Source organism: Phalacrocorax aristotelis, chromosome Z, assembly GCF_949628215.1.
Source record: "Phalacrocorax aristotelis chromosome Z, bGulAri2.1, whole genome shotgun sequence".
NCBI classification, from domain to species: Eukaryota; Metazoa; Chordata; class Aves; order Suliformes; family Phalacrocoracidae; genus Phalacrocorax; species Phalacrocorax aristotelis.
Genome location: NC_134311.1, coordinates 36,281,584 through 36,525,376, shown reverse-complemented (window position 1 = coordinate 36,525,376; position 243,793 = coordinate 36,281,584). Strand labels below are relative to the sequence as shown.

Genomic DNA, 243,793 nt, shown 5'->3' with positions numbered 1-243,793 from the left:
GCCCAGAAAAGATGTGGATGCCCCATCCCTGGAAGCATTCAAGCCCCGGTTGGATGGTGTTTTCAGCAACCTGGTCTAGTGAAATATGACCCTGGCCATGGCAGAGGGGTTGGACTAGATGGGCTTTGAACTTCCTTTCCAACCCAAACCTTTCTGTGATTTTGTGACTGGGGAATTGATGTGTAACCCTGCATTTAGGGCCCAGAGAGTAGTTTTTCCTCAGACCCCCAGGTGGCATCAAGGTATAAGCACATAAGCACAGCAGGGCTTGGCTCTGGGTGGTTAGTCATTACTTTGGTTAATTAATTGGTGATACTCAACTTTCCTAGCCCTGGGGCTCCCTGGCAGACTAGGCATGCAGCTGGGGTTGAGGAGAGGTGGACGGTATTTGTCCAGAGGTGCTCTTCCTTCCTTTGGCAGCTTGGGGCAGGTGCTTTGCCTCTCTGCACCTCTCCTTCTCACTCTGTAAAGCTGAGTCCTTCCACAAAGTCTGCAGAGAGCCACCGCTCCAGTGCACAGGCTTTTTTATTGTTATCAGCAATGTTTTCTCACAAAACTGGAAATCCCATGAGATGGGTGCTGCAGGGAAGCAAAAGGCCCAATCTGCTGGTCAGTCCCTTCTCCTTGCTCCAGGGAGGGAGCGCTGGGAAAAGCTGCCATTTTCCCCCTCTGTATTTGTTTCCCTATCAACCCTGTCCAAGTTTAGCAGCAAGAGCAGATGATACAACTTCGAGCTGTTTGGACTCAGAGGAGAGACATGGCCTACAAAATGAAGGGGAAGGCACAACCACTTCTCACTCAGGCTTAGGCATGGATGGTTGATCTACCCACTGACTTACCCGAAGGGCCGAAGGAGGAGAAACTTCCCTCTGCGTCCTTATGGTAACACACTGCCAGGGAGACTTCTTCAGACCCTGAAGATTGCAAGTCAGCAAGATCCCAGCCTAATATTGTGCAAATAACAAGTGAAAAGGTCAAAACATGGCTACTTTAACAGACTGATCATGCAAGAGCAGAGAGTAACAACATCCTCATGGTCCTTAAGAGAAACAAATCTGTGCAGAGGTGATTGCTCAACTTCAGTAACAGCCTGCAAGACTCACGAGGCATGCACAACCGTAAACAAACGTGAGACAAGAAATATGTGAATGTCAATTGTCATAGATTACAGGACTTGTAAACCTTGGAAAGCAAGTCTCCATTGCTTACTAACCTCTGCCTGTGTCAATGCTACTTCTGTATAACTGAGGTCCCTGTATGTCAGTTAAGCAGGTATTTGTCTTCAGTGGCAAACATACAGATCTTTTGTCATGGTGGGGAGGGTGAAGCGGTGTTCTCTAACCCAAGTTAGGTAATTCATGTGAAAATCAGAGAGAAATTGAGGGAACGTGTAGCTATATTATGTGGTAGCATGACAAGCTGCAGGCACAGGAGACCTCGGGGTTTTGCTGCTACTGCCACTGAATCCCCTAACTGACCCCCACTGACTTGAGCACATCAGGAGCAGTCACTGCTCTGTAGGTGTTGCTTCACCCTGCTGGGACTACTCACATGTGTAAACCACACACGCAAAGGGCTGCCTGTGGGTAAGGCCTCAGCATGTGTTTGGAGTGGAGAAGTGAGGGAAGATGTGTGCTGCATTTCATGCTGTATCTAAGAATATACTGCTTGAAAATATGCGCCCATGGAGAAATGAGCACTTACACCAATTGCAAGCACAAACTCTGCATTCCACACTCAGGCCTTCTATTGAATGTGCATTTCCCCAAGGAACTCCAGCTTTTGGCCCAGATGTAACATTTATCATATATCATATTCCATACTTATTTGCTGTGCAGCTGCACAAATATCACACTTAGAAGAATATAGTTTAATCACTTGAAAACACAGTCTTTATGAAGTGATGAACAAACCATTCCTATTCCTTGCTTTTCAAACCAACAATGCTGCAATGTCCAGCCCAGATGTCTCATTCTCACTTCCAGATGTTTTCTATATTGGGTGGCAAAATTCAGTAGTAGTTTCATTTGAAGAATTATTTTGTATTAAGGCATGAAATACCACAGGCCATAGAGAAATATAGAAGCCTTTTAATTAAAATGGCTATAAGATGCAGTGGGCATATATATAGCACAAGAAGGGTTTTAAAAAATTTTCTACAGTCATAGAAAGAAATGTCTTCCTGTTCCAAAGAATAGAAAGTCATCACTTGGTGATGAGGCAAAACCTAAAAGAAATTAATCAGAAAACATTTTCAAAAAACTGATTTTGTACTCTAAGAATTAGTGATACTTTTGCTCCTGAACCACAGAACTGATTTTAAAAAAAAACACCTTTATTTAGTGTTTTTTTTCTAATGATGATTAAAAGCACCAAAAAGAAAAGTGGCCCTCACTTCTTCCTTAAAAACCAGCAAACCTACCTTGAAATATACACTTCCACATGCACAAAGTGGTATTTAAAATGTCCACTTCCAGAAGGTTAAACCTAGTAGGCAAAATTTCTTCCTGGGGCCAGAGGTGATATTTATTAAGCTTTATCCCCTGCAGATGTAGTTGCAGCTCGTTTGCCTCAGGGGAATTCTGGAGAAAGGTTCCACACAGAGGCGACCTCCCAGGCGCACAAGGCTGCTGCCATATTGTAGTGCTCTCATATCTCAACACTTTTTGTACTGTTCTTCAGGCATGTGGCTCAGATATTCTTTTCATTCAATGACAGGATTTAATTTTCAGCACAGTCAAAAGATTAATTTAAAATCCCATCTCAAGAGAGGAATTGTAATGTTGACACATAATTTTGTCAAGATCCATGTTTGTTTGTGTTTTCCTGAAAACACCAAATCTGAGAATCATGACATTATGTATGAATTGAAGCTTCTCCTCTTTATATATAAGATAAATGTTTGTGGGTTGTGGGAGGTTTTTGTTTTAGGGGGGAGCAGAAAAAAAGCATTGAAAATGTGAATTTCAAAGGCTCAAAAAATAATTACAGTATGGTTAAATCTCACCATTTTGGTTGTGAGCCAAGTCTTTTTTAATGCTGGGGTTTAGCAATATTGATCTCTAAGCAACCTACTTTTCCATACCCAGTTCTGACGTGACAGAATATAAGTGTTACAGCAGCTTCATTGACTTCAGTGGAAGGACCTGGGAACCCATGTGAATAAGGTGATCTTTTTTTTTTTGATGACTGTTTGCAGACCTGGATCAAAACTGATTTTACTGCAGGAAAGATACATATGACTTTACGTACCAAAATTTTCATTATTTCAGTTTAGAGATCTCAGCACAATCCTTAGTTGTTCTTTTTGAGAATTACAGCAACAAGTACAGGAGCCAAGTGCAGAAAGTTGGGACCCTATGGTGTTGTATTATAAGTCTTTGTGGGGTTGCCTATATATGTTACTAGTTTGAATGCAGCAGACAGGAATTTCTGGAGCCAGTAGGCTACATTTCGTGATTCCTTCCCATCCTATGTGGCAAAGATTACAGAGACTTCCTCACATTTGGTCAGAAACCATCAACATATAATTACTTTTATTAATAAGGTCTCTGCTATCTTAATAGTTTTACAAAAAAGATTTTTTGGAATGCAGAAGTAAAATAAACCTGCAAAAAGAGAAGTTGCATTATAATTCCTGATTTTTAACAAACAGAAGTACATCTGAATGAGTAGACTAGACTAGACTAGTTCAGATGGAAGGGACCTGCAATGACCATCTAGTCCAACTGCCTGACTATTTCAAGGCTGACCAAAAGTTAAATCATATTATTAAGGCACTGGCAAGCACAGGGCACCTACCACCTCTCTAGAAAGCCTGTTCCAGTGTTTGACCACCTTCTCGGTGAAGAAACATTTCCTCATGTCCACTCTAAACCTTGCCTGACACAGCTTTGAATTGTTCCCATGCATCCTGACACTGGATCCCACAGACAAGAGATGAGCACCTCCCTCTCCACCTCCCCTCCTCAGGAAGCTGTGGGGAGCAGTGAGGTCGCCCCTCAGCCTCCTTCGGTCCAAACTAGACAAGCCCAGAGTCCTCAGCTACTCCTCACAGGACATGCCTTCCAGCCCTGTCACCAGCTTTGTGGCCCTCCTCTGGATGCATTTGAGTATCTTAACTTCCATCTTAAATTGTGGGGCCCAGAACTGCACACAGTACTCAAGGTGAGGCTGCACCAAGGCTAAATACAGCGGGATAATCACCTCTTTTGACCATCTGGTTATGCTGTGTTTGATGCACCCCACAGTGTGGTTTGCCCCTTGGCTACCAGGGCACACTGCCAACTCCTATTGAGCCTGCTCTCAGCCAGCACCTCAGATGCCTTCCTGTAGGGCCGCTCTCCAGCTACTCCTCTCCCAGTTTATACTTGTGCCTGGCATTACTTCATCCCAGATGCTGAACCTGGTATTTGTTCTTATTAGATTTCATGCCATTGATCTTAGCCCAATGCTCCAATCTTTCCAGATCCCTCTGCAAGGCCTCTTGTCCCTCAAGAGAGTAAACAGCACCTGCACCTGCCAGTTTGGTATTGTCAGCAAACTTGCTAATGGTGCATTCAACTCCTGCATCCAGATCATTGATAAACATGTTAAAGAGAACTAGTCCTAGAGCTGAACCCTGAGGAATGCCACTGGTGACTGGTCCCCAGCCAGGTGTAGCCCCATTCAGCCCTGCCATTCAGCAAGTTCTTCACCCAGCACACCATGTACTTGCTCATCTTATAGTTGGACAACTTGTCCAGAAGGATGCTGTGAGGGACAGTATCAAAAGCCTTACTAAAATTCAGAAAAATTACATCCACCACCTTCCCTTCGTCCACTAGACAGGTGACCTTACCATAGAAGGATAACAAATTAGTTAAACAGGGCTTTTCCTTTGTGAACTTACGTTGAGTGTGCCTGATGATTGCATTGTCCTTGAAATGCCTTTCAACAGCACCCAGTATGACCTTCTTAGGTATCTGCAGTCAAAAGGTTTGCCTTCTGAATTCATCCAGGAATGCAGAATTACTGCTTATCTTTTGCCTACGCTCCTGCCCCCTCCAGCCCATATCAGATATTGCAGAGGATGAAGTCATTCACAGGCTCTGGACAGAGATACATTTTTTATGTTTGTGGACTTCCAAAGACCCAGTGTGTAATGTACAACCTGAAAGCTTCTTTTTTTGTTCCTGGCAAATTTTCTTGAATTTTCAGAAGAAACCAAAGACACAAAACACTCACTGAGAACACCAAAATACACACGAATAAGTTCAGAAATAAAGCAAATTAGTGCTTTATTCATTAACATCAAATAAGTGTAAATATTTGCAGCCTCAAAGCTTATGTTAAAATTTCTTAGAATCTATCTAAGGCCTACAGAAGTCACCGGAACAGCTCTAGCAAATTTTATGGTCTTTGGAAAGGGACAGGAATTAATTTGCTTAATAGATTCATTGGATCAAATCACTTATCCTTTGATAGGTGGTTTGGATGCAGCTACAGCTCAAACTTATTTGATTCTACATTCACACACACAGAGTCCCAGTAAAATGCATTCTGCTGGAGTTTCCCATTGTACATCTTCTGAAAACGAAAGATTCTGTTAGGGGTTCCTCCACCTCTTCTTCAGATAACTGGTGAATGCATGCAGGACTGCTTCTTGAAGTCTGTCGCTGTGGAATACCCATAAAGGGACAAACTGCAGGACACATGCCTTCAGAATAATCAAGCAAAAACAATACAAAAGTGAACGGTTATAGCAACCTCTTGAAAGAAATTAACTGAGTGTTCAGAAAGGTCATAGAAGACGGCAAATACAAAAGGTTTTACTTTATACTTTCAGTATGTATGTTTCTCTTAGAGGGAAATGTTCATTCCTCTTGGTTTTCAGCAAATTTGTTCTTGTCCCTATACTTTCATTAAATGCTCATTGTTAACAGCTGCCATGTATAAATATTTATTCTATTTTGTTAGCTTGGCATCCTAAGGAAATTATGTTTATGTCATAGCACAGTCTGGTTTTAGGTCCTTTCGCTTCCCCACTAATAACTTTTGAATCTTCTGGCCAAGTTCTGTAAAAGAATAGGGGTCTCAGAAATATTCCTAGTAGGGTCATGATAAAAGGCAGCTGGAGAAAGGATAAAGACTAACCAGATATCAGACTGAGCTCAGCTCAAGACACATAAGTGGAGAAAGCCACACTGTGCTGATACCACTGTGCTTTACTCTTGTATTTCTCCCTTTATAGTTTACTGGTACCGTATTAGCCTTAATAACCTATTCACTGTTTCTCATGTGGTGTGCAACCTTAAGGACTCTGAAATCAGTCAAAACAAACTGCTGAGCCCAGAGAGCCTTGGTTCAGCCTTTGGCACCCACTTACACACTATCAAATTCAATTACCAGCATTTCATGGGCTAGACATCCAAAAATCTCATCTCCAAAGGTGACATAATCCAGTGATTCGCTAACAAACTCTTCTGCCGTCTTTGTAATAAGACCAGGTTTTTGGTGCATTGTCATTGGAGTAGAAACACCGTAAGGAGCCACTACCTAAAATAAGAAATCATAATAACAGTGTAATGCCATCTAACATTTACATAAGGCTATTCACTTTGCAGAATCCTACAGCACCTGACAAATTACAACAGACATTTGCAACGGATTAAGGCACTACGTGGAATAAGTAATGGTACTCCGGTGGAAAAAGTTAGAAAACCTATAGCTGGGTACAGGGAAGAGACAAAGCTTTGACAGGGTCGCCCAGCACTTCACCAAGGATGGATACACTATACAGTTTTAGGCATCCCTGATGTTCTTGAAGAATTTGTTAAAATTAAGGTAAATATGGCAATTTATAGCATCACCTGTATGATAATTCCCTTTGCTTTATACTCTGCTTGTAGTGATTTGGAGAAAGTGCTTATAAAAGCCTAGAATAAAATAAAACAAAATAACATTAGCATAGAAAACTAAGTACTTTCATATATGCCCATAAATATGTTCAAACAGGTAATTTACAAATTATCATACAACTAAGTATCATACAACCTAAGGCAGAGTGTAGCGGTGAAAACAGAAATGAACTTCTAGAGACACATTTTCTGCTGGTGCACATGAGCAGTGGCAAGATTGACTGTTTATCTGCACCAGAAAAAAATGGAGTCTGGCTTTGGCCCAAGCCAGACATTAAAAAGTACTACTGCAGACTGGACTGAAAGCTTTGTCACATTTATGAAAATGCAGAGATATAAATGCCTAAGTTCGATTTGTTCTAGCTATTGCTTCATGCGGCTCTCATCTCTGGCTGACGCCTATCGTCCCAATTCAAGGCTTACACTGTTGTTTCTCTTGCAATAAGAAGGGGAGTGAAATACAGCTGATGCCTCCAGTGTATACCTATTAGCTCAGCCTACAAACATGATTTTCAAAGCTGGGAATCTGGGGGTTTTTTTGTAGCTTTAACATTTAGGTTTTATCTTTCTAAGTTTTTCTCCACACGATGAAGAGTATACATATACTAACTTCTTTGTGTAAACGTTGGGTTTCATTTAAGACTAAATTAGAAACTTGACAACACAGGATGACTCCTCTGTAATTAGAAATATAAAAGTCCTACTAAGGATTAAAAATGACAGTATTTCAAAGCTATCATTTGTCAGGTCTCACAATTTAAACCCCAATAGTGTTGTGATATTGCACAAAATATCAATATGCTTGCAAGTAAAATAGTTTCTTTTCAGGGCATTACAATAAACATCCATTTAAAGAGAAACAAAGCTAAAAGATACCCAAGAATTAAAAAAAGTCAAAATAATACAACCAATGTGCCATATTATTTTGAAATAACATTAACTAAACAATTTTAAGGAAATAAAATTGTCTCGTTTGAATGTAGTTCGAGTTTTGACTAATGAGGAACTTATGTTAAAAAGAGAAAAAGGAAATGGAAAACTAGATTCCCTTACCAAGCTGAACTTTAGCTACGTTCAAGCAAATATTGTTAGAATTTCTAATTTGGAGCAAACCTGAGCTGAGCCAGTTGCTTTTGGAGATTCAATAAAAATGATTCACTCATTTTTATGAGCTCTGGGGTTTTAAATCAGAGCAAAATTTCAAAGTGAAATCTATGAAGTCAGGCAACTCACCACCCAAATACCAGGAATTTTATTCTTGGCTCCATAAGGAAAACCTAACACTTTTGTGCATCTACAGTTTCAAGTAGACTAGCTAAGCCAGCCTGGTAAAAATCATCACTTCCTGGAACAAGGACAGATTTTGAGAACTGGTATAATTCTATTTAATCAAAGGCAAAAACGTTCCGACGATCAGACGTACCTTCAGCTGATCTCATTTACATAGCTTCACTCATTCACAGTTCTCAGCTGCTGCTTATTTGCCTTACTTCATTATTTCAGTGGAGCAACACTGACTTATATCCTGAAAACCTGGCCCTACATCACTGATACAAACACTTTGGTAGACACTTGATGGAGATTTCTTTACAAAGCAATGTGAATGACTCACCTTAGAAGCCGAGTACATTGTGTATAACGGACAAGGGAAAGTACCCAGACCCGAGGACAAATTCAGAATAAGACCTTTTTGTCTGAAATTTAATTTAAACAGTTACATTCAGTTCACATTTGACAGTATTATAATAAAAGCCTGCACAAGTTGAAAACAATTTTTTTCCCCAGAAGTCATAGCTCTTCCATTATACTGTAGGCTACACTTTTGAATGGTCCAATTTTTATGTTCAGTTAGGTGCAATTAAACCTAAAACAGCTAGGAATAATGTCATAAGTGAAAGTTAAATGCCTAGTGCAATCAGAACCATGGGAACATTGTACATGCTATTGTACATCTGACAGAGCAAAAACTGCCATCAGAGGAAAGATTTTATGCTCCTAAGTAACTGGTAGGTCCCCTTGCTCATTAGCCAGCACATTCTTTTTCTTGCTCCATGCATCTGTTGTTTTTGCTCCCCTACTCACAACTCCCTGTACAAATCACTAAAAACAATTCATTGATCAACAACCAGGAAAAAACCAAACCAAAACAATTAACCAGTAAGAGCTTATTTTGTTGCCAAAACAAAAATCATGCACTGTCCTCTAAAATGCAGTAGTTAACAATGTTTTCTAGAAGCTCTATCTGAAGACCTTAACTTACGGTTTAAGGACCCCTGCGTCTAAAGTACATGTTGTCTTAAAAGGAGAAAAAAGGTCCTTTACTGCATAGCCGAATTAATCTCTCTGATGTAGTACAGGTACTTCCAGAGCTTGAAATCTATTATTCCAAGTACACCTGCCACTCTTAGAAGAATATGACAAAATATTCAAATGCCATTTCTTGCCTAATTAGACCCATCACATGCCATTTTATTTCTGCCATACCTGCATGTTTTTACTGGACACAGACCTATATTTTATATTTTCTGTCTTGTTCTACAGTTGACTTACAATTTGTGACAGTTCCTATAGTTCATTCACAGAGCACTAACAGCAGCAGAAAAAGGTTTCGCTGATTGACTTACTGTGAAGAGCGGAAGTTAATAACGAAAGAGTATAGCTACCACTAAATAAACTGGGGTAAGCAGATAAAACCTATTGAAAGTTCTAGAAAAAAAAATTATTTTTACCTTGGTTCCATTTGTTTCAAAATTATTTTCGTCATCTGTAAGGTAAATGTGTTAAAAATTACAAGTTTTCTACTTGCTCAAGACCCAGCCATATGTATACAGTTCAAATAGCTAAAATGTGGCACATTCATAGTCTTGGAAAACATTTTAGAAATGTTAATGGTCTGCAAATTATCTAAATTGTCAAAGAATTCCACAGGTTAGTCTTCTAAATAGTGAAATCTTACCCAAATCTTTTCAACAGTATCTGAATTTCATAATTTTTCAATACTGAACCATAACTGTAAGGAGAAAATCAATTCATAGTGTTTTTGCATTTTCACTTCTGGCTCTACCTGGATCAGAAATAGCAGAAAATCAAGAAAAGAAAACTTCTTTTTTTTTTTTTTTTGCTACCACAGAGACCTTTAGGATAATTTTTTATGCCAATTATTTAATCATTTGTTCTTATTTTAATAATAGACTTAATAACACTTGTGATTTTTAAAGCGTAATTAAATCCAGTTTTAGGTATGAAATCTGCTGCTGTTGATTGTATTTGAAGAGCATTACTGATAATAAGCTTAAGCCCCTAGGGAATTCATACTCATGCTATTGACTCTTTATAAAACCACACATAAGTACGAATATTCTCAGGATAACAGTGTGACTCATCTTGTAAAGGGCGGTAATGAAAAGTAGTGCAAAAGAACAATGCAGCTTAATTCAGCCCTTGTTAATTCCCTAATTTTTCAGTAGTGTCGTTGAGCAAAACAGGACAGTGGGAGAATGGTGGGGTTCACAAGCTTCGTCTTCAGAAGGGATGACATTGATGTCACATCAGCTTGGGTGAAGGGGAATTTGCAATTAAAGTGGAATACATGGGAAAAGGTCCTGCTTCTCTGCGCTGAAAATCTCAACGGCGTCTGTGAGAGCCAGGAATACCTGGAGCTTGGGCTGCAAGAACTGCAAGAACTGGTGAGCAGGATCTTCGCAGGAATCAAGACAGGGAGAGGGAAAAAAAAACACAAATAGTTTTAAAGGTGATTTGGACTTAACCACGAGGAATGCTGGTTAGGACCCTGATTTCTTCTTTGTGTTTTGGAGGAAGGTGAACATTTGCGAAAGACTGAAAAGGACGAGGCTGCAGCAGTGGGGGAAAGGAATGCCCAGACCCTAGCGAAGCAGAACACGTTGATTCCAAAGTATGTGTAAGGTGAGAAATGATAAAGGGAGAAGCCTTTTGTATCTGGACTGAGAGGGTACAAAATGTTTGCCTGTTTTTTTGTGAGGCATCTATATTGCAGATATTTCTCTTCTTCTGACTTATAAACAGAATAAAATATAGGAGCAGGAAGTTCACCGAACTACTTCATGGAGAAGTTTTTTTTTTATTACCTGACATTACATGACCTATTACCTGAAGTCATTAAGCAGGAGTACAAATTTGGGACGTAAAGTTTGCTAGCCAAAGAAAGACGAACATGCATTGAAAATTTTCATGTCGTGCTTAGAAAGACATTAGCCAAGGTTGAGACGAGTTACAAAACTCTTGTTCTGCTCTTGTTCATGTTACCATGCTGCTTGCAGAGATCAGAGCAATACAAATCGAAATCAGAGGGGGAAAGCATGAAGTACTAACTGTTCTTATAGGGGAAGTAGCCAACCAAAATTAACACCAACAGGTAACAATACAAAACTGGGAGTCAACTCCTTAAGCTTCCGTCCTGCACTGATAACAAAAATATTTTTACAGAACAGAATTGTGTCCAAAATGCATATACAGTACAAAAAGTCAACTGCAGATCTTCCTGTCCCAAAGACTTTGATTCTGAAACAAATCTCCCTGTTTATGAAACCAACATGTTTTTGCAAAATGTTTCAGCTGCATGGTAACGTTGTGTCCCAACCAAGCAACTGTGTTAAAATGGTCCCCGTCAACTCTAATCAAAATATTTCATAGGCAGTAGAAACAGAAGGGGTCCTTAAAATAATACTGGCATTTCTGCTGAAAATTACTATCTGTGGATAAGTTAAATTAAAATACACAGGAAAGCTGGTTGGTTGCTTGCTCTTGTGTGGGACTAATTTCCTCTTTTCAATGAAGTAATTACAGGTGTCACATAGATGCGAGTGTGTCACATACCTTTGTAACAGAAATAATGTTGCAGTTGATGAGGTTCTGCAGGAAGCAAGAAAAGGGTGAGTTCACAGTTAACTCCCGGATGTTAGTAGCTTATCTAGGTAACAAAGCTAGCAATGCCAACAGAAAATCTTCCTAGCAAGGCAGCTGCTTTCCGAGCTGCTTTCCTTGCCTCCAGTTGTCACTGGCTGTGCCTATGACGTGGGATACTCAAGGGCAGGTGAGCCCTGATTCATTTTATTTTAAACATGGTGTTCACATCTGCTTTGCACCCCTTTGACTCTGCGCCCTCCGTTTTGCCCAGCCACATCTTTGCACACGGCGAGACCCCGAAGGCTGGTGTCCAGGCGGTGATGGCTCCAGCAAACCAAGTTGGATGCAAACAGACAACAAATTACAGAGGTGCCAGGCTGAGGCGGAGTGGCTCTCAGGGACAGAGGTAGATTGTCTGTGTATTTAATACTAACAGGAGCCCAGCACTTCAGCTGTGGCTGTGCACAGGCTGGACCCCATTACATTACATGTGAGCTGTGAGCTAGTGGCACTGCTGATCCCTGCTACAACCAGGCCAGCTGCACTCTCCCCTCTGTTGCTGAGTGCTTGCTGAATTTAGCTGAAATCTACTGTTCTTCTTCTCTTGCAAGCTCTTCCGAGCATTGAACCCAAATCAAAATACGCTCCTTCAGGTCCAGTTCTTTTCCCCATCAACTGGACAGTTAAATAGGTGCTGATTGGAGCAGGGGCAGAATCTGTCCCTTGTTAAGTGGAATTATAGTTCCTCATCGTTATATTGGAATTAGAAACCTACAGAGTAATCCTACCTCATCTATGTGTTGCCCATTAAGATAACGGCAGGGAAGAGGATTATGAAGCATTCCAACGTTGTTAACTAATCAAAGGAAACATAATGATAAGAAACAAATCTAGACAAAGCGCATAGTTCAGCTAGTTAACAAATGGCTTCTCCTTGAGCTTCATAAGATTTTGAGCTCTATGTGAAGAGAAATGCTGTTTACCATTGAGTCTTGTTCTCACTGAAGTCATTGGTACTGATCAGTACTGACTTCAGGGAACAGAAAAACAGTCTGTTACTACAGTTCGGGGTTTTGTTTGTTTGTGCTTTGTTGTTGTTTCTTCATTTGTTTCACTATTAAAAATTTTTTTTCTTAAAAAAAAAACAAAACAAAACACAACCCCCCAAAACTTCCCCAAAAAACACGTTTTCATTGTTGCTGTGTGGATCGTACCAAATAGTGTTAGCCAGAGGCTCATTTCAGACTGATTGTCAGAATTGTACACAGCTGTAAAACAACCAATAGTGAAAATTAATTCCTTGAGGCCAAACAGGGAAGAAGCCGCCCCACAAGCCCGATGCTGCTTATAAAGTGGCAGAAGAAGTTTCACTGTAAAGAAGCAACTGCACAGAGAAACAGGAAGCCTTTGGAGAATCTTCATTCACCTTTAAAACTTCTTCATGATAACTAATCCTCAAATGCATTAGGCAGCTGTATGCTTGATTTTAAGTGTTGCCTAACAAGTTGTTATGACACATCATTTATACAGTTCTCGGTTTAACACACTGTAGCCATAAAATACTTGTCAATTAACAGACCCTAGCAACTCACCCAGAACACCAATATCCAAGCCTTGCAGACTTCTTTCGATGTTCTCGTAGATTGAATTTTTGGTGAAATCAGCTTGTATAACCTTCACCTTTTGACCTGTAGCCTGCTCTGTAATTACAAAGAAAAAAATACAAAACCCTTGTGCGTGTACCCAGAGAGAGGGAGAGCTGTAATTACGTAACGAAAGAAGCAATCAGGTGTCTCGTTTAGTAATTTCTGCTGTACAGTAAGCGTTTCAACCTTCTTGCTTTAAGAAAGATCAAAACACAAACAAAACACTTTCACACTACCCAGTTGTTTCCAGGGAAATGGCCTGGCAAATATAGGACTAATTTATGCCCTGAAATCAACAGAAGTTCCTTCATACATTCTTAACACCATTCAGTCGTTCAGTAAAAAAATACCCCAGAAATAAACAACACAGGTCTTCTTCCCCTGCTTATACTATTTATAAAGAAACACTGTCAGCATAGGTTAGGCAAGTGAATGTGGGTGCCAGATCCTCTACATAAGCACAGTTTTGCAGAATTGTTTTAAAGTGTCTTCATTTATACGATGAACACTTCAACAAGCAGACTTTATCTTTTCATGTAGGAGGGGAAAACAGGGCTGGAGGTGATGCAGTATTTTCTGCTTTATTTTCAAACAATTCCTCTCCTGTTTGACATTTGCAATCCCGTAGACTGAACTTTCCCCAGGATTTTTCAGGACTAAAAGCCATTCAAGGGAAGGTGTAGCTTAAATTTTACAAGGTCAATTTACACAGATGGGAAAGGGAAATATGTATGATTTTTTCCAGTGTCATTGCTATGCAGGAATGGAGCCCAGCTGTACATTACCATTTTTCTCACCAGTTGATTTATTGCTGTTCATATTTTCAATGAAGTTTCATGAGGAAAAGAGGTAGAGACTCTTATTTACTCATTTTAAAGGCAGGGTTCTCCTTTAAAGGGGCCCAGTAAGGTCTCTTCTAACTAGATGTTCACATTGTAAATTCTTGCTACTAAACCTGCTTTCAAGTTTTATGGGCAACCTGAAATCCAGATGAAGTTTGCTGAAAAAGTGACAAGTGAAGCTTGGAAATGTCACTAGACAATCCGATTGCAGACTTGCTGCAAGCGGCAGGAATTCAGGTGCATGTGGATGGCAGAAAGTCTGCTTTCGGTCTTGTTTGGGAAACTGTCCCTGCTTGTTTTGACCCTGATTTTCTCATACAGGCAACAGGGAACCCTGCCTTTAATGGGAATTAGACTTGCTGATTTCTACCCAGAAATCTTGCCACACAACCCTTGTGTACACTCAGAATTTAGGAAGATGCCTCGCACCAGCTCCCACAGCAAAACAAGGCTGGCAGAAAGCTGGCTTTGGGTCCAGCAGGCCAGTTTGCAACAAAACAGGGCCTGCATTGGAGGGTGAGAGAATGTCATTCCCTCTTGGTTGTTCCCTCCTTGCCCCTTGCTACACTGCAGGTTTCAACCATGTTATGCTACCCAAGTAACACAAGTGGTCTGAGGAAACAGCAGATGCTCTGACTTCAGATCTGAAACATGGGCTGCATCTTGTGTGCAATTTTAGAGGACATCTGTCTCCATGACAGAAGAAAGGATGAAGGAGTGCCCTTTCTCTTGCCCTCTTTCCAAGCTGCAGTTGTGTGTGTGAAAGGGACAAAACACCCTTTGAACCTTCAACCTATAAAAGCAACTCTAGTGGCAAATGACCCCCTAGTGGTCCCCGGATGGGGGAATGGTAGAACTATAAAAAAAAAAAAAAAAAAGGATATTGTGAGTGTAAATGCAGCAAAGGGAAAGAACAGAGGAACAGCTGGAGCAGACACCTACAGTGACCTTCTGATTGAAGAGCTCTATAAACAAAATGAGATGGTCTTTAAAAGTATAGTGATGTTGTGGCCATCTTTCTTGCGGGCAATGAGAAGGGCAGCCAAAACTAGAGCAATATAAAAATGAGGATCAAACAAACCATTTGGACTTTCTCTGCATCCCCTTGTCTGTGCTGAACTGCACTGCTGCAACCAGCAGTCAGCCAACAAACAAGTACTCCAGATGGCTTTCCTCTGTCTCATTTAAGAATAAAACAATATATTAAAAAACAATAAAACTATCATGCTGATAAATGAATTATCCAGGGATAGCACTTCAGAAAAAGATAAAAATTCTGCAAAGAAGAGAGCCAAAAAATAATTTCCAATGTTTCTTACGCCTCTCCCTCTCTGTGACAAAGATTTATGACAGTCTTTGAAGACACAAGCCATTCCAACTCTTTTTATAAGTCCTAAGTATGCCAGAAGAAAAAACGCCTAAGGTTTTCAAACATCAGGACAGGTTATTGTCTTTTTTAAAAATGAAGAGAAAACTAATTTAAGGAAAACTAAAAATGTGAACTGAGTTGCTTAATCCAATGTGTTACAAAATGTATCATTAAGAAGGATGCATCTAACTCCTCCTGACCTCAGATCACTTGGGAATCCTACTTGTCAGATAGGATAATGTGCTGCCTTTTGAAATTTACCAAGAGGAGAATAAATCAGGAGGAAGCATGAAGTTGGTTAGGACATGCAGTCTGCCAGAAACTCTCCTTTTCTATTTAGAGAGTTATGAAGATCTTCAGAAAACCTGAGGTAGCAAAATGAATGCCAGAGCAACACAAGAACTGATCCTTGTAGAAAGAGGAGACCGTTTTGAAGTATTATAGCAAAATTTGAGTATGAACAGACTCAGGCTAAGATGGCACTTATATTCAGTGGAAATTTGCAGAGAGGAGAGCAAAATTAGATGTTATTTTAACAACAGAAAAAGGTTTAAAAACATTTAAGACTGGGGAGAAATATAAAAGTTTCTGTTAGATTATAAAGCACAAGTTCTGGCTACATTTCAAAAGTCTTTTGGAGAAATATATTTCCTCAGAAATGTAAGATAACTCAGTTTCAGAAATAACAGGAAAATAGAGAAGAAACAAAAAGAATGAGTGTAAAAGCAGAGCTGCAAAAGATGTTACAAGATACCAGAGGACACAAAGTCAGCGAACAAAAGAACAGGGGTATTGCTACCAGTTACCGGAGCACTCAGAACATCGGTAAAGGCCCTCAGGTGCTCTGTTATGTAGTAGTGCATATTGGGAAAACAACTCTGAGCAATGATGTTTTACCTCAAGTCATCAGCAAGGCACAACAGGCGTTTTTAACAGCCTTTGAAGAGGAAGGAAGGGTGTGCCTAGAGAGTTGTTTTATGCTAGTCAGTGATCTCAGCTTGTTCCCTGCTTAGCTCTCAGAGCTACCTCTGGAAAGACAAGGGGCAGAGGACACAGTAGACCAGACTGGAAACTGAGCCTGCAGCAGGGGGACAGCTAGATGAATTAGCACCTTTGCAGGTCTTAGTGGGAGCAAGACACACTTGGTTCTTGACAATTCTGTGGGGTGATTTTTATTTTTACTGCTTTATTCTATACTAACAGGCATGATTTCACCCAACCTGAATTAATGAACTGTATGCTCAGCTAGTCTAAACTAGTGTAGCTATATTTTCTGCTGCTTCCTGAGGATAACACACCCTATCTTTCCTCAAATACAGATTTGTTTCTTCTCAAAACAACACAAAACAACTAAAACCCAAAAACCCACAGTGAATAATTTTTTATGTTTAACAGAAGTGGCTTTTGTTTGGCATTAACATCTAAACAGTACAGACCCTGGTCATATAAACAGATCCTAAAGTATAGCTTTTCAGTCAGGACCTATCTCCATCAGTACAGCTTGCTTAGGAAGTGTAGGCAGAAGAAATAGAAAACGAGAACACTTAGTAGCATTCCATCATTTCCAATCTCCTGGTTTTATGGTTTGATCAACGTTTCACAACCACAATACTAAATGTGTTAAATGAGCAGTATACCTGGTGTAATGGTCCTCTCTGTCTGCCCTCCAGAAGACTTACTTTGTTATCTTTTATCTCATTCTAAAAGAGGTTTCCTGTCCGAGAGGATGGAAACCTGGCTTTCAATTCCAGTGATGCTTTAGATAAATGTTTTTCTTGTTGTGGATGCCTGCCTGCTACAGCTCTGAGACCTGTTCCTAGGCACATCTGTGACCCATGGGACTGTTTGAAAGACAGGCACTGAGGTCTGTGGAATTATCCACACTGCAGACACCTTTCATTTACATTATTTGGTATGCAAACTGAATGTGACAGTATGATTAGGCAAATAATATTGTCAGGTTGAAAAGGGAGGTACGTCTTTTAATTATGGTGTCCAAATGAGTGGAAAAAGATATATGGTGTAGCAGTGAAGAAAAAGGAAACGTGAGTAGTGTGTCCAGTCCTACAACAAATTTATGAAGCCTACAACAAACTTTTTGTCTCTATGTCTCTGTGTCTTAATCTCCTTTCATTTTAGTCCAGGGTAATGATAACCGTTTGGACTGAGACACTGCCTGTTTAAGCAGTTTAGAAAGAAAAAGTCAGGGAGAATTAGAAAATTTAGAAAACAGTAAAACCATTCTGGTTAAATTTCTGCTTTATTTTTAGTTTCTGTTGTTTATTTACTCACATAAAATCACAGTAAGTTTACCTTTTCTTCCTTTCCAATGACCGCTTATCTTAATAAACCCTGAGTCTGCAAATTGGAATCAGAGGAACGTTTCCAAAGCTTTAACATAAGCCCACATTCAGAGCTCCCTGCTGATTTTAGTGGCCTCCAGATCAGATACTCTGTGCTTTTCACCACTGTATCTTCCTCTCCTTCCTTTTGTTTGTGCCATCTACTTGTTGTTATGTACTCATTTCCAACCTGACACAATAAATAACATGAGTCACTCTGGACTTTAGCCAAAACCCACTGAAAACAATGGAAAGATCTCACTGGGATTTGCCACGAACTTCAGCAAGCTTTGGGAAACCTCTTTATGCTCACAACCCAGCTGAACATAGCGCAGAAACGATCGGTGTAGGCTGAGCTCCAGGGCTCACACCATCCACCTCCCCACACCTTGGATTACATAGTGCTGCTGCAGTCAGGGAGGCTGCCTCACGTTGAGAAAAGCCATGGGTCACTTATGCCCAAGGCACAGCAGCATTTGTAGGCTATCTCATTAGTACCTGTCAGGACAGGGCAAGTCCTTCTTTATGTGTTGCTATGCAACTCAGCATAGAACAGCCTCAATTAGGAAGGGGTCCCATGGATGGCCTTATAACAAATCATAGTGCAAAGGAATTTACAGTATGTTATCTTTCTGGGCTCCACCACTTCTTTTCTTTACTGAGCTATGTTCGTCTCAGGAATCTTATTTTCATTCTTTCCTTCTGATTATAATTTACAATGCAAAGAAACTATAAAAAGTCAGCTTTTTTTCCCCCCAGGTTTCTACTATTTTAATTCTTTAATATTTAGCTGCAAAGAAATGCAACAACACCACCAGAGCTGGTCTTAATTCCCACAGAAGTGATTTTTTTATGGCTGTATAGTTACGGATACAGTTCTTTATAGAGACTATTCAGAGGGTTGGTATTTTCCTCCTCTGGTACCCTTTGCTTCCCAAAGGAGAACAAGTCTATCCCTGGAAAAAAATGAGATGGAAATTGGACAGAAAATTTCAGAGTACAAGCCTTGATTTCGGTAGCTGCAGGTTCAGAAGCAGGCCTTTTCATCCACTTCAAGCCTGCCACACCCCTGAGAGATGCACTGCTCTCTCTGCAGGTGAGGATACTGGACTTGCCACTTTGCTAGAGCCAGCTGCCCAGCCTTGCTTAAAGGCAAGCCTTTCTGACAGAGGTGTAGTCTTGGATGTACACATGCTTAACACAGGAACCTGTGAGTCAATGAATCTGGTGTACAGAAGCCATGAATTGAAAAAAAGGACTGTGGGAAGAATAACCTCGGTTACAGCAATCTTTAAAGTTAATGGAGGGTATAAACTCATTTGATTCCTAAAGAAATCTTAACTATCAATCTTAACATATCTAAACAAGCCATTCCCCACAGTAAAAGGCTAATTTCCCTTGAAGAAAAGAAAGAGAACATTAGTTCTAAAGACACACTATTTAACTGCTTTATCAATAGCCAAATGCAACTTGAAAACTTTAAAAAAACGTACATTGATTTCATTTTTACTCCTCTGATATGTTCCAAGAACTAGCCTAAAGGCAACCTTCCTATCCCAAGCATAAACTGTTCCATAGATTCCTCCGGCAGCGCTAGTATCATATCTCCTTTTCCTGTATTTATAGATTTTAAGAACAGCTGAAGCCAGTAAAGAACCTGCATGCACATTTTTAATCCAACCTATTGTACTGTTTGAATTATGACATGTATTTTTAAAGCTATCCACAACCAGAAGAGTTCAAGCAACACAGTAATATGAGAAATTAAATGTAGTCTTGGAGGAATACCTGGGGCTATATCTGTAGCAGTATCTGGGGCCCTACCATACTAGATACCTTACTGAGGTAATAGACCTCCGGATCCCTGTAAATCCAGCCTGCTAAACGGGAAGGCAAGTTTGAGACAAAAACTTACCAACTTCAGAGGCTACTCTCTGCAGTTTTTCAAGAGTTCTGCTTATCATAACTACATTTAATCCACGTTTTGCCAGCTACGAGAGAGGAATATAAAAATTGTTAGAAAACATAAGGTGATAAGAATCCTTACAATTTTTCCAGTTTTGCAATAAAAAACAATTAAAGATTTTTTAAAATTGCGTTCATTCACCTGCCACCTGCCTAGTGGGAAAACAACAGATATTAAAACCAGGCCAAACAATACCCAGGCTTCTAACAGTCTTCCGAAACATCCCCTTCACTGTGTAATCTTGGACCTTTACAAGAAAAGTATACTGGACAACAACCAAACCCCAATAATAAGAACAAAAATAATCTGATCCAATTTCAAATGAATGAAAGTCTGCAGGGAGTGAAAGCAGTGTGACATTTCCCAGAAACATATTTTTATTTTGACTTGGATTTAGGAGGCCAAATATGTTGATGACTTCCTAGTCGTTTTATAACATCACCTTCCACCCTCACATTTTTTTGTCTGGAGGAAGTAGTTTAAGCATATTGAATTGAAGCCTCAAGAGTTTGAAAGGATTTGGACTTTATTCGTATTTTTTAACAGAAATAAAATCTCATGCAGGTCAGAGGGATAAACTCTAAAACTCTAACTGTTTCTTTCAGTAGCTGCGAACTAAAAAAGAAGAGGGAAAAAAAGAAAAAAAAAAAAAAAGAGGAACCAAGGGAAAAAGGTGAAGTCCATGCACAAAAATTCAAAATACAGTCACACAAATGTACATGCACAAAGATGATGGCAATAGTTGAGCATTATACCCATTAACACTATTTAAGACAGCATTCCATTTATAGTTATTTTGGTACTACCATGTGCAAAACAAATGCAAGAAAAATAGAGAATGTTTTTTTCCTGTTTTCTTGAGGCCTCCCCTTCCCATCAGTTAAAGAGTTTTAGGCAAAGCTTGAGAGAGAAACATGGCCCCAGCTTGTGAAACTACATTATTAACAAGTGGAAGCTGAACAGAGTTGTGTGCATAAAGAAAGATAGAGCTGAAAGTAGAAAAATCCTAATGAAAGCAAGAAGGAGAGCTAAATTAGCCAGTACAAAAGATAAAGCCAACGTTATCTGAAAGTACCAGGTTTGCATAGAACAAGAAACTAACTGACAAAGCCCACACACTGAAGATCCATTCTTTTCCCTAGCTGACTCCCTGCTTCCTCCTTAAAACTATTTGAGAGAAACAGTTTGTCCTGTTGGGCTCTTCTGAAACAATGCACAGAATGTTAAGAAATAAGGACCTTTGTTCAAAAATTCACTACATCAAGAGTACAAGAGGTAGACCATCTATTAAATATATCAGCCACAACCACTTTCATTTTCAGCACAAAGACCATGCTCACAATTCTGTGCTTTTGGAGACTCTCTCACATAATTGACGGGTGCTCCTGCACAGACTTAGACACTTGGGAGTTTCGAAAGCTTATTTTAAAGGCTCCATTTTAAGTTCTCAAGAAAAGAACTCTAATTGCCTACATACTGGCAGATTTCCCTTTGTCCACAATGAGTTTGACTCAAGCCATTTCCCATCAGAGACAAGATCTCCGTTTCCATGGTCACTTGCTCATTTATGCTATTTGGGGGTGTTCAGATGGTGATTATTTTAATTTTTGTGCCTTCAGACCCAAACCCAAATATCAGCCATGTCACATACAGAATAAAAACAAAGATCTGCTTCACTGGGCTTCTCAATATCATCTCAGATATGTCTCCTAAAAGCTAAGTAAAAAAAATAATTCCTATTGCTAAGATTGCATTGTATTTCAGCTAAAAACACATTTGTGGCAATCTTATAAAACTGTTAACCATCGGGTTAGAGGAGTCTCCCTTGCTGCTATACAGGAGACTAACCAGAAGTATAAGGCTCACACCTGACTACTCTTTTTTACTTCCTCACCCACACAGAAACATGCGTCCTTTTCAGAAATAGGTTTCATGGGACCCTCAGGCAAACAAAAAGAACTGTGCTTAGAAAAGAATTTCCTGGCCATGCTCAGCAAACGTTAAATCAGTTTTAACACTATCTCATTTCAAATAAAAAATTTTAGTGTAGGCATCTTTAGCACAAAGCATTTTCCTAAAATAAAAAGGCTTTGACGTTAGGGAATGGTATTTCCCCTCATAGTTAAGAATAAGCACTGGCTCCCAGCGGTGTAATGTGAAGGTGCTTATGTTAGTAAATCCTGACTCCCAGTGGCAAAGGACTAAAACGCTCCTGAACTGCTCAGACTGCTAAAATATAAGATCATTATTACCGACTCCAGCCATGACAAATTATGATAACTTGACATTCAGAAATGGGGCTAATAAAGAAGAAAGACCAAGCAGAATCTGCACTCTGGAATCCCACAAACTCACTGTTAAAGAGTTTTAAACCAACACTAAATTAGTATAAAGTCAGTCTGCATTTTCTAGCACATTTTTGCAGCTCAGTCTGAGGTGAATTTTTAAACAATAAAACTTCATGAAAGGCAAGACACAGGTGTTAGATTCAAACCACGCATGTAACTACACTACAGTTAGACTGACAAATTGGTTATAGTCTACACGGATCGTTAGATAGAATAATTTAAAATCCATAAAAATGCTGTAGCTGTCTACCAAAAATTTCTACCTATTACAAAAGAAAGTCTCCTTTCTTCTCCAGGACTGTGCTGATCTGGCCTCAGTACTTCATCCCTTTTCTTTCCTTGCCTGGGGTTCAGGCCTGTAAGGTCTCCATAATTCAAATCTTTCAATCCTTTTTGGTCGAACAGACCGGGACTGAGACAACAGGGCAGAAGGATTCTGCAAGCTTCCTGCTAGCTCTGCACCTGTGCAACACAAGTAGAATAGCAGTATTTCCAGGAATACATCCAGGACCAAGTGGAGAAATTAGGCTACATGTGCAACTGGAGCAGGAAAACTCAGATCATATTTAGCTTACTTAGTATCATATTATTGGTAATAGTATGCACAATTTCAGGAAATGAAACAAAGGTTTAAGATTTGAGAAATCGTTGTATTAATAAATGAACACAGTGCCTATCTTAAAATGGTCTGCTAAAACATTGATTTAGACACAAGACTTAGAAGAGAGTTATGAACTATCACCAATAACAGAAATGGTGACCATGTGAGCCACCAACATCCTGCATGTGCCCTGACATCAGATGAGAAGTGTGCAGAAGCTAAACCATAAGACTCAGAGTATGGTATGGCCTTGTCCACAAACCCAGTATGTTTGAGGTGCTAAGCCAGTAACAGATGCTAAAGCACATATGTAATTATTTCATAACAAAACCAGAACAAACAAGACTGCTTGTTTGTTCAGATGAGTAACAGATGAGTAGATGTGTGACAGCCTAGCAGCACAACAGTTCACAGTTGGCATATTTTTGTTCCTTGTTATAAATCTTGCGAGTCTAACCCCCCTAGCAAGAACTAATGGACCAAATCTAACAGAAACCTGGCTGTGGAAATAAGCGTAGCAAACTAGATCCAAAATCTCAGTGCTCTGACATCACAGCACACAGTTATAAGGTCTGGGTCTTTACACTCAAGAAGGACACTCATTCAAAATCATCCTGATGTGCTAGAAATGCATAAGCTCAAGTTGTGTGTGTGTTTGTCTCTCAACACAAGCTCAGAAAATAAAAGGGACAATAATTTTCTCTGATAAATCTGTGTCCTGGCATCAACAAAGCGTTATTCTGAGACCTCACAGCTGACGGGCTTTTCACATGGACCCCAGTCAGCTCTTGAGCTTAATAGACTTTGCAGAGATCTGTATTTAGCCATAAACCTTGGAAACACGGGTACTGAACCAGTAAATATTGTAATCTTTCCCTGGACCTCAGTCTGCTGGGTTTTACCCAACAACCACCTACTGGGATTTCCACATAAAACACCAAGCAGACAAAGCCACATCACACTAGCCTTCCAAAACACCAGAACCGCTTTCCTTACTCTCCTATACCATATATTACCAACAAGCGTGGAGCCCATGCCTGAGCTCACGATGTCAGAAAGAGATTCATCACCTGGTGTCAGAGCTCAGACTCTAGAAGAACAGACACTGTGGCCATCAAACAAGGCTTGCCTTCCCATCAGCCTACAACACCAGAGGGACTTACAGTAGAACATCAGAGAATTTTGTACCCTGACATCAGACCAGCAAGACAGTAGGGCTGAGCCAGAAACTCCAAAGGTACAGAGACATTAAAACAGCAGGGTCAGATTTATTTATCCACAAGCCACGCACAAGTGTGTGTTTTGACCTCAGCCAGCAAGATGACGTGCCAAGCTATGAGCTCATGTGGTGTGGGCTTGGGATGTGCCCCACAGAGCAGTAGCTGAGCACAGCTTCAGTCAAAGGGACCACCTGGGAAGGAAGGTACATCTCAGCATGGATAAGATGGCTCTTACTCATCCCACAAAAGCCAAAAATAATGAACAGATGTTCCACAAAATCTAGCCAGTTTCAGCCAAGTTAAAAAAAAAAAACCACAGTAGTTTTTTTTTCTCATGATGTAAAGTAGCCTTTCGCATGCTATAACTGGCCCTTTAAATGGGATTTACTCTTGCATAACCCATACAGCATGAAGGAATCAAAACAATGACAGAGGCCCTGATAGACATCCACAGGTGCCTGCAGCCTTCACGTGGATAAAATATCACCAGGTGCTTAGACGCACAGTCATTTCAGCAAGCTGCATGTGCTTGTGACTACAGCCAGAGGTGCGGTGGTAAATGTTTAAGCATTTCTGATGTTTCCTCTCTGTCTTGTTCCCATCCCATTCCCCCTGACCTAAGTATCCATCGGACCCTTCCTGTTCGCACATCGCTACAGCAACTCAGTGAGTAGGCAGAAAGCAATATTTTCCCTTCTTTCGCACAGGAGAGCTTGTGATGTTTATCACAGCTATGCCAGATGTTAAAGTATAATAGCTGGTATTTGTCTTTGTGTTTCCTACAGTCAATGCACTTTCAACAGTAGTTATTGCATTGCCACTCCCAGTAATGAAAACCATGAGGTAGGTGCTTAAATAGTGCAAACACTCAAAAAGACTAGCTTAAATATCCTGTAAATTAATTCAAAAGCAAACTAATTTCCCTTCCTGTGAGGCGTATTTTATAATTTATGAGCAGAAAGCACCATATCTAAACTCCTGCATATTACAGGCTGCTGATTTTCACCTGGTTCCATCAGCTGTGAGGACAACAATTCATGTTTCATTGCTGTTTAGCTTCTAGAAAGGGAGCCAGTTTTGAACGAAGACACACCAAAGAGAAAATCTACCATTCAGTCACTGTTACTAACAGCAAGGCTTGTACAAGATGGTGCAAGGCCACCCTTCCTTCAGCGTTGATTAGCGCAGGTGAAGAGAGAGGGACTGCTGTAGAAACTGCGCAGCAGCAGCTACAGGGTCAGCAGAGAGCTCCTCTCTCCTCCTGCAGGCCGCTAGAGCTACCAATTCTTATTTAAACCATTAGGTTTCCTTATAATTTCCATAACTTGTAGTTTATATTAATTCACACAGATTTCTCCTTTATTTGTTGTTTGACATAGATCTTTAAAACTGTGTGTGCAAGTGTCAAGGCTAGAAAATTACATTTTGTGTGTTGATGCTGGACTACCCCACCGAAAGTCAAAGAGCAGATTAGGTGTGGAACTGGGTGAAAAAGGACAACGTAGGCAACTTTCTACCCTGGGCAGACAATATGAAAACTTTTGGATTACTCAATGTTTCAATTCTATTTCCTTGGTCTGAGGAGACCACTGACGCATGAATGACCTTCCTCTGAAATGCAGTACCAGTTTTCTTTCAGAATTTGGTTCGTGTTATTCTGCACATACAAAGGAGAAGGATTAGTACTATGTTTGTCACAGTGGCTTTAAATCCTCAAATATTTTACTAACTTGCAGAGGCTGATGAAGGGGTAGCAACAGCAACTTTGTTAAAAAAAAAATCTTAAGGGTAAGCAATCTTACCTCAAAGGAATATGCTTTTCCAAGCCCATCTCCTGCTCCTGTGACCACTGGAGAAAGTGAGAAGAATCAGGATTACACTTGTAGCTCTGCTTTAACTTGTTCTTTCTTGAATTCTTTAATCTTCATCACCCTTGTTTCCTGAAAGTTGCAGCCTAAAAGCTTCTACTAAAGCTTTGAATCAATAATTTTAAATTTTTTTTTCCTTCTGACTTTTTAATCTTTTTGTTTCTTCATTTAGCACATTTTGTCTTCAAAGCAAATCCCTCCCCATAGTAACATATCTGATGCATTCCATTGCCTAAAAGGTGGTAGAATTTTCTTCTGTATGCGTACAAGTTATGCTTTGCAAGTCTTTCACTTACATGCTGGCAGTAGAACAGCCACCAGCTACATGCTGGTGCTCGTAGGTGATAAGGACTAGCAGGTGACCGAAGCTGATGTAACACTTTCTCACACAAGAAATCTGTATGTAAGGAAACATCACAGCAAACTTACCATCATCTATAAAATGTTCTTCCCTGAGACCTGTCCTATTCATTTTACCTTTATATTTCATGTTACTGGGAAAGTAAACAAGCTTTGTCATTTGTTAAGCACCCCAAACTTTAAATGTTAATCAAACAAATACTGAAGAGGAACTACAGAAAGAAAATCCTTATCACCTCAGGAATAAAGAATAAATAAATAAAGCAGGAATGCACTACAGAAATTCCAAGGTAAACCTGGTAAATTCTCAGAGCAAAATTGAAAATGAGTAAATATCTAAAAAAATGTGGATTAAGGACTTATAAATTGCAAGAGACACTGGGGAAGCAAGGTGATTTTGAATGGTTAGGTTCATGGCCAACAGAAGAGTAATTATTCCCTCCTTTAACAGAGAAAAGAGGCCCCTCAGTGAAGCAGCAGTGGATCTTTAGCTGTCTGGCAGACCTGCAGATGAAACGCAAGGTTCTGTTGGAGAACAAGCTTCCACCACCCAACTTCTAATTTTCGTGATTCTCAGGATCTCATGTGCCATGTAATACAGCAAATCATCCAAGCCCTATGAATTTTACTGGACCCAAAAGACTTTATGCTTATAAAAGGACAGAGAATAAAAGAAGACAAGTCTCTGAACAAAACAAGTCTCAGCCTTCAGGGGAAACAAGGGTTTTATGCAGAAAGCTCCATGTGCTGCTCCTCACCTCATGCACAGAACAGAGATCCTTGCCTCATTTAAATCAAAATGAGACCTACCTATTGCTTCAGAAGCAGCTGGTATTCAGGCAAGTATTCTGCAAAGGGGTGGATATTATGTCTTTAATTAAACACACACTCCAGCCAGACACATCAAGGCTCTAATGCGGGAGGAACGAACAAAGCACAGGAGTACTGTTCAGGTCACATCTTAACAAGATGCCACGATCAGTGATGTCTGGATCCCGGGCACTCAGACACTGTACTACCGCTCATTGTTTCTTAATACTGATCATCTAACGAGCTTAAGAAAAACATCAATGATCAGTAGGAAGAAGGTGTTTATTAAACATTTCTGTTATGAGAATGCATAATATCTTTTAAGAAGTACTGCCTTTGAAGTTTTTAGGCTAGAGTAGATTTGGCTTGTTAATGGTACCATTAAGGATAGGTCACCAATTTGGAAAAAACAGACTGGAGCAAAGGCAGCAGGAACAAAGAGAAGTTGGTTTGAAGAGTGGAGACCATATGCTAGACATAACCTAGTTGCTTCACATGAAACTAAGGGTATAGGCAATGCTATTAAAACAAAAGCATTTGCAGTAGAGAAAAAAAACATCAGAAGCAGGAATAGGGAGAGAATTCACATCTATGCACCAGATGCATGAGCTGTTACCAGTTCAACTATTTTTCTATTCTCCCCAAGTACGCAAAACCTTCAGGCTCATAAAACCGAAGTAACTAGGAGTAAACAAAAAGAAATTAAGCAAACCACACCTAGTGGAAACCGTGTTTTGTTCTGAGGGGACAGGGAAAGGAAATGCAAGGAAAACCTCTCCTTATATTAGTAACTAACAATCCATCACTCAGTTATAAGAAGAAGATGAGGAAGTTTCTATTACCTGCCCATTCTCCCAGCGATCGAAAGAAAGTCTGAGGCAAAGCACTCCAGAAATGTGGGAAAATATATTTCATAAATCTGATGCATTTTACCAGAGCACAGAAACATATCAGACCCCCAGTAAGAGTAAGTAGCTGATGCTGGAATGCTTCCATGGCGAGCAAAGGCAGTGAGCTAGTATGAATCAGTCGCTCTCTCCCTGGGAAGTGCCTTTCCCCAGCACGCTGCTAGTCTCTGAGTGCTGGCAGAGAAGTGAGAATTCTAATCAAATCATGTGATTTTCTTTTTCCAAGGAACGTCCAGGGCTTAGATTAGAATAACCTCTCTACATTACACCCAGATTTGTAATCTACTCAAAAAATCCACACTAAACAATTATTTCTGGTGCTTGCTTTAGAGAAAAGGTTTCACTACTCCTCTGGAAACTACCCAAGAACAAAAAGAAAAAAGAACATTTTCATTGTTATTGTTTAGGATTCACAGAGACTCAAGATAGGTCTAAAACAAAACCCTGGATATGAATACTGCAAAACTTTGGAATAACGCATATCAGCACTAATTCTCAGAGCTGAGGAGTTAAACTCTAGCCTAGACACTTCCAGGGCAAGTTCACACTGAACTTGTGTGGAGGCCAGAAAAATAGATTTGTCTATAAATTCAAAGACAAAATAATGAAAGGTTACTAAAGTCACCTAATTATTTCTATACAGAGAAAGCACTATTATGTAACTTTTCAAAGAGCTTTCTTAAAAGAAGTTAATATTTTTACACCCATTTTTACAAATGGTGCGATTATGACATGAATAAGCGCAGTAATCTATTAACAAGGGAATAGGACCCAGCATTTCTGAACAAAGTATGTTTGAACTAGGGCTAAAGTTGAGGACATGTATCAAAACCTGAAGGTGAAAAACTTTACAAGAACAGTATCCCACTGCAAGACAAAGATGAAATCAACAAAATTCAAACCTCAAGTGATTAAAAAATTTTACAAAGTTAACATAAGGAATTTCTCAGGGAAGGTAAAGAAACAACCTTCAGTCTTCTTTGTAATGGCAATTTGAAAATTACCCATTTTTTAAAGGTCAGTTTAAACTGGAGAAGTGGGACACTGATGCTTACACATGCACTTAGGACAGAGTAAAATAAAATGAGTAAATATCTTAATGATATCCTTCCACACTTAACACAAATCATCTTTAAAATTTAACCTAAACCTGACATCCAGAAATCTCCAACTGAAGAGCAGCGATATATGTCAGGTGTCACACTGCCGGCACCTTCAGCCAGAAAACCACAATATGCAGACATATTACAGAGTAAGGATGATGTCTGAATTAGAAGGAATGTAACACTAAATATATCTGTAACAAGAAGATACAAAAATCACTACCATCTCAGCTGAACCACCTAGTTTCCTCACACAGAAGCTCTCTTAAAATTTCAATGTGATTACTGTTTTCTATACCATAACACCTCGTTTTACCCCATAAGTAAGGCCAATCAGACCAAAAAAGATCTTGAATATTAAATTTCATTTTTAATATTTGCATACAATCACAAATTCAAAAAACCCCACCTAATATTCAGGAAATACTTTAAGTTTGATGCTGAATACCTCCTTTAAATGAAAAAGAAACAATAGCACTTCTATTTGACAAAATGCAAATTTTCATGGCTGCCAGACTTTTCTTTTGCACTTCCAGTTCTGCCCATGCTCCCTTCTTTCTTTTCCGGAGGCTGAGATACACTTACAGTACTTCATTGGCCTAGTATTTGTAAATCAGGCCAAGATACTGAGAGGAAAAATAATAGATTCTATGAATGTGAAGAATTGTTTCTCCAGCCCAGACTAAGTTTTCTCCTGAGGTATTGCTTCTCTGACTCTCACAGGGATCATTGCAAGAATCTTACACATTGCATGGGTGGAACACTTCTTTGCGTGATCACTGTACTTTTGCATTTTAATCTAATTCCATTACAGCTAGCCCACTGCTAAACAATCCCTATAAGAGTATGAACAGTTCAATGTACAATAAAATATTCCTTTCCAATACAGTTACTGCTTTTAAGTTTCTTTGTATGTTGCCTTGTAAATACACCTTGCCACCTGTAAAACTTAAAAAAGTTTAAAAGTATTGGACTGACTTCTGAAAATCAAGTTCTGTAGCTAAAAGCATGTGACCACAAGACACTTATGTGAGGGAATGCGACTTTCAGAAGTAAATCCAGTATTTCTTAAAACTAGACTACTTAATAATTCTTTTAAATCTGTATTCTGAAGACTAATGTTTTCTCTAACATTTTTTAACATTTTTCCAAAGGAAGAAAAGAAAATGAAGCCTCACACAGCAAGTAAATTATCTAGTTTTACAACTGTTTTAATACTTCATTAAGCTCATACAAAATCTGTAGAAAAAATAAGGTTAGGACTACCTACAGATGTATCCTAAGATAAATCAGTTTAAAATTACTATTTCATTAACTGAAAGATACAGTTACTGAGGTTCTGAATGAAATAGCCACTTCCATAAGTGTCTAAATTCTAACATGAGAGTTGTGCTTGTTTGAGCCCATATTCACAGAAGTTCAACCAGCAAATTTACTGGAATCAATATTATCTCCTCAGATACAGACGAAAATAGTAAGTGACTGAAGCCGATTTGCTCTGTGAAAGGATGCAAGCACTTGCAATTTCGTCTAGATAATACCTACTTTTGGTTATTCCTAAATTAATATTTTAAATTATTCTGAGTAATATTATTATAAAGACTTTGGGAATCAGGTCTGTATCTTAGGTGAGAAGTCTAAGCCTGAAGGACTTCAAAAACATGACATGAACAATGAATTAAACAAAATCACTTCCACTACAGTACAGAATGAACTAATGAAACTACTTCAAGTACAATATAACAGTAGATCGTATAGAAAGTAAATATTCATGCTATCCATGTGTACTTAAAAGCATTTTACATGTCCATCCACACAAAAACAAAAAAACTTGTTAAAACTATAACCTGCATCTCTTTATTTATAAAAGGTACAGCAAAATATTAATTAATTAAATGCATACAGTAGCAGTTCCTTTGTGGAACAGCAGGTGCCATTACGTGTCCATTCGTATTGCAATCAAATGGCTCCCATAACCTTTTCGTAATTAATGAAAGCCTTCCAATTTCTTGTCCCACTGCAGAGAGATGAGGTTCAGTAATTAGGATTCTGGAGGTAGAGATGATCTGGAGAAAGAGGAACCCTATAAAAGAATACACTCAAAAATATCAAAGGCTTTTTAAGGACACAGGAAACCTTTAAAAACAGAACATCTCTCTAAAATATTTGACTGTGCCCTTAAATTCCACTTCTAATATTTGCAGTCACTCCTCCCCTTGCCATTGAAATCCATGCAGGCAGTGGGAAGCCCAGTCATTCCCCAAAGCTTCTGGTGTGAGTTACTCACATATTTCTTAGATCTAATCCAGTCTGATCCTTCACATAATGAGTAAATGCTTTACAGACCTAGCTGTATTTTAATTCAAGCAGGGATAAAACAAGTCATTAGACCACCCTGGTACCATGTCATGGTTTTCTAAAATCTTCTTTTATTATTTTAAAAAATCTTGGCTCAGGCTTGCAGGGAGTTGAAAACTTCAACAAGATTCATTACTCTGCTGTCCTCCAGTGCTGCAAGGCTTCTACAGAGTTTTCAAAGATAAATGCTATATCCTTAAAGACACAGGTAAGCGTTATCAGCTGTATTTTCAGAAAAGGGACTAAAGATACAAAGCAGTCCCATTGTTGTCCCAGATCATAACCCAAACAATCAGATTACAGACTTTTTTTTTTTGACCACTGGAGCAGCCTTGCCCTCTGTAGCAACTCCTTGGGCTTGTTACAATTCCTTAATCTAAATTTTAGGCATGATAAGATACCAGATAAGCTTTCGCTGCATATATATGACAAAAGACACTGATCCTTTCTCCTCATTTGAACACAAGTTAGTCTCCCATATATTGATCAGTTTCTACTCTTGTAGATTGTATACAGTAGCATCACTTTTCTGCAGCATTAAAAGATAATTAACAGACAAAACATCAGAGGAGGGGACTGTGATATAGAAAGATGAATGTACCCAAACAAAAATACATTTACCTTTGTTCTCTCTCCTAATTACCTGTTTGGTACTGGCTCACACAAAAAAATCTTTCAAAATACAAAATACTTCTCTCAATTTCCTTCTCTCCTTGATCCCGCAGCAAAGTTATGAGGGTTCATTTATGGCAACAGCGACAATTACAGCAGAACACCATTATGTTATTGAGGATGAGGAAAAGACTGAGAGAGGATGTCTACACAATGCATACTGAACACACTAGGCCATATCCCCAATTCATTAGTCAACACTTACACAGGGAACAAACTTGGGGGCCATCTCCCCTTTGCCCCATATGTTCTACAGTCACTTACACAAAAACAAAATGCACACGTGAAGTAATTCTGAATCACTAGCATCTTTCATAATTGCAGTGATATCAAAGATTGCCTATGGCATAAGGCAATGGTGAATCAAGCCTCATGATCTTTATAGGCAGCTTTGCCTCAGAGAGTACTGGCAGGCACTGAAACAGAATGAATAGCACCAAAGTACAGGTAAATGAAGGAATTTACAACTTGAGATTTGCTGATGGCATTCCTTCCTATAAATCAGCTAATGGTGTAAAAAAAAGCTAAAATTAAACTCTTCTGCATGTAAACAACATGGTGTACAAGAATATTTCTGAACCAATGAGTTGTGTGCACATCTGTGGCAATTGAGGTAGATTTTTTTTCTTGTTCCAAGTATGTTCCAGCATACACTATTCAAGTTCTCAGCAATGCCAAACAAACTTGTATCTTCAGTGTCTTTCAGGGCAGGCATTTTGGCTAACTCTTTGACTCAGAAAGCGCACTCTCTTCATCCCGAGGTTGCACAGGCTTGCTGCTTCCTCTTAAGGTTAAAAAGGAGTACCTCAGTCCTCCTGCCATACTACAGAAAAGAGAATGAACAGTGGTGTCAGAGATACCCGACGTTGTGTATACCACTTTAAAGGTATGTACCTTCCCTTCCAAAGAATTAAATAATGCCAGCTAGGACAAATTAGGAGTGCCTCAGAGCTGTGTAAGCCATCTGAGAAACAAGCCCTGAGCAGCCAAAGATCAATTATCAGTTGCTCCAACAGATTAACAGAAACAAATATAACAGTTCATCCAAACACAAAAAGTAACAACTCACAAGTCAGAACTCATATTCAATGGGCACAACTCATTCAGCCAGTGTTCCCCCTTCCCAGACAACTTGTTTTTCGCTTGGAAGCCTCACAGCTCGGAACTGCAGCTCATAAGAAACAGAATGAACCCAACCCCGCGTAATAAAACTGTAGGCATGTTTCCATAGTTAAGATCTTACCATAGTAAGATTCAATATCTGGAAACAGACATGAAAAGACATAACTAATTTTAATGAACTTTACATCCTGAGGCAGTGCGTCCTCGGGCCAGTAGTTTCAAAACTGCATCACCCAAGTGGCCCAAATCAAACAAATATAAAACTATACCTCACTGAGAAATCTTCAGGTTTAACAAATAAAAGCTATTTAAATAAAAGCTCTACTCACCAAATATTTAGCCCTATAAAGTTTAACATGGAGAATATGTAATCTCCACCAATCAACATTCCAATGTAAGCAATGGATATATTCTGAAAAGAAACAAAAGCCATGCATTTACCGAAGTCAGTTTCAATGTCCAAGAATATAAATTATATCAATTAATTTACTTTTCTAAGGAAATAGCTTTACTCTGTTGCTGGCCGCTCTAGAATCAGTGTTTAAATTAGTTTCACGGAATGCAGCCTTATGGGCAATATAACACTGAGATAGAGTAATAAAATCAATATGTTTTCTAAGTGGATGCAATGCACTGAGAGTGACTTTCTGGGGAAAAAAAAAAGAAAAAAGGAAAGAAAAAGAAAATTAGCTATTTGATGTTAGGTAAAATGGAGCTATAGCCACCTTCATAAAATGTACTTTTTCATCTTTGGAAGACTGATTTCAAATCCTGTTTCTTAAAAGTAGGTTTTGGATTCTCAAGGATAAAACTTATGCTTTAAAGTTACAATAAAAGCTTTTTACTATTGCTTTTAAAGGGCCACCTACTTTGGCAACTAAATGTGCATTGAAAACACTTGGCTCAAGTTCAATGCAGGCACAGTTTAAAGTTAAAGATTCTACCCCTCACTCCACCCCCATCAAGTTTTGGGAAAATTGTCCCCTGTAGACAGAAGGAAAGCTACAGAACTGTATGATCATTTTACCAACACATCGTTGGTTTCAAATGTTTTAGCAGTTAGCCGGGACAATGACATAATTTCTAACAATTTCTAGTGGGCACTACTGCATCATAAAGTGCCTCTCAACTTTAAAGCTGTTCAAAATGTCTCAAAAACTAATTACTGCTCAAAAAATAGAAATAGTGTTCTCTACCTTAGTGGTTCAATGCAGACATATAAAATTTAAAAGAATGCTTTCAGGACCACAAAATGAAACTAGATTAATCTTGCCAGCTTTCACACAAAACAACTGTAGAAAGACAAGTACCATCTTCTGTTTGTGGATTTTGCTATGCTGGAGGTATTGTTTTCCTTAGCCACCCATGAAGGCAAGTACCCCGAGGACTGTCATTCCTGTGCCTAAGCTAGTTTGGATTCTGATAGTTGTTTGGCCCACAATTGCACAAATTTCATCTTTTGCTAAAAGTCCTCCTGCTTACAGCTCCACTCTTCTCTCCAAACTGGCCTACAAAAAGCTGCTTGTGTAGTTAGTGATCTCAGTTCAGACATGCTGGCCTTATCTACACAAATGAAGCTGCACTGGCTTTAAATTAAACTGGATTAGAGAAAACAGACTGTTAAGAACACCAAGTTCAGTGTTTAAGACAGGCATGTTTTGGTGTTCATCAAATTTAGCACCGTTTATACAAAACAAAATGAATTAGTTCATTCAGCTAGAATATAAGTTGTCACACAGAGACAGAAGCAGTTAACCACAAAGCATTAAACTCCTTACTATAGCTTAGTCATTATTCTGTACCTATTAATGCCCTATTTATTAGCAGCAACAGAAACTAGTTTAGCCCAAAGTGAAAGTGGCTTAGTCTATATCAGTTTGCAATGGATTTGCAACAGGTTACCTTGACTAATTCACAGTAACTTGATAAGGAACAGAAGCAGGTGACAGTACTTGACAAAATATGGTTAAATGTACATCTTTTAACTAAGTAGTTCAAGTTTCTCATGTAGAAAAAAAAAGTTTTAAAAACGTTAATACTCACATCGCTTTCTAGAGTATACCTGAGATTCAGTGGAAGAAAACAAGGTCACTTTGTTGTATGGATCTCCAAAATGTATGGCACAAGCAGTGTCCCAGTACCAGCCCTCATTTTGAGTTTCCAGCTCAAAGCATTATCAGGATCACTGCTGAGTCAATGCTCTTCCCTGTCTATTTAAGCATTCTCATCTCCTTCTTCTCCATAACTCACCTTGATGGCACCAACTACTGTCGTTGTAAGCGCAGAATTGTAATGACTGCATAGGACAGTAGAATACATCAAGAGAAACCTAAATAAAGCAAAGGAGAAAATGTTACAAATTCCTTCGAGGAAGATCAGAAATTTAGCAATACTTTGAAATGTTCAACATTTTCCGGATCAATATGTTGCTGGGATCTTCAATCCCACCTGTTCCAAACCCTAAAAAAAGATTCTGTTTATCTGTATTTTAAGTTAATGATGTGCATATACAGAGTACTCAAAATGCACATTAAAATGTGCTGCTTGAGCTCTAGCAGAGGCATCCCTATTTTCTGTGCTGCATATAGGTCAGTATCTGAAGTTGGTTTGACTCCTTGGTTGGTGATGTGTGAAAAGCCAGAACAGGATCCAACTCACTCTCTTATTCTTGCTTTGACTCTGCAGTTCTGACAGGAACAAAGCATTGTTTCATTACTTTTGAGTCTGCCATACTTTACCAGGTACTTTAAAGAACAAACGCACCAACACACCTCCTATACTAACAGGCTTACATTCCATTAACTGCAAAGAGGTTAGAGAATCAGAAGAGACAGCCAGCAGAGAGATACTGAGTACAGAAAGTAAAATGCTAATCTCACATTGTTGACCACTGTACTTGTAAAGTCATTACTTTATCAGAAATAATCAAAAGACAAGATAGGAGCCTGGGGGGAAAAATACTTTTTCTTTTAATTTTACCATAACTTATTAATGAGTCTTACATTGGAGATTTGCAATTTGAAACACCATCATTAAAATATCTTACTTGATTGTTCTGTGTCCTTACCCCAACAAGCAGGAAAGAAGAAATTGAAAGACAAATAAAAAATTTGTCCAGTGTTGGAAATGTGTTGCCTATTAGAAAAAAAAAAAAAAAAAGAAAAGAGGGAGAGCAGGAATTACATGCTATATAATCAAATATAAACACATATAAAACATAGTTAATATGAATGTGTGCAAAATCACAAAGTATGTTTGATTCATATTATAAGTACAAAATATTTATGTTACTCCTGGAAACAGTTTGATGCATTTAACTTCAGAGACAACAGGATAACAGCACCTATGATACCTAGACACATTCTCCTAACATATATAGCAGTGCAGATATGAAACTGCACACTGCAATGAATACAGTACAGAGAATCTGTATTTTTATATTTATTGATACAGATACTAACACTGTGATTAGTATTTTATAATAAATAGTGTTGATATCAGACAGAGAGAAAATAAAGTAAATAAATAATCTTGAAATCTGTTTCATACCATAGATTCATTCATGAACAGCTCTCAGGATCTGAGTCTGCATTTTTGAGCTCAAAAGTAGATTAAATAAGAAATACTTAGGTCTCTCATCAATGAAGGCCAATGAAAAGGCTAAATCATCGCTTTAAAGTCTGCTCCTTATTGACATGCAGCAAGAACACAGTGTCACACAACAGTCACTAAAAACATGTCACAGATTCTTCTCCACCTCTAGTAATTCCAGGATACGCCTAATTTTAATCTGGTTAGTTTAAAGTCACCTGTATCGGCACAAAACTCAGTAAAGGCTAAACGCATCTCTGAGAAACAGGGTAAAGGCTGTTAGTCCATGCTAAGCTGTGGCTAGATGAGCCTCCAGCAGAGATAATAGATTAGAGGGATCTTGGGCAGCCCCGCCTTGCTAGAATTGTGCTGGTGCACAACAACAAATTGTGAAGTATTACAAAGACACATTTTGGAGCTTCATTTCTCTTCCACTGCATCATGTTTTCCTGTCCTCCTAGTCAGCCAGCTGGTGAAGAAGTGAATAACTGGGACACTCACACACTGTAGTCTTTACAAGATGTGGTAACTACTGCTCCAGAAAGCTCTAGAGGAGCAGAAACAATCTCCCTGTCACATAGACGGTCACTTTGACTGGCAAAACATACATGCTGTGTGCATTGTCTGTGATGGATCAAGGTAAAAATCTCTGCTAGGGTAAAAGCAAGCCAACCTCTATGGCCTGAAAATTTGCTAAATACAGGTGTTATCTACAATGATTTGTTGACTTTTCATCAGTATTTTTACATTTTCTACCTTTTTTCTGTGATTTAATTTCTGTGCATCATGTTGACACTAGTTATCCATATCATTTAATGCAATTTTCAATATTAAGTGACCAAGCTAATGCATATGCACAGTAGGCACTATGCATGTCTCTGACATTTATCGACTTTTTTCAGGTGATTAAGCATTAAATTGTTTGTGCCAAATCAACCTGTGGGCACAAGGCATTACTTCTTTTTCCAATGGACTAAATTTAGTAACAAGGTAAATCCCCCTGCCCAGTTTTCCCAATATGATTCCAGCCATGACTGCTGGGAAAGCACTTGAAGCCTTACAGCCATACAAACTTGGCCCCTACTAAGTCTGCCAAGCAGGGCACCACCTGCATTTTCCTAAACTGGCACAAGGTCATGCTGGAGTGACATCACAAGATGAGATTTCACAGTCAGAACAGATCGAAAGCCATCATTTTTCATGGAATGGCCATTTTTACACTTGAAATAGGCTTGTAAGAACACTATGACAAGATCATGTGAGTCCAGGGCACAACACCATACAACAAAGGATGCTGGAATGATTTATGAAACCCACAAACTCTGTAACAATTTTCAGTGGCAAATCTCAAATATTTCCAAAAGCAAGTATGAGTCTCTAGACTCATTTTACTGGTAAGAAAAAGGCAACTCAGCAAGTCTGTGAGAGAGCCAGAAAAACAACACAAACCTCCTGGTCTGATACTTTATGTGCCCTCACTATTATACTGTATTACAATTAGCTATGGAGAGTCATGCTGTCATTCTATAAGAATGTGAAATGTAGGTTACTAAACTAGACTGAGACTAAACAGGAATCTGTTCTGTGCATCAGAACGAGAGAAGGACTGGAAACTGTCTGGTTTTGGTATTTGCAAACTCATTTTAGAGCATGTGGCAAATCACAGAGTGCAGCTGGATTCCCAACCAATTGCTCTAGCTGAGAGTCCCCAGTCATACATTAGTTTTTAAACAAAGACATCACACAGCTTCAGCTCCTCATCAGAGTGAATAATTACAAGGTCTTACCTGTGAAGCAAAGTCCAAGTCATGTATTTCAAATAGTAGTCGCTAACATGGAGGTAGGATTCCCCCTTTAAAAAAAAAAAAAAAGCAAAAACCCACCCCCCAACTAAAAAACCTGACAAAAATACCATTGTCAATCTGAGATCTGGAATATTGCTCCTTACCTGCTGAAAGTCTCCAGTAGAAAAACTAATAATAGCTGTTGGAAGCACCATGAAACAAGCATTATAGAAAAGGACACCATATTTTCCCAACTCCTGTAAAAAATGAAACATGGTGTTTGGTATTACAAGCTGTTTGGGAGCAAAATACTAAATATTACTCTGGCAATCCTTCTGATATTATTGTTAATGAAGAGACAAAACATAATCCACTTCAATTTAAAACACAAACTTGCGATCATTGGATTCAGTGTCTAGTACTGAGCTGAGTTTCCATTTCAATCACTTTGTATGTTCGGCAGAACTTTACTGCTCTGCTATTCCTTGGAAAGTTTCTATAAAACACCAGCTAGTCAGAAACTTCCCAAGGCACTGGTCCATAACTGCTTTGTGTTAGACTGCAGATAAGTCTCTGCCTGGTCAATAGACTACCCATTCCATCTACTGCACATCAACCACAAAAGCACAGGGAAGGGTCGTTCCCTGGTGCCACCACAGCAGGAAAATTAATGAAGCCTGACTCCTACATAGCACCTGCAATCACTGGTAACAGATATAAGTTCAAGCAACTTGAGGGACACCATATATCCTGTTGGTTAACTTGCTTGACACAAAGGCAGAAGGTCAGGGGAATGAAAAAGCAGCCTTCTCTTCCTTCAGGTGCAGCCATGCTACGTAGCAAATCTCTCCAGCTTATCTCCTGCTTTAAAATGAAACCCAGTATTTTGCAGAAGCTTGTAAGGCTGTTCAGTGCTGCTTGTAAAAGGAAAATACAGAGTCTGGATTCAATGTGACTCTGGAGATGATAAAAAGATACATATTTCCACTGTACAGACTGATCCACAGAAGTCAGTGACAAAACCTCTATCCAGCATTTCCAAGACTGCTTTTGGCTACGACTTAGTATGTTTTCATGGCACTGTATTTGAAGAGCAGTCTGCTCAATGTTTACACAAAGTACAATGTAGCGCGGTATGGCCTAATTCTCTGGCACACCTGGGCTTGGTGTACACCTACTTTTAGATAGCCAAAAAAGGTATCAGTCCTTATTGTTATTGACTTAAACTGGTCAGGTCTCTGCTCCTACCCACAGGATTATTTTACATAAACCTAACTTAAGGTGTGTTTCTAGTCAAAAATTCACCTTCCTTAGATATATATATATTAGCTTTACAGTTAAACAATCTGCTTTGGTTTGGATTTATTTTATTTTTCAGCCAAAACCAATGTTTTAAAGCCACTACAAACTCTGCCTGAAAGACTTGGGAAAAAATAAAATACAGTTTATCTAAGCCTGGTCTGAGATACTACTAACAAGCTTTCCCAGGGTGGTCTGTATTAAGGATGCATATATCAACTGAAATACGAAAGCAAATGAAACTATTTATTAGTTCATAACTGTACGCTCATAAAGTCATATAAGTAACCTGCTGCTACCATATTGTCATAACATTAAATTCAACCTAACCACCCACAGTTACCTTTGGATTGATTTTCTGTTCTGTGTAAACTCCATTTGCTGCTGTGAAGACATCATTTAGCAATACAAATGTGTAGCCCTCCGGATTAAAAGACAGATCAGACCTGGGAAAGAAGTATTATATTGTAAATAAGCAAACACTATACACTGCATTGCTCTACCTTGTTTACCTAGAGAAATATCATAAATGAGGAAATGCAAATCCTGAGAACTCCAGCAAGTCACAGGTTTTGCTTTAAGTCTTCTCTGTAAGTCAAGGTATTTTACATTTCTCCAGTCACAAGACCCTCACAAATGAGTCATCAGAGAGTCGCCAGAACACAGGGCATTAAGTGGCAGGAAATGTTCAGTTTTCATTCTGTGAAAAATTCCATCTGTCTCAATCCTGACAACCTGTCCAACTATTAATTAGTACACTTATCTATTTCTTTTAACACAAAAAGCAGCTAGGGAATAAAGTATGACTACTTGCTTTTTACAGTCAGACCAGACATATTGTCACCCTTTCTGTTTTGACTAGTTACCTCACGGATATAGGGTCATTCATGTAAGAGGACATGGCTCTATCCAAGTCACATGACATGGAAATTATTTACCTTTGTACACAGCAAAGCCAAGAAATAAAAACGAATATTACATTTCCAGTTAAGTAAAGGAATATCCAAACAGAAGGAAAAAAAAAACCCAAAACCACAGAGGAGATTAACATCCAAGTGCTTTGTGAACTTCATCTCACATTTGAACTCATTAAAAGTAATTAAAAAAAAAAGATGTTGCCTAACTCAAAACAACATTTGACAACCAGAAGATCAGTCTTTCTACCCAGAACAAGAATATATTTTTCTAAGATTATTAAAATACACTGGTAGTATGAAATAAAAGCAGCATTCCTCTCACAGGTTTAACTTGCTTCATTGATGATCCTGCAAACATGGAAAACCCTGGGCAAAAAAAAGAAGCACCCAAATACTTCCAGCTGGAGTTAATAGATTTTTCCCTTTTGTATTCCTGCATCTCCCAATGATGTCAGTAGAGAGATCATCCAAATCAACTTGAGATAGTTGATCTCAGCTTAGGTTTACTTGGCACTTAAAAACGAAGAAAATCTTTCTGTTGTCCCTCCTCTCATAACATGACTTCATATAACAAATGAAAACCTTACCCAGCTGCTATGAAAGCCCCAAGAATGATGGCAAATACGCTGACTATAATACTCAGTGGGTATCGTTTCCTGTAGACAAAAATTAGACAGTTCACATTTTCATTACTTGAAGAGGAGATTAAATGGCTGTCTGCCTGAAAAGTTTCAAAACAATTAGTAATCACAGAACATTTAACAAGAGGGCACAGTCTTCATAACCTGACAGAAGCATTGTGATTGACTATGTGCCATGCTGTTAGACTTTGGCCCTGAGAGCAGAGATTGAAAAAGCATTGTAAGCATTCTGCTGCTAGATAATTTTAAGAGTAAGGATTAAAGGTTTAAAGTAACAGTGCTGGAACAAACTGTAATTTACTGTGTATTGGTACTCATAATGAAAATATTTCAATGTCTTCCAGTAATCCAATACAGGAAAATTGCTACACACCTCTCGTCTAGTTTTTCATCTCACCTTTCTTGGGGAAAATGTTGTATGACACGCTAGCTGGGCTATTTTTCAAATAAGTACTTATTTTGAAGTCAAATTTAAACATTGTACTTGGAGCGGAAAGCACAGAAGCTTATTATATTTTTCCGTACGTGTACACCAGCACTGCCAGAGTACAGAAAAGCATACCATAAAGCTATCCTGCTTTTTATACCTGTATTACTTTATTTAGAAATGTCTTAAGTATTTTTGCACCATACTGCAATGCCACTTACAGACAGTCTCCTAGCCATTCTCTCAGGCCAGCCCCCCAGCTCTCAGCTGGCCTGTGAGAAAAGATCCATCAAAACAAACTGTACAAAGCTCTTGGAGAAATCCTGTATGCCAAAGGAGCACAGATGTGGACTACTGTCCCAACAACAAACCTGTATGCAGTATCTAGATATATTAGGCTTTGATCATAATGAAACTCAACAATAACAACCCAAATCTTGACTACTTTTCAAATCTTGAGGTAAGCCAGCATAGACTCTCTGGAGTCCTTTCATTTTCAGCATTGAGGAATGACACTGTGGCAGTCTATAAAAATACAGTGTCCTGCTCTTAAGCTTCCCTTAGACTAGGATGTTCCCTGCACTCATATACCACATTGCTGAGAATGGATGAGAATCTCACTGACTCACATTTTCCTCACTTGCTTGCAGGAGCCCTCAGGCGAACAGGAGAAGACAGCAAGTTCTCTTTCCCTGTGACAACTTGTAAATAGAAAACAATCCTGGAGCATCCCCAAAATACGAATCACATTGATCAACTGTTGCTTCAGCCAAAAGGAGATGCCAATCTACTTGGAGACTTTTTGAAAAGCCTTTCCCCTGACCATCACCCTCATGGTGCCTGGGTTCAGCTTCAGCAAGCTGCTTTTCCCCTTGAGACCTCACTTTACCCAAGCACAAGCCATCTCATAAAACTATGACAGTGACAAAGTATGATGTATTTATATTCCTGTTCTTCCAAATCGGTACAACTGAAACTAGTGATCCCAAGCAGCAATAGCATACACCTCTTAATTTCTCATTTAAAATAACTGATATATCTATAATGAAGGAGTTTTCTGATCTAACAGCATACTGCAAGATACCATTTGCTTCATTAAACTGGCATGTTTTTAGACTTGACCCGGAAAGCCACTCTATCTAAGCAGACTGCCATACTATCACCACCGTTTTGAGACACAATGATCTGTCTGTTTGAAGCAGTTTGCAGCTTAGGATCCTCCGAGACGAGACATGAACCTTAATTGCTAAAAGAAGTGTCTGAGTCATGCTCTGCTTACCTGATTCCTGTGCAACAGTCAAGAGAATGTGCTGCGTAAATGACAGCAAGATGATTTTTTTTCCTCTATTCATTAAAGTGCATGTACTTCATGCAGTCTTCAGAAAGAGCTACATAAACCCACTTTCTTTGGTTTTCTCTATTTCTCAGTAAAAAGTACTTATCAATATTGTGATGAGGTGCCACAAGTAATCCATTTGATATGATCTAAAATAAAAGTATCTTAAATTTAAAAAAAAGGATCACCCAAGTATGATGATTTCCAGCAGTAAAGTAAGTGGAATGGTAAACTTCCTTAGCACTGTAAACATCGGCAAACTGTCAAAAAAAAAATCCAAGCACAGTATCAGATTAATAGCATATTTATGTTCTAATTCTTATCTAATATTACTAAGCAGAGGATGAAACCATTAGTCCAGCAATAAGCAACCAGAACATATTCCCAGCCACTTAGCATACATAAAAAAATGTCAGTGTGACACTAGAGGCACATTAGATAATGAAATCCCTGAAAAAAGCAAGATTTGCCAGTTTGTAAAACAACGCAACTGGCTATCTTCCAAAAGACCCCTCTACATCAGTGAAATAAAATATAAAAGCTATTTTCTACCTAGCACAGCCCCTATGAAATAATTCTTCCAATAGAAATCACAGGCAGGGTATGCAAAAATTATTTCTATTGTAAACTCAAAGCACACCCAATGAACCTGTCTCTGAAAACATGTAACAGAAATAAAATACAAAGCAAACTGGTTTGTAAATAAACACTACTTTCAAAAAAGTAAAATAAAACCACAGCCCAGAGAAGTACAAGAAACATGAAAGGTGGGACCAAAGGTGCAACTAATGAACAAACAGCTACTTTTGAACAACATCTTATTGGTCTACAGTAAGCGATGTAGTTGGAAACCACTCAAGAAAACAAGATGCAAGAGAAAACACTTGCATCTGATGCTTTGGAAATCTGACAGCATGGCCATATGGACCAGTTAGTCATCTGCTTAAGAAAGCTATTAACAACTGCATTAATAAATTATACAAATTCTAACAGGGAGTTTGATGTCTTTACAAAAGATATTTTGAAGTTATGCATAGGATCATCTACACCTTATGGATGAACCAAACACGGTGGAAAGTTCCATAATGTAAGCAAATGTCAGTAATATAACAAAACGCAATGTAACAAGATGTTAATTGTAGAAACACTGCGGCTGTTCTTACTTTTCTGTTATAAAAATCAGTTATGAACAGTAAATCTAAAAGAAGTATGTCAGTCACAGGAGGAGGAGATGGTGCCCTTATGGTTAAAATAACCTAATAAACATTTTATTTTAAAATTACAGATAGGGAAACGCGAAAGAAGAACCCATGAATCAAACTTTTACAGGATTGAAACTTCCATATTCACATTGGCTGAAGTGCTACTTGGGACAGTACTGCCGAAGTCCTTATGTCTGCCTGAACAGTCACTTCAGCGGAACAACTTCTGAATGAGTACGACAAAGGGCTGCAGAATTAGACGCTTAACGATTCAAAGTTATATGATATGCTGAAAACCTGCAAAATTCTGTGTTTTCGTTTAGCTTACTATTAAACCCTCAGGAGTCTGTAATAACATACAAGAAACCACTGCAACAGTAGTGTTGTACCCTCCAGTCCTGGTTCTGCTGTCATGTGGAACTCCTTTTCCATAGAAAATTTGGTCATTCAATCTGTTACAGCAGGTCCTCTACATAGCTTACGCCTTCTTAGCGCTAGCATGGAAGCAACTCCCATGGATCTATGCCTATGGGCACACAGGAACCAGTGAGCCCTTTAGCACTCTCCCCACCACCCGCTCTTGGTGCTCAGCAGGGCTACACTGCTGCCACCACCCCGCTACACAGGAGTTTTTCCGTCTCTTGGTGTGTTCTAAATAACCTGCACCAACATCATGGTACAAATCTTTCCTATATTCTTCTTCCTTCAAAAACGTCTTTCTTACAGCCTTCAAACTCTCTGGTTAGGACACCCTGGACAAGCTGGATGCTTGGGTATGAGGGGGAAGTGACAGCACATTGTCACACAGAGTACTGTGATTTTCTATCAGTACAGGCCTAACTAAGCTCCCCTTATAAGAAGCAGACAACCTGTAAACAGATCAAATGTTTGGGTAGGAGTTTCATAATAGTATCAGGGGTTTTCACAGACAGACAGAGAGATAGACATCATATGCATTTAAGTGCCTATGCAATGATTTTTTTAGTGTTTATTTTTTACCCCCACAAAAGAAAATGGTAAAATCCAAACAGTCCACTTATAACTTAATTTACTGTACCTGAGTTTGCTGGTACTTGATAATCCACTTATATGGTTCCCAACATAAATCAGAGGCAGAGGAAACAACTGTGGTAAAATTAAAAGCACAACTCAGATTATTATGTTTTGAAGTACTGTTAAGAAACTTTATTTGACATAAATTGGTAACTGTAAGATCAGATATACTTTTAGCAAGAAAGAGGGTTTTTTTAAGAAAAGAAATGTAACTATGCTGCAAACTGATCTGGAGTTCTCATTCACGTGACCATTCACAACCAGAGTTCCACTGATTTCATTAGAAGTCACAATCTACCTCTGATGAGACTCTGACCCGTTTAGTGTAAATGTTAATAAATTTTATTTTAATTACTACAATCCTCAGATTAATACTCATTCTTACATTTGATTTTTAGGTATAAAACTAATACTAATAACAGTAGCTAAATAAGCAAGAGAGCATGAGCAATAAAAGAATGAATAAGCTGTAAGTATGCTATGCTTCTCTGGGTACTCCACATATATTAGTATGCCTGGAAGATACGCTATCTGCCTAACAAATTATGCTGTGGAGATACTAGAAAGGAAACGTAAGTATTTGGGGGTAAATTAAACTTTACTACTTCCAGCTTCTAGCCTAATGAGACTGACATCTACTGAAACATATTGGCCCTAACACAATACAGAGGAGCAATAACAGAACTTCAGAGCCTTAAGAAAATGTACCAGAAGTCAGGGATCCGTACACAATATTCAGCTGCAGTTCAGAGCTGTTTCTCAGAAAAGCTGCAGAAGATTAAAACCAGCCAAAGTAATCACTGGGAACAAAGGTGGTGTGTACCTCTCGTCCCATTCATTATCAGTCAAGCAGAGTTGAAATGGCAGAAAAACAGAACAGATCCTCTAACTTAGCATGTAACACCTGCTGTTGTTGTGTCTATACATGCTTCAGGAGACACTGTTTGTTAAAGGTTATGTCTGTCTTCTCAAAGCGTTGTCTGCTGGAAAAGCATACAGATGAATGGGCTGCATGTTATCAGTGTCAAAAATTCTGCCTTTCTTTTACAGCAAAGAGGAGAGAGGAGAAAAATACAGTAAAAGTTAACCAGAGTTAACTAAAGTTAACTTTTAAGTGAAGGTAACAGTGAAAGTAAACCAGAGTGTAAAGTAAGAGGAGTAACAATAAATATTCAGCCTGTCAACATAAGCATGCAAAAATTTTGTGATACACTATCTCTTCTACGTATTTTTATTCAGAAAACTACGTTCATTCATAGCATAAAAACAGAGCTGGTATTACATTCTCCTTCCTCTCAACTTCATCTATTGTATAGGCAAAATCCCAACATCTAGGACAACATCAGAGATCAATGAAACATTTACTTAAAAAGGGTCAAGAACTCCAAAGCTTCCTCACTAAAATAAGCACCTTGCTACTTTAAAGCTCTAGCTGAAAGTGCTGAGGACATAAACCAGTTGGGGAGTGAAAAGCAGCAATAATCTTAGTGTCAATTAAACAAAAAGTTGTCAAAGGGATAAAGAGGCAGTCAAAGGGTGCTTTAAAAAATAAAGAAATCAAGAGTGATCAATCCAGCTGATTCACTGTGAGTAGTCAAATTCAGCACTACAAGCAATACGCAGGTCCTGGATGCTGCAGTGCTGACTGCTCCCAGCATATCCAGGGAAGTCTTCCAAACGATAGATATTATTAGGACAAAGTAAATGGATGCTGTATTTTTTAATGCCCTTGTATTGCTTTTAAAGTGAAGGCCACAGCAGGGAGGGAGAGTAGTGGGACAGGAGGGGTGCAGAGGGAAGAAACCTCTTGAGGTCTCAAGAAGTTGTTTACATGCTGAACTAAAAACTACCCACTGGGAAACCTTCTTAATTCATGTTTTGGAAAAAATAAGGATTGTCCATTTTATAATCAATGCTATAGATATTCCTACAAGATTTCTACATGCAGGAATGTCAATTATTTCAGCATGCATTAAGAAAATAAAGCATTCACCAACGGCTGCGACACATTCATAGCAAACCTCATACTGACAGTAAGACAAGATGCTGGCCTGAAACACTATGATATCTGAGCTCTGCAGCAGAGCTGAGAGCTAACTATCCCTGTATCCCTGAGCAAACACTGAGCAACATCTTGGAACAAGACATAAACACGCAGGCTTTGCATCATAGTAAAGCTCCAGCAACACTGCACACAGATGCAAAAATCTATGAGGATCATAGCTACAGACATTTCAGATCCTAGTTCCCAATCTGAGATAATAAAAGATCCTCTCATATTTTCTCCATCCTGCCTCTTTGGACCATACACACTTAAGGTCTGCACAATGCAGCTAATCCCTACCTACCTACTGTATCTTTGGTGGGCATCATTTTAGCCACTCCTATAGAACATAAACCTTACATTTGGAATCTAGTGTTGTTCAGGTTTTTGGTCTATCACATATTCTTTTTCTATTATCACATGTGCATTCAAATTTCCAAACAGCCTTTCATGCTGTGATCAAAATCCTTTCTTAAATACAGACCTCCCATTGATCCTGCAGGGAGCTGTATACATCTAGAAGAATACTTCAGGAATCTGAAAGAGTTCATCCAGCTGTATGAAGATATAGCATGCTTTCCCATGTACTGCATAACCAAATGGCACCAGACTTCTTTGCAAACAAAAGGCAAGAATACTGCAGTGAAATTAAAATTATCGAATCCAATGCTACATGAAACAAAGATACAAATAAACACATTTGACAAACAAATGCAAAACTGTTTTCTGTTCTTCTTTTATATCTTGTCTCCATAAGAAAGAATGCCATTACAAGACGTAACATTTTCTTATTAATATCAATCCTTACCTTCACAGGTATACTTTTGTCAAAATCGGGGAAGTGAACAATCTTACTTAGTTTTGAGACATACAAGATAAATATAGTGGCTGCCATCTAAACAAAAATAAAAAACAAGAAGTCATGTAAGAACAAAATTGTAATGTATAAATGAAAGAACTGCTTCAAAGACCAAATTACACGCATTTAAAAAATGCTAGCTTTTATGTATTTTTCTTCAGAGAACAACACAGCACACAATGAATAAACTAGAATAACTTTATTCTTATCAATTTTGCCTGCTATTTATTTAAAAGTACAGTATAGAATTATGTTTTACTGGCTTGAGAAAAACCAGCGGCACTCTGTTGAACAATGCATGCTGAGAAGGAGCTGAGAAAATAAAACAGGAGGCAATCCTGGAATAATCATGCTGTTTTCACTCAGAGTTGTTTAGCCTGCAGAATCACTCCTACAGCTGTTTTGGTAACGTGAGGCAGAGGTTTTGCATTGATCAGTCTGTTGACAACATGAGGAATGAATACAGACAGAATGAAGGAGAGTATCTGAGCAATCATACATCTTAAAGAGTTAATGCCAGCCCCAGAAAGGAAAACAAGATGTTAAATTTTCCTATACAAAAATCCATTAATTGTCTATCTAGAAAATGGGGTGGAGTCACGTTCTATAGACTAAAGCATTATACCGTATTATATGCACTTTACAAACTATTCAGGGAAATCTTGTAAGGATCAGTCAACAAAAAACCAGAAATACCATTGAGTCTTAGGTTCTGCAAAGAAACAAGGCCATATCATTGCTCTTAATATGAAGTATTGCTGCAATTTCTAGTCTTTGGCTTCCTCTTACACATGATGTGTGGTTCCCTGAGCAGTCTGGATGTGTGAAACTCTCTTTCTCTGCCCTGCTCATAGAGCAAAATCTTTATAAGACATTTTACTCTCTTCAGCACCAAAGAGCAGAGATATCAGACCTGCTTTCATCTCTTCCCCACTACCCTTTAGCTTGTAACCTTGGCAGAATAAAATTCCTCTTATTTAGGCAGATGTATTTGCCTAAAAACCACTTGCTTCAAGGCTCCATCTTTCCCAGCCACCCTTCTGCAGGGTCACATGTTCTGCTTTATGGACCATGTATGCAAACTTTGATTCTACTAAAATGCCTACTAATATTAAAAAACATATTTCTGCTGCAGTACTGCAAATTGCCCACAGGCAAACAAGGCAAATAGTATCAAAAGTGTGTAGCAGTTCTGCTGGAGAAGTGCTGGGAAAGACCCGAGTGATTTATGAGGAAAGACATGGCTTGTCTACAAATGCAGGCAATATCTCTGCATATAATCCACAAACGCTCAAGGACTCTCCTAAGACCTATGAACTTCTTAGAACAAATCTTGGCAGTTTTAAAGGTCAGTTCTCTTAATTACTGAACCCTACCGGGAGAAATAAATGGCATTTCCAGTCCCTTACAAGACTCTTCCCAAGCAATAGTTTTGACTTGAGCTGAAATTTCCTTTATTTCACTAAAACAAATCACTCTTCCTTATGGTATATCTAATCCAGAAGACAAGCAGTGCAGTATAACAGAGATTTCCCCCTAAAATATACCTCTATGCTAACATTAGTTTAACTTACAAAATAATTAGTACATTTAGTGTGCTTTACTTCCAAACGTACCTGTCCAATTCCAAGAAACATTGGTGATGGGAAGCTGAAAAGCATAAACAAGATATTTAATACTGAGGAAAGGGAGAAAAAAGATAAAAACAAACAAGCAAAACAAAACAACAAAAAAGAAGAGTTTAAATTCAGCACCAAAGTAAAAAACTGGACACATGGATTGTGGACGACTGGCCAGTCTATCAGAAGAGCGCAGGAACTGCTACAGTTATTTGAGTCCTAATATTTTATTTCTGCAGCAAAACACAAGCTGCATCCTAATAATATAGCATATGCACAGCCAATCAATTCTGAAGAGCTAATTGTTTTCTGGATATTTGTAAGTGAAGGTAACACACTTGGAGAACTCTAACAATGCATAGTCTTTTGAGTGGCCTCCAACATAACCTATACATCCTGAGATGGTACAGCAAGTTAAATTTCTTGCACCTGCCCTAACTTGGAAGCTTATTTGCATAGTCCAAATACACTATCAATATGATTTTGTGAAAAGAAAGTACCTAGGTAAATGTTGCAGAAACATCTATTGTCTGCTAAAATGGCTAAATTCCTACCATACCCCTTCAGTTAGCTTTAGCTGGAAGCATGGATACCTGAATGTTAAGAAACGAGAAACTTCAGCAGGACACCCAAAGAGCCTGAGCCCTCCATTTTCCTCCCCTAAATTTACATCAGGTTAAAAACAATAAAGATGTGGCAGTAACTGCTAATTCTCTGTATGCATACTGAAATACAGGCAAAGACGTTATTTACAATGGATGGCTGCTTTATGCTGTCACCAGCAGTTGTCTGGAGCCTCTCTGCCCAAAAGCCTTGGGTGTCAAGGAGCTCCCTGAATGTGACGGCTCCTGCTGGCTCTGAGGAGTCATGCAGCTTTTTGCTGGACTGCGCTGTCAGGCAGAGATGGTCACACACAAACCTGCGTCCAAAGAATTTAAATAAACCCCACTTTGTTCCCTGCACACACCAGCACTAGCAAATGCCTAAGGAGGGTCCGTGTTCTCAACAAGCGTTGTAATTTTCCATTATCAAGGCTCTTTGAGGTTGTGGCTATTTACCACAGAAGACACCAAGAACTGCCGTAGTACTACTTGGTGTGCTGAGAAATGTACATCTCGGATGAGCACCACTGGGATGGGAAAAAAGTATTAGTGAAAGAAAGAAACTCTGAACTGCAGCAGGAAGGTCCTAAGGAGTCTGGAGTCATAACCCAAAGAAAGGGTTAGGAGCGGCGAGTAGCAAAAGTGATTCTGGGGAACTGACTTATTAGGGGGGGAACAAAAAAAGAAGAAAAAAAAACAGAGCAGAAGAAATGGGACTTCCATTTATAATCATTTATAATCACGTAAACTCTATTGCACTTACTGTGACACAACATAAATACGGAGACTTCACTCATCTGTACTACACAGATTTCCCCAGACTTCTTGGATGTGCAGAGCCCTAAACATCCCCAGCAATGCTGTAAGCTTTTTATACAAAATTTAGGCTTACTGATGGGCATGCTGTCCTTGACTGTCGTTCATGGATGTGCTAGACGTATGCCAGGGACGTATAGGGAGCTCAGACTGTATGATAAACACCACTACGAAACAAAATCAAAACTTACCTCCTATTTCCTTTCTGGGAGACACTTTATACAGCTCTTACATGTTCAAACTGCACTGAACATTAGACCGTAACAGCAAGTTTTGTCTTTATTTTTACTTTTTTGCTTTTATTTTGCTGGGTTTTCTTCCTTTTCTGTTGTTAGTTCATAATGAGCTAAAGCATAGCAAAAACAGACCAAACCTTTTAAGTGAAGAATATTAACGGTGACAAGACCACAGCTAAAGGACGACGGCTACACATGGGACCCCCCATCAAGCCAACAGACGTGGCTCTCCAGCGTTTTCCTGATGGAGGTTTTCTGAGCTGCGCGTTTGGTTTTTGGCTACCTCAGAAAAGCAAGGTGCTCGCGGGAAGGTTACAAGACAGTTTGGCAGGGACAGTTACGGGAAACGCTGCTTGCCTGAAGGGTCTGACTCGGTGCGACCGGCGAAACGTCAGCCTCGACGCCGGGAATAACGAAAGACCTTTGAGGAGAAAGCTGGGCTCAACAACATGCCTGCAGAGGCCTCTGCCATCGGGTGGTGCTGCAGAAGCGGTACGCGCTGGGCGTACATCGGCTCTGAGATCGGAGACGCCGACCCCCGGCTCAGCACGCTGCCCGACCTGCCCGGTGTCTGTGAGGCCCGGGCCGGCGCCTGCCCACCGTGCCCTGCGCCCGGCCCGCCCGCCGGCCCTCACCTGTAGGCGCTCAGCAGGGCCTTGTTGACCAGCACGCTGAGGAAGGAGCACGTCCCGTAAAAGATGGCCGAGAGCACCCTGGGCAGCGCCGACGGCGCCCCGGCGCCCGCCGCCTCCCCCACGGCCTGCCCGGCGCTCATGGCGGCGACAAGCGACGGCGGCGGGCAGGGCCCCACCCCGGGCTGCACGACTGCGGGCGCCCGGCCCGCCGCCCCTCCTCCCCGGCCCCGGCGGCCTTCCGCCACCGCGGCGCGGTCGGACGGGAGGGCGGCCGGGGAACGAGGCACTCCCCGCCGGCGGGGTACGCCAGGCCGCAGGGCAGCTGCCCCGGCTGACCGGGACCCTCCGCCGCCGCCGTCCGGCTGGGACTCGCTTTGCGGGAAGGGAGTTCAGCATTTCAGTCCCCCAAGGCAGAGTTTCAGCCCCTCAAGGCAAGCGGCCCGGTCAGGGCTGCGGCCCGGCTAAGCCCAGCTTGGCTTGTACAGAGCACTGGCCTCCCCCGGGCAGAGACGAGGGGCACCGCAGCACACCGTCCTGGCCTGGGCTTCAAAGGAACCCCTCACTAGTTTGTCAAACTGTAAAAAAAATAAATCTCTAAACAATTTTCTTTGGGTGCTTCGTGTTAAATTCCAACAGACAGGGAAAATGGACACCTTCAACCTCAGCGACAAGTCAGGCTGACAGGAGCACAGAAACAGGAGCCCGAGTCTTCAGAAATTACTAAACAGCACACACCAAACTTGAAAACTAAACCAAGGTTTTATTCGAAGCGCCTATTAAAATGACAGCACATCCACTTTGCTGTTAAGTCGTGCCAAACTACAACTTCAATCTTAAGAAACACTGAACATGATTTCTTGTAGGTAATCACTTCTTAATAAAACAAAAAGCAGTCTTCCACATCTGTCTTTTTTTTAACTTGGTATTTTACGCAAAACTTGTCACAACACCAAACTGCTTCAGCTGTCTAGATTTTTGTCTACAGCCAGTAGTAAATTCAGTGTACTTGTCATACTCTGTGAGTTGCCCAAAGCATTACAGCTGACTGGGGAGGAGGGAGGAATTTAAAAAAAAAACAACAAATCCTCAAAAAGTAAGTTATGACTCCATCCTGCAACTGGCTGGTAATTACGCAGTGAATGTGTGAAATACTCCTCAGGAGCAGTTCTGAGTTATGACTCAGAAGTACAACAGATTTATGCTCAGCGTTCATTTTGGCATCAGACTACTTGCATGCAGCCACCTGATTTGCATGCAGCCACCTGAACAGTCAAAACCATGTAACGTATTTAAGAAACTCCAAACTTACACATGTGAATTACCAGTTTTACATAGGCTAAGAAGCCGAGAATGACTATGGTGTCTCATATCTTTAAGCCTAGAAGACTTAGAAACAAATGACCCTGATGTTAGCTAAGTTTAGGAGCTGAAAGCAAAAGTTAAACCGTATCACTGGTGCAAAATTATTTACATTCAATGAAGGTGATTTTTTTTTTCTTAATCATTCAACTACTCTTTAGTTAAGTGCATCAACACATTACTTCAACTGGGTTAATGAGATTTTCAGTCACAATCAGGTTATCAATTATGAGAGAACATAATCCAATAGTTGCAGTTTCTGGTGTAAAACCACACTACTTTCCCAGAACAGCTGTATGCATCTGGTCAATCTATATCAAGTGACTGATAAAATTATTTCTTCCTCTTGTTTAAGCGAGAGGGGAAGTGGCTTCCCTTCTCGTTTGAATTTCCTGACCTTCAATGAGAGGAAGGAGTTAAAGCAAGCAGGTCAGTCAATACAAATTATTAATATCCCCCTAAAGCAGTAGCTTAAAACAACCAACCAACACCCATACATCAACAAGTCCAATCTGAAAACAAAGCTTTGTTAGCATATCAAGAATCTCTGGTTGCCTTCAAAGCAAAATAGAGAAAAAGATCACCATGAGACAATGCTATTTGAAAGTATCCAACATTCACAAAGTGACAAAGATATACGACTAAACATTTTATATCAGCATCCAAGTACTAGGCAGCGTTCTGTAACTGCATTTATTTGGAAAATATATGAAATCACACTGTTAACTTGTAACTATCTTTGGAAGCCTATTTTCTAGTTGTATACTGAATATTTTTCTGCAGTGTTTAATTGATAGCTGTGCTACAGTTAGTGAACACAAAATTGGCGTGTTATCCTGAAGTAAAGCAATAAGGTGGCTTTATGCACAGGAAGTACGGAGGCCTCTATCTGCTAATAATCATATAAAAGCAATACTTTAAAACTTAGTGTTTGCTAATACGAGATCTAGAATAGTTTACTACACATCCATACCACCCTGTAAATATCCCCTTTATTAATAAAATCAAGTGCCAAATCACTACAGGGTCCAAACATATCCGAAAAAATTATTACCAATTGTTTACCTTTGTCTAGACTTTGCAAGACTAATCATTTTCAGATAAACACAACAATGTGCAAAAGTTCCTAACATATGTTTGGAATAACAAGTGCTACCAACAGATTCTGCTGAAACCAAATCAGAAAACGCAGAACAGCAAGGTCAAGCCTCACACCTTGAGCAGTCACAGTGAAGATCCTGAACGATCCTGTAAGTTTCCTGCATGAAGCAGTTTCTTCCCCTCTACAAGTTGAGATAACTAAGCTTTCCCTTCCACCTCAAGTGATACTAGGTAAAGATACACTGATGTTAGAAAAACATGGTTTCATTGCTGCTCAACAATATCTTCAGACCTACCACTTAATAAAAATTTGTTTAAATAGTCAGATAAATACTTTTCTTTTTGTCAGCCTTCTTTGGCCATGTGTACCATTCTGCTAATTGTGAACACTTTGTTCAGAAAGTGCTTCCTGTGAAAACTGCTCCAAATCAATGAATTAACCTTGCAAAATCTAGCTCCCCACAACATGTATATTTGTCAACCCTGCGTTATGCAGTCCCATATTTACAAAATACTTAGAAACTTTACATCTGTCTTCTACCATACAGAAAGTGCAATTCTCTCACCCCATGTTATGGGGCAACAACATTCTTCATAAGTTCTACAGAATAGCAGCCTATTATAAGCAAATAAGGTGCTTAGCTTATGCCCAGGATCTAACTGGTTAAGTACCACCAGTAAGTACATTTTGTATAGGCAGACTCTGTTCTGTCTGCTGTCACAGAGGTGCAACAGCTAGGTTTGCAAGCTCCATGAGCGCCAGTGCACCATGCATGCGTTCACGCTGCTCCTGGAGGCGGCGGCGGCAAGCGGCCGAATGAGCGCCGTTTTTCTCTTCATCATCTTCTTCATCAGACTGAAGATATTCCATTGGGTCCTGCTGCTCCTGGTCCGTCTTCTGGATCGTTTTAGCTTTCAAAGCAGGAGCACGCTGTTCTCTGGTCTCCCAGTATCTACAAAATCAAATGTGGGGAATGCTTTTAAAATATATACAGCTGACTTGCACACCAACAATTCAAAGCTGGCAAAAACCTCCCAAGTACTAGCTTGCGTCCAACTAAGCGCTGCATTTGGCTTTGTCTTTCACCCCTTATATGGTAGTCTTTAAACTGTCAGAAACCTCCTTTATTCAGCATTTGAAGTGTAAAGTGCCCAAGTGAACATCTGTGACGGGTTTCTCCTCTACATGGTGGTCCCATGTTCTCCCTAGGAGTATACAATTATTGCTGCTCAACAGATGCAAATTCAGCAAGACTGTAGCACTAACTAACAAGGTATTAGCAGGCATTGATCAAGCAAAGAGAAGCATTTAAGCACAGGAAAAAAAAAAGTCTCATAAGGAACTTTGTCATGAGCAGGAATTTTCACTTCTTTAATGAAAGTCAAGGCCGGGCTGATTTATGCTTTCTCAGACCATCCTTATAAGTACTTAGAGAAAGATGGCACCATGAGGGAACTTACTTTGCCAGCCACTCAGCCACAGCTTTATTGTCAGCCGTCTGCTTCTTACTCAGCCTGCCTGTGAGCTCCTCCCTCTTCAGTCGGGCATATGGATGTTTGGGGCAATGACGGTTTGCATGCGTGAATCTGCTTAAACAGCCTTAAAGAACACAAAGTGACAATGAAGAACACATTATGGAAAACAGTCAGCCAACAAGTAAACATAACTCCTGTGGGATGAAGATGCTGCTGAAGTGCTTCCTCACTCACAAACCCCTAGGTTTGGTTGAAAACAGCAAAGCTCTAGTTGCAAGGCTCACAACATGCCCCATCATTTTATACATGAATATCAACACACATAATTACTGATAACCTACTCACATATTGACGTATGCAATCCTTAGGTATCTATTTGCATGATTATGCAGATTCTGCGTGGCCCCTCCCTTCCCTAGAAGCTCCTCCAAAATGAAAATCCGAAGCTTTATGGATGTTTGCCACGCGAACCTGCATACGTTTACAGTACCAGACTGCCCCTAGTTCTGAAAGCTGCAAATTGTTCTCTGATGGCTCACCGTTCTCTGAGCAGACAAAAGGTTTTTCCCCTGTGTGGAGACGTTGGTGAGTTTTGAGCTGCCCACTCTGAACAAAGGCTTTTCCGCAATCTGGGTAGTCACACAAATAAGGCCTTTCACCTTAAAAATAATAACAGAACAGATTTATGAAAGCTGAATATAAAAGAAGAGGCATAGTATCCAGTGGTGGTCCCTGGCTTGAGACTCTCACAAGCAAGCTCGCCTTTTATGCTCTCAGACACCTGCACCTACTTAAAACGCGCTGGTGCACCAAATAGCAGTGATCCACTGCTACCCCAAACAGATCTTTACTTTAAAGTACACGCTCAATGCTACTGGATAATACAATTATTTTCGGGGGGGGGGGGGGGGGGGGGGGCACGAAATTTTTTATTTTTCTTTCTCATATGTTCTGATTTAAGGCTCTTGCTTTGTCCCATGAAACTATGCACCTATAGAGCAAGAAATACATGGAGTGAAATGAGTAAATGGGCAACTAATGTAATTCAAGTTGTAACCACATAAATTTTATCCTTAACATAGCCTGAACTAGGGTAAAATAACTGAGGTCAACAGTATAGTAACATACGAAGTTGCAGAAGCATCTCATTAGGGCTGACTATTTGGGAAAAGTTGCAATGCATAAATGGAGTTCAGAAGAGAAACTTATTCCAGACTTAAGCCAATAAAGTTTTCTTAGGAGAGTCATTAAGGAAGACTTTCCCATGCAAACTGCAAAGAGAAGAACAGAGACAGCAGGTGCCTCCTGCCTCAAGAGGACCTGATTGCATACAGCCACACAAAGGCACACCATGCCACCGCTTCTCAGGAAAGGTGGCAAAACAAGGGTCATGCTGACTTACTAAGTCAGAGGAATAACACCAGGGTAAGCTCTGCTCAGTTAAGTAGTTCATACAGGTTCAACACCTAATACGACTAAGAAACATAAAAACATCTTTTGACCAAAGAGCATGAGGAAACTGCTGTTTGCTGTTAGGATCTTGATTAGTCTTAGTGACTTGTGTCACGAAAAGAGACCGTGGGAGCTAAGGTTTTTCTGGGTTTCTGTTTGTTTGGTTTGGGCGTCTGGGGGGAGTGTTGGTGGTTGTGTCCATATTGAGACCTACATTAGTTCCGACTTTATTGCAAATCCAAAGTCCTGCTGGAACATCACAAAAAAGAGAATGTATTTGCTTGGTTTAAAAAATACAGCATCTCGTGTTTGGTTCAAGCTGGGTATTGAATGAGTTCATCCTACATTTTAACCCAGCTGTGAGTTGCCTTCTACATACAATTCAGTATATTAGTATGACCACCTCCACCCCAGAAAATGAATTCTAGGTGGTGGGAGAGGCAACTGGATAGTGATTTTAAGCATTTGAACTCTTTTTTCAACATTTAAGCTACACTCCCAGGGTGTTACACTGCCCCAGTTACCAGCCAGTTTCTAAGTCTCCTCTCACAGCGAAAGTTCAATTGCTGTGTGAGAAATACGCTGTCAAGAAGGAATCACAGAGAAGAGGCAGTCAGAATAAAAAGTGCTACCAAGTACAGAGCACCGAGCTCGAGAGAAGTTCTCCCTCTTACAAAGTAGGCCTGTGATGGCAGCAGATAAAATATTTATCCAATTTGCTATACTATTACAGCTCAAATTGCTGCTACACTGTCCTGTGCAAAAAGCGGTTACAAGGGCTTTGATTGCACTAACAAGCTTTGCTAGAAGAGTATGATTAATTTAACAGTTCCAATGAAATATTAACAGGTCGAGTTTGTTGGGGGTTTTCTGTGGTTTGTTGGTTTTTTGTTGTTTTTAATTCCCTACTGCTTCCTGAGCTGGTCACGCCAGCTACTCATACCTTCCCTTTACTCACCAGTATGGGTTCGTTTGTGGGCCTGCAGTGACTTCTCTCGTGGGAAGACCCTGTTGCAGATATTGCAACGTATTCTGCTGGAAGAGTGCTCTCCTTCATTGATCAGGTCACGGACAGTGTCTGCTCTCGGCCGGCCGCGCCTTATCCCATCCTGCGTTGAAATAACCAGCCAACTGAAATCCTGCCTCTGCCGTTTAGCCAAAACCCCCAACTTTACCCCCCAGTGACTTAAGCCACGGGTGCGGCCGAGGAGCGACGCCGTGACAGCACTCGCGATTTAGCCGCTAACCGAACCAGAGCGCGGCACGCCTTTACCCAGCCCGCGCCTAACAGCGGGACTACGGCCGGCAGGTGCAGCCGGGGAAACGTCAGCCGCCGTCACCGCCCTGACGTGTGCTCGGTCAAACGGGCAAGAACGGACTACATAGAAGACCACTTTTTTTTTTTTTTTTTTTTTTTTTTTAAATTTGAAAAGCAGGGAGGAGCAGGAGGAGGAGAAAGAGGAGGGGCAGGACCCCACCGGAGCCGCTCCGCTCCGCCTGCCGACGGCTCCACCATCCCCTGACTCCCGCCGTTTCCCCGCCGTTTCCCGCCCCTCACCCGCTCCCTCCACCCGCTGCACGGGGCACCGGGGCGCGCTCTCCGCCGCCGGAAGTGACTTCACTTTAAATCTCCGGGCGGCGACAGGGGAAGAGCGCCGCCCGGAGTCACTCTTTAACTCTCCCGCCGTCCCTCCCGCCCTCCGCCCGCCCCGGCCCTGCACTCACCTTCAGGTGCCGGTGCCTGCTGCCACCGCCCGGGATGCCCGCCTCCTCCTCGTCCCCGGTGGGGGCTCTGCTCGCTCCCCCGCGGGGCGGCGGGACGGCCGAAGGGGCGGCGGTGCCGCCGGGGCTGAGCGTTACGTTGTGGGCGTTCTCGCCCCATCTCCACGGGTAGACCATGAAGTCGCTGAAGCCGGGGCTGGTGGGGACGGGCGGGGCGGGGGCCGGCTCCTCGCCGCCCACCCGCGCGAAGGGTTTGATCGGGGTGGTTTTGATAACAGAAACCAGGACGCGCTTCGGAGAGTCCTGGCAAAAAATCACCGGGGGAGGGCCCAGCGGCAGCCACTCCGCCATCGCCGACCCCCGGCGGGCACCGGCGCAGGGAAAGGGGTGAAGGATCGGGGGCGCTCCGCGGCGGCGGCTCAGCCCGCCTGTCCGAGCCCGCGCACTGGGGGGGTTGTGGAGCGGGACGGAGGTCCTGTCGCCGCCCGGGCCCGCCTCAGCCGCTCATCGCCGGCGACGGCGGCTCCCGGCGGGGTCTTCGTCCCTCTTCCTCCTCCACCAGCACCTCCCGCGGTCACCCCCGACCGGATCCGCAAAGTCAGCGGCGGCCCCCGGCCATAGCAACGGCCGGGGTGAAGCAGCCGCAGCCTCACCGCACCTTTCTGAAGCGCTGGCAGCCCCGGTCCCGGCGATGCTCGAGGAGGAGCGGCCGCTCCCGCCGCGACCGCTCCGCGCCCACAGCCCAGGCCGAGCCACTGATTTTCCCGCGTTACATTTCGCGCCTGGGCGTACCCAATCACCCGTCACAGAGCGGCGGTTCCCGCTGACCAACCGCTAGGCTGAGAAGTCTGATGCCCGCCCCAGGGGGCGTATCCCGAGCGAGACCCGGCTTCGCTCCTGCCACCCTATTGGTCTGGCTGCCGGCTTACGGGCAGAATTCGAAACTGAGTGGACTCGCGGGCCGCTGGCACCGCCCCGCCCCGCCCCGCCACCCCCGGGGAGACGCCGACTGGCCCGCCGCGGCGGCAGGAGGGCGGGAGAAGGCGGGGCTGCTACGCCCGGGCGGGTTTGGCGGGCGCTGACGGCGGCAGAGCTCGCTGGGCCAATGGCAGCGCAGGGGATTTGGCGCGCCCGGCTCGCGGGCGGTGCCTCATGCGCGCGCTTTAAAGGGGCCGCCTGGCGGAGCAGTGCTGCCGGCCTCTGCGGCGCTTTGCTCGCTTGTGGTGGGGAGCGCCCTTTCCCAGCGGCGGCTCGGTCTTCAGTGACGGGCAGGGCTGGGAGCGCACTTGCCGGCGGGGAGGGTCCGGCCGTTATGGCGGGGGCACGGGGAGATTCGCCCCTCCCGGCAGGAGGGCCCTCGCCGCCCGGCCGTGCTGCGGCGGGCACCGGACCTGGCCGCGGTAGCGTGTGTGAGGGGTGCAAATGCCTGCGGAGCCTGCCCCGGGCTGCACCCGCCTCGCCCCGCCGGCCGCGAGCCGGGGCTTTTAGGAGGCTTTCCAGACACGTGGTGTTCAAAAGTTTGTGCAGGTTACTAATTTTAGCATGTTACTGTTCGAGAGGCGGGATTTTTTTTTTTCTCTCCCAGGGTAGAATAGCTGTTTAGGTACTTTTACTGCTATTACTAAAATGGCATCTTAAAATTAAGATGTCCAGCCTGCACCCTTGGAAACTTGAGACCCCGCCTTGTTCTGCAGCCTGTTGGCGCCCACTGCTGCAGCGCCGTTCGGGTACAAGTCTCCCACAGCCACGGGAAATTAGGGTTTGTGTTCCCTTTAACTCACCTACGTGAGTAAGAAGTCCACGGCTGATCTGTCAAAGATCTGGTGGTACCAAGGAATGATTTGGAAATACGGTGGCACTACGTTACCAGCTGGTCTGGCTGTAGTTGGTAGAAAGATGAAACGAGTTCTATATTCGGTTTTTAAATCTGCAAGTCCTGTCCCAAAAACTTGGGTCAGTTACCTGGCGTGCGCCTCCCAATTCACGCACAGGGTCGAGGCATTTTCCTTCATTCCCCAGACGCGCGGGTACGGGCGCCGGGTAGAAGCCAGCGCACCGCCAGCGGAAACTAACATTTATACAGAAGCTATTAACATATTTAATCATCTAATACATATTCATCGCTGTGCTCTTAAATGATTGGTGAAAATTCTTCGCCGCCCGTGTCAATGGCCACGCGTGGCCGCTGCGGCCGCGGAGCCCCTGCCTTCCCCGGCCTTCCGGGCCGGCGGGTCCCTTGAGCGGGAGGTTTCCGAGTCCGCGGCCGCGGCCGCCCCCCGCCGGAATTACCTTCCCGCTGGTTTTGCTTAAACTCGGCGGCGCGGAGCCGCTGTCCCGGGCTGCCGACAACGCAGGCCGTCATTCACTTCGGGGCTTTTGTTCTGAGACAGAGACATCCTGTTTCACTACGCTGTAGCATTGTTAGTGTACAGTGAGCCAGGTTAATCTTTATCGATCTGACAAGAAGCCACTGTGCCTCACTTACTGAATCCTTTGGAAAGCTGGTTACTTGAAACTGAAAAGGCTTTAGCTTTATCAGACACAGCAGTACTTCATTTTATGCTGGTTTTTCTGCTGGATTTTGAGCAGTAGATCTCACTGTTCTAAAGCAGAAGCACATTTCTTGGTACTTGGTGCGGGCCTTTTATGCTGAAGCTAACTAGTAGCATCCCATTAACATGCTACTTTTGCCTCACAGTCTTACCATCACAGGGAGTTCTACTGACTAGTTACAGGTTGTGAAATAAGAGACTCCCATTTCTTACATTACTAGCTAAGTTTTGAGACGACTGTCAGGAGCACAGAGAAGCCATGAAGCTGTAAAGACAGTGAGGGTCTTTTTCCTTCTTCTGCTTTGTTTGCTGCAGTTTGTATGCTGTAGACTGCTGCCTTGTAAGAGTGTTAGCAGCCATCACTGCTGGCTGGAACAGGAAAGTGCAGGGGAGAGTAAATCTGCAATGTATGATTACTATGTAACCCCCCTCTGGACAATGGCAAACTCCTACCAGTTCTTTCAACATAGAGGCTGTACTACTGGACTGAATAAGTATTAAGTATCCATCTAGAGATGGGCAGCCATTTCATTATGAATGACAGTTCATCTTGTTGCAACTATCCTCTTAAACTAATGGAAACCCCCCTAATTGTTCTTTGGGTAAATTATTTTTCATAATTATGATATTCCAGCTTCTCAAACTTGGTGTTTAGTGTCAAAGTCCTACCAGTACTATGGTGGGTCAGGCCATGTTTACAAGGCCAGAAAGAAAACGCTACAGCCTGTAACTTTGTTCCAAAATGAGCAAACAGGTTTCCACATGCTTAGATGTGACCCACTTAAAAAGCTTCAGCCCTAAAAATAACCTGTGGAAGAAAGTTTCGGTAAGAAAACAATGATGTAGGTAATACAGAAAGATATGTTAGAATCTATCTGGGGAAAAAATGACTTGTGTTAAAAAAATTGCATCCCAAAACCGAACTGTGAATACCCTTCATAATGTTCCAAAACTATGAAACTGATGCTTCAAGTAGTATGCGTAGCTGCTGAGGAACTCCAGTGACCAATGGAATCGATGTCATGACTTGGTACATAAAATTGTAGGTACTGTGAATGGTGCGATGCATTGCGAGTAACTGAATATCTCTATACTTATGCTATGCCACCTCAGTGTACACATTAAATTTTGTAATGACATTCAAGGACCTGGGAGCAGGTTAACTTCTTTACATGGATCTTGTAAATTTTTTCTAATGCCAAAAATAAAGACATGACTTCTCTGCCCAGATCCTGCTACTGGAAGGGGAAACACTCACTCAGAATGCGCGTGGCCTAACGGGCTTAAACCACACTGCTTTTCAGTACGTACAGTCATAGTGTTAAACTAATAGGTCATGAAACATCATGTAAAAACAGCCCTAAAGTATTCATCTGAGCTATATTATCTTATTATGTTTGCTCTTGATAGTATTTGGATACTATGGTACTAGCCTAATGTACAAAAGCATTAATATTTCAGTGTTAGTGTAGAAACAAGGAAAAGCTCTCTCTGAGAGGTAAAGAACCAAGATGATGAAACATTATACAGCCTACAATCAGATCAAATCCTACTTATTATTACAAGAAAAGATACCTTTTATCACACACAACATTAATTTCAGAAGTAGTGAAAGGATAGGGAGCAAAAATTCAACAGAAAATGAGGAAAAAACAACTGCGTTCTGCCCGGCTAGTTAGACTGAAGAAGGACACATGGATTCAGGAGTTTGAGGATAATAAATGCTTTCAGAAATATAAAGTAGAACAGCTAACTCTCTGAGGTGCGTAAATGCTGTATTTCTCAAACGTAAACAGAACACAAATACACGATAAATTAAGAGGAAAGAAGGTACTTTGTCTGAAGCGTGCTTCAACCATTTTTGGTGATATTCCAAAGTTCAAACCAGAAAACTTGGAGACGGGTGGCCTTTAGGTAGCTAACAGCAAATGCTTAACCACGCCGCAGGAAGCTTTATTGTATATTGTAATATGGATTTATATAATAGCATAGCAGTAGTCATAATGTCTTTTATCTAAGTGTTTATTATTACATTTTCCAAGTTTTGCTTTGTACCAAATCAATACATCAAGACAATAAAACCGCTTGCGTTCATAGCTTGCTGGAGGCCAGCTACTGAATTTTCCAGAGGGAAGGAAACAGCCTGAGGTAAGCATGCCCATAACAAAGATAAAGGTGATAGAAGAATAGTAGCTAACCACAAGCAGGTCCACCTTCGGTGACATAGCTCTTTACTGCTCAGCTGAAAACTTCAGGTAGTCAATTGAATTCAGTAGATATATGTGATGGCTATATGCACCAAGTGACCCAGCATTACCCTCTCTGCCTGTTTGGCTGCCCTGCCCCAGGGAGGGAACTTGAGTCCAATGGTGGGTTCAGGGTGCTCCTACTCCAGGCAGGGGAAGATTTAGGCACTGGAGGGTGAGATCCATGCCTGGGATGAGGAAGTGACTATAGGAAAGGTCAAGGACAGGACGTGCATTGCTGGTGATCAACTGCTCAGCTGTAAAAGTCAGAGGAACATCAGCTTCCACTCACAATTCTCTCTCTCCTGTAACTAGGCACCCCTTTGCCCTTAAAAAAAAAAAAAATGAAGCGAGGAGTCTTTTGGTAAAGATATGCCATATTCTGTAACTATACCTGCTTAGGAAGCTTGCATAGGGCTACTGCTCTGCGGGTGGGAGCTCCCACTTGCGGAGGGAACCTGGATGGAGGAGCAACTTTGGCAGGCAGCCCTCATCTTGACTGAAATAAGATGAGTAATCTGGTGTCAGAAAGGTTAGGCACTTGCGCTTAGCACTGCAAATGTGAGATTTAGGCTTTGTGTGCAAGTACGTAATCATCCTGAATCCATCACTGTTACTTATTCAGTGCAAAAATCCAGGCAGAATGTTTGGTTTCATGTCAACTGTAAAATTCAGGCTTTATTTGCCTGTCTCTTGTTGTTTGAGTAAGTAGGTAACTTGACAATCACGCACTGATTGCACATAGTGAAAAACTGCAAATGAAGAGATTAGAGGTTACTTTAATCTGCCATGCAAGACTTCTAATCAGTTTGGGGTTTGAAATCTATGTTACAGAAATTTTGTTTTGATTGCTAAGTCAGAGCTTCAGAAAAACTATGAACTTTTTGTAAAGTTTATATTCATTTTAGAAAACAAAATTACATGGACCAAGACAAGATGTAACTAGTGCTACTTTTGGCTTTCATTGTGGAATCTCTCTGAGAAATTATACTTATTTATCTTTTGAAACTTTGTGAAAACAAATCCAGATTCCACAAAACACCAAATCTCTCATCTCAATGCTGAAATATTTCTGAATTCCTTGTATTCGTCCCTCTCCAAAGATACTATGGCCTTCAAAATGTCTATTAAAGCTGCAAGTGCATTGTTTCTACAGTCAAGAATGACACCCCAATGTCTGCCGTCTTTCACATACAGCATAACTTCAGGAGGCTTTGATTCAACCTTTTAGAATGTTTTAAATAAAAATAATGTTTCAAAAATTTCTAAAAAGCTTTCTGGATACAGTGTTGGCTGAGGAAATCTATTGTGCGTGCTGCGATCGATACTGAAAGGCTCCACAAAGGCCTGCAAAAGATTTGGTAGGGTTTTTTTTGTTGATGTGTTGCGGTAGGTAATGTGGTGGTGTTAATGTGTTTCTCCAGAGTAGAACAGGACCAAGCAGCTTTCCAATTCCTCCTTTTCAGTGAACATACATGTAGTTTCGTCCTTCTGCAAAATAAAGCAACTATTCAGAGGCAAGCACAGCTGATCTAGATAAACATTTCTTATACAGTATTTTATTACTGTATCATATTCATGGAAATATCTTCAGAAAATTTTGTTGTTTGTTATGGCTAGCTATTTTTTACAATTTCAGAACTCTGCAGAAATAATGATAATATATTCTCTTTGCTGAGTTAGAATTTCCTGCCTCAATTTGGAGCATGTCAGTGCCTACGAGACCTGACTTGACTACCAGGATTTTGTGAAGCTGTTTGTGAGCAGATAATCACCCTTACTTAGTTGCTGTCATTATTTCCATTGATGCAAAACTGTTCGTGATGTCCCGAATGAGGACGAATCTAGAAAGGGCCCAGACTCATTAAACTATTTTTATTCGGTAGCAAGCATGCCCCCCGCACAGGTGGGTCTATGTGAAAGCGAGGGGAGACGCAGGTCAAGGCTTGGAGTAGCGCGTAAAAGGCACAGCATATTTTGTTTTATGATGGTGTGCCGAGACCTATCAGCACTCTGAGATGGAGGGAGCAGATGGTTGTTGTGCTGCTGGTGCTGTCTCTAATCTCGCCCTTTGAAGGACAGCAGGGAGTTTGTTTTAGTTTCGAGGCGCTGTATGAAGGACAAGATTAACTTCAAAGCAAGGTGGGAGATACAGTGCAGTTATCGTAACAGACAAGGTGTTCCCATAGCCTCATCACAGAAATCACGACTGCAGCTGGCATTCCTTGGGCGATGGTGCCTGAAGGGCTGGCAGTTTTACAGCATGTGTGTGGGGTTATTGCAGCTGATCGCAGTAGCTGGGTTGTTTTGCATGAAGGACGAACCCTGCTGAGTCTCCAGGAGTGTTTGCGCTGTTGGTCGTCGGGTCGGTACTAACCACAGAGATAGCAAAAGGACTCGAGGTGGCTCCGGGCATCGCCGGCGGTGGCCGGCACAGCTCCTGTAGCCGGAGAGGCGCCGGCAGGTATAGCCCCAGGGCAGGGGGGCTCCGGTCACTGGTTCTGCTGACCAGAGCGGCTCTCCGGGTTAAACCGTGAAAGCCCTACGCCCCGCTGCGAGGATGCGCTCGTAAGCTGTTGGAAGCGTTAGCGCACGTGCTGGCAGAGGCTCGCTGGCACGGCGAGCGCCGACGGGGCTTTGGAAGGAAAGGGGTAAGTCAGTTCTCTGGGAATACCAGGGTGGCTCACGCGAGTGCGCTGCCACTGAAAGCGGAGCTGCCCTTGGAGCTCCCGGGCTCCGTCTTATATTGAAGCCACCTGTTAGTGGACGTGGGTTACATGAAAAGACCCGTGGTGACAGAGTCGTGTGATGACGTCAGGTTATAAACTCTTACTGAATAGCATACCCAGACCGTGCACACATAGGTGCGGGGCGGCCGCGGCCGCCCGCCGTGTAGCCGAGGCTCTGCCCGTGGGCCGGCCCCAGCCGCCTCCCCGGTCGCGCAATGGCCGCCGCCGGGCGGCTCCTGAATAATGCATATCTCATGAATAATTAACCAGGCCGAATCCGTGCCCCGGGCGAGCAGCACACCCCCATTGGCCAGCGGGCCGTTATTGACTGCGCCGGCGCTGCACGCTAATTGACCATAGCAGCATGTCAGGAGCGGGGCGGAGCCTAAAGTAGGGATTGGTCGCTCGCTCTTGCCGTTATTTAGCATTGGTCGCGCCTGCCTGCGGTGGGCGGGGCTGGCGGCGTTGATAGGTGGCGGCGGCGGGACGGCCGGGGTCTCCGAAAGCTCGATTGGCCAGCGGCGCCCGGGGGAAGGCGGGGCACCGGCGGCAGCCGCGGCAGCGGTGCGGCGGTCTGAGTAGTGCCGCGCCGGGTCTGGCGCGGCGTCCGTGTGCGTGTCCGTGTGCGTGTCCGTGTGCGTGTCCGTGTGCGTGTCCGTGTCCGTGTCCGTGTGCGTGTCCGTGTGCGTGTCCGTGCCGCGCTCTCTCCGCCTTGCCTCGGCCCCGCGCACCGTCACCGCCGCTGGAGCTCCAACTGCCTCTCTCTGTCTGTCTGTCTGCGTGTGCCCGTGCCCGTGCCCGTGCGTTTGCCCGTGCCTGCGTTTGTGCGTGTAGGTTGTCCGCGGAGATGAAGAAGTCGGTGGCCGGCTCGGTGGCTGGCGTCATGCAGGAGGACTTCGGTTGCACCATCACCAACCGCTTCTCCCAGCTCCTGGACGACGACTCGGACCCCTTCGACGTCGTGCGGGAGGCCGAGTGCCGCCGGCGGCAGCAGCAGCAGGAGCAGCGGCAGAAGCGCAGCGAGGCGGGCAGGAGGGCCGCCGGCAGGCGGGAGTCTCAGAGGGAGCGCAGGCAGTCCGGCAGCCCCTCCGTGCCCGGGTGGCAGCTGCAGTCCGGTACGCCGCCGGCGCCTCCGCAGCGGGGCGAGGCGGGGGGACGGGCGGCGGCAGCCGGTGCTCCCGCTCCCCGCGGCGGCGGCGGCGGTGCGGGCAGCCTCGGCCCTGCGGCGCGGCTGGACGGTTGCTGTGTTTTTATGTCGGTGTGAATGAGTACCTGACAGTCCCCTTGGGGAAACGGGCGGCAACCAGAGCGCTTTCGGGGGCGCTCCCGGGGCGGTCTGGCGGCGCCTCGCGGCCGGCGGGGCCGGGGGCGTGGGGGAGGTGTCGGGAGGGAAAAGGGCCCTTTGGGCCCGCAAATGGAAACTTCGGAAACACGCCTAAGAAACCAAGGGAGAGCCTCAACTCTTCCCCTGCGGCGACTGTGGTTGTGCCGGTTTGGCATCCCTGTTGGTGCGTCTCATCGCTTGTCACCCTGGCTGTTGTCCTCCGGTGCTTCATGCCAGGCTTTTTTCCTTGGTACCTGCGAAGTCTCTGGCACTTCAGCTTCTTCTGGGGTATAACATGTCTGGGATCTGTGCTTAGTTTGCCTTCAGTTGGCGTTGATGCCCAAACCTTTGAATAAAACCTTATTTCCTGGGTGAACTCTTCAGCGCAGCGTTCAGGAACAGTCTGGGTTGTCTGTCAGCTGCTGGGTTTTGATGCTAAATGCTTCTTGGGGGAATAGGGAGCCAGTCGGCTTTTATATCGGGATGTCTGGCTCAGTCCTCTCTGCAGCTGAAAGCTTTACTGGGTTATAGCTCCTTGCATTTGGAGGCATTTTGTGAGAGTGCTTGTTATTACTCACCTGCTGTTGAGCTTCAGGTTGCTGGATTCAGTACTTAAGGTGTCTGAGAGCTGGCTGATGGTTTCCAAATATTGGGAGTCTCTGCAGAGGCTCTGGTTTTACCCTCTTGAGTTGTTGTAAATTCCCATTCTCCTGCAGCAGGCAATAAGGCTTACCACATTAACTATTCTTAAGAAATTAAATTATTCCTGTAGTAAATGTTCCTGTTAAATTCACAGTAACCAAACTGTGTATTTTAATGCCCCAGAAAAGGGTGTGGTCTCTGAATCGGGTTTATAGCTCCACTAAGCCATTGCCAGTGCTACCAATTCTGTTGCATAGGCTTAGTCTTACACTGCTCCAACGGCGATTATCTGGCCTTGTAGAGCAGAGAATCTTTCAAGGCCAAATATGCACTAGTTAATGAGCATCTTTGTAGGGGATGATCTGAACAAGGTGTCACTGTACCTTTGGACAGTTGTATGAAACTAGTCTTTTGAGATTTCCTCTGCAGTTATATGACTTGGGCAGAGATCTCTGCCTGTAAGACCAATACTCACACTAGTAACAGGCTTATCTTATTTAGAGGATGCTTTGCTGTGGTTATCAACAGAAGGTGAAGGAGCCTGTTCAGTGAACAGCAGAGTCTCAAGTTTTGATGAAAAAGTTCTTGAACAAGACTGGTGATTGTCAGTAACCTACCAGAGCGTGGAAGTATGTGAGGGAGCATCCTTTACCTCCAACTTGTCTATAGGTATCTTAAGTATACAGGTATTGAGTGTAATTCTGTGGTAATACACAGTGACTCTGTGGAGTGTCTTTGACTATTTTCTGCTATCTTGATACCGAGAAACCCAGTTTCTCATATAGAGGCATCAGGTATGTGGACCTTGTTTTAATTTCCTGCTAATTTAAGGTGAAGAAAAGACTGCTGGCCTATAGTAGCATTTGTGAAAGTGAACTAACACCTATATTAAGAGTTATTTGGTCTGAAAAATTATGCCCTTCTCTAAAGAAAGTGGTTATCCTGGATTTTGTCTGGGCTTGTTGTAAAAGTGCAGTGCTCAGGACACAGGCAGAGAGTTCAGACTTGGTCCTGTCTGTGTGCTCCTCCTCTGGATGTGCTGTCTTAGCAAGCCTGCTTGGAAGGGTGGGGATCACCCTCTGGCTTAGGGCAAATACAGCGATGGCATAGCTGACAAGTGCAAAGCAATTTGGCGTATTGAGTGAAAAATCTGGTTGTTTTTGGAAAGGTGGGGGAGCAGCTTTTTATTTGGGCCATACCAAGTTGACTTGTTTTACAGGATTCAACCAGGAAACCTCTGGATACAGTAAAAGATTCAGGGGACTATTGGCTTAATGGCTGAGATGTGAGTAACCACTCAGGAAGATCCTTGTACCAGCTCAGTGTGGCATAAAGCTTCTAATGATGGATGGATGCACTGCTGGAAAAGTGCACCTCTGTTTGGGGAAATAAATAATATTGATTAAAATTACTAAATTATGAAACTGACAAAACTCATCTTTAAAAAAAGAATTTTGTTTCCAGTCTTCCATAGTGATTTTTTTTTTTTCACATTTTAGGCATAGCTCCCTCTCATTTCATTTAACTGATTAGGAATTAAACACCATAAAGAAGCATCTAGACCCATCTGGATTGGATTGTGTTATTATGGTTAAAAGGACAAAATTCAGTGTGTATTGTACCAGTGTTCAGAGTCATTACAGAACAGAACAGCCCAGGTTGGAAGACACCTCAAAGGATTGTCTGGTCCAACCTTTCGTGGGAAAGGCAGCCTAGAAGAGATCATGTAGCACCCTGTACAATAGCATCTTGAAAACCTCAAGTGACAGGGCTTCCACCATGTCCCTGGGGAGGTTGTTCCAGGTGATAGTTATATATTTCTGATACTGAGATGAAACCTCTCCTGTTGTCCCTTGTCTTTTCCATGCAGGTCCCAGTGAAGAAAGAGCCTCCATCCACTTTGTAGCTGCACTTTGGGTACTGGAATACTGTGATGTGGTTTCCCCTAAGCCTTTTCTTCTCCAGGGAGAAGAGACCTAACTCCTTCAGCCTTTCCTCACAGTACAGCTTCTCCAGCCCTTTGGTCTTCTTCATGGCCCTCCTTTAGACCCCCTCCAGACTGTTTTATCCAATTACTGGGGCATTTTGCTTCTTTGAGTTACAAAAAGTGTTCTTAAGAGTTTCGTGATTTTTGTTTTATTGTTGTATTATTTCTTGAGCACATCAAATCTGGACAAAATAGTCTTTACCTTTAGAAAGACTTGAAGCAAGCCTAGTTTTCGATTTTGCTATATAAAAAAGTTTTACAGTAGTCTGAGAGACAACTTCTAGTGTTATGTTTTGATGTTAGAGTGGAAGGTTTACTCACAAAGTTCTGTAAGACACCATTTTTTTTAACTTAGTTCTTCACTGCCTTTTCCAGGGGAGTTTTTACATAATTTCTCAAGATGTTTTTCAGTTTGAAACAAACATACTGGGAGGACTTTGCTAGATAATCTAGGACTTTGACCTTTAGAATCCAAACTATTTGTTATGAATTGACACAACTGTAGAGACTATTTTTAAATCTTTCTTTAAGGAGGAAACAGACTCCTATTCCATAGTGTACCAAAACCTACACTTTTGACTTTAATGATGTATTTTTTTTCTCTTTTACCAACTGTGGTGTTTTGTGATTTTTAGCCTGTATGCTGAGGATATGGGTAAAGGCTGTTTGTAGGTATTACAGCTCTTATAATTGCACCACTTAACATTAACTTAGTTCATTCTTAGCACAGTGGCCAAACTGCATTTGCCAGCTCTTTATTCAAAAGGCCCAGTTGCAGAGCTTGCATTCTTTACCGGTCCAGGCAAATTAAATTTGTTGATGATGCAGTAATAACTTCTGTTCTGTTGAAATCTCTAAACCTTTGTTGCTAATACCTCTAAAAGGTTTTGTTCTTTCATGTACATTTGATGACTCGTGTAACATTTAGATGTAGTTCCTCAATACTTATGTGTTTGAGTTTTTAGTTACGGTTTTAAGTTAATATGGCACGGAATATTTTCTGGGGAATTTCGTCTTACACTGATTTCAATTTTCTTATTTTTAAATAATTTATTCCAATATCATTCTTTCAGCTAAGTAGTCGTAAGGATTGCCCAAAGGAAAGCTGCAGTAGGCAATTCTGTAATTGAGTACTGGCACACATGAAAACAAAATACCACAGAATAGAGACTAACTCCATGTGTCTTTCTTTGGTGTGTTGCATGCAATAGCTGAAGCCTTTTTTTTGTATTTTGGGATACTGTGGTATTATTCTGCAAATCGTGTAATTAGCCATGCTTTAGTTCACAAAATTAATTGCTAGAAGTTTGGAATTAACATCGCGTGGACACGCACATGCAAAGGGGAGGAAGTAAGATTGTTTGTGCAGTCTTAAATGTGATGTACTCTGAAATACCGCAAAACAAGTCCCTGAGAGTGAACTGTCTTTTACTGTTTGCAGTCATGCAGCTGTATTGTAAAGGAAGATCAATGTCCGTGTATAGGTATTATTGTGTTACTGAGATGGTAATGAAGTAGTGTCTTTGCAAGCACCCACAATTAATGACAGAGGTCCTTGAATTATAGCACAGCTTCTTCACTTGTCCCCATTCCAGACCAACTAGAGCAGTATTCCTGTTTGGTGTTTGTACTTACTTCATCTCCTCTGAACTCCCATTAAATTGTTTCTTGAGGCTCAGATCTTTTTTATTTAAAAATGAGCTGTTAAGCTGAAAGCAGAGGAAAGAAGGGTCTCTTGGAATAAGTGGAAAGAGAGAACTGAATTTAGGACCAGTGATCGTGCTGCAGTTAGCTTTGTTTTAACATCTACAAGGCAGTTGAAACTTGTCTGAAATGAAAAACCTCAAGCACTGTTTAAATTTTTTATTTTGTGTGTATGCAGGTGGATGGGAAGTCTGTGCTAAAAGACCTGTGAGAGGGCTAAATAACTGAGGTTTGTTGGTACAAGGTTATTTAGCCCAGTAGAAAAAGAGTCGCAGGGCAATGACATGAATTATGTACTGTAAATGAGCTATAAAATGTCAGAGGGAATTAACTGTCAGTAAGTGTAAAGTAATATGTATGGGAGAACATGGATCAAGGTGGGGGCAGTGTTGCAAGCTATACTGCAAAGTGGAAGATTTTTCTAATTCAAACTATAGTAGTTTAGGAAAGAGAGCTTGGAGTCATTGGGACTGTTAAGATTAGAACAGCAGGTCTCTTTCCAGTTGCCATCTAGGAGGTAAGCAGAGTTGGGAATTTCTGAGGTAGCAGTAGTAAGGAAAACAGAACAGGAATTGTTATGCCTTTGAAGGAATCTTACTTTCCCACATCTTGAAGCGCGTCTGCTCTTGTTCAGTGCAAAGATTTTAAAATTACAAAAAGCACACTAGAGTGACGTGCATGATGAATCTTACAGAAAGATTTGTGTATTGGGAGAAATTCAAATTAAGGTTTTTGTTTTGAGAGGGGGTGTCTGAGGATACAAAAAGAGTGTATAGAACTGCAGGTGAGACTTGGAGAACGCAAAGAATACTTATTGTTTCTTATTTTACAGAAATAAAGGGATACTATTTCAGACAGTTTTTGCTGAAATAAGGAATGGTTTTTCTACAGAGACTGTAATTGACCTGTGGTACATCTTGCTGTAGGGTGATGCTGATGTATACAAGCATGTATCTATTCAGACAGCAGTCTGGGCGAAGGCATGGCAGCCTGTCTGTAGATCTGTCCTCCATAAATCAGTGCTTACGGTCTTTGATTCAGAAAACCTCTAAGGGTAAATTGCCAGGTGGAAAGTATTTTGTCATTGCTTTTTTCTTTCTTCAAATGCATGCTGTAAGACATAGAAGTCTTTCATCTGGTTACTGTGGTTGATCTAATGTTCATCCTGACTGTATCAAAACTACACTCAGTTTGCTGCTTCTCTGTTCCTGTGTGTGCCGCTTGGGCAAAATAGAAGTAACTCTTTGCTTTGCACTTCTGCATCCCAGGCTGCATTTGTGGAAGTGGAGTATTGATGGAATCGTCTCACCAGGTTTGAGTGTCAGCTATTGTGGTGGGATGAGTTTGTCTCAGGCATGTGAGAATTCATAAAACACCATGATGCAGCATTGTCAGATGGAGTTTAGGTCAGAATACAAGTTTTTGGTGCTCTTTGTGGCAGCAACCTCCCTCAAGATGTGAATTGATTGCCAGCTGCCATTCTCACCTGCCATGCTCCTTACCTAAGGGAATGGGAGAAACAGACCAAGATTTCTGCTCCTGCTTGCAGTGACTGATAGCAGCTGCAGGCTGGGCTCCTTGTGGTGTTCATCTGAAGCTGAGGTTTGCTGCACAAAACCCTTTTTTCTTTCTCCCCCTTAAAACTAATAATTAAAAAAAAAACCGATGAGAGCAGGCTGTCTTAGTTGGAGTCAGTGAAGAGCCCACAAAACCTAGAAAACTATCTTTTCCCAAGCTCAAGTCCTACTTGTTTGAGAATAGCTGATCTGCATGGAGAAACTTGGTGGGAGCTAGATAACACTGCAAAGGCAGTTAGATATCGCTGCATTGTTTTGAATCCATCTCTTAACACATAGATATCCAGTGACTGGGAAGTCAGGCAATGCAGGTCTTAAAAATAAAGTTGCGAGTTTGTGATATGTTGTTTGTTAAAAACATTTTTAAAGGAGTCTTCCCATCTAAATGCTGCAGTATAAACAAAAGTAGTACTGAAGGTAAAGTGTTATTCTAGGGAAAGTGAAAACTACTTGAATATGTTAGCACTGTAAGATTTAGAGTTTTAACAATGGCTTGTGAAACTGGGCTTTTTTTCTTTAGCAATGTTTAGTTCTAGCACCTGGTAATTTTAGTGTTTACAGATGACTTTCTCTAATAATAGCTCAGCTGCTGCTTCTGAAAAAAAAAAAAAGCTAGGTCTGATGAAACACTTTGAGCATTAGATTTCTCTTCTGATTCCTCAGTTTGGAAAGTAAAATGACAGGCAGCTGAGCTGACATATTGGGCTGCTGCAGTAACCTCCCAGAGAAGGGGTGGTGAGGTGGGGAACGGTGAGCAACATCTTCGGCTGAATACAGGTGACAGATGTAAGACACAGGAAAAACACTTTAAAGAGAGACTAAACTTGGTAACTGGAAAAGAGCGATCTTCAGTTTTCAGCATGATTATTAAGACCTCAGGTAGATGATCTACAAAACTCTGAGCTGTTTTTGTGGGTTTGAAGAAAACCTGTGTACCTGTACAAGCAGACAAAATTGGCGTGTACTTGGAAAGGCAGTTAATGAGCATAGCCCAGCTCTTTTTAAGTGACAGTTATTATGGCAGTGCTACACAAGATTTCTCATGGTTTTTTTCTCTCTTCCCCCCACCCCCACCGCCCCCAAGGGTAGGTGGCCTTTCAGATCCTTAAATAAAAATGAGTCTACATTGGGACACATGTATGGCAGAGGATTAAAATTTGATACCTTATGGTATCACTGATGCCAAGCTCCAGTTTAGTTTGCCCTTATATGCAGAGCTGAAAGTTGTGCTGGTATTTGAACTGATTCACAAGCAGGTCACAAGCCTCTGCCCTGAGGGTGACTTGGCCTGTTAGAGGGGTGTAGTTGCTGTATACTGTTTTAATCCCCTGCTGCATGTCTGCCAAACCAGTTAAAAATGTTCTATACAGGTAGTAAGTGCCACAAATAATCTTTCAGGTTTTTAACATCCATCTGCAGTAATTATAGCCACCTGTTAGTATCAAAGTGAAATAGCCTTGCACTGAAATCAGAGTAGATTGCTTTGTCTAGGATAATTAGTGCTAGTGACATGTATGTGGCAAGAACACTTGTTCTGAAGTACTTTTAATTGGTACTGGGTAACAGAACCAGAGACCATTGTTTTAAAATTACTTTTGCATCTTCATTTTTTTGGCACTGCTTTACTAGTGTTAAGGAGCTCTTTGAATATGAAGGTGAAATTGAGGTTAATACTAAGCACATAGGGAAGGTGGTCTCTGACTACTGCATTCTTCCCAAGTTATTCTGTTTAGAATAACTGATGCTTCTGATAGCCAGTGAGAGGCTCAAAAATAAATAAAAACTCACTCTTGTATTGCAGTTGCACATTCAGATCCAAACAAAATAAGCAAAAATTAGGTCAGAAATGAGTAGTCACTTTTTCCACAGCAAGATTCCAGTTTGTAATTAACACTTGTATAGTTAGTGGTGTAGTTGAGATGTGCATAGAGTCAGGCATGTTTCACCACAGCATGTACATTTCTGTATTTTTTGTAATTTTGCTTTTTCTTAAAGCATCCTGATTTGAAAAGCTTATTCAGAAACTGGTTTCAAGAGTTGGCCATTAGCCAGAGATTACATTGCAGTTTTGGGGGCACAAATATGCTTGCTGCTCTAGGTTCGAGAAACTCCAGATCTTGAGAAGAGAGAATTACTGGAATATATTGTGTCAAGCTGTTTGTGCTTTAAAGAAAACCAAAGCTGGGGCTGCGTCTGCAGCACAAATAAACCTTATCTTCTGCATGCAGATATGACTGTCCTTACTGCATAACAGAAAACTTTATTTACCACTCTTCTACCTTATTCACTGACTGGATAGTTCTTTGAAGTTCTTCCTTTTAAGAGATGATGTTACCAGACTTTGTGCTTTCCACCTAGGCTTTGATCAGAGATCTTATATGGGCATTTCTATGGAGCTATGAATTTGTGTCTTAATATTGTGACATAGTATAGGCTTTTTGCTCTTTATGTGCTGGCAATGGACACCCAGTAGGCAGGAGTGTCACTTGTCCACTAACCTGAGTTCAGCAGCTTGCTCAGCATTGCACAGGTCCTTCTTTTGGAAAGAATTGCTCAGTTTCATTGGCCTAAGAGCAGTGTTTCTGTAGTTCCTTGCTTGATTGACTTAAACCAGCACCTTTTCATCCAATAGTGTAAGTACAGGAGCCTAGTAGACAAAAGGGTTGCTCGCTTTGTCACAAATACAGCACAGAATTTGGTAAAAGGGGGAAGGGAGCACTGATGAAATGAAAACTTATGCAAGTTCATAAATGAACTTTAATCTTATGCTAGTTGTATGTGGGTTGAGTGGATAACCTCAATTTATTTTCTCTTATAATACACAATTTCTCTGCATTCACCCTGCCCAACCTCCTCCTCCTTAACACCAACAATGGTTGAACAAAGCCCCAAAAAGCTGACATATGTTTTATCTTGGAATATGTGGACATCCTAGAATCAATTAGTGGTGTTGGAGCCTTTGTACTTACTGCTTCGTTTTCTTCTACTTAAACCTCAGTGACTTGTAGTGTTGGTGAATGGTCCTCTCCTCCACAGAATAGAACAGTAGTAGAAGGACATGTCTCTCCTCTGGTTGTTGGATACCACAGCTGTGAGCTTAAAGGAGGGGCGCAGACTCAGACTTCTAAATTCAGCTCATCTGGCAGGAGTTGTGTTGTCTCATGATGAACAACTAATGCCTGCCTCAAACAGCCCTCCTCTTTCCCCCACTGTCATTGCTAAAAGTAAGGTAGAAGACTGTAAGGTGTAATCAGTCTATTCCAGTCAGTAGCTTGGTAACTGCAATTCAGTTGTTTTTAAACTGCTAGTTATATATATATATGTGTGTGTGTGTGTGTGTGTGTGTGTCTAGGCAAGAAGCAAGCACCTACGAAGGGAGAACAGCAAGGATCCAATAACAAAGGAGCAGAGGTGAAAGAAGACAAAACTGAATGGAGACCATCTTCCAGGCAGTACCGTTCCTCTGAAACAGGAAGACAAGCGGAAATCACAATGGAAAGGTATGTATCATACAGGGAGAAGTAAGGTGCCTTGTAGGGGATCTGCACAGGGGTGGGAAGGGAAAGACTTAACCTTCTTAAAACAGATATTGTAGGCACATGTGACTTGAAGGCATGGTCGCATTATTAGTGTGTAGATTTGTTGCCAGACAATTTAGCTCATGCCTGTCAGAGCTGTAATTTCAGCTTCCTCACAGACTGATTTGGAGTGGTTTTGTTAAATGTTAGAAATATAAGGTGAAACTGAAAAGAGTAAAGATCTTAGAATGTAACCTCTAGTCTGTAACGTAAATGTTCATTTCTGACCTCCAGTACCAAGCTTTGCAGAACTCGTGGTGCAGGTTCCAAGTTTAATGAGTTTTACTGTTTAAACTGAAAAGAAACCTTTGTCATACTATGTACTGCTTGGACAGTGAATACATATAAATTTTGCTTTCTTCATAAGTACTAGAAAATTCCACCTAAACCTTTGACACTTGAGAGCATGGCTGTTCTTGCTAAATACCAACTATTGTGATTAAAGTAAGTTCCCTGAAGTTTTTAGCAGTTGCATATAAATCTGGGTTTAGACAGTGGAGCTATTGCCTGATAAAGCTGTTGGAAGGTTTTAGTTTTATAGTGTTTTATTTGACTTCTCTAATGTTTCCAGTGTTAGCAATGAACATCTGAAATTTCTATTCCTGTTATCTGTAATAATTCCCCGAGTTCAGTTTATGTCCATTTTTAATGACAAAACTAGTAACTGTACTGTGTGCTGTGAAAAGATGCGCTCTAAAAAATTGTCCCGTAGCTCTCATACACTGATGTCTGCACAAATACAACCATACCATTTCTTTTTCTTCCTTGTTAACTGTTCTGTAGGAACAAAAATCTGGCTAGAGATTATGGGCCAACTGAAAGATTAGACTATGAAAGGCCAATAAGAGGTCGTGGTAGTGGAAGAGACAGAATGCAAGGTAGAGGAAGAGGTGGTGAACTAAATAGAAGTGTTGATGGCTCTGATGAAAAAGAAAAATGGGAACTTCAAAGACACAGTCGGAATGGTAACACGTAAGTGTTCTGTGCACTGCTTCTTAACCTGGTGTACAAGTAAACAATCGTCAGCACTGCAGTAGCGTCTCTAAGTATTCTGTTCCCTTTTTCTCTATCCAAGTTGGCTGGCAAAAAATAAATACTGGTCCTAATTTAAAAAGCTCTTAAACTCAGAAACCCGTTTTGTTTTTAGAGGAGTAAAAGCAGAAGACAAAAAGGGTGGAGGTGGAGCTTGCAATTGGGAAGCAGTTAAAGATGATGCAAGGTACAACATACGCTTATGCCCACCATAGATCATCATTTTCTGTGGCCCACCTTAGGTCATAATTTTCTATTCATCAGTTTCATGTCCAGTTTGAGCTTTATAAGCCTTGCTTTCTATTAATTGTCATGAATGTAGTTTTACAGTTTTCCAAACTCATCTCCCTCATGTTGGCAAGATTAAGTTGTAGCAAAGGCATAGTGATGTTTCTTCCAGTAAGACTGCCAAAATCTTTTGACTGGGGCCAAGTTGTCTTTTAACTGAAATAAGCTGTGGTTTTTCCTCAGTAGTCACGTAAGTGGAACTTTGGTATTTAATGGCGTTGCTACAAAATGCTGATTAAAAGATTGAAATTCTGTTGGTGGACATAAATCCCAGTCTCTTTTTCTCAAGTTTTATTTATAATTTCTAAATCGCAAAGCTGTAATACAAGTCAGTGTGGCTCTGGAGGTAATATTTAGGTGATTCTACCACGGAAATATATATTGAAGTGCACAGGAGGATCAGTAAGAGAATGTGATGGTCTATTAACTGTCAGATAAAAAAAAAAATTGGGAATTTTCAGATCAGTTCTATATTTCTTTTAGTTGTTTCTCATCAGATTTGCAAAAATCTCACTGGAAATTTTGGCATTTGTACATTCTTCACACCTAGCAATACACTGTCCTTTCAAGTAGCTTTTGTTCTCATATGCATCTAGAACTCTTTAACTGAAGGCTGATAAAGGACAGAGAGAAGCCAGTGCTTTGAACTTACAGTACACATTCATTCACAAAATTGTTTTAAAAATAAAATTTTAATACTTAGATCGTGAATTCAGGCAATCTGGCTAAAAGGTTGAAAAATACAGCCATGATGGATAATAATTTTGGTGCTTCATATTCCAAGTTGTTCTGAAAGTTTGTACTAACTTCTATCTCTTCTATAATACTTCATATGAAAAGTAAAAGATTGGTTAGGTACTCTGGCTTTTCAAAACAGAAGATCAGCTAGATTCACGTAGTTCTAAGCTGGTAGCGCAAAGCTAGCTGACCCAAAGTACAAAATTAGGATGGCAGGGAAGGTTGTGTGAACTTCATAAAGTAAAATAAATTTAAGATCCTTTGTATTTACTCTCCTTAGTTACATTTTGTTTCGTTGAGGAGCATCAGAACTTATGATATAAACATGAGATATCAGTGCTTTCCTGTGATGTGGTGCGTGTGGTAGGAGTCATGTTAAATTGGAGTTGCCTAAACAATTCTAAAAGCAGGTGTGTGCCTTAGTTGTGCTCAAGGATGCATCGAAGCTAGAAGGTGTTAATTTTAAATATGTATGTCTACCAGTTGAATGAAAGTACTGGTACTGCTCTCATTTGACAGTGAACTAATATCTGTGATACAGAAAATACAAGCTTGGAGTATGAATTTTACCATTTTAATAGTTGGAAAGAAATGAAAAGACAAACACAAATATCAGTGATATACTGTAATCAAGTACTGGTATTAATAGTCACAATTGAATTATTTTGTCTTCATGCACGTTTTTCACTTCTTTTGATTAGAAGTGCATAGAAGTCAGATTTTCCTAATATTTCCTATTTTGTTTGTTGCTCAAGTAGTCAGTAGGTCTACTTTCAGCTAATGATACTTAAGGTTTTTCCTCTATTTTTTCCCCTCCTAAGGAATTCTGGAAAAAAGTGGTGTGTTGATATGCAAGGCTTTTTTCCAGTGTGTCCCATGAAGACTTTGTCAGTCTTTTGTTTACTGTTTTAGTGGGATGGAACAGAATGCTCCTATGGAAGAGACTGCAGCAACAGCTGAGAAGCCAGGGTTGTGTGAAGGAGAGCCTCGGAACAAGTACAGTCTAACTAAAATATTTTCCTTCTGTATGCAAAGAAAACAATTGACTGTTACTGATAGTACTTGTGTTGGGAGCACACCTGAAATGTGAACGGTGAAGTTTTGCTAGTACACATATTTTAAAATAGAAAAGCTTTATATGTATTTGCAGGTCAAAAAAAATGCATTCCCAAATATTATCAAAGTCTGGTTTATACAGCTGCAGATTTAATTTAATTTCCCAGTGATGCTTACAGTCCTAAGATTTGGTGATACTTTAAAGAGGAGCTACATGTTGTCTGTTACCTTTTTAACGTGGCTAATTTGTAAAAATCTACACTGCTTTTTGGAGTTCCCTATGAGAAAAAGGTATTCAAGGTGCCTATGCAATCGTACAAACACAATTAAAATACATTAAGATAAAATTTTCTAAGCTGGTATTCATCCACTGCTAATACCATGCAATTGTCATCTATTCACAATGTGTAGAACTTGAAAAAGTCACTGGAAATGGTCTTGAAGTGAGCTTTAGAAGTAGGGAAATTGAGAGACAAATCTGCCCCTCATCTTCTGGCTTCCGTTCTTCTCAGTGTCCAGTGAGAATTTAATTTATAGGAAATAAACACTGGCTTAAGCAAACGTAACTGGACAGTCTTGTCCAAGTAAGAGACTTTAAAGAATAATCAAATAGCATATGGTAAATATCTCCTAATGAGTGAAAGAGGACTAGTGCAACATGTCAGCCTTCTCATCTGCTATGAAGATAAATGAGCTTGCTATGGTGCCTTTTTTACCTAATGATGGCAGCTCATTATCCATGGCCTTGGTTCATTTCATCATCATAAAGCTGACTAGACTATAAAACCTGTTTTATACGTTCAGGTTGTATAACCCTGTAAGAAGCTGAGTTTGTATAGCTTTGGTTCTTTTCATTTTAAACTAGCTTTTAATATACAGCTGGAGGTTTGGATACATGGGATAATCTGTCTCTGAAATGGAATGACTATGGCTGGATTTCCAGAAAACTGTTTCTAGACTAGCTTAAATCAGATGGGGAGTGTAGATAAACTGTCAAAAATGCACTGTATTAGCTAAATATGAGAGCACTTATTCAGTGTTTTTCATCAACTGCTGGCACCTTTACTCATTTCAGACTTGAATTGGAGTAGAAACAAATACAAGCTCTTTGTAGATGTGTCCTGACATCTGTTCATTGCAGAGCATAAGGCACGAGACTATATGTAGTGGCAAAGGCATCTGACAGAAGCTGCCAGTTGCCTTTAATTCTTTTCCCTTACTCAGAGGTCACTAGGTATTTGATCAGACTGTGAGCCTTTCTGGAGATTTTACTCCTCCTCATGTTTTTAGAGAGATCTTCATTAGGAATAGTCCACTGAAATCCGTAAGATTCAAAAATACTAGCTACCTACAAGAACAAAGGTCTGCATTGTGTACTCTTTTCTGTGTGGTAAATATTGTCCTGAAGACTCTCAAATCTGTATAAAAAATAGGAATTACATATACCTCAATGCACTTAGGCTTTGGGGGTAGTGTCAGCTTGGTGAATCTATGTATTTTAAAATAGAAGAGCAGACATTGTGTATTCAAATAGTGCCTAGGTGATGGTTAAGGAGGGTAAGCATACACCTTAACAAGGTGGAATTATTTTTGTTGTTCTTTTAACATTTAAAAGCAAAAGCTATGGGGTATGGTTTTCAGGCTTCAGGGTGTATTTTTAAGCTCTTGTATGCTTAGCTTGCCCCTGCCCTCCAGGGTAGCTGTCTTCTAGCAGGTAACACACATCAGCAAAAATTCTAGCAGGCCACCTTCTGCTTTTGCTACAGCATCAATATTGAGGGTGTAGGGGTTGTGTGTTTGCTTAAGTAACTGCTAGGATTGTTCTCATTTTGACTATTAAAAGCAGCGACTCCAAGGAATCCATTTCTTTTCTACTGCTTAATTGCTGTTGTGTGCCTGTATTGAGGAAGAGATGGAAAACCTGTGTTTGTTTCTTCTCTCATTCTCTTTCGGGCTGTAGCTGTTTCCAATTAAAAGTAAAAAAAGTTTTCCTGAGAATTGGGAATAATCTGTCTGCGTGGAGATACTGTATAGCTTTCTGGTGTGGTACCAGCTAATTTCAGTGCACATCTGGAAAGACTTCTATGGGCTTCTGTAACTTACGGGGTTTTGCCTTCAGGACTATGTCCACATTGCTGTCCTTCAGCTTCCATTTGCTAAGTACTGCAGGGCAAGGGTTTCTTTAGTACTGCTGTAATAGAAATCAAGTTATTTCTTTCCATATCCTCAAATTTCCTTGAGTGTATCAATAATGTCTGTCTCTGTTTATAGCATCTCAAACTGTATGCTAATAGTTGTGGTGTTTTTGTTGCAAGTAATAAGTATAAAATATGTAAGTAGTACAGCAGTATAAGCTTTTCTCACAGCTGCTTTCTGTTGAAGTTGTCTTCACAGTCTGAACAATGTAACACACTTGTGTTGACTGGTACTTCAAATGAATAGATTTTTCTTTTTGTTCAGTATGACACAGAGTCTAATCAATTCCTACCAAAGGTATTTGCTGAGTTAGTATTTATTCTGTGGGGTTTTCTTCTATTTCTTCACACAGGACTTTCTTCCTCTTTGGTGGAGCTATGTATTCTTCTGGTCATTTAATAGGAAGCTTTCAAAATCTGTCTTCAAGTTTGCTGAGCCATTTACCTCTCCTGCTGTGTATGTTGGTTGGTTGGTTGGGGGTTTTTTTGGTGGTTTTTTTTTTTGAGTGGGTGATTTTATTTTTTTTTTTGTTAGTAGTGACATGAAGCTATCAGTAGACCAGGCCAGATCTTCATAAGTATTTGGTTCAGAGTTTTTCTTCTGTAGTTAATTTGTACATTTGTCACTTGGTCTTACCTTGTTTAACTTTGAATTTTTCTGTAACTGGTGGTAATGCTCCTGTAAATGACGTTCACTAGGAAGGAGTCATGTCATTGATTTCATTATAGAAGCTGAAAAAAAATTTGCTTTGTGCAGCTGAATAATACAAAAGCTGATCTGAAAATGACCTACTATCATGATTTTTAATGATATGAAAATAATCAGCTGGACAACTGACCTGAATGCCATCCTTTTCCATTCGCATTTCTTCGGTGTATTAATGTGTTCATGCAAGAAAGGTATGCACAGTAAGCAAGGTGTAGCCAGAGGGTTATGGTCATACATTGAAAACACTGAAGCTGTAGGAACCATAACTGAAGGCTCCCATTTGGTGTTTTGGTAGGTACTTGCCTTGTGAATTCAGTTTGTTCATGTCCAGAGGCCGTGCTTAGGTGTCTGGCAGGTTTTTAAAGCGCGATTGTTGGTGTGCCAAGGAGCTTATTAACTTGATTAATGAAAATGCAGACCAAGCAGTTACTAAAAATGTGTATGGTTGGGAGGTAGAAAGTAATACACAGAGTGCAGTGCACTTCCATTCAAGCTTGGTGCCCAAAACAACCTGCTACAATCGAGTCTCTGTCCAAAATGTGCTACGCAGGTTCCTGTTGCTGTGCTTGACTAATGAGAGGTGTTTCCCCTTGGGAGTCTTGGCACCCTAAAACAGATTTGTACTGCGAAGAACCTAGCAGTTAAAACCATCCTTTGGAGTAAAAATCAAACCATACTTTGCAGTGTAAAACCACCAGTATTTTCTTTAGAAAAGGTAAGTGGTTGGTTTTGATAGAAATGTACTTTCAAAGCAGTACCTGTGATTGCTTTTTTGAGAGATCAAGTTGCTGTGTGGTGAAATGCCCTCATGTTGTCTTACGATCATAGGCATTCAGATCTGAAGGGGGTCTTGCTGACTCAAGGCATGACCAACCATACCTGTGCCACTTCTCACACCTGTCTGGCTGATTTTAGTGTTCTCTACTGATAGAGATTTCTAGTGGTCTTTCCAATACTTGGGAAATAGAAACTACTCTGTGTTTTTCTCCTGAGTGTCTTGCCCTAACATCATGGATGTGCAAAACTGTCTTTGTTTTTGAATGTTACGTATGTTTCCACCTCAGCATCTCTTTAAAGGCTTCCTATGTAGATCACGTATTTTAGACCTCGTATCTGTCTTGCACTTCTATTCTGGACTTTCTGCTGCTTCCCACACAGAAGACATTACTCAGTTGAGACATTGTTCCACCTTACCAGCAGTGACATCTGTTCCAAACAAAACTGTTTCTTCTGTGTCTCCTTATAATAGTACGTTGTTGCAGTAGGGACAAATGCTGTTAATTTAAAGTTCAGCTTGACTGGGTTACCTCCAATACTCTGGCATGGTTTGGGGGTTCAGGGCCTCCCCTCAGAGCTTCTGCCTTTGCTAGTGGTTCTTTCTCTGTGTGTGTGGCTGATACTTCTCCCTGAGAGTACGTATTTCTGCTTGTCCTTGGGACTTCCTAGTGGTGGTTGGTTGTTTTCAAATCACTTAGCCTCTTCAGCATCTCATACCACTGGTCAGTCCTTCAGTATTCTTGAACACTTGTGCTATTGACCTTTTCTTTCACAAGCTTTGTGTCATAGAAAATGCAGTGAATGTATTATGTATTACACTGTGGATAACTGCACAGAGCTGGCCTTAAAGCCCCACTCAAATGCGTGTTGTTCTTCTGCAAATTGAAAGATAGCTACTTCTCAAGTACTTGTTGCAACCAGTTCTGTATCTTTCTACTACTCTCACGAAGGACCAAAACAGTGTCTCCCTAAAGTGATGAAAACTTAATGGGAGAGGACAAAAGACTTCTTAAAGTTCAGATGTGCAATTTACTGATTCTGTCCTGAGATAGTGGCTTAGGAAGAAATTAAACCAATTTAATAGACCCCTTTTTAATTAGTTTACTTCCTCTTTTTTTCTTCCTCTGCATTCTTGCAACTAGTCTTGCTTTTCCAACACCTATTTACAAAACTGAAGCTTCAGATAATTGATCAAAAATCATCTGGCTTCTTACTCTTGAGGACAACAAATCTAAATGGTTGGGGTGCAGTGGGTTCTTAATGCTCTTACATATGGGCTAGTATCTGTTGGTGTTTTTCCAGGAGTAGCTGCAACTACTTTATTTAACTCAGTAAACCACTTTTTTCTTTTTTTTGGTAACAGTTCTTCTAAAATAGTTTCAGATCTTCTTAATCAGTATGGAACTACAACCTGCTTACCAGTCTTTTAACCTTTAACTGCTGGTTGGTATAGCTGGAACTTCCAAAATAATAGGGCATGAAGGCATGTGAGAAGGTAGCCATTATAGTACAGGACTCACATTTTTTTTATTTACTTTTTCCTGCAAAGTACATTTTAAACTGTCCATCCTAGAACTGAAATTAAGGGCTGTCTTACTGTTCAGTTCTGCTTCTACCTGTCATATGCTGGGTGCTTCAGGAAAGTACTGTATAATTTTGACTGGCAAGAAATCAAATGGTTCTATGCAAGATCAAGTAGGAAGAGGGAGCAGGCCTGTTCCTATGTAGGCTCATTCTAAATGTACAGAAAACTCAAAATAAATGTGTGTGTGCTGATGAGGTGCTTGTACAAATTGAAAAACAAAATGCAGAGCTCACTGACTGCCATTCGACTCAGCACCTTTCTGTGAGAAAATAAATTTCCAACTTGCATCTAATCAGTTGTATAGTTACATTGGAAAAGTCATCAGCATTTGGTAGAAGATGACTTGGAACTGCAACTGAGTGAAGAAAAATCCATAGTTCGCTCACCAGAATGGAGCTAATGAAAGGGTATTCTGGCAAAATCAATGTTAGAGAAATGTTTAATCAACTTTGGCTGCTACTGCAATGCATAACAGTTTTGTGTGAGAGAAGGAGAAATGGTTTCTCAAGTGTCTGTCAGGAAGCAGTGCAGGTTTTCCTGTAGTTTGTGGTTTTTGAATTGTTACGGTGGTGAAGCGAGTTGTCACCTGTGCATGGGATGCTGCTTAGTAAGGAACAGCTTTCTGCAAATATCATTAAAAGGTACACCTGTAGTGTACTCTAATAGCTGCTTGGTCAGCATTAGAAAAGTGGCAGAAGAGTAATCAAGTAGTGATGAGTAAAGAAGGATCTTTAGTTTTGTCTTATGTATCTTGTCTTATGAATACAGACAAAGCCTTGGACTTCTCTCTCTACAGTTCAAAAATATGCAAGGCAGATTCCACTGTATTCCGTATGTTTTCCTTGAACATATCACCATTATTGCACTTTGTGACAGATTAAAACTAGGATTAATCTGTTTTTGCCAGGTGATAAATACTGTCTCCTTGTGTGCTACTACATCTAACAAAAGATATCAAAGAAGCATCTTGTGAAATTAACAAAGAGAATGTTAATAATTACCTAGAAGATCCCATAGGGTGGTCGTTGTGTCTTTTTGATGACTGAAAGCTGCAATGAAACATAAATCCTTCTCATATTGTCATTCTGCAGTAGGAGTCAATAAAACCATGCAATTGGGGTGTTCTAAAACTGCCCAGTATGCTTTCCTTTACTATGGCTATATTTGCTAGGAGTAGATTTACTATTAAACAGTAGGGTTGAGAATATGCCATATCAAAAGACAGACTAGTTTTGTCTAGAATCTGACGTGCTTGAATTTATGAGACTGGATAAATACCAGAACTTGCTACAGGAGGCTGGAGGCACCGTTTGTTCATATGACTAATTTCAAACAGGCCAAAGTATGTTTTCCAACTTAAATTAACACAAAACTTGCACATCAAGTTACTGTGGGGAGTAAGGGAAACCGAGGATAGTCGTTCGGTGAAAAACATTCCATGTTTTGTTCAGTATCCTTACCTTAGAGATTAGTGTTCTTGTTCATCCTGGCATGTTGCAAGCTAATGGTTTTTACTTTACAACTATAAACCTTTAGAGTTGCTGAAGGACAGCCAATGGAAGAACTAGTTCAAGAAATGACGTTAGATGAGTGGAAAAATCTTCAGCAACAGAATCGACCAAAGCCTGGATTCAACATCCGGAAGCCAGAATCCACTGTTCCTTCCAAAGCAGTGGTGATACACAGGTCAAAATATAGAGATGATGTAAGCATTGCCTCAGGAATACTGTAAACTCTGCTTTATGCCCAGGGTTAGGAAACTGTCTCTATTCTTTTTCTACAAGTTTTAGTATAATCTGAACAGACTGGAAATCAGTACCTAAGCTTTGTTACTGTAATCACATATGTGTTCCAAAACTTGCGTTAAACTTACCGTCTGTTCATTTTCTTCTTTCAGATCATCACCCCTATTTTGTATGCAAATACATAATATATCAAGTTGTTCTGCCTTATGGCTCAGTCTTAGCAATATAAAACCTGTGTCCTTGCTGCTGCCACCTATGTAGATCTCTGGTAATGCTGATAGAGAAACTTGGTTTACTAAACACTTCTTATCCTAATTTTGAATGAATCCTGTTTAGCTGACTTGACAGTATACACTTGCAGATACATATATTAAACTCATGATTTGGCATCTGTTACTCTGGATGCTAAGTGTCCTGTTTCTCATCTGTGCTGGATCCCAGTTTTCATTGTGCACTTGGAATACTTGATTATTTTTTTTTTTAAATCCCCCCCAGTTTTAGGGTCCTGCTTCTTAAAAGTAACTCTGGAGAGCTTGTTCTATAGTAATGTGCTCCCCCGCCTCTTTTTCCTAACTTTCATTCCACCATATTGCTGGGATTGATGTTTCAGGGAGAACTTGTAGTTCATTGATATGACTGGGGAGAGAGGGGAGGATTCTTTCACAGATTCTTGCTTACTTAGATTTCAGATTTTGGGAGTCACAGAAGTGTGTGCATACACTTGTAGTCTAGCATGATGGAGTTTTGGTACTTAAAGTCTGCATGCACATATGAACATACATATTATCCTTTGTCTAGTTATAATATTAAAATCCAAACCTGCATCTTTTTAAGCCTTAATCAGTTTAGGTCACTGAGTGCTTCCAGGGACAGACACTAATATTGAAGTGGCCTGCGTCCTTTTTAGCATGGCTTTTGGTGGTCACAGTTGCCATTATTCCCTCTTCTGTTTCCGAGGGAGATGGTGGTAGGGGTGGGGAGAATACCTTTCACAAGCTCTGAAGAGTCTATGCAAGTGTGTGAAGAGTGCATGCAGACTTCTGTTCTTTTTGCCCATGAAGTTTCTTGGCTGGCAGTATAAAGGGACCTTGTCAAAATGAACATAGAATAGGAGATACAGGAACTGCATAGCTTGGACAAGTCAAATCCCTATATTAGATATCAAATAAAATAAGTGCTTTGTCACTGTATGGGATGAGTTTGCATATACATTGTTATTACCACAGTGCACATTAAAATTATGATGGGAAATAGTCTTACATCCTACAGCTAGTAGGAATACACAGAGTTAAAACAGTAATCTCATAGCTGCAGACAAATAGACTAATAGATTGGTTAGTAGCCAAATGCTGTGCTTTACTCTGGCCTTTTAACCATCACTTGAAGATAATTGTAGGAGTAAGCAGCTTAAGCCTGATTCTCTAGTCCCTTGGAAAACCTCATAGATGATATTTCTGAAAAACCTCTTCACTGTTACAGAGCTGGTACAGAAGATTTTGTTGCCAGGACTCTCTGAGGTAACAAAGAACTATCCAAGGCATCTGGGAAGCTACAGTTGCCTCGCCTCTGTTAAAACCCTGTGCAAGTTAAGGCCTGTCTTCTATTCCAGATGTCATCTTGATTTATCTGCTGCTTAGTCTGTAATACAAATGTGCGTGTGTATATGTACATGGGAGCTGTAGGCTTTAACCAGATCTTCCTTTTAGTTGCAAAAAACCTGTGAAGATTCTCATGTCTTCCGAAGACCAGCAAATGACATAACATCTCAGCTGCATATTAATTTTGGGAGTCTTCCTCGCCCTGGCTGTGGATCAAGAGGAGCACGAGGTGGTCGTGGTTGTGGCAGACAAGTTGAGGAGACAGGATCTCAACGACAAGTAGTGGGTTTTATGGTTATTGTTGTTTGCTTGGAGATTTTTTTTGGCTGTTGATGCGCGTGTGTGTTGTGCCTCCTTGTGTGTGGAACTGTTGATTTCTGTAGTGACAGACTTCTGTCGTATTCCTGCCTCATATTACGTTGGCCTGGTTATTTTGAGTTCCTGAGCCACATCATGTTACTTAAAATTAAATGCTCACAACTCTTAACACACAAAATTCAAAAGGTCTGATTACTGGTTGCTGTAATGGTAACTAGAGGAAAGGGTGCAATGAAGATTTGCTTCAGCAGTGAGTTTTGATGTAAATTGGGAAGTAATTAAAATGACTAAATGCTTGTATCTGTTACAGAAAATTTCAGTATAGTACAGTAATAGTACTTTATTACTGAGAGTGAGATCAGTAAATCTGAGATCCTACAGAGGAAGACAGAACCCTTATGGCATCCTACAGAATGATACAAGTGTTCAATATAACCATTAAACCTTCCACTAACCTTTTTCTCTTAAACAAACAAACAAAAAAAGCACTTTCACGCTGAAAAATGACATCTTTATTTTTCATACTAACTGAAGATCTCAGTTTACTTCTGTCTTGTATGAGTAAAATACTTTAAGGTTGGGAATTTACAGAATGATACGGAAGTGATTTGATGCGTTTGTTTCATCTGAATGAAAAAGGTTCTTAATATAATAGCAATCTCTGTAATAACAGTGCATTGAGTTTAAACTACAATCCAGTATGTGCAATAGCCTTAAAAATGTAGAAAGAAAATGATGCTGCTTCTAAAAACAGACAGTATTTTGGGTGAGATTGCTCTACTTCGTTGCTGCAGAACTTGTGATCTTCTGGTCCTCCTCAGGCAGTAGATCAGCATTATAAATACATTCACACTGAAGAAATTATAGTAGCCATAACTTCTGAGATAAATGCTTAGCATTTCTGTGATAGTGATGGATACAAAGCATTTAACTTGAATAGAAGAGTGAAACCTTTTCAGGGTAAAATACATATACATAGCTGTCAGATGCTTTTGAAATGCATTCATTTTTATAAAGCTTCCTTTCTTACTTTATAGGTGCAGCTTGTTGCTCCAAATCCTGATGATCCTGAGGATTTTCCAGCTTTAGCTTGAAGAACAGTGATGAATGATGGTATCCCAAAGTAGCTTTGGCATAACTGTGAAGAGACCAATTTTCTGCTAGTGTGGATAAAGAAAGTCTGTTTCTCCTGGAAAAGCTGTTTGGGTATTTTGGTGTGAAATGATTGCAGCACTTTACTAATTGAGTTGGGTTCTGGAGATACTGGTAGACTGGGGTCCTGTCACAGGTTCCAGTGTCTACCTCCATTTGTGAAAACTGTGTGAAGGCTTATTGTACTTCTACGAGGCTTCAGACGAAGTTAGAGTACAGTGTTTAAAAATGTGTATATAGAGATTATATCAAGTTCTCCATGACACCATGGTGAAATGTAAATTGTACATGGTCTGCAATGGGGACTTTTACTTCACTGTACATTCAAAAGCTGCCTTCCCAGTTCCTTTGAATGAAGTATATATTTCAGTCACAAGCTGCAGTTCTTCAGAGTTTGGCAAATAAAGGAGAGTACTCACTGGTTTGGGTTGGAGGTATTTTTACAAGTAAGAGTAGCAGATCCAAGCTTTTGCTATTTGAATGTAGTCTGTAGAAAAAAAACCAAACAAATGAACAAAAAAAACCTCCCAAACATGAAGAGCAGACCTTACTCACCCAAAACAGTGAACATCTCTCTAAACAGAAGTGATCTTTAAAATTAAGGCAGCACAGATGCTTTTACTTGATAGCTATCTGTAAGTCTTGCTTCATTAACAAGATACTTTACCTTCAGCATCTTCAAAATAGATGCAGACTGTAAGAATTTTGTGCCGAAGACAAAACTAAACTGTTAAGGAAGCTTTTAATTTTATCAGGAGCAACTAATAACTAAAATGTTTCATGCCTTACCAAGAAATCTGTGACATTGGGGATGGTGGGATGTCCTTTCCTTACAGCTTTAACATACTTCCTTACTTGAGTCAGGCTAACTTGTTCCCCATGAAAGGGGACACTCAAAGCCATTCTTGGGGATGTGAGGGAGATGAGGAAATGGTGCCAGAAGTGATGAGAGAAAGAAGTGAGAGGACAACCACACTGGACTTTTTGGAAGTAGCTGTCAGCCTCAGAGGAGTCTTCAAATGCCTGCTCAACTTGAACTAATTTCTTTTTTCTATTCTTTGTCTCACTTTGTTTTGTATAACTTCTAAGCAGTCTCCTCTGAGAGCAAATAGTAGATGAGACTTAAGGAAAAATACTTTTGCTTTGGGGTGAGCTCTAAGAGTATCCAGAAACTTAAAGTAATTCGTATCTCAGTGGTAAGGCTTTATGCAAGAAGGATGTAATCATCCTAGAAAGACTTCTGACTCTTCTGTATGCTCCAAACAGATGGTCCGTAAAGTAGTGCTGTCCAGGGGACCTCTCTTATATTGTTAAATTACTTATGTGACAGTTTGGTATAACATGAGATTTCAGATTCCACAAGGAGCTTATTTTAGTGGCATAGGGACACTCTGATGATCTGTAAGAGAGAGAATTTTAAAGCAAATGAAGTGCTGGTGTTAGAGGAGCCTATGCTGCTGCTTTTTGAGTAATCGAACTGGATGGAATAACACAAATTACTCTTCCACCTTGAAGGAGCAAGCTACTACTAAAAATCACTGCTGCTCTATTAGTAGGTGTTCAGGTGTTTCTGCCAAAAATGGCAATTACATGATTGTGGAGCAGCGGTGATTTTGTCTGTGAAGTTTTTCTACTCATTCTTCCCTTCCTGTTCCCCTTCTCCCATCGGACATGGAAGAATGTGTCTGAAATTTTATTTATATTTTTACTTTCAGGGGTGAGTGTGTGTGTATGTGCGGAGAACTGTTTTGCAAGGCTCACCTCTGTTTCCCATCATGTTTTGAAGGTGTAGCCTCTTGCTTTAGTAACACCTCTTTTTGCTAAGGAAAGCAGTGTAATACTTAAAGAAAACCTTCCTTTTTCTACTAAAAATTTGAAACCTTTTTATGCTACTGGGCTGGAGTTCCTTGGAGAATGCTTTAAAGGACTTGTCAAAGTGTATCTGTGAATCAACATTTGGTCAGCAGATTGTTTAAAAACCTCCTGTTTAAAAAAAAAAAAAAAAGGAAAAAAAAGGCTTGTTTTAAGACTGTTTTAACAAAGAAAAAACCAAAACAAACCACATCTCCCCCCTTCCACCACATCCCCCCACCCCCTGCCAAGACCCCACAACCCACCCAACCCAAAACTTTGTGAGAACGAGGTTTAGTGTAGTTGGTTATGGCTCATTAAACCAAAAGTGTCTTAGAGCAGATAGATAGGTTTGGCAATTCCTTTTCAGGCTGTCAGACTTGAATATGGCTTAAGAGATTCTCTAGTTGATAGTACCTAAGTATAGAGAAGAAATTAATAATTATAAATGGTGTCAGTAATCTAATTCCTTTGCCTAGCTGTGAAAAGAGAACTTATTCAATCTCAGTCATCTGGCATACTTAACAGATACAGCTATTTTGGTACCTTAAGCATGTCTGCTGCTAACAGTCCCTCCTGGTTTAGCTTTACTCCTTCATGTAAAGCAAATGTTAGCAGGTATAAATATATCCACAGACACTAGTAAAACACCACAGGCATCTTAAGAAGAGATTAAATAGTGTTGCAGATCTTAGTCACGTTACTCTTTAATGCACTACTACGAGCAACTCTGTTATTAGGATTACTGTAGTGAGCGGCCTAGGAAAAAGTACTGCATTTCAGCTTTGAGTTTTAGATTAATGTAAATCCCAGTAAGTTTGCAAAGAAAGGTATTCACTTCTCTCCGCAACTGTCATTTATATATGATAAAGTTGATACTGCATGGTCCTCTTGAATCATATGTAGTGCCATGGTACAGGACTGCCCAGAGTGTATTACTATGAAAGTGCCTTTAAATGAAAGAGGAGAGGTCTTGTGCTTAACATAAGAATACTAAAGAATAACTAAAAAAACTTAGAAATAAAAAGCCCTGGTAAAAATTTTTAGTTGATAAATAGGAGTATTAGGCAATTGAGTGCATAAGAGATTAGGTTTTCATATGAAAACAGGGGTGGGGATATGCACAGCCTTTGGGCCCAAAACCTGTAGCCATAGTACACCTATGTCATTAAGATTATTCTTACGTAATGTTCAAGCCTTTTTTTTTTTTTTCCCCCTTCAGAGCTGTCACAGGCACATGTATGTGTACACAGATGTCCACATAAAGATACGTATACATACATGTGCAGTGTTGAGAGTAATGTAACACTGAGTCATTGTCACTGGATCAACAACTGAATGTGAAACGTGGTTATTTTTGCAGAAAAAGTACATTTCAGTCATTGAGTAACAGGCATAGAATTAGATCTTTTTCTGTAACAAATGCTGGGCAATTACTGAACAGTTTGCTTGGAGGGGTGAAACCTTCAGTCTTTGGAAGAAGTAACAACTGTTACATTTGAGCTCTATTACTTATAATTTAATGTGAAATACTTAATCTTCAGCTGGGTTTTATTTGCAAACAAATGCCTTTTGAAGATGCGATGCAATGACTGTTGCGGGTAGCTGTGTCTGAAGAGCAGCTTTAAATACTGCATCACATTTAATGGCAGCGTTGTGTTTTGAGACAAACCAGCAATTAATGTATTGAATAAAGTTTTTGCTTTCCCTGTTTGCGTAGCCAGTGTGAATATCTATATTCTGTAATCTGTTGTCTCTACAGTGTTTTACAGCTAGTTAACTGGACCCAATAGGCTGCGATCTCCTTTTAGCAATGGTAGCTCCTATGCACAGTAGTTACTATTTGAACTAAAGATGCTGAGTTTTGCATAATGTAATTGAATTAGCAGAATAGCTTTGCCAAAGGGTAAAAACAGCAGCAACGAGGTAAGTATTTCTTCTCTCCTGGCAAAATTAAAAGTCTACATACTATAATCCGGGAATTCTATGCTTGCTAGTGGTTTGGTTATATTTGTTACTTATGGACTGAACGATGTTTTCAGAGGTTTTCCTGGCTCTAGCAAAGGCACTGGACCTTGGAAGCTACTGTGGGAAAAGTAAAACCTAGTAACCTTTTCAGTGAAGCTCCCACTGAAGTGAGAGAAGACCATAGGCTGGAAAAGGTCTGATCAGTGGGAGGAATGCAAGGAGCCCTTCAAATAAGGGGGAAGAAAACCCAACAAACCAACATTAAGTAATAGTTCACTTAAAAATAGAGATGGTGTGGGAGAGAGATGGGGGAAAAAGCACTTAGATGCATGACAACAGGACAATCATCACCTGTGTTGACAACTGAGTAGAGATTCAGTGCTAGGAGCATGATGTTTTGGGAGGCAGAACTCAAACTTAGAAAGAAACACAAGGGGATCTAGAGAGAAGCTGTGTTGGAAGGAGGGGTAATGAGGAGGCCGAGCCCTTCCACTGAGTAGAATTCAAAGGAACTGACCTGCTGTCTTAAGATAGTGGCATCAAAGCCCTGATGGAGGTAAAAGCAAGCTCCCAATGGTGAGAATTGGTCTGCTTCAGCATCTGCGTAGTGTCTATCTTCCTGCTCTCGGCTGCTGTCACCTTGGATTTCCTTGCATTAGTAATAGCTCCTGCCAAGGATAATCTGTCTGCTCCCTCTGTCCTGTGAGGGCACAAGGAGTTTGGGATTTACCGCTTCATCCTGTTTGTGGCATAAGTGGTCTGCAGCAGCTGGTGTAGACGGAAGAGTTGGGAGTCAGAAGTGCCAGTGACATGTAGATGCTTTGTGTGCAGGTGCTGCTGTGCAGCAGGGGCTCTGTAGGCTGGGCTGAGGGATCAAAACCAGCAGCCGCTGCTTGGGCTGTCCAGTTCTGCCACAGATTCTTTAGCAGCCTTGTGGACTGGGACAGAGTTTGACCGGGAGGACATGGACCAGCAGTGGAGCTGTTACAAGGTCAGACTTTCTAGATGCCCTTGTCACAGTCCAACACTCGGACCAGGTTCTTGGAGATATCCTGTGGATGGAGGGTATCATCACCCTTAATACCAAATTTACTTACTTGAAGATGGCTGATGTCATCCAATATTTCTGATTTAGAGTGATATAAAGTATACTGAAAATGCAACACAAATATAAGTTACACATTGCAGAACACTGCAACTGCAATACACAGTTCAATCACAATACCGGTGTGTTTCCTATTACTGGGCCTTATGGTACCCCGACCATCAGCATGCCAGGTGTCCTGAGTCGCTGGGAAGGCACAGGAGGGTTGGTGCCAGCTCAAGGCTATCGCTCTCTTTGAAATTCTTTTGATGGTTGTCTGGGGCTTATAATCTATGCATTCACTCTCCCCATCCTAGTCTGGGCAGCTCAGGGAGACATTCACTCTCTCTAAAGAACTCCGGGAGAAACATTTACACCACCAGCTGATCCACTAACCTGTTGATAGCCGTTTATCTAAATCAAAGGCCACCCTCCAGTCCCCTTTTTGTTGAGCTAAGCTGTCATCTTTGCAACAGCTGTGGCCCATCACACATCATTCCCTGAGCTCATTGCCCTTGCCTATCTCCTCTCAGCCTTACTCTATTTCAGGGGCTTACTGGTCAGTCAGACCCATGTGAAACCAACCCCAAAAACACAAATGCAAGAAAAATGCAAACATCTCTTCCTCAACAAACTGTCAGTGAGTTAGGCTTAAAGCATGCAGTTTAACACCAGCCTTGAATATTTCTAAACAGCACATATCTATTTTGCTACATCTTTTTATCTACTACATAAGCTATGTAGAAACTGTAATGTAAAGGAGGCTAAACAGCGTCAAATTGAAGTTATTTAGAAATACTGTTGTCCCAGACCCAACCAATTCACGCACAGGGTCGAGGCATTTTCCTTCATTCCCCAGACGCGCGGGTACGGGCGCCGGGTAGAAGCCAGCGCACCGCCAGCGGAAACTAACATTTATACAGAAGCTATTAACATATTTAATCATCTAATACATATTCATCGCTGTGCTCTTAAATGATTGGTGAAAATTCTTCGCCGCCCGTGTCAATGGCCACGCGTGGCCGCTGCGGCCGCGGAGCCCCTGCCTTCCCCGGCCTTCCGGGCCGGCGGGTCCCTTGAGCGGGAGGTTTCCGAGTCCGCGGCCGCGGCCGCCCCCCGCCGGAATTACCTTCCCGCTGGTTTTGCTTAAACTCGGCGGCGCGGAGCCGCTGTCCCGGGCTGCCGACAACGCAGGCCGTCATTCACTTCGGGGCTTTTGTTCTGAGACAGAGACATCCTGTTTCACTACGCTGTAGCATTGTTAGTGTACAGTGAGCCAGGTTAATCTTTATCGATATCAATTCTGTAAACAGATTATTCTTGCAGTGCACTAACTTGACAATGGATTTGACCTGGGCCACTGTTCAGTTGATCTCTGCAGATTTTTTTTTTAGTCCTCCGCCCTCCCCTGCCCAGTGCCCGTAGTCCTAAAACCACTAATGATAGGAGAGGGCTTAGCGCTGATTTCCGCTGGACAGCGCATGCATAAACCAATGTTTTCCCAGGCAAAGCCCTTCATTCACTCTTCAGCAGGCAACTTCTTTGTCAGGAAGAGATGGCTTAAACATTCATGTAAGTTTAGAAAGGATCACCTTAAAACAGATATACACAGATTTTCCAACCAGAAAACCATGTCTTTGGAGCAAGTGAAAGTTTACTTTCTTGTCAAACAGGCTCTGCTTGGGGCATGCAAATTCTGCATTTTCTAATGCAGGTAAGGTATGGTCGATCAGAAGTATTTGAGTGGGTCAGTATTTTCTGCTGTTCCGTTTGGATTTATTATTTTTTTAATACTAAACTAGACTACCATCAACTCTTATGCAAAGAGAAGTGTTCCTGAAAATTTAGTTTTTGCTTTTGAGAAACCTTCGCCTTCACGGTAAGTATGGAAGTATATAGTATTTAGTATGATGCCTGTTTCCAAAAACGAATATTATGTGATCATAGAGGAAGCAAATTAACTAGAAGCCCATATCTGTTTTTTGCTGGGTAACAGTATCCCAGCAATTCAAATACAATTGCTATTGTTTTCCAAAGTGAGTCCCCTGAAATGTAGAGCCAGCAGCTCTCTGTTTTTGAAATTAGGAAAGTGTATGGTTTAAGGATTTGTGCTTTAATTACAGGTTTTCAGGCAGCTGAGATTCTGGCATTATTTTTTGGAGCACATATGAGTCAGTGTGGTACAGATATGATGGTTTTGTGCTGAATTTTTTTAGAATGCTGGAAATAAAAGTAAGAAAAGAAACATTTTTAATTTTACACAATTCATGTTTACAATTCTCACTATTCAATATTTTGTATAAAATCAAATACAATATGCAGTATATTCAAATGAGACACAAATGCATATTGAACTACTTAATATTACAAGATAATATGAAGCTTTATCTTAAAAATACCTTCAGCAAAATAAACTCCCATTCTGTCAATCCAAGTTAAAAAAATATGATTAGAAATATACAATTTAAAAATAATCAGGATGAACAGTACTGATTAGTCAAGAAATTTTAGATCTTGATAGTCTGTACATAAGTTTACGCAAGACAAACAGTCTGCAAACCATTAATATAAAAACTGCAGTGCAACAAACTGGTGAACATCACATTTTTGTTTCCATTTTAACGCACAAGTCTCTACAAATCTTTTTGTTTTGTTTTAAATCAACAGCACTTCCTCTGTTGTCTTACTGGGGTAAAAAGACAGGTCTGGGTTAATATGTGAGTTAAGTTATTGATGCTGAAATGGAAGCTAGCAATTTGACCCAAGATATAACATCTTTTGCGTAAGTTGCATACTTTTGAATAAGAGATCAAGGAAGAATCCATCTGCCATTTATTTGAAAGAGGAGAAAGAATTTCTAAGGAAGAACTAATTGACAACAGCAGAAATAACTAACTTCAGCTGCTCTGTGGTACAATGGTGATGCAGCTTCCACCACATGTTCCATTTTGGCACATCATACTTCACAATTCAAAAAAGATTCAGAAACCAAGGACTCCCTCACCCATGCCCACTCTTCATTCTTGTACTTAAGACAGCTTTGGTATGGTACAATAAAAATGCTAGACAAAGTACTAAAAATTCAGTAGAACAAACTAAGCAATACGATTAGGTGGGACACAATGAGGTAATGAGTTAATTTTCCATATAAGGCTGCTTGGAGAGTTCAAATGTAAAATCCGTTGACATTTATGTGCTTCTCACTAAGATACTGGGTGGTGGAAGGGGTACCCCGAAACACATTCATGCCAAACATGCAGTTTGGTTCAGCTAGAGTTGCTATCGTGTGTGCTTCTGCACTTGCTTTACACAAACTTACTTCTGATGAACCTGAAAGTGCTAATGGCTCTGCTGGTTACTTTAAAAAAGGCAAATTCAAATTTGGAATTCGGAAGGGATGTGAAATAGACTGATTATTTTTTAGGTTAAAAACAGATGCTAAAAGAGGAAGCTCAGCTGAGAGAAGGGCAAAGCCAAACACAATAAATATTACTCAATCTTTCTTGTTTTGACTCTTACCCTCTCACCTCACTAGTTCCATCCTTTCTGCCTTTCAATATAAGAATTTTCTTCAAAAATAAACACAGGTTCATATTTGCATAATATACCTATTGTGGTTACTGGTAACAGGTGGTTACCTGTACTTCAGCTTTTGGCCAACTGGCTTACTTAAAAAAAAATAAAAGACAAAGAATTTTAATTACTGTATCAGGGTGAATTCTGTCCCTCTCTTTTAGGTGCTTTTCACCTAGATGAAAATGGTGGTGAAGGTAAAGGTTGAGAGGAAAACAAAAAATATTTGGGGTCTGATCCTCAATGGTCCCTTACTTTGCACCACACAAACCTCTTCTGTTTTCTTTGTATTCATATCTGCAAATTTTGACTATCCAAACTCACGGATGCGACCTGTAAACTAACACACTTCACATCCCACTTGCCCTCCAAACTCACGATGCTCTTGCCACAAAACGTTTTCAAGTCTGCGTGTGGTTATTCATATTGATATTCAAAAATCACCAGCCTAACAGAAAGCTTAATTTTAAAAGGATGTACATTGAAATGAGTCACTGAACCTGCCCACTTACGTTCATAGAAAGAAAACTCCCCTCCCTTGCAGAGTTAATCCGTATGTTTAAAAACTTCAGCTATTCCATTGCTAACATTTAAGATCTCTCCATTTCTTCTACATTCTACTGTAAGAGTCACTAAATCAACAGGTAACTACCATATTTAAGGCGATGTGGTAACAGTCCTCATCCAAGGGATATATAGCTATAACTTCAGTTGGCAGACAAGGGTACATCACTGCAAAGCCAGCTTTGAGATTTCATAATGCGAGATGCGGTAGGGAAAAAAACACTGCCACTGTTTGAAGACAGTCTTGTAGTGGATGAAAATTTCAGTCCTAGACAGATTCCTCTAAAAATTACGCTGCTTTTTAACAAGAGGTCAGCTGTAGTTTTTGAAGTGTTAATTAGGTGTTAAAAACTATACCCACCCCTGAGTTCCACTACCAATCTCAGTTGTACAGCAAGCTTGTTTTCCCTTTTTGTGTGCTGCATTCGTTAAGTGTCTCAAAGCTAAAGAACAGTGATGTCAACATGTTCTCAGGTGTACCAATAAAACCCAGGGAAAATTCTTACCTGTTAGACACGGTAATGGAAAGTTTCACCTAATAGACTTGACTATAGGAGAAGAAACAGTAATGACATTTCAATATGACAGCACTGCTTTAAATGGTAAGCTGTTTTTCCTCCTGCTTAAAATAATACCAGATTTAAAGCAATTACAACTAGTTAAAAGAGCCATTGGTTGTGAACAACTAAAAATCTGTTACCATTAAAAACAAGTTAATTGCTTATAGTTAGTTTTTTCAAAATTAAACAAACCACACAACCTTTGAAAATAAAGCACTCTTTGGTGGACAATAGTTACTTTGTATACTCAGTACTGCGGCTTCATAAAAAACTCCATACAAAGTAAGAAAGAATAGCCAGTTAACACAGGAGAGTACCAATACTATAAGAAAAAAGCTTTTGTGGTTGATTTTCAGTCTCAAGTGGAGACTTGAGCCCAGTCTGAATGGATAACACAGATTTATATGTTTAAAAGCTCCCACCATCTTTTAATTTCTGGTGGTCAGCAGCTAAGTGATTGCCATCACAATTTATACACATGCATCATACATACTAGCAAGCCCTCTTTATAATAGAGAGCTTAAGTATTTACACCTGAGTCTAAATGTACACAGATTTTGTGGGGTTTGTTTGAGGAGGTGTTAGCACATAAGGAAAGTCTCTACCAAGGATATTGAGAGTCCATTTTATTCTACAAGTATGGAAGAGATTCATCTGTGTCACTTTTGCTGAAAAATGGAGCCAAAGTAATCTTCCTTGAATTGCATCAAGTCCCCTCTAGTCACATCCCCTTCACTCCTGAATATCCTCTTCAACTCTGGTTGCTTATTTGAAATTTAACGCAATACTGTTCTAGTCCTTGGGACGGATTGGCTGCTGAAATAAAACATATTTGAGGAAAGAAGTTAAGTATGTACTCAATATGTATTTCAAGCAAGCATTTCTGGCCAGGTAAAATGAGCAAATGATACTTCAAAGAAAGAAGCAGAAGATAAAAGTCACTGCATTTAAGAACACAGCAATATTGCTTGTAAAGAAAGCACGGACTGGTCTGATCATAGACAATATGAAGAAAGGTTCCATTCCATACAGAAAAGCAACAGAGGATTCAAAGTACCATAATTTCATTAAGCGCATTTGCTGTAAAGCATTCCTTTTCTTTCTCTCCCTCTGAGGTATCAGACTGTAGGAAAAGTAGAAAGAATAGTAAAGAAAAATTAATTTTTTTAAAGCTAGATTTAAGATTACATACAGACAAGCTCTGAAATGCTGCAGGTAGTTTTCAGTGTTTGAACAAGGGTGCAGAAGACTTCTTTACAATTCCCAGCAAAGCAAGAGCATATGAGATCTTTAAAGCATATTCCTCTCTGTTAGTTTTTGTGATATACTTCCCTGGTTAAAAGAAGGAAAGGAAACTATACAATATGTTTTTCATACATTTTCCCCCATACTCCTGATTATTTTTCTGTAATAACTTGATCCGCATTCCCTTAAGCACCTCTACCTACCAAAATTCCTTCACACTCAAGATTTAATTTCTAATCAACTACTTACTAATTCTGTTATGTGTGGTAACACAGAAATGACTGTTTCATTTGTGTCTTACTATGGTTCAGTTCATTTGGATCTGATGTATGCACCATGTTAAAATACAAACATGAACTTCTCAGTAACTGGCAAATTTACATGGAAGACGTCTTAACTGGAAAAACAAGGGCATCCATAGAAGACGACCTTGGATAATGCTCCAGTTTTATGACTTCTTGCAATTCAACAACAGTGTAATTTCAATCACAAGATAAAATGTGTTATGTCCACCAGTACTGATCTTTCATAGATGGTGGCTGACATCTAGGGATGTTCTGCAAATGAAAAGCAGTGAATGTTATGAATAGCATTAAAATTCCCTAAACTGTCTTTGCAATGGCAAAATAGAGTGCTTTAGCTGCAAATGGCTGTCTTGGCTGAAAAATCAGTCTGGGGGCATTCTATGATAGTGTCTCCAACAGTCTGAAGGATGAAATGGCAAATGAATTACTCAGCTCTGTGGATTATTCTGCGGGAGGATGGGTTGCAAATGTGATTCATTTACATTAAGAGTTGACTAAAATGACCTAAAATATCAACAAATTAAATTAATGTAAAAATACTGCAAGATGTTTCCACTGGAACACATCAGACCAGAAAATGGAAGAATAAGGGTACACAGTAATGTTGGAAGTTCAGAGAAGGCAACAAAGACAGATGTTGTTTAGGGCATGATCTCAATTTTGTAATAATAATTCTCCTCTACCCTGCAATCCACTTGGTCTGAAATAGAGTCAATCGACTTGAGCACTATGAGGTAATGCAAACCGCACAGACTCCAAGAAATGAAAATAAAGTTAAAAGAGATGAAAAAACAAAGGGATGCTTAAAAAAATGAGTGAGTTTTGCCAAATGCTACAGGAAAAATAAAAGGACGCCTACAACAGTAACAACAAGGTACTGCATTCTAAGTCCACGAAATTGTACAGTCATACCAAAATACCCTTTAGAGGCACCAACACTCAATTAGCCCTCTCAGATGACAAGAGACTTAAGAACTCCAGAACCATGACATAACTCTTTAGGACAAAATTGATTATTGGATCCAAGCATAAAGTGACTGGAATTCTTTAACCTCAAAAGTCAGAGGAAAAGGAACAGTATATGCAATTAAATATTTGGGGTAGAAGTTTTAGAAAATCCATTCAAACATGAAGTAGTTCATGAAGTTTGAGATCAACCTTATCCTTGGTCTTTGGAGTCATAAATCTGGCAATACACCTAAAGGATTTCTTTCAGAATAACTGAGATCTATTTTAGGGATGATGTTTCCAACTAAGGATTGGTATTCTCATCTCACACAACACACGGGTCAACTTGGAGGTGTGTTTTCCAAGAACTGAAAATCTGTTCAATTACACATGTGCATGTATACAGCTACCAAGAGTTGCGAGGAGCTTAACACTGGGAGAGGCATGAAGAATAAGAACAGCAGGCAGAATCCCATCAGTCTGTTTGGACCAAAACTGACATGGTGAAAACAATGCAAAATGGAGGGAAAAAACCAAACAACCAAAGAGGAAGACCCTGAGAAATACTTTGGATTTTTAGCAAAACATGCATTTCAGGAAAAAGAGATTTTTTTTTTTAAACATATTGTTATATGAATCAAAATGTAATTCATACAGCTACTGCTAAAAATTCTCTGACTAGAATTTACTGCAGTCTGTTACTGACTACTTCCGTTTCATCATGGCATGAATTTTTCGTGACTTCTGTTACCTTCAAGGTAACAGGATGAGGACAGGGAAAGAAAAGGTCTGCGTGGAAAAAGCTGCACAAGACCTTGGAATTTTCAGAAATATTTATAAATCAAGCTACACAACTACTTTTTATGTTGTTTGCCACCTTTTACTCTTCCCAACAAAAGCAAATCTCTTCAGCACCTGACAGACCCATTCAAAAGTTTTTCACTATAAGCACAAGACAAATTCTGGCCCATTGTAACCACTAGAAATTACTTGGAAATTGTTTTAAACTACACTCCCAGGCTCGCCTTTGATAATGACCTGGAATGCTGCTGTAGATGGACACGAACACATCCACACACAAAGAAACATAGTAGTAGTGTGGCCATATGCTTCTGGGCCAAACGGCACTTTCAGTCTTGCACAAATCCATCCAAATTTAAAATTTCATTAAGCTTTACCGAACAGGATCATTCAGCTTATCAGTCATATTCTAAGTACAGAATCTCATAACATTATACATATGCATTTTATACACTTCACCTCTCCACTGCTACTGCATTTCAGTTGTCCATCAAATTCCTCTTAGTTCTGACTTCATGTACTGACTGATAATTGACCTAATGCTGCGAGTAACTTTTCCACCTCTAACTCCAGGCAGTTTTGGTAGAGGAAGGCCTTTTTTTGTTACCAAAATCCCTCACATTCAGTAATTCTGACTCACGTCAGGAATTACAATATTAAATTCTCAAAGTTGAAAGACTGAGCAACATAAACAAATGCCATAAGCTATAACGTTCCAGATATTCCTAGTACATGACATAAATGATGGAACTGTTTCTCATTTCCCATTGCTAGGAGGAGGAGCTGAACTGTGGCAAGAGCTCCTGTCAGCAATGGATATGCTGGCTCAAAGTATTTGCCTAGAGAATAGTTACTGGATCTGTAAAGAGAGTAACTCTCACCTTTTTAAACTGTTTTTTCTTGCAGCAGACCTGGTAGTTCTTTTAGTAATGTCTGTACTGTCAGAAATGCTAGGTTCAGAGGTTTTATTTTTCTGAACACTGGACTGCAGAATTACTCTGAAAAGAGTAGGAAAAAAAAAGATTATATAAACTGAAAGTTTCTAGGAAAACACGGAAAAGAGGATATTACAGTTGCAACAGAGCTAACAAGTATCAGCTGGCTTTTCACAAGTCATTCTGAAAATCAAAGTTGTCTTGCCTGAAACACATCCTTCTCTTTATAACATCCTTATTATAAGTTATTTTATTAGGAGCACAGCAGCTTGTTTTTTTGGTTGGGTTTTTCTTTTTGCTTTCAAAGAAGGGATTAATTTAATGTTTTCTAATTTCCTGTTAGGTTTCTGGAAGACAAAAAGCTAAGAAATTGTATTTTAAATTATTGCAACAAAACAAAAAAGAAGAAAAAAAAAATCTGAAGTGTGCAACAAAAACATATATCGTTTTCCAGACTGACACAGAAAGGAATTCAGAAAAAACCACAAGTGATTCAATTTGTGAAGATCAAAGTCTAAATCTCCTGCAATTAACCATGAGATACTCCCTTCAAATTCAGTAGGTTGGGAAAATCATTGCATATGCTAGCATTTTGAGCTTACAGGAACTTACTACGCCATACTCAGAACTCAGCTTTACACAACAGCTTTGCTGGTTGTGCTCAGCCGCTTCTCTGAAAGACTCTAGAGCAATATACAGACTATTTCCTGAACAGGCAGGTAAATCCTACTGTTGCTTACATCATGAACAAAAGAATTCCAGATTGTGAAATGCAAACAACTCTTTTTAGCCAACAGCCAACTGGTTCATAGGGAGACATCATCTTCTGTATTCCTAAACACCTGTAGTGAAATTACGATACTATGGAGAAAAAGTGACAACTGGTCAATGGAGTCTACAGATACCTATTTAGTCACCATTTTATACATCTATTCCCTAGTCATTCCATCTCTGCAAGTTTCCAACTACAAAGCTACGCATCATTTTAGAGATTCAGAGCTAAGAGTAACTTAGCTACTAGTGGTTTTTTTCCCCTGCTGTTACTAGACGCAGTGGTTTCACTTGAGTCCATCTGTGTCAGCAAATTATATTAGATTGGAAATCAAAACTTTATAAGTTTTATAAACTGTAGTCTAGTTGATTAATACTCTGAAAAAAACTGTTTTCAAGGAGTCCTAGATATGAACATAAAACATAATTTTTTTAGCAAAAGTGGACAGACATACATCAGAGAAAATACGAGTATTTTCATACTCACGTAACACATTCACCAAAAACAGAAATGTAAAAAAACCCCATGCTTTCACTGTTTTATATGGGTTTGATACCAGAATTAGAATATGCATTGAAGATAACACAATTTCATCTAAAATCAGTTCTTTACAGCAATAAAACTGATCAGCAACCTTATTTACCACATACTTCCAGGTTGTTTAGCAAATAGATAACTACAGAACCAGACAGTTCAAGTATTTTAAATTTCTACTTGAAGAAATCTCTCTTAATATTCCAGACTTGCAAAATCTTGTCACTTGATTTGCACAAGTGTAAACCAAGCAGTCTTCTCTTCCTCCGAGATAAGATACAAGATTGCAATGGCAAGTACTGTCAAAATGCAAAGCAAATTTTACTGTAAACGCAACACATTCAAAGTCAGAGGAATTGGTTATGTGAGAGGTTGAAAACAAAAACCAGATACCTCCAACATCGTATCATGCTTCTGTAGACAACACAAATCCTTCTAACAAAAATCTGTTTTGCTTGCATGCCCAAGGTGAAAAGGTTCAAAATCTGGAAGTTCAATAATTCCTATTGTGCTTGTAAACCAGTTCTAACAAGTTCTAATATCAAAGTTCTAATACTGACACTTAAAATTCTCTTTTCAGTGTCACAGTTGTCATAAGATGTGAACAAATTCGGGATACTGCACTTTCAACTAAGCTTTAAAAATGACACCAGTGGTAGAAAAAAGACCTGCATTGTACCTTTCTTCTGTGCCACTAGCAACTTTCAGGACTGAATGGAAAGTTACAAAGCCAGCTTAACCCTGTAACATTTAGTCACTGAAATATAAGCATGACCAAATCATGGTGCCTGCTGGTTTATTAGTACTCATGCAGACAGAAATATAGAAAAATCATATTTTCTCCTTAAATCTATACAGTCTCTCTCTGTAGAAAATGCATGTAACGTACATATTAAAAAAAAGCAGAAGTTATTGGAATGTGACCTAATGGTTATAACCTTTCTCTTACAGATGTCCATTCCTTCCAGACACCAGAAGTTCAGAAAACAGGTCGACATACATGGCTTAAACCCATATACTTATCTAATATGAACTGGAACACTGTTAAGTGTTAAGATATCATCTTGCACAAACACTTAAATAGTCATCTTTTCAACAAATTATAGGTAAGTCCTTACTTCCCACAGATTTTCATTTTATCTGTTCAAAACAAAGAAGGAGAAGAAAAGAGGTTCTAAATGGAAACATGACTCATGAAAATAGTCACCATATATAATTGCACCTTAAAATCAAACCAACCACAACATCATCCTCTTAAGATTGCTCTGTCTGACAAAGGGTAGGGAGAGAAGGAGCTGGCTGATGGGATCAGCTCAGAGCCAGCTGTGAGCATTGTAGAACCTTTAACATCATATGCTCTTCAGTAGATACATCATTTTTACAGCTCAGCGACACACAACTTCACATGGCTAGGCAAGGGTGAAGATTAATTGGAATCCCTGTGAAAAAAACATTTACTGAATGATCAGACAGGCATGTTTAAATCAGACCAAAATTCTAGACTTCCAAGGCTGACAGCACCTCAGGGAAAACAGACAAGGTCCTATTAACACCATCGGTCTCACATGGTGTCACAACTAAACACCCACAGTTGCCTTAGGGCGTAATAGCTGCCAGCTTAGGAGCAGTAACAGGGCTATCAGAGCTTTTATTAGAATGCTACTGCATATATATTTAAGGTAAGAGAATAAACTACCTTTAATGTATGAAATTTTGTTTTAACACAATATCCTGGTTTCAGCTGGGATAGAGTTAATTTTCCTCTTAATAGCTGTGTTTTGGATTTAGCATGAGAATAATGAGGTAACACACTGATGTTTTAGTTGTTGATGAGCAGTGCTAAGTAAAGGACTTTTCAGCTTCCCATGCGTTGCCAGCAAGCTGCTGGACAAGAAGCTGGCAGGGAGGACAGCAGGACAGCTGCCCCACTGGCCAGAGGGACATTCCAAACCACATGACATCATGCTCAGTACATAAGCTGGGGGCCGTTGGCCACAGGGCGGCGATCCCTGCTCCACACAATCGCTGCCTGGGGACAGGCTGGGTGTCGGTCGTCAGTGGTGAGAAGTTGAATCACTTGTTCACCCTGAGTTTTGTTTCTCTCTTTTTGTTGTTTTCATTACTACTACTATTATTATATTTCAATCATTAAACTGTTCTTATCTCAACCCATGAGTTTTCTTTCATTTGCCCTTCCAGTTCTCTCTCCCATCCCACCAGGGTTGGGGAGGGTGAGCAAGTCGCTGTGTGGTCCTTGGTTGCAGACTGAGGTTAAACCATGACACACAATTAGACTAGAGGCCTCTTGAACTTTATAGCAGGTTTAACAGACGGGTTTTATAATAGAAATGACATAAGGCCACAGTAGAGGAAATCCTCCCAAAATTTCAGCACCAAAAAAAAAAAAAAATCCCAAAATATATTAGAGAAGGGCAAGATCCTCAGGACACCTGCCTTACTGCTTTCTAAGCATTCATGCAAAATAGCATGTCGTGCTGTACAAGACAACAACCAACTTCCAGAAACACCAGCAGGAAGTGCACCTGATGTACACAAAGGTTTTCTAACTCAATGAAATACGATTTAAAAAAGAAAAAGAAAGAAAAAGCAGAACATTTCCTGAACACAGGCTAAAGGAAGCTGTAATAGCCACACTACTAAAATAGGTAATCCATACATTGTAAGAATTTTTCAGCTCCATTTAATCTGTAATGCAAGCATCACTTGGTAGTCCTGAACCTAATATACTCCTCGAACCACCCTAGTTTATACACTACTTTCTTATTCAAGCTAATATACTGGCCTTTAAACAAATCAAAACCTGCTTAAATGGAATACTGTTTGGGTCAGTAGCATGATCTTTTAAATAGTTCAAAACTTCTTTTCACCATTGAACTCAGTGGGGGGTGGGGGGACAGGTACACCACCAGGACACATAAGCCCAAACCTCACAACTCAAGACAAAATCCTCATAACTTGAAATGCCAGCAAAGTAATACATCTTGGAGAGAAATCAATCCATGCAACAAGCTCTTTTAAAAGAAAAATGATTACAGTATCCTAGGGAGGAATGAATGGAAGAGGTTACACAGGAGCATGCCTTCTCTGACCTGCGATGGGCATTTTTTTTCTTGCCAAGGCTACCTGTTTTACGAGATCTGTCAAATGCAATATTGCTTTCTCCTTGATCACCTCATGATTTTTAGGAAAATAGGCCTGAGACCTCTATCACTACTCTTCAATCTACAGGGCTCCGGCCTACAGGACTACCAGGCTAGCGCAGAGAGAGTCATGACCCTGATTGATAATTTCATCCCTTAAGGCACAAGGGACACCAGCTGCATAATGGAGAAAATGTTAGTCTAGCTTTTAAGAACAGCCTATGCATTTTCTCTTCCTGGACATAAACCAATATTGTATGAGTGTCAATCCTGGATATGAGGCAGCAGCATCAGTAGCCCACTTGCTTGCATCGTGACACATTTACCTACATCAGAGAGTCTTTTCTCTTTCCCTCTAGCAAGGGGGTTTTTACACAGAACACAGAAACCATAAGAGAAAGAAAAGATGATAGTTGAGTGAAACTGATCTTACAGTACAAGAAAACAAAGGACAGATTGTTTCATTTTTTTAACCAGTGTTTTAAGTTTAGCTTTTTAGTCTGTGTTTAGAAGTCTGAAGTCTGACTTCCGGAAAACACTGAGACAAGAAATACTGCTACATTCAGTGTAAAACTTTGAAAATAAGCCTCTCATTTAAGTATGTACTTTGACAAAGTTAGGTGCCAATGAAGTAAAAAAAACACCTAAAGTGATCTTTCGGAGAAAAAAACCCACCAAAACCTAAAGCATAGATTAAGATGACCTCAGCTAAAGCTAATAGGATAACTAAGTTGTCTACAAGTCTGCCAGTTCTCATTCTTTAGTTATTAGGTCATTTACTTCAGCAGAGTATTTTAAAAGTGCTTTTTAAAAGTGCGGACAAAAAGTTTCAAGGCCAAAGGTAAGAAGGATAGCAATCTTAACCTTAATGTTCTGCCAGGAGTGAATGCCTTTTCTTACTTAGTACTCTGATGTAAAACACATTTTCTGACCTATTTTCCCTCTGAGAGCACCAAAGTTTCAAGCATTCACCCAAAGTAACCATTTCACTTTGAGGGGGGGCGGGGGGATGGAGTAGCTCCAGGGAGGCAGGGTAGCAAGGAAAAAAATCCTGTTTGGGTTTCCTGGCAGTTCTGTGTGTTGCTGAAGTTTTGTTTGGCCAAAAGATGAAAGTTGTCATCTGATGAAGATATTGCACTCTTTTTAAGTGGAAGTGAGGCACAGGAATCACTGCTGCCACTCCAACAAAAGCAGAGTGGAAAAGTGAAAACTGTACTCAAGGAACTAATATGTTTTTAATTCTTTACTCAGCTCCTGAATTCAAGTAACAGAAAGAAGGAATTTAACTAGCCTCATAAAGCTCTATAAAAAATAATTGAGAACAAAAGAAGATGAAACCTGATTGGCTGAATAAACAAGTGAGCCTTGACCTAATAACTGCAACCTGCCTCATCTTCTGTTATGTTAAAAAGATAAAAAGAAGTCCCATTTTACTGCCTCTTATGGCATATAATACTATACTCTCTTAATAAAAACAAAGACCTACTGACATTTCTAACAAATCTGAATTCCTGGCATTTCACATGAGTAAAGCCATCCTTTGGGAAACTAAGCTCCTTTGCAAGTTCATGAATTTCAAAGTAAAACTGGAGCTAACACTTCATTTGCACTACGCAAAGGTTAGGATCATATTTTAAAGCAGTACTTCCTTTTTACAAATACAGTTTTTCTTGTATAGTTTTGTCTATTTGCAGAAGCATGCAGAGAAGGAAGGCTTCAAAATTATAAATTATCCTAATTATAAAAGCTCTGCACCTTTTTGTATTGCAAGCCAGCCATAAAAATCACTTGTTTATTCCAAATAATATATACGAAAACACAACAAAGCCAGAGCAGTGAAATTTACTCTTGCAACAAAGCCAGTAAGAAACATGATATGAAAACATGCATTTATGAGACATACTAGACAGAAAGCGTGAGCTATTGTAGAGAAATGGAATGGGACACTTACACAGTGGCTCTCTCTCAGGGGGGTCCTGATGGTTACTATGTTCTTAAACCATCTAGACAGAATAGCAGGCTGGGCAGAAGGGAGCCACATACAATCCACCAGATGACAATGCTACACAGTGTAGACACCAGCATAGCTAGGAGCCATCTAAAAAAGGGGTTGGAGGGGGAGGAAAAGATGAACAAAAATTCAAAAGCAAAAGCTATTGCTGCATTTTAGCTTGTTTCAACTTCTTCAAAAGCATATTGCTCTATAACTATCGCCAAGCATTTTCTTACTTTCCATGACGGTAACAATACATGCAACCATAAATTAAATTGCCACATGTAGTATCCATGTGTTGCTGGAATCAAAGCAAATTGTCTGAAATCCTCACTGAAGTAATCTATTCAAAAGGAAGCCTGTAATACTTTTTCGAAAATAAGTGCATGCTCGAGCAGTACATCTCCGACCATTTGCTGCCATCTCTTCTGCAGTTTTATCAGCCTGTAATTCACACTTCCTACTTCACAGTCATGTGTTTTAATACTAAAACATTACATCAGAGCCAGATCAGTCTGTAGGAACCAACAATTTCTGCAAACACCCAGTTGATGGGGTACCTTACCTTCCTGTGTTCAAAGTAGCAAAAGCTAATTCATAATCCTTTGCCAAACGTGCAGAACATTGCGAATTAGAACATATACAAAGCATCCACCCATCAAAGCATATAGAGTTTATGCAACCAACTGCAATAAATATTAACAACCGTTATACACAAATCTCTTGCAACTTAAATGTAAGCAAAGCCTCTAGTTCTCAAAGACTGTAACTGCCTCAGCTTCCAGTGCTCTTATTTTGCTTTTTCTTTTTTTTTTTTTGTGAAATAGAACTATGTAGAGGATTTATAAACTTCTTATTGTTTGCTTAGATGAAATGAATCAGTTTCACTGTAAGATTAAATATTTTTAACAATCTGAACTAAAAGGGGAAAAGACTGGCACCTCTTCTAGTAGGGAAGACTTCTGGCTCAGGTAGGGCAGCTAAATATTCCTAGTGATATTTTGGTTTAATAATAGTAACACAAAGAATGTAAGAAGTTATACATCCATATTTCACCAAATTATTTCAGTACAAACTGCAAAATATACAAATAACCTGGGGGAACAGGAGGAGGGAAATTGCAACTCCCTGTGCCACAATGCACACTACGAAAAACAACTATAAGCTCTAGATCAGTTATTTTAATTCTACAGAAGTGTAAGGTAATTAGTTTTAATTACAGCAGACATGTTGCATAATGCTTCATGAATGGAATAATATTTTAATAGCTGATAGGCTTTCTGCATATTAAGACAATGGCTCTGAATGGATTATCATACAGTCTACATTCATTCTATGGAACATAGAATAAATGAGATCTTTCACAACCTTTATTACATGCCTGAATGTACCTTTTACAAAAAATATTATGAAATGGAAACTAATGCACTGTGAACCTTAGAAACTAATATGCAAGGCAGCTGTTTTTTACTGTGCTATCTGAGGTACTGAGGTGATGTGGGTTTTTTCATGTCAGGTTTTTTTTCATGTCAGCTGGGTACAGGCTTTGCTCTGAATCTGTTGTTTCTTGTATGATTGCCTGTGTAAGTGTGGACCATGAATAAAAGAGAATCTTTTAAAACAAAAACAGAATTCACACATAGTAATTTCTGAGGGTTTCCAAAGACATATTCCTTTGCCTTGAACACATTCTCATTCCATACCACTCACGTTTTCTAAAAGCCTGGTAACAGTCTGGTCTTAAAAAAAAAAAAAAGAAAAATAAAACAGCCATCAGCTAGCAGCACCATCCTCTACAGAAAGAGAGCACAACAAAAGCCAAGTTGCCTTTGGTCTGTAACTCTGGTGCTGCTACTTGGAAAAATCTGACAGCCAGGGGTCAGCACTCCTCTCCAAGCAATCAGGTGAAATCCAGATATGTCTTGCAAGTCTTGCATTCTCTTGTAGTTTATTTAAGGTCAGACAAAGTTTTTCTACCTACAGTTGCTACAAACTACAGCAGATGCAAAGGTGACCACAAACTTTCTTTTATAGGTGGTGTTTCAGTACTTGTCCAAAATAGAGAGACTAGCATACCAGGTTCCCTGACAGAAATGCACTCCTTTTGAATTTATTTACTGAAATAGTGCTATCCCCTGCTTTCCACATCTACCAGCCATTATCCCAAATCCCACAGGATTTAGGGAAAGTTCATCTCCAAGGAAGAGGAAATGGAAGGAAGCTAAAGATTCTTCTTTCAACTTTTCTTCTCAGGTAGCTGACTTTACTTCAAAAAACAGCACATACCTTATTTCAGCCAGTCAAACACCACCACAAGGAGTCATATTCTTCCATTTTTATACTACCACAGGAAAGACAAGGGCATGTTTGTGATTAAACTAGAAGTAAAGCATTCAGAAATACTATGGGAGCTTGTAATGCCAAGACAACTGAAATAAAAAACAACGCAGGAAACTAGAAATTGAGTAATGCACTTCTTTAAACAAGCTCCCCTGCCTTCTTAGCACTCACCAAGCCTTCAGAAAAACAGTGAATCTCATGCTTATTTTACATGAGTAAAAGCAGCCCTGGCAACAAAGTTTTGGGGACAAAGGGAAGTATGCATAAAGAACAGGATAAAAGTATTTCTGGCATTTATGCATTCAGAAGCTGACTTACGTTAGCGGTGATGTAGTTGGAGCTTTTGCTTGCCTTCTACTTTTCAGAGCACGAAGCTTATCACCTTGTGTTACACAGTTTGTTTCATCTTCATCACTGTACTGGGTAAGTGGAAGCAGAGAAGGGATAAACCAGGATTAAAATACAGAGACTTAGACATTTAAGAATTAACTTTATCTTAAAGTCAGAATTATCCCAACAGGAAAGTTTGCCAGCATAAAATCCCTGCGGTCCCTTCCAACCTGGGATTCTTCCTGTGATTCTGTGAAAGGAAATTCACTTGCATAAATACAATTCTTTTATTTCCAGTTTCATGTTTGCTGCTTTTAAACCTGTAAACCATTAAGTGGTGTCATTCATTACATGCATCAGAATGTCTACCATTAAAACTGTCTACCTTTAAAACAGTGGAAACACATTATCAAATCTTTGCTTAGGTACAGTATAACCTTCACTCAAGTACAGAATTTCCCTCCTTCACCTGTCTTTTTAAAAACGCAGTGCCCATTTTTTTTTAAAGGCAACATCAAAAAGTATTACAGAAGTTGCAGTTACATAGAAACTAAAAAGAGAAAAAAACCCTTTCATCCCTTCCCTTTAAACACACACAATGAAGTAACAGACAATCCAAACCAAAATCACGGTGGTTTTGACTGCAAATGGCGAGTTCTTTTTTGTTCTAATATTCACCTAATTACTAAAGTATAAGGATGCTCCTACTTCCTCTGTGTACTCCACCTATTTTTCCTACTTGCTGTGGATAACTTTACCCCCCCATATCCTTTGATACAAAAGGGCAAACAGAAAAAGAATCTGATTAACATAGTTTTAATGCACCCACAGGTTTGTTCAGAACCTGAAAGATTCTCAACAGAAGTTACAACTTCTACAAGAGCGCAATATTCAGACGGTTACCAGTTCAATGTCCTTTCGGATGGTTCTCCTGTTTCTCGTGTCATTAATTGAAATATCATCTACTCCTGACAGAATTCTTGTTACAGCAATTTTACGGTTTCCTTTCAACTTTGCATGGAAAATATCTCCTTCTCTCCAAAGTTCTGCCTGTTTGCTATCATAACATGGAAAGAAAAGGCCCAAAACACAACAAATTAACACCAGAGATTATGAAGTGTACAATAAAATAAGAAGAAAAGGACATCTAGATCTGTTTTTGAAATAATTTATAGTCAATCTACTTACTCCATCAGGAAGTGTTGTTGTGGTCCAATCACTGAACCAGGTCTATTTATTCTAATCCAGGCAATAGTTTCAGCAGCTGTCATCCGATAATGCTTCATAATATAACAGGCAATGAGTGTGCCAGTTCGTCCAAGACCAGCTGCGTAAGGTAAAGGAAAGAATGGCTTCTTTTATATACCCATCTTCATTTGGAATCTGCTGTAGCTACAGACATTGTTACTTAGACATACAGTTACTTGCCTAGTTTATTAAATAAACCTGTTACTGATCAAACTTGGGAAGTGCAACTCACCTTTTGAAATTTTTTTCCATACACAAGGTTACTAACACATTGTTCACATGTTTTTCAAGTGAGGTAACCTTCTAAAGCTAGCAATTTTTCAAATACCTACCTATCTTTATTTACCTATCTATCTAAGAATATGTACATAGCTATGAGAATGTTATTATGCATGGAATAAAACAACTGGCTTTTTTCCAAAATTCTCAAAGTACCTTCTTGCAAATTGATCATATATTGCACTGAAACCAGTTGCTCTTTTCGTTCCCAAGGAAAAGACAACTTTTGCAATAAGCAAGTCCAGGGTATTAGTCAACACAGGCAAGAAGTGCTCCTCCAGAATGGGGAACCTTCTTTGCAACGGCCCTCAAGACAGTTCTATTTACCTTGGGAAACAAAAGGAAAGAAGGACAGCTCCAGCTAAGTGGCTCCTCTCCTCAATCACTTGCTGTAGATGTCAAACCACACATCACCTTCTCTCATTTAACAAGCAACTGATTAACATCAGTGTAAAATCGTCAGTATATCCCGATAGCCAAGACAATCACACAGCACTTCCATGCCTTGATTGGCTTTATGAATAGGCTACAGAATTCTACTCTCTCTCAATAGTAAGAGCAGGTGGAGGAACATAAGGTAGTCTAGATACCATCAGTGTGATAAATATCAAAGCCCATCCTAATCTGAATAAAACCAAAGCATTGTACCACTGATACTCAATATTCAGGTGCACTCAATTAAGCAATATGCCTGAATTTATCACTTCAGCAGAGAGTAAGAGCATGCACTTGCTTCCCAACCGTCAAGATGAAGCTTCTACCAATTCTTCCGCTTCACAGTATAATCCTGTTAAACATGCAGCAAATGGATAGCAGATCCAGAAGAAAAATGCAGTCTTTGCAGGTCCCAGGCAAATGGGTTAAGAAAAGGCCTTTCTCCTTCAATCACAGCATTATCAGCTCCACTAGCAAGACAGAGTTTGCAGAGAACAAATGTCTAATAGGCTATTAAAGATGGTTTGGGAAGGGAAACGTAGTTCCTCTAGAAGCACAGAAAACTGCATCTAGCTGCATTGGGCATGTCTGGGCATGAGTGTCTTTTCCTTGGCAGTCTAACTCTGGAGGCAACAGATATTCAGAGCATGCCCAAGGTAGCTAGTATAAAGGATTTCTGAGGGATAAAGATCTCTGTGGTTCTGAAAGAACACTCTATGAGCAATCTCCTTGAAAAGCTGCATTGATATTTAACATGTATTCTTCAGAAAGACCTACAAGCCTTGCCAGGACTTCAAATTCCGGCTCAAAAGCATCCTTTGAAAGTACTAACACTTTCTAGAAGAAAGAGCTGTTAATATTGGCAAGCTTACTTTCCCCAACATCGTTCTTGGAAACAGCTGGGAAGATTTTTCTGGAACTTAAAAAAATTCGAAGATGAAGTGCAGAGCAGAAGCATAGAACAAATTTGTAGGGAAAAGTTGCTGTTTGGCAGAGATGTTAATAACCAGATATAACAGAATTATAGTGCAAAATACCTCAGGAAATGTAACTATAAGCATCACTTTTAATATAAATTGTGTTTACACTATACCTTTGCAATGAACGGCTATAACACCTTCAGCATTTTCACAAATATTTAGAAATGTTTTAACTATAGTATCACTAGGTGTGCTTCCATCAGCAAAGAAGAGATCAAAATGCTCAAATCCAGCATCTGTAAATCGCTTGGCATCATACAATTTTTTGTTGAGGCGTATTATAGTGGTAACTTTATGTTTCCTGAAGTATGGGAAATAAGCCTCTGGAGCATGGTGGGGATAGCCTGTTTGAAAAAAGAAGGTGAAGAAAAAAAGAGAGTAAGGTTCAAACTGCAGAAATAAACAAAGACTCAAAAAAAAAAGAGATGAAAACACTCTCAAAATAGAACTCATGTTCAACATAAAGAAATAGACTAACTGAAAATGGAATTTTAACATAATCACCTAGGTCAGATACAATTAAACCAAGCATTAAAATTTTACTGCCAGGGTTCTTATAAAAGAAAAGAGCCAAGGGAAAAACACACTGTTTGAGGAACAATTTTTAAAGCTTGTTCTTACTGATAACAATCAACTAAGAAAGCAGTGGGCTTGTGTCCCCCACCTCCTTTTTTAAGCATACCATTTTCAATTTTACTTCTTGAATGAGGTCCACTGAAGGCAATGAATTTGTTTGGTATTATCCAGTTAAAATCTCCATTTTCTGCTCTCTGTCAAGAGAAAATGCTTGGTTTATCATTATCCCTGTATTTTCAGGCTTTTCCTTATTGCTTCAAAATACATGCTAGATAGAAGTGATGTACAATTTTTGCCAAATGAAGTTATGTTAGTCGCCTGCTTTCTGTTCCATTGGGAGGATGCCAGATGCTCTCAACCTCACTTTTCATGCCTGTGTTCTCTTTCTAAATTAGAGTTTAGAACAACACAACCATTGCCCTTCAGACGAAGGGCAACTTCTGATTTTTAATTTTTTATAGGTTTCTAAATTATGACTTTGTCTTTATCTCATTCACAATTTAAATACTGATTTTTGTTAGATTCTAAGAACACATAATTTTCTCTTTACAGATAACTTTGCATTTCTGAGACTGCATACAATCAAGAGTTGCAGTCCTTCATTGTCTCATTCATTTCCCATGCCCCAAAGTGAATTTTGTAGGCTTGGAGTTTCCCAGCCCTTCTTTACCTCAAAGAGTGTTATTGTACCTTTGCTGTGTGTTCACAGATACATACTTTGATTGCTCTCCAGAACTTAGTTAGACTCGGACTTGTATGCCCTCAAGTTTCTCATCAAGACTGCTCACGAATATGCATGACCTCTAAAAGGTGGCCAAATTCCCACTCCCCAATCATTTTCCAGGGCTTTAATAATATGAGAAGAAAGTATTTATTTCCAGTTGTTTTCTGCTTTCCCCCCTATGTTTGCAGCTGACTATGCTTATATCTGGATTTTAATAGTATCTCTCTAACCACACACCTTTATTTAACATCAAAGTTTAAAAAGACAAAACAGAAATAAAACCTAATACTACAAAAAGAAAGCACATATTATAAACAACAATCATCTTAGGATTAGTAACAGCAAACAAATCAGAAGACTGATAATGAATACTTACTTCATAATGCTCGTATTCATTTACATCAAATGTATTGAAATCCAGGAAACCATATTGCAAAGCCTAAAATTCAGAATACAGCTTTTAACAAAGACAACATCTTTTCAATGAGGAGAGTTTATTAGGTTACTGAAAGCTTCTGAACACCTTTCACAGAGATTTCTTCATATATTTGAAAAAAACACAGATCAACTAAGTCTTGGTTCAAAACAGATTTCTAAATTTTAATACAAGTGAAGTTATATAAGCAAATTCACTCTTCTGTTTTCATTGAATCACTACAAAATTCCACACTACAGAAGCATCAGTCTTTTTATTACTGCTAGGAGTACAAAATAAAAAAGGGAATAACTGGCAAAAAATATCTATTAAAACTCTGAGTACATTCTAAAGTCTGCATTCAAGGATTGCAAATATTTTTGTGCATAAATGCTATTCGCTCTCATCACAATGATAATATCTTCATTGATTTTAAATTGTTTGCAGACACACAGTCCTAAGCATACAATTTTTATACAGTATTAAATATAATGGTTGTGTAAACATTTGGGTAACTGGCATTTTACCCACTTATTAAGTCAGGAAGCACAAACACAGATAATCCTGTATCTCCAGATATTTAAAATACTACATTCTAATCTCCTCTTTCATAATCTTCTGTAGTTTTCCTTGCTGTTTACCGGTACTAAGAAGAATAGCAATTCACCACTCTTGGCATACCAGCAGCAAATGCCAAAACACCCAAAAAATGAGAAAAATCACAAATCTGCAAGAAGCTGATTTAACTGGTAAAAACACTAGTATTTGGCAGAGACACACATAATACAAAAGACAGTAGTAGGGTGGAGAGCTGCAGAATTCCCCATTTCACTACTTGCACCGAAGAATAAGAGAACAAGAATGCATATAAATTCCCCTGTCCTTCAATGCCACATTACTTCATGACTGTATTGCTATAAAACACTGGATTATGATAATTTGTAGTTAAAAAGAAAAGCACCTGCCTCCTAACATCTGTTCTATTTGTGTTACTAAAGCAAAACTTGAAGTCTTTGCCCATGCTGCAAATATCTACAAGGTATCATCAACCGATTCAAAACCACTTTCAAAGACTATATTCAGCCTACAATGTAACACCAGGGGGGCATATAATAAATTTACCACCACACAACCCTTTTGGATTAAAGGTGTGAATGACTGTCCTGAAAGATTACATAAATAAAACTCAAAATTCCCTCTTTAAAATCTTCACTAGCTGATTCTATTGGTATCGGTCAACTTCTATGGATGCTGTATCTAGAACTTTTGTTACAATGCATAATACATAATAAGCTAGGCAACAATCAGAAAATCTGCTACTGTGCAGCTCTGATTGGATCCTAGCTTCCTAAGCTGCCTTTTTCTGCTGGGCAATATTTATTGACCTTTTGCAATATGAAAAATATTGTTTTACTGACCTTGCTTATTGCGTGAAAACAGTCCAGCAATGTCAGATGAAAACTGCAAGTACCAAAGGAAGCATCCCTATAAGACATGATGACCAAAACAGCAAAATCATCACATTTTAATCCAAGTGAAAGCAACTGAAGGTATTTCTCTAAAACACCTTTAAAAATTGTTTCAAGTTAATTACTATTATAATAAAATAATTATGCCAAATGATTACTTAATTTCCCCACCTTGCATCTTGCAATAATAACAAAACATAAAATAAGTTATGTTAACAGATGATCCAAGAGTAAGATATCTTGTCATAGTTTTGGTAAAGTTGACGTGTTCAATTTCTGACATGAACATTGAAACTGGCATGTTTCAGTGTCCATGTCAACAAACAACAGACAACACAAAGTCCTGGTGGCTAATGCCTAAATTAGTATCATATTCTAACATACAGTCTTAGAACATTTTCTCCTGAAGTACACTTTCAAAGAAGTCCAATTTTCATATACTGCAACTTTTTTCTTCGAACCCAATTTAAAAGCAAAAATGATGCTGTGCCCATGCACACTCTGTATACATGAACAGCTTCTTCTTACTAAAACTGTCAAGATATGTATTTGTGGGGATATATTAAAAGACTTTCCTTAAGATGCATAAAATAGTTTTTGTGCTTAAACATGAGGAGAAACTGGTTTTCATTAAAACCCCTTCTTTCAACTTTTTTTAATTTTAAAAATTCTGTTAATCCAAGAATGGCATGTTCTTAGTATGTGACCATTATTAGATTCCATAAGCACTGTAGGGTAAGCATTCTACAGGAATACTATCGTCAAGTCAAAAAATAAATTTAAACTGAATCTATATCAAAGAATATTATGTCTTGGCAGAACACCTTCTTTTGTGACCATGCAGTCCTCATCAGCAGAGAATCATTAATGTGTCAAAAAAGTAAAAAATACATCATGTTCAAATTTCAATTGAGAGGAGAAAGAACTTCTGAAGAGCTTGGATGGCTGTCTCTAAAATTTTTTTCTATCCTTTTCCTCCCTAAAGAATCAATGTGAAAGATAGGGGGAAAAAATCAGCAGAAAGAAATAACAGAACCCCATTCAGGCAAAAGAGAGGATGGGTAAAGGTGACTTTGTGGTCGGTGTCTGTTAGGCCACCTGACCAGGAAGAACAAGTAGCTTAGACCATCTACAGACAGAGAGGAGCAGCCTCACATTCGCTCATGGGGAGCTCATGGGGAACTTCAACCATTCCGATATCTGTTGGAGGGACAACACAGCAGCCCATAAGCAATCCAGGAGGTTCCTGCAATGAACTGGTGACAACTTCCTCCTCCAAGTGATACGGAAGCCAATGAGGAACAGTGCTCTGCTGGACCTCATACTCACCAACAAGATGGTGCTCACTGGGGATGTGAAAGTCAAAGGCAGCCTTGGATGCAGTGACTATGAAATGGTAGAGTTCAGGATCCTGAGGGCAGGGTGGAGGGTGAAATGCGAGCTGACAACCCTGGACTTTTTGAGAGCACTTTGGCCTCTTCAAATATCTGCTTGGAAGAGTCTCATGGGATATGGCCCTAGAGGGAAGAGGGGCCCAAGAAAGCCAGTTAATATTCAAGGATCTGTCCCTTCAAGCTTAAGACTAGTTCATCCCAATAAATATGAAGCAGGTGAAAATGCCAGGAGGCCTGCGTGGATGAACAAGGAACTTGTGACCAAACTCAAACACAAAAAGGAAACATACAGAAGGTGGAAGCAAGGACAGGTAGCCTGGAAGGAATATAGAGACATTGTCTGAGCATCCAGGGACAAAGTTTGGAAAGTTAAAGCCCAAATGGAATTTAATCTGCCCAGGGATTTCAAATAAAGCATGAAGGGCTTCTGTAAGTACACAGGTGACAAAAGTAAGACTAGGGAAGACGTGGTCCAATTGCTCAATGAGACGGGGACCTGCTTACACAGGACATGGAAAAGGCTGAGGTACTGAATGCCTTCTTTGCCTCAGTCTTTACTAGCAAGACCAGCCTTCAGGAATCCCAGGTCCCAGAAACCAGGGGGAAAGGCTGGAGTAAGTAGGATATACTCGTGGTAGAAGAGGATCAGGTTAGGGAATACTTCAGCAAATGGGACATGCCTAGGTCCATGGGCCCTGAGGGGATGCACACCCATGAGTGCTGAAGGAGCTGGCTGATGTCATTGCAAGGCTACCCTCAGTAATCTCTGATGAATCATGGCAACTGGGAGAAATGCCTGAAGACTGGAGGAAAGCAAATGTCACCCTCAACTTCAAGAAGGGCAAGAAGGAATCCCCAGGTCAGTGAGCATCATCTCAATCCCCAAAGAGGTGATGGAGCAGCTAATCCTGAAAACCATTTCCACGCCTATTAAGGACAAAAAAATCATGTTTAGTCAGCATAGATTCACCAAGGCAACATCATGCTTGACCAGTTTGACAAACTTCTATGATGAAATGACTGGCCTGTTAGATGAGGGGTAAGCAGTGGATGTTGTCTACCTGAACTTCAGTAAGGCCTTTGATGTTGTCTCCATAAGATCCTCACAGACAAGCGAGTGATGTGTGGGCTGGTCAAGCAGACAGGAGAATGGAAAACTGGTTGAATGGCTGGGCCCAAAGGGTGGTGGTCAGTGGCACAAAGTCTAGTTGGAAGACAGGAACTAGTGGTGTACTCCAGGGGTCAATACTGTGTTTGATCCTGTTCAACATCTTCATTAATGATCTGGATGAAGGGGCAGAGAGTTCCTTCAACAACCTCAGCAAGTTTGCTGATGACACAAACCTGGGAGGAGTGGCTGATATGCCAGAGGGTCATGCTGCCACCCAAAGGAAACTTGAGAGACTGGAGAAATGGGCTGACAGAAGCCTCATGAAGTTCAGCAAGGAGAAGTGTGAAGTCCTGCACTGGGGAGGAACAACCCCATGCACCAGTACAGGCCAGGGGCAGCCCAGCTGGAAAACTGTTTTGCAGAAAGGACCTGTGGGTCCTGGTGAACAGCAAATTGAACATAAATCAGCAACGTGCCCTGTGACAAAGAAGGCTAATGGTATCCTGGACCGCATTAGACAAAGTATTGCCAGCAGTTCGAGGATGGTGATCCTCACCCTCTCCTCAGCACTAGTGAGGCCACACCTGGAGTACTGTGCTCAGTTCTGAGCTCCTCAGTGCAAGAGAGGTATGGACATACTGGAGAGAGTCCAGCAAAGAGCTGCAAAGACGATTAAGGAACTGGAGCATCTCATGTAGAAGGAAAGGCTGAGAGAGCTGGGACTGTTCAGCCTGGAGAAAAGAAGGCTTGGGGGGACCTTATCAATCTATATAAACACCTAAAGGGAAGATGCAAAGAAGAGAGACCCAGGCTCTTTTCAGCGGTTTCAGTGTGCCAAGCTCAGTGACAGGACTGAGGCAATGGGCACAAAGTGAAACACAGGAGGTTCCCTCTGAACATCAGGAACCATTTTTTCACTCTGAGTGTGATCAGCACTGGAACAGGTTGCCCTGAGAGGCTGTGGAGTCTCCATCCTTGGAGACATTCAAAAGCCATCTGGAAGTGGTCCTCGGCAACCAGCCCTAGGTGGCCCTGCTTGAGGAGGGGTGTTGGACCAGATGACCTCCAGAGCTCCCTTCCAACCTCACCAAGATTCTGTGATTCTATAAGTGAAAGAAATTATTTTCGTCCTGCTAACAAATGTTTTCATGTTGATAATGACCCTAAGTAGCAACTACCTGACTGACCTTTTATTATTCCATGGGAAGGTACTGGTTTTTGCACAGATAGGAAGATCTTAAAGGAACAGAGCCCAGACCAACATCTCAGCTGATCATTAACATAATCTGAATTCCTCTATTTGCACCAGGTTCAGTTGCACTAGTAAACTCAGGAAAACGGTAAAGTTTGCAGACACTTCAACAGACTGGGTCCTTTATCACAGAGACTGGACATGTCTTCAGAAGTCAGCTCTTAGTAAGTCTTATTATTTAACATATCTTCGCATTTCTTTCAATAGTGCTGTTGAAGAGATGGCCTGTGAATTTGGGCAGGGTGTATGACTTGAGTGAAACGCTACTATCTTCATCAGCCACATACACCTCTATGATATTTAGAAACAAACCTTACAGTCTTCCTAAGTACAACTTTTGTTCTTCTGGGAATATAAAAATGGAATTTAGAAGTGAGAAATGGGATGATGGAAGTATGCAAATAAAGAGAAGTGCTACTACACCATAATACTGTGGTGGCAGCAGTGGGGAAGTAACAGAAATTCGAATCATCAAAAGCCCATCTCTTAGCAAAAGAGCCAGAAAACACAAACAAGCAAGGACTGAATTAATCATCCCATAACAATATATTTGGACAGTAAACTTGCCTTCTAAAAAGTTTTTTTGGCCGTTCTTTCCTGCATATTGCTGCAGCCAATGGAATGTTAGTTTAGTCCAACTTTTACAAACTCTCGTTTGGAAGAAATTAAGAAGTTGTTCGTTTGCAAAATGGATCAACTTTATTTGCTACATTAATCAGTGCAGTGTATACCACAAAGAGAAGTCTGTGGCCTGAAACATTCAGGATTACATTCCTTCAGGGTTGAGCAACGATGAACCAATGGTTTTACACATTTCCTCACTGGTGAAAACAAATACTTTAAAGTTACACTACATTATGAGGTTAGCTAGCATTCTTTATGCACAAAACAATATTTGTAGGTTGCTGCATACATTCAACAAGTAGGAAAAATGGAGTGCTAAAATTATTACAAGCCATTGGTGATGAATGACAGCTATTTTGATATGTTTAACTATCAACTACTGGCACAAAACCAGACTGCCAAGTGAGAAGCAATGTAGATCAAAAAGCTCAACATGAGTGCATACAAAGCAGCGCGGCTCCTTCACCTTCTGTCAGTATACTTCAGTACCAGCTGCTAACGCCCCTGTTCAGCTGTCTGCACTTAAAGCTCAGGCAGTGAATGCGTCACATGTTAAAACTTCAGAAAAAAAACCCCACTCAAATTAGTACTGATAAATGCTACACTTTTCTTCAAAATATCAAGGAATAGAAAGTTCTGACACCTTGTTACTTACCTGAAAGGAAGATATGAAATGCTTCCAGCCAATATAAGCCTGTACACGTCTTCTGGGGATTCTCTCAGGTATATTATCTATTTTTGTGGAAAAAGACAGAAAATAATATAAAAAGATTATTTTATTATTGATATTAGTAACTTCAAGTCACTTGTTTACTACAGAAGGCTTAATTATCACAGAGCTCAAAAGTGCTGGAAGAGAGTGGTATCAAGAAAAAATGTATGAAGCGTGCAACAAAAAAAACTAACATAAAGAATATAAAACACTGGTCAGCCTAGAGGAATATGTATTTTTAAACAAAACTCATTGATTTGTGCAGGAGTTGTTCAATTCTACTGCAACTCTGCTGGACCAGTTTGTAAATTTATTTTTTTTTAATTAAGCTTTTAAGATGTAAATCAAAACTCAAAACCCACAGAGATATCAGCAAAGCTATGAATCATCTGGTCCACACAACAGTGTGTACGCTCAGTAGACATGATTAAAACAGTAAATTGTGTATGTTTTGCTTTTCCTCCAGCAGTACATTTGCACTATTCCAAAACCTGTACTTCCTCCTTTGCAGTGGCGAGGCAGTATCCAGAAACTACATCCAGATGCCATAAAGGAAAAAAAAAAACAATCTGTAGCTTCAGAAGCAAAATCCTAAGAACAGAATGAAGTAATGTACTTGATGCACTACGTATCAAAGTTTCTACTGTCAAAAACACTCAGAAGAAATCACAAAGGACCAACTCAGTAAAAATATCCATACGGTCTTCCATCATGACATTTCCAATCCCTCTTGGATAGCCTCCAACACTAAGGTCTCCTTAAAGAATACTGTAAAACTCCTCTTTTATGCAAACCATGTCTTCCAGTACCATCAAACACCATCCCCAGCATGGCCAGGAGATAACAACTGTTAATAACAAGCTGTCATTCACTGGTCAATATTCAGTAATTTTAAGTTAATTCTTTTTCTTTAAAATGACATTAACTAAGCTTTAACACACTACAGAAAGCTATTCTTTTCATTACTGTTCAGTAAAATTATTTACATCTCTTACATTAATGACCTTTTTCCTTAAAGGTTTTTTGAAAGTATGAGTATTAATTAAAAATCCCCCAAAAATCGAAGTGTGGCATTTTTGCTTTCTGTTGCTGTTGACATTTTTTTTTTTTAGAAGTTGGCATTGCCTTTCAAATTTCTCTGATGCTGCTGCAAAGCCAGTTTGAACAAATTTAACATCCTCTCTCCACACACACTTACACATATGCATTCTTGTGAGGTGAGAATGAGAGGAGGAACAGATGTTGCTAAGGAAAAACACCCCAAACAAATCCAGCTTGAAACACATCCTAAACATACAGCTAAAACATACATGGCAACAGGTGATCCCTTTCATTTTTCGCGAGTTGATTACTGTGTTAAGTATTTTCTGAGCATTCTTCCTGTGCAACTGGCAAAAACAAAGGAAAAAAAATCTGTCTTGTTTAAGTAGTTTAGTTAAATAATAAAAACTGCATGTTTTCTGTGCGTGTGTGCTTTCACTGGGGAGGGCTAAGTGACTTTTGCATTTATATTTGCAAGCATACACCCAGAATAGAAAAGACACTTAAGAGGCCCCCAAAATATCATTGAATAGCTGCTCCTCAGATGCCAGAGTTCACTTTCTATTCTGCAGGAATATCCATTGCCTGAATTGGATATAAAGGTTATGTTCCAAGAAATTTCAACTTGTGTGCTTTGATACGGTCATACTTTGCATCTTGCAGCACAGCGAACACATATTGCTAGCAACCATACAAATCTAGTACTGCTTGCTTATCAGAAACAGAGCCCTGTCCCAGAAAAACTTAGAAACCAGAGACATGATATGGCATTAGCAAACAGAAGGTAATCAAACAGCAGAAAGGGTTTGTAGCCAGAAATGAGTCACCTGGAAAAAACTTGGGATTCAGTGCTCTAAGGCAGGGTAACATACAGAGAGTACTACTTGTACAACAAGCAAGCAGAAATGCAGCTAATACTAGCTAATGCTGTAAGCGCATGTATCTCAGAAAGACCAATTATTCCTCCTGTATCTCAGCTGAGCTTTAACCAGTGCATACAAAAAGCACACTGCAAGAAGATGGCATTTTTGAATGTGGACAAGCTACTAAGCCAAATTACACAGTACTTCCTGTACAACTGAATCACTGTTTTCTGAGTTTTATGAAACAAAGAGAGATCCTGCTATACTTCAGCTGTGACACTGCTGCACACACAAGATACGACATGCGAACAGTTGCAGAGACAGCAGTTGATGAAATGGTCAGATGTTCTTAGTGAAAAGTGGCTTACAAAAAAATTAGGTTAGTATGAGGATGTCTGGACAGGTGCAATGGTGTGGAGTGCTTCAAAAGGGAAGAATGGCAATCAGTCCCTACACAGAACAGGAAAGACCATAAAGAGATACTTACTTCATAACGAAATTATCCTGGCAGTAACACAACACAAGAAGCTGTGACAGTCACAGTGGAGACAGGATCAGTTTCTGTCACAGCTTAAGACCATAAGAGAGCACCCAGCTGGAAATCTTGGATGCAAGCAAGGCTGGATGGAGGTTGAACACAGGGGAGCATGGGTTCAGGTTGTGGGTGAACCAAATTCCAGATATGGAAACAGGTAAGACTGAAGGAGTGAGGGAAGGAGCAGCAAAGCCCAGGGAAGCAACAGACGTCAAGGCAGCAGATGCCACATCTGCATTAGGAAGTAGTGCGCACCAGCAGAAATGCATCTGTAGTCTAAGAGCCAGCACTGAATATGTGACATCTGTACCATACACTTCCAGCAGCTTTTAACCTTGACAGCTAGTTCTGGTCTGGTCCTGTGGACTGAACACCCATTTCCTGTTGGGATTGCCCCTGGACTGCTCAATGAGCTGAACCAAAATGCAGTGAGCAGGCTTTAAGGAAAGAATCACTTCAAAAACATACTCTGGACACAAACTGAAACTGCAGTATAGTGGGGTTTTAATACACACACACGCACGCACATATACACGCACACACGCACACTCACACACTGTTTCTGACTGGGAGGAAGCCACTAACGCCTTAAGGATGAACAATTTCACTGGAATAATGTGGGTGAACAAAGGACTAAAGAAAGCCAGTAAATGAGAAAGAGCAAGTAAAAGTGACCAGGGTGACCTCTAGTAAACAGAAGTGTTGAAAGAGAGTAGGACTTTCTGAGGCACTAAGCAGAACTGAAATAGCAGAGAAGAATAGAAATGTTGCTCTGATGAATAGCAAAACAAAGATATATTTGTAAATTCATGTACTGGGGGGAAGGAGGGGAAATGGGAAAAGACATAACCTCCAGAAATCAAAATACACAACAGCTGAAACCAGTTTGTCCAGATGCGGATTATGTTATGTTTCTGCTGTGCCTTCTAAGATGACAGAAACTTTCAGAAATAAGTTGTTTTCTTAAGTTAATGGCAATAAAGCAACCACAAGTACTACTATTAGAAAGATTAAAAACATTAAAATAAATTTAAAGCAATTTTATTAACTGTTATTTAGCAGAAGGCATTTTTGAGGATAGTTTTCATCCATTCTTGTATATACAAATGGAGAAAAGTCTATTAGAATTTTACATTCATTTCCCAAGGGGGTCCTTTCCTGCAGGTCAGGCAAATATTAAAAAAAAAAATGTTAAAAACTGCAGCTTTTAAATAAAACTCAGAAAATTCAGCAGACCTGAAATAAATCATCCACAAGTACAGCTGCATTGGTTGTACAATTCTCCTACAAACACGTGCAAGTGCAGATGGGTGTCCATACACATCTACATGAACGCACACACACAAATACACACGGAAAAACTCTTAGAATCCTTTACAAAGCTTTTACTTAAGTTCCTTCCAGAAGAATTGTTACTATAGGGACTTGTCATCTTTCAAGCCAGAATAACATACCGTTACATCACACTGTGCAATCACTTGTATACCAATAATTTAAAAATTTGCTTTCTTTCTGCATACAAAAAAATATCCTACTGAACTTCAAAATACAGCCAGAAATTTGCGATTAGCAGTTGAACCATTAACATTGCTCTAATCATCCTTTTCATTTAGGACATCTGTTTCTAATTAAGGGACCGCAGGCAGCTCTATGAATGGTCAAGAACCATCCAAGCGTGGAGTACTGGGAAAGGTGCACTCAAGCACTGCTCCTGCCAGTATCGCTGTGTAGTCAAACAGGCACTATAATGTTCTCTGAATGAAACCGAAGGGTTTGCAGGACTAGGTGACCCAGTCTTTATTTAAGAGCATTTAAAATCAACCACAGAATGAGAGTTCTTTTAGCAAGCATGTTATTGTCTGAGTCATATTAAGTGTTTTCAAACCAGCCTTATTTTTTAGACAAAGGTGTCCTAGATTGGCATTACGATCATGAAAATGGTATTCACAACAGAATGAAAAGTATTCCTGATGAAAAAGTAAAGGAGGCTCTCACTGAAAAAGGCATCTTAATCTTTAATAATATATGGGACTGTCAAGTGAAATAGTAATGCTGCATGCAAGACAAAACATATTTGATAATAATCATTATGACATAACTTGTTGCTTTTTCAGGAAAATTAAATAGGATATTAAAATATGCTGTTAGATATCAACTCAGGTCTGTAAATAACACTTTAAATTCATGTCTACGATGTGTTTAGTGTAATCAAGTTTATCCACCTGCTCTTGCTTAACTGCAAAATCTACTTAAGGTTGCTACCTAAATCACACATTTTACCAACCGTACTGATTTAAAAGCAGGAAAATGATGAGATGATTCATTTTATACCGCTTACAAGAAATTTCATGTGATATGACTATGTTCCAAAAATGCCACTCACCCAAAATAGCCTGAGGTGCTCTGAACTGCAAATAATCACAACCCACCCATTCTGAACAAATACAAATAACCACTGTGTGTGACCAGACTAGAACACAAGCTCACACATGCATAATTTTACTATAACTTAAAAGTATTAAATATTTTATTTCATTAAAACTTCCATTGGACATACTAGTCAGTTAATACATTAAATTTTCTAGCAATATTCCGTAGAAGAAAAGGTTAAATCCAGCAAAATTAAAATAGAAATGTATTAGAATAAAAAGCTTCCTATATGGATTTGTGGTGTACTGAAGAAATGCACATGTGGCCAACATTCCCTTCATTAGCAGAAACATGGTCATTAAGTGGATAAAAGTGGCAGAGAGGGAATAGCTGCCTGTGTCTGGCAACTCTCTTTGTTTATCATAAACAAAAGCAAGAAACCTCCAATTACCTTTTAAACAGCGGAGGGGAAGTATAGAAAACCCTGTTAGCTGGGAACTGACTGGGCTGGGCACATCAGTACTTCACTGCAGCTAAGAAAGCAAGCTAGTAGTATAGTGAGGGACTCTCAAAGAGCAACTCTTCTCCTATGGAGACAAGCAGTCTGGCAAGAACGTCGTGAGCAAGAACCTAGTACAAACAGCAAGAAAAGCTGCCCTCATGAAGAATAGTCACGATTTCCCAAATGTAATTCTGAGAAGGTAGCTTTTTAGAGGACACGAACACAGAGAAAGCCAAAAGACTCGAGGCAACTTCTGCTTAAATGGAAGGCCAGTACTTTGTCCATCTCATCTCTCCCACTCACTTGTCAGGCACATGCACCTCTCACCAAAACATAGCTGAGGGTAAACTTGATTAACCCACTTGTAATTTATGCACTGCCGCAGTTACCCATTTACCACCAGTCAGTCTGGACCACTAAACAAACAGTTTTGCCTGCTTTCCCACAGCTTAGCCAGAGATAATTCTGCAAATGCCACAGTAAGAACAGAGAGCAGTTCAACATCACACAGATGGGTGCTAATTGCTTCTGCAACCTCCAGCTTCTACCCAGCATTAGGCCCACAGCTAGGAAGGACACTAACAAACTGAAAAGGCAAAAAAACAGTACTACAGATCAGAACGGATGAAGGAAACACTGCTTACCCTGAAGAAAGAAGATGAGAAAATAGACAAAGTACAGAGATGAGTCCTGGAGAAGGTGACCTGAATTACAGCAGTTCATGGGGCGGTACCCTCGGAGGGTCACCCTCCAAGTACATAATTAGTGCCAGGCCTGAGAAAAAAAACACTGTTACTAAGTTAATGCAGCCAAGGGGAGAGGGGGGAGCTTGGGAATTGGGTGGACAGGGCACAGAGGTACATTTTCTTTCTTAATATAGAAGAAGCAATGATGAAAGAAGCAGACTTTCCTCACCACAGCCAAGTCCTGGCGAAAATCAAGAGAAGCCACTGTAGAGATCAACTCAGATGATCACTGCTGCTTTGGTAGAGTGGTAAGGCCTGAACAGTGCAGATAGCTTCCAAGGGAAAAGCAATTTTTCTTTAAAAGGTGAAGAACAAAGGTTTCCCCCCCACTCCCCCTTCTTTCCCCTCATCCCCTCCATCCAAATAAAATGTAAACATTCAACCCCAATACAGTGAATTCTGGCTACCTTTTGTGTGGCTGAACGTGCCAAATTTATGCTAATCTACACAGAAAAATATTATTCCCATTATGCACTATATCATCTGTAAAAATGGAACAGAATACAGAATTAAAATAGATGGAAGATGAACAATAAAGGGATTAAGATCTAAACTCTTAATATTTAGTCTAAAAATATTTTTTTTTCTAAAACTACATATATAACAATGTATTTGAAAACTTTGTTCTTCACTTTTAAGGCCACGTTATACTGAAGAGCCCTGTAGCTTGAGTTTGGCTGTGCTGTCACATCAAAGTACACCTGGAAGAAAGCAGCAGATGTGGGAGGGGGGAGAAAGAAGTGTATAACCGGGAGAGTTCAAAAACTACCTCCACTGAAGAGAAAAGAAAGACAAGTTAGATGAATGGGAGTGGGGAAAGCATTAAAACACACCAACTGTGAAGAAAAGACTGGGAACAGACTTTGCTTGTAAACCAGAACACTAACAGCTGTCCTTACACTTCACCACAGTTAATGAAGACTTCCATAATTCCATTACTAGTCAAAATGAGCATATCCCCACATGATATACATACATACACATATATATTTAAACAAAAGATGTTGAATGATAAACCATGCTAGTATATCCCAATTCCTTTAAGCAGAAGTTAAATAATATTCTGTTCAAGAATACAAATTTAAGGTCAACATTTAAAATGACAGGCTTAGAAGTTGCTAGCAGAAAAATGTTGGATGTTTATGAGGACATACAAGTTCAAGAGGAGAACTAGTTATATACAGTTCATTACAGTTTTCTAGTTAAAATGTGACTGTTTTAAAAAAAAAAAAAAAAAGAGAACAAACCCAGAAAGCACACACACGTACCATGTCTGTGCTATTCCTGAAAACCTGGCAGCCTGTTAATCCTAAAAAGTAACTTAAAGCTCCTGCATCTACAGAGCACCTTGCACCCAAAGCTACACTTAAGTTATCAAAGGCCTTACAACACATGCAGACGAGCACTATTTTCATGACTAAGTCTGTGAAGGTTACTTTCCCTTTCTCCTTCCTGGCTCTTCCCACCTGAACTCCTCCAAGCTGATGCACTGCCATGCAGTTCCTCAACCTAAGGTAAACTGTGGAAATGGGAAAACACCATGAAGCCTAAAAACCAAAATCGGACAAGAAAACACATTCAATCCACAGAAAACAAAATACAGTGGCAACCTACCACTTACCCTGTAAGGGATCAGAAATTAAATTATGATACTCGGCTGAAGCAGCAAAAAGCATTACCAACAGGACATGGTCTGATTAACTAAAATCATAGAATATCTTCTTAAAGTTTTGACCAATAGCTGAATGGATCCTTTTTCATCAAAAAACAAAACACTCTGAACTGAAGAAGTAGGTGGATGCTTAAGTCTACATATGTGTTAAATAAAGAAGGTCTCAATGTATTTCCCTTCAATCAGGAAATATGCTTGTAGACAAATATTTATCATGCATTCTGAACAGATCCTATACCATTGGTCACCCCACAGAGAACAATCCAATTCTCCCTCCAGAAAGCAGAAACATTGGAAATGTATGTTTGAACACTTCAGCAGTAAGTCCTGTAATTAACCCTGCCTCTTCATGGAAGATCATCAAAGGGTGCCAGATAAAAAAGTAAGCCCTAGGGGCACAGACCTTCTGTGATCTTCCTTCACTGGAATCCCTCTCACATCGATCTGGGAAGAAATTGTACCCTACTTTATAGAAAAAGCAGTACCAAGGACCAGGTCTGTTGCACTTAAAGAATATCAGCATCTAGCTAGAGCCACCTCACCACCTAGGACTTCAGTTATGGAAGACAGACATGCTCCCATTAAAGGAAGGGACTGATACTCACATAGTGCTTCACTCTGCTGTAGGTCTTTATGAGAAACTGCCAAAAGTATTCTACCTCTGCAATGCAATAACCTAAGCACAACTCTCTGAACTCTGAAAATTACTGGTGGTTTTGACTAGCCTCTTTCTGCCACATGCCAGCTGTCCGCAACTAGCCCTCCCACATGCATTGGCTGGTCAGTCATGATCTGTGTCATACTTCAGCCAGATCTGTGTTAGCATCCCTTCTCTACTCTGCAACTCCTACCTCCTTCACTGCGGTTCCCTGAAGCAAAAACTGCCTCCTCCTCTGTCCAACATTTTTAATTACTGTGTTTTGGACTGTAGTAATCCATACATATTAATCTTAGAGCTTTATTCCAGCCTGTCCAAGCATTCCCGTTCAACTGCATGTTGTCATTGCAACATGGTGGGGCTACTGTCGATGAGAAACAAGATTTGCGCTAGTTTATTTGTATACTTTTACACAGTCAACCACAGTATTTTTGTATTAGATTGTTCTGCCATCAGTTAATTTTCCATACCATGGATTCTGCTAGAAATGTCAGCTGCTGTGCTGCACAACACTACTACATATATTCAGAATGAAAGTTCAGGGAAAAACAAAACCCACTTCCTTCCAAATAATGGCTGGTAACTGATGCCAGTCCCTTCTAGCTTTCTGGGCCTCCATTATGATCAAGTCACTAGGAAGATGTAGTCTTCCTAAAAGCTGAAGCTGTTTTGTCAACATAATGCCTTAACTGTGAACAAGTTGCCAGTTTCCATGTAGTTTAAGAATGCAAAGGTCTACAGCAACATTCTTAAGTGCCTGTGTTTCAAATACCAAGAGTGACACATTCTGAAACCTAGTTATTAATTTGTAAAAAGTACTGTAGAAAACAGACAACAGAGAAGCCCTGGCAAGCAGGAAATGGACCTCCTGCATGATGTAGAGAGGCACTAAGGAGACTGCCAGCATCATAGCAGGTACTGTATAGCCTTGCACCTAGTAAAGAGGAATGACCTAAGGCTACATGAGCTTTGACCCCTCAAATCTTCAACATCAAAAAACGCATTGGTTCTTACTTCATTTTATTACTCACTAAACAAGGGAGATGGTTACAGTCAAGGTGTGTTACAAGTCACAGCAGAACACGGATACAGTACATCACATCTTTCATTCTGGAGCATTCAGCATTTTATTCCTTGACTACACTTTTGTGTACCAAACACATGCAGCTGTAATGTAAAGCCAGTCATTTTCCCCTCTACAGCCAGGGACCTGGCTCAGTACATTTCCAGCCACCTTGTATATTCCCAGGCTTTATACTGGCTCTGAGCCTACCACATGATCGCACTCCTTCTCCTAGGTTAACTGAGAAAAGAAGCTGCTGGGGAAGAAATGGTATATTTAAACATGCATGCAATGGGAAATGATATATTGTACTTTGTGCAAGATAATATTTCTCTATTTTAAAGAAGAAAAAAGAGAGTATCTGTGGGTGGGAGAAAGGAAAAACATCAAGAAGCAGTCATTTTTTCTAAATGACTTTCATTTCTTTCTTTTTTTTTTCAGTGGTGCTCGTACTTCTAACATGCATAGACTGCAATAGAGGAAAAAAAAAACCCAAAACAGTACAACTCTTTTTACATACCTGCTAGACTTTAAAAACTGTCTTAGTATGTGGTACCTTACTATAAAACACATTAGCAGGAAGATTATTCAAGAGAAAAGAATTGGTTTTATCTTGCTGTTTTAAAAACTGAGTATGAAAAAATGAACACATTTAGCAAGCTGATGTAATGTAAAAATTTAAATACTTACTGCGTAGGAGCCTATGAGGAATGCAGCATTTGCTTGTTTTTTCTGATCAAAGCCAGTATAATGAATTATTTTCTTCCTTATCAATGAAAATGACTGTATCAAGAAATGAACAAGGTTATGATTTTGCATTTTAGGCTTTTCATGCCTTCTTTTACAAAATTAGAGGAATGCAAGGGTTTGTTAACCTACTTTCAGCCACCTGTATTCAGGGGACCAAGTATACTGTACACTAGTCCCTCAAAAGCTTTGGAAGACTCTGTTGCATCTCTGTCTAGATTGTTCCAGTATTATTCCTAGTATCCAGCCTAAATAAATTTTTATACAAATTACAGTAATCTTGTTCTCCTTAAATTCTTTTAGTATTTCTGACTTCAAGCCCTATGTAATAGACTGGTGTTTATGAGAAGTAAATACAAAGTAGTATTCTCAAAAGTTTCACAGGCATGTCAGAGTCAAAATAGTTTTGAAAACAGAATTTAGACTTTTTTTTTCTTAAAGAAAACCTGACTCTAGATAAATCAACTACTAGTTGTTTCTACGATCAGAATCCCTGGAAAATAGATGCTTAGATTAAAATACTTTGAACGGATTTCTGATCTTTATGACAAATAACTTCTTAAAATTTCTTCTCAGCTTGGCATATAGTTTCTCCAATTATCTTAGAAAGGAAGTGGAATGGCATTGCTAATGTAAAGGCCACTTTTGTCTGTGGTGGCAGCAAAAACTATCCCCTAACTGGCCCTTAAAAGAAATCCTGATGCGCTTGAAACTTTATAATTTGATCAACTGCTAAGCTATCATGAAATCTCACTATTTAAATAGCAATGTTACTTGCTCAGATTGTATTCAACGCACTCAAAACCACTGGCAGTAGTATGTTCTCAGCAATCCTAACACACCTCTCCAATAACAACCCAGGATACTCAAAGGGATTATCATATAGACTTGTGCTGCTTCAGAGCATCCTGTAAACAAAAAATCAGAAAACCTTGTCTCCGACAAATCTGTTCATAGTGCCACAGGGACAAAGCGAGTCTGAATTATGCAAACTAATACCAGTGACATACATCAAGGAATAATAAAAAAAACCCAAACCTCTGTTAAAACCATAACATTCTGCATACTTCCCAATTTTCACAGTTCAGTGGCAGTTTCAAGATCTAAGCAGTTTTGAAGAGGCAAACTGTGATTCACATTAATGCTAATAAGCTTTTTTATCTGCCTAACAGGTTTTATACTCCAACAACTGTTAGAGGTCAACTAATTTAAAGTCATTCATGTTAATTAACATAGGAACAGTCTGTTTTAAGTACACTATGCTCTATCAAGAGGCCAATCCCAGAGATTACTGAGCATCCCTCAGAGAAGATAATCTTTTAGGAGCTTAACATTAGTTACGGCCACTGTAGTGCATCTTCTGAATCTTAAAAGTAAGCAATTTTTCCCTCCTGATCCTCCTCCTCCCTAAATTCACCTTGATAAAATTCAGAGTTCATATTCAAAACTTAGGTGGATTAGGAACCCAGGAAAGCACATGAAGAAAAAAAACAACTTCTGGCTCATTTGATTTTGTTCTTTAAAAAGTCAAGAATATTGAGTAAAAAAACCCAACTGTTACCTTTAATTTCTTATTTAGCTTGCAGCAGTATCTGTAGACCATTGCCAGATTGAGTGGTCCAAAGTCTGCATAGAAGCTGGTAGGAGAAAGGGGAAAATTTGTACATGACCTCTGTAAATGACTTTTTTTTTAAATCAGATGCACAAAGCAAGGCATAATCATATATATGTGATATATGTGCATCACTCTAAAAACAAGAATGCCTTCTTACATGCATGCTATTTTGCTGGAGGAAACAGTCCTGTCATGTTTAAACAGGGACCAAAATTTTCTTTGTTTTCCACACACTATCACTTAAAAACAAACTGGAATACTCAAGGTTTGAAAAATTCTCACTACTGTATCACTCTGTGACACCAGTTTAGAAACTCTATTTTAAGAGCAACCCAAAAGCTTTACTTTGAAAGAAGGCAATTAATATTGCTAGAGAAAAGCGAACACAGAGAAATCAGTACTTTCAAAAACAGAAAGCACGCCCTTGGTCAAAAATATCTGAAGAATTAGCAGCATTCCAGATCACATACAAAGGCATGCACTGTTCACTACAGGGGAAATAACATATCTGTTGTCAACTCATAAAGGCTTGAATTGATTTTGCCAGTTTTTTCTCCTATTGTAGGAAGTTCAGACATTCCACTTAATACTTGACCAACCAAAGACATCCCCTTCAGCTCATCAGTCCAGTGCACACTTCTGAACACGTATAGCTGCCATGTTCCTGTGTCTTCTAACATGAATGGGTACAATGAAAGCTTCTGCTTTGAAAAGATTTTAAGAAATCCTGATGGGAAGCCAAGAAACATTTCTAAGACATATAAATCATCATGGCAGATAAGTCTGAGAGGACCAAACTTGTGTAATTAGTTTTATAATGGCAATGTATGTTTCCCTCAGCTACATTTAAAAACAGAACGTCATTTAGACTGGTTCTGACTAATTTATTTCAATGATCTGTAAAAAACAGGAAAAAAATAAGTTGGTACTTACTTCTCATATACAAGTTCATCATCTATGCAGAAATAATGGGTATTTGCAGCTCCACTCTTTGGTTTTTGGCAGAGAATTGCAAAATAAAGGCGATCTAAAATGCAAGAACATTTAAGCTTTTATAAACATCACACTTCTCTGCTGAAAGTCTGAAGTATTACCTGTCAACAGAACAACTTTAAATGGTTTAAAATGAACCAAATCTTCTTTTAAGTATTATCGAACTAGACATTATTATTTCTCCGGTGTTAAGCAACAAGGCACAAAAAGATTGAGGCTTTTTGCTCAGCAGTGTTCCCATAATCCACAGCTCTTTAGTGTTCTTTCCCAAACAAAGTGTTCCCAGGAAAGCTACCGGTTTGACGGCTTTGCAATACAGCAGGAGCCTGACTTGCACCCACGCACACAGCAGAGACCCACCTCCTTTTGGCAACAGACCCCACCTGTTGCACTCCACATACCAACACGCGCACCCACCTCCCACACACACACCACGAAGCAACGAACCCCTCAGCACCCACGTTACGCCGAACAGTGACGCGCGCTTGCGCCGACAAACAGGCACTTCCCATCTTTCCGCAAAATGATGATTTTGATAGTAGTGACATGCAATTAAAGCCTGCAGGCGACAGACGCTGGAGGGACGCGAGGGCGCGAGGTGGCAGCCCACTGCCACCCACGGGAGTGCCAGCACAGCCATCACCTGGACATCCCCATCTCCGCCCCAGCTGCCCCTTCAAAGCCTGCATTCAGGCAGGCAGAAGGCACCTTGTGCTTGCCCTGATTTCCTTTCTTAAGCTGAGGGGAAAAAAACGCCTGTGGTATTCACATAGTTATAAATTATTTTTATGGCCAGGGGAGCTGTAGCCCCAGTGAACTTTAAACACTGACTGTGCTGCCGCTGTAAATTGCTGTGTTTGCAGTAATTGGTCAATAAAAATTGAGGCCTTGCAGCACCACAACAATACTTTTCTCTCCTCTGCTGAAAAAATATCATTGTAAAATACATGGATTAAAATTCAAACCTAATAGGAAGGATTTTATTTTTCGCAAACCAGTTGCCTGAAGCAGGTATATTTCTTAAATATCAAAACAGATCACCTGCATACAAACATATAATTTCAAAGCATAATTTCTGATAAAGAAAAACCCTTATCTCCTTTTCCAGAGAGTAGGGGAAAAAAAAAGATTCACTTTATGCTTCAAAACAAAATCCTCCATGACTAGCACTTAGAAATCATTACTTAGATCTTGGAAATACACTGTAAAGTATGCCATGAAAGGAGTCCCCCCGTCTATTATTTCAACACTCACACGCTCAGTGCTCACCTACGTACAGCAATATCTTGGGGGATGGAAGCACACACCACCACCAAAAAGCGGACATTTGCTAAATACACATTTCAGTAGAGCAGCAGCCTGATGTGAATGGTTTGGCTTAAACATTTACAAGTCAGGTGCAACCAGTGGGATGTACAGCAAATCCTGAGCAAGTCAGACACCTACTTCCTACTCTCTCAGCAGAAGCGCGGTACCAAACTTGGTTATTTAATTACTAATAATTCCACCTTGTAGGCACAGCAGCTGCAGTACCAGCTGGGCAGTGCATTACCTGCTTAGGAACTTCTGTACTTCCCAGCACTTACCAAAGCATCTCCTGAAAATGAGCCAAAGGATAAAATTTAGGGTAATGCTGTGCATTTTAAAGAAGTGACTAAACTGGCCCACAAAGGGAAATAGGTGTGGAGAAGCAAGTGCACCAATACCCCAGCTGGATGCAAAATATGCTATGGGGAAAACTACTTCACAGAAAGGCAGTCCTGGGAAAGTGTTTTAGGCGAATGCTTTGCGGATGGAGGGAGCCCCAGCTTCCCACAACTGCCCTGTGTCTGTTCCCCACCACTATGTTCCTCCCAGTGCTGTGTCAAGGTGGATTTGTATGAAGCAGAAAAAAAAAAAAAAAAACCCAAACAAAAACAAAGCCGCTTTGCTGGTTTACTTCCCTCTGCCCCGAGAATAAGAGCTGTGTGTGGGAGGGAGGACTGTGGGCAAAGGAGGAAGCAGAAAGGAGAACCGGGAGGATATGGTGTCTAGGGATTGTGTTTTAACTGGCATTGCTAGATTAAACACATGTCACGCTACAGCCTCAAGCTATAATTTCACACCACTTCTAAACTGATTTAATGGCTAGCTGCCACCAGGTTCCTTAAAAAGAAAAGCTTCCGAGTTAGCAAAGTGAACCAGCCCAGTGGGGGTTAACAGTGGGAATATACAGCCAGAATTTTCCCCTCTATGGCATCTGCCCTTTAGATCCAGTCTAATTATTGATTTAGACTGAGCTCTCCCGGTACATGAACAACATCCCCATCAAAGCCTGGGCAGAATGGCTGTAGTACTCAAACTGACATGCTACATTCTTACACGCCAGCTTCTTCACATAAACTTGGCATCACTTTTAAAATATAAAAACATCACACAAAGTGTAATCCAAAATCCTCAAATCCAAAAGGAGGACCTAAATAAAGAGACATATATTTGCACAGGTCAAAGATCTAAAATAATTTAGCATTGTGCTCCTAAACAGGATTTGGAGTAACATAATTACTGGCTTCCTCAGCACTCCTGCTTTTACTGAAAATCTTCTGCAGCTTTTGCAAAAATATCCAACAAAAATAAGAATTTCTATCTTGAGTGAACAGCGTGTACATGGCCTTTTGAATTGCTGTTGGCACTGATATCTCTGGATCGTGTTAATTGTTGCTATTCTTGAAACACCTGAAAGAAACTGAAGTTTAATGAATTTACAGAACTACCTCACAATAAGAGCAGTGTGTGTCAAATGCCAATATCCTGACAAGCTGTCCGTTCCTGTGCACTGCTAAAAATTGCTCCCTATTATGTAAACACCAGGCTCCATCTTTTTAACATGGGGGATTTTAGAAATGCGCTACACAGAGAAGTCCTTTCCCATAGCCGTATTTACCTTTCTACTGGCTTACCAGTCCGGTATCAGACAAATGCTGTATTACTCGCCATGTATGTTTTTATCTGGTTTTTTTTTGCAAACATTCCCAGTTCTGTTTAGCCAAGGATCAGTGTGTTGGTTTTTTTTAACAGGAGTAGCACATGCTGAGAGAGGAGAATTCCTTCATTAAGGATCAGATTGCAGGATGAGGACTTTACATAAAATACACCAGAGCACTGATGAATTGATTTCACTAGGACTCCACAAAGGTTTGGACTGCAGAAACATTTTATTATTTTATGCTTCCTTTGCTAATTTTAGCATGTCATTTACATATAGTGTGCTTGAGCACTTCCAGATTCCTGCAAATTTCTGATAAAAGGTCATCCTAAAACTATCCAACTCGAGCAGACCTTTCTAATCATCTCTCAGAAGAATGAGAGTCGGGCTCACTGCCTTGCAGGCTGCATCTGCACTGCAATTAGGAGATATGACTGCAGTATGTTAGATACACTTCAATTACACTTAATTTCGTTAGCGTCATATAACAAAACAGTTAAAATACAGAAACATGGACGTCACTGTAGGCAATTAATTTGAGTAAGCATCCAATGTACAACAAAATGAGCCGGCACACCCCTAACCGAGGACAATGTTACCACAGCTTTGCAACTGCTGGTACATGAACTAGTGAGATTAAAGCTAGTACAAGCGTGTCTACACAAGCTATAATAATCACACATCTGATTGCAGCGTGCATATAGAGGGAAAAGCATTTTTCTTGTTTTCCAGATCCAGAGTGTTCTGTGGAAACAGACGCGTAGAAAACTGAGAGCTACCACTTCAGTATCATGTTAATGGGGATACAGAGAGGACAAAATAATCTCCTTCCCTTTACTCTCAATAAGGCTGATGCTTCTCGGGATCTGCTGCACAGGCCTTGGAGAAAGACATTTCAGCAGTTCAAGAGACAACTGAACACCAAACAGGCACTTGCTGCAGGACAAGTCTGCATATGATCAGCAAAGATTTGTTTCATAAAAAGAGAAATTCTACAGTTCTATTGTTAAACAGACGCCTTAGATGAGAAATTCACAGGCTGACGCTACAACAAAACCCAATGTTAGTCTGTTTTCAATTACCAGGAGTGTAACCAGAGAGTTATTTACTATTGTAAGGGGAGTGTTTTTCTAAATTCAGAGTCGGTACGTGCTACTTTGTTGTGTTTGATTTAAAAGACTCCAAAATATCAGGAAGATGCATGAGAAAACATAAAAGACAAATTGTGTTGCAATGTCAAGACGCAAAGCAAAATTATAAAATATTTGCTTTTTAGTCATTCTATCCTTGAAAAGATTGATTTGCTCATCACTATGATAATTCAAATTTAAGTGATGACAGAGTTGGCAATTAGAACAGCCTGGTATCTGACAAAGAAAATGAAAGCACTCTAAAAAGCTAAAAGGACTTTTTATTTAAAAGCAAACCATGAAAAAAAAAATATTTTCAGGGCCATGCCATGATGATCAACAGCACTGTGTTACTTTACTCAGATAGAGTCCTTGGACTCTGCTGCTCTTGTCTGACACACAAGACTACTTTACATATGTTCCTACGCTTTCAGTGCTGGATTAGATTCTAAAAGCCTTAAACTCATTTTTAAAATCTTAACTTTGAGGAAGACTCACAAGTAAGTGAGTCTTGATAAAAGAGTAAACACAACTTTTGTACTGAGATATTTGTATAATGAAAACTAATCAAAAGTATTGACAGTCAACATGTTAGAAAGCTTAATGATACTCAGTAGAAGTGTCCTTAGCATTCAAAAAAACCAGTTTTCTACACAATACACAAAGTTTATCATGACAAGCCAGTAATACTGGAATAACAAAAGAGAACTGATGGCTTGGAAAAAACCCAACACAAAACCAAAAAAAAAACCCGACTGATCAATGAACATACTAAACCGAATGCCATTTCACAAAAACTCCAAGCAATGGTGTAAGTAAAACGACTCTCAGTAAAGGGAAAAAAAGGCATACGAAGTACTACTTAGAGCATCTTTTATGATGTTAGTTCCTCACTGTAAACAAACTGGACATACATTTAGCAGGAAGACAAACAAATGCCAAGAAATGCCCCATAGTGCTACACCACTTAAAATTTAACTCCATGTGTAGTTACTGTAGCTACTTCATTTTAGAATTAACTACTGAAAAGAGGTGAGAGAGAAACACACACCTTCTGCCTGAGGTTTATGCATTATTCCACATCTTTACAATGTTATTTATAAAATCAGACCAATGACAAAGAAAAGCAGCCAAGGAAAGGAAATCAACAGCTTTCAAGCATCTTCACACAGGATTGTTACATTTTCTTTAGATCATATAAATTACTTCTTTCAGAGATCAGAAGGATACAGGAATATGCTTCTAATAACAGAAGAAATGCATTCAGTTCCAGCAAATTGAATTCATACCAGCAAGCCTCATGCATTAGTTGACGAAGAGAAAATGGTAAGGCTTACCATGCAGCTTAACAGACCAAAACAAGCAATTTTTTTTTTTTACAGGAACATCTTTCTGAACTAGTCTTAATAGTAAACAAAAATATTCAGATGATTCTGATTAAAAATTATTCTGACGTATGGCTGATGCTTACAGTTCATTAGGAAATAAAGAAATGCAATAATTACTGCAAGTATTTTGAGTGTAAAATCCATGCAAATAATGGATTACAAACTTTGCTGTTCATGAATGTAACATCATGCAAGAAAAGATCCATAAATTTTTACAGCTATTCAGGTTTGTTTTCTGCCTCTGTCTTTTAGCAAATATGAAAATGAGGGTAGCCTGCAATGTTCTTAATGAGTTTGGCACTGCTTCTGTAAGCAGTTAAGCTAACGCAGATCTCTCAACCTTTACAGAGGCTAAAATATTTACCAATATGTCCATTTGCAAGAATAAGGCCTTACGCTTTAATTTATCTCCACTCCAGAACTATTCATTCATTTCTCAGAACTGCATTATGAGAAGGCAGAACTGACATTTCAAAACTTGAAATAACTTTTAAAACAGCTGAATAAAAAGGTAAGCCTTGTGGGCTTACTCTTTTAAGGTTTCTCTTTTTTCAAAAAGACGTATGACATAACAGCATAATAAAAATTAGACTATAATTGTTCCATTATTAGAAGCCTGTAAACAGCAGCCACTGTGCACAGTAAAGAAAAGAAGATTGAGGCAAAATGAAATATTATTAGATATAATAATCTACCGCATTTTAATCAAGTTTGTTATACTGTGTACTGCTGTGTATAGTGACATCCCACTGAAAAAAAAAACACAAGTCAAAACCTAGCTGCTCCACTGTATTATTTAAATGGGTGAACATTTCTTTGGAGGAGAAAATAGAGTAAGGGGCCTGTTGATGTCAGACATGCATTATCAGATCCAAGCAACTGCTGCGTGAGAATGATTGCTGGAGATCTGAGCTGGACAGGGCTGCACGGTCTTCTAGCTAGTGAAATTACTTTGATATCAAAAAGTCATCACCTGCCAAATGAGGGGTTTCTACATTTAACTTTAAAACTGTACCATCACCATTTCCTAGATAAATGGTTGCAGTTACAGAAAAATACACATATGGAGTTAATGTAGCATTAGAGTTCTGCATGTAAGTACACCATTATGTTTCTCTGTGTAGATCAGGCCTAAAACGCTGCATTTTAGGCTGGAGAATTTAGAATTTCATTCCCTGACAGTATTACAGCTATTTAAAAAAATGAATCTGGTATGCTTTGGGCATTTACATTCTTCCTGCATCCTATACCTAATTTTCAATACAAAACCTTACAGTTTTCTAAATATATTGTCATCAAGGAGACACACAAGTTAATTTAGGGAACCCTGTTTCTTGGCACAGGTAAGACTGGTGCCTTTTGTCCACGTTTGCTCTTCAAATTTTCGCTTGCTCTGCGTACAGGCAATTTCCCATGTCCTTCACAAAGAAGCGGTAAGTGAGGTTTATTTCTTGATTTTTAAGAGCAGTTGTAAATGCTACCATTCTCAGATTCTGACAGATAACATAAAAAGTAAAATCTTAAAATTAGGAAAACTAAACTCAAGCATGTCTTTTAGCTGGGGAACTCAAACCTAAATGGAGAATTATTTCGGCTGTGATCCAATACACTTCTCCACAGACGCAGGTTCCTGTGCCAAAACAAAGCACGGCTCAAATCACAGGGCCGCGAAAAGGACGGAGGACGCTGAGCAAACCTGCCGGCAGAAGCCGTGGGCACTCGAGTGTCAAGAAGAGGTGCGATGCTTGTCCATTACGCTACCCATTAGCCAGCACGCACGACATCAGGGGGAAGATACATACCCCCAATACAGAGAGAAATATGTTACTTCTCCCACCCCCCACACCCCGCGAAACGTGTTTTATGGTTCAATAGATCTTCGCTTTACTCTCTCACAAGCAGAAGACAGCGCAAGGCAATTGCTCGGCACAGCCAGAGTTATGAAAAAGCGACGCTATTTATTCTCCTGGAAGACTGGCCGGGCTAGCGATGCAATTCGGAAGAACACTTCGCCGTGCTGAAACGCCGGCGGGACGCAACGACCGACCCGCGGCACAGACGGCGGAGGCGGCCGCCGCCGGCCGGGCGCCCCGGGACCCCGCCGGGCACAGCGGCCACGCAGCGCTGAGGGAAGTTTCTCCTTCCCGGCGGCCGCGCCTCCCGCCGGCGGACCCGCGCGGCGGGACGGGGCGGGACGGGACGGAGGGGACGGGAGCGGACACCCCCACGCCCCCCGCACCGTCCCGTCCCGCCGCCGCCAGCCCGGCCCCGAGTCGCGCCTCAACTCTGCCGCCGCGCCGCCGCCGCCGCCACCCGGCCCGCCCCCGCCCCACCGGCACGCCCCCCTCACCGGCGATCCTCAGGCAGGTCTCCGGCCCGCCGGGGGGCGGCTGCCGCCGCTCCGCCTCGCCCCCCGCCGCCACCGCCCGCGACGCCGCGCCTCGAGTTCTCTTCAGAGCCGGCGGCGCCGGGGCTGCGCGGCGCCGGGCCTCGGCCCAGCTCTTCCGCTTCATGGCGGAGGCGGCCGCGCCGCTACGGTGGGTGCGAGGCGGCCCGGCTCATCCCCGCCGCGCCGCTCCCCGCGGGGCTCCGGCCGCCGGAGGGGAGGGACCCCGCGGCGGCGGCGGCGGCGGCGGCGGCTGACGCGTCTCCCCGGACACCGCCCCCTCCCACCTCCCCATGCACCTTCGGCCCCCCCCGCCCCGAGCCGGCGGCGGCTCCCGGCCACCTCCCGGCACCCCCGCCGCCTCTGATTGGGTCAGCGCGATGTGGCGTCACCAGCGCGGAGCGGTGGGGACGGTGATGTCATAGTGGCTGCTGTAACAGGTGGGCCGGGGGAGCGCGGCTAGGCGCCGCCCGCCCATCGCCGCCGCCCCGGGGGCTGCTGGCGGGCGGCGGGGCCCCTCGGCGCCTCGCCCCTGCCTCGCCCGCCGCTGTCAGGGCTGCTGACGTGGCGCCGGGCTTCTCCCGGAGAGGCGGGGTGGGGCGGTGGTGATTGCGTGAGCTAAACGCAGCGCTCGGGGTGCAAGGGGCCCGCTCCCACGGGCGGGGCGGCAACGCCTGCGCCGGCGTAAAGCCACCACCTTGGGAAATGAGCGTGTTCAGTTGCGTTTCTTGGGGCATGCCGGTCTTCCAGGTGCCTTCTCATGACACAAACGTTGGTTTGCATCCCAAAGCGTCCCAAAGGGACCTGACATTGTGTAAGGCCAGCTGAAACTGGTCCATTATGCGCAGTCTTCTGAACGTTGAAATGGGTTTATCTGGTAGATTAAAATCTCTCGGCTTGGGTCTGCTGCTCAGACTTTAAAACACACCATTGTTTTAAGTAGGTGTTGAAATAAACCAAGCTAGTAGTTAAAACAGCCTCTGAAAAACACTCCCTCCCCGCCTCTGGTCATGACAAAAGCCTTTGCTGAAGGATCCTACCATTTGCTGAGTATGAGGTCAGTGTTTATTTCCCACTGGTTTCCACCTTTCACTCCATAACTTTTTTTAAGTACTTTTTCTAAATAACACCAGAGACCTAAAATTCTCCTGACACATTGAAAATAATTTCTCCTGGTGGTGCATGTGGCCACTGTTGTTCCAATTCACTATGCACTCGGGAATCATGCTCTCGCAGGGCGCCAGCGAACTTGGTGAAGCTGTGGCTGGATGCAAAACGCAGGGCTGATGCCCTAATTAGGATTGCTGTTCTGCTGAATCCTTCTCCCTGTCTTCTTCCCTCTTTTTGTTTGTCTGCGCTCTGCGGCTCTTTCTGAAGAAGCGATTTCACTGGGATAACAGAGAGGCCGTGGTGTGGTTCCTGTCAGTGTTGAAATGTTGAGGGCGGGTGAGTTCAACATACAGAGCTGTCAAACTACAACTGAATTCATTCCAGTCCCTTTTAAGAGTCCACAGTTCTTTCAGCTCTAGTTGGTTTTATTTAATATACTAGCGGCAATAGAACTATTCCTTGTTTGTATATTGTTTTAATTCTGCTGAAAGCAGAACAAGCACAAAAACAGCTAGCCAAACACTTTCTGTAAAATCAAAAGCACCAAGAACGTGAAAGTGAGACAACTGCAAAACGAAAGTGGAATTAGAGGCAGTGTCCGTGCCAGTGATGATCAGGTGAATGAAGCAGAGTGGAAGCACTACCAATAAACAGAATATTTGTCATTCTTTCTCTCTGAAAATAATTTAAGTTTGCTGCATTTCCTGTCTTTGTTTTACAAGCGTAAGACCAGTTTCTAGCTTGCTTTCTCTTCTGGTCTAAGTAACAGAGAGGCAGCCGCATTCCAGAGTGTCCACATACTCAGAAAAACTGGTGAGCTGGGGGAGCCCTGGAGGGAGGGAGCAGCTCTCTTTTTCTGCATGTAGGGGCAGTGTTGCAGGAAAAGCGGACTTTACTCCCCTGTGAGCCTCAGCTGCCAGTCCCCGTACGTACGTTACGCCAAGTTCTGAGGAAGACTCTGGCCAGCTCTGAAATCATGCGGGTTCAGAGTCTGCACGTGGCTACTTTTAGCCCTGTGCCGAGTGCTGTTTACTCAAAGCAGTGAATGGAACACAGTGTTTTTACATTAATGATGTCCTCCTCCTAAACACACTGTATCAAAATGTGTACGTAATTAATAAGGTGCTACGGCATAGTACCTTTAATGGAATTACATTGCTCTGTGTCATTATGTTTCTTAAGCAAGCCTTCTATTTTTTGTCAAGGAACACTGAATTTAATTTCACATGCTCTTAATGATGTAGAGCTCTCTGCAGCTTGCTCGGGGCCTGCCAGTGACCTTAGTGGATGCAGGGACAAACCTCTTCACACAATACCATTTTACAATTGCGTTAGAGTTAACGCTTAAAATGGGAAAGAATTTGCAGGTGAGATACGTATGAATAGTAGCATTTTACAGTGAAGGCCAAAGATCAGAAACTGCAGGGGAGGATATGCTCCTCCATAAATCTTGGACAATCTTATTTTTAAATTGCTAAAAGAAGAGGCTCATGGTTGAAAGAGGGCACATGTACTTTAATGAAAGCAATAGATTCTGAACATAAACATTTCTAGAGACATGGAGAATATGAAATCTGTCAGAACTGCAAACCAACGTGCTGTTGTCCTTAGCTCAGTTGTCTAGGACAGAAATACGTAAGGATGTTTTTTCAGAGACCTCTTGCTCTAAGAGGAAGTACCTACATACAAGGGAGAATATTCTGCTGCGAATCTTCATAGGAAAATGAGTAACTCCAAAATTGACGATCTGATCAGAAATATATTGACGGCTCACCTCTCCCTGGTCTTACAGACCCACCTTTTTGTATGACGCAAAAGAACTGCAGACAATGGATGATGTACTTAAAATATTTATTTAAAACTTTAAAATGTATTTCATAATGTCTGCCAGTGCCAGATGCAAAAGTAAGCATAAGCTTAAGTCCCAGTGTTTGATACAGTGATTTTTCAAGGTTTATTTTAATACAAGATTGTCACATGGGGCTGGAAGCTTTAAAACATCACTGAGAAGTGTTGGACTGAAAGCCAGTGCCATCTGAAGACAAGAGTTCCGGATTCTTCCTCAGCAAAACCCGTTTTTTAGCTTAGTGTGTCTTGAACAAAGATTTTTGAAATACATTAGCAAGACTGTTTGATGAGGAAATGATAAGCTACAGGATTTTTTGCAATAAGCCTCAGTTGTGTTATAGTTTTTGTTACCTTATACGCAATGGAAATAGCACTTCCGCGTCCATCTTCAGTGCCAGGTAGTTTATTCTGTGCTCTGATTTTCCAGATAAGGTTTCAGATATCCCATAAAGATGCAACAGTACTGATGCTGGTGGGAATTTGCTGGAGAATTTTTCTGGTAGAGCACAAATTAAAAAAATGTATGTGTTGTGTCAGTGTCATATGTCAATAATCTGGGGTTGGTTTGTGAAATTTACTGTTTTAACTCCTGCCAGCTGCAAAACTGTGTTAATGGGAACATGATCCAGCCTGTTTTTATCAAGGTGTAAAAAATGAACTTCATTGCCTGGAATGGAATGAGAATAACATATAAATAGTTGAATAAAATATTTATTTATTCAAAGACATAATTGAATCAAAGAAATATTCTGATTTCCTACTAGTTCTTGTACAAATGTATACTAGATCTATAGATTACACAATATACTGTATTTTAAACAATGACAAAGAATTTTTTTTAAATTAAGTTATAGAAGCAAGGAACATTAAGCATCTAAATTAATTAGATCTGCTGTAGCATGATGTTTCCTAATGATCTGATGAGATGAATTTATCGTTGCAGCCCCACCTTCATGCATTATTCCTCTACTAAAACCACATTAAATGCTTAGAATCCAATGTGAGAGCAGAATGTCGATGTACACCACAGTGTCAAAAAAATCCCTCCAAACTTGGAGGCAGTTGTTCCACCACCACTCCTGTCCATTTCTCCAGGACTGTGATCAGCTCTGTGCCACCTCTGTGGGAGGTGGAACTACACAATGACACTTTCACAGGTTCCTTCAGCTGGCAAAATCACACAGTACCACACAAGACTGCCTCCTCGGGATCCATGGGGACAGCAGCTGAGATGGTAGGGTTAAAGCAAATAGCTGAAGGAGAAGACTGTAACTTTCACACAGAACAAAGCAGCTTACCTGGGCCTAAAATCAAAGCTCCTCCCTGCTGAGCTGGGTCTCCTTGAAAATCAAAAGCCGGGCCAGTCATTGCTCTCCACAAACTCCTAATGCTTCCTAGGAGCATGTTTGATTTCACATGAGGGCTCCGCGCTAAACAAAACGGAATAATACTTGTTATCTAGAAGTATAAAAGTATAAAAGGAGATCAACAAAATTGAACAGCTGCTATGAATAGTTTAGAGTTTCCTGATTACCAGTGTTTTGACAAAATAGAGCCTAGAAGAGCCCATCTGGTGGGCAACTCACTTCCTATGTACACTGTGATCATACCATCTTATCAGTGCATTCCTGTTTTGTTCTGTGTAAACCCAAACAAGGTGAGAAAATTCTTACCTGATACATTATTATCTTCACCTCTTTTCATGCCAAGCGTTTTATAAATTTCCCTTTGTGGATCTACATACATTTCGTGTGCATACCCAGTTAAACTGCAAAAGGGCTGCAAAATATATGCATACGAAATAAAGTAATGTTTTAAGGTTAAGACAGTAATTAGTTAGGATCTACTGACAGTGGAAAAAAAATACTCGCACATGTCCCCTGCCCCCAATTTGGAAACCTGTGGATTCATCATGTTAAATTAAAAGTCAAAAATTTTTAGCCCCGAAGCTTTTACTAAAACAAAGCTTCCAGTGAAATCAAGAAAACATGTTTCCTTAGCAAGCCCCAGTGGTTTTTAAACTGAAAGTTTTTATTATTTGCTTTATTCATGTACTATTAGAATTGCTCCCGGAAAAAGAATACTGTCCTCTTTTTTCTGTGGTTGCAGATGACCATCTTTTCACTCAGAGCAAAATCCCACAATGCAGACCATTAAGACACAATAGAGGAGAAAATGTATTTAATGACTATTTTATTTACCTTGATGTGGTGATAAGATGACTGTCCAATAACGATAAGCCTCACATTTGCTTCCTAGAACAGAACATGTGTATTGAAACTGTCAGGAGGAAGTCGGTGTTTCTGCATGGTTCCAAAGCATTAGCAGAATCTGGTGTCCTGAGTTAACAACTACAGTGCACTGAGTTAAAATTATTTGAAATTAATATCACTTACATGTTTGGAGCCTGCACCTCTGTCTATCACCCACAATTAGCAGCTACATTAATTTATTAAGCAAAAAAATATTTTTAAAGAGAACTTTAAAGTTACATACGTGTGAACTTTTAAAGTTTTTCTGCAGCATTAGTACTGTCATCTTCAATTGACTGCAGCCTGCTATGATCTTGGAAATTCAAAATTTCCATTCAGCTGCACTTGCATCTAAAGAAGCAGCATGCAAATACTGGTGCACATGTCTGATTTACATATACTGATGCTCATTAATAGAACAAAAGTGCAACCACATGTACTGCTGTCTTTTGCAAGTGCAACATTAGGCCTAAGTCTAAAATAGAGGCCAAAACTTAAGTTCCTCTAGATGCCAGTAAACCAGTTAATAAAATGTAAGGTTGTTTTAATATTATGGTGTAGTACTTGCCTTTCCCATATGGAATCATTTTGCTTGCTATGAAAAGAAGCCCTCCTAAAACCAGAATACTCACACTAAGAAAAGCACAGGCAGTTTGATTCTTTGTGTGCATTTATCTGAACGGCCAAATTAAGGAAATGTCATTCTGAGTTACACTGATTGGGCAGTTTAGAATAATGTGTCCTGAGGAGGGGAGCTAGCAAAGAAATTGCCCCTTTTCATCCCCAAGTTCCTAGTCCGTCCAGGCTTTCTGCCAGCAAGGAGCTGAGTCTGTGTCATCGGCTATGCTGCTGTTGAGAATAAAATATAACAGAATTTCAATCAGCAGCCTAGAAGAGACAGACTGACTTTCCACATTTAGCAGGGGATCATTGTCTTTCCTGGTATCTCCTACCACTCAACAAATACCCATCCATAGCAACCCCTGCCCACTCCATTTCTCCTTTCTGTCACTATGTCACTCCTGTTTGTGCAGCTGCCTGGAGAACAGGCCACACAACTGATGCAGCTTACAAATAACCATAGAGAAAGAGACTATTTTTAATCCAGATCAATTTTCTGATCTTGTTCCATGCACAACCATCGGTCAGGCCTACCGGCATAACAGAAAGGGCAGTAGTTAGTTAGTTGTCAGGAGAAGACAGCTGCCCAGGCCGCTGCTGCTACCAAAAGAAATCCCTGTCAGATGTTGTCTAACTCTTCAGAACACACCAGAAAAAACAGCACAAGCTCATAGGGTGGGGAAAATAATGCTGCTGTAACAGAGCATGTAGTGCAATAAATCCTTTCCTGTGTCTCCTAGGCAGATACATTATGGCTATTGTAGCCAAAAATGAAAAAGCTAACTTTCTTCTGAGCCTTTTTTTTTAATTCCTAGAAGGTTTAAGCCTCATGCAAACCTGCAGCAGGACATAACAAATCTGCTCGACCACAGAAGCCACACGTACATATTAAGGGCAGAGTACTTACTTGTAAAAATGCCTTGGGGACTTTTGCCAGGTCTTCTACGTACTCCTTACAGGTGTAACATAGAAAATTCTGCAACATAGCCAGTCGGACGTGTCAGAAAGAGACATAATTGCATAGCAGTGAAGCATCAGATTCTGACTTTGGGCAGAAGCCATTTTGGGAGCGATCAGGAACTGGGAACAGAAAAGAATGAAGTTCTTCGCAGTCACCAAATTTGGATTAGGATCCTGCTTTAATCCAAGCCTGAACAAGGACACTGGGCTTGGGGCCTCGCTGGTATTTTTATCTCTGGATATTTTAGGAATGGAAGGGCTGGCTTGCCAACTGGGAAATCAGGAAACGCGGTACTCGTTTCCCTAAACAACCCGGTTGAAGAATTGTTTCCTTTCAGGTAAACACTGTGCCATTTTACCAAAGAAGGGGGGGTGTTACAAGCAGAGCTGAACTGCTTGACATTTCCTCCTCTCCCTGCTCCAGCCAAGCTTGTGCAAACCCCCCGCCGCTTTCAGAGCCAGGCCGGGGCCCCAGCCCTCCCCCGGCCCCTCGGGCCCCGGGTCCGCGAGCCGACCCTCCGGGCACGCGCTCCCTCCTCACCCGCACGAACACCACGATCGCTTTTTGCTCCCCGTACAGGGCCTGAAATGGGACGCTCCTCCCGTCTGCGTCCACCACCAGGCAGCGGGCGGCCGCCCGCACCTCCCGCGCCTCTGGCCGCTGCCTGCGGCCCGGCGCCCGGCCGACCTGCTGCGTGACGGGGGGCGCCGGCGGCGGCCCGGACATGGTCCGGGCCCGGGCCCGGGCTCGCTCCTCCCGCTCCCACTCCGCCGCCTCCCGGCCCGGGAAGAAGAATGAAGAGGAGGAGGAGGGAGGAAGGCGGAGCCGCGGAGGGGAGCTCTTGGGCCGGGTGGCCGCCGGCAAGCGCCGGGGCTGGCTCCCCTTGCCGGCCGGGAACCGGAACGGGCAGCTCCGCGCCCCTCGCCTCAGGAGGAGGTGTCGGGCTTGGGGCCTTCGGGCGAGGCGGGAGCGTCCCCTGCCAAAACGGCCGCGCGCAGAGGGCAGCGGGTGCCTGTGGAACGCAACGACACCAAACGGAGCCCCTCAGAAATCGCGTGCGAGCAGCAGCAGCAGTGACGACATGGCACAGTCCCAAGGTCAGGGTTCGCTTTGCAGGTTGCCGCGGCATTTCAGAGGACTGTGAGCGAGCTACAAAGTTCTGTTTTCGAGGAACTGCCGAGCTGCTCTAACAGAAAAAACAAACCCAGTTTCCTTATTGAAGTAAAAGCACAACTCCACGGGGCCTTGGCAGGTGAATGGCAGAGGATGCTGAGCCGTGCAAATGCTCGTGTGAGCATGTGGAGTGCACACAGGAATGAGTCAACGGAACAGGTCTCCCTAAAGGAAGAAAAACACGAGGCAGTTGAAGAGTGCCTTAGTCTCTTGGATTGTTGTGTTAGGTGAAAGCTTATGAGGAGGAGGCCACTTCCATTTTCTTCGTAGGCAGACAAAAAGAGCTATCAGAAGGAGTAGGAGTCATGGTATCTCCAGAAGTTATTATCTTTTATGAAGCGCTCTAATAGTGTTCATTTCAGACTCTCTTGGCAAACTCTTCCCGTGTCTATAATGTCAATGTTATTCAAATTTATATACCCTGTACTTTGGTTTAAGCCCATTGTTTTTATATTACCAGGAACGAGCACATAGAACAGGTTAATCCCTTTATTGCATTGATTTTTCAACTATGCCCAGACTATTGCTCTGTTGCCCTAGACTTAATAATCTCACTTTTTTACAACTCTTTCTTCTCATACGTCATGTTTTCTTAGAATTTTTAGAATACAGATTTTGTAGTTTCTTCTGGACTTTCTAGATGGTTTCTGTCATACCTGAACTTCAGTGCCTAAAACGAGACACAGTATTTTAGCGAAGTGTTAGGTTTTCTACACGTCCTCTTAAACATGCTGGCATTGTGCTTGTGCTTTTTGCACCGGCAGTTTCATTGACTCCTTTTCAGCCTGAGAGCCACTATCACTCCCAGCTGCTCTGCTCCTGACCTTCCCTAGAAGGCAGTACATTACCACCATCTCTCTTGCAATGCTCAGTGAAAGAAATTGTCTCTAATGTCACAATGTCTGAAAAATCAAGTTAGCTCTGTATAAGACGTTTACACAGGATGATTCAATATAGTTGGCCCTCCAGCTGGGATACCACCCAGCTCTGTTTTAAACTCTTGCCAAAAAGACCTTCGGTGCATGCAAGGTGCTTTGTGCTGTGTCAACGGCAAAGACAAGTCAGCTCTGCATTATAAATAACAGCATGAGGGAAAGTGATCCCTGGCTGGTAGCTCTTTACAGGTTTCCAGCACATACACACAGGTGAAACTATGCAGCCACTAGTATGCCCCTCTTGTTTCAGTAATGAAAGCTTATTTCATGACATGGATTGAGCTTGTGGCTTCCCCAGTTTAACTGTGAACTGTGATAATACTACTTTGCTAAGCTAGCAAAGGAGTGTTTGAATGTTAGCGAAGCACTTCTTGTGTATTTGCCTGTGGCTGGGTGCTTCAAGGACTAATCTTGCAGCCCAGTATGCCCTCACAAATACTACGATTTAAAAGGCAAGGAACTCAAATTGGCAAAGGCTTTCTGAAAATTGTGAAACTTACACTCTGCTAAGTAGGAATTTGGGCAGTATTAATTCCCCATTGTTGTTGTCATCAGGTTTCTTTTTTCATTTAACAGATAGCTATATATTAGACTGTCAGCCAGATTTCTTCAAGTAGCAGCCTACAGACCAAACATGGGCTGTGCAGCATTGCTTTGCGGCCCCTCAGCAGTATTGATGGGAATGGCCTGCCCACCTTGACTACTGTAGGCCATAGCAAAGCAGGAAGAACTGGTCACTTTCGATGTGCTTTGGTCTTCGTCTTGAGGCTGAAGTGGGCAGGCTGTGCACAGAACCTTGCTGTGTTATGGCTGCAGTAAAACCACCAGGTAGCATTGGGCAGGGCCCAGGGGCACAGCCCAGCACCTGATCATCAGTACAGCTTGGCCCAGGACCCTTGCTGTTGCAGCTGGAAATCAGAGCCTGCAGAAGAGGCAGCCATACCACTACAGGGGATCTGCTGCCACAGCCTCTGCGTGGGAGCACAGATAGGGATGACCCTGCTGATGAAGAGTTGGGCAGGGTGGTGTCACAAACTCAGAGGACACTGCCCTGGCTCAGTATGTGCATAGCTAACCTTGTGCCTAGAGTCCAGAGTGCTCATTTGAAAAGGAATCTCTGAGGAGCCCAGCCTGTCTGGAAGAGCTGGTAAACTTTCGTACTAAGCCAGCCAAGACTGCCTGCAGACCTTGCTCTTTTATGCTATTTGGCATCCTTATACTAGCTGAAGAAACATACCCTTAGCACCTGGTTTCAGCAGTATACAATAGAGAAATAGCAGGTTTCTTCCATGGGTATTTGCCAAAGCATTGTCTAAAGCCCCTCAAACAGCACGGTTCTAATTTTTGATTAAGATTCTTAAGTGTTGCTAGAATACAAATATAAATTGCGGTCACCCCTAGTGTTTCAGAGAAAGAACAGAGGCAAAGGCAGTTGAACACTGACATGTCGTCTGAATGAGGAATTGCTCAAAATTAGCAGTCACTTTTGAAAGCCTGTCATTTATGTATGCTTAACAAAAATACAGATATAAGTTCCACTGACTTAGATGGAAAGAAAGACTCTGTATCTGATTATACTCTGGACAGTACTGACTGTCTAAAAGTGCAGTCTACTAAAACCACAAAATTCTTCAATGCTAGCTGTGATTAGGGAAACCTCCCCCTTTTTCCCATCTCCTTGTTATAGCTCTTAAATACAAAGATGTTGATAACTTAAAAAACATAGTCATCAGAGTGATGTCTTTTTCAGTGTCTTAAGGAGAATCAGTACATTGGCATTATTGATGTAAGATTCAAGATGCAAGTCACTTTCTTCACTGCAGTGCAATTTACAGATGTAAAGAGAAACTTAGCTAATATTTAATTAACCAAGGGTTGGGTTACTTTGTGCCGTGGATAGGAAATTCAGATTCCTAATGTTTCAAGAGGAAGAAAAATAATTACACACAGATGTGGAATAATTTATTTGTTCTGTATTGACTAGTGAAACAAAATACCAGCAGTAATTATGCAACCTGATTTCCTTTATTTACAACAGCTGAACAAAATATCTGTCAAAAGAGGTGTGGCGTATATCAGCAGCATAAACACTGTCTGGAGTATGTGGTGTGTAATTGTAAAGTGACATGTTATTATCAATTTACTGCAAGATGTACTGTTTATTTAGCAGGAGTATATTTGTTGTTCTTGTTTATCTAACTATAATTTAGCTAGAGGTAACATGGTTATTACTTATCAGCTAAAAATAAATTAGTGTTTACAAATCCAGAGTAAAAACATCACGCTAAGTATTGGTTAAAATTGAGTTGTTTTTAAACTGTTGTAATTAAAAAGCAGTAAAATATGTACTGTCCTGTAGATAAGAGGCTTTTTCCTTTATGACTGCCTTTCATGTACCTTGATATACCAGGGGTACACTAGACTTCTCGGCATAGGGTGTTGGGACTGATTCTTCTGATCAGCAAGGGCAGTCATTTGCAGCCTTGAAAGTCGTGTTGCAAATGCTGTCCTCATCTCCATTTTTTCTGCCTGGTGTATGCTCTCTGTCCCCTGATGTGGTTTCTCTTCAGCTTTACTTTCTATTTTTTTTTGCTGAGGGAGGAGATAATACAGTTTCAACTTGCCTAAGTTTTGCACTTTGCTTTTTCACTTGTTTTAAAAATTCTTGCAGATTATTTCAAGACTAAGTGATTTGTAAGTCTTGTTGCAGCATGCTGCAATAAAACAGTGATTAACTGTTGCTTCACAACACAAATAATGTAAATGTAATTAAAAATCTACTATAACAGTTCAGTGATCATACTGACATATGAAGAGAGAATTTTTCTCCTCTTATGATTGGTGTATTTAGTTTTGTAACACAAAACCTATGAGACAGCAGTAACTACAATCTTTGCTACACAGCGAAAGGTAACAATATTAAGTGAAATGCCCACACTTTGGTTAATATAGCCTCAAGGCATAAAGAAAGCCTTTAATGCATTTAGTAAGAGCTCTCTGTATTTGAGGTATTTCTGTTTTGCAGCTACCTACTCTGTGTACTGCAAATGAAAAACGGAGATGACCATCTATATGTCAAGAATAATAAATTATATGTGAAGAGGCTCTTTAGTTGCCTTAAGTGCCACTGGTTTGCATCTTTCTTTAAAGAACTAAGAGGAAGCAAGTCTCGCACCTGAAAAAATCACTACTTAAATAGGTGAGACACAGTCAAAAAGCAAATAAAAGATATGCTGCAATCCCAACTGGCCAAACAGAATTGTCCAATATCTCGTTATCAATAAGGTCCTTAGAAGGTAAGCTAATTATCTTTAGAGTTTAAATTATAGTGTAAACTAGATCAGAGGATTAAGAGATGAAGAATGTGAAGAAAAGCAGAGGTGATCTCATGGAGGGTTCACGCCAAATTAAGCCTTGTTATTTAAGACTCTTGCGCTGGTGTCCTACAAGGTAAACGAAAACTTTCTTGGAAGCTTTAGATATTGGTCCTTCTTTTACTTTGAGCAGAACAATCTAAAACTTCCCTCCCCCCTGCCCCTCATTCTACTGTCTTTTTGCCTCTGCGGGAAGAGCATACTGTAGGAAGGTTGTAGCTCCCAGCTGCTAGTTCTATTTTCTGTGTTCAGAGAAGGCTGGGTGTGTACTTAGCAGTGGATTCAGTTCAAATGGCTCTTTTACATATGGCAACGTTGACATTTAGCTACATTTAGGAATTCCCTTCTTGCGGCCAGTGGATGGCATAATATATTTGCTGCAGGCTAATAACTTGAGCAAATTTTAGCACACACTTTAAACAGATCTCATTTTTATTTCCTGGTATATAATTAAGAGTAGCATCACTTTAACGTTAGGCATATCTCTTGTCCCTTTTTGCTAGAGGGATTAATTAGGAACCCAGGCCAATTCCCATATAGTGGTAGACTTTATTTTTTTTCTTTTTTTGCAAGCACTTAAGCTTGACTGACTGCTCATATCCTGAGGACTACAAATCCATGACCCACGTCCACCCTCCTCCGTTTCAAAATGGCTAAAATGTGTTGCCTAATTATCTCTTATTATTGTGTGTCTCACTGAGATGATGTACGTGCCAAACTTGGATGAAGTAAACCACAGGTTTCAGGTAGTAATGGCTTCCTGAAGAAATTATTTAAACACAAAAAAGGAGTCCAAAGGTAAAGCGTCTAATGGCCATCATGTGAACCCTCTCTCAGGAACTTTAGAGATCACAGCTTTTGAGCTGTCTCTCCTAAGAGGGCCTTTAAAATCTTCTCCAGTGGAGATAACGTGTTTGGTTTGTTAACGATGAAAAATTCCACCACAGGCAGTAAAATTCATGCTAGAGCTGAGGCGAGGGCCCAGCCCCAAAAGCCTTTTGGGTCTGGAGTTTGTGTGGTTGTCAGCGTGAATCCTGCACTTGGTGCTTTAAGAGCTGGTCCTTGGCTTAAGGCTCAAGAATCTGGCCCCTGCTGTACCTTCTAGTGTTTAAACAAGAAAGCTGGTTTTCTTCCTGCTGTTTGCATCATAATTATGTTATTTTCTTCAACAAATATGTCAATCTGCTTCAGAAGATTTTTACTTCTTAATGAAACTATTCACTCTTTCCTTATTTTTCAATTGCTATTTTCAATTCTTTTTATACATACATTTCTAATGCAGTCATTTGTTTATGCACAAAGCGAGCAGTAAAAGTAAAGAACAGAAAAAAGGGGGGGAATACAAATATGTTAAATATACTTTAGTTACAGGCAACCATAAATAAAAATGTGTGAACATATCAGCTAAAATACAACTTCTCTAACTGAAACATCTGTAAATGTAAAAAAGTGTTATCTTTCTTTGCAGATTGGTGAAAGGTCATTTAATTTATTTCCAATTTATGTACTATTGTTCTGTTACACCATCATCTTTCATGTTATAAGTTAGCATGTGCAATATCCTTCTGCCTGCAGCCAAAGATTTTGTACATAAAAGCAGAAGAATAAAGTACACAGGCACACAAAAAAAGGGAAAGAATTGTAAAGGAATGAAAAATGGCTGATTACATTCTCCTCAAAACTCTATTAATTTATTTTTTCATTTTCCTCATTGTTCCTCTATAAAATGTTTGCAACAATTTTAACTTGGTTTCCTTGATGCTGATTTTCATGCACCAACAATTTGTTAAAAGCAGCTTCTGCCATTTTTGCATAGCACATGAGTCAGATTATTTTTTCAGACTGAATTGACTTGCTCTTGTGCTCTCTCCAGAAAGAGTGATCAACAGCGATTGTTTAAAAATTCTTGTTAGGCACTTTAGCATTCAAACTGTTGTCCTGCTCTGGTTTCCAAGGTCCTGACATAGAACTCTCAGGACTTCAATATAGGTTTGATCATATGAATAAATTAGCTAGGTATCGTAACAGTCAATCTCTAAAACATTTGTTTCTATGCTGCTGCTACCATTAATTCTATAAAGGTAAATTCTTTAAAGAAGCAGTGGTTGTTGTTTGAAAATATTAGATGAGTGAAGAAATCTGACAGTCCAAGTGGGATCAGTGCAGTGTCTGCGATTGCCCTGTAAGCAGGAATCACTTCTTGCTAATCTAATTTTTGTGTCCATTTCTGAGTGGTTATAACCACTGTTGCTTCTCTTAAATGAAAAGACCATAAGACAGAAAAAATGAATCAGAATTGTTTGGGTCATCTTTGTGGATCCCATCCTACTTCCCTCCTGCGGCTTAGTAGGCTGCTAATAGCTAAAACAGAGGAGCGTAAGTAGGGATTGTGTATATATCGATGTATGTATGTATATATACATTTATTTATTTATTTAAACAAACGTATAAAATGGCTTTTGATTGGTTTAGACTGTGGGCATATTTATTCCACTCTAAAAAAATCTTCTTCAGGAAGTATGATCCACTTGGGAGATATATGTGTAATTATTCTTTATAATCTATTTTTCACATGGGCGGGGGTGTGTGTGTAGCTACTTCGGGAAGCTTCTTCTGTGGCCTATGCCTCTGTGTCCTCATGGCAGTGACTTTTGAATAAGAGCTTTAATAAGATATTTTTTAAAACCATACTTTTAATTATTTTTCCTTGTATATCTGTGCAGCTATATTCTAACTAGATCATTGTAATTCAGCCTCTGTTTCCAACAACGTAATAAGGAGCTTGTTCACACTTGAAAGTTAATTCTGATTAAAGTAGATGCAAATTTAATTTCTCTAGCTATTGCTGAGTAACTCCACTCATGGATGTGCTTATTTGAACTCTGCTTATCTGAAATAACTTTCAAATAATGAGACTAAATCAGAATAAGGGATAATTCTGCAGGAAAAGCCATGTAAAAACATGAAGTTGTTCAGAATATCTATACCTCATATTGTGCAGAAGCTGTAAGAAGTATTTTACTGGGGTAGTATTTTAACTTTCTATGGGAATTTCAGGTGATAAAAAATTCTGAAGTCTCTGTTGTTATCTCTGATGTCACTTAGATAAGAGAGCTTTTATTTAATTTGAAATTGAAGTAAGGTGACTGCTTTCTTTGAAGAAAATTGATGGCAATCTTCTAGAGTAAGTTATTTACTGGGTCCCAGCTGCTTTAAAAAAAGCACGAAGATCAGGGTGTCAACAGCTGTCTTGCTCTGCCGAGTGATGGATAGACAATTCTTTGCACAAAGAGGGTGACACTGTCCGTCTGCAGTCTTCCACAGAAATTTAAGTATTTTAAGAAAAAAGAGAAGTCACAGTTCTAAAGAGTTAGAGTCCTAGAAAGAGTTTTCCCATGTAAAAGGGAAAAGCTGTCTGTTGTGGGTGTAAAAATTCCATTTTCCTGGGTGCACCATCTCCTTCAGCGTATGGTTGAGGCATTTGTGGGATCTAGACAGTGGCTTGCTTCTAAGTGTAGCGTGCCACAAAATTTGGTCATACTACTTGCAGGATATACTAGAACTTGCACTGAAAGGCTTGTAAAAGATGGAGGGAATGGGGAAGTAGTATGTCATGAGTGCAGAAGTATCTCATATTAGTTCTCCTGACTGAATCACAAATGTCAACCTGAAATCACAAGTTTTCATTAAAAAGTTACTAGTTCTGCTTCTGTAACAAACAGAAGCTTGAAGATGGTACTCATGTGTCTAAAACTTCAAATTCAGCGTAAAAAGGTCCCCAAATGTGCCACCCTTGAAAGGTTTCTGGATCAAGAGATACCTTTATTTGAAGCTGGCAATACTGAAGTTACCACTGGCCACCTCTTTCTAATGCTTCCTGTAAACACCGCGATGTTTAGTTTGTCCCGCTTCAAATCAACAGTGCATGGCCTGTACTTGAAGGGAGGAATGTGGTTGTACCACTTGTCTCGAGTCTGAGTGAAATAAAAGCACTTTTCCCATTGAAGCTGCAGCATGACCTTGTATTTTCCTCTCCAAGCATTTATTGACATGTGGTCTTCTAAAAGTATGCACAAATACAGCTCAGCAGTTTCAGACAAGAGGCAAAGCAGTGTACAGTAAACAAAAATGCAGTGGAAATTTAGGTTGACAGAATGCAATTGTGAAAACGTGATTAAGTCAGAACTCCAGGGATAACCTTGTTCACAGTGCAATGGAGATCTCCAAGGACTGTGAATTCTTCAGATATAGGTTTAATACTGCAACTTAAAGACACTGCTTCCAACAGTTCAGCCTGGCACCCTGCTGGCATATTATGTCACCTCAAGGGTAAGGATGCTACTTATGGAGGCACTAGTTCACTTGTGCTAATGCCTGCTACCTAGAAACAGATGCTGTTTGGCAATTATTTGTTACCTTAAAAAGAAGAAAGCATACCGAATACATTTTATATAACTTACAATTAACAGTCAGATTTAATAGTCTTTCAGAGGATTGGTATATATAGCACTTAATGGAAACAAGAATTTGTGAAGCTGTAGTGCCAGGAATGAGACAAATCCATTATCTCTGGGTTTGCAGGAAAAGCCAGTGGGGGATCCACCTCTCATGTACCCCTCACGTGAATACATCTCAGCTGCAGGCTCCATGAGTCTCTTCCTTCACTGAATCATGTAAAAGCATCGTGAGTCAGTGGGATTCCACTGGGAACCAGCTGAGGTGGCATCACAAGCAAAACAGCCATGATTTGGGGAACCGAGGCTGGGATTTTATACTAATGTTTTTTTACTGCCAATCTTTTCTTCTTACTTGTTTTCCTCTGTTCCAGTGTGGTTTAGGCATAGGTCACAGTCCCTTTTGGGGAGTTTCTGCCCTGGCATATATTCTCTGTGAGCCACAGTCCTTTTGGGACTGTCCCTGCCGTGGTGGTGATCATCCATGAGCTGTAGCCCCTCAGGGGTGTCCCTATACTAGAGCATGTCGCCTCTGGGCCACAGTCCCTCAGGGCATCCCCACTGGGGTACAGGTTCCTCCAGGGGCTGCAGTCCCTTCAGAGGTGCACCTCCTCTGGCATGGACCGTCTCTGAGGAGCACATGTCTATCTGTGCCCTCAGCAATGTCCCTGTAAGTGTGGCTGCTCTGTTTCTTTTTTCCCATCAGCTGCCACTCTTTCTTAAACATGTCTGAACTGAGGCACCATGTGGTTGTTCGAAGTTTTGGTGTATGGTATGGGGTGCACGCTGGTTTCAGTTTCAGAGTCAGCTGGAAGCAGCTGTGACTGCACAGGGCAGCTAACGGATTCCTCCCTGCAGGGCACCCTTGCAGCTGCTGGCTACAGAAAACCTGACGTTTGTGCCCAATAACAGCTGGGTGCAGTTGCTTGGCGTAGCATGCTGTGCCCCTGCAAGACCAACTCTTACTGAGTGGGTACCCAAAACATCCCAATGTAGTTCAAGGTCTACCTAAATAGCAAACTCTGTTCTGCTGCCTTTTGGTTTGTTTATCCTGCGGTTGTGTGTTGTTAATTGATATCTGTTAAATACTTAAAACTGAAATATAGATCAGTTGCACTTCTGGTATGTTAGTAGCAAAGTCTCATTTGAAAATGGCTTCTCCTCAAGGATGTCAGTGTCCATTGGACGCAACAGTTGAAAACAAAGGAACAAAAATTAAAGCAAATGGAATTGAAAGTGAGGCTATTCAGGAATTAAATGTGTTAAAGATTTGTCACAACACTGGCTTTCTTTGAAGGTATCTGCCTTCTATTACCAAAGATAAGTCTTGCAGAGCTCTGAGTTAGTATGAAGACTGAGGAGATGATTTCTTTCATGTTTAGCTGGCTGGACAAAAATTGTTATTCTTTATCACAAGAAACTAATGACAACAATCCATCCCTGTGATCATCACCTCAGCAAAGACTGCTGTAATAATTTATATCTGAAACTTGTGCTAGGCACCAGCTTTACCTGATGTAAATGCTGCAGTTAATTTTCTTTGTATAAAAAATACACTACCAGCAGGTTGCTATAGTTCCCAGGATACTCCACAGTCTCTTATTTGACTTCTAGTATAATTCAAGAGCCCTTAATCTATTTTTCTTCATTTGCAGCTTGATGCAAAAGCTGTGCTCTCAGGAACCGCATAGTTAGAAAGCTCTGGACAGATGAGGAAGGTACTTGGAGGAGGTCACCTGGCTGCAGAAGGAGCTAATGGATGAAATAAAAATGAATTTAAACTGCAATTTGCAATGCTTACCTGATAGGAATTTTTTTCTGTGTTTTTGCAGACAGAATCATATTAATAGAAAGGTCAGGAATGAAAGAAATCAGCAAGCAAATGAGAATTTGGACATACTTGGCTTAAATATCCACAGAGAGCAGGGTCCACTGTGAAGCATTTGTTGAATGTTCTAAAGACTTGAAAATGTGTAGGAATTGTGGTGATGACTGCCTTACAGCAAGCAGAAATAAACATAATAGTACTCTTTTTAATTGTTAATTAGGCATAGAAATTTAAAAGGAAAATGGGATTTTTTTTTCTGAAGGCTGATCACAGGAGCAGATTTTTTACTGTTGAGAGAGTCTGAAGACATCTGGGTCCCAATAATCATTAACTTTGAGAAACAATTGGTCTCAACAAAATGACAGTCATGCTGGTGTGTGTTTTTCTGTTCTTCTTGGCTGGTGCGTTTTGTTTTCTGACTTGCTTCTGTAATAGCAGTAGGGGAGGGGGTCAAGCCTGTTCCATGTCAGGCTTAATTTTGACTTCTCTTGAGGCTCTTTTATTGGTTATGAGTTAATTTTAAAAATATATTGTGTAGGTGTTTAGTAGCCTCTACAGAATGTGAGTATGGTTTCTCTTAAATGGGATTTTTAAAAATACTTAATCTGGTTTCCAAATTGAACACCACTTTGAGTAGGAACAAATGAAAATTTGTTGGAAAAGCAAAAGGTCTGGAGTGAAATTAAAAAAAAAGAGTTCAGTTGACATTACGTGGCATTCTTAGGAACAACCATCTTAGGACCTGTAACCCAACCAAGGGTGGGCTGGGGAGGATTGTCTTTACAAGCGCCATTAAGTACAACTTCCTTTTAACAGCCTTTTGAATACGGAGGAGCATGTTCAAGCGATCAGCTGAATGCACTTTTACAGATTAACCACTTGATGTCGTGAAAGCATAGCCCAGCATTGCTCAGATGCTGTGATGTCAGTCGGGCTGACTGTGCCTAACGTTGTGTATGCTTATTTTGAAGATTTGGCTTCAGCAAAAGGCTGGCTTTTCTGTTTCTTTATTCCTAATTGTCTTTTCTCTTTTCCAATCTTTGGCTTTTCATTATTAAATCTCCTCTCCCCCCCCCCCCCCCCCCCCCATCTTAATCTTGCTGTTCTGCTGCACATTTTGGTTTGGTAAAATGCTGGTAAAACCAAATCCTGCTGGAATGTGTTTGGCAGGAGTTGTGCGCAAGAAACACAAGCCTTTCCTGGGATATTTTCTGTGCTCAGAATTTGCCCCCTTAATTGCAGCCTGAAAGAATGAATCTTTAAAAGAAGCTCTCTGAGCTTAAAATGATTTGTACAGGGGAGTAAGGAAGTAGGTTATGCATCTACTCAAAAATTAACAAAACTCCCCACTGTTCTAATTAAGGAAAAGGATGCTATAAACTGAGCAAAGAACATCAAGGACAGCTAGGTAACAACCTGATGTTCCTTTTAAGGATTTAAAGAAGCTTGCGGGGGGTGGGGTGTTATTTCTTTTCTGTATTACATTGTTTCTTACCTTTGTACAAGCATTCAGCAAGACACTGAACAATCTGTCTCCATCCGTCCCACCTTATGGACATCTTACAAAGCCGTGGCAGCGAAAGTTTTGCTATCTTTGTCCTGGGAAAAGCACAGTTCATGTTGCAGCCAGTTTCCATGCGCCGTGCCTGCTTTGAATGTGGAAGGGTGAAAAAGAAAGCAAGGAACACATCTGATCAGCCAGGTGGAGGATGTAATACAGAAATGTGGAGTAATATACACATTTCTAGGCAAGAACATCCTCTGGAGAAATATAGTGTGTTATATTTCATGTATCTCAAATTAAAACACAGAGTCATATCTGATACCATGGTGTCAAGGCATTTTAGAGTATATAAAATCTAGGTCTGTCCCCAGATTTAACTGCTTGAGTTCATCTTTGAAAGTATTACAGCTTCTTAGAAGTCCTGGCTTCTCCTTCAGACACAGCAGAACTTACTCTGAAACGAAGTAGGTTCAGCTGTATACTCAGTTGTTTTCTACTTGTTTAGTTAATTGTAGTTCAGGTGCTCATGTTTTTGTGCCAGTACATGTCAGAGAATCCACAGTTCACTTCAGATTTGTGCAAGTTCCCCCTGCAACAAAAAGTAAATTGTGGCTGCCTCTTCAAGGAAGCATTCCTCGGAAGATACATTTTTCTAGTAACAAGTTAAATTTAGGCTGGGATTTACTGAAGTGGTGATTTGGGGAAAACACCCTCTGAGAGCAGAGGCGCACAAAACCAGAAGAGAGTAGATCCTATTAGCTGTAGTTTACTGTGGCTAAGATGAATACCATCTGAATGGTGGTTCTTTCAAGCCACAAGCAACCCTGTCAGAAAAACATTTTGAAAGGACACTAACCCACTTTTGAATTGATAACTAGAAGCTCTAGTGAACTCCGGAAAGTGAAGTTGTCTGACTCTACTGCAGACTGATGCATTAGTTGTGGTATTTTTCAGAAAATGGAAGGAAAAAGTGAGATATGCTAATGAGGATTGTATGTTGTTGTGTATACAGCCTTTCTAGTTATGTAAATAATTGGCTGTCACATCACCTGCTTGCTATCTCCTAGCTAAACATACGCATTTAAGCTTTCTGATACTTTAGTGCTGTAATTCTTTGAAATCTAATGCAAATATATTTAGAATGCAAGTATAAGGGTATGAAGCATTGTGGCTTACAGGGAATTTCCATATACCACACTTTTAATGAAGCTTCCTATCCATTTCCTTCTCAGTTCAATTGATCACCCCAGCCTTTGACATGGTCTTCTGGTACTTGACAGCTTTTCCTTTTTCCTAAATCAAAATTGGCCTGTGGGTATCTTAACCACTTGGATGTGGAAATCTCATTTTCTGTCCTCCACGGCTGTCAAAAATAGTCCAATTTGGAAAAAATGTCTGGGCTCCTTGAAATGAAGAAGAAAGAAAAGGAATATGTACAGCTACAGAATAATCTTGCACTTATTATATGCCATATCCCTGTCACTGCCCTGACTCTTTACACATCCGCTCTGAATTAGTTTAAATAGTCATTAGCATTCCACACAGTGCAGCGTATAATAGGGATTGCAGCGCTGATTCTAGGCGAGTGGCAACGTGAACTTCAGGGGGTTGTTTAATATTCATTGTACACACTTTGAAAAAAGACAGAACGTGTTTTTCAAACCTCACTGCACATCTGTGCATCGTTGCATGCGTATTGTGGGCCCTGGTGGCCGCTGAACAAGCCGGGCCAAATCTGCCCTCCATTGCACTGTTAAAAATCTGGATAAATTCCATTCTTTTAAAAACAGAGGTACCCTATTTACACCACTGTAGCAGAAGGCAGATCAGGCCTACTGTTTGTTTCTGGCTGCTGTGATCGGCTGATAATCTGTGCTTAATGATATTACAGGCCTATAGGGGTATGTATACAACAGTCTCAATTCAATTTGCTGGTTTTAAATAAACACACTGCACTGAGAGTCTTCTTAGGAAGAAATAAAAAAGAAAAAGGAATGAATGCGGGCATCCTCTGATTTCAGAAAGAATCTTTTGGTAGAGCCTGTTAGTCCCTAATCTTCCATGTTCTTCTACATGCACCTGCTCCCCCAAGAGCTTCTTGCGCCCCAGGGTCAAAGCCTTAGATCCTCTTGGATTTTCTTGGCTGTAATGCTGGATTTCTGGGTTAAAGTTTTGCATGATAGTGTATCAGTTTACTTAAACTACTTCATCTTAGGAGCTGCAAGATCATCTCTTGCTGTGTATATTCTGCTGGATCTTCTCGGAGAGTGCTAGAACCAAGCCTGGTTCTCATGTACCAGAACACATCACTACTTACAGAGAAGCTGTGTGTCAGGTAGTCCGATAAATTGATTTTTAAAAAATTTATCCTGAGTTACGTGGTTCTGGTTTCTCTTTTCTAACTTTCTTATTTTATGTTACACAGCATTGATACAATTCTTCCTATAGCTACAGAAGTTTCAGGGTTAACTTGATATTGAGCTGTATTTGAAGGAAACTAAGATATACAAAAATGTTAACTGTGGTAAGTAATTTTTGTTTGATACTGTACGTCTGTTGTCAGTAGAAATGATGCTAATAAAGCACCTATGAGCTAGGATTCTTTACTTCATGGCCCTTGGTATTTAGAAACAGAACATTTCTGAACTGACTGTAAATATGGAGAAAACTTTTATGCCAGCTATCATCGATAACTAGTTCACTGTGTAAGTATAATGTATGATGGTTATAAGAGGTGCTTTGTGAATATGGCAAAGATGTATTATTTTTAGATACAGCTTTTGGAATTAGGGGAATATATTGAATCACCTTTATACAGTGCCTGGAAAAACAATCTATTTTTCTAACCTCTGCCACCACAGTTTATAAGAATTGGTGTTTATAACACTTCATTCTGAATCACTGACATTACGTGACAGTATATTTATGCTTTCAATGATGCTGGTAACAAATTTGCTCAGTTCATAATGTAGGGTTTTTTTTTCCTGGCTGCCAACACAACCTGTGATCTGAATTCTGAGCATTTTTCCTAACTTCATGGGCCCCATCCTGCTTGGTAGCAATGACAATCTTAATGAAGGTGTAGGAGAAAAATAGTTTATCTGACTCCCACCTTGGGGCAAAGGCTAAGGAAAAACACTGTAATAAAAATTTGAATGGAAAACATTATATGGATAGAAGTATATGATGCAAGATGTAACTGATCTGTACAGAATTGCAATCAATGGGTGCAGCTTAGACTAGGAGTTTGATGAAATTTAGATACAGTTGATATATTTTCCATAAGTACATGCCACTATTAGCATGCACTCCTGGCATTTCTGTTTGTGGTTCCGAGTCGTCTTGCTTACATGAAACCAATTGAATAAACGGTCAGTAAGCAGCTACTGACTGTCTGTAGTACTAAATGTGACTTGCAAGCTCTTCTCACAGCTGTTGCTCAAGTACAGCTTCATGTCAGCCCAGATCTGTGGTCCTGCTTCTGCTTACTGAAGAGTGATGCTCATGTTTTCATTTTTACCAGCATACTGCTGTTCACACCCTTCCTGACACCTATGACAACATCAGCTTGCGCCAAATATTGACTGCTTTCGTCATTTCCACCTGTGGTAGTCTACAAGAAAGACCACAACCACCAATTAATCGGTTTAGTACTCTAGGCTGAGCAGTGCCTACACTCTGTGTTGCACTGATTAAACGTGTGTGTCTTTATCTTTACCTAACCTTGAAGGTGTCACTGTGTGACCTTGAAGCCATTTTTGGTGGTGCAATGGATCCATCTTTTCTCCTTTCTTCTCACACCACAGCCACATTTACTTGCTCAGCCAGATGACCATGCTATCTGCCTGTAAACCCATTTACCTCGTTTCCATGTGGTGATGATTTTCATACCCACTCTCACATTAGTCATGTTGACCACAAAATAACTGCCATCAATTTCATTCTTGTTGGAGTTCAGCTTTCATCAGCTCTTCAGCAAAGTGTTGATTTAGGCAAAGTATTATGAAACCTGTGTGAGAATAGACTTTTCTTTGTCAAAAAAAAGTGCAGAAGCAGGTGCAAGCTCTTGTATTGTTGCTCTCTCTGGCATGGCTGTAGCTTACCAGCTGCTCCAGTTGATAAATTTAAGGAGTGATAATGCTAGAGAGGGGACTGAACTTTGTTACTTCATAGTGAAAAGGCTTTAGGGCTAACAGTAATTGACTCAGGAGGAAAAATATCCGGAGATTGCAGTTAGGAGATTGTTTAATACCATGTCAGGAGGACAAATACTTCCTTCATCTGTGAGTCAGCTCTGTAGAAAAAAATAATTAAAGAAACTAAAAATGGAGTGCAATAGCTGGAAATTACTCTGAGTGATGAGAATAAACAGATGAAGCAAACAAAAAGGCACAAAAGGAGTAAGAACTAGAGGGCTTGTATTTCTTTAGTATTATGGTGATATGACTCATCCCTCTGTGGCTTTCTTTATTTGGTATTCATTAATTACTCAATGAGTAGCTACCTGACTCATCTAAGCGTGGAGCTAAACATCTCAGTATTTTGAAAGAAGTTGCATGCTTGGGAAAGTTGCTGAGCTGGCAAAATTGTACAACCTCTGGGTCTACAAATTACTAGGTCATAGGTAGGAGAGCTTCAGATTTTCCCCTAGTGGCCCACCATTCTTCTTCAAACCTGCCCTAAAAGATACACCTCTGAGCACAATAATGTTCAGTTGCCTTGTTTGTTGAGTTTGGTCTTAAATGTGAAATAGACCACTTTAGCAGTCATGTACTACTTGTAAAATGGAACAGACAAGAGTACTACTTCATTTTGCTTCTGATTTAAAGCAGTGCTTTAAGGGTGAAAGGTTTTTTGTTTTACTTCCCAGCTAAGGTATCCCAACAGAGATTCAGCTGTAACTGTAACATTATTTCTGGCTTTGCAACTTGTGTTTAAGACTCTCTGCTGCTTATTGTTCCGGTTTTGGCTGGGATAGAGTTAATTTTCTTCACATTAACTAGTATGAGGCTATGTTTTAATACAGGGGTGTTTTAGTACTTGCTGAGCAGGGCTTACACAGAGTCAAGGCCTTTTCTGCTTCTCGCCCCACCTCGCCAGCAAGTGAGCTGGGGCTGCACAAGAAACTGGGAGGGGACACGGCCAGGACAGCTGACCAAAGGAATTTCCCACACCACATGACGTCACGCTTAGCATATGAAGCTGGGGGAAGAAGAAAGAAAGGGGGATGTTTGGAGCGATGGCATTTGCCATTCCAAATAACTGTTAACACGTGATGGAGCCTTGCTTTCCTGGAGATGACTCTAAATACCTGCCTGCCAATGGGAAGTAGTTTTTGCTTTACCTGTTAAACTGTCTTTATCTCAACCAACAAGTTTTCTCACTTTTACCCTTCTGATTCTCTCATCATCCACCCCACCGCGGGGAGTGAGTGAGTGGCTGGGTGGTGCTCAGCTGCTGGCTGGGGTTAAATATCAGTACCAGCTCCAAACGGAGCTGCTCCCGAATAAAGCAAGCCTTGAGGACTCTGGAGTATGCTCTGTCGGGAGGGCTCCACTAGATGGCAATGTGTATCCAGATTCTGTTACCATGTGCTTTAGTGGGAGATCTTCCAAGTGCATCAGCAGATTTTGCTTGTGGAATAGAATATTAAAGGTTCCATATGACAAAAACCTCATTTAATTAAATAATCTTGATTATTTTGTTTAAATTAAAACCATCATGCGTTGTTTTAATATTGCCATATTAATGTGCAAAAAAAAGGATTGTTTTGTAAAATATGTTTTCTTTCCCTGCCCCATTCCATATCATAAAATATATCTTTGTTCACACAGTATTATTTTATTGAGACAGATGACTGTGTATAGCAAATACAAGTAATTATGTCCATTCATAATTCAAATAATACCCTTTTTCAATGAAGCAAACATTGCAAATTAATTGTGCCTGTCTTTGTATCACTTTCTTTGCTTGTCTCTAGCTTAGTTGAAGATTGCTTTTGAGAGCATCCTGACTCGTGCATGTAAATTGCAAACCACCAGTGAGTCCCTTACATATTAGGGAGGTCTGGGGGCAGAGAGGTGAGAGTGTGTGTGTGTGTGTTTCTCTTGTCAAAAAACACAGGCAGAAAATATGTTCCCAGTGATGAAAGGCAGGAATAACTCCCTTTTCAGCCTTTGTAGAAGATATACCTCACTCCTTTATTACTGTTGGGCTCTGGTGCCTTCCTTCTTTACATGAAGTAAAGGATAACTAGAGGCAGTTGGTCCCACGGGGTGGGTGCAGTAATATGTGGCTAGCAGAAGGACTCAGTGCACAAGGGGCTGCATTTCACCACAGAAGTGAAGTGGAATCAGGGTGATACTGAGGAAGACTGTTTTAGGAGATTTTTAACGGTTCATCACACACACACACAAAATGAATCTAATTTGGGAGACAATGAAGGGAGACGGAGCAGGGCTGTGGGAGAGAGAAAAACAGTTCCTCCAGGAACTACAGTACTGTTAAGACCTGGTTCCCAGTGGATGTCTGTGCCTTATGGGGTCTAATAGGTGTAAGCTCCAGTCTAATCTTTGCTGGCAACTGGAATATTCAGAGACTGCTGAGAAACACCAAGTTTCTCTTTCAAGGGGTATCTCAGGTGACTAATAATGTCAGAATGCATGCTTTAGCCTTTCCATCTTTGGGTCACTAATGCGGTCTCTCTCCTTTCATTGCCTGCCTATTTCCAAGCAACTTCCTTTGAGACCCCTTTGTCTTATTTGGCTGAAATTGAACGTAAGGTTCAAATATTGTCAAAGGGAAAGAGACTGGCAGAAACAGATTGAGGTATGGGCACATAACAAAAGTATGTAAAAGCAAGTTTTCATCCCTTAGGGTGGTGGAGGGAAGAACAGAGTGAAAATATTCAACTTTTGTTCCTCACCTTAAACTTTTGAGGAGACACAAGGTCAGTATTGGAAAAATAAGGCTGAACTGTATCTCTTGACACACATGAGACGATATGTATTTTAACAAAGATGTAAATATTTTGGGTGATGAAAATTCAACTGAATTGCATTCCTCGGGGTGAGTGCAAATGGACTTTATTTTATATGCTGGTGGGCTGCTTGTCTCTCATTTTACACTCCTTCTAGCCTCCTGAATTGCCAAGAACCTGCTAATTTTCACCAGTAGAGCACCCGGACAGTTCTTACCAGATGTCACCACCAACTTTCCTATAATAAAGGCAGGTCTGTAGAAGTGCACATTGCTGAGGGAATTCAAAAGACTTGTTTCTGTGTAACTAAATCTGTGAGCTGTAAGCATGCATCTTTAAAGATTTCATTCTGGCATGTTGTTGAGTTTGTTTTGATTAATCTAATAAGGTAAGAAACTAGTCACGCAATGTTGCTGCCCTGCCTAGTTGTAGTCTCATTAGAGAATATCTAGGAGTTTTGCTATATGTTGGAACACCTCCATTTTCAATTTGTTAAAAGCACTGAGCATTTTCACAACTGTGTTTCAAACATATATCTTTTGGTAATATAAATGTGTTAGGTAACATGTGGGCTTGTTGAGTCACCAGTGGAAAAAGCCTGTTTATTCATGCTTCTGTCTCACTGGTGGCATAACTGATGTCCATATTGGTATGAGACTGGCAATGTGATGCTCATTTTCTGACAATACCTAGCTCATGCAAGCCTAAAGTGACCCTTCTTGATTCTTTCTGTATAAACAGAAGTGAAATTTTGACTTCAGTGAACATATAATAAAATTCTCACCTACCTTGACAGTGGCCAGGATTTCAGCCATACCATGTGAGAAACTTGCTCTGAAGGACTTAAAACAACCTAGACAAAAGGAGGCATGAGAGAAAGCTAGGTGAACTTTTTGAAAAGCACATAGTTGATACGGAGAGCTACGTGGGAGCTATCAGAAATGCCTGTGTATAATGCCCAACTAAACAGGATTCTCAGCAGTCCGCCGGTACTTTCTATACACCTCTAGTAACTCTAGTCCTGTGTGATTACCTGATGACACCTCGGTGGACGTAGGCACTGTTCCACTTTCCACAGCCATGCATTGACATGACTGCTGAGCTTTGCTTTCCCACGCAGTAGGATTGTGCAAGGAAATACCTTATTCAGGATAGATGCCTCATTCAAAATAAGGCCTTGTGCCTTTGGTTGTTGTGCACTTGAAAAGTTCTGAACTGCCTCTCAGTCCTGCAGGGAGGTAACTGCAACTGCTACAAAGACAGTATGCAAATGAAAATCATGCCCTGAAACTACTTTGGGAAAAATAAAACCCAGCAGGAACCAAGGATACAGAAAATTCCCCTCCAAACTGCCACCTGATGTCCTATGACTAGTTCTGCAAGTCAGTCACCAGTGTAAACCAGACACCTTGAGCATACTCAATGTTTTTGCCTTGCACAGCGCAAAACTGCAGATATGCGTTTTGGAAAAAAATCAACCCAGAACTGAAACGCCTATTGAAAATTGGAGATGTGGTAGACGACAGCATCAGCAACATATGTCAAACAACATATGAATAAATCAAGACCCATCGATGGCTAATGAAAGGCTTTTCGATATGCTTAACACTAAATTACTTTTGATTAAAAAGCTTACTGGAGAGGCAAATGTAAACGATAGCTAGGTGCGCTCACGTTAGACAGTTATGTGCTGAATCTAATTTGAAATGGATAAGTGCTAACACATTTCATTTCCTGCATACTCAGTGAGACAATGTTCGCATTTTTTTTTAAACAGTAATTTCAAGTGAGTCTTTCAAAGTGCTTGAGTCAGCAGCACAGTAAGAGCGTTTGGAAAGATGATCATGCAAATGGAACTTCAAGTGATTTAATATGCTTACCATCACAGGTAGATAGCTTGATCTATGGCATACTTAGAATGATGGAACAAGCTGTGTACATCAGCGACGTATTTCAAGCTGTTAGTATTCTTAGCAAATAATGTTTAATATGGGTTTATTTTTAGTTGGGAGAACTTACTAGAAAGTGTAATGAATAGCAAAATTATGGAAGCAACAAATAAATGAGAGTAGATATCTGGATGTAACAGCAGAAGAGGCAGAGAAAATAAGCTGGCTGGGCTGCAAAGTAACTGTTTTTGAGCTCCTTATGCTAAATTGTGTCAGAACTGTGATTTCCTCAGACCGAAACCTGGCAATCTAAGAATAGCATGCATGGTACTAGTCATCACAGGAAGGAAAGTATGTAAGTATGTGGGAGAGGGTGCAACAGTGAGTTCAGTCTCACCAGGTCAAAGACAAGCAAGTACCTCACTAATATATGAGGTAATGGAAGTACTGGAAATCGGGTAGCTTTGTGCTATACAAGGGTGTTTCTGAATGTAAAAAGCCTTGAGGTGTAGGAAAGAAATGTTGTGCACTGACAAAAGCTTTTTAAAAAGGTAGAGTCTGTAATGATTTTTTAAAATGTAGCCGTTCTGTTTGTGATTCTTTTTGCCCATTCTAAACAAAGCAATAGGCATGTAGTCCTGTTGTAACATCATCCTTTTAAAACTCCCAGAAAACAATGAGTACACTCACTCTTTACTTAGCAGCACTTCCAGAGTAGTTATTGCCCTCTGTAGCAATCAGTATAAACAGAATTTTTACAAAAGAAAAGTGTGCATTTTTGGAAAAGGATGTAGTCTTTGCAGCTATGGAAGGCTGAATAGGTAAACACTATTTTTTTGCACTTTTGATGGCACTTAAAATGGTTTTGAAAAGTACTGATATCACTGAGTTTTTCAATGCAAAGGTATAGTTTGAATGTAACTGGTATTCTTATTTCTCTTCTGACCAGACTTCGGCTGCAATTTCTGTGACGGCAGCCGTCTGCTGTCTGGTTTAGTGCCTGGTCCGTAGCAGGAAAAGGAGATGTGAGGCCTCTGGACTATGGTGAGGCAGGGTAGCAGCTGGTCTGTGCTGAACTGAGCAGACATAATAACACATTTTAAGAGCTCCAAAACAGTTGTTTTATTGTGCTTTTTTTTCCCCCTGAAATTTCTGCTTCAAAGTAATAATTATTATGGATAATAATTTGTCTTTGGGTCCAATCTGTTTGCAAGCAAATTAAAAACCCATTGATTTCCAGTAGGATAGAAATTATTTAAAAAGTCTGCATTGAAAGGGACCCTGGAGATCACTTCGTTCAACTTTCTGTTGAAAACAGGGTCCTGGCTTAGGTTATCCACGGCCCTGTCAGGTTGAGTCTTCAGTATCTCCAGTGAAGATGATTCTACACCTTAAACATGTAGTTGTCACAGAATCATAGAACAGTTGAGGTGGGAACGGACCTCTGGAGATCATCTGGTCCAACCCCTCTGCTCAATCAGGTTGCCCAGGACTGTGTCCTCAGTGAAGTATTTTTTTCCTATATCCAGATGGGATTTCCCCTGACTCAAGTCGTGTCTGTTGTGTCTTCTGTCACCATGCATCATTGTGCAAAGAGTACCTTCACCTCCTTTGCATCTGCCCTTTAGCTATTGGAAGACTGTCATTATGTCTCCCCGGAGCCCTCCCTTCTCTAGGCTGAACAAACTCCACTTCTTCAATGTTTCTTTGTATACCAGATTTGTTAATCCTCTAATCAACTTGGTGGCTCTTTGTTGGACCCTGTCCAGTTCTTCAGTGTCCTTCTTGAGCTGCAAAACAGGATGAATTATTCCAGGTGTGGCCTGACAAGCACCAAGAGGAATAATCACAGCCCTCAAGCTGTTGGGTTACCTCTGGCTGATGCAGCCCAGGACCTTTTTGGCTCCGTTGTTGCAGGACACACTGCTCACTCAGGCTGAGCTTGCTGTCCCACGGGGACCTTCCTAGCAGGGCAGTTAGCTGTCCCCCAGCCAGGCAGATAAGTCTGTCAATGGGCTCATCCACCTGATCTGACAGTAATGAACCAGTAAGAGATAGTAATGACTTTTCTTAGTTAAGATGTCTTCCCAGACTCTTCTCCACCACTCTTTACTGCCTTTGTATGGATCTCTTGTGAGAAAAATATAAAACATGCGTTAAATGGTTAAATTTTTCTAGTCCAAGGGAAGTAAAAATACAGTGCTGCTGCTAAAGGTTTAGAAAACAGGACAGGCTTGACATGTCATGATGTAGTAAGCTTCCTGTCAGAGAAAAGATACCCCAAGACCAAATTGTGCTTGAGCTGGGCCATTAACAAGGAGTCAGCCTGAATACTTAACCATCCCGTCTCTGAGGACGGGATGGCAGGCTGTTCTTTTTTCTGTTCAGTGAATTATATAATTAATGATGGGTATGTGCATTTTATCTACCATTTACCTAACTGCTGTGTGTTTCTTTTTTTATTCTTTTTAAGTACAGAAGAAGGGAGTCAAATACAAAAAAGATGCAATGGAGGTTACGGAAGAGGTACAACCAGCTCTCCAGTCCAAGTGTCAGCCTCTGTGCTGATTCCTTTTTACCTTATCTGGCTGAAATATCCCAGCCCTTCATGCCAAAATCAATTACATCATAGCTCTTCCTCAGCCAGACCAATGGTACTTCTGAAAAGAATACTACTAAACCATTACCTCAGAACAGTGTTTCTCCTCTAGCGTCAAAAATGTCAAGAGTTTAACAGCATTAAGGGTATTATACATCCTGTGTTTTTAACTGGGCACTGTTTCTAATGTTCATGTAGACTATCTAGCCTACTGACACAAAAGTCTGTTTTTTCACAATCCATCACCATTACTGTACCTGTGGAAGAACATGTATTCTTTTTGTGCTGGGGTTAAAAAGCACTATTTTTTAAATTCCCTCCATCAATCATGGACATACTGTAATTCATCTTCTTTTGGTAAATCTTAGATTTATCCATACACATATGCTTTATACTGCCCTTTTCATTTTCTGCAACCCAGAGGAGAACACCTTGTTTTTAAGGTAAAGAAAATAAAAGTGGAAGACACCACAGTCTGTACTCCATTTGCAAAAACCTTTGCAAATCTGAACTCTGTGCCTCATAGAAATATAAAGCAAAAGTTAGCATTTGAAAAGGAAAAAGTAAATGTAATACATGTTGTGTGAACATATTATATAAACTATCTGAAATCAAATGCTTTAGAAGAAGACACGGCTTGAGTTTATAACAAAGGCTGACGTTTAGTAGATCAACCTCTGACCTGTAGCTGGGAATAAATAATGCTGAGATAGTTGGGTAGTGTTTAAGAGAGAAGTCCATATAACTCCCAGTGATGTGTCATTGGGCACCTCAAGGAATAAGTAGTGGGATTCAGCCAAATGTTTTTCAGGAAGGGCAATGTACTGTGGCTTTAGGATATCATCCCTCCACTTCCCCACTTCTTGCAGCGATGGAATTGGGTATGCAAGCCCCCTGCACAGCACACAGGTCTCACCAGTCATTTCCTCATCTTCTGCAGTACTGCTTGCTCAGCTCAACGCTTGGGTCACAGCAGTCAGTGGATTACAGGGCCGTATATACCCTCATTTAAAATCTTTTCACACACAGTTACGCCAGGGGTGGTACCCCCTCTTGGCATCTTCGTTACAGCTTTGCTTCTGAGGCTGAACAACATAGGATAGGTGCAGAAAGATACTCCGGGAGATGGGGAGCATGGAGCCTTGTAACTGAACTGAGTCAAGCCTGACACAAGAGGAAAGGCTGAGATATAGATAACAATCTAGTTACTATAGTGACGAAGGGGAGTATATATTGAACCTGACAGTGTCCTTTTAAGCACTTGACATAATATGTATCTTTCCTAAAATAAAATTTACAGTGGCCAAAAAAAGAAGGCAAATGTATAAACCGTACGCTCCTTTCTGGTATATGCATATTTACTTCACAAAGCTACAATGGGAAAAAACTGCAAAATATCAAGCCTGGTAACACAAAAAACATGCATAAATAGGTATACATGAGCTGTTCCATCAATGAACTAATGACACACTAAGGCTAATGCTTTCATGTAAGCTCTTTGGTTACCTGGCAATACGTGGAATAGCATCTGATCAGTAAGAATAGTCCTGTTTTTAAAATCACCTCTCAGTTTCTGTTTTATTTGTAAACACCTACTGTTAGCCTCCTTTGTGCCACAGCTCCTACAGAGTGCATAAAGAACTGCATTATCAATTAATTTGCCTGACTTCATTTCTCAGCTGTACGTCAGTGTCACGCTATGCATTAAAATAGCTGTCTTCATAAATTTTCCAGTAGGAAATAAAAACAGAATGATACTTTTTGAAGCCTAACTGAGAAGTGATAATTCAGACATACAATGTTTTCACCAATGCAAGGAAAGAACTTGCATTTCATACTGATAAAAATCCCTCCTAATGAAAATTAGGAGCAGGAGTCCTAGTAATTTTTTCCCAAGAGGCTTTAAAATTTCTTTTTCTCAAGCCTTCAGTGTTCTCTACTGCAGTGCATGTATTAATTTTATTATTTAATTATTTTTGACTTTTGGATACTGTTTCAAATAAAGTTAACTCTTTGCAAAAATACAGTATTTTCTTCAACTTCCATAGAATGATTGCATGCTTTACTTAATGACACTGTTTAATTCTGCGTTCTACTTTTTAAAAGGATTTCTCCCAGGTCTGAATCTTCCTGCGTGGAGCTTTAATGCAATCTTTAAACGCTGATCTGTCTTACGGGTTAAATCTGTATGAAGGAGGAGCTGGGAGGAGGTGCAAAACTAATGCACAATAACTCGAGGTGACTGGCTGAGGAGTCCCAGGTCCTCCTCCAGACTATTTTCTCACAATGATTGCCCTGCATGTCAAGTCAACACCTCTTATCCCTGGCTTGGGAGAGTGACTTCTACCACATGAAAGTTCATGTGTATACAACACTCATTTAATCTTTGGCTGACTTGCTGATACTGCCAACAGAAGGGCGAGTTTGAGCCATCTGCAGTGGTTGCGTTCCGGAGGACAACTTTGCTGTAGGATCTGGGCTGAGATGGCCAACTCATTTCACATAGATTACCCAACAGCCTTCAGATATAGCAGTGATGGTTGTTACTGACCTGGGCTGGATTCAAACTGGCAGTTAAAGCATGAAAGGCTCCATATGCCAGCATCTCCCTTGAGCCATTAGGTGACATATGGTTTCATTCTGAGAAAAATGATGCTAAGCTGATCTGGAATTATGTATGCAAAGGTTAAAGGCGTCTTTTGCTATACCCTGTGGGAGCTTTTTACAGATATTTATATCACAAGGGAGAAATCCATGGTGTGGAAATTATAAATCCCCTCATTCATTTAGTATGCCAATTCATGTTAAATTGAATGATCAGTGGTATCCTAAAATGACTGAGGAAGCCTTCAGGCCTTACAGTTGGGTTTTTTTGTTTGTTTTGTGGGGTTTTTTTTGTTTGGGTTTCTTTGAGGAGAGTGAGAGTAAAGAGGGCTGCATACTTACTTCTTCTGTTTTCATCCACCTGTGTTAATTGCTTATGAAAAATATGTCTATTAAATTAACTTCCATCCACAGTTGCCATGTCACCTGTCCAGAGTTCTTGTATAGCATGGCCAACAGGATTCCTAAATCTGCCTTTGCTACTTTCAGATGATAGACACAGCTGAACTCCTGTTCGTGTACTACTCCAAAATATGCTCAGAAAAGCTTTTGTGACTATTTCAGGAGGTGATTGGAATAAGCTATCTACAATTGAAGATCATGTTGAAATTGTAATTTCTTCCAGGCTATGGATAAAATTTAAAATATTCAATTTTCTTTTCCCATTTGAGTGGATGCTGGTATCTAAACAACAACACAGAGATTAGCTTCACCTAATTTACATTTCATGCAGTTCAGCAGAAAAAGAATCAGCAGACTACATTTCCTTCCCCCACCAAATTTTTAAGAAATCTACTAAAATGGAGCTTTAACTACATGAATATTTAGCATAGCAAAGTGACCACATAGCTACGTCTTGACTGCCAGTCTGAAAGACAATTTATTGCCAGTCTGAAAGACACTGAGTGGGGGAATGGGCCCAGGTTCACTTTCCACTACTACTAGAGCTGCCCAGAAGTTTCAGCTGGAAGGAAAGAGAAGACTAGGAGGAGCCTAGGATCTGGACTTACAAAAATCTGGTCACAAATATGTCTTCCAAGGCTTTCAGAGACACCAAAGAATTACTGCTATGCTTGCCCCTACTAGTTCTCACCTAAAATGCTTACGGCATAGTAATTTTAAGTTGAAAATATGGCACAAAAGCTGACACAGACATGATAATTTCACTGAGAATTTTGTTGTGTTTTTATTCTCCTCACATTTCCTTCTTTGTAGTGTGCAATATGAGTGCAGATACTACAGTGGGCGTAGGATACATGTTATTATCCTCATGCATGGGTCTACAACTGTTGCACCAAATAAATGTTACTTCTGACTCCCCTGAACTGTTGTTGTAAATATGTCCCCAGAAGAAGAAAATATGCATGTTAAGGGAGGGAAATGATATGTGAGAGCATACCTCAAGAGGAGGAAGAGAATGATTGAAGTTTCATGAGAAAGCCATAGGAGAAAAGGTCTTTTATAAACCACAGAGAAGCCTGGAGCACATTCTGTGGGATCTGGCGGAAGATATAAAGCCCAGGAATAAAAAAGTGTGCACCGATAGAATGGTGTAAGCTACCAGGAAGATGAAAAAGTTGTTGTGAAGAATGAAAATATATATCAGTCACCTGCTGGAAATAAAGGTGTGACAGACTAGGAGCCAATTTAGAAAGGGATCCTGTCACTAACAGTCTTAAATCAGTTCGTAAGCAACACTAACGGAAAAGGTGTTTTTAGTCTTTACTGCAAATAACAGAAAATAGCCTGTATTTTTGTAATTCAACTCCATATGTCATTTTTGTAAACATATTATAAAATACTACTTAGTCAAAGAATTTTTGGAGTTGGGCATTTTCAACCACCGTGGCTGACTGAGTGGCTGACTGCTGGAACAATTCTGAGGACTGAATATATGAAATACGATATGTGTATTATCCCACATTCAGAATATTTTGCTTCATTTTGTTTCTGTGCCATGTCAGTCTTCTGTTTCTTTTTCTGCTCTGTGCTATCAGGTATAATTAACTGCAGTTTGTTTGTGGTTTTTTCCTAGAGCCACCTACAAAAGCTCCCACTCTATGTGTTTGTGTAGCTCTCTTAAGAACAACCATGAAAAGAGCTGTCAAAAAAGTCAGGAGTTGGGCAGGGGTCAGTGCTAATTAACAGAAGGACTCGGAAGAGGAATAGTCTGATTCTGAGATCAAGCTTGGGATGTTTGGACAGAAGAGAGCTAGGCAACACAATTGTTTCTTTTAATGTAAAAGCTCATAAAGCCACAGAGGAGGAAGCTTCAATAGTAAAGACACGGAGATGAAGCTGACGTGTGAGGATTTCAGTAGTGATGCTTTTCAGGCAGCGTCACTCCCAACGTACTGCTTGCTGTGTGGTAAGGAAGGAGAGAGGGCAGACAGCTCAAGGATCAAGTTCAAGGTTCAAAACCAGCTCAGATTTTTCAGTTGATTAAAATTTTTGCAGTCTCGCTCAATTTTAAGTGTAAAACAGTACACTTCCACTTAATAGAGGCTAGAAGGCCTGAAGGTATAGCTGGGGATAGAGTGAGGAAAAACCCATAAATTTACCTGTTCATGGGAGACAGAGAAGAAGAGAAGCTACTTGTGGCATTGCCTGAGTGTCTTCTGAGCAGAAATGGCAGCTGAAGATCATTTCATTAAAACTGATTGTACTGTCCCAAGACTGATTTGTAAGTTTTCCATGGGAGGACAAGGCTGTTTTATCCCAAGGCAGCTGTGTTCCATAGGGTAAATTAATAATTTACATTCAGAGTCTAAATCACAGCTAGACTGTGTGAGCCTAAAGATTACATATATCTCTGCAGGGTCCAGACCAGGATCTGATATAAAATTTTTGCCAACAGTGGATATCAAGCTTAGTAGTGTGGCTCAGGTTTTAAGCAGGTGGTTATTCTAGTGGATCTGCTCTGTTTTTTGCTATTTTATACTCCAGGGCTATAAATCTTTACCACTTTTCAGTGTATTACCCCTTAGAGAAGCTATTTTTTTTTAAAGTTACATTCTGATCTCAATTTTAACATAATTATGAACCGAGCATGAAGTGTATGCCTTTTAAAGCGTTTTAACTTGATATAGTTAAACCAACGCTTGGCTAATAATTTATTATTTTATGCAGGTTAACCAAGGTCTTTTTCATTTATGCATCTATTTCCAGTAGGTGGCACTCCAACAATTTCTGTAATGTTATGCTGTTTGAGTCTGAACTCTTGCAAAAGCAGAAGAGTCTGTGCAAATAATGAAAAATTGATTTTTAATTCTTTTATTTTAGACATCACACCAAAATCTTATGTGTTTATGAATTTTATGGTCAAGGCTGGAAACTGGGGAAATAACAGAGGAGGAGGAGAAAAGGAATTTGTGGAATTGTTGCTTTACAAAATGTTGTGAAATACACTACAGTAATTTGATTTAGTATTCTCCAGTCATCTCCCATGACTACTACAGTCCTTGACAAGGAAGTCTGGAGTTCCTGCGTGGAGGCAGCTCTCCTGCCTGGGATGCTCTGGCATTTGATTCAGTGAAGGAGAGATTCCTCTGGCCCTCAGAAGAGCTGCTGCCAGTGCGAAAAAAAGGGAAAGAATAGCATTGAAAGAGGGACCAGATCAAAGGATGACACAAGAAGGAGCCATGAGGCTGGATTTGCCTAAATTCATAATAACGGTAAAATATTCTGTGCTTTAGGAGTGTTTACTCCTAAAGCTTAGCTGACTCCAACTTCCTGCCATTCTTTAGCTGATGAATGGAGCTGAGGTGAAATACTGGCAACACTAAATGTGATGGCAGAGCTCCCATAAATTGAAGGGGCTGAGGTTTTACCTTGTGGCACTTATCCTCCATCCATCTACAGCCATCAACTCTGCTATGGAGAATAGAAAGTCTGTGGGAAAAACCATGACCTTTTCTGAATGCTCTTTAAATATAGTTTAGGGGGAAAAAAGCGCATGTGCTTCGCTCAAAGCAAGTTTGGTTACTCAGTGCGGTCACTCTGTGTGCCAAGCAGAGGAAGGGCATACAATTCAAAAGGCTGGTGCATCTCATTCCAGAAGAGCTTGATCTGCCAAGCAGCAGCATTATGACTAAGACCTTGCTATGGTGCTGGTATTATATGTGTTTCCCGTGGATCTTTAGTTTTATTCAGGATAGTCAAACTTGCAAAGTGAAACTTTGGCAAAGTGAAAAATAATACCTTGGTGATTTCTTAGTTTATGGCTACTAGTTTAGACATTCAGCCTGTCATTCTGGGTAACAGTTCATGCTTCTCTCTCCCCAAAAGAAGCAAATTTGAAGGTCAAATATGTTTCTGAGTTAACATACAGTGTGTTAACAAACTGCTAGTTCCAGTTCCTAAGGGACAGTTTGGCATGGTTAATGGAGGTGGCAACCAAATCCCTGAAAGGTAAAAGAGTTTTTTAGCCAAACTTGCTGAAATCTGGCAGGCCAAACCCAAAGGTAACACTAACTAAGAAGTTTAGGCATTGTGTAGATTTAGTTTCATTTTTGCAGTAAAGGGCATGGGATTTGCCTTCACTGCAGGTTTAGTTGGAACACAGAGAGCTTTACCCTATATTAAATGTGTTATTTTTAATTTTGGTGGGCTGAGTAAACATCAGTACACAAAACAACACATAAACCTGCATTGCCTGATTGTGAAGAGCGGTTTATAAGAACATAATAGTGAACTTTTTGGAACATTAACTGCATTGTAGAAAGTCTACCCTTTTCACAGCTGCTCAGATTGCTCCTTTGCCATGCCCTTCAAATCATGTTTGGTCAGAGCATCTCTTTGTCTTTTTGTGTTGTCTATATTTGTGTTGATCAATCTGTCACACCAAGTTAAACAACACTACAGCTGGACTGTGCAATATACTTTATTTTTAGGTTTCTGGAAAAGGTTTGTGTCCTATGTGAGAGCTATGGAGGAAAGACATCATTATGGAGGAATCCTAATTGTAAAATGAACCACATAATTTCCTCCATCCCCAAATTAGCAGTATAAGGTAAGAGAGATTGGATTTCAAAAGCTGTGGCACTCTTCCCTCTGCTCCAGTTTACTTGTCCTTGATTCATCTGGAGGGAAAACAAGCATGTTAAAAGGCAGTATAAAGCAGATAACTTCCATGTACAAATAAGCATCTCGCAGCCTCATGAAGTTTGAAAAGCCCAGCTATTTACTGTGTTACATTCTTGCTCATTGCCTGGTTTCAGATATCAAAGCAGTATGATCATACTTGTCAGGCAGAAGAGTAAATTTCTTCTCATGCTTTCCTTGAAAAGGGTTCAACATTTTAGCTCCTCTCTTGCCTCATTTGTTCATCCTTACTGTCCTAACAAGGGCTAAGTTTTGGCTCCTTTGACAATTTGCTTGTTTTAATAAATCTGAAAAGTGGTTGATTGGGCTGCATAGACCAACCCTGACTTTTCCTTGGTGCTGACCAAAACGGTTCACATAGGCTGGCTCTCTGTAACAGCTTCAGCTGGGGGTTTAGGACTCCAGCAGATCAGCTATAGCAGATTGAGCTGCAGGAGTTTTGGATACTACCACCCCTACTTGCCTATTTCTCCTTACCATCAGCTACAGGTTACTGCATTTCCTAGCCAGGAAGACAGAATGCAAATTGTTTCTGTACTTCAGTTCTCCCAGGTCAAGGACTTGTGTTTCAGTGCAAACTCTTCACTCTTGGCTTAAGCTAGTTCACCAAATTGTACCTGTACACTTAGGTGGGCTGGGAGCACGGGAACCTTGGAGACAGACAACTGGGACCAACAGATAGGTGCTGCAGTACTACATCTGCTAAAACGTCTCTGTGGGAGCCCTAGAAAACACCAAAACCTGGATCTTCTGCTTTGTATTGCACCAATAGATCAGTTTTCAAGCCACAGAGCAGCAGCTGTTTGGGAGGGAAGAAAAAATGAATTTACCATTTAGTTTTCTTTTCTTAAAAAATAGAATCAGATACATCCAGGTATTCTGGCTCTTCTTCTCTCTCTCCTTTTTCTTTGAACTCAGAAAAAACATTTAAATATAGATTTCAGCTTGGCTATGAATAAATCGGTGAAATCATAAGTGGGGAAAATCTATATGCATAATTTCTAATATATATTTATATATGCATATGCTGTATTTAATATTGATATGTTGTACATTGTATTTATTATATTGAATATAGAAATAATATTTCTGTTAATTATTACCCATCATTTTATTTTGTTCAAATACATGTATATGTTTTATGACAGTCTATGTCTAGACAAAGTTAATTTTTAAGAGAAAGCGTTTAGATTGGATATTAGGAAAAATTTATTCACCAAAAGAGTGGTCAGGTGTTGGAACAGGCTGCCCAGAGAGGTGGTGGAGTCACCATTCCTGGAGGTTTTTAAAAGACATGTAGACGCTGCACTTCAGGACATGGTTTAGGAGACATGGTAGTTTTGGGTTGATGGTTGGACTTGATGATCCAAGAGGTCTTTTCCAACCTTAATGATTCTATGATTCTGTGATTCTATATCTTGGGTTTGGTTGTACTGAAGATGTAAGCTATATGAACATCTGTGCTATAGAAAGAAAAGTTGGGTTTTTTGACAGATCTTTTAAAATACACAATTCTCACAAATATAACTTGTCATGAAATTTTAGGATATTTTTAAGACTTCGTCAAAAAAGCAATACCGTGTATGCTCTTGGAGTTCTGTGTTATGACATAACAAAACCTTTCTTCAGGGAGTAGGTAAAATAATGTCAGTGTCAATACCTGGCAGTTGGGGAAAGATGCTAATTAAAGCATGAATTCGGTTACCTGAGCTTATTAGCTTATCGCTAACTAACAAGGCAAAAGCCCCCTGAGTTTTGGGAACTGAACTATGTTGTGTTAAACTCCTTTCCCCTGTGAGAATTGCTGAGCTGCTTCTTTTAATGATCCTTCCTCTCTTTAGAGACAAAGAAATGTTAAATGTTGTCGGTACCCTCCTCCCCAGTTCCTCTTTTAGCTCTGTCTGAATAACTTTCTGTTTTTACTTATTCCCCTGATGCAAATTTTATTGAAATCTCAATTCCTTGTAAATTGGATCTCAAACTATCTTTTGAATTTTATCTAGAGGAAACATAAAGCTAGTGAGAATGACTGTTCCTCCTTGCGTCTCTCTTGATACACTCTCAGTAACTCCATAGACAGTGAATTATTATTTTACTGATTTCTGTGGCACCTTTGCTCTGCTAGCTGACTAAGATATTTATGTCTTGTAGTGTGGCTTGAAGGTCATTAATGCTGGACTCTGAAAAACTGCCAATGAAGAGAGAATTTTTAAAAGTCAGTCATCCTCACCAGTCCTGCTAATTTGATGAAGGAGGCACACTTAATCGATTGAGATTCATTACTGATTTGCTGGATTTCCTCTGCTGTTGGGTGTAGTCAGAACTAGCCTCAGAGTTTTGAATCCCCTGAAAGCAAGGGCTTTCCAGTCAACCCTCAAAGCCTTGCCAGGACTACAGCCAGAAAAGGAGAAAAGGTTAGCCAGAAGATGACTGCTCATTCTCAGGTCACATGAATCACTGAATGAAAAAAGCAGGGGGCCAACATACCGTGGCTGTGTGTTCACACTTACCATCATAAAGCGGGAAACGAGAAGCTATACTCTGCATTGATTCCATCTCCCAGGGGAGCTTCCAGGGTGTCTGGAAACACCCTGCACAATTCTCAAGGCTAAAGGCAGCAAAGAGATAGGTGAACTGTGTGGATGTAGCCCTAGATATATAAGACCATTGAATCCAAATGATTTTTTGCACATTAATTTATTGCATGTGGCATGAAATTGCTTGGTGTGGATGCAGCATATTTAACGCCCCTGGTCAGGTGTGACATTAGGCAATCTGAATGTGAAGATACACTGCATATCTCTTCCCCACTACAGCTTCACTCTCAATTTCACTTACATTAGGTTTTGTTGTGCCTACCCAAGGAGGGTTGTCAGACCCCCATGGGCAAGCCAGGTCCTCCTTAACCCAGCAAAGTCTCACCCAGAAAAACTCTGGCTAGATTTCTGTCACACCAGAGGATTGAATTAGCATCGTGTAGAGCCAGGCAGCCACAGGGTGGGAGAGGCAGAGCGGATGCACAGACAAGGCATGGGAGAACATGGCCTTTCTGGTAGCAATGAATTATTACAGTGGCTCGATCGTTTTCTGTGACTTTGTGAGCTCAGGAGGATGTAACTAGTGCAAGCCTCTCTTCAATAAAAGTAGTCCTATAAAGCAATTTGCTTCTGTGGCAGAATAGAATCATTGAATCATTTAGGTTGGAAAAGACCCTTAAATAGTGTTGTCATTATTTATTTACAATTTAATAATTTGGGTATTTTCACTTATAATCAGCACTGGCAGTTCTTAAGATTGTATCTCAGATGTCAGGATGTTTCAGGCTTTTTCAGTAAAAACCTCTAGAGCTTGAAAGGCTGAAGACAGGCTGAAAGTCATGTTTTGAGGCTGACTGGGGACTTAAGATACAAAAGATGCTTGAAGCAGGTGAAGTTATAGGAAAAGGCCCCAAAGCTTGAAACTCCAGAACAATTAAGCACTAAGCATTTTTTGTGACTGATCTCTAGATTTTTTAAAAAAAATATTAGGAATTTCAGGAAGAATATTCCATGGAGTAGGAATGCCAGGTATTGACAGTACCAAGTGTTTTCTGTGCTGTTTGGGTTAAAAATTAGCATGACTATAACGAGAAATCTACGATAAATTCTGAGAAATGTTAACGTAGGGAAAAAGGGCACCTGAGAAAGCAGATTTCAAAGAATGCATTCAAAATTTTCATTTAAAGAGTCTTTTATTTGCCTAGAGAAATATACAAAACCTGTTTAAAAGCATTCTTATCTGGACCTTCTGTTTGGCTGCAGGATGCCTGTTAGTCTGCTTAGTACTGTGCCCTGGCTTTGTTGCCTTGACTATAATTTCCATCTTCCATTTCTCCCTTGCTTATACATTCCTCCTCCTGTGATAGAGCTGCATGGGAACACTGAAGGGAAGCTGCCTCACGTGCATTGACCGGGTTTGCCCTGTGACTGCCCTGCTGCAGCAGCCAGTTGCATTTGTGACTAATATGAGAGTAGCCAGCAGTTCTCAAGCAGCATCTGTTACAGACAATATCAGGGTGACAAGTCAGGGTGTATCTGGTTTCCTGTCCACACAGCCCATTCCCACATTGCTACTCATAGAATCATACACTGTTGAGAAATGATAGAGGGTGGTCACAGTGCTCATAGACCTAGCAGGCTGTTGCTCCTACTGCTGACAGCTGAAAGGCAGCTTTAAGTACCTGGGGGAGGCTGTGAAAAGTGGGGTGAAAGAAGAGTGGGCAGTAGCTTTGGCTCTTAGCCCTGCTAGCAGCATGGCAGTTGTGGAGGCCTATGCCCTGCCACCCCTCTCGCACGGTCTTATTGCACAAGTCTGTGGGTCTCTTTGGCACTTGGAAAAGATGGTGGAACTCCCCCTCGTTGACACAGGTACAGAGGTGTAAAACACCTCCTGCTGGAAAATGCAAAACTTGGTTCCAGGCTGAGGGAGCAGAAGCTCAGCTTGCCAGTTGTATCATGGGGACTTAAATGTCCCTTCTTTGACCTTGATCCTCTGACACTCCCCCCACCCCACCCCCCCAAACAAAAATTAAAAAAACCCCCAAACCAAACCAAAACCAAACCTCAAACCAACAGAAAACCAAAACAAAAGAACAAAATTCTGTTGCTCTGGAAGCAGCTTTATTTTTTGTTTAGAGCTTCCTAGAACCTGTGTGCCTGAGGCTGGTGGGGGTGTGTGCTGGATCAGTGTTTTACATTCCCTAGCATGGTTTTCCTCTCTGATGTATTCCTCCTATGGCTGGCAAACAGCCAGGTGAAATTGTGCAGAACACCAAATATTAAGAAACCAGGAGACAGAGCACTGTGTCTGTGTTGCATCCAGATTGGAGACGGAGCATTACAAACAGACATTTTCCTAAACTTGGGATTAGAATTGCTGAAGCACTTAGGATAGTGTGTTTGCATGTACTTTTCTTTGGAACAGAAAAACTTACTTTTAACTGTAATTCCAGTCCCCTATGTTGGGCTCCTTCCTGTCAATGAAACCCTTTCCTTGTTTCAGTTGCAACTGATTAAACGATGCTGCTAGAAAAACTGTGTTTCTTGCAGGTAAAATTCACATACATGTGTTTAACTTGGTTTACTTTTTAATTGACATGTTAATCTGGAGTCATTTGAAGCATCTGAAGTCATAATTGATTGCTTTCATTGCTATTTGTTTTCAATGATTAAAAAAAATTAATTTTCTGAGACAAGTCTTTCAAGTACAATTTTCTTGTTAGAAAATATATGTGTGCAAGTCAGCAATTGCTCTGCAGCTTAGGAGAAACAGCTTGCAGATCAGGGATACATAGTAATTACATGCCAGATCAGAGCAAAGCTCAAGAAGCCTGTCACATCGACTAGAATTTATGCTAGAAGACCATATTTTTCCAAATTCAGATTTTGCTCTTGTCTCTTGACAATATAAATAAAGCTCCTTCGTTCAAAAATCTTGCAGCCTAACTGTGAATTCTTGTTGCCTACTTGCCAACAGAAATACCAGACTTTCTTAAAGTGCATTGAGGACTGGCAGGCAAGAGAATTTGCACTTGGATGGGAGCTCTTACAGCTGAGTGCCAGAGATTCCAGGTAAGAGGGTACCTGAAAGAGAAGATGGCACTGATGGAATGAGGCAGTGTATCTGCTCAAATTTGCTGGCTATTGTTTAAAACAATGGCTCAAATCTAGCAGTATTCGGGCTAGCCACCATTACACTTTTCAAAACTAGCTTGGTGGGAGAGATGCTAGCCTTGCCATTGGGGCTGGCTGTCTTCCCTGGTGGTTCCAAGTTATGTGATGGCAGTGTCCAAGTTAAACTATAAATATAGCAGCTAATGTAGTTGAAGGTATACTTATTTTATGCATCCTTAATCTTTGTAGTGATATATTGACTGAGAGCTGTCAAAATGCCTGCAGTAAAGCTGTAAGCTACACCTGTACTTACTTAAAGATCTTCTTCAGAGGTGCCCTGGAATGAAAAAAACCTGTTTTGGTTTTGTGATAAAAAGCATATCCTTTAGTGCATCCACCAATTAAAGAAATAAAACATCCCACAAGACACTAGTATTTTGTCAGAACACAATGATGTGTTACATATTAATTACTTTCATGTATTGCTCCTAATTATCTGTAATGGCCAAAGGTAACCAAACTGAAAATAAACAAAGCATATGCAGAAACTCTCTTAACCAAACACATGCTACAGAATTTCAATGTGGCTCCTGAGGGGCTTATTATGGGTTGGAAGTACTGAAATTTGCCTGTGGTTTAGGCATAAAACTTTTCAAACATGGCTGCACTCTGTTAGTTTGTTGACAGACTCATTCCACACAATTGTCAGCCCCCTAGTACATATTATAGAGGGGTCATTAGTTCTAGGAAAAATGGAGTATTTGTCATCACTGCAGCAGAAGTCTGTACATATCATAAATGGAGCCTGAAGGGATTTAGTTCCAGGTTATTAAGTGTTCATTTGAGATGGTGGATAATAACTGCTGTTTCTGGTATTTTAGATTAGACTGTCCTTACTGCTTGTATTGCTTCTTTTCAGTGACTGTTAGTCTTGTTATTATAAGTACATATTTAATGATTGAGGCAGTGTCATGGAAACCAGTAAACTTGTGTACTGTCCAAAAGCTGCAAAGTATCAACTCATTAGTTAGCACTTTATCATCAACTAAGCTCTAAAAAGAACTCTGCTGCAAAAATATCCAGTAATTAATGAGGCAGCACTGTTATTTGGAACTATTTACATGTAAAAATTAACAATTGTGTGGTTTGTTCACTTATTTGAATACATATAAAAGCACTGATACAGATCTTACAGAATAAATTTCCGTATGAGAAGCTGCAGTGGAAACAACATCACCCTGAAAAAAACTAAAATTAAGGTATCAAGGCAAATACAGGTACTTTTTTAAAAGGTTTGTCTGAAATAACACTGTTGGCCACTCCAGTAATGTTTTGGTTTCCTTCCCTAATTAGAATCGTAGCCTATGCTGCAACCTCAAACTCTGATAATAGTGATGCAGTTGTTAACTGGATAGCACATTAGAGGGAGAAAAATAACATTAAGTATAGTAAAACCTCTTTGAAAACATAATTTCCTGTTGCTTATTTGCAAGTAGACAATACAGACTGAGCTTTTTGTATCAGTATTTTGCAGATTCACAGAATCACAGAATCACAGAACGGTAGGGGTTGGAAGGGACTTCTGGAGATCATCTTGTCCAACCCCCCTGCTTGAGCAGGGACACCCAGAGCAGGGGGCACAGGACCACGTCCAGGTGGGTTTTGAATGTCTCCAGGGAAGGAGACTCCACAGCCTCCCTGGGCAGCCTGTGCCACTGCTCTGTCACCCTCACAGGAAAGAAGTTTTTTCTCATATTGAGGTGGAACTTCTGTGTTCCAACTTGTGCCCATTGCCCCTTGTCCTGTCATTGGGCACCACTGAAAAGAGCCTAGTCCCATCATCCTGACACCCCCCTTCAGATATTTATAAGCATTGATAAGATCCCCCCATAGACTTTTCCAGGCTAAACAAACCCTAGTCTTTCAGCCTTTCCTCATAAGTGAGATGCTCCGCCCCCTGATCATCTTGGTAGCTCTCTGCTTCGACTCCTCTGAGTTATATATTAAATCTAATAGAATCAGAAGCTTTTCACTATTAAGTTAGTTTTTTGAACTGTTCCCTATGAGTCGAAATGTACTGAAAAGTTACAACTCTGATCAAATGGCACCAACATCCAAGTAGGATATGCAATGCAATCATACTAGAAACCAAACACAAAGGGGCTATTCTTTAAAGAATTGACCGAAATAGCTAAACTAAATATTATAGTTCAAATTTGCTACTGCTTCTTTTTTCCCCCTTTGATTTTTTCTGATGGTTATTTTATTACTGCAGTTGTTTGAAATTATAACTTTCCCTGATGCTACTGGTCTTTGCTATGGAAAAAATAGTGAGCCTGATTCTGAACCTCTGAAGACATACCATTGTGAGTAGACCACTGAGGCTGAAAACTGGCACTGGGTACCAGGTAAAGGTTAGGCCAGTAGTCTCTCACATATCAATAGTCAGTAGAAGGAAACTGTTATTTCATTTAAGGAATGACATCTGAGACAAGTACACTTAATTATAGAGGTAACACATAACAACCTACCGTTAAGTTTGGCTTCCATGGTACTATAACTCTTTTACAGGCTATATGTCAGACTGTCATTTCTGGGGCTGGAATTTTCATAGATCATCAAGTCCAACCATTAATCCAACACCACCATGTCTCCTAAACCATGCCCTGAAGTGCCACGTCTACATGTCTTTTAAACACTTCCAGCGATGGTGACTCCACCACCTCTCTGGGCAGCCTGTTCCAATGCCTGACCACTCTTTCAGTAAAGAAATATCTTCTAATATCCAATCTAAACCTCCCCTGATGCAGCTTAAGGCCACTTCCTCTTGTCCTATCGCTAGTAACTTGGGAGAAGAGACCAACACCCACCTCACTACAATCTCATGTCAGGTAGTTGTAGAGAGTGATAAGGTCTCCCGTCAGCCTCCTCTTCTCCAGACTAAACATTCTCAGTTCCCTCAGCTGCTCCTCATAAGACCTGCTCTTCAGACCCTTCACCAGCTGCGTTGCCCTTCTCCGGACACGCTCCAGCACCTCAATGTCCTTCTTGTACTAAGGGCCCCAAAACTGAACACAGTATTTGAGGTGCAGCCTCACCGGTGCCGAGTACAGGGGCACGATCATCTCCCTACTCCTGCTGGTCACACTATTCCTGATACAAGCCAGGATGCTGTTGGCCTTCTTGGCCACCTGGGCACACTGGTGGCTCATGTTCAGCTGGCTGTCAAGGAGTACCCCCAGTTCCTTCTCTGCCAGGCAGCTTTCCAGCCACTCTTTCCCAAGCCTGTAGTGTTGCATGGGATTGTTGTGACCCAAGTGCAGGACCTGGCACTTGGTCTTGTTGAACCTTATACAGTTGACTTAACCCCATTGATCCAGCCTGTCCAAGTCCCTCTGCAGAGCCTTCCTACCCTCAAGCAGATTGACACTCCTGCCCAATTTGGTGTCATCTGCAAACTTACTGAGGGTGCACTCAATCCCCTCATCCAGATCATTGATAAAGATATTAAACAAGACCGGCCCCAACCCTCAGCCCTGGGGAACACCACTTGTGACCGGCTGCCAACTGGATTTAGCTCCGTTCACCACAACTCTCTGGGCTCGGCCATCCAGACAGTTCTTTACCCAGGGAAGAGTACACCTGTCTAAGCCATAAGCCACCAGTTTCTCTAGGAGGATGCTGTGGGAGACATTGTCAAAGGCTTTACTAAAGTGCAGGTAGGTAACATCCACAGCCTTTCCCTCATCCGCTAGGCAGGTCACCTGGTCACAGAAGGAGATCAGGTTGTTCAGGCAGGACCTGCCTTTCATGAAGCCACGCTGGCTGGGCCTGATCCCCTGGTTGTCCTGCACTTGCCTGGTGAGGTGACTCAAGATGAACTGCTGCATAATCTTCCCCAGTGTCGAGGTTAGGCTGACAGGCCAGTAGCTCCCTGGATCCTCCTTCTGGCCTTTCTTGTAGAAGGGCGCGACATTCTCAAGCCTCCAGTCTTCTGGGACCTCCCCTGTTAACCAGGACTGTTGAGAAATGATAGAGGGTGGTCACAGTGCTCATAGACCTAGCAGGCTGTTGCTCCTACTGCTGACAGCTGAAAGGCAGCTTTAAGTACCTGGGGGAGGCTGTGAAAAGTGGGGTGAAAGAAGAGTGGGCAGTAGCTTTGGCTCTTAGCCCTGCTAGCAGCATGGCAGTTGTGGAGGCCTATGCCCTGCCACCCCTCTCGCACGGTCTTATTGCACAAGTCTGTGGGTCTCTTTGGCACTTGGAAAAGATGGTGGAACTCCCCCTCGTTGACACAGGTACAGAGGTGTAAAACACCTCCTGCTGGAAAATGCAAAACTTGGTTCCAGGCTGAGGGAGCAGAAGCTCAGCTTGCCAGTTGTATCATGGGGACTTAAATGTCCCTTCTTTGACCTTGATCCTCTGACACTCCCCCCACCCCACCCCCCCAAACAAAAATTAAAAAAACCCCCAAACCAAACCAAAACCAAACCTCAAACCAACAGAAAACCAAAACAAAAGAACAAAATTCTGTTGCTCTGGAAGCAGCTTTATTTTTTGTTTAGAGCTTCCTAGAACCTGTGTGCCTGAGGCTGGTGGGGGTGTGTGCTGGATCAGTGTTTTACATTCCCTAGCATGGTTTTCCTCTCTGATGTATTCCTCCTATGGCTGGCAAACAGCCAGGTGAAATTGTGCAGAACACCAAATATTAAGAAACCAGGAGACAGAGCACTGTGTCTGTGTTGCATCCAGATTGGAGACGGAGCATTACAAACAGACATTTTCCTAAACTTGGGATTAGAATTGCTGAAGCACTTAGGATAGTGTGTTTGCATGTACTTTTCTTTGGAACAGAAAAACTTACTTTTAACTGTAATTCCAGTCCCCTATGTTGGACTACTTCCAAAAGTGTTAAGCTCTCCCTTTTTTCCTGCCAGCAAAAGCTCCCTGTTCAGCCAGGCTGGTCATCTTCCCCGCCAGTCAGTGTTACGGCAATTGGGGACAGCCTGCTCCTGTGCCTTCGGAACTTCCTCTTGAAGAAAGCCCAGCTTTCCTTGACCTTTGCCCTTTCAAGACTGTCTCCCAAGGGACTCTCCCAACCAGTGCCCTGAACAGGCCAAAGTCTGGCCTCAGGAAGTCCATGGTAGTGGTTTTGTTGACCGCCTCCTTATTTCGCCAAAAATCGAGAACTCTGTCATATTATGGTTGCTAGCCCAAGATGGGCTCCAACCACCACATCACACCTCCCACCGTCCTCTGTTTGTAAACAGGATTGAAGTGAGGCACATCCCCTGGTAGGCTCACTCACCAGCTGTGTCAGGAAGTTATCTTCCACACACTCCAGGAACCTCCTAGACTGTTTCCTCTCTGCTGTGTTTTATTTCCAGTAGATGTCCTCTAAGTAGAAGTACCCCGTAAGAACAAGGGCTAGTGACTGGGAGACTTTTGCCAGTTGCTTCTAGAAATTTCTGCAGTGTATTGTATGCAAATACTATAATTTTATAATGATATTAATATATACTAATATATTAATTACTAATTAATATTATTATATTAGTAATAGTAATATAGTACACTATAATACATTCATATGTTATAAATGTAGAAAATGCTTTTAGCATTTTCCCTGCTTTGAGTCCTCTTTAGCTTGAAATATGGTTAAAACTCTGGCCACTAAATAACACACAGGTAAATATACACACCACACCCAAAATAGATGGGAAATAGGAGAAAGAAATAGATTTTTGCATTGTCAGTCCTGACGACTGAATTTTTGTGTGAAATTTTGTCTCAAATGCGTAACACCATGGATAACTCATGTCCTTCTCTGTAAGAAATAAATAGTATTGTAATGTTTAATTCATGAAGTGAAGCATCCTCAGGAAGTATAAGATTTGCTAGAGCTACTCTTTGTTTCATCCTCATTTGTCTACAGTTGCCCTTTTCAATCCACAAGTATTTTTGTGTACAAGTTTTATGTGATTTACTATTCCTTATTCACACTGTGGCAGTGAAGCCCCAGTCAAGTGCTGTTTAATAGGCAAGGTAGAGAACAGCATCCCTCAGGACACAGCCAGTTTGTAATTAGGAGGAGCATTTGGGCTGGGAAATTGGTAATTATCCTCATAGTCCTATCATTTAACTGTAGAACTGAACCACACATAGCTGTTTTATAGTTCCAGAAGCCAGATCTCTGCTAAGTTTTATTGTAGCATGGATAAACTCTCTTCTAACACATGGAGCTCCAGTAGGCCAGTTGACCAAGCTGTACATAGTTATGCATGCTAGCACATCTGCATGGCTGTATAATTAAATTATCATTCCTGACCTTGGTTGTTGCATCTGCTAAGGTCCAACTTTAGATCTACAAGAAACATATTAATGTGCTTTGATCCCTTCTCTGTTGTTTTCGTTGAGTTACACTCATCTACGTTGGCAAGTGAGTTGGCACATTACCAGCAGCTCAGTGGATCAAAGTGGCTGCTGCTGAGGTCCCTACATTAGACTAGGCATGGTTCAGGGGTTTATGTCAGGCTCAATCTAATTTGGTTAGTTGAACCAAATATCCCCACTATGCAGGTATTTCAAAACTGTCTGAAGACCTAGTGCTTGTCTCAGATCCTTAGAGGCTAGGGTCCTTTGATGTGCATTGGGAGCATGGATTCTGGTCTGGTTTAGTTTCCTCTGAAATAAATCTGTTTTGCATGTCTTAAATTTGCTCTATGATCCAAACCAGTCTGTGGTAAGTGCAGACAATCAAGAGTTTTGCTTAAAAAAGTCTCTCCTGCTCTGAATTTAAGTGCTAATTCAAGTGTAGCAGCTGACAGGTGTTGAGTTGCTGCTTATTTAAACGTGTCCTATCTGTAACTGATTGTGTGGGTGCTTCTGGATGGTGTCCGAATGAAGTCAAACTGCAGGTCAATGTAGTTTATATTCACCCTTTTGACTGCCTTGATTTGAGTAAGCGGGGCTTCAACAACTGGCCCCAGCTCCGGGACAGTTTAAGAAAGTAGTCCTGTTGCCTCACAAGCATTAGTCACTGGTTCCCAGATCAGACACAGCACTTAAGAGTAGCCATGTGAATGAGTGAAGTATGTGCTCACATTATCTGCCATGCACATAAATTTGGGCATGTTAAGTCGGTGTTCTGCAGCTGACATCAGTATGCCACTTTAAGTACATTACCTCATAGATATAAGCCACACCTATTGCATCATATATCATATGATTAAAGTCCTGTGACCAAAAACATTAGTCTCTGCCCTGTTCTATACAGTTTCAGTTGTTCTTTACTGGCTTAGGCCAGTGCCGGACTGGCTCACATGCATATGTAAGACATGGTAATGACTTGCTAATGCGGACTCAGGGTTCTACTGGTTATGCAGACTAACTGATACTCAATTCCAATTCTTCTTCTATTAGGCAAATTAATAAACTCCAAGGAAAAAATATATGGGTAATTAGTTTTTCTTCTCAAATAGCTAGTCCAACTTCCTTTAATATAGCTACTGTAATCTAAATTTTCATTTGAATCTTCTCTTTTTTTTCATTGGAAAGGGGGAGAAACTAGGGACAAGGGAGGAAGAAAATGCTGTGTTCAGCTGAAAGGGCCTATTCTCCCAACAGCTTATGCTCACTGGATACCCTGTTTTATCGATGGGTGCTGTGTATATGAATGAGCCAGGTGTTTTTTAATATAACAATTCAACTTGAACTGACTTTTTTTCCTTGCTTTCTTTAATGAAAGCCAGGTTTGACATTTTCAGGCATGTCTGAAATGCCTAAATTCAGGCTTGAATTTCACCAGTTCAGTAACTAAAGCAAAAGGACAAAAAGCTATCTGTCACCTTACTGTCTGCCTTCAGCTTTGCAATTTGCAAACAACATATCTGGCTACATCCGGCTGCTAGACTTTATTATTTCTAGTACTTGATTCCTTTCTCAGTCTGACAGTGTGTGCAGTAACAGTGAAAATGGATGAACACCCACATTTGGGAACAGAAAGCATCTGGTGTTCAATATCATGGAGGTGCAGGATAGAGTTGTCCTGTGAAATATGTGTTAAAATAGGTAAGCATGACTAATGCATATGCACTTGAACAACTCACAAAAAGCTGGTTTGTACTAAGAGTGGGAGGGGTTTAGTCCTTCACACTCGTGATATACACACTGCACTGCAGTAGAATGTATCAGAAACCCGTTCACAACCGAAATGGGTTCCATGTGCTTGCGAAGATAAACAATGCCCCCAATACTCCTCTGGTATGTAGTCAATATGATGCCACCTGCTTGAAGTGGAAATGATTTCACACATCCCTCAACCACCTCAGATGTCCTGATGTAAAAGCTACTGCTTGGGGCCTAAGGTGGTTTTTGGGTACTCTCTGGGGGAGTGCTGAAAATTGCTGTGTGTGGATTCCATCTACTTGTGTGGTCTTTTTCCTGTGTCTTCTATAACTTCATAAATGGTCAGATATACTGTCATAAAAGTGTTCCTAATAATTACAAACATTGACATTAAATATAAAAGAGCAATATAAATTTACTGGGCCAACTTTTCTTGGATCTTCTCTTGTCCCGCTGGCGTAGAGTAGGGGTAAACTGCAGTGATGTGGGCAACATTACGCCATAAAGCAGTGGTTAAGTTAGCAAATCCAGAAGATCTGATTTTTGGAAGTGGGGAATCTGGATTTCAATAGACCCAATCTATGTCCGTTAGCTACCAATACAGTACAGTGAACTACTATGTTTTTTATGTAAGTGGCAGCAGGTTCAGGAACTGTTTGATCTTCACCAGAGATAATGTTTAACTTGGGTGGCTGCAAAAGAACTTTTTAGAGAATAGTGGGAAATAAATGAACACAGAAGAAAAAGACTGGTCTGCAAAGGCAAAAGCAGCTACAACTTTATTATTTTTCAGGATTGCTTTTCTAATAGAAAAAAACCACTGGAAGAAACAATTGCTTTTTGGGTTGAGTTATATGAAAAGGGACTGATTCTACATTCCTTTCAGTTTTGATAACTAGAGAACATATAATGAGTTTTTAATTGCTTTACTCTTTCGTGGAGTAACAACATTTTAGTGCTAACATGTTTTTTTTTGTATGGGAGAATGTCACTATGTAAAAGTGGGAACATTCTGTAAGATTGTGTGTTTTAATGAAATGTTTTAAAAGGATAAAAAAGCATTCCTGTGATGTCAAAATGGTTCAATTTTTGTTTTGTTTTGAAATTTATCAAATGTATTGCTATCTACTTCTTCAGTTTAAATAAAGATGCAAGGTAAATTCCAGCTGGCTCAATACTGTTAGAGAAAAATAGTTGTTTAGACTTATGACTCTTCTCTTGCATATCAAAGAAATTAATTGAAGAGATAACAAGTAAATGTTTTAATCCAAAAGATGTAGTATTGAGATACACAGACATGTACGTAAACAGAACACCCTATTATTACCCTGTGTTTAGTTATTTCTCCCTATATTCTACCTGATCTAGAAGAAGATGAAACGCAGCAAGTGTTTGGATTAGTGCACACCAGGTATAGCAAATGATACCCTGCAAAACATTCTGTGCTGCTACGATGAACTGATTCACTGCCTTCTATTTCAAACTCTCTTTCATACTCACTTGCTCTGACATTTCTCAGACTGGTTCATAATAACCTCAGTAGTCTTTTTCTTACCTACCCCATGAAAGTAAAAATCTGTTCCTCTGTTCTTTTAATGATTAACGTCTGTAAAATTTCTTTTATGTTCATCAGAAAATGTCATTCTTTTTTTTCTTTATTTCAATAAAGAATATATTTATCCTTCTGTCCAGCTGATCAGACTAATCCTTAACTCCCTTCACTGTGGCTCATCAACACAGGCAGAACAACTTATATCTGCATTAAGCCAGAGCCCGTGAGCTCTGTAAATAGAAATGTGCAATTTTGCATGCAGCTGTCTGAATGCATTATTCCTATTAAACAAGTGATCATTTTTCCTAGAAATATGTTGTTGTCACTTGGAAATGCAGAGTTACGTAAGAAAGTCCTGCTGCATCGCAGTAATAATATATCATGGAGAATTAAAGGTGTCTGCTTCTGATTTAGTACTGTGGCCTTATTCTTGCACTGAATTTCAGTAGGACTTTATTAGTAGGTCTAGTAAGTAGTCTGGAAAAGGGCCAGATCCTGACCTTTTGTTTCAGCAGTGTAACTGCTGGTTTATAGGTGCATGCAGAAGGTCAGAATCGGGCCCAAAGCTTTCTCTGTTTTCACAGTAGCTTTAAGAAACAGTTTTATCTGGCGAGGGAAGAGCCTCAATGGACAGCAGCGTCATTTGTTCCTTCTGTGTTTTTGTGTGCGCCTGGACCTGTCTTGCTCGGCCTTCTAGCCGCAGAGTCCATTCCTGGCGGAGTCTGCAAAGAGAGGACAAGCGCTTAGCAAGTACTGAGCCAAATCCTTCAACAGTACCCAGGGCTTTTCAGCAGGGTTGAAGCTTTCCTCTCTTTCATCACCATAGCACTTGTCTCGTATTTATTTACCATCTACCCATCTCTCTAGCTTGCTAGATTGGGAATGCAGGAGAGAAAGGGATAGTGCTGATGCTATCAGTGGTTGACATTGCTGGATTCCTAATGAGTCAAACAACTGCTGAAATACTGTCAGTGTGAAGAGCTCTGTTTTTTCCTCTGGGGTATTCTCAAAGCCACACAGAAGTACTGTCTATCCAGTAAGGTCATTCAATGTGTAAATTAAAAAAGACAACTACACCCCCTTATCCCCCAGGTTTACCGTTAAATGCTGTGGAGAAGGGCAAACAGAACTTTAAATATGTCCATTAGGGTTTACTAAGAAGAAAAAAAAGAAAAATATGTAATGATTTTGTACCCAAAATCTCTGCAAACCTTGCATGTGTTTAGTGAGAGGAATTGATGTCACAATGTGCAAGAGGAGCCACATAGCTTCAAGACACAAGTATAGTACAGACAGAAGAGAAAATCACTAGGGATGACTGCAAGATATTGTTGGCTGGGTCATTTTCCAAAGGAAATGGTGTTATGAAACACCTGACCCAGCAATGTTATAGGATTAGATATCACATGGTAATGCCAAATACATCATGGAATATATGGGTTTTTATATTACAATTGGGGTGTTAAAAAGAACAGCAGCCAATTATTTAATCTGAGAGAAATTTAGCAGCAGTTGTTTGACATAGATGCTTTTGTTAGTTTGGTTTCTGAGTTGGATTTCAGATTGTTTTTTAAACTTTTCTCATTTGGTCTACCCTGTTGTGGCTTCACTATTCTTTTGTGCCTATAGTTAAGCTTCAAAAAATTGGTGCAATTAGTTAGTAAATATCTGCCATTGAAAGCACTGGTGTTCCTTGTCAACCAGCATCCTAGGTGTCACAGAGGGAGTACTTGCCTATACTTAGAGCGATATAGTTCTCCCAGGTGCCACTTATATGAGGTAGTGGACCTGTAGATTTTGTGATGACGGTGTCTATTACCACCTGAAAGTATCTTTTTTTCAAATGAGAGAACACTTTGTGAACAATCTGGGCTTTGGTCAAGTGCCCTTGAAGGAACTAGCTTGGGTCTATTTCAGCTGTGAGCACTCAGTTAAGACATATTGAATATGTAAGTTAAGACATATTCAAAATTCTTTTTCTGCATCTTTTTCTGTTCAGAGAAGATCTTTAAAAGCTTTTATCATGTTTAACTTTGTGAAGTTAAAAATATTATCTAATTATCTATGCCCCTAATTACAATTGGTTTGTGATATCTATTGTGGTAGTTTTTTGTGAAGCTGGAGTGACAAAAGTTTCCAATGCAGCTGAACACTTAATGGGTTTTACTATACATATTTTCTCTCCAACAACTTGGCGATTTGTGTTTGGGAATATTACTTTCTAGCCAGAGTAGGATACTGGGAGCAGGACTGTCTACATCTGACTCTGCTGGGACACAAGGCCTGCCCAGATCTTGATTTCCTCATCTTTAAAATGATGATAGTCGCTTCCTCCTTGGGCACTAGGATCAGAGTATCTGGAATTTTTTTAAAAGAAACAGCCCTTTACCAGCACATTCCAGTTTGTTGAAGTCAAATTAATTCATGTGAATATCCCAGCTGGGAGGAAATTTTATGCAGGAAAACCTTTATCAACTTCAGGAAGAAAATCCATCAGAAAAACAAAAGATGCACAGGTATTTTTTAATCTCTTTCTCAATCTGTTACTAATCAGGGTATTCACTTAGTGTGCCGGAGACCCTGGTTCAAACTCCTGAGGTGCAACATGTTGAGCAAATATTTGAAACAGTCTAACATAGTTGTGCAGAGCATTTATATCACAGTCACAGCTCTTTCTAGGTGGTGCCTGTTGTTTTGTACTGTGTTGGAAAAAAATTAAATAAAATTGAATAGCTTTATTTTTTATCTCTTATATAGCAGGAATGCTTATGCAATGTGTTTCATGGGACAGGAGAATCTTATCATACCATTTCTAACCATATCCTGGGCTGCATCAAAAGAAGCATAAGCAGCAGGTCAAAGGAGGGTATTCTTCTCCTCTACTCCACCCTAGTGAGACTCCACCTGGGCCCCAGCTCTGGAGTCCTCAGCACAGGAAAGATATGGAACTGCTGGAGCAGCTCCAAAGGAGGGCCACAAAAATGATAAGAGGGATGGAACAGCTCTCCTATGAGGACAGGCTGAAAGAGTTGGGGTTGTTCAGCCTGGAGAAGAGAAGGCTGTGGGGAGACCTTATTGCAGCCTTTCAGTATATAAAGTGCACTTATGAGAAAGAGGGGGACAAACTTTTTAGCAGGGCCTGTTATGATAGGGCAAGGGCTAATTGTTTTAAATTAAAAGAGGGTATATTCAGACTAGATATAAGGAAGAATTTTTTTACAGTAAATGTGGTGAAACACTGGCACAGGTTTCCCAGAGAGGGGGTAGATGCTCCATCCCTGCAAACATTCAAGGTCAGTTTGGACGGGGCTCTGAGCAACCTGATCTGGTTGAAGGTGTCCGTGCTCATTGCAGGCGGGTTGGACTAGACGACCTTTAAAGGTCCCTTCCAACCCAAACTATTCTATGATTCTGTGATTCTATGATTCTAACTTTGGGCTTACATGATGCAAAGGGCTGTTAAACAAGACAAATATGCTATGGATTTATTTATGCTACCCATTAAATGGGTGATTTACCTGTCCCTTTAAAGTAATACTATTTTATTTATTTGTGTGGCTGTGCCAGTTCCAGGTGAAAACCCTGATATTTTCTGACTGTCACAAGCCATAGTGCCAAAGTGCTTTATTTTTATGTGGCTATGCTCCAAGGCCTTTGAAGAATGCTTATGAGGTTCAGGGATGAGGGGTGTCTGAGTTTCCATGCAGAAGAGCCATGGAAATCTGAGACAAGCAGCTGTGAGAGGAAAAGTGCCAAAGATCCAGAACACAATCTGTGCTATGAATAAAGCAGTACAATAACGGGTTACCTTATTTTAAAGCACGTGATGGCATGCCTTGCTGTCTTGTGCAAAAGAAAAAAATACAACTTACTTTTTCAGGGCACTTTTGCTTAACCTAGACTCTTCACCTTCTCGTTGCTTAGTTTGCTCTTGGATGACTTTTTCCCAGAAGTTCTTCAGCCCTTCTGCATCATGACCACCCATCTTGTGGCGTCTAAAGTTGTTATGCTTGCTCATTTTCTGAAAAGCAATTTGGAGGTCAGAGCAGTCAGCAGCCTAACCCAAGGCAGATATTGTGTTTCTTAGCCCCTTGCAATTTCTTTCTCATGAAGTGCTATTAAAATAAAGTATGTCACCTCAGAAGAATAGGTAACTGATGTTTACTCTGCCTTGAAGCAAAATATAAGGCATTGAAACAGGCCTTGGGTGATAGTTAAATGGTATTCCTATATTTTTGTTACTGAGTAATGACTACAGATGGCACAGTTCACTGAAATATTGTGAAGGCCACAGTATGTGTGAGATTTTAAGTGGTTTTGGAGGAACTTGGGAAAAAATACTTTCAAATATAGTGTCATTGTCACTGAAGTTCAGATGAGATGTTGTGAAAGGCCTTCCCTTATTCTACCTCCTGTAGTTTTAAAAGACATCATAGATGCTTGTTATCCAAGGGCAATGTGTTGCTCTTAAATGATTCCTATTACTACTCCAAATTATATCAAGCACAAAATATGCAAGGGAATTATGAAACTAAAATTGAGGCACACAGAGTGCAAAGCCCTGGAGAGCTTGTTATGTCCTTGTTCTTTAATTTATCAAAATTCAGTCTTAAATACTGTTAAAAGTAGAGCTCTTTAAAATATAGAGGTGAGTTCCAATAAATGAGAAAAAGGACAGAAAAAAGTGGATTTCTCCCTGCTAGATGCATAGTATTGGAACATGGAGGGTTTTAAAATTCTTAGCATGTCTGAGGCACTTGCTGATTGGTTACCAGACCTTAATGGTATTTTGAAAAGTTCTGTTGTTTGTTCCCAAAGGAAATAACCAGAAGAAATTGCTTCATATACTATATTTGTTGTTGTCCAAATATTGCTTTGCTATGACTTTAAATAAGGTACCAACAACCCACTATACTTCTACCCCAACTGTGAAGCAGGATTTCCTGCATCAGTCTCCTCCACTAAGCTCCTCCAGCAAGTGGGAATGATGCAAGAAAGTAGAGACCATGCTCCTGAGTTTTCTATGACTAGATCAGCACATTATTTGAGCATTCCTATGAAATCCCTACGGTTTCTTGTGTTCATCTAGTATCTGCTGTCACTAGATACTTTTGCCAACTGTCCACTCTGTACTGCTGATGAATTAATGCCTCACAGACCCTGATATGTACTTGTGACTCTGCTTCATAGACAATGTCATACTTTATGAGCTATCCTTGGAAAATACTATGAAGGCTATGCTAATGTAGGCCAATCTGAGGAAACCTTTGATATGTGCAATGCTGTAAGCAGGTCAGAGAAAAAGGACAGTCAGATACAATAAAATTAAGGCAGACTTGTGTAAGGTCTTCCTATCAAATACGGTGTTTTAAATTCCTGAATATTTAGAAGGGCATGTAAGTAAGATCTTGGCATCTTTCTAGATTGATTATTTTAGGTTTGGTATAATTTTCACAAACTTGTTTTTTAGAAAGATCAATAATAACAAATAATTTTGCCAAATTCGGTGCTAAGTCTGTCTGGACTGAAAAACCTGCTTAAAAAGAAGAAAAATCTCTGCCACTTCCAGATGCACTATTTTTCCATGCAGAAGTCCAGTTGCTTAAAGACTATAGTTAGACTATAGTCTAACTGGAGTAGTAAGTGTGAACTGGTTAGTCCATCTAATATAATCATCTCCTATGTGATGGAGTATCAGACATGCTTGAGTAGTTAGGATACTGGTCCTCCTCACAGCAAGGTTAGCAAAAGCTGCAATATCACCAAAATAATCAGATATTTTCCTCTGAGGCAAACAACAGTTTTCTGGTGTTTCCTTTGCTGTGGATCAAGGATGCCGTAGATAATAGCACAGCAGGATGCAGCAGGAGTCGTTACATCAGTGTGGATACAGCAGTTCTACAACCTTTTGCTAAATATGCTTTCTTTATCAATGATCTGGTCTAAATGGGAATATAGGTACTCTTTTAATGATCTTTTGTCTCACTCTGAGGACCTAAAATAACTATTATTTAAGACTTCATCTTGCAAAAAGGTATGCATGTCATGGACAGACTGGAACATGCCCTATCTGTATCTTAATTCTATAGGCTTTGAGCAGCGTTAGAAGAAATGCTGTGGTAATTCATTGTTGCAGTGAGTGATAGAATATGATTATTTCATCATTACTGGACCAGCAGGTCACCTGGGTCTTTGTACCATTTAAAAGCTCTTCTATCAGTAGCAGCTGTCCACTTGACACTCTTCAGATAATTATCCCATTGCCTCAGAAGCCAAGTGCAAGCTTCTGACAAACTCTGTAGGTTTGCCCTCTGAACCCTATTATATGTTGCCTCATGTAAGAGTCTGCCATAACACATTAACCTTTCATTAGAGATTAAGTTTTTAGGATTATTAAACTTCTATTAGATGTTCTTCAAGTGGTACAAAGAAGGCCTCCAGTCTTTATCTGAGGTCTAAATTGGTTAGATTTTTGAGGGGTGGATGAGGGTTTTGGCTGCTTTAAATCTTGGCCGCTACACTGAGAGGAATAAGCTGTGGTCAGATGGTACGCAAAAGATGGAGCTACTTCTGCAAATATTAGTCTGACATGTCTATGGGACTTTTTGCAAGACAAGAACATTTGACTTGGTAATAGTTCCCAGGAATGTCAGTGACATGAATATTTCACATGGTATTGCTGTGGTCCTTGCTAAGACAGGCACATGATGTAAGACTTTTGAAGATTGTGCTGTCTGACATTATTAGCCAGAATCACTTATACTATGATGTGCGAAAGCATCCTTTCTTTGAGCCTGGCTTTACAACATCCATATACAGAGATTAGATTTCACGTATACTGTGTAATACCTTCTTTTCTTCTAACTGAAAGAATCTACTTAGGAGTTTGGTTTGGATTTCTGAGTAATTCTCTAGGTTTGTTTCCTTTGTATTAAATAAATTCTTTATTATTGCTGTATTGTTGTAGTTGTTGTTGAGCGATTTTTCTGATTTCTTTTTAGATGTCACAATAACATAAATTGTAATTACACTGACAATTGGACTTAATTCTGGAAAACTTGTTCTTGATTCCTTCACTCAGATGCCTCAGGGTTCAGAAAATAGCAGGACAGTTAGATTTTTATCTGTAAGTATAAAACACACTTTCTTAGAGACATCTTACCAGTTTTTCCTGGGTAGACAGTGAGCAGGGAAAAGAGGTTTTCTGTCATCTCTATTTTCCTTTTGGAATGCGAGTTACCATTCCAGGGAACTTAAAGGAAAGCCGAGGAGGCATCTTTCTGGCTACTAATGGCAGGTTGTTTTAACATGTTTTTCCACTGATATGAAAACAAAATAAGCAACAACAACACTTCCATAGGTTCAAAGTTATTCATTCAGAAGACGTGAATCAGTGTAGATATTGTTCATGGACTGAAAACTTATGAAAATTTCTGCAGTACAGTTCCGGTGAAGGACTACTAAAATGTGCATAACACTGGTGCAAGGCAGAATTCCTTATTAAATCTTCAACTGAGATGGTTGAAGAGGGGCTATTTCTGTATGGGTTGTGCAGTCCTACCTGCCCATTTGAAGTATAGTTGGCTGCTTGTTTGGGGAGCCAAGCTGATAAAACAATATTTAAATAAAGTTTAGACTAGATATCGGCTAAAGCACCCTATGCATTTCATAGCTCTGAAACTCTACTGTCAGAAATATGTGTATGTGTGTATGAAAGAGTTTTTACAGCATTTATAATTTATGTGTTAACAAATTATTACTGTATAAAGAATGTCCACAATAAGAAGTAATAATAAATAAAAATAATGGCACTGCAAAGGAAGAAATCTCCTACACTTATAATCAAACCATAAATCACATGGCCATGCAGCAAACTGTAAAACAGCCAATTGCTCATGAAACACAGATAGCATCTACATACAATACATTGGTTTAAACTCTTTGGGCTGCTGTCCCAGAGCATGTTTAAAGGAGGTTCAAAGTGTCAGTGATGAGTAGTTTTTCCTCAACAGATCTCTCCAGTGCAAGGGAGAAGAAATTTTGCCTCTAGCTGGAAGTTATTATATGCACAACTTTTATTCACCGCCATAAAATTTATATAGAAACAGCCAGTGCTACAGCCTTCTGTCTTTTAATCTGATCTGCAGGCTGAAATTTGGTCTGGAAAGGTGTTAAATTACTATATTTCCAAATGCTCTGGTCTTAGCCCTTTCCTGGTGTGCACATTTTGAATTATTGTAATCTCAGACAACCTCCACTGAGGTACAAAAAGGAGTGTGACCAAATATCTAATGCAGGGAATTTCTCTTCTATGCACTTTGTAATTGTATTTCTACTTTGGGCTCTTGCCAGAGAAATTTTGGAGTCAGAAATGGTTCTTCATGTTTTGAACAGAAGTGCTATTTTTAGTAATCTTTCTCTAAAATAAACAAGCAAAAGGAGAAAATCTTATCTGATATGTCAGGAGGCATTTTTTATCCTTTTTCAGTCTTCCTATTTAGAGCATGTCTTGAGGTAGCCATTGTCTTCAAAATCCAGTATTTTATATAGAGAGACAATACTTGTGCATACAATGAGATTCTCTGAAAATCGTTTACTTTTTAGTGATAAGTATTTTTATGCATTCAGCAAAACTGTTAACTGAACATATTTTGAGAAAAATGCCAAAGTAGTTTTTAATCTAAATTATGCATAATTTAAAAAATCAGTTGGTTTGGCTAATAAAAAAATCCAACCTTATGTTTCTTTTCTTATTGGACAATATTTTAAACAGCAAGATAAAATAATGTTTGAACATTTGTAAATTTTATTTCCAAAATGTTTGATGAAAGAAAAAAATCTTTAACAATAATGGTTGGGTTTTTATACCTTAAAAAATGTTTCCTTTCTAAAAGGTGAAGGTAGGGCTAATTTTAACACCTTCAATAAATTTGGGGATTCAGCCAATTTTAATGTTGAACATGAACATGTTTCTGAAAGAATTTCCACAATCACTTCAGAATGTTTTGAAGACCATTGTAAACAATGGAAAGATTAACTTTGACTTCAACTGGACTCAGTCCCTTGGGTCATATCATGACCGTGAGCTATTTTATCTTTGTCAGGACACTAATTAGTGTCCTATGCCTTTTGCCCTTCACTGGAGTTTGTTTGCCTGAGCCCAGAATATTTTCTAGCATTATAGAATTATTACAGGACAGTATATGGGTTCAAAGCATGTTTATGGTGCTTTGTTTTTTTTATGTTCTAAAAAGTTTTAAATTATGCTTACAGAATGCATCACTAGGATGAATAGCCCCTTACACGTTCATTTTATGGTGGTTCTCCTTTCAGCTCAAGTATGTGTAATAGAGAATTTCTAGTAATACGAAAACCAGAGACAGGAGCAAATAACAGGTTAATAATTCAAGTTAAGATTAGAGTTAAACAAGACAGAGGCAGGATACCCTTGATATTTTATAAATCAGACAGGATCAGATTGTCTTCCAATAAAATATACCATAATATACAGAATTCAAGGTCATGGAGGGAAGAAGAAGAAAGCATTTTTCAAATTCGTACTAATTATCAAAAAGTAAAATAAATGTATAGGCATGTACATCTAGGCATGTTTAAAAATCAAGACAGGAAAAGAAAATCTTATTTTGGCCAAAACACAAGAACATAAATGCTTACTTTGATTGTATAGTAGCTTCCTCTTCTGTCAAAGTATGGATTTCTTGAGTGATTACTGAATAGTGTCAGTTTTACCTCTGGGTTCCCCTTTTCAAGAGGACTCCAACTGCCAGGAATAACTGATGAAATCTTTTCATCCGTCACTCATTTTTATTTGGGAGTGATGACATCTGCTATTATGAATTATTTTAATGGCAGGGAGGAAAAAACCCAAACCCACAGTCTCATTTTGTGAAGTCTGCAACACACCAAGCGGAATGACCAGTCAGTTACAGGGCACAAACTCTGAATGCCACATTTGATCTGTGCTATAATTTTTGGCAGGTGCCGCTGATGTCATAACTTGGCTCTAGAGAAACAGTTATTCTTTGACAAGTGCAGATCACTGGAACATAACTTCCATATGACTTGCAAGAATTCAGTACCGTCCCCTCCAAGAAAATGGATAGATCTGAAGAGAACATGTTGAATAGCACAGCTATTCTCAGGATAGTGCTACTGAGTGACTGACAGATAAATAGATTCCTTTTTCACCCCTTTTGATGTGTTGGTCTGTAAGAGCACCTGGTAGGCTACATGATAGGATTCCAGCTAAGCTGTTAATATGCTGAATAGCGCAGGAATCTGAACTCAGCCAGCTGTGAGCCGGAATCATAGCGTATATAATTTGTTACAGAATTTAGCACTTCCACTTCTTGACAGATTCTTCCTGCCTTTACTGGTACCACTGGGTGAACAGAAAAACACAGGGAAGTAAGGTGCTACTTACTCTGACAAAAGGAGAGAAGACTGAGAGGGACCTCCTGCTCTCAGCTGTTATTGGCAACCTGAACTGCATAACCCCTCTGATAATTTGGCAAGTTCCATTTTGGAATGAGTTATGTTTCTTACTCCAGGTATGTCCAGTGAAAGGTCACTCCAGAACTTTTCTGCGCTAAGTACTATAAGTTTTCTTCTAATTTACAGCTGGAGTTTATTCAAGAGACAAGTTACCCTTCTCTTGTCTCCATGGTATGCATCGCAAAAATTACCTCCTTTCTCCTTCCTTGTTTTGAAGATAAATCAGTCAAGGTCTTTGGACTCTTCTCATACTCATTCGCTTGATAGGTCTCATGGCCCTGCTCTGCAGTCTTATTGAACACAGGCAAAGAAAACTGTATGTCATATTCCAGCTGAGTACTAGTACCTTATACACTTCCTTATTTTGTTTGGATATAAACATCTGAATCACATTTTTCTTTTCCAGAGATATACCATGCTCATAAACACTCTCTAATCGATTAATGCACCCACATGGTTCTCCTATTATTTTTCCAACTGATAAGCTCCAGCATATAACAGACATTTTAATTAGATCCTAAGTTCATGACCTGCCTGTTGTGCCACTTCTCTATTTTAGTCCTTCAGGTCATCTGTCTCTTTTGTCTTTGAAATTCAGTCCCCTGTGCTGATGACAACCTTTGTGTCCTCCAGAAAATATCTAACTCTGCTTCATTTTGTGCCAAACTTCACCACTCAAAACAGTAGTAAGACTGCTTCTAAGACAGCTCTGGAGGAATTCCTTTTTTAACCTTCTTGCAGGTAGGGAGCTTTCGGTAGAAGTTTTTATCTGATCTTAGCCACTCCTTATCCACTTAAATGTCTTATATGAGATATTTTTTTTTATTTGCAGCTTATCTAATATTTTCTCCTGTGGCACTATGTTAAATATTTTACTGAGGTTCACTGTTTATCTGGTCCATATGTATTGGCCCACATTTATCACAGTCAAAAGGAAGCACTGAAGTAATGTGCCACCTCTGACCTTTGAAATCCATTTTGTATTTATTTCATTTGCCTTCAGGTCTTTAATTATTAAATCCTCCAAAGTTTGTCTGAAAGCCTTAAATGGTGTAAAGTCAGACCAATATCTCTATTTGAAAAGTGACAGAATATGGCTCAACCTATAACACAGTAGGTTGTATTCCAGTTCTCTGTCAATGCCTGAAGTTTGGATGAGATTCATATGTAGAGGTAATATCTTTTCTTAGATCAGCTAGTATAAGCTGGGAAAAATGCACAAGGTCTGAAATAGAAGCAGCTAACTTCAAGGCTAAATATCAGTTAGGAACAATTGTTCTAAGTTTAAATAGATAAACCTCAATGAGACCATCAGAGAAAAATGTTGGTTTCTCTAGAAAAGCGGAGAGGATAGTAAAGGAGAGGTAATAAAGTTCATCTTATCTCTTGCCATAAAGAGAAACTGGTTATTTATTGCTTTCTGGGTGCAGTTATTAGATGGGGAGGACAGAAAAGAGAGGGAGATTGTCATGTGTCCATAGTTAGTTTAGATGAACACTGAAATTAGTTTTTCCACTAATCATTCAATAAGACACTCAGCACCACTACTGTTAGTGGAAGGTAGCCATGAAATGTAACACGAGGTTGGTAATTCACTGCTCCAGGACAGACTGCTCTGTCTGATAGCTGATCCTGGACCCTAGGCAAATGCCCAAGTTGCTGATGATGGTGACAGACTCTTAGTTTCTCTTCCTGGAGCTGCTCCACTTTATATAAATAATGCAATACTTTGAGCTTGAGAGACAGAATCAACACTATACTTATTTAATCTCCCGTATGACTCAGAGTGGGGTTTTGCACTTTTCCATGTACTAGATACATTGCCTCACATTTTGGCTACCAGGTATTATAAGGCATATTTTTTCTTGGCAAAGGACTTACTTGGAATTTCTTTTGAAAAATCTTTATTTCACTGCATCCCTGACATAAAACAGATATCAAATCCTGCTTGTATTCTTGTTTTAAAACTGCCCAAATTCAATGTGTCTGAGAACTAACCCACACTGCTGCCATGTAATTTCAGTGGTGCCTAGTGGCAAGAAAACATAAGAAACTAGGCAGAAGACCAGGCCACTACAGGTCACACAGAGAAATAATCAGAACTCTTTGATCTTTGTAATTAAAGTGGCTGAGACTTGGCATGCAATACTGGGTCTGATACTACCTAGAGATCAGCAATATGGTCTACTCTGGCCTTCTGTTAGTACAGAGTCAACTGCATGAATATTATGTTACTTTAGAAGTTCCACAGATTTACTTTATAGACTTGCCAGACAAATCAATATTTTGAGTAAATTGTTTCAACTTTAAAAAACATATAGGCATCACAATATGTTTGGACGTTTATAGCCTAACCTGACAGTTTCAGCTAAGAAGCTGACAAGTCTACAGTGTACCTCTCCCAGTATGGCACTTAGAGTTGCTTTTGCTTATTTATAATGATTTAGAGCTATTAATACATTTTACGTAGTGTTGCCTTGCACTAACACAAGCTTTTGTATAACTGGTTGTGTTTTGGATGTCGTATTATAGTAATTCACTTTTTTACCCTATCATCACCTTGTATTTTTTTGCTAGTTGGTGCAGAAATCACCATTTATATGGGGCTTTTTTCACTTTATGTAAGCAATTGCAGAATATGGCTGTGAACTCTGGCTTTATAACAGTGTATTATGGAGTGTTTCCTTACTGTATTACTGTCAGGGCCTGAAGGACCTCAACAGGCCTTCACAGACCTGCCCAATCTCACTTGGGAGCCACACCTCTGCCCAAGCACCCTGTTTCAGCTCAGGTTCAGGAATCTGGTTCCTGCCTGAGCAATGTCAGATGAACCCCCATCTCCAGCCTGGTCTCTCATCCTGCCTCTGGACAGACCTCAGACCTACATTGCAGAGCAGGCATCTGGCAAGACTATTTTGTGACAGCGTCATAGATAGCTTGTCTCTGGATATGTTTCCTGGATATGCCCTAGACTTGTTTCATCCCCTCACCATTCTTGGGGCTGACGATCAATGCTATTACCAGCACCTATTACCTGAACCTGCTTGGCCTGCCATTCTGAGATCCCACAGGATCATGACTTCTTTTTTTGAAGGTACTGCCTGTGCTGGGGTCACACTTGGCTCCTGGCTGATTCTGCTGTCATGGGGCAGCCCCACTTTTTTTTCTACCTGACATTACCATAGATGCAACTCCAGGAGTGACAGCATTATAGGCTCATCAAAGATGGTGGAATACCATCATTAAAACGCAGAAAATATGTGGATTAAAAGACTGCCTTGCCTACTGCTGTGGCTTCACTAATCTCTGCACAATTTTGTAAAAAATGCTTAAAAATGCTGGTTTGGCAGTACTACATTCCACCTTGTTGATGTGGAGTCTGTGCTAAGACACGCCCCATTTTAGCTACTGACAGTCACTAAACCATCTTCTACGCTGAGAAACCATGAACCCATCTCCCATGGCTGTCACTGGTGTTTGAGATGAATGCACTTATGTAAGTGGCTAAGAACAGTTTTGTTTGATCTGAATGACTGAAGAGTACCTTATTACTGTCAAGTACATTAAGAAGGTGGAGGACAGCTGGACACAAAATACTCCCCTAGCAGTTAGTGGATTCTGTGATATCATATGGTCAGCTGTGTAGATACCTTTATCTAAACTAGGTACCTAAAAGTAGATTCCTAAAGCCAAGCAAATTTCCTTGCAGTGTCTGAGTTCATGACAAGAACACGTGGATTGTGTTGCAAATGTGAGAAGGTTGTCAGAGAGGAGAGAACTTGAGGCTGGGGAAGGTAGCATCTGTGGAGATTAGCCCCATTGCTAATTTGATGCAGATGAGCAACACATGATGCCACAGAGCATGGAGGTAACAGTCACCCTTCCTGCTGTAGTCTGACAACAGTGACTCTTGTCAACCTGTTACCAGTCAAACTGTGATTGGAAAATAGTAATTGCTGGGATGAGCCAGAGACTACCTGAGTAATAGTAAGTCTCTCTGCCCCAAGTGATTTCTAAATTATTTATAATTTCACAAATGGTTTATAGTGAATTTTACACAGATAGGCTCCTCTAGCTATGTTGATGCTGTCAATAAGATGCTTGTTTATATTAGGTAACCATGCCTTATCCTTCACTGAAAGGAAGAAAATTAATTTGTTACAGGCCACTGAAGATTTTAGTGGACACTTAACTGCAGCGACTAGCAGGCTGCAAAGCGCCTATTTCTTTCTTGAGTTATGCTTGGTCATGTGCACTTGACTACCTGAAGAGGAAGGTGCCCAGCCTCAGATTTTTGTTTGACTTTCATTTACTTATAAGGACCATGTTTGTCTTTGTGTATTGCACATTATTTTCAAGCATGAGTGGAAGCAGACATCAAAAGGAATGAAGACTAAATTGCACTACAGCAGCTGGTTTCTGGTTTTTACTCACAAAAAGCTCCTCCCACTTGCGGGGCCTGCAGTACATCCTGTAATCTCCCTCATGAAAGGGCTATGTAATAGGTGCATTAAACAGGACAATGTGGGAGGTGTAGATGGTCCTGTAGTCTTTCTATAGTCTGGGAAAATATTCTTATTGTCTCAGCATTGTTCTTGCGTTGCTACTCAGCAAACACAGCCACCAACTGCTTATTCAGGATATGTCTGTAGTGTTCACTTACTGAATGTTATCTTACTGCCATGTCCTTCTTTTCTTTACTTCCAAGCTTTCACCTGTCCTGTGTGGATGTGTCTTCAGTTGTGTGGCTTTGGCTAGCAGGGTCAAACTTCCTTGAGCTTGAAAATCAGGGTGATAAATGTTTTATCTGCAACCAGACAGTCAATCAGGATTTAAGGTTTCGTATTACCATCTTCTCTTCTGTGTCAGGGGACGACGCTGCTAGTGGTAGGGTCTATTCGGATACTCCTTGTGTGCACCAGAAAGGGAGACATAGCACAGACAGTTCCCAAGAGAAGCACACTAGAAAGAATGCAGAAATAGGGGACAAGGTGAAAACAATGCAGTGTGGTGGCCCTGTGAATGATACCATTAAACCCAGGCAGACAGACAGACACTATGCTGGATGATGTGACATTATTTCATCTGTCTTGCTTCATGTTGGCAAGCATGACTTTCCAATGAAGTCACTGTATCCTGTCACTGGTCCTGCACAAGCTAACTGAAAAATGTAAAATTATTGGACAAAAAAAACAGTTGGAGAAGCCTGATATCTTGAGAGCTAGGGCATGCTGTAATACTACCTTCATCTATGGCTTAAAGGAGGACTTGAAGGACTGACCAATGTGAAGCAAAAGCCTAAGTACAGAAAATATCCAGAATGGAAGACAACACAGGGGTCCTATGCAAGGGAGGTTGCAGGGTCCAGACAGGAACCGAAAGGGTGTAATACCAAAAAATAAATATTTGTGAAAAGTCCAACTGAAATTTGGCATGAACAGACATTGGGGAACCAGCATAAAATCTACCAATGCAAAATTAACCTGTCAAAATATTTTGAATTAATCTGATTTGGCAATCTGAGTTTATAGTCATTCAGTGCTTTGTACTGTGGAATTGTGTTACCGGAACTGAAAAGCTAGCTTCGCTATTGCAAGCGAAAGTGGCTTAAAAATGCTTGCCTAAGAGGCTGTATCAGGGTACCAAACTGGTTCAAAATACACTCTTAATAACTTAATAACTCTCCAAAGTAGAGAAGCAGTGGATGGATTATACCCATAAAATCTGGGAAAATAGCCAGTGTAGATAAACCTATACTTCAGCTGTCACTGGGAAAGGATTGTATAAGAACTGCTATTTCCCAGGTTGACGTTTTATTCATATTAACACGTTCAGATCTACTAATTACACTTTAACTTGCTAAGGAAGAAATGCAGTGGTTTTCTTGTGTTGTTTTTTTTTTTAATTTTATTTTAATTAATTAGTTCATCTACAAAAAAGAGTTTCTGTTATTATTCCATTGAATTTTAAGCCAACCCTGCTTCATGGTATTTGCAACTTTTTCATGTTCTGATAACATTTCAGGAAATCGCTTTATGGACGTGAACATTTAAATTCTAAGTACCTTCTAATTAATGAGTGAGCTAATCCCAACTCCATATTAGTTATTGTGCTGAACCCATCCTTTGAACTACTCCTTTACTGATTTACCATACCCTCTCTCATCAGGGCAGCAAGCTGTTCAGGATGCAAGCCATCTTTTACATCACAGAATTTAACATAATCGGTCCCTAGTCCTAAAGGGCTGCTTGGTCCTTGATATTCTATTGTAATACAAATAAACAATATTTCTGTTCATAAACTTTATTTATTTTTAATAGTACTTAAATATTAACCTGCTTTTATGTTTTTGCATGTTGTCTAGAGGTATCTGAGGGCTTAAATCCACAGAAGAATCAATAACTTTTTCTAGATGTTATTTGAGGCTGTGGCAGAAGTGAAGAGCCTTGAGGTTGCTTAATGTGCAAAGGACAATAACAAATAGTGCATGATAAAAAAAGCATCGTTAGAGCAAAACAATTGATGGTGAGAGCCTGAAGCCTGTGCATTTCAGGGTCTTTAACAGGCTCACATCTCTATTACAGACTAGCCCTACTCTGGTCTGAAATTCTGTTAGTAGTTGGTTGATGTGTACCGGGTGGGCTCTTGGAACATATCTTTAGGTTTAGCCTTACCTGAAAGTTTGGTGGTTTCTTTTGGTTTTGGTTTTGGTTGGGTTTTTTTTGTTGTGGTCTGAGAAATGAACCAAAGCCTGGTAAGTGAGGGCAGTTGGAGAATTCACTTCAAAGGTGCCCTTTGATATCAAGCACCAGTGCTAAAGTATGAGCAAAGTAAGTATATTTGAATTACCTTGTGATATCGGCTAAGAAAGTGAATCCACAGGATTAACATGAATCAGATGATGTATAGTAACTTAGTACCTGTAGGAATATGTTTATGTATCCAAGCTATTAAGTCTTTATTTTCCTTTGTTTTTTTTTAATACTAAACTAACCTGATTCACGTGGAAATATATAAGAACAAAAACTATGGAAGAATATAGTCTTCTGACTTACAGTTAATATTTCTTTTTGTAAGGGAAACCTAGGACTAAAACCCCATTGCCTCAGACATTTTAAATTGGACTGAGTAAAACACCACCAAGTGCACTGAGGAGTCAGAGTAAAATGGCAGGAAATGGATTAAATGACCTCATAGGTCTCTTCCATTTATGATTTTTATGGTTCTATATCTCTATGTATTTGCTTGCTTTTTTGTGTGTGTGTGTGATAGGCTAAGTTAGGGAAACAAAATTAATTCTATGAGGCACAAAACAATAATGGAAGGGCCAGCAGTTTTTAACAGTGTCCAGCATTTCAGAATTGGGCAGGTGTAATATGCATTTTAAAAATTAGTATTTGGTTGTTCTTAAGCTTGGTATAAGATTTGATTAAGGAGAGCTCTGTCCTGAAGCGATGAATCTGACAACAGTAAGACCAATCAGAAACAAATGAAGAGTCTGAAATGCCGGAGTCTGGGGAAAATTTGCCACATTCAGAAAACACCCCTCCTAGGCAAACCTCCTGTACTTTCTTCTATAATGATATTGCACAGCTTTACAGTTACTCTGCCAGTTTCCATAATTTGTGTAGTTTCTTTATGAGACCCAGCTAGTACTTTTTCTTAGCTGACATTGTCTGGGCACCTGGTTCCTAAATTTCTTAAACACAGACACTGGCAATGCTGAAATTTCTGATGGCAACAAAGCTCATTTTCTGGCCAGCTATAAGTGACTAGCATCCCTTCTTCCTCTACGTCAAGGGCAAAGGGAGCCATATCACAGTGGGGACTTTTACTTTTGGCTGCTGTGCAGCATATCACAATATATCAAAACCTTTCTATCCCTTTCTAAATAAGCAGTAGATGTCTCAAACTAAAAAACAGTTTGTTTCCAGCAGATTATTTTTTTACTTTTGTGCCACGCCTTTGTTTTAGCTCACCTTAAAATCTTAAAATGGTTTATTCTGGAGATTTCTCCTAACAGGTTAAAGAGTTCTTAGGCTTCATTTTTATTCTACTGTTCCTCCTTTCTGATTTTATTTAACATTATCTATCAATGTCAGATGTGTTACTGACACCCCATTATGCACGTTCAATACTTCCACACCCTTGATGAGCTGCATGGCTTGAGGCAATGGCTACCACCATCCTGCCTCGGCTACTCATCGTGTCCCCCATGCTAACAGCTGCATCCTCTCCTGCTCTGCCAGATGCAGTGTGGAAAGGAGAACCTGAGCTCTTCATCCACCGCAGCCCAGAGGCTTCAAGAGTCTGAAGAGTAGGTCCATGATCACACAAATGTTTTGATGAAAATGGTTTGGGGCTAGAGGAATGCTGAGGACTGTCACAGGGCCAGCTGACTGCAGGTAAAACCCACTTCTACCAGCCTGTATTACCTCAGGCTTGAAGAAGAACATAAGTCTGTGTTTTCCCAATGCTCTTATTTGCTCCCTCTGGTCACACAGCCATATTTCTCTATTCAAACCTGTGGGTTTTGTTGCAGTTATAATTTACTTTAGAACAATACTTAACTCCAGGAATATAGGAGGAAATGGTAAAAGTTTTTTTAAATGAGCAAAATATCACCTGAAGGTGGTAGAAATAATTCACATTCACAAATATTTAAAAAGGACAAATGTCCATCATAGTGATGGATGTTTCTAGGTGGGGAAAAGGCTTTGGCCAAGAGCATTTGCTACACTGGGTTTTGTGCAAATATGGATAAGACTGTGAGCACCCTGTCACCAAAGCAGTTTTAATTTAAATTAAGTGATAGCCTAAAGGCTGAGAATAAAGATTAAATCATTTATGTCACAGTTGGACATGCTTTCCAAAAGGTACAGATTATGTCTAACAATGTATTTAAGTGTTACTGTCCACTGATTCTCTTTCAAGGCACGGATTACTACTGAGAAGTTATGCCTTTATGAGGTAAAATATGACGATTTAGAAAAGTAAGGATTTTTTGAGAAATAAAAGTATTTTGGCAACTATAGAAATAAAACTTAATGCTGGCCTCAGACCTCAGGAACTCCAGGGTCCTGGGCCCTGGGTGGACAGCCTGATGAGCTTCCTTCAGTCTGTCACCAGGTGAGCGAAAATTACTTCAATTTTGTCAGTCTTATTCCTTTGCTTCTGGCTCCTAAAAACAATGTTTTGTTTGGATACTCTATGCCCATTTTAAAGAATCTGTTTCCTTAAACTGCCGTTGTAGGAAAAGAATTGCAGCAAAAGAGGAGAAACCTTTTTTAGAAGACATTTTTAGAAAAGATGTTTCCCACAAACAAGGTATTCTAAATTTTGGTCTTCTCTGCCTTCATCTCTCTTTTAATTATTTTCTGTGTCTTTGGGGTATGCTATGAATGGGAGGTGGTGGGCAGGGATGTGGACTTTAGGGTTTCCTGTTTGACGGTGTAAGTGCTCCTCATGTGGCAATGAATGTCAGTTTTTCAAACTAATTTCCTTAGAGGTGGTCAAGCAATTTGTAAACTCTCCCAGAAGGAGAAGGTTCCAAATGTATTGGAAAGCACAGATAGAAGAAAAAAATCAAAGGAAATTAAATTAATAGATAAATTTTGGGGAAAATAGGGAAACCCCCCACAAGTTCTAGTAATTTAGTGCAATTTTGTTTGGTTAAAAAACATCTTTCTGTTGAGATATTACATCCAGGTTAGTTTAAAATTAGGACTGAATCTAGTTATGTTCTGCCAAGCCTACTTTAAATGTGGTAATTGTCCTTTATAATCAAGCTATTAGAATAACATTAAAATGTAATCCTCAGAAACAACATAGTTATTTATCAAATGTTGCATTAGCCTGCTTGACAATTTAATTTACAAGCTTTTCATTATTAGTTTGGTCTCTTGGTTATTAATTGCTTGAAAAACATGTCATTTTTCATGTCTTATATAAATGAATACAAGAAAAAGGGTCAAATTTTAATCTTGGAGAAACCAGCATAAATCAAAGATAACTGCGCTAAGTCAGTGAAGAGTTACCCCAGTATAGGACAGGGAGACATCTCCTCTCATATTTAAGCAGAAACAAATGAAAGTTTGATTCAAGCATTATGTAGGAAAGACATAATTTCTCTACCTAGATCAAAAAAAATTTAGGCTGGGTTTCTTTTGACAGCAGAAGAGACCCTTTTTTTCTCTTTTGTTTCTTCAGCAGTAAAATCATATAGAGCATCATGCAATTTCTCAGCTATTGTGTTTCTTCCAGTCAAGCTATGTCTTGAAATGTTTCCTATAAGGACTTGGATGTCAGTTTCTGAAGCCTATAAATAAGGACTTCTGAGCAGAAGAAAGAAGTAAAATCACCTTCAGCTCCCTTTGGAAAAGTACTGGACTTGTGCTTGTTTATGAGCTGGTATGTATGGCACATATATTTATTTTATGGAAAAAATAAAAATTATTAGTTTTAGCTGAGAAAATCTGGCATTGACAGAATGCTTATTGTCATTTTATTCCATTGTTAGGACTGTGATTACCAGGCTGCTTAATAATTTGCAAGCTGTGCATGAACAAATTCACCAAAATCCTCCTGTTAAATTGTCAGTGTGGAATGTAAAATGTTGAGCACATATAACCAGCTGACCTGGAAAGCACAGTACTGTACATCAAATCAAAACTTGCCCTTTACATTCACATCTCAAGCAATAAACCTAAAAAAAAGTGATAAGCTATCACTGTGGAGGTGATATGAGAGGAGACGTGACTTTTTTTCAGAAATTTGGAGAAAGCAAGGGTGCCACAGCTCTCTGTACTGGAAGCAGGAGGAATGCTCCGCTTATGTACAGAGATTTTTATTTACAGACCTGGCAGCTTTTTATTTGGAATACAAGTGTTAATGTTTTCATTTTATAGTTGGGAAGAATGAGACTTTGAGGAGTAAAGTGATTGTTCAAAGCAACTCTATAGCTGATCCAGGAACCCATTTATTATATAACTGCAGTGAACCCACCCTATCCCACACTTACACTGGAGATTGAGACAGAAACTTTTGCTGAGTTACTCACTTCCTCCACATCTCCTTTTTCATCTTAACGTGCTTTCTTTGGGCCACTCTTGGGCATGAACAATTGCTGGGATAAAATCTGTTGTTGTGATGTTTCTAATGCAGGAAAAATCAGAAAATGTCAGAAATGTTTCATATTCTGCTTTTGCCACAGAAGATCAGTAGCCCTGTAAATAAGGGTAATGTGGCTGTGTCACCAGTGATGAATAACTTTTCTTTCTGTGTCTTCTATCTTTTAATCTCATTCAGCCTACTATTTTCTGATTTGTCATAATTAGACATTGATAACCTATTTTAAAGACAGAGGAAAAAAAAACCTTTCAGCATAATGCCTGGCTACCTTCACAGCCTTTAATGTGTATTTTGGAGAATGCCTGTGTGTGTTATGAAAGCAACCTTATTTCTCCTCGACCGTGGGAAGTCAGGGCATAAAAGAACTGACATATTATTACCACTCTGTGTCTTCTACAGACATATCATAAGAAGTTACTGGATTGCTCTGCATTTTTTTCTTAGTGTCTTCTCACATTCATACTCTGTCCTTTTTCTTGCCATCCTTTATCTCCAGATAGGGTTCAAGGTCTTAATCCAAATAACCCAGTGAAAGACATTAACTTAATCTGTTAAAAGCTCCTTATGGGACCTGACTTAATTCCAGACAAAATCTGCATGTTTTGCATTTGTTTTGTGACAGTTTATTTATCTGTCTGATGTCCACAAGTCTACAGTTCACCTTGTCTACATATTTTTTTTTCATTTTTCTTGGTTTTCTTTGTACATATATCTCTACTAGACCTTTCCTAAGCAAGCAAAGTCTTCTTAAAGACCCAGCTCTAATTCTGTAGGGCTAGCTGGACCCAACATCATATTTTATTATGATTGAAATTCCTTATTCAGTGCAGATTCAGTGGTGTGGTACTACCTAAACATGTCAATTGCTTTGGACTGAAAGTTTTACAAAAATGGAAAACTACCTCTTGTGGATTTCCTGGACTAGCCCAAATCCTGTATCACTTCCCACCATAGGCAGGAGATATGCAGTCTCCTTTTCTTCTGAAGAGGAGTTTCTAGGCTTTGGAAACAAGGGTAGAAATCTGTGAATGCTGGAAGGTATCTGAGTGGTGGGGATGGAAGAGAATGGGAGCAAGGAGATGGAGGAAAATAAAACTATGGAAGTGGAAAAAGTGAAGTGAGTGTTTTATTTTTATACTGTGAGTAGCCCATGTGTGGTTTGGAAAGTCTACGTTCCCTGCTCCTCTGTTTTGAGCGGGGTTTTCAGACTTACTATAAATGACTGAACAGGCAGTTTTAATTATAGTAAAACATGACAACAGAAATGAATCCTCATGGTTAACAAGTCATAAGACTGCATTGCAGTCCTCAGGGACTGAGACGTGAGGACTCAAATGCTTGTAAATAGTGCAGGTGTTGAAAACCAATATGAGGTTATATAATTTCTTGACCAGAGAAATGCCAACACATGTCTTGCAGCATTGTGGTGTGTGACAACAGATTTCTAGTGGCAATTTACAGGCAGGGAAAAAGGTCTTTGATCTCTCTACAGCTGCTAACCTTTACATTTCATATTCACTCATCACCATCTCAAGATGTGCTAGTTTTCAGACAGAAGTAATAAGAGTAAGAACAAGTGGCCAACTGTGCTGCTAGTTTTTTTAAGAAGAGATCCACACAGTTCATGTGAATAAATTTTAGCCCATTATATAGGAAATACTACTGTTATTAGTTTCAATTTGTTAATTATTCTTGCATTACTAGGGTTCTAATTCCCACAACTCTGTGTCTGCTGTTTAACTGAGTGACAAAAACTTGACAGGAGAGCAGAAAAAATGATGAATGGCTAATGATAAAGATCATCAGTCAAAGATAATTGGTATAAAAATAGTGGCATTTCTGCAATTGAGAGGTAATCCATTGTCGCATGTCCATGAAGACTCAAGATGGTTGTCAAAAACTGCATACCAGTGACATAGGTTAATACCATTACTCTAAACAGGTTTTTGTACTATATTTTGTAATTTTTGTTCACTGTTGACACCCATGTTAAAAGCTGAATTTCTTCTCTCATCTGGTCAAACTTGCTGTATTACATAAGGTGATCCTCAGGACTCAATTCAGGCATAAGAAATAGGAGATTTTATGAGGTGTTTGAAAATATATATGCAATACTTCCACGGCAAGATTTCCAGGAATATTTTCTGTTTTGTTTTTGTTTTACTTTTCTTAAAGGACTTGTGTTTCTGTAGTGCTAAAGAAATATTACTTCTAGAATTGCTCACTCAACCCTCCAAAATGTTACAATAATGTAATTTCAAGTCAAATGATAAGACATTCCATTTAAACTGCACCGTTGCTGTGAGCTGTACTCAGGTTCCTCTGTATCCAGATTTATTGCCCTCCTTATTCTCAGCAAGTGTGAGCAAACATGAAATAGTTTTCTGTAATTGTATAAAAAAGAAATATAAGCAATGTTTGAAAACCTTCTATGAGATAGCAAGGTCAGCCATATGCCACTGAATAATTTCCTGAGCATCTGTTCATTCTAGCTATCACAGTGTCCAACAGTGCAGATATGGTACAAATAATAATGACAGTACTGTTTACTGGGGTCTAAACCTACAACTGGATGTTTTGCAATAGTCCTACTGAAGGACGTGGAGTTTTGAACATGGAAATTTTGTGGGGCTGGGCTGATTTTAGACCGAACATAAAAATCGGTATCCTGCTTGACCTTCACTGCAACAAAGTCTAAGTACAGCCTGAAATCAGGCATGAATCTACACAAAGGGAAACAGGGTTAGTGGATCCCAGCATATGGAATTTACCATCCTCTTCATAGTTGGACTTTGCAGAAGACAGGGGTTTGCAATGTGGTGGGCTACACCTGTTAACTGCTATTAACTGGTGCACAGTAAAAATCTGATAGGGGACCTCAGTTCTAAGTGTGGCTTTTCAAATGACTTTCACAGGTTGCTTTTAATGTTAAGTTCATAAAGGACATCAAGAAACCAAAGACCCGTTAGTTCACAAGCCCTTTTCACAGAAGAAAATGTCACAGATTTTACCCCATGGTTGCACTATTTCAGCTGTTTTGTGGTATGTCAAGAGAGACGTCATCTTGGTAGCTTTTTTGGTGATATCTCCAATATATATTCTCATAAAAATTCATACTTTTATAACTTTGTAAGAAGGGCCTGAGTCAGCCAGAAGGGCGTGGTCTCTGTTCAGGTCATTCGTGCCTTTCTTGGGCTTCCTGGCAGCTGTTCTTATGTCCCTTCAGGAGAGGGAAACTCTCTACATACACTAACAGCACACAGACCTTGTTTACAGCTGACAACACTGCCTTCTGAACCAGAGACTGTGTCTCTGGTGCTGTCTCAGCAGATAATATTCCAAGCAGGGCTATTTAGTGTCTCCCAAAGGCTGTAATTTTCCCAAGAGCAATTTAGTGGTGTGTCTGTTCCAGGCTAATCGAGCAAACCAGGTGCTATGGGATACCTTTGTGGCCAAAATCTATGGTAACATGCTGCAACAGCTCCTCTAGACAACACTGGAGCTGGCACATGTCTGGGTCATTGGCAAAGCACACATAGATGTATCTGTGGTCCAAATCCAGACCTGAGCCTGTTGTTTGTCTAGCCCTGTGCAGAGGCATGACAACCTGCACAGGTGAAATGGCCTCAGTGCTTCCCTGAGAGAGAAGGATAGGGCCAGTTGTTTCCAGCTGAGGAGACAAGCCTTTAATTATGACTGTTGTAGTGAAATTGGCCATTCCTTGCAGTTCCATAAGTAAAAATAAAGAATAAGAGGAACTGAAAACTTCTCTGTACTTCAGTATAACTAATATTTAAAGTAAGGTAATGAAGAGAAAAAAACTCTGTTTTGAAAGAATAAGAAAAGTCACCTGGGTAATTAAATAGTTAATAAGTACCAGTTGTAATTAATCGATTTCATCAGAAAAGCAGAAGTACAAATATCTTTTGACTGATACTTCCCAAGTGCACTCCTGTCCCATCCGCTTCAGTTGCCCGATAAAAACTAATGATCACCTCCATGATGGGATAATGTGTACAGTGGGATAATGTGTTTAATCTAATTTAATTGTGACTAAGGGGTGTGACTTTTTTTCTTACTGGTGTCTCTGATTCTCCTTTTGTAGTGAGAGATATCAAGATTAAACTGGACTCCATTGAAACACTCTTCCCACATTTACGTCTAATGAACATGACTGGAGAATTAGTGTTCTAGTTGCTTTCTCATTTTCATTTATTTGTACATGGATAAGAAAAAAAATGTACATGGAACGTACCCCCTTATGTGCTTAAACCTTACTAGAAAAAAAAATTGGCGTTAGAAAGGATTAACACAAATTTCTGCTATTACCTTAACTGCATGTCTGTGTTTGCTATCTTGCAAGGTAACACACGGGTGGCCAGCTAGGGTTTTATGGGATGCCTTGGGTGGTTTTTTTTTAGCCTGGAGCAATGCCGATCAGTTATTAGGTCAATCAGATTGGGGATATTGCTACATGTTTGTGTAGGTGGAGATGGGAAATGTAGAGCCAGATATTGTTGGCAGACTTAGTTGAGTGCTGCTGTATACATTGCTTCTGAAAAGCTCTTGACTGAAAACAGAACTTGTCCCACATATACATAGAACTTATTTGTCCCAGATTAGGCTGGGTGGGAAGAAATCAATTTCTAAAGTCTTGATGACTTCTCTGTTTTTTTCTTGAAAGAATAAAAATATTTTGATCACGTTGCTCTAAGGGAGGAAAAGGCAGAAACTCTTAGGCCCTATGGCGAACCAGACAATCTTTGAAGATGTTGGTTAAGACATTTTTTACCTCTGTTCCATCAGCTCCATCATGATCAGCTCACATGTTTTAAAGCAAGATTTCTGCAGTCCACATTGGGAGTAAAATATCTACTGTTGTGCTGAATAGAGCTGTACCTGAACACATTTTCCCGGCTGTAGGCAGTGGCTAAGTTACTGGTGGTCTGTACAAGAGCAATTATGTGACTAAAATTCCCAGCATAGGAATTATGAAACTATTGCTTATGCAGTAGATCCCACCTGGCTATGAGCATATGTTGTTTTTCATACACCCACCTCACTGACACCACACAGGCTGGCAAAAATGGAGCTCTTTTTTGTGTAGAAGTGTTTTGTGAGATATGGTGCCATATAAGGTTACCTTGAACTTTCTGTGTTAGTGCCCTGGTTTCAGCTGGGATAGAGTTAATTTTCTTCGTAGTAGATAGTATGAGGATGTTTTGGATTTGTGCTGAAAACAGTGTTGATAACACAGGGATGTTTTAGTTGCTGCTGAGCAGTGCTTCCGCAGAATCAAGGCCTTTTCTGCTTCTCATACCACCCACCAGCAAGGAGGCTGGAGGTGCACAAGAAGCTGGGAACTGGCTGAAGGGATATCCCACACCACATGACATCATGCTCAGCATTTAAAGCTGGGGGAGAAGAAAGGGGAGATGTTCAGAGTGATGGTGTTTGTCTTCCCAAGTAACTATTACATGCAACGGAGCCCTGCTTTCCTGGAGATGGCTGAACACCTGCCTGCCCATGGGAAGCAGTGAATGCATTGCTTATTTTGCTTTGCTTGCACTCACGCTTTTGCTTTACCTGTTAAACTGTCTTTATCTCAACCCACGAGTTTTCTCACTTGTACTCTTCTGATTCTCTCCCCATCCCACCGGGGTGACGGGCTGGGGAGGGAGCAAGTGAGCAGCTGGGTGGTGCTTAGTTGCTGGCTGGGGTTAAGCCACAACAGGATAGGCAAAAACCTCTTATCTCTTATTATTCCTTTGATTCCCCCCTGGAAAAAACATAGAAAAGTGCCCAAAACCTGCTCTTGGAAGTGAAGAAATCAGTCCCTGAATATGTTAAGAATTAATGAAACAATCGGGACCCAAAGACGTTGTGTGTGGTCTAGGTAAATATTAATATTATGAATCCTACTGCAGTGATCTATGTATCATAAGCAGCTTCCTAAGACTGCCAGGAAGATTAGATTTTCATTGCTAGTTTTAAAGACATCAGCCTCAATAAACAAATGACAATAAACCATCATTGAACATACATTTTAGCATTTGGCTTCAATGATGTGCTAGCTCTGTTGTGATGGGCATTGGTATAAATCTGCTTTGCAATAGTCCCAGACTCTTCCCTAGAGTTAAAAAACATACAAAGAGTGGAAATGAGAATGAATTTTGTGATTCTTCCTGCCCCTCTTTTTTTTTGTTTCAAATGAAACTCTTTAGAAAGTAAACAATTTGATCAGTTACTTACCAGAACTGAAAAGGCCCTGAGTGTGCACACTGAAAATAAAGACATCTTTAAATGTTAAATGAAAAAATCAATAATGCTATTTTTGTTTTGAAAGAAAGATTTGATATCTCAGAATATCTCTACTCTGGTAAACGAAGTGTTTTCTACGTAAGTTACATGTTGGAAATACAGTTTCAAAATTCTGACAAACCTTAGTACCATATACTTATCACTTCTCAGAAATGGAATGTGCTAAATATTTGAATTAGTTTTGAAATAAACATTTATTTACACATGGCAGTAGTAACTAGTAGAAAGATGAAATACACACCTAAAACCCAATAAATATTTAAGATACAAACTTCTAAAACCATTATTCAAGATAAAATTTTACCTTGGAAAAAAAACCCTGAAACACCAAACCAAAAAAACCCACAAAACAAACAAAAAACCCCCATTCCCAAATGACAACGTTACACATAACACTATGAAAACAGTTTTATCTTTTCAGTAGCTGAAATAGGCAAACAATTAACATTAAGTTATAAAAATAGGTAACAAGTATATGAAGCTTTTTCTTCCACTGGAAGAACTGGCCTTTCAATACTAAACAATATGTCAGTTGTTGGATCTAATAAGGCCATTTCAAGATTCACAGAAGTGGCGTTTTTTTTTCATCTTTCTTCCAATTTCCAGGAAACATGCCATCCTTCCAGTTCTGTAGCCCGTCCATTCATGCAGCTGTGAGGAAGGTGGACACGGAGGTGCCCCGCAATCCTCCCACCACAGGCAGGTAATCAGTCAGGTCTGGAGCTACCAGAAGCTCCATATACGAACTGTTTTGTCAGTCAGCCTACCAGTGCTTTGTTCCTTTCTGTTGCTCCTTCGAGAAGCTGCCAAAGCAGTGGATCAGGCCTGGCACAGTAAGGAGGTAGGCTTTATGCTGAAGGCTCAGTCCTTCAGACCTGGGTCCAACCTGCATCCAGTCAGGTGGATTTTCTTTTGTGAGACCAGAAGAAACAAAACCCTTTCATTTAAATAGCTTTAAATTTAGCAGAAACAAGAATGATTTGCCTGGGTTTTTCAAGTTCTTTATTTCTCTAAACTACTTCCTTTCAGCCTTCCCAGAAGCTACTTCAGCTGAACAGGCTTTGATGGAGGGTCCTTAAAGACAGTGTTCACAGTTTTGAAAGAGCAGCAAACAGCAGCACTCAGAACGTTTAAGAAATGACTGATGAGATTTTATGGTGCTTAGGAGAGAAAATATCCGAGTATTCATATGTAAATCTCAGATATTCACCAGAATGTTGCTTTTTAAGTACTGCCATATTTTTCTTTGCAAGTGCATATGAAGTAAGTAGCTGGAGGTAATGTTCCCTCTAGAGACTCAGAAATTTGTTTTAATGTGAAACAAAAATGTCAGAGTACTAAAGCTCTCAGGCTTTTTCTTCCTTTGCAAGGGAAGTCCTCAAGGGAACATGTATAGAAAAATTCATTCTAAAGAGATTAACAAAATCCAATTAACCTGGTAAAACCATTACATAAATTAGCAAATTTGGTAATCAGAATGTTGTCCTTTTTTGTTTGCTTAATTCTAGCATTAATAGCTTAACATGGCAAATGTTTAACAAAGAAGAGACCTCTTTTTTTTTGTCACACACAAACATAGATAAATTCATGCATTAGAAGACTTTTTAAACAGAAGAGCTTCTGAAAGAAATTCACCATAGTTGCTCTTGAATCAAATTTGATCAACATCACTTTGTTTGGATATAGAAAGTCAGTGGTTTTGTATTTTAGTATATTGTGTGTATATATACACACTGTATGTAGATAAATATAACTGTCTGTTCATATCTCTACACGTGTACATATTTTTTCATATGTATATATGCATGCATGCACACACACATACTTATCAGATCTCTTCTTAAGCTTCTGGTAGGTCAGATAAATTAGAATCATTCACTACAGAAAGTAGGAAAATTGACATGTTCTTCATTTACTTGCCCACAAAGAGTAAGTTTCAGACTTTGGACAAACCTAGAAACTCCAGGTATTATATATCCAAACCTTTCAAGCTTCACATTTAATTTAATGTGAAAAAAACCCAAACCAAACCCAAACCAAACCACTAACAAACACCCAAACCTCTATTTCTTTCTGAGGCTAACACCATAAATAGAAATTATATAAACAGTAATCTGCATGTGTCTCAAATCTGGATGTAAAGGAGTCATTGTAAGGCAGAAAAGACTCCTTTTTTTTTTTCAAGAGTCTCTCCTCTACTGTGGTGGGTCAAAGGTCGTTGTTCCTAATGTAGAAAAGATTTGTCAACTGGTAAAACCTAAGGTAACTACTGACAGGCTGGTTTCTAATGGGACTGATCCTGGCTAGCAGAGCCTGCCTCACATCCCCAAGAAGCTTTCTGCCACCCACACCCAACAACCCCAAACCCCATCTGTCCCCCTCCAATTTGCCCCAAACCACATTTCACCCTCTTTTCTGTGGGCAGAGTTAAGTGCCACTTTTGTAGCAATTATGTCTTTCCATCACGTTGGTGATCAGGATTATGAGGACCTGGTTGTGGGGCCGGGTGAGGGGGTGTGAGAGAAGGGAAGTATCACTAGATGCCTAAGTGCATTTAACATTTTGATGAGGCTGAAAGGGATCTCCAGAAACAGTTTGTCATTGTTTTAGCAGGTGAATTGACTCAGTGATACTCAGAGGCATGAATAACAAGAACGGACAGCTGGGTGCTAGTTTAAGGACTCCCATCATACAGAGCATCCTGCGTCTCTTACCACATCTGCCTCTCAGACCATGAGGAAAACAGTGAAGGACCCCATGGATGCACTGGCAGAGTAGGCAGCTGTCCTTGGTCTACTCCCCACGCCTCGCCGTGCCCCAGAATCTGCGATGTCAGGAAATAACAGCAATAATAAGAAAACACCTAGGACAGTGGAATTACATGTCTGAAAGTAAGCTTGTTACTATTTCTGGGAAAAAAATCCACTCTACATTTTCCTCACCTGAGATGTTTATCATGGGTCACAATGTCTACCAGTAAAATACTTTGGACATATGCAGGCAGTCCCCAGGAAAGAGGTTCCTCCATTTGGCAGCAGTTCCTGTTCAGCTCACAGGCTACAGTCAGAAATAAGAAGTTTTTGCAGGAAATTTGTTGAGCAAATAAGACATCCACTTTAGCTGTGGACAGCTGGGCTACCAGGTCAAGCCTGATGCTTTTAAAATTTTCTTTATTTGTCTATTGCAAAGGCTCTACACAGTTATCCTGGCTTGTTAGGTCAGGGACTAAATTAAGCAGTGTCCTCGTAAGTTTTAGTTACTCTTTCAGTAACAGATACAATTGCCTACAGGCTTTTGTTTTTGTTCCTGTGCTTAATCAGGGATTAAATTTCATAGAGGCACTCAGTTGATGACCTGACCTTTCATATGTTCTTTAAAAACATAGCAAGAGTTACTTTCTTTGATCCAGTTTTCTGGCTACAAAGACTGGAAAAGCCATGCAAACCCTGGTGTCTGAACAAGTGACTACAGCTCTCAGACTATTTCTAAGCTAGACTAGAGGGGTCTGGATTCTTAATAAAAGGGAGTGGGTAGGAACGTGGCACCAAGAAGAAAATTCTCTTTGCTACTGTGCGTTTTCAGAGATGTTTTGGAAGATGGTTGAAGACAGCGAAGAGAGACAAGTGTTGTATATTTCTAGCAAGCAGGCACTGCACAGATTGCTGCAGTTGAAAGCTGGTAACACACATCTTACATCAAGTATAAAAGTATCTTTTCTTTATACTATCCATGGGACCTGGGGAAAACGTTAGGAAACATGGAAATAGCTCTCCCTGAATCTCTTCAGCACAGATCCCTTCATATTGCCATGGCAAATAAAATGCTCCATCTTTGTTAATAGCACTGAGAGCAGGCTAAAGGAGACATCTCTATTACTGCCATTTCCTTTTTCCTCTAGAAATGTAGAATAAAAAATTTAGAATTTTAGATATTGTCTTCTCCCCAAGTGAGAGGAAGAAGGGAATTTATAGGCAGCAATAACAAGTGCTGCTGATCCATGTCCCAAGGCACTGACTGGGGGTCTGAGATTGGCCTTCTGGGCCCTGTGTATGAAACACAGGGAGCAGTTCTTCACACATTGGCTTCTTGAGCTTGAAATTGCCCTCACATCTCAAAATCAGGACCATGAGGTGAAAACTGTTTTTCTGGTCATGTACCATCTGGTGTTTAATTGGCTTGAAGTTGTTGCATCCCTTCTGAAGCTGGGAGGGTTTGGCACAAGCTTCTGAACTTACCTCTACATCTATTTCCTTTTTTTAAAAACAAAATCATCAGCCCTATCTAGCTTTCTGCACCAATTAACAAAAGTAAAGAGAGGATGATGTGGAACTTCACATTTCTTCATAGGACCAACATATTTCAAGTACTTTGGTGGATATTTTAGCAGGCATTTGTGATGCCTTCAGGAGCACAGAAGAGTGCATTTGTGTTCATGAAAGGGATTGCTAACTGTATTGCCGATGGCGGCCTACATACTTACTTATCGGGCTTCACAGGTTCAAGGACTCCCTGCTGTTTGCTGAAGAAACCACACTGTGGTGTAAAGGTCCTTTGCACAGAGTCTGCATGTTTTCATTAATATGTAGGGCTCTGTTTTGTCTTCTTGTTTTTAAATAATATAGCTACCAGTATCTACCAATGCCTTTTGTGCATGTAATTGTGCATTTAAAAGGTGGTAACAGTGGTAACAGGAAGTATCTTCTGGAAAACAGACTATTATGTGACCTTCATGCCCCTTTTCCCTCCTCTAGAAACACCTTCACAGTAGACATGAAAATCAATTATATGTGATGTGTGATGAACAACTTACCATGTGTTAACCCAATAAAAGGTAAGACATCAGAATGGTTTCTCCTGTTCCTCTTGGAATTGAGGTTATTAGTTTCCTTAAAAGTGTTTAAAGACATGCTCTGATTTTCCTGGTTTGGGGAATTCTTACGGTAATTCCCCTCCACACCCTTTAAACATATAAATTAAAAAAGCACGGTGGCATTCTTGGGAACAACTAAACCACAGAATTAACATATGACTCTACTTAGAAAAATTGACAGCATAAAATTATTTCTTATGAAAGTAACAAGCGTCAAAGCTGTAATTTTAGAAAATAATAGAGAAGGTGTTGCCTGTTTTATATCTTATGATGTTAGCTATTTCTCTTTCTGCTTCAGAGTTCAATCCAATGTTATTACATGGGTTCAGGAGGTGGTGAAATAGTAAAATAAAAAACACTGGAATGTTTCAAATGTTAACTTTGTTATTTACATGAAGAGCAATAACAGATCAGGGCACACACTGTGGGTCCTGAAGAAGCAACAGATAGACCCTACAACCAGATCCTGCTCACTCTTAGACTCCATGTGGATATCGTGCATCCTTCATCATGCAGCAGAGGTTGGCTACTGAAGAAGCTAAAGAGAGCAACAGTGCAGAAAATCCTAAACCTACAAATATGAAGGTAATGTCATTCACAAGAGTAACCCCATTCATGCATGGAGATGTCTGAAAGATGCGAATATAAGACAGTAGTTATTTGGATTCTAATTATTTACAGGAGTGGGAGAGAACAGTCTTTAGTATTTTATTTGCTTGATAGAACCGCTGCCCCCCCAAAAAAAAGACAGAAAGATTATGTCTTACTGGTTTCAAACTGGAGCATTTGTAAAGGTAGTGGCATACTTAAACAAATCTGCAATACAAATATAAAGATACATGAATAAAGAATTCACAAAAACCTTGTTAAATTATAGCATGAATTTAGTGAGACGTAGTTATAGCTATCATTTTGGAACACATAAGGGGAAGAGAAGTAAGCCATTGTCTAGGTACAACACGAGTATGGCAGGAGAAGCAATCCCCACCCCTTGATTTTAAGTAACTGCTAGAAAAAGTCGTGTCAAAGCTACAAAATACAGAAATTTACCAAACAAAATTCATAGACTTAACTTCTTTTCTGTAAGCAGAGACAAACATTCTAAAGACTGTACTTTTATTATTTAGAAAAATATTTTCTTACCTAAGAAGCTTCATATTTCTTTTCTCTGGTATGCCTGTATTTCACTCCTTTTTTTGCACATGAAGCTCTTCTGCTATAACTTTAAACTTTACACTGCTAGGTACACAAAAAGAATTATTTTGACAGGGAAGTTTTGTGAAATATAGAAACGAAGGTAAAGCCAATCCTCTGCTTATCATCCAAGAAAAAATTGGTGTACTTCACTCTCTGAGCTTTAACAGCATACTCCCTGCAGCAAGTCATTTACAGACGATCAACACCTTTTTACTCTCTCTTCCCATTTCCCTACTTGACCCCTCTTCATTAACCCAGCAATTTGAAATGGCATTGGGTGGTGAATTTATCACAGGACCTGCTCTGAAGTGGTCTCTGGGGGCAACAGAGCTAAAGGTAAATTGAATTTCCTACATGAAGGCCTCTTTTTCTTTTTTCTCTTTTTCGTTTTTTCTTGTCTTAAAATGTAATATTATTGCCATGACTCAGGTCTAGTTAATGACATAAATATAGAGCTATATGGTCAACATACTATAATCCCTAAAATAAATCAGGAATTGATCTGAAAGGTAATATTTTAAACTTGATTCTGTTCTAAGAATTTCTATTTTCTATATGGGTTTTTGGTTTAGAGTATATTTTTTAGGTGACATATAATATTTTCAAGATTGGTTTATATTAGCTTGACAATATTGGGGTCTCAATGTTACTGTCCTGGTAGGTGAGAAAAGGAATTTTGAACCTAGTCTGTTGTGACCTCATCTAAACCAAAAAGACATTATTTGCCAGAATTTGCCTTGCTTTAACTGAACAAATGTCACTAAACTCGTGCAAGTCTGTGTGGAAACAGTCGCAATGAAACCTATTACCCTCCTGGACATTTCCATGCCTCTGAGAGTGTGTCTTTCATACATCATTTGCAGTACTGTCAAATCTCCACCTTTTTGAAATAACTGGTTGACCTCACCACAAAACTTTCTTCGAACAGCTGCGTTAGGCCCGAGCCTTTCAGCCTCACTTGGTTTGCATTCTGTTTTCTGATGCTGCTTTTATTTTCTCGTCTTACTTTTCCAAAGATTGCTCTGCACTCATAAACAGAGGAGTCACTGAATTTCTACTAAATGAAGACCAGGATTGTCACGTGACTGTGTGGTACCAGGAGTTTAGATTAAGAATAGATTGACATACCAGGAAGAAGACACATAGGCATTATGTAAAGGAAATACTTTTGAGGTTTATTTGCTGGACTCTTCAAATTTGATCAGAGATGGAGCCAGTGTAACAGTCCTGTTGCTTGTTTGGCTTTGCCCTTGGAGTTCAGTTGGGAAAGAGTGCCTATTTAAGAGGCATAATGAGCAAGGAGTAGCTTTACTCTATTGGACTAATCTCCCAGAGCAATTCATTGCTCCTCTAATGATTTACTCCCGAAAACTGATGCTATCTTTTCCCACTATATCTTCTGCATACACACATACAAATGACTTTGCAATAATTACCATCCTGGGACAATTTAAGGAGAATAAGACTTGCAAATTGAAGTGGTGGTCATTTCTATCAACTTTGATTTAGGCTAATGATTGTAAATAATAATTAGTAGTTGATATTTGAACACCTTGTCATTGAAATCTCCCCGGTGATTACAGCCCATCTAGGCCATTTAGATGAACAGTTCCACTCATTCCAAGGCAGACGAGCAGGATTTGTGGCTGAAATCTAGGGCCTTAAGCATGGCTTAAACTTTTGCATGCCTTGAATAATCCCGCTGGAAGTCATTCAGTGCACTCTGTCACATTTGTCTTACATGAATTACTGTTTCACCATTTCATCTCTCAAGATGAAAATTCTGGCAGCACACATGATAGATTAATAATTTTAAAACCTAACATTTCCTTTTTTATTCTTTACAACATCTATCTATTTTTAAAATTACATTTAATTAAAATGAGGATAAATATGCAGCTGCTGTAGTAAGCCCTGAGGAGTCTAGGATTACCACAGGAATACGAAGTGTGAAATGAGCTTGCTTAGTTACCAGCCATTACGAGGAAGTTTAAAGTCCTTGCTACACTATTTGATTCAAAGCCTGTTTATTTTCTCTACTATCCTGTCATTTCTTTAAGGTTTGATTTTTGCTAAGGTTTATAGGTTAAGTTCACGTAAAATCAGCTTATTGAAGATTGTATTAAAATACTAACCACTGTTTTAAACTTTTTTTTTTTAAAATAAACAGAAAGTAGCAGTAAACCTCAGAGATAAAATTGGGGTTTTATGCTTTCTTGTTAGAATAAAAGTAACTATTTCCTGCTTTCTCTTTTGATTTCTTTTTTATTTTTCTGCAAGTCAAAATTGAAAGGCAATGCTTTTGGGTAGGTGCAATAAAACTTAGAAGCTTTTTGAAACCTAATGGCTCTCGGGATGGGAGTGTGTTTGTGTGCCAGGGTGGAAGGTGTCAAAATAGCGAGGCAGTTAACACAAAGACTATTCGAGTTTGTCATTGTTGGGTCTTTGCCTGACTCTGAAACAGGTGTGGTTTCTCAAAAGCACAGATTAAAGCTCAAGAACATTAGAACGTAATAGTAAACTCAATAAGTATTTTTTCAGTTCTATTAAGATAAATTACAGATTTCCTTAACTTGCATACTTCTTACGTGAGTTTTGCAGTTTCTCTCCCGTTGGTGTGTATCTATGTGAAGGGTATAACAAAACCCAGTATTCCTACAGCACAGTAGTGACTGAAGCCCCTTAGCTGCATGCTAACCATAACTTAGCATGAGTAAGGGGAGTAAAGCTGGTAAATTTCTCCGCTTCTAAAGGCATCATCCAGAAAGTGCTAATGTTCTGTTACCTGCTTGTTGTTTCATATCTCTGTGTTTTAGTTCCCCATTTAAAAACGCAGATGAAGGTATTCCCTTGCATCAGAAGAACGTTATGAGCCTATATTCATTCATAAATGTGATGAGTTACATAAAGATGTTCATAAACGTATTGCTGAGAAAGTAGTGTTATAAATGGCTTCAGGGTAACGAGCTTACCTATCTAATGGTTAAAACCATTTTCAAAAGAGTTACTAAGATTATGGTTTTCATCTTTTTGATACACATATTATACAAGTAAAATGCAGCTGTCTGAACCTTGTAAAGATGATGTATAACTCTATTCTCCATAAGCTCATGGAAATTTTACCCTGGGTCACTGTTGTCAAATATCAGTTTCATATTCTACATTTGGCTGGAGATAATTTACAGACTTACCTGCACACTTTGTGCAGCCCAGTGTCACTATTATGCAGGAATTTCTGCATGTATTTTTCTGAAGGAAATGAAGGCTCCTAGGATGCTTGAGGCATTCAGGGATAAAGAACAAGAGAACAGGGAACTTCAGGAGGCTGGAGTTGTCTAAACATAGTTTCTTTGTGCAAGGTAAGTCCGTAGTTAAAGTAAGCAAAAGAAAAACAAAAGTCAGATATTAAGGTTAAAATTGACGGGCAAAATTGTATATGGAAATTATGCTAATACTTTAACTAGATCCTTATGATTTTTTCCTGCTGTCAAAACGTTTAGGAATTGGGAAAATCTCCCTTCAGTAAGGCTAATTAGAGAGAGATTATCTGTGTGCACACGTAGGAATCTCACTTTTTTTCAGGTTTGGCTCATACTGCAAATATCTGTCAATGCTGCTCAGACATTGTGATTCTTTGAAACAACAGGATTTTCTTTGTGATGAGAACAAATAAGTCATCCAATGAAAAGAACTGGTACATTCAATGTGTACAAGGCCTCACTTTATAAAACTGAGCATGGGTGCTAATATGTTTTCTCCTTGGAGTATGTCTGGTTTAAATGCAGGTAAATCCCATGGTTCATTACTCTGTACCACACTATCATATTAGATGTGTCTTGATCTGTTATTAGCATTGTCCAGTCAAACAAATATAAATGGAAACTTACTAATTGGTGTTTAGAAAAAATCCATTTCCCAATCAAGTTTAAAATGAGAACATAATGCTTTGTTTTTCAAGAGCTGCCTATTTCAAGGAGAGGTCATGCATGATACTGACACACATAAAGTGAGAATTAATTTCTTGTTAATAAGTTAAAGATGTCAAAAGGACAATAGCTTTAAGGCTCAGTTATATCTCAGCAGAAGCAGATAAGAGTGGAGAAGAACACTCAGTTCAGTTTTTTTCTTACCGAGTCATGTTTTATCACAGAAATGTCAAAGAGTTCCTCTTTTTGAAGTCCTTTGGGCTCACATGTGCTGTTTCTGAAATAAATAATTTGGTGTTTGAAAGTGTAGTTATAAGGACTTTTTTGAGTTGTTTTAACACAGATTATTTATGTCATCTGTGTTACAATTTGACCCCACAAATGTTTGTGTTGCAATCTGAATGTGCATAGAGCTGTGACACAGGGCTAGGAGCCAAGATATGGTGTTAACTTCATCCTGAAGTTGCATCAACCATCTTCAGGGCAAGAATATTTCCCAAAGGAGTTTCTTTGTTGAAAGATGCAGTTGAAGGATTCACAAAAGGTCCAGACACCATCCCACATTTTGCAGCTCCATACCTGGAGGGACCCTTCCCAGTACATCTGTGCATAGCCTTTGTCACTCCAAGCAGTGTCTTATCTCACAAATTAACAAGCAGCCCAAGAGAAGGGAGAGGAGTATCCACATGTCTACTGTAAGCTACTGCCTTCTTCACTTGTATGTGTGAGGCTGACTGAGGGAAATGTGTAAATTCGTCTCTCCAGGGCTGTAGGATGTGACATGCTGGCCATGCACAAAAATCTACACTGAATGAAAACAGTGTTGAGGAAAGCTTGCTAACAGCCAGTGTGAAAATGTTACAGAGACAACTCGTTTCTCCAAGTGCTTTGTGCAGTGTTACAGTACAACTATTATTGAGGTTTTCAGCTGTTTCCTTTAGGGGTTAATTATACACTACTGTAAGAGACAGAAGTAAGAACATTTTGCTGAACACGCACTGTTTAAACTTCAGTGATGAACATGGCATCTCCACCGTTGGCTTGAAGGTTTATGCCTATTTCCCTGGTATATCTGCTTCACCTTGTTTATAGTTACAGCCTTCACTTGCTCTTTATTGTTTGGCCTGCTCTAGCACCTCCAGCCCGTGCACTGGATCCCTACCCACATGTGTTCAGAAAATGGGTATTAGCAGTCTGACAATGAAATGTATCTCTTCGCATTATGCTTAAAGAATAAGCAGACATAAAGAAAGATCTTAAAATAAATTTAAAAGTGCCTTGGCCCCAAATATCGCTAATGCACAGAACCTTTACAGCAGCTGAGATCCCCTGAAAAATATTTCTCCAGTCAATATTCTTACAGAGATTTTCAACTTGGAACAACAATCAAGGAACTCTGCTTGTTCTTGCTGAATGTACAGATAATGATCTTTATTTCCTCAAGTATGCAAGGAAAAACATTTGGGACTGGTCATGCAGCCACTATTTGTTTTGCTCCTCTTACCCATGCTGAGGGCACATGATCCTGTTCCATGCCAGTCTTACCTGTCTTCAGGATTTTTCAACAGTTGGACAATGTGCCTGTAGATTTGGCCCTTTCTACCTTAAAATTTTCCACCACTGTCAGGAAAAACTTTGTTTCTCCAGATACTCCCATGCTATTCTCTCACCTTACCCAGGGCATGCAAAGACACAACCTCTGCCAAATGAAGATTTCCCTCCCAGTGGCTGCAAACCAGCCTTCACATTAACAGAGAAACCAGGAGCTCAATCCCTCCCTCCTATCCGCCCCCCCCCCCCCAATAATTATTATGTCTTAAGGCTCTTAGGACATGACAAGGGGATAAGCTTTCTATAGTGCAGCTGCAGCCAGTGTGTACAACTTCAGCTCACAGGCAAAGAACTGTCCTTGTCCCTGTTCCATTTAAGGAGAAATTTCATGACTAGTGTTCTGGTGCTACAACTCCAGGCTGAGCCTGATGTAAGTTTCCGTTTGGCCTTTGTGACCTAGAAGTTTTTTCATTTCTGCAGGTCTTTCGGCTCTACATCACTACCCTTTCCTGTAAATCAGTTCTAGATTACAATATCCTGAAGCGGCACTTCCCAAGTCAGATTGGTCCAGATATAGAGTTTGCCAAAGTAAACGTCAAATTCAAATCCCCTGCTCCTCCCCTTCTTTCATCAGTTGAGTCAGAGTAGCATCTGCATCCCTATGAAACAGCAGAGTCAAATACAGCCACCTGCATCACCGCAAATACACGTTCCATCTGTTTCTTATTAAGGGCCGTCAAAATCATATCATTCAGAACTGGGACTTTGCTGCCAGAGAAGCTGTTCAGAAGTGGCACTGGAAAAATAATAAATGCCAAGAAGATAATCAGAGGAAAATGTGTTAGTTTTACTTCTCATATAATTTTTGTAGTCTCTCGTAGATATGCTACAATCATGAGGAGAAAAATGGCAAAAGATGCCTTTTTCATGCTAAGAAATTTGCCTGTAGTACAAACCAGTTAATATGAATAAAGGTAGAACTGCAAAGAAGCAAAGGATTTACCAGGAAAACTATATATGGTAAGATAAATTGTGGTGGATGCTGTTATGCTTAACTATTCGGTTCTTTCATACAAGTGAGGAACGTAAATTAATGTGGTATTGCCATGGAGGCATGACCTTAGTGACACTATGTTGGTATCAAACAGACTTATAAATCATCATGCTGTCCCCACACAGCAGAAACATTCAGAAGTGTAGAGGAAAGAGGACCCTCATAGCCACCAAAAGACTGAGGCAGGCTGAGTTTCACCTTGATCAGTTCAGCTAAGTTAGAAGTACCTGATTTTCCTCCCAAATTCGGAAGGTCATAGTTCAAAGACCTGCTGGAAAATAGGAGTATGTTGGTGACCCCTGATGAAGATCAGAAGAGAGGGACTGTAATTTGGTGAGGAAAGCAGAGTAGTTGCCTGCTAAAACCGAAGTGGAGAAAATGCCTCTGAGTCCAGGAGGGAGACAACTGTGCAGACACTTGCAGAAAGGACAACATTCATTGCCTTCCCAGAAATGGTGTAACAGGCTCAACAACTGAAATGCACGACTGAGCTACATTTACTCTTCTCTGCCTTGCTCTGGCACTAATCGGGATCATGTTCAGTTTAGCCAGTTCCTCTTCAACGTACATCAGAAAGTGGATGGAGATTTAACAGGTCCTTTCTCAGAGACTGACAGCCAGAGGTGCCCTAATTTGGGTTGTAATACTAGGAAGCTTCTAGTCAGTCATTCATTTGTGGTGTGCTTTACTAATTGCCTTCTAAAGTAAGTCCTGAGTCATGTTTAACATGGTAATTAATGGGGATTAGAGTCTTCTAAGGAGGCAGATTATGTCAGAATATTATACTGTGTCACCATCCTTATTACTGAACTATCATGTGGAGTAGTACATTCATTATTTGATTAAAAGTTGCTGTTTACCCATTAATGAAAATCAGCAATTATAGGTGAGCTGACAGCTTTTATGAAGAGGGGATAAAATGAAAGTGAGTAAAACGGCCTCTGAAACCTGAAACACTACAGTGATAAATTGTTAATAGTAATACTTTGTGGTCTGAGCCAGGACCTCTCAAACAGGTTGAGCCTCTGTCCGGGCTTTCATCATATCACCACCAGCAGGGTTATGCTTGGAAGGGAAGATGGGTACGGTGGTTCCTTGGCTGTAAGGGATGTAAGTCTGCCATATCCCATTCCAAAATGACCTGAGACTTGTGAGAGATCCTGGAGGTCCTCTTCCATCAGCTTCCTATGATATATATTATACTGATGTGAAGATTTTCTATGAAAGCTTATATGTTCAGGAAAGCTGGTTTCCTTTCACACATTGCTTATATATACACATGCTGAGCTGCATGCTAGTGAATTTGTTTTTTCACTACTGACTTCAAATACCATGAAACAGTTGAGGTTTTTTTCCCAGAGATGCAGTAAGGAGTTTGCTGTGGCTGAGGAGAATCTGTATCTCCTCCTAGCTGGGAATGTGCCCTAACTGCTAGGCAGAGTACCTCAACTAATGAAATAGAAAGGATTTTCTTTGTCCATTTGTTGTGTATCCCTTCTGTACAGCTGGTATTCTGTCTCTGCTGTTCTCCAGGAGACATGCTTTTCTTGGCACGTGTGAGAAATATGCCAACTACACTGGCCCTGTCAGAGGCCTTGTTTGCTGCCTTGCTTATTTTCATGCCTGAGTGAGGCATGAGTGAAGTGCCTCACCATTCAGGCTGGGGCAGCTCTGGGCAGTCCAGTAACAGAGCTCTGGGTACATTGGGGAACATTTAGGCTAATATGGCAGAGGTTTTGGAAATAGCTCCTTTAGAGCTATGCAGCTGCTGTGTTTTGATCTCACATGTCTTAACCTGGTCTTTTTGATTCAGCGTGCTGGGTATCCTGAGTCTTTAGAAGGAAAAGATCAAATTAAATAAGGAACTGGTCCAAGATGAGTTTTAACACTTGATGTTCTGAAAGAAAAACTAGTGGTACCTTAGCTAAATCATTCTTCCAGCTCAGCTATGTATTGCCTCATTCTTTCAGGGTATGAAAGTATAGAAACATTACATCAATATTACATAGAATCATACAATCATTAAGGTTGGAAAAGACGTCTTGGATCAAGTCCAACCATCAACCCAAAACTACCATGTGTCCTAAACAATGCTCTGAAGTGCCATGTCCTCACGTCTTTTAAATACCTCCAGGGATGGTGACTCCACCACCTCTCTGGGCAGCCTGTTCCAATGCCTGACCACTCTTTCAGTAAAGGAGGCAATCTTTTGCTCCTGAAAGCCACGCTGTTCAAGAAAAGCCAAGTCTCTTTCAGGTCATCTTTACTATGAGGTTAAGGAGTTATATTTCCATTGTCTTGAAAAAATATTGCTCTTGAGCTGAAAGAAATTACAAAATAAAAGATAAAGGTCATCATCATCATGAAATTAATTTGTGGTGTTCTTAACTTCTGTGTTAAGAAGGATTATTTAGCTGAATACAATAGTCTCTGACCTGAGATGGCCACTTTCTTGAATAACTCATTTTAGTGTGAACATATGTTGGATGAATAAATACTTTGTACAGAAGATGTCTGAAACTAAGAAATTCTGTGAAAACAATTGCATAGACAGTCTTCAAAAAATTCAGCCTGGATCAATTTACATAAAGGATTGTTAAACTCCATGTTGTACACATGCTGGCTTTTTCTTTTTTAGTTGCTTTGCCCCCAAATTCTGGAGGGGTTAGACTGCAAAACAATGACGGGAAAAGGTTGTTTCTTCCCATCTAAGCACAGGAGTGAAACATGGCTTTAAAGAGAACTGAAGAAATTGTCCAGGAAAGTTTTGGAATTTGTATCATTATG

General features: G+C 40.1%; 7 protein-coding genes across 29 annotated transcripts; 1 reads left to right on the top strand and 6 right to left on the bottom strand.

The window, feature by feature from the left end:
- Positions 1-5,263: 5,263 nt before the first annotated feature.
- HSD17B3 (hydroxysteroid 17-beta dehydrogenase 3) lies at positions 5,264-29,435 on the bottom strand. The gene is made up of 11 exons (XM_075079830.1): positions 27,998-29,435; positions 25,920-25,966; positions 19,898-19,973; positions 13,376-13,483; positions 12,572-12,639; positions 11,754-11,789; positions 9,629-9,663; positions 8,512-8,593; positions 6,852-6,917; positions 6,388-6,537; positions 5,264-5,698 (listed from the first exon to the last, which is right to left on the bottom strand). Exons 1-11 carry the CDS (start codon positions 28,149-28,151, stop codon positions 5,588-5,590), a joined length of 933 nt encoding a protein of 310 aa, XP_074935931.1. The 5' UTR covers positions 28,152-29,435; the 3' UTR covers positions 5,264-5,587.
- A 917-nt stretch (positions 29,436-30,352) lies between these two features.
- Positions 30,353-52,805, bottom strand: SLC35D2 (solute carrier family 35 member D2). 9 transcript variants are annotated; one of them, XM_075079825.1, is made up of 13 exons: positions 52,380-52,455; positions 52,116-52,165; positions 50,088-50,121; positions 48,421-48,507; positions 45,573-45,640; positions 43,502-43,573; positions 41,497-41,565; positions 40,336-40,438; positions 38,858-38,950; positions 36,386-36,453; positions 35,569-35,647; positions 33,648-33,730; positions 30,353-33,019 (listed from the first exon to the last, which is right to left on the bottom strand). In XM_075079825.1, the coding sequence occupies exons 3-13, from the start codon at positions 50,106-50,108 to the stop codon at positions 32,917-32,919; spliced, it is 846 nt and encodes a 281-aa protein (XP_074935926.1). In that variant the 5' UTR covers positions 50,109-50,121; positions 52,116-52,165; positions 52,380-52,455; the 3' UTR covers positions 30,353-32,916. The 9 variants fall into 9 exon arrangements, with proteins under 9 accessions (XP_074935926.1, XP_074935920.1, XP_074935919.1 ...); XM_075079819.1 differs by lacking the exon at positions 52,116-52,165 and having other exon boundaries at positions 30,353-31,249; positions 52,380-52,805; XM_075079818.1 differs by lacking the exon at positions 52,116-52,165 and having other exon boundaries at positions 52,380-52,803.
- A 314-nt stretch (positions 52,806-53,119) lies between these two features.
- Positions 53,120-60,289, bottom strand: ZNF367 (zinc finger protein 367). The gene is made up of 5 exons (XM_075079829.1): positions 59,493-60,289; positions 58,726-58,876; positions 56,855-56,974; positions 56,301-56,439; positions 53,120-55,792 (listed from the first exon to the last, which is right to left on the bottom strand). The coding sequence occupies exons 1-5, from the start codon at positions 59,838-59,840 to the stop codon at positions 55,558-55,560; spliced, it is 993 nt and encodes a 330-aa protein (XP_074935930.1). The 5' UTR covers positions 59,841-60,289; the 3' UTR covers positions 53,120-55,557.
- A 7,282-nt stretch (positions 60,290-67,571) lies between these two features.
- Positions 67,572-94,588, top strand: HABP4 (hyaluronan binding protein 4). Of its 2 annotated transcripts, XM_075079404.1 has the most exons (8): positions 67,572-68,131; positions 77,603-77,750; positions 78,612-78,800; positions 78,976-79,047; positions 80,799-80,882; positions 87,745-87,913; positions 89,660-89,833; positions 90,907-94,588. In XM_075079404.1, the coding sequence occupies exons 1-8, from the start codon at positions 67,864-67,866 to the stop codon at positions 90,961-90,963; spliced, it is 1,161 nt and encodes a 386-aa protein (XP_074935505.1). In that variant the 5' UTR covers positions 67,572-67,863; the 3' UTR covers positions 90,964-94,588. The 2 variants fall into 2 exon arrangements, with proteins under 2 accessions (XP_074935505.1, XP_074935503.1); XM_075079402.1 differs by lacking the exon at positions 78,976-79,047.
- CDC14B (cell division cycle 14B) lies at positions 94,584-146,180 on the bottom strand. Of its 14 annotated transcripts, none has more exons than XM_075079395.1 (15): positions 145,843-146,179; positions 137,950-138,043; positions 136,963-137,038; positions 135,345-135,437; positions 125,148-125,224; positions 120,061-120,127; positions 118,604-118,666; positions 117,610-117,697; positions 117,041-117,271; positions 115,174-115,312; positions 114,889-115,042; positions 113,974-114,074; positions 111,274-111,420; positions 104,802-104,918; positions 98,158-101,437 (listed from the first exon to the last, which is right to left on the bottom strand). In XM_075079395.1, exons 1-13 carry the CDS (start codon positions 146,003-146,005, stop codon positions 111,309-111,311), a joined length of 1,458 nt encoding a protein of 485 aa, XP_074935496.1. In that variant the 5' UTR covers positions 146,006-146,179; the 3' UTR covers positions 98,158-101,437; positions 104,802-104,918; positions 111,274-111,308. The 14 variants fall into 14 exon arrangements, with proteins under 14 accessions (XP_074935492.1, XP_074935502.1, XP_074935496.1 ...); XM_075079394.1 differs by lacking the exon at positions 111,274-111,420 and adding an exon at positions 101,814-101,953; XM_075079396.1 differs by lacking the exon at positions 104,802-104,918.
- Positions 146,181-148,822: 2,642 nt separating this feature from the next.
- Positions 148,823-153,476, bottom strand: PRXL2C (peroxiredoxin like 2C). The gene is made up of 6 exons (XM_075079405.1): positions 153,211-153,476; positions 152,617-152,685; positions 151,038-151,091; positions 150,510-150,615; positions 150,135-150,266; positions 148,823-149,503 (listed from the first exon to the last, which is right to left on the bottom strand). Exons 1-6 carry the CDS (start codon positions 153,394-153,396, stop codon positions 149,376-149,378), a joined length of 675 nt encoding a protein of 224 aa, XP_074935506.1. The 5' UTR covers positions 153,397-153,476; the 3' UTR covers positions 148,823-149,375.
- A 46,237-nt stretch (positions 153,477-199,713) lies between these two features.
- LOC142050380 (protein FAM240C-like) lies at positions 199,714-204,460 on the bottom strand. The gene is made up of 2 exons (XM_075079016.1): positions 204,315-204,460; positions 199,714-201,164 (listed from the first exon to the last, which is right to left on the bottom strand). Exons 1-2 carry the CDS (start codon positions 204,458-204,460, stop codon positions 201,032-201,034), a joined length of 279 nt encoding a protein of 92 aa, XP_074935117.1. The 3' UTR covers positions 199,714-201,031.
- Positions 204,461-243,793: the final 39,333 nt, after the last annotated feature.

What these genes read in the sequence shown, in the direction of transcription:
- HSD17B3 (XM_075079830.1), bottom strand. Translation starts at nt 28,151, where the DNA reads ATGGAAGCATTCCAGCATCAGCTACTTACTCTTACTGGGGGTCTGATA. An exon ending in GAAAAGCATATTCCTTTGAG is followed by an intron (nt 19,974 to 25,919) that starts GTAAGATTGCTT and finishes CCTCTCTCGTAG; the next exon opens with CTGGCAAAACGTGGATTAAA. An exon ending in ATGGGCAACACATAGATGAG is followed by an intron (nt 11,790 to 12,571) that starts GTAGGATTACTC and finishes TGCTTCCTGCAG; the next exon opens with AACCTCATCAACTGCAACAT.
- SLC35D2 (XM_075079818.1), bottom strand. Translation starts at nt 52,519, where the DNA reads ATGAGCGCCGGGCAGGCCGTGGGGGAGGCGGCGGGCGCCGGGGCGCCG. An exon ending in ACAAAAGTATACCTGTGAAG is followed by an intron (nt 45,641 to 48,420) that starts GTAAGGATTGAT and finishes ATTTTACCACAG; the next exon opens with TTGTTTCCTCTGCCTCTGAT. An exon ending in TTTATAGGGCTAAATATTTG is followed by an intron (nt 33,020 to 33,647) that starts GTGAGTAGAGCT and finishes TCTTTTCTGTAG; the next exon opens with TATGGCAGGAGGACTGAGGT.
- ZNF367 (XM_075079829.1), bottom strand. Translation starts at nt 59,840, where the DNA reads ATGGCGGAGTGGCTGCCGCTGGGCCCTCCCCCGGTGATTTTTTGCCAG. An exon ending in TTTTGTCTGCTCAGAGAACG is followed by an intron (nt 56,440 to 56,854) that starts GTGAGCCATCAG and finishes GTGTTCTTTAAG; the next exon opens with GCTGTTTAAGCAGATTCACG. An exon ending in GTGGCTGAGTGGCTGGCAAA is followed by an intron (nt 55,793 to 56,300) that starts GTAAGTTCCCTC and finishes TTGATTTTGTAG; the next exon opens with ATACTGGGAGACCAGAGAAC.
- HABP4 (XM_075079404.1), top strand. Translation starts at nt 67,864, where the DNA reads ATGAAGAAGTCGGTGGCCGGCTCGGTGGCTGGCGTCATGCAGGAGGAC. An exon ending in GCAGTTAAAGATGATGCAAG is followed by an intron (nt 79,048 to 80,798) that starts GTACAACATACG and finishes TTACTGTTTTAG; the next exon opens with TGGGATGGAACAGAATGCTC. An exon ending in CAGGATCTCAACGACAAGTA is followed by an intron (nt 89,834 to 90,906) that starts GTGGGTTTTATG and finishes CTTACTTTATAG; the next exon opens with GTGCAGCTTGTTGCTCCAAA.
- CDC14B (XM_075079387.1), bottom strand. Translation starts at nt 146,005, where the DNA reads ATGAAGCGGAAGAGCTGGGCCGAGGCCCGGCGCCGCGCAGCCCCGGCG. An exon ending in GACCTGCCTGAGGATCGCCG is followed by an intron (nt 138,044 to 145,842) that starts GTGAGGGGGGCG and finishes CTTGCATTTTAG; the next exon opens with ATCGCCTTTATTTTGCAATT. An exon ending in CAACAACACTTCCTGATGGA is followed by an intron (nt 115,043 to 115,173) that starts GTAAGTAGATTG and finishes ATGTTATGATAG; the next exon opens with CAAACAGGCAGAACTTTGGA.
- PRXL2C (XM_075079405.1), bottom strand. Translation starts at nt 153,396, where the DNA reads ATGTCCGGGCCGCCGCCGGCGCCCCCCGTCACGCAGCAGGTCGGCCGG. An exon ending in CATCTTATCACCACATCAAG is followed by an intron (nt 150,616 to 151,037) that starts GTAAATAAAATA and finishes TATATTTTGCAG; the next exon opens with CCCTTTTGCAGTTTAACTGG. An exon ending in AGCTTTGATTTTAGGCCCAG is followed by an intron (nt 149,504 to 150,134) that starts GTAAGCTGCTTT and finishes ATTCCATTCCAG; the next exon opens with GCAATGAAGTTCATTTTTTA.
- LOC142050380 (XM_075079016.1), bottom strand. Translation starts at nt 204,460, where the DNA reads ATGAGCAAGCATAACAACTTTAGACGCCACAAGATGGGTGGTCATGAT. An exon ending in AGCAAAAGTGCCCTGAAAAA is followed by an intron (nt 201,165 to 204,314) that starts GTAAGTTGTATT and finishes CTCTCTTTGCAG; the next exon opens with ACTCCGCCAGGAATGGACTC.